The 288,358-nt window shown below is 42.0% G+C and overlaps 2 protein-coding genes across 2 annotated transcripts; both read left to right on the plus strand.

Annotated features, from left to right (window-relative positions):
• Positions 1 to 45,549: 45,549 nt before the first annotated feature.
• CFAP54 (cilia and flagella associated protein 54) lies at positions 45,550 to 204,926 on the plus strand. The gene is made up of 72 exons (XM_056846527.1): positions 45,550 to 45,749; positions 46,751 to 46,856; positions 51,094 to 51,240; positions 53,633 to 53,804; positions 55,320 to 55,378; positions 56,780 to 56,923; positions 58,166 to 58,276; positions 58,565 to 58,666; positions 59,049 to 59,247; positions 59,482 to 59,484; positions 59,750 to 59,833; positions 62,922 to 63,034; positions 63,129 to 63,300; positions 64,460 to 64,530; positions 65,504 to 65,518; positions 67,112 to 67,237; positions 68,535 to 68,685; positions 70,937 to 70,998; positions 77,643 to 77,765; positions 80,329 to 80,479; positions 88,980 to 89,051; positions 89,148 to 89,269; positions 90,370 to 90,540; positions 92,669 to 92,761; positions 93,675 to 93,860; positions 95,442 to 95,584; positions 98,101 to 98,248; positions 99,212 to 99,367; positions 101,197 to 101,319; positions 103,735 to 103,869; positions 104,757 to 104,856; positions 106,517 to 106,600; positions 109,289 to 109,415; positions 110,339 to 110,426; positions 114,582 to 114,685; positions 119,290 to 119,520; positions 121,334 to 121,476; positions 124,024 to 124,221; positions 125,326 to 125,492; positions 129,494 to 129,721; positions 130,917 to 131,140; positions 131,227 to 131,368; positions 131,715 to 131,753; positions 132,493 to 132,715; positions 137,897 to 138,103; positions 139,107 to 139,194; positions 139,695 to 139,901; positions 152,621 to 152,687; positions 154,670 to 154,852; positions 155,816 to 155,902; positions 156,587 to 156,709; positions 157,093 to 157,146; positions 157,387 to 157,603; positions 159,271 to 159,365; positions 161,873 to 162,042; positions 171,723 to 171,819; positions 172,152 to 172,302; positions 175,168 to 175,325; positions 176,175 to 176,354; positions 178,382 to 178,508; positions 182,300 to 182,452; positions 182,582 to 182,690; positions 185,525 to 185,630; positions 189,119 to 189,211; positions 190,516 to 190,657; positions 192,347 to 192,538; positions 194,013 to 194,221; positions 198,488 to 198,670; positions 200,628 to 200,734; positions 201,829 to 201,997; positions 203,796 to 203,873; positions 204,673 to 204,926. Exons 1-72 carry the CDS (start codon positions 45,550 to 45,552, stop codon positions 204,790 to 204,792), a joined length of 9,630 nt encoding a protein of 3,209 aa, XP_056702505.1. The 3' UTR covers positions 204,793 to 204,926.
• Positions 204,927 to 207,997: 3,071 nt separating this feature from the next.
• Positions 207,998 to 234,673, plus strand: NEDD1 (NEDD1 gamma-tubulin ring complex targeting factor). The gene is made up of 15 exons (XM_056846169.1): positions 207,998 to 208,075; positions 209,614 to 209,760; positions 212,105 to 212,199; positions 213,695 to 213,811; positions 215,684 to 215,824; positions 221,451 to 221,680; positions 222,523 to 222,724; positions 223,504 to 223,693; positions 225,900 to 226,031; positions 228,454 to 228,501; positions 228,740 to 228,966; positions 229,821 to 229,968; positions 231,054 to 231,210; positions 233,663 to 233,729; positions 234,469 to 234,673. The coding sequence occupies exons 2-15, from the start codon at positions 209,622 to 209,624 to the stop codon at positions 234,571 to 234,573; spliced, it is 1,998 nt and encodes a 665-aa protein (XP_056702147.1). The 5' UTR covers positions 207,998 to 208,075; positions 209,614 to 209,621; the 3' UTR covers positions 234,574 to 234,673.
• Positions 234,674 to 288,358: the final 53,685 nt, after the last annotated feature.

A 288,358-nucleotide genomic window follows, 5' to 3' on the forward strand; every position in this document is an offset into this window, starting at 1 on the left:
ATTGATTTATATCTTGTAATCCACTTTCTGTATTGTTTATAGTATACTTTCCCTTTAAAAGTTTGTCACATTCTCTACTGGATTATTGGTTCTTTTATGCTGTCTGATTGCACTGTTTCCTGTCCTGGTATCTGCCCTGACGTGGATGGCTAAAGCTAGCCCAATCTCATCAGATCTTGAAAGCTAACAAGGGTTGGCCCTGGTTAGTACTTGGCTGGGAGACCACCAAGGCATTCCAGGGTCACTACACAAAGGCAGGCAAATGGCAAACCACCTCTGAACATCTCTTGCCTTGAAAACCCTACTGCAGAAGAGGCACCAAAATTTCACAAAAAGTCAAGAGGTTGTGCTGTATTTCTATCCCTACATTTTTATAAAATAGCTTATATTAAAGCATTCAGTTCATCAAGAAAGGAAGGGAAGCAAACTGTACTAACCTAATGTTCACTTTAAAAGAAAAAACATCATTGAGAATCAAACTACCTCTCCATTTTCCTTAAGAAGGCATATGCAGAGTTCCAAGGCAGCCTCCCAGACACAAATTTGCTCAGCTAGAGCAATGTTGTTGTACCTCGTGCCCTCCCACCACAGCCTGGACATTATCGTGCACTGACAAATTGCAAATGGCAATTTCCTCTGTAGGTGTAGTTTTATAAGCAAAGATCTCCTCAAAAGATTCAGCTTACATCAGACAATATTAGTAAATTAACTTCTTTTTTAAGGACAAAGGACTATTTCAACAACTCACCAAATGCAAGTAGTTTAGGATGGTTACCATGGCAAGAAAAAAAAATCTAACACATTTCAACATACACCATGCATAATACATCTGTACTTTCAATGTGCATACTGTTAAAGAGAACTGCCTATTTTGTTTGTCTGCAAGTGTGCTTAAAAAAATATTTCTAAGCAGACTTGCAGTTCCTTGGACACAGGAACATTATTTCCATTAGAACGCTGTAGTCTTATGTTCATTAGAACATTTTTAGTCTTCATGCTTACTCAAGAGCTCCAGTGGGCACTTCCTGGTAATTGAACAGCCTATAACAAACAGAAGCTTTATGACACTTTAAAGAATAAATGTTATTCCAGCATGTGTGTTCATGGACTAATGCCCTTTATTCCAGCTTGACAGGGGGAGAAAACAGTTGGCCAAACAATAGCCAAGATCCAAGCACACAACATAAAATGGCTGCCAAAGGTATGTAGAAGTACATAACTGGACCAGCATTAATAAGACACAAAGATGTACATTATAAGGAAAGTCTTGAAACCAATGAGAAAGGGGTAGGAAATGGGCTAGCCAAAGAGGAGGATAGGGAAACAGGATCGTGGACAGGACTAGGATTCAGAGGTTAGAGCACAGGCACTAAGTAGAATTTTTTTCTTACTAGCTGATCCCTCTTGTATAGAGATGAGAAGGCTTGGGGTGGGAGGAGTAAGAAAATGAGGGGATCCCTCCCTATCTGCCCTCTCAAGGACCTTTTTTTCACATTTTCCAAAAGGCAATATTAAATATTTTCTGTCAAACAGTACAATTGTATATCCTTAAAATCCCAACCCAAATATTTTCTCTACGCTTATTTCACTAACCATAGACGCAAGCACTGTCGATGTCCTCAAACTAGTTAGCTTTTTCACTAGATTATCCCAGATATTAGAAGTACGATGCCTGCTATACACTGTATGATTCTGATAAAATACCGTATATACTCGGGTATAAGCCGACCTGAGTATAAGCCGAGGTGCCTAATTTCACCCCTAAATGGGGAAAAATTAGGCACCCACGTATAAGCCGAGGGGGAAATGCACCCCCTCCCCCCCAGGCTTACCTGACTGGGCTCCAGGTGCGCAGGCAGGCGGTGGCGGCGGCCCCCTCCCTGTGCGCAGGAGGCCCCGCAGGGTCAGCTGGCAAGCGGGAAGACCGGCCCGGGTGAGGTAGGGGGGTGGGGGGGAAGAAACTGCTGCCGCCCAGCAGAAGGCGGGGTGGGGTGGGGGTGAAGAAACCGCCGCTGCCGCACCAAAGGCGCGATCGGGGTGGGGTGGGGAAGAAACCGCCGCCGCCGCGCAGAAGGCATGATCGGGTGGGGTGGGGGTTAGAAGGTGGGACAGCCCGCCCATCAGCTGGCCGGCGGGAGCGCGCTGGGAGAGGGCCCGGCAGGCGAACTACCATATTGACCCGAGTATAAGCCGAGGTGAGTTTTTTAAGCCAAAAATCATGGCTAAAAAACTCGCCTCATACTCGAGTATATATGGTAGGCAATTGCATATTACAATGACAAGCTGAATTATTCAGCAACAGCAGCTGCTGAGTAATCAAAAACAGAAAAAGCAGATGTACCGATTGCTGAATATTTCAAGTTCCTGACACGTTAAACCAAATTACACTAAATGGTACAGTAATAGAAATGTGATGCCTTTTGCTAGACTTTGAAAGCACTGCCACTATAAAGATTGGTACCAACACATCTGGCATGGCAGAAGGGTTCTGGGCAGAGACTGCTATACACATAAAGGAAGTTTTCTGGTAGATAATTCAGGGCAGGGGAGAACTGGTGCAGATATAATGTTGGCTTTCTGTAAATATGTTGTGCAAAAAGCGAACACAATTTCTCATCATGAAGTCTCTCCTTTCCAAACTGACTTCCATCTCTTTTCCTAAAAGGAACCAAGTACATCAATACAAACCATCCCTAACACAAAACAAGGCACTAAGAGTTGGGAGAAAAGGTCAACAGCCTGAATAGCAATGAACCTGGGTTGAAACAATATTCCAGACAGGGTCTACCCTTAACAGCTGTTGATAACTGTGTTGTGGTATGCTAATAGCCCTAGGCTACCTTGGTACACCCAGCAAGGTGATCAGGACTGGAGCTAGTGTGCAAGGATGGAACACTGCTGTATGGCCAGAGAACAAATGTCTCCTGGCATCCATCTTGGTTGTGCCAAGCTACAGAAGCCGACTGGACAAAGTTCAGACTTGTTTACCACGCTTCCCCTGGGAGGAACATCTGGCATTCCATGGAATATAAACCTCTTTAGCATTCCTTTAGCTCTCCTGCAGTAGACCAGACACACCTTGCCAAATCTTATCAGCTCCATTCAGAGAATCAGAATGGACACAGTAATCTCATCAAGTAGCTAGCCAAGCCCTCTGACTCACCCTGCCTGATCCTTTCACAGCCTCACCTTCATCTCCAATTCTATAGCTCTGCTCTGAGGGGTTTAGCAACAAGTACCTAGTTATTGTTTCTCATCTGTCTCACCTAAAGGTTCTATTCTCCATCCTACTCCTAATCCAATCTAGAGCAATCAAGCCTTTGTCACTGGCAATGACAAGCCATTCCCAGTGAGACCAAACCTCCAACTCCTCTCTTGGGTATAAATATCTGCCCTCTCACAATGGAAATGTGTGTGTTCAACCCTGCACGCACCCCCACTTGCTAGCTTGTGGGTCCTCTTCTCTTTCCCTTCTTACAGCTGCCATTTTGGACCTCACACTCCTCTGAAAGGTAAATATATTTTCCCTGGGAACCTTCAGTCCTTGTGTCCCCTCATACCTTTATTTTCCTGGTTCCTGTATGCATCAGATTTTGTGTGTGTTTTGCTCTGTGTGTACATTTAAAAAGTTATTTTTACAAAAAAAACCAATTAATTGTTAAAACAAATCTCTTCTTTATTAAGAGTTTTCCACTGGGATTTTCCCTCTGCATACAAGGGGGAAAAGGTCCTGGTTATCCCTGCCTCTTGCAAATATACTCTCCCTAGCTAATTCCCCGAACAAAAAGAGAGACTATCTAATTAGGGTAACAGTTGATACTTCAAAATGGAAATGAATTCATTGAACAAAATTTCTCAAGTGAAGAGTTAGCCTTATGCCTTAAAGCACTGGTTCCCAACCAGGGGTCCATGGACCCCCAGGGGTCCGCGAGAACTAAATTAAGGTCTGCGAAACAAAGTTAAAAACCCATAATAAATATTTTCAATTAAAAGTTCTCTATTATAAAATATATATATTCAAATATTATTCTAAGCTTAATGTTGAACTAGCAGTTATGATTAAAGTTTATTTTCAAATCCTCGGGATTTTTATGTTGAACCTTGGGGTCCCTGCGCCGAGCAAAAAAGTCCTAGTGGTCCCTGGTCCTAAAAAGGTCGGGAACCACTGCCTTAAAGCAAAGCAAAAAGCAAAAAATCAAATCATAGCTAAACAACTCATACTCATCTTGGGTTGCCAACTCCAAGATGGGAAATTCCTGGAGATTTGGGGGTGAAGCCTGGGGAGGGGTTTGGAGAGGTGAGGGACCTCAGCAGCATATAGTGCCATAGGGTCACCCTCCAAAGCAGCCATTTCTTCTGGATAAACTGATCCCCAGGAGAGCTCCAGGCACCACCTGGAGGTTACCAACCAATGTTCTAACAATCTGAGCTCAGTTCTGGAGTATGAAGAAACAAAAGGAACCAAGACACTTTTAAAACTGATGGGACACCAAAGTAGACATGAAATGGATGGATATGAAAATATACATACTCACAAACAGGAGACCTGCAAGGTCTCCCCTGTTGGCCCAGTGATCAGAGGCAGTGCACTGATCAGTAACAGCTTGAGGCTGAAAGCACACAGGGTACCATGGGGTTGCCTAGCAACTTACAATGACAGCCAAGATCTCTAAGGTTGTCATTTTGCTACTTTAAAAATTCTTTAGTTTGGGTTTTTTTGTTTAAAACAAAAACAAAAAAAACATTACCCCTTTACATTTCCAGACTTTTCTGCAAACCTGTTGTTTTCCCCAGATTTGCAGCATTCTATCCTATCCCTGCCTGGCTGCTCCCCCGTGCTTGGAAGTTTTTTTGCTTTTTTATCCACACAGTGGGGCCTTATTTGAGAATTAGATATATTACAAGTGGGAGGCCCCTGAAACCCAAAGGGGGGGGAGCCCATCTCTCCCCTCCCATCACACCTCCAGGCCCTACCACCCACCTTAAGCTCCATTCCAGTCACGGCTGCCACTGGGAGCTGCTCTGGGCTCAGAGCTGCTCCCAGGCACTGTTGCTGTCACCATTGGGCCTGGAGCAGCTCCCAGAGTGCTCTGTAGTGGTGGCCAGGCCCAGACCATCTCTTGGTGTCAGTCGCCACTGTGGCCTCTCTCGGAGCCTCTCCTGATGGCCACTGCCACTGCAGCTGGGCACAGATCTGCTCCCAGCATCCGCTACCAGGGCAGGTCCTGGCACAGGGCAGGTCCTGGCATCCTCCAACATGGCAGCCAGGCCCAGACCTGCATCAATGGCTGCCACTAGTTCAGTAGATAAGTGCATTGTCTGCGCATGTGCAGGTGACACTATTTTTTAAATTGGGGTGAATTTAAACCCCCACTGTATTTTTTTAACTTTTCAGATTTTTCTGCAAACCTGGGGAATATTCCAAGTTTGCAGAAAAATCTCTTTTGCATCGGTGTGGTCACAAACAACAGATTTAGGTATCCGCAGATGGGGGTCACACGTCACTATTAGATATATAGATTTTATTTAACTGAACTCCACACATGTGAGGTGGAATCATGAAAAAAATGCATTTTAAATCAGGATTTTATTTAATAGGCAAATCTGGTCTTATCTATGTAATAAATGGTTAAAGAACAGAAAACTCTATAGACTTGCTTTTTACTATCAAATACTGCAATGTAGAATTAAGGTTACTGTGCTTTCTACAAAAAGAACTGGAAATATTCAGTTCTGCATTCCCTGCTTTAAAAACATGCTAACCTTCTCTCTTGTAAGTTACCAATTTACCAACTTGTAAGTATTAAGATGCATAACACTGTTTGAAACAGAAAAATAGCTTTGTAAAAACAAATTTTAGTAAATACCAGAGTAGCCTAACCGTATTTACATGCTACCCTTGTTCACTTTCTGACAAAAGTCTGGTACTTGGACACAACTAAGACAGAGGATTCTTTATTTATCATGTAAAACATTATTGCAACAGCAAGCAGACCAAGTGCAGCCCTGACTGCAGACAACATTAATGAGGAGATAGTGCTGACGATAGCAGCAAACGATAGCCGCCAGTTCTTCAGGGGATTGGTTTCCCTCTCAAGTGCTGCCAGAAGATTCTGTGAAATGAACAGTGAAAATACCGAATAAAGTATTTATGATTTACACAGCATAAATCATATGTTGATACCCCTGACATGCATTTGTAACAAGCCCAACGTGCATTAAGCAAGCACGGGAAGTGTGCCATGAAAATATTTTACTTCTTGTATGAGCTTCTGCATATGTGAGGGGAAAGTTACACATCTTACACTCACCCATGATGTACTGCTTCATAATTACTACTCTAATTGTCTTTTTAGTGTAATTCTGGCAATAGAAGCCTCTGATTTCCCCGTTTTCAATTCTTTAGGTTGAAGCAGAATGGCTTTTCATTCTTTACAGGTTTTTACAAATCTTAAATGCATCATAAAAATTCTATGGCATCCTCTCCTCTCATATTTCTGAACAGATTCGTGGACAGAAGCATCTGGTTAGCAAAGTACATTAATTGAGAAATTAACTAAATTATCGTACACTGAAGTTCCTACATAAACACAATGCTGCTAATTAAAGTCTAAAATTCAGTGGTAGCAAATCACAACAGTACTAAATAAATTACAACACTAACAGTACCATCGAAAGCAGACTTATACCCTTTTGAGCCCACTGACCTCAATGGATTTAGAAGAGTGTAACTCTGCTTAAAAATAGGCCGGTAATCTACCCAGCTGGATTTTCCCCCAAATATTTTCTTTTCTTTTTTTGCTAGCAACAGTGATAATTAATGATGGGTGGTATTTCAAACACAATAGTTTGGTCAATGCTCACAGTCTGTTTCGTTGAGCATTCATAATATGGACTTTGACATTTTAAATCCAACCATCTTAACTACATTCTCAAATATCTAATCAGTACTAAAAGAACTAAAGCTCCTAAGCAACTTATGACCCCAGTCATCCTTCTTTGTATGTCCAGTTGAGAAACGCTCTCTCGAAAATTTAGGATGCAGCTAAATGACAAAAGCTCTTTTTAAAACTTATTGAACACTGGTGGTGTGCCATAGAATTCCAAATGAACTTAAACAGGGCTCTGTATTAACTGGGCACAGATCCCACAGTAAGCCACTAGTCAAATATCTCTGCGCTGTTTATATTGCACCCAACGCGGCCCATAAAGGTCCATTCATTTGTGACCATGAGCTCTATCTACCACTAACCAAAAGTTTCAGGAATGAGCATTCTAATTTCAGAATGATTTTTTGCTTTTAATCAGTGATAAAACCCACCTAGAACAGATTACATCAGTGGCCTGTTTCAACAGCTCAAGAATGTTGTGCTGCAGTAGTTCAGTTTTATTCTCATTTAATAAAATACACATTAAGCATCTACCTGTGAAGATGAATGTGGATTAATAAACCCACACAAGGTAATTAATGCACATCTTTCTAAGGCTGTGAAGTCTTCAAGAGAATGGCAGAAATAGGTTTTCAAAGACAGATTTCCTGCTGTCTGTTAATCCCGAATAGTCAAATATTCTCTACCTTTCCCCTTTTGGTAAATTGACTCAATTGCACAGTCCCTTTCAATGCCTGAAGCTTGGCACAATACAAAAGCATATATTAAATTATCTGAAACATTAGGAAAACAGTCTGTACATTTTACATAAACATCAATTTATATAAAAATGGGTTAACGAGTTGGATCCAAAAGGCCCTTTTACATATGGGTAAGGCCTCTGTGGATCATGCAAGGGCTGAGAACAGACCTGACGCTTAAACACTGCATGAAAACAGCTTAAGCTAAATCCAGGTATGTCATCCAAAAGCAGTTGCATGAGAACTGCTACAGAATTACAGTACTACATGAACTCTTGGGCAAATGTTTGTGGAAGAATGCTATCAGCTATTTTGCTTCCATTTATGTTTCTCTAGCCCAGGGGTCTGCAAGCTGCGGCTCCTGAGCCGCATGCGGCTCTTTGGCCCGTTGAGTGCGGCTCTCCGAACTTGGTTCGGAGCCCCTGCTCTCGTGCCCGCTCGCGCCGGCAGCCGGGCTGCGGAGCCGGCGCTCCTGAGAGCCTCCCCTCTAGCCGTGCGATTGCTGGGCGGGCGACTCGGCGGTTCCTGCCCCTCCCCCCGCCTGTCAGCTGTTGGGCGGGGCGGGCTTCCTTTGGTAGACCTGGCCTCCGGCTGAGTCCCATTGGGAGGCCATGTCTACCCACTGGCTTTCTTGGCGGTAGACCTGGACTCCGAGGAGGAGGAAAAGTCCCCCTTCAGAGGCCAGGTCTACCAATTGGCTTCTATGGGCCTCCGGAGGCCAGGTCTACTGCCAAGAAAGCCAATGGGTAGACCTGGCCTCCCAATGGGACTCAGCCGGAGGCCAGGTCTACCAATAGGCTTTTATGGCGGTAGACCAGGCCTCCAGGCGAGGACTCCAGACGGGGAGGAGGAAATGGCAGGGACTTACAATTTAATTTTTATCAATAAATAAGATCACTATTAAGTATAATATCAAGTTTTATTCAGTGTACCTATAGTTTAATTAAGACTTAAAACTTTAATTAAAGTTTATTAAGTTAATAAACAGTGTACCTACCTATATAGTTTAAGTTTAAGAAATTTGGCTCTCAAAAGAAATCTCAATTGTTGTACTGCTGATATTTGGCTCTTTTGACTAATGAGTTTGCCGACCCCTGCTCTAGCCCATGTAGTCCTCATACCTACAGCCAATTAGTAAAAGCAAATATATTTAGTGCATGCAGAGTTACCAAGTATACTATAAGGGTCTGTTCAAATGTTATCCTGGCCATGAGGGAGACACTTTTCTAAAAGCAGTTCGCATATAGCTGGGGGGGTAACATGTTCAGCCTAAGAATTAGTTAAGCCCAACACCAATAAATCCACAGAAGATACATTAATTCTTTCCCCCCCCTATTTGCAATTTTTAAACAGCAACGAGTTGTGTCACATGGATAAGCACAGAGCCCTAGTCCGAAACTAGCACTGAAGTTCACAGATACATAATTTGCCTGTGGGTCAGATAAGTAAGAGTGCAAAGGGTAGCTGCTTATGTATGAGCACGTGACTCCTGTCACTTCAGTAAGAACATCAGATTAACTTTGATTCTACGTATATTAATACTAAGAGTAAACATCACTGATTTCCATGGGATTTATTTCCAAGTAACTGTGCATATGACTGTCATCTGAGAAGTTACACAACAGAAATATTGCAAGGCTTACTATCAAAGGTATTGCCACTAACACTACCCATCATAATAAACTCACTTTGCTAAAGACTGCTAGGATTATTCAGGAGATCTGACGATATGTGGCAAACCTTTATTCTTTGTCCAACTATGACAACTGGCCAGAGTAGTCAGAACAAAAAGCAAAACAAAACAAAATTCCCCCAACAAACATGACTGCAAAATGGGTGAGCAGTGAGAAGGAAACTGCAAGAATGGAGCAGGAAATCCTGGGGGTCAGAACCACCACTGGGAGAGAATGAGGATGAAAAGTATTGGAAAGTGGTAGGCACTAAACACAACAGAGTTCCCACAACCTACATGTTTTGAAAATGAAAACAGAAACACTATCTGGACATTAGTACAGCCAAGGGAAAAATGGGAGGAGGTCTCTGGGCAAAGACAGACAGGGAAAGGAAACCAAGCAGAGAAAGAGATGAATGAGGAAGAAAGAAGCAGCAAGGTCCACACTCTGTTGCCTGCTCACAAACTCAGACAAGCAAAAGAGACGGCCTAGGGCAGTGGTTCCCAACCTTTTTCGAGTCGTGACCCCCTTTTACAATTGCCAAGTAACCTGCGACCCCCGCCATATTTGCATAATAAAGTCATAAATGACATTTGCATAATAAAGCCATAAATGACATTTTCAATAGGATAAAGAAAACACAATACAAATAGATTTTTCAGAATATAATTCCAATGTAATATTTAATTAACTAATTTCATTAAATAATTAATTAATATTTAATGTGATGGTTGTGCTTGCATCTGGGTAACCAGCTTCAAAATTCGTGGCTGTTTGTTAAAGCCAACCTCATGTCATCCTCAACATTTAGTCTGTTTCTTGTCTTTGAGCAAATAAATATGTAGTATTGCCAACCTCCTGGTGGGGAGATCTTCCAGAATTACAACTGATTTCCAGATGCCATAGATCAGCTCCCCTGGAGAGTGTACTCTATGGTATTATACCCCACTGGGCTCCTTCCCCTCCCCAAACCCTGCCCTCCCTAGGCTCCACCCCCCAAAATATGCAAGAATTCCTCAACCTGCAATTGGCAACCCTAGGGATCAGGGTATGGAAAGAAAAAGGCAAGCTCAGAGCAGGAGAGAAGCAGGCAGGGATGGTTTTGATATGAAGAAGCGTTGAAAATCCACTCTCGCAGAGATATGTAGAGGCAAATGGAATTAAAACTCGAAAGGCGAGCATGGTGACATTTTTATGCTTTGGGCTGGTTTTACCTGATTACATGAGGGCAGGGGTGGGTAACCACCCTCTTCTCCTTGAAGACCTGAATGGGCCGAGCCAGGGGAGCTTCCTCGGCCTCCCACACATCCCGCCGCATCATCCGACCGACAGAGAGGCGAGGCGAGGAACAGGAGAGGCGAGGAACCGCCTCTCAGCTGGCGGCGGGGCTACAGCTGGTGTGCAGCGGCACCACATCTCTGCAGCCTGGCTCCTTCCGGCTGTTGGTCGGCCGGTTCCTCGCCTCTCTCTCTCTCCGGTTCCTTGCCTCTCTGTCGGTCGGCCGGTTCCTCGCTGGGATGGGGGCTGTCCCAGGACAGTGGCGGTGACCCCCTAGAAAACAGGGGGTCGCGACCCACAGGTTGAGAATCACTGGCCTAGGGCAAGCAGTTTTACATGTGAATAGGAGAGACAAAGTAAACTTAAACCAAATCACTTTAACAGTTCTGCCATCCATTCCCAAGTGTCATCTGGCCCAAGGGTTTACTAACTAGTATGAAAAATATCCTCACTGGTCAGATCCCCACATTATCAAACAGGGCAACGTACGCAGTCTTCTCCCCGTTTTATTCTCAAAACAGTATAAATGGTGTTAGGCTGAGAGTGATTGGCCTGAGCTTACCCAGAGAGCTTCATAGCAGAGAGAGGATTTGAACCTTGGCTTAGATAATAGTAGTCCAACACACAACACTGGATATGGACCCCCAACCACACAGGAGCCATTCCCTGAAAAGTAGCTTCCACACACTTCTAGGAAGCAACATTTTCCATGGACAACTGAATAATGGAATTCAGCAAATTTATCTCATATAAGTAGCAAGATTGCTATGGGAAGATGAATTCCAGAAAGGCTGCCAGACTCTTACAGCAAAGCAAAGAACAGTGTAGTTTGAAGTAGGTGTGTGTGTAAAGTGCTGTCAAGTCGCAGCCAACCTGGTGACCCAGTAGGGTTTTCCAGACAAGAGATTTAGGATGCATTCCTGGGGGGGGGGGGCGAAGCTCCACAAGAGCCTGGGTGAACCTGCGCCAGCATGTCTATTTAACCCGGAATAGCAGACATTTATGCCATCCCAGGTGGCATACCCAATGATGCCTGGGCATCCCAGAGGGGCGCAGGCCTCCGCTGCCGCCATGCCGGAACCTAAATCCTGGAAGGAGCAGGCCGCGTTGGGGAGGGAGCATTCCAAGAGGCGGAGGTGACGTCAGCTTTCTAACCCCTTTCACCCTGGAATGCCACCTTGAACTGCGGCGTGGCTGCACCACCTTTTTTGACAGCACAGCTGTTTGCAATGGGGCATTTCCCCCTTTTTCCTTTTTTTAATTTTTAAAAAAGCTGTTTTCTCCCTGCAGTGGCCGGGAACCCTCTGAGGAGGTGGCTTGGCTGTGCTGCTTCCTGCCGCTGAGGATCTAAACACCCCCCCCCCCAGGAATGGGCTGCCTGAGAGGTGGTTTGCCTTCCTCTGACAGTCCTGGTGTTCCTTGGTGGTCTCCCATTCAAGTACTAACCAGGGCCCACCCTGATTAGAGTCTGAGATCTGATAAGACCAGGCTTCCTGGGCCATCCAGGTGAAGTAGCTACACTGGTGTGTTCCCCCCGTCCCATCCCCCCCCCAAAAAAAAGATTCTAGAACTAAAAAACATGCAATACCTTTTAGTGGGACCAACTGAAATAAAACAAAACAGTGTACAAGCTTTAGAATTCTACCCGGTAGAATTAATTAGGTTGGACAGAATCAGGTGAAAACAAACAATATTAGAGCCCTGATCTTAAACTCCTGTCTGCATCCTATGTAGCATGCTAGGTAGACTGGAACAGATTAGGTAGTGTGAGGTGGTGCTTGTAGAGTTCAACCTGTAGCATTCTTGGAAGAAGGAAAAATGGTAGGATCCAACTGAAAAGATCAACAACTATTTGTTATTTACTTCATTTATCCCCCCCATGGGGACCAAAAGCAATTTTTAATCATTTCCAGTCCTCTATTTTATCCCCCCAACAGCCCTGTGAGGTAGGTTAGGCTAAGACTGTGTGACTGGGTCAAGGCCACTCAGCAAGTTTCCATGGAAGAGCAGTGGCTCAAACCTGGATCTCCCAGATCCTCATCTGACACTGTAACCACTATGCTGGCCCTCACATTAAACATTTCTCTGCAGAACACATATTAACAAAACTGGAGATTTATTTAGATGATGAAGTATTCAAAGAGATAATCAAAGCCAAACTAGGTATCTTTACCTAATGATAAGAGTGGGCGGGGGGGGGGAGGCAGTCTCTTTCCAGTTCAACTTCCTGAAGCTTAAAAATCACCTATGTTTACAAGTGGGCAGGAGATCATTTGCCCAGATGATGATACTTCACACTGCAATATTTAGGGTCACATGTGGAATTCAATTTGTACTATGTTCTTTATTTTTACATTGTTATTTAATGGCTTTGGATTAATACTAGGCCACAATGAAACTTCTGAGCACTATGGCACTTGGGATTTGTCAAGCCCCATTTCTAATTATACATATCTCATCTCTTCAAATGCCACTGCCCCCTTTGAATTCAAGGGGCAGGTAGGTCAAACAATCCTATTCACTATTTTACTTCACCTTGGCCATGTTTTAATCTCTGCACCTATATCTAAGCTCTGTTAAAAGACATTTCATAATAATTTAGGCAACTGAGGATGTTAAAATGGGGTTTACGCCAGTCTTAATAACTTCTGTCAGAAATGAAAATAAAGTTACAAAAAGTAACTGAATATTAACAATATGGTTAATCTAAATCCAAATAAAATACTTACATGTAAATTAAGATATCTGCAGTACATACTATTATTTTGCCAAAAAGAGTTCAGGACACTGTGCTTTTAGCTTACCAAAGATATTCTATAAAGATATTTTATACATAATTGTTTTCCTTCAAGCTCATTTTCCAAACCCTATTCATAAATGCACAGGAAATACAAGCTTCCTGTTCAGCATGAAAAAAGCTTCACACTAGCTATAAAGTCTTAGAAACAACTATAGTTTGGTGTAAATGCTAGAGCCTAAAACACACTACAGTGTATCAACATCCTCAGCACAAAGAAAGCCTCCTGTAGAAAAGACACTGAAGTGTGGAAAAGCTGCACTGTTTTGTCGATTTACAGCCCATTCCTGAGGTGGGTGGCTCAAAGTGGTCTGGAGTCAGCATAACTCCGCTGCCAGTGTAAGTGGCCTCTTATCACGGAATAAGAGGCACGCTGGCAGTTCTGTCAGCGCCTAGGTGCTGCGGAACTGCACGCAGCTCCTCCAACACCACAGACTCTCCGGGACCTAAATCCTGGAAGAGATATGCAATGCCAGTGTGCGGGGGGGGGGGGGGGCATTCCCAGCCACCACAAGGCTCGGGAATGAGATGTCATTTTTTCAAGTTACACATTAACATATAGAATACAAGTCCAAATAAGTAAGATATCAAACAAGGGGGGGAAGCAAAGCCAACCACACCCATTTGAGACACAACCCATTTGAAGAAAAATATCTTTACTATTAATTTTTAGTTTCAGCCACTTCCATTCCCTCTTCACAGCAACAGAGGCAACTTTCCAGGTTATCGTTAGTAGTCTGTATCACCTCTCCATTTTGAAAAGGGGCTGTTAGTCAATCCATCTGAGAGTTTTGCCTCACAACCCAACCTTGCGAATCAGATGTGCAATTAGGCTACTATGTCCAGATAACAGTGAATGCAGCAGGTAATGTGCTTTCATGGTTAATTGAAATAATTCCTTCAGCTAGGGTGCTATCCTTAGCAAAATGGCCAATAAGGTGAACTTTCTGATGGTAGCAAGATGTTGATGTCAGATAAAACTACCAACTAAGACCTTCCTAAAATATCAATACAGGAGGTTCCAACTCATCCTTCTCCCAGGAATAGCTCATTTTACAAATAAATGGCTATCATGCTTTTTAAAAGTCATAAGACAGCGTATGCAAAAATTTCAGATCATGGCAACTGTAATATGAATGATTAAAAAAACAAATCATACAGAAACAATGTGTAAGCAATTAATCAGATTGAGAGTAAATCCACTGTGAAGGTCAGGCAAACACCATGAGGTGATGATAACAGCTACCATCAATGCAACACCTTGATGCTCCTGGTGTAGTCCCACCCATGTTACCTTGGCCTTATACTCTGGATTCTGAATCCAAAGTGGGAGAAGTCTACATCAAAGTATGTATAGCCCTAACATGGCAAGGAAGCCCCTCCTAACGAGTGGCATGATGTAATTGGTTCATGAAATATTTGCTTATTTAAAACATTTTTATGCTGCCTTTCCACCCAATCAGAGTCCACAATGCAGCGAACATAAACATTAAAACATTTGAACATTTAAAAATACATTTTAAATTATAAAAGAATTCAGTTAAAAACACAAAAACAAACAACATCAGAAGGAGGGCCAATAACCATTAGTGAGGTATGCCGGACACACACAAAAAAGTTTCCACCTGCTGGCAAAAGGCACCAATAGAGTGAGACAGACTAGTCTCCCTGGCGGGCGAGTTCCAAAGTTTTGGTGCCATCACCAAGAAGGCTCTTTCTCGGCTTGCCATCCAACCAGCTCAAGATGGTGGGGGCAATTGAAGCAGGGTTTCTGAAGATGGCCGGACTGCATGGGAAATACTTCATGACAAGAAAATATAGGGCCATCTCTATAGTGGTATCCTGCCAGCTTGGGCATTCCACTTGGTGCATCAAGCACAATTACATGAACAAGCCCACAGTTAGGTCATAATGGTGCAACATTGGTTACAGTAAATATGTCATGACATACTGCATTGCAGATAAGGTTTTTTGCCAATGGCTAAAAGGCCTATAACTAGCAATATAACCTCAGGATACCCAATTTGCAGTCTTGTTCTATTCCATAATGTAATGAATAATGTAAACAGGGCTAAAAAATATTCCTATGAGTGGTGGTGCTGACGAAATTAATTTGAGTCTTGTCAACTGGCACAAAAATGGACGTACTTGCTAAATAATGGTAATTCATACAGCTCTAAAATTTTGTCTAGTATTTTAAAAGTTGTTACTCTTCATTTAATCATTATCTATCTGATCTTCCAATTGCTGTAATCTTCCTAGTAAAATATAATAATATGGATGTAAATTACACAGACATCAGCATGAACAACCTTTCCCAAAGAGGCCTACAGCAAATGTTTACTTCAATGCATTTTGTCTGTACATAAACATTTGATATGATGCCCTTAGTTGAGCTGTTTGTGAACAGTGGCAACATCGAAATAGGACGTACAATAACAAAAATACAAATGCATTAGTGAAAAGCAGACAAGGACTGAGGTCAAATCATCATCATCTTTGATAATTATCTGAAGACCAGGAAACAAGCACTTTAACAGAGCAGCAAATTCACATCTTGATCCACCTTGTTGAACTCTGGAATAAATTACAAACTCCTGCTGACTCACTGTAGGAGGTGAATCTCATTACCTTTACACACAGCAAAAGCAAAATGAAAAGGAGTGACTCCTTTCCAAAGAGTAGATTCAGGTTGAACAATGGCTAGAGGAAAACACTGGAAGCTGAATAGCAGTGAATCAAATAGACAGCTCAGTCTCCAAACTAGTTCAGGAGAAGGAAAAAATAACCTTGAAAGCCTGCATGGATTGGATTTAGAAGCACACTTCGAGAGCAGGTAAATGACACTGCATAAAACTAGAGCGTAACTATAGAAAGCCGAGGAAATTATTTATTACTTAATAGCACAAATGTGATACATTAGACATAGTAGTTGGGAGGCGTGGGTTCAAATCCCTGCTCAACCATAAGGCTCAATCAAAAGCTCTGGAAATTCCATCTCTCTCAATTTTATCTTTCTCTTAAAGGGACCACAGCAATCAAATGCTGGCTCCCTGGGAACAGTGGTTTATGAATCAAAATCCATGTCAGGAACATGCTGTATCTCTATTCCCAGCCCAAATTCCCTTTCCTTTCTCTTGTCAGCCTTAACTCTGGTTCAGTGATCCATCTGCAATAAGGTGAACACTAAACATTACCAAGTCTCCAAACCTTGGGTGCAAACCTTTATCACCACTGGTGCAAATGTAATGCTAAGCCATGGTTAAGCCTGATTCGGGAAGAGAGGAAAGAAAGCAATGCCAGAGAGGAGACGAACAGTGTATTCCCCAACACTGGCTCAACATAATGCAAACTTTGCTCTGCAAACTGAATCAGCATTAAGGTTACTTCCACATGGAGCTCTTGCTATTTTACCCACCCACCCCCAGAACATCTAAATTGTTTTTCTAGCAATCTTCTGGGTTTTTCCCAGCTGGAATGCTGAAACCCAAAGCAGGTATGGGAAAATGTGGATTTCTACATCCCCTCACTTCACATCTGGTGCAATTTCCCACTAACACTGCTGGTAGGCTTTTTGGTAGATTTTTTAAAAGTAGCAGTAGTAAATATATCACTTTAGTGTTAACACACCATAGGAATCTCCCTAGTAAACTATAAAGCTCACTAAACGTCCACCGGGGTGTGTACAGAAGTGATAGGTGGGAGAAAAAAACACAGAACAAAACACCATGCAAAAACACCATGCAAAAACACCATGCAGTGCTGCTGCTGCGAATTCTTTGCAATCGCGGCACCACTTACAGTAGAACAGGGAATTATCTCAGTGCAGAAGCAAGCTGAGTCTGTACTGTACTGTGGTTACTGCGAAGGAGGATAAAACAAGGAAAATCCTAAGTAAGCATGAGATCCTTGCAGGAAAGGCAGGATACTAATGTGGTTAAAAAAAAAAAGTGTACATTGGTCTTGGAAAACCCTTTCCCCCTGCTAGTTCACTAATCCAAGGGAGGAAGAGACTTTGGAATAAATACTTTCCTTTTATTTAATCACCACAACCCCCTTTATATCAAGTCCTGCCCTCCCCATTCTCCTTTGACATTTTTTAAAAAACTGATCTTAGGCAACAGTACTGTCCATTCTGGCCTCATGAATTATAACACACTTTTTTAGGAACATGGAACTGCTTCCATGTTGCAAAGTTGCTTAGGACTGCACTAAGTATACAATAGATAGGAAGAATTTTGCAGTCAAAACACAGGAGGACAAAGTTTACTATTATTATTTCTGTTGCTAGCAAGATAGCCTTATGATGGCTTAACAATCTGAAATTCTAATACTTACGATATTAAGAGATTCATAGTGCTCATACAGAAACAAAATATTGTATAAATGCTAAGCACCTGGTAAGGCATATCATACAACAGAATGGGTAAAAATCCACAGAAAAATGTTTCCAGGTTTAAGGGTGTGCTGCCAGAAAACAGCATTTCAGGGAAATGACAAGAGGCCTGCCTTTTGCAGCCTAAAAAACTGGACCAGACAAAGCAAATATAAGCATCCTATGAGAATATTTTACTGGTTAATTAAAAAGACAAAAGCATGAAGTGCTTCCTCTAACAATAGTTCATTCTTCTGTGAAGAAACAAGAAGTATGGAATTATAACTAGTCAAACTTCCTCAACCACAAAAAAACCCACAAGGCATAAAGTGATATGCTTCAAACAGAAAAATAATGCAAATCATCAATAGAAGAGCAACTATAAATCTGTGCTGATTTATAGCCAACCCATTTGTTAATATGGCACCAGCTTTAAGCTTCACAAGTGACTAAAATTATTTATTTATAAACAACTACATTCAAATTTTCAAAAATCCTTCCCAAAAGTTATTGTTTGGAGCTTGGTTCATTTAAAGCATATCTAACACTTTACCCACATTGTAAATGTTTCTTGTGTTATGCAACTTTGATTCCTTTTATTAGAGAACACAGAAGAATCAACCATGCTGACCTCAAAAGTTAGTAATAGCTCAGTTTTACATTTTTCTTTTTTAGGAAGTGTTTAAATTGTCTTAACCTTAGCCCCTAAATTTTTTTATACTCATTCATTCTCTTAGCTTGTGGTTGGGCAAAAAAAAAAGTGCTTGCTGTAGGAATGCTCTGCCTGGGCTATATTTTTCAGCTACTACTGCAAATAAATAATGCATTTATCTGGGTTTTTAAGCAAGCTGAACACTGTGCTAAAACATTGCCTTTATTGAAAAGAGACTGGGGTGCTTTAGGATTCCATAATATTCTTTGAGAAGCAAGTCCAGGTGGCTGCTAAAAGGACCTTTCTTCCGTTATACCAGAAAAGTTGACCTCTTTTCAGGACTTGGCCAAACTAGCTACATGGATGCATGCTACCATAATCTCTAGGTTGATTTACTCAATTCACCGACACTCAAATAAAATCACAAAATTTTGAAATCAATCAGAAAGCAAGGACCTACAATAAACAATGAAGTAGGACTCAACAACAAAATCTAAAACCTTTAGAAAGGTTTGCAGATAGCTTGCGGGGGGGGGGGGCTTCTTGTTGAATCTGCAAGTTGTTACGCATGTACTGGGCACTTTTCTGATGGCTTCATTTAGTTGGCTTTTAAAATTGTGTTTTTTACTCTTTTTATATACTGCATTTTAAGTATGCTGTTAGCCACTTTGAGCTACAATTTAAAACAAAAGAAATATGCATTACAACACATGAAACATGACAAGCAATGACACTGCATCAGCTGACCTTCCTAGAAGAAATCTTATTTTCTTATTTAAAATTTCTACAAAGCTCTAGATAAAAACAGCCCTTGACAAAATTTCCTTGACTCTAGGAGCCAATCCAATTTAGAAGGCAGACTTAAAGCCTCTTGCTGCCACCTATGTGCTGATGGGGGGGGGGTGAGGTAGGATTTCCTGTCCACCCCCCATCAACAGATGGACAGTGGCTACAGGCTTTAAAGAGGAAGTGGGAGGGTACGCTTTTTGCTTCAAAAAGCTTAGAAAGCAACTAGTTAAGGCATGAATTTGCCCTCCACCACTGAATGGTGTAAAGTTAAGGTTGCATATAAACAAGCAATGACACAAACTTAATGGACCCTTGTTTTATGTCTTTAAACATTATGGTGCAAAATGGTAAAGAATTTTTCTACTTATTGTCGAAGGCTTTCACGGTCAGAGTTCATTGGTTCTTGTAGGTTATCCGGGCTGTGTGACCGTGGTCTTGGTACCACGGATAACCTACAAGAACCAATTTTTCTACTTCCACTGAAAACTGCTTAGAGAGGCAACAATAGAATAATTGCTGAAAATACTAGGCACCACACTGAAATTTCTAGATTCCATGGCAACCGGCATCTGGGATTTGTCAAAACACACAAAGTAGCCTCATATCAAGGCCTACGCAGCCATAACAAAGGTGAACACTACTCATGGTCGTTTGCCTTAACCCCAGGGAAGAGCACAAATTAAACCATAGTTTGGCTTATCAAAGGAAGTCCTATGCCAGATATGCACATATAGGAAGCACTGTTTATAACCTCAAAAGCAGAGATGCTAGAGGGCCTAGGAAGCACTCTTTACTCAGAGCACTGGTACAAGACTTCTTAAACTTTTTCCACTTGCGACCCCTTTTTGTCCGAGAAATTTTTATGCGACCCTGGGTATGTAGGTATATAAAATAAGTATACAAATCAAACATTTACTGATAATAAATCATAAAGACATTTATTTTTAAACAATTCTTTGGTATACATATAATTTTACAATTTATTAAAGACACCTTTTATCAAAGAAACTTTTTACTATTGCCAAATTTTTTGTGACCCCCACATTCAGTTACGCAACCCCATATGGGGTTTGACCCCCGTTTAAGAAGCTTTGCACTAGAATACCTAGCCCAGTACTGTCTACTCTGGCAATAATTCTGCAGGATCTCAGACACAGGTCTTTCCCTCAAATACTTTAAAGCAGGAGTTACCAGGAACTGTATACGGGCCCTTAGAATGTATGATTTCTTTGCCTATCAACCAACAATGGATCCCCTTCAATAACCAGTTACTACAAATTTCTTTGAATTAGCAGAACAGATATGCTTTTACAGAGACCGTATGAAAGCTTATTAACTATAGGGTTCACTCAGTTGGTGTTTAGCTACAACATAACTGGTATTAGTAGGTTAGTATTATGGCCTAAAGAGACCGCATGATTCAAAAAGTTGGTTTTACTTTCTTTAAGTAATTATGATCTAGTTTAAAATTCACACACACCAATTAATATGAACAAAGGAAACTGCCAATGTTACAGCTATTATTAAGACAGATTTGGGTAAGATTCTAGGTCAGTCACCGATTTAAACAGCACTCTTAAAATCTAAGCGTAAACTTCTGCCAGTTCCTTGCTCATTAAAAAGCAGCAATATTTACAATAGTGCACTTCATAGGAAACTTACAGAAAAATAGTAAAGTAGGATTCTGTGTCACTTTAAAGTTGCCAGAATATACTGGCAGAAGCAGCCATCCACTCCTAAGTAAGGAAGCACATTATGATAGAAAAAGAACTTCATTTTAGTCAGCCTCTCCAAATAGACATTACATAATACACAGTAGAAAACACCATACTACGATATAAACTGCTAACATCTCACTTGAATATTTCACATTTATCATATTTAAAATATTTTAAAACTAACATTCATGTGATGTTTACGCTGGCTACTTTACATCTTCCTAGTTCAAGGGTCCCCAACCTTTTTGAGCCTGCAGGCACATTTGGAATTTTGACATGGCATGCTGGGAACAAGAGCCAGACTGGTGTAGTGGTTAAAGTGTTGGACTAGAATCTAGGAAATCCAGGTTCAAATCCCCACTCTCACCATGGAAACTTGCTGGGTGACCTTGGGCCAGTCACACAATCTCAGCCTTGACCCTGGCAAGTATCTGGATGGGAGACCTCCAAGGAACAGCAGGGCCGTGACATGGAAGCAGGCAATGGAGAACCACCTCTGAATATCTCTTGCCTTGAAAACCCTACGGGGTCACCATAAGTCAGCTGTGACGAGACAGTAAAAAAATGGTGGGCACAGCTACAAAATGGTTGCAGATCCTTGTGTTGTGGTGGCAGCGGCTGCCAAAGCAACATTAAAAAAAATCTGCACAGCCAATCGAATCTCCAATAGTCAATCAGAAGCCTTGCAGAGTAAAAGCCCTACCTGGCCCCACCCACTTCCTAAAAACACTTGGTGGATGCCAGAAAAGATGCCAGCCAGCACCATGGCACCCAAGGGCACCACACTGGGAGCCCCTGTCCTAGTAAGATGCAGAACTGTGTGAACTACACTGGGTTTATCAAAGCACAAAGCCAAATCCATTCATTCCTGCCAGAGCTATTAAATAAGTTTATGCACTATAGAATAGCACTCAACAGTTATTACTAATCTAAGAGTTTATTGGAACCACTGGAAATAAGTTTCATCTACTTTTAAAACGTATTTGATTTAAGAAACACATTGCAGCTGTCAACAGATATTAAAGCTACTAAACTGTGCACACTTATCTCAGATTAAGTCCCACTGCATTTACTTCCAAGTAAATAAGCATAAGATATTGCTAATAAAATTTCTACTAAGGTTATCAAGAACTTGGCAGAAGGCCGTCACAGTAAATATAATCCACACAAAAAAAAACAACTACATAGCGCCACAATGTCATGCTGAGATACTATTAAGTATGCAATGTTCCTAAGCACAGTCAAAGTCCTGTACGCAAGTGATATGCATGCACATACTGATGCAAAGTTCCCAAGACAAACCCATTATTATACATTTTTACTGCTCAGGTTTAGAAAGACTAAGATTCAGCCAAGATTAAATGGCCCTACCCCAAGAATGCCCCAAGGACAAAACTGCCAAAGAGAAGTGGCTGGACAGAACACCTGCATGAAGAAGGGCAAGTAAAGACTTTAAGCGTTAAGAGGAAAGTAAGAGAAAAACCGTGCAATCCCATGCAGAGTAACTCAAGTCTAAATTTATTGATCTGAAAGACTCAAGTGACACGAGGTTAAGCATGAGAAGCCAAGAGAAAAAGTTTGGGGGATGCTGGAGATAGTCAAGCAGGTTCAGGAAATGACTGATAACACAGTAGGTAGTAGAAGGCAGATTGGATCCATGTTAATGAAAAGAATGCCAAGGTATTTCATGAAACAAGATAGAATCTGTAGGTAGGTTCTGATAGATGGGATTTCAAGTACCAGCAGTTTTCTATACAAAATTATTTTTTTCATCTAATTTTATTATATATATTGCTCTGGGTTCCCAGCAGGGGGAAATATAAATATTTAAATAAGCAACGTTAAAAGCCAATGCAATGCTAAATATATGATGAAGCATAACACATACACGGAATGGTTGTTCGGATGTCAGCAACCCAGCACTTTTAAACTCAGGAGACTGAAAGACATTCACATAAAACAGAATACAAAAACAGCTTTACCTGAAACCATCAGCTTTGGTAATCACACTGAATGTGATGCCAAATCATTCTGCAAGTTCAACTCTGCCTGCTGCTAGAAAAGAAACACTTGTAGTGCAATCCTGTGAATAGTTATTTCAGTCTAAGCCCATTGAGGTAATGGGTTTAGAATGGAATAACTCTGCACAGGACTGCACTGTAAATCTCTGATCTTGTACTGCCTGGATCTCTGCCATTAGTTTCAGTAACACTGATCTTCCCTCACACACTAAACTGTAAAAAACATTCCACATCTTTCTGTTTGTTAAAAGGGAACAGACATGAGGTGGTATTTAGGTCAACATTTTTATTTCACCATTTTACTCAGTTTTGCCCTGAACAAATATGGGACTTACACAAATGTACCGGTACTTGAAAGTTGATCAGTTTTCCTGTTTGACTATTAAAGGGTTTTTTTTACTGGATAGTTTGTGATCTCCAACCTTACTTACTATTCTGCAAAGGCAGACAGTAATGTAGACTGACTCTAAGCCCTCTACCTAAAACCTTATGCAAGAAATCATGTTGCATCTAAACTGAATGTAACATGGCAAGGGGCCAGCATGCCCACTCAATAAAATATGTAGAAAAAGAAGAGTTGGTTTTTATATGCCGACTCTCTTTACCGCTTAAGGAAGAATCAAACCGGTTTACAATCTCCTTCCCTTCCTCTCCCTACAACAGACACCCTGTGAGGTAGGTGGGGCTGAGAGAGCTCTAAGAGAACTGTGACTAGCCCAAGGTCACCCAGCTGGCTTCAAGTGTAGGAGTGGGGAAACCAACCTGGTTCACTAAATTAGAGTCTGCCGCTCATGTGGAGGAGTGGGGAATCAAACCCGATTCTCCAGATTAGAGTCCACCGCTCCAAACCACTACACCACGCTGGTGTAGCTTTGATATTAGGAAAACAAGTTAAAATCCCTGCTCAGCCACAAACCTCAAGCTAACTATATTCAGGGCCACTTCACAAATTATGCAAAGAAAACCCAAGACTGATATTGAGGATACATTCAATAAGAAGCCTCAACCAGCCATCCTTAGTTTCCTAATTAATGTAGCTATACAATATGCACACTTGTTACATTCACGTTACAATTTTCGCTGTACACCTAACAGACATACGCTGAAAGATACAAAAACTAAACAATTCCAACCTGCCTTTAAAAACAACAACGAAGTACAGAAGTAGTAGAAGAAACCCAAATGTTCAGGCTCCATATTTTAACCAATTTAAAAAGTATTCAGCGTGCCACTTTAAGGGAACAGCAGATTTGCAACCCTATACTACACTTGTATGCTCAAATATGCAGGCATGCATATATAGTCACACATTTGCTTTACAATACTTTGTTATGACAAAATATATAAAGATTCTGGAAAAAAAATCTGGTTCTTATTGCCTCTGGAATATTAGCCAACATACCAACTGTGTTTTAATCAAGTTTAAAATGGTTTGCTACCCAAATTGTTGCAACGAAAGAATCAACAGGGATTAAGGCCAGTCAAAGAGCAAAAAGAAGCTAATCCGTTTCTGAGAACACCACAGTGCAATGGTTTCTGCAAGAACTCTAATAGTGATTCATACAAGTAGTCTCTTTACAGTTCTTGCAGAATGGTCTGTTTTGCTTATACTGATGAATATCTCATTAAGGAGCCCAAAAAGGAAGGGGGCAGAAGAAAGAAAGTCCATAGTGCTTTGGGATCAGTAAGTGTTCATATATCCTGTCATTTTAAAAGCACTGGGGTGGGGAGATGGGAGTGGGGTAGGGAAAAAAAGTGAAAAACTCTAGGACAGGAAAATGGCAGAAAGTGCCATGAAAAAGGAGACAGCAGGGCGGTTATCAGGAAAAAGTGTCCATAGCTTTTTACAAGAAAGTATATACCAAACCTTGCTCAGAGGCAGGGCCGGCGCCAGTCATGTTTGTGCCCTAGGCCAGGCTAACTACTTGCGCCCCCCACATTGCTAACCAATTTTCAACAACAGATGTAGAAAAAAAGAAAAGCACAAAACTTTGAAATATAAGGGCGTCATCATTAATTACATTCCACAGCACTGTTTGTGGCACTTACCTTAAAATAAAATATATACATAAATTGTCAGCTGCATTTCCCCCCCAGGCAACTAATCTGTTTAAAACCGCGCCCCTCGGAGGTCTGCGGCATGAGATCTAGCTGCGCGACGCTCCAATTGCGTCCACCCAGGCCTCGACGACCGAAGCAGGCGATCAAAACAAGCCCCCCCCCCAGCACGCACGAAGAGGAGAACCGCGTTTTAATCCTCCCGTGCGATTGCAAGCGTCGTCCCTCCCCCCCGGCCACCCGCATCCCGCCCTTGATCCCGGCAACCTGACACCGGAGAGGCGCACGGGGGGAAACCTCCGGGTCTGGAGAGGAGGCGGCGGCGCCGGCTCTCGGCAGCCCGGACCCATCCGAGCAGCCCCCCCCTCCCCGGGTCCCATCGACAAGACCAGGCGCCCAACTCGGCCGGCGGACGAGTCCTCTTCCCATCCGCCCGGGGGGGGGGGTGGGGGGGGTGGGGGGGGGGTGGGGGGGGGTGGGGGGGGTGGGGGGGGTGGGGGGGGTGGGGGGAGAGAGAGAGAGTCAGAAAGTCAAGCACCGACGTTGATCAATACCTATCTCTCTTTATCTCAACAGCCGGGACGGGTCTTTGGCCGGTTTTGCACGGGAGGTTTTGCCTTGGGTGAGCTGCTCTCGAGATGCGCGTTCCCCCCCTCCCACGTCCAAATTCAGCCATGAGCCCCCATGAAGATAATTCACGGTGGGTAACCGTGTTAGTCTGCCTGTGGCTCACGAAAGCTCCTACCCTGCCAGAAAATATTTTTGTGAGTCTTTAAGGTGCTCCCGGACTCTTGCCCTTTTCTACAGGAGCCCCCAGGCAGAGTTTGGAGGATTCGGACCGGGGGGGGGGGGAACGCGCATCTCGAGAGCAGCCCACCCGAAGGCAGAACCCCCCCCCCCCGGTGCATAACCGGCCTGGGAGCTCCCGCCCCTCCGCGAAGGGAAGCCGGCTTGGGCCGCCCGCCACTCACTCACTCACTCACTCACTGCTCTCCCGAGCCCGCCCGGCGCCTCTGCGGCAGCGTGGGCCTCCGGCGCGGGAAGGGGCAGCTTCCCCCCCGCCGCCGAGACAGACCCACGGGAGACAATGAAGACCCCCCCCTCACGCCCTCCCCGTTCGCTCGCTCACCCACCAGCAGCAGGGCCGGGTCTCCGCCGCGGCGGGGGCGGCGCTCGCCCTGCCCACCTTCCTCCTCCTCACACGCTGCAGCCGGCGGCTTCCTGTTCTCCCCGGGAGGGAGGGAGGCCTCCGGCCGTTTTCCCTTTCCCGGCTCTGGAGTCACTCGATCCCCGTCGCCGACATGGCTGCTCCCCGGCGCCGCTCTCCCCCGAGCCTCCGCCGCGGGACTCCCTCTGCCCCCGGGGCCGCTCGACGATCCCGCCGCCCAGCAGCGCCCAGCTCGCCGAATGGGGAGGGGGGGAGGGGCCAGCAGCAACCGTCGCCACCGCCGCAGACTCCGGAGCCAGGGCGACAGCTAGCGGCCGGAGAAGGGACTGCAGCTCCCGCGCGCCGCCACAGCCGCCCCGCCTCCCCCCCCGTCGGGCTTCCCCTGCTGGGCTTCGGCACGCCCTTCTGGAGCGGGCCGGTGCTTCCGCGGGGCCCCCTCGCCCTCCTTGGGACGCCTGCGCCGTCGCTCGCCGGGGATGGGCTTCTTTTGCTCGGCCCGGCGCGAGGGAGACGGGAGCGCTCAAAGGCCATGAAGTTTGCGCGGCGCCCTTCCACTGCACTTGTTCCTGCCTGTCCCTGTTGTTCCCCGTGGCCTGTTTTGCAGAGATTTAAGAGTGTATAAAATATTGTCGAAGGCTTTCACGGTCAGAGTTCGTTGGTTCTCGTAGGTTATCCGGGCTGTGTGACCGGGTCTTGGTGTTTTCTTTCTTGACGTTTCGCCCGCAGGACAATAATACTTTTTGCAGGGCAATGATTCAGCTCCAACCCAACCCCCTTCTCTCTATAATACTCTTCCTACACACTTGGCACCGAGAGACACTGTCCTTCAGTGTTACTCCTCTGAAGATGCCTGCCACAGCTGCGGGTGAAACGTCAGGAAAGAAAATACCAAGACCACGGTCACACAGCCTGGATAACCTACGAGAACCAATTGAGAGTGTATGTTTAAAAAATGCTTATGCCGTTTCTATTGCCTCCGCCCTTTCTATTGCCTCTGCGTAGGGTTGCTGGGTCCCTCTTCGCCACCGGCGGGAGGTTTTTGGGGCGGAGCCTGAGGAGGGCAGGGTTTGGGGAGGGACTTCAATGCCATAGAGTCCAATTGCCAAAGCGGCCATTTTCTCCAGGGGGGTGATCTGCTGGAGGTCAGTTGTAATAGCAGGAGGTCTCCAGCTAGTACCTGCAGGTTGGCAACCCTATCTCTGCAGCACCGTCTTGGTGGTCAATATCGCTGAGTGAGTCGCAGCGATTCTAGTGGTAGAGTTCAACAATAAATGTGTGTGTAAAGTGCCGTCAAGTTGTAGCTGGCTTAGGGCGATCCCTTATGGAGTTTTCAAGGTGAGAGACTTAACAGAGGTGGTTTGCCAGTGCCTTCCTCTACCTAGCAGCCCTAGTATGCCTTGGTGGTTTCCCATCAAAGTACTAACTAGGGCTGACCCTGCTTAGTTTCCAAGATCTGCTGAGAACAGGCTATACCAGGCTGCCTTCCCTCTGTCAACAATATATATACTGTGACACATCCCTCCTAGCACACCAAGGATGACTGCCTTGTGGTTCTCAAAGTTTGGGCCAGGACCCAAAATGTGTTGTGAGACTAGGATGAGGAACAGGGTGAGCTGGGAGAGGAGACTCTGAGAAGCTCAATTGTGAATTTGGCTTTCTCTCAGAAAAATGTCTGTGAAATTATGCCCTTGAAGACTGTCCAGAAGCTACAGTTGGTACAGAATGCTGCAGCCCTAATACTGGCTGGAGTGGGTCAGAGGGACCATATCACTCAATGCTTGTTCCATCTACACTGGGTCCTGATTTGGTTCCAAGGCCAATTCAAGGTGCTTTAAAACCCTATACAGCTAGGGGCCAGCATACCTGAAAGACCGCCTACTCCTGTACGAACCTACCTGACCATTCCAGTCATCTTCAGAGGCCCTGCTTCTGGCCTCTGAGACTAGATGAGCGGCAAAAAGGGCCTTCTTGGTCATGGCATCAAACCTTTGGAACACTTACCCTGAGGAGATTAATCTGTCTCCCTCTATTGTTGTCTTCTGCCAGTGAGGGAAGACTTTGTTTTCTTTGATGTCCCATCACTAACTCTTATAAGCCCAGAGAGAATGACAACAGAACACCTCTGGTTGTCACTTATAACTCCCAACTAAAACCAGTCCAATGTATTATTAAGGACCTACAACCAATGCTGGATTGTGACACTTCCCTCGCTGAAGCACTGGGGGGGGGGGGACGTCCCTTTCTTGCTTACAGACAGCCGGCTAACCTAAAACAACTTCTCACCCATGATGATAAACTACTTAACAGGAACATGGACTCTGGCACCAAGGCCTGCAACAAACCAAGGTGCCAACTTTGCCCTCATATAGATTCTAGGAACATCATCTGTGGACCCACCAATGTCAGCCATACTATCTCAGGTTCATACTCCTGCTCATCTTCTAATGTGATTTATGCCATCACATGCCAGCAATGCCCTTCCACAATCTACACTGGACAAACAGGTCAGTCTCTTAGACAAAGATTACATGGACATAAGTCTGACATGAGAAACCACAATATTAAAAAACCAGTGGGAGAACATTTCAACCTTCCAGGACATTCTGTTGCAGATTTAAGAGTAGCAGTTCTCTTACAAAGGAATTTCAAAGGGAGATTGGAAAGAGAAACTGCTGAATTACAGTTGATATTCAAACTAAAGTCAATGCATTTACCTGGGCTGAATAAAGACCTTGCATTCATGGCTCATTACCAATGCTGATTTCTCCACACCCATCTCTCCCCTGGACATCACAGACTCTTCTGCATACCACACCTAATCCCATCACGCCTGCTATTCACATTTACTTACTGTTAACATTTACATACTAATGCTTGTCTGAATTCACTCTCCTCTACTTAAAGACAGATGGATTCACATTCTAGCTGTATCTGAAGAAGTGAGCTGTGGTTCACAAAAGCTCATACCCTGCCAGAAAATATTTTTATTAGTCTTTAAGGTGCTACTGGACTCTTGCTCTTTTCTACTACTGCAGACAGACTAACACGGCTACCCACTGTGATTTATTTTATAAACCCTCGTCCATATTTGTGTTTTTATGTGTTCATATTAAGTTTTATATTTTGTTGGTTATAAATATTACCTATATATACATGTATTAGAAATACTTTTTAATGTTTGAAATGTTTTAATATTTGTCACCTGGGGGACCTTGCATTGGGTGGAAACATGGCATAAAATGTTTTAAATAAATAAGTGGGTCCCATTAAGAAAGTAACATCTGAATCAGGTCCCTCCTCAAGAAGTTTCAGAACCATTATTGTAGCCTATTCTATTTAACTGCTATTTGACAAATCAACCATAGATTTTGAGTTCAGTGACATCAGTAGGCCGATGACATGCAATTCTATCTCATCCATTTAATTCTAGGGTGGCACTGAAATTCTAAATCAATATCAGGAGTCAGTGAAGGATCGGATGAGGGTGAACAAATTGAAATCTAATTCAGGATAAACAGATGCAGGAATTGGTGTTTGTCCTGTTCTAGATGGGGTAATACTTCTCCGAGTGAGCAAGTGTGCCACTTTTGAGAATTCATGGATGTCTCTTTGTTGCTGGATAAACAGGTGACTGAAGTGGCCAGGAATGCCTTTTACCAGCTTAGGCAGGCTGTGCCTGAAGAAAAAAGACCACAGGGCCACAGTGACACATCCTTTGGGGAAATCCTGTTTCCGTTACTGTAATACATTCCGTGTGGGGCGGCCCATAGACAGTTCAGAAACTTCAACTGGAAAAAAACACAGCAGCAAAAACTGTACCAGCGCTCCCCTTAACGAGCACTTGATGCCTTTCTTCCTCTCCTCACTGTTGCTTCTGCTTTCTCACCCCTCCGGCTCCGGCTTGCCTTCCTGTTACCCCCCCCCCCCCGCTCCAGCTTGGCTTCCCCTATATAGGCTTATATATCTCTCCTGTCCACTCACTCCCTTTCCTTCCCGCACACACAGCAAATGCAGGAGAGAAGCCAGCAGATGAAGTAAAGAAAGCCGGTTTCCGTTTCCCCTTTTCATCTGCTCTTGGCTACATTTTTGCAGGCATTTTGGGTTGCTTTGGCAACCCCCAATGCTGTCTGTTCTGGGCAGTGGTAGTGTGGCAGCATCTGCACATACACAAACATAGCTGTCAACTTTTTGAAAGGTTTGTACTTCAAACCAGCCAGCGTGGCATAGTGGTTAAGAGTGGTAGTTTGGAGCGGTGGACTCTAATCTGGAAAACCTGGTTTGATTCCCCACTCCTCCACATGAGCGGTAGAGGCTAATCTGATGAACTGGATTTGTTTCCCCACTCCTACGCACAAAGCCAGCTGGGTCACCTTGGGCTAGTCACAGCTCTCTCAGCCCCACCTACCTCACAGGGTGTCTGTGGTGGGGAGGGGGAGGGGAAGGTGATTGTAAGCCGGTTTGATTCTTCTATAAGTGGTAGAGAAAGTCGGCATATAAAAACCAACTCATCTTTATCTCAAATTAAGGAGCTTTCCCCAAAAAAGTCTTGGGGAGGGGAGAATTTCTACATGACTTTTCTACAAATCACCTGATTTGTAAAATCCACCTGATTTGTAAAATCTACCTGATTTATAAAGCCCTATATTGTAGCCCTTGGCTATTAGATATATAGATACCATGTGAATAGTTGAAGAAAGCAGATGGGAAGGTAGATGAAGCAGGGAAGGGAGGGGGACTCAAGGGCATCTTGCCTAGTGTCTCCCAAAACCTAGGGTCAGTACTACTGGGCCCTCTTGGAAGAGAACAAAGATGTCTAACAGTGCCATCATAAGCAGAGTCACACTCTTCTGAGTCCTTTGAAGTCAATGGATTTAGAAGGGAATAACTCTACTTAGGATGAGCTTGCTATCTTTTTTTTTTTTTACCCTGTGCTGGCATGTCATTCTCCACTGCCACTCCTCCCCCAGGAGGGATCCCCACACTGCTAATGGTGACAGTGACAATTATTCACGCATACAGGCACACACATCCATTATAGGCAACTCTACTTAATCCAATGTTGCAAAGAAAGAGGAGCGGCAGGCCAGTTGTAATTCCAGGAGAAGTCCAGGCTGCACCTGGAGGTTGGTAACCCTAGGAATGGGAGCCCCAGTATCATGCTTCCACATACAGTTTTGCTGGCATCTTACAAACCTCCCACCTCACAATATTTTAATGTGTCAACAATTCTACAAGAAATTTAGTGGAATGAAAATAAAACATATTTGCTAAAACATGTACATTCCAGTCACTGTCACTAGTTTAAATAAAAGGAGAATTTGAAAGATTGCTTTTTTTCAGTCAGACAAATGTTTGTTTGTTCCTTCTTATTTTATTGGCTAAAGTTCAGTTCTGTTAACAGAACTGCTAATAGAGTGCCTTTCACCAGTATGTATTCCCAAGCATTTAAGAAAGGTAATAAATGACTGCAAGGCAAAGTATCTCCTACTAGTGGGGAAAGAGGGGGGTGGGGGTGGGGGATGGGAGACAGTTTGGTATGTCTTACCAGCCCTATTCACAAGTTACAGTAGATGAACGTACTATCCATGTACAGTGTACGCTTGATTTTTCTTTATATGTGTACTGAGAAATTCTCATGCTACGTTCATTATGTGATTTATCCATACTCTGTTTCATGAGTAAGTGAACACACATTGGCTCTTTCTTACAAATAGCTGTACACATGTACATACACCTTCACTGTAACATGTGAACAGTGCTGCTGACATTAGGCCTATGTGCAGTCAAAGGTCACAATCTCTCTTAGGCCAAATGGAAATGAGTGGCTTCAGTAAACGGAGAAAAACTCAAATGCATTTTAGAAGTTTGAAAGTATTAAAAGTATTAAAAGTTTTATACTAGTAACATTCAAGAGCCAAACTCACACTTATTCATAATATCTAGGGTTGACAATAATGTGTTTAAACCTCTTCTATTTCCTAACTGCTTTGAGATTTTATTGTCCATTTTCTTGGATGTAGGACAGTGGTAAAACAATAGCTTGCCCTTTCTCAAAGTCTGTTATAAATGCATTCTCATAAATGTCGATGGAATCAAGAAATTATCATTGTGCTGGCAAAAAGACCACCTCAGTTAGAACACATGATATAGTTATAATGCATTGATGCATTTCTTTTTTGCTCTTCAGTCTACTCATTCTACTTCTGTGCTAAATTCTGTGTTATCTAGGGCTGAGAGAAGCTGCGGGGCACTTTTGAGGAAAAACTTTGTGGAACGTTTCATCCCCCTGAAAAGTTTCCTTTCATGTTGCATTGTGAAAAAATGGTAAACAAAATGTATTTAACTGATAAAATATGCTTTACTTACTCCGGGCAGCCGATTCCTAAAAGGGAGGGGGAATGCCCATAGGAGCCGGCGTGACCCTGTGCCAATGTAAGTGCCCACTTAACCTTAATCTGTGATAAGGGGTACTTACGCCATCACGGGTGGCATCCACCTCGGCACTGTGATGCGATGCAGCAGCACGGGGCTCAGGTGCTGGCACTGCCTCCTGGCAGCGTTCCAGTGGCTCATGTCCTTGCACCAGCATCCTGGGTGGCGTTCCTAACCCCTTTCGCCCCAGGAACGCCCCCTCGCACTGTGGCATTGCTATGCCACCTATTTGGGTGGTATAGTCTTGCTGCAGACAATGGGGGCATTTTGGTTATTTATTTATTTTTTAATATGTTGTAAGTTTCTTTTTGGCGGCCAGGAAGCCTCTGAGGAGGCAGTTCCCCCCCCCCCCAGTATTGTACTCAAAATTTATTGTTAGGGACAGGTTACATGTTACAAAGTCAAGATCGTGTTCACAACCCAGCGTTTTCCTCCTAACATTAATGCATGGGTGAAGAGGCATTTGCAGGGGCCTGGCAATGGGTGGATACTTAGCTCTCACCTACCAAGCCTACCTAGATCATGTCAAGCACATATTTGCAATCATGTCAAGCACATATTTGCATTGATTGAGATAGTCTGTTGTTCCACCCTTTTGTTGTGTTTTAACTTCTGAATGCTACGCAAGGTTCTTTCCAAGCAGCAAAGCGTTCTCCTCTCAGTTTTGTACTGTGCTGGAAAAGTACCCCACCTAGTGGAACGTGGCTGGAGCTCAGAAGTGGAACACACGTCGTGCTTGCAGAAAGTGCAGGTTCATTCCCTGGTGCTTCTAGTTAAATTATTTTAAGTGGCTGGTGTTGGAAAAGACCTGTTTCTGCCTGAGTACCTTGAGAGCCACTGGCAGTCACAGTTAGACAATGCAGAATGAGTTGCGGGAATAGTCTGACTAGGTATAAACCGGCTTTGTATGTTCATAAAAGGGAGATGCTTGGAGGCTCTTGGTTAACTTTTACTGCATCCACCTGATAATCCATCGATGCAGTTTGGCCTCCTCAAAAGCAGCAAAAAATAGCATTCAGAAAATTATTGTACATTTCTATCCATGGGGGCAAATAGGCTTTAGAGGGCAAGTTAGATTAGGATAGAATTAAACTCCCGCAATGCTGCTCTCCTGGTCTGGTTCAGCACACACCAACCATGGATCATCAGTCATTTTAAGCAGTACCTGAAGGCCTGTTTTTTACTTGAACATTTTCCACCTGATCCTCCATCTCAGATTTATTAATACAGCATACGCCAATAAAACATCCTCCATCTTGTTGACATCAGGCTCTGCTTTTGGGGTCAAAAACGCATGGTCGCTTTATTCCCTGTTTCAACCAGGATTCAGCCAGGATCGAACGCACGTTCGGCGAAAACGCATGTGTTCAATCCTGGCTGAATCCTGGCTGAAACAGGGAATAAAGGAGGCTAAAGCGACTGTGCGTTTTCGCCCATGGTCTGTGACCAGCCCACCTGTTCTGTTCTAAAAAATTGGTGTGGAAATCCCTAGTTTCAGAATTCTTTGTGGAAAGAATTGTGCAGTTGTCAGTTGAAGGGACAAAGGAGGAAAGTTGTACAGAAGAACAGGCAAAAACAGGCGACTTTATGTGATCTAATTTTAGCCATGAAGAGAGAATGGTTAGTTTACAAACTCAGGAAAGATGAAGCTTGGGACAAAGGGAAAACCCAGTCAGGCACCGCCAGCTCCGATGCTATTATTATTGCCTGAATCATTGCTCAGTTCCTAGCTGTAACGCTGGCCCCAGCAATTCCTCCAGGAACTCCAAATCTCTAGGTTTGTATAGGTCTGAAATGCTCATAAAGCCACCCCACAGATGACATCCCCACATAGAAAAGTATACGCAGTATCCCCTGCCACTCTGTTTGCTGTCACTTCTCTGAGGTTCATGTTGTGTGGGCGCTGGAACTGAGTCCAGGCATCGCAGGCATTTTAGCATTCTGAGCTATAACACACTTGAATGTTACTTTAACTACATATGTATATTCCTACCCCTGCCCCCCATTATCTCAGATTGTTCTGCTGAAGTTTCACCTTCCATGCCTGCCTTAGAACCTCGTCTCTTTGTTTTTAAAGACCAGAAGTGTGCGTGTTAACACTTCAGCTAATACCCAGACTTGTATCTCCTTTCAAGCAGAAGTGAGAAGTGGCAGAAGAGAAGCTTAACCGGGAAGCCGCTTGGCTTCCCCAGAGTGAATATGATCCAAAGGAGGAAGCACAGCCTTGTTCACACAGGTGCACATCTAGTATACACAATGTGACTTCTGAAGCACACATAGTAACCTCCCTTCCTTTAGCATTTTCTTTGCTTTTCCGCTTTACTAGATTCCCTTATTAAACTGTAAAGATGCAAACATGGCCTGTCTTTAATTTTAATGTTTTCATTTTTCTACAGCACCTATTTCTTTGAGGTGCTTTCTGACTAATAACAGTTACTATTATATAAGCTCTTCTGTCTATTTATGGTGTTGATCGTAATGCAGTTGTTTGTTTCCTGTTGTCAGAAGAATTTCAAGCTGACATTCATATCCCACTCATAACCACAAGCTTCTGTATATTTCTTACTCTTTTGATCCTCTTGTAGAACAATAGGCAGAAAATACAAAATTTAAGATAACTGGGAATGCATACACAAGGAAATCTAATAAAGGAAGGAGAAATAAATTCCAAGTGTGCGTTAACGTGATTTTCACGATGGAAAAATTCCAGGCATTCCAGAAATGTTATGTTACCAACCAGAAATCTAAAATAGTTTAACTGTTAATTAACTGTTTTTCCAAATGTAGTGGTTTAATGTACCTGCTACTTCTGTAGAGAAATTCTCTATAGAAACAGCTGTATCTTAGTAACATGCCAAGAATAGCTTGAAGGAGGTGTGTTAACACTCAGAAATTTTAAATCAAATTTTGCATACCGATTATTGAAGATTACTGCCACAATGGACGTGGGCATTGAGTGGCTGAAGGCACTTTGTATGTTGTTTTCTATCTAACTGTTATTTCATATGTGATGATCTGTGCTTTGACACTGTAATAATTACTGAAAATAGTTTTTGAACACTGGCTCAGATTAAGTGTTACATGCACGTAGATTCCCATGAGTCTTTGAGGAAAGGAGAATCTTCTACACTGCATGACGCATCTCCCATTGGTGTTGTCCCACCTATGCCACTATAGTTCTGTAGCAAACTCAGCTGTCAACTGATGGCTGTCACCCCATGCATGCTTCCTTTCTGTTGAAATGGGCCCAAGTGACGATCATTTAGGGTTATTTCATGACATCTATATAAACATGTCATTAAGAAAAACTTGTAAGGAAACACTGGCACCCCGTGTTCCCAATAAGTTGTATGTCTTCTCTGCTCTATGATTATTGTTGTTATTGTTATTCTATATGTTGTAGTAAAGCGGCTGGCTCCTGCCAATCCTGAAGCAGCAAAATCATATCACTTACAGACGAGGCAGGGGATGACCTACTGAGAGGACTTCCCAGGTATATAGAAAAAGATGTCTTTGGAAGTTAACCCAAAGGTTAAATGAGAATTTTGTTGAGGAAAAAATTCAGAAAATAGGAAACTGTGACTAAAGACTTTTTTGGCTGTAGCTTTGAAAAAGGGTTAGAGGAGCATGCCTATTATATTAGGTGCTTTGGAACACAGGCAGGATAATGCTGCTACAGTCGCCTTGTTTGTGGGCTTCCTGGAGGCACCTGGTTGGCCACTGTGTGAACAGACTGCTGGACTTGATGGACCTTGGTCTGATCCAGCACGGCCTTTCTTATGTTCTTAAAAAATGAATCTAAGTCACCTTCATTATCCCAAACTTCAAGATGCTTTATCCTTGCTGTCTGGCAATGGGACTATGCCTAAACGTTGGCATATGAGGGCCAAGCTATATGACATCCGATGCATGGCAGATAATTGGTGCATGACTGGACTCACAGGTAGACATTGGGAACCCACCTTAAAAAGTGCTTTTTCGCTTGGTGGTGCAATGGGGGAGGGAAGGGTTTCCCGTTTCCCTCATACCCTGCTTTTCCCTGCTTCCCTTTCTGGTGGCAAAAGTAGGGTAGGAGGGAAACTGGAAGCTCCTCCTCCTCCCTCGCAGTGCTCTCTTGCAGCTTTGTGCGAATGAGCACTTCTTAAGGTGGGTTCCCCCAATGTTTGTCTGTGAATCAAGTCATGCACCAGCGACCCAGCATGTGTCGGGCATATCATGTCATTACACCCGTAGACAGGATATTTATATGGACAGTTCGAATGTATATTAGCCCTCGGTATAAAAGTTGATGGAACAATTGCTACTTTGGCCTTGTGATCTTTGACAAGTCTCCCCAGAACTTTCCAGACTTTAATGAAGAACAGCAAACTCTTTGAACATTTATGGTAAATACCTTCAGGAAATGGGGCACCGGCTGGCAAGTGAAAGATGAGGGTCTAGAAAGACCAGAAGGCAAGAATTGGCAGTTCTGCAAAGCACAGTACACCAGAATATCCCAATCCTAGGATCTTAATTTAGGAAGGAACTCATAATCTTTAACAAACCACGATGGGTTTTACAGAATCAGAATAGATATCCACAATCCAACACTGCACAAAGCTAGTGAAAAAGGAAGCAGTGGAGTAGTACCCACAGCAACTGTATACATTGAATAATTGAGCAAAACAGTTTCGGCCATAATAGCTAAAATACAGCTGGAATGGAATAGGCAGTAAGAAATAACTTTTCCCCTAAACCAGTGGTTCCCAAACTTTTTTTGACCAGGGACCACTAGGACTTTTTTGTTCGGTGCAGGGACCCCAAGGTTCAAAATTAAAATTCCGAGCATTTGAAAATAAACTTTAATCATAACTGTTAGGTAAACATTAAACTTAGAATAATATTTGAATATATATTTTTATAATAGAGAACTTTTAATTGAAAATATTAATTTATTATATTGTTTTGTGGACCTTAATTTAGTTCTTGTGGACCCCTGGGGGTCTGTGGACCCCCCGTTGGGAACCAGTGCCCTAAACCTTATCAGTTAGCCAAGCTACTATTTCGCCTTCAGACAGCTTCCATCCTATCCTAATAGGCTCTGGGAGAGGCCTGATCGAGTTAGGAAAGCTGATTGCAGTATCTAACCCTTTGCTTTCCCAGGGAGGAATAGATCCATTTTCTCACCAGCACAGTTTGGGAACACAGAGCTTCTGAATTAATATACTGCAGCAGCCTAAAGCACTTAGCAACAGAAAGTGAGTGGGATGCAGTGAAAGCAGCATGTGTGTAGCAACCTAGTGACATCAAGAAAACCGTGTGTGTGGGGGGAAAGCTTTCATTTCTTTCAGTCTATAGCTTTGAAGACATGTTGGACACTACAAGTGACGTTTCCATTTCAAAGAAAGCGGTGTCACCTAACCATTCCTTTGTTAGGCAGCTTACTGGTTAAGAGAATGGGATGGTTGGTTGATGTTTCATCAGTAGGAAGTAGTAGTTAGTACATTGATGTGCAGGGTTTTCCCCCATTTTGTTTCAAAAGCTTCATCTTTTTTATGATTGGCTATTTACATTATCACATTCTTTATTGTTTCCACTGAAATCTGTGGGAATACCACCACTGTCCTTCTCCTCCTCCTTTTCACCATCCTGCCCCATATTGCACTCCAATCCTGTTTACTGCTGCTGCATCAGAATCGCAGTAGCCAGCCAACTACTCACTCCCTTGGTCTCCCCCCACCCCGCCATTCCTTGGGTGCTGTTTGTGCCATATTAAAGGGGCTGTGCCTTTGTGCACACTGGGAAATGTTGCCTTCAGAGTACCCGAGGTCTTAATTTTACAAAGGGCACCAAGGTATGGTGCTTTGGCTGCTGCAGAAACAGGATCCAAGGCCCCGTGTAAAGGGAAAGAGAAGGGGCTTATTCATCTTTCTCCCAACTGTTGGCTGGCTGGCCCCCACAAACCTTGCATTACTGCTGCTCAGTGACAGCCCTCAGCACAGCAAATGTGGTAGGTGGGGACTGCCGAGGAGGGGAGAGAAAGAAGGAAGGGAATCTCTTGCCCCTCCTTTTGACCAGTTGGAAGTGGTCCTGTTGAGGTTGTACTAGAAGTTTTTTTTTAAATTAAGCTTTCTCTTCCAAAAGTAGTCAGATATTTTATTATAGATTGCTTTTATGACGCCAGAAATGAAAGTAGCAACTCAACATAAAAAGGATTATATGGGCCAATAAGTTAACAAAATAGCACAATTAATCTCTAGTATTCATGGTCAGGTAATTTTTGTCTTGGAGACATATCAGTGACAATTGTAGTGAAAATACAGAGTGCACTGTGGGTTGTGTAATTCCACTAACCCCTGGAGTTAGATTGCTTGGCAATACTGATGAACACATTGAAACGTAACATTTGCAACTAGTGGGGGTGTGATAGATGGGCTGGTTGGGCCTGGCTGGGGCAAGAGCCCCCGGGCCGAGGGTGGCCAGGTCCCTCTTCGCACTGGCAGGAGGTTTTGGGGGCAGAGCCTTGCGGAGGGAGGGGTTTGGAGGGGAGAGGGGCTTCAATGCCATAGAGTCCAATTGCCAAAGTGGCCACTTTCTCCAGGTGAACTGATCTCTATTGGCTGCAGATCAGTTGCAATAGCAGGAGATCTCCAGCCACCATCTGGAGGTTGGCAACCCTAACCAGGCCGGTGGCTGGATTGGCTAAGTAACTATCAGTTGTGGCAGCTGGGTTTTGGGGCCTCCAAAAAGGAACTGCCTGTGGGATGCATATGGCCTGATATGCACACTGTGGGGTAGAGCTGGATCCTGTCTTCCACCTCCTTGAGCATGGATGGAGTGTTTCTAGACATGCATGGAGCAGACTGGTGTTAGCCAAATTGCCCTTTAACTTGGGGAATTAGCAAGCAAGATGACAAACTACAATATTTATTTTTATAGCGGTATCGCAACCTTTGTATACCAGAGCCGGTATTCTGTGACCTTTAAATAAAGACAGAAGCAAAGGATTCAGAATTAAGAGAGTTTATGTTTTTCTTTCAAATCCGTGGTGCATACACACATACAAAGAAATCTAAGAAATGCAAAGAGAGTAGTACAAGCACAGATGCCAACGTGGCAGGGATCGTTGATGGGGTGATATTTACCATTTTTGAAGAGGAGTTGTCCAAGTTCACGTAGACTAAGATAGAAGAAATTAAGAGCAAAGGCGGGGGCAAGGGGTTCCTGTAGACTTGGCCAGCAAGGCAGGAGGGAGCGTGGTCAGGCTGTGCAAAACCAAACCAACAGAGTAACGGCAAAGATGCCAGGAAAGACCTAAGGTAACATTATGGGCTGGGGGCACCCCAGATATACTGTTTTTTTCTGGGGGCGGGGTAAGGGGATTTACCCCTCCTAGGTTGTGACAAAAGGTGACAAAAGGATTAATCTTCGGCTGCCGGGGTGGGGTAGTGAGAATTTGGTAATCTATTCTGATTTCAATGGCTTTTGCAACCCGGGAGGAACTGGGAGATCTCTGCTGAAGTGATTAACATTCTCAAACAAAAGGCGCGATCTCTGCAAACATCTGGGGATCGCTGCTGCATAGCTGGAGGAACGACTCATCGCTGATATCAGAATCGCTGCTGATTGCCCATTAAGCTGCTGATGTTGCAATGGGAAAGGGGGGTGTTGGCACTGACTACGTGACTATCTGCTTTCCACGTCATGGCTGCGGCTGGAACAGAGTTTGCACAGGAACATGGAGTCTCTCAGGTTCACTGGAGGTTGCCCTTGCTTCTGCTTCCTAGCTGCCGGCTGCACGAAGCGCACAGGAGCGGCCATGTCAGTTTCAATGGAGCGCGCAGCGGCTGTCCCAGTAGCGTTTGGGGCGGGCGCACGGCTGGAACAGTAGTCGTGTGCCTGCATAACGGGTTGCCAGGTCCAGTCCAGGAGTTTAGGCAGCCTATATGCTTACACTGGGCTAGGGGGAGAGAGGGGGCACAGCTTGCCAGGGCTTTAAAGGCTGTAATACACCACACCTGGGGATGGCCAGCAGAAGAAGAGGGGCTCAACACTTTGTAGTGGGACAGGGCCAATCAAGCTGGGGTGGACTGACCTTACCAGAGCCTGGTGTGGTGATTTGCCCCGATGGAAGGCCGCCTGCTCCTGCTGAGACCAGCTAGCCTGCAGGTGAGCCAGGAAATGACCACCCCAAGTGATGGAGGGATATGATCAAAATATCCAAAAATCTAGTTGATTCTGTCTATGTGGAAATCAGAGCCAGCATGATGTAGTGGTGAAAGAGTCAGACTAGGACCTAGGAATATCAGGTTTGAAAACCTACTCTGCCATGGAAGCTTGCCAGGTGATGTTGGGCCAGTCACATACTCAGCTTAACCTACCTCACAGGGTTGTTGTGAGGATAAAACAGAGGAGAGGAGAATGATGTAAGCTACTTTGGGTACCCAATGGAGGAAAAGGCACGATATAAATAAATGAAATAAATAAATTACAAATGGTGATAGATAGCAAATTTGGTAAAATGACAACTTAAGCATAGTTAAGAAAAAAACCCTCAAGATAGAATTATTTTTTCACAAGTTCCTTTTATTAGACTCTAGGCAGGTCCACACAAATTGAGTAATAAAGAATGATATTTGTTGTGATTAATTACATTTTCAGTTCTTTTTGGCACATCCGTGACACACACTGTGTAGTCCATCTGCAGCCAATGATGTTTTATCCTAGAAGTTGCTGGAGTGGCCATACCCCCTTCCAAGGTGGCAAAGAAAATGTCAGGGTAAGTTTTGACAAGGCTCCGGAGTATTCAGAAGGGTAAGCTGCTGCTTTAGCTGTGGCAGTAGAAATCTGCACCACAGTATGTGAATGAGAAGTATAGGATTCAGCTTCCCATCAGAGACTTTTTTTGCCCTTGCTTTAATGGAAAGTTTTCCTAAAATAATATTGGTCCTCTAATCAGATCATTAAAAAAGAAGAGGCAGGGAATGAAGGCATTTCTGAGGCAGACCTTCAGACTGGTCATATTAGAGGGGGCTGAGGAGGGAGCAGCATGACTCAGCCCACTCCTCCTCCCCATAGCTTTTTCTGCAGCCTTATATGTCGTGTTCCTCAGGCAATTTGCTGCCTGCTGCCAAAGAAACTTGCAAGCGCTGCTGTGGGAAGCTGCCTGTACATTCATCCACCTTTGTTATGTTCTTATGAGCTGCTGTTTGCCTTCCTACTTGTGCCTTTTATAGAATCATACAGTTTGAATATATATTTTTGGTGACTGCCATATGTTCATAAATGAAGGTCAAACTTTATCCTGCATTTTATATGGCAAAAGGATATCCTCTATCTGCTTATAGCAAAAATAAAAATAAAAAAACTGCAGCAGCATCTATTTATATAAAATTGAACTCTGATAAATCTTTACTATTATTTAAAAGCAGCAGAGGTTTCAGGCTATCCCAATATTAACAGCAATGACTGTTCTATTTCTCTGCCTTACAGCAGGCCTACACAATACAACTCACAAAGGTGAATGCAGTCCAAAAGGGCTCATGTAAGCCATCTCTGTTTGCTGCTTGCCTAGGACTGAAAAAACACATGGAGAAGGTGGTGTGCATAGGTGACTTTGTGTGTGAGTGTCAAGTACCTGGCCATCCCCAGTCCATGGCTGGTGATTGGGTTGCCAACTCTTGCCAGGGAAATTCTTGGAGATTCGTATGTAGTCCAGGGGAGGGTGGAGTTTGGGGAGAGTCAGGAGTTCAGGAGGGACACTCTTAGGGTTGCCAGGTCCCTCTTTGCCACCGGCGGGAGGTTTTTGGGGCGGAGCCTGAGGAGGGGAGGGTTTGGGGAGGGGAGGGACTTCAATGCCATAGATTTCAATTGCCAAAGTGGCCATTTTCTCCAGGTGAACTGATCTCTATCGGCTGGAGATCAATTGTAATAGCAGGAGATCTCCAGCCACTACCTGGAGGTTGGGAACCCTAGACACTCTCCAAAACTACAATTTCTTCCAAGGAAACAACAGTATGAAGTTCAGTTGTAATTCCAGGAGAATTCGAGGTCCTACCTTGAGACTGGTAAAGCAATTCATTATATTTGGCTTATTCACTAGCTCTCTCCCCAAGAATATTATATTCTTGCTTCTCGCCAGAGAGGAGTGTAATCTGGGGAACCAGGTTTGATTACCCACTCCACATGCTTTCCAGTTTATCCTCACAACTGTCCTGTAAGATATAGGTTAGGCTGAAAGATAGTGACAACTGACAAGCTTTCATGCAAACTAACTCTGAACATAGAGAACACAGAGAGCTACAGAGAGCCAGCATGGTGTAGTGGTTAAGAATGGTGGACTCTAATCTGGAGAGCCCAGTTTGATTCCTCACTCCTCCACATGAAACCTGCTGGGTGACCTTGGGCCAGTCACAGTTCTCTCAGAACTCCCTCAGCCCCCACAGAGGCAGGCAATGGCAAACCACCACCAAATGTCTCTTGCCTTGAAATCCCTATGCGGTTGCCATAAGTCAGCTATGACTTGATGGCACACACACAAACAAACGGAGGTACACCCTTCTATACTCATTTCAGTCAATGGTTTTAGGAGGGTTTAAGTCTGTTTAGAATTGTCTATTTTTAGTGAACTCCTTGCAGACCATATATTATTGACCTCCACTGGCTACCCTCTAGTCACCTTTCTAGAAGAAGAAAGTATGCAAGATCTGTCAAAAGAGTAATCATTGCTTTAAAAAAAATAAAGTATACCTTACAGTGCATTTGCTGACTTCAATGGATTTAGCTGGAAGGGTGTAATTTTGCATAACCATTGTTAGTCATGACAACTCTATTACTTCTTCTCTGATCACCTTCAACTACAGTTTGTGTTAATGTATGGCCATACCATTAATCCATTAACTGAACTCATCAATCAGTGATTGCTTAGTCCATATTACAGTGAATTATATGGTTTTTGTTGGCAGGAGATGGTTAGGCTGGAATCCTCTGTACTGAGCCAAGACAAAGGGTTGGGCTAAATAAATCTAGTGAACAAGAAACCTCTCTATTGTTCCCACGTCTCTAGCTAAACTACCTTTGTTGATATAAAATTCTGAGTGATGGTTCTTACAGCTTGCAAATGCTAGACATTATAGACAAACAAACAAGGATGCATATCTGTTCAGGCAGCTGCTTGCCTGCAGTGGGAGCATGAGAAATATCACCATCAGACGGAGAAATTTATATGGCTCTGGCAAGCGTGCAAACTAATCTAATGAGAGATGACACTAGGGTAGGGTGGTTCAGGGTGAACACTTCTTCAAAGAAACCTCCAGTCACTGGGATGGTGTAGTCTGTGTGGTGCCATCACCCAAGTGATCAGTGGTCACTTGGGGCATAAGTGTATATGTTTTCAGCCCCAAGATACTGCCTGATTTCTTCCTTGAATATGGAATAGTCTCTGTGAGCTGAATGTATGCCATTTAGTGTACACATCAAGTGAGGAAACTGCATGTTATGGGCAAACTACTTTATAATAACTATTGTACAGATGTACTGAGTCACTTTTCATAAGCAGACAGATGAAAAAGATGATGGAAACTGTCAGAGTACATTTTGAGGCAAACAATGTGTTGTTTCCTATCCCAGATAAATATTTGCAACTATTAGATTCTTGTGTCTCACATTCATTTTCTGCTTCTTGCAACATGCTTGCTTTTTATTAGCTGATTTATAATCTTGTAGACTGGGGAAGGCACTGGCAAACCTCCCCGTAAACAAAGTCTGCCTAGAAAACGTTGGGATGTGACGTCACCCCATGGGTCAGGAATGACTCGGTGCTTGCACAGGGGACCATTACCTTTTTTTTAGTTTGTACTTTGGTTTGACTTACTCTTTTTTATTACTCTGTTGCCTGCTTCCATCTTTTATCTTCTGCTTTAGGAAGTAATCCTAAACAGATTTACTCAGACATAAGTCTTATATTATTCAGGGGGTTTTCTCCTAGGAAAGTATCTTTAGCATTGAAGCCTCAGTTTATTTTGTTACTTTGTTTTAAATTGCTTTTCATTGTATGCTATTTTGGAGGCTTTTAAAGTAGGTTAATAAAAATGATTGCCCTGACCAAGGTAGCCCAATCTCGGAAGCTAAGCAGGGTCGGCCCTGGTTAGTATTCAGATAGGAGACCAAGGAAGTCCAGAGATGCTATGCAGAGGCAGGAAATGACAAGCTACCCATGAGGCCATTTACGCAGGGTTGATTCTGCTCCTAGCTCAGTGCTGATTTTTTAAATCCGACTTTTAAAATGACTATTAACGTCCCGATGCAAGAGGAGAAAGTCAAACAAATTCCACCACCCCCATTCGCCTGCTCCTTCGTTTACATAGCTATTAGCAATAGTCATTTGGCTAGCTAAGCCCTGGCTGGGATTCTGCATGCTTCCTTCAGTGAATGCTTCGATGGGGTGGTGGAGCAAATACAAAAGGCCACGGGCTCTTAAGAAATGCGAAGCGGGTATGCGCCGGCTTCGCAGTGCCGTCTGGGATAAAAAAATAAATCAGAGAGGCACTTCAGCCAGGAAGGCTACGCTAATTACCAACCATAAACGGCCTGAATGTCCCTGGCCATGAGAACCCTACAGGGCTGCTATAAGTTTGCCATTGCCTGTCCCCGCATAGCAACCCAGCTCCTCCTTGAGCTTGGCGTCCAAACTCTGATGATTTTAGGCCAGTCTGGGTTAGTCAGGCTGTTTTCAGCTTTTAAAGGTGTCAGATAAACAAATGAACACGTAATGGATTCATACCCCACCCCCATCTCTCTCTCTCTCTCTCGAAGTACAGTAAAGGCGCCCCAGAGCGCAGGCAACCGGCGCGAGCGGGCCTCTCTCCGCACGTCGCCAGCTCCCCTCTTCCGGCTCCGCCCCCTCTCCTTCCGCCGCTGTCGCCCGGTCCGTGGCCCCGTTTCCTAGCAACCGCGCGCGCTGCTTCTCGGGCGAGCCGCCATGGCCGAAGGTCCCCGAGGCAGGGGCCGCAGCCCCGCTGCGGCTCCCCCGCCGCCCGCGATCTCTTACGGGCCGCTGGGCCCGGGGAACCCGTTGGCCGACAGCTTCGACAAAGACCTGCGCGAGGGCCTGAGCTTCTTGCGGCGAAACCGGGAAGCGGGGAGCGCCGGCCCCAAGTCGCAGGAGCTGCACAGGCGAGGGTAACCCGGCGGGGGGGGGGGGGAGTGACGAAAGCACTTCTGCCGCCCATCGGGGCGCCTCAGCCGCCCCTTTATCGCTTACGGTGGCAACACGTGAAGAACACAGGAAGCTGCCTTATACTCAATCAGACCCCTCGGTCCATCAAAGCCAGTATTGTGTACTCAGACCGGCAGCGGCTCTCCAGGGTCTCAGGCAGGGGTCTTTCCCATCACCTGCTCGCCTAGTCCCTTTAACTGGAGATGCCAGGAATTGAACCTGGGACCTTCTGCCTGCCAAGCAGATGCTCTCCCACTGAGCCACAGCCTCTCCCCACCAACCATCATCATCGTCACACGGTGGGCTAAAGCCTCCAGGGTTCGGCATTCCCGCCACACCATTTGTTTATTTTTATGGGGGGGGGGGAACTCGGGTCCTCAATATATGTGGCGGAGCCTTCTCGTCCAACCCCCTGAACACTTTGCACCATAGGCAGAAAGTCAACCGGCAAAGTATTTCCCATGGCCATGCTTTTAGGAAAGTGGTCACAAAATGTCATGCCTTCTCAGGCGTTAGAAAATCATGACTACCGGTATGTCATTTCACTTCCTTGGCTTGTGGCTACCCCATCTGCTTTATTGCTCCTGATGTTGCTGGTTATTGTTCAGTCCAATGATATTTCTACACTGTATCCAATGAATCAATTGAAATATAATAGAAGACTTGCAGAACAGACATCTTCCAGAATTTCATGATTTTCACACGTATACACTAATATATTAAACAAATGCAACAAATACATTTTAATAACCATATCAAATGTATTTAAATATCTTATGATAAAATCACTTTATCGCTCAGAGGCCCAAAGTCAGATTAATTTAGATGTTATTTATAATTTTGGGAATTTCAGGGGATCTTGAAAAAAGATGCCATAGCATGTTTCTCCCATTTTTTAACTTGATATGATAAGACTGTTGCCATAACTTAATCTGTAACATATGATAGTTTTTGTTTTGTTTAGAGCAACAACTTTGTTTAATGTTTGGAACAAGTACAAGCACCGATTTCCAGACAGGTATTACAAAGAAAAACTTGTGAAAGTTGGTGATCAGCTCATGGAAATAAATGTAAGATATGCTCCTGTTGTATTGCGTTGTGGGGGAAATAAATGGAAATTAATGTAAGATATGCTCCTGTTGTATTGCGTTGTGGGGGGATTTTTGACACAAATCAAAATGTGAATAATTGCTTATAGGTTTTTTCTGTTGCTAGGGATTGTGCATCTGTTGAGCCGGGCTCTAATCCACTATAGTCACACTGTTATTAGTTTTGTGAAACATGTCTGTTGAGATCTGAGTTCAGATGCCCATTCTGTCATGAGACTCACTGGTACTGCAATTCAGTACACATTTACGTGTGAATAAGCACTATTGAAAATATTGGGCATTGTTTGAGTGTTATGTGTCATTAAGTTGCTTCCAACTTACGGCGACCGTATGAATTAATGTCCTCCAAAATGTCCTATTGTTAACAGCCTTGCTCAGGTCTTGTAGACTGAGGGCTGTGGTTTCCTGTATAGATCTAATTTGGATACCTCTTTTCCTGTTGCGTTCAACTTTTCCTAGCATTATTGTCATTTCCAGTGATTCTTGTCTCATAATGTGACCAAAGTACGATAGCCTCAAGTCATTTGAGCTTCTAGGGACAGTTCAGGCTTGATTTGATCTAGAACCTACTGATTTGTCTTCTTTGGTGGTCCATAGAATCCATAAAACCCTCTTCCAACACCCCTTCTAGCGCATGGCCACGTTCTGTGCAAGGGCCTTGGACAGCCTTAACCTTTACTTCTTCCTGCCTACTTTCATCTGCATCAGCAGTAATAAAGTTATTTATGAAACAATCTGGAAAAGCAAATATAATAATTTATGGCATAAGATGGCAATCATGTCTTAAGTATCAGAAGATAAACTCTCACATCCTTACAGAAAATCTGGTAGGAGGAGAAAAGAAGAGAAAGTTGCATGTACAGTTACATTAGTTGAATTAGCATTGTGCAGTCTTATTCCATTGGTCAAGGTTACTAAGGATTTACTAAGGAATTCTTGCTGTAAGAAGTTAATGATAATACTGGTGATTTCAGTAGGTGACATTTTAACTCCTGAGTCAGTAACAGAACAGTAGTCAGGCAAGGGATGATTATTGCAAGAAAAATTTGTGCCAATTAATTCCTCTTTTTGAGTAGTACAATGTTTATACAATCACGGTCTGCTTTTGTTTCTTTAAAACTCCACGCAGTTTTTCACAACTCATGTATCACACTCAGTGCAGGTGTCTAAACTGCATTTGCAGTTTCAGTGGCTGTACGTGGTTGTTGCTTCCTTTTTAAGCACTGCTATGTATTCTGTTTCCATTTGATCAGGAAGTGGTTGCAGTGTAGAAGCAGTGATCTCCCTGTAAAATTGTGAAGCAGTTTATTCTGATACAGAAGGAGAAATAGAGAACTGCCAACATTGCAATGTCCCTCTTTCAACGCTTTCAAACAAATATAGCACAGGAAATTACTCGGATTTCTTCTGAGTATACAGTTTTTCTCATTCTTTCTTTGATATTTCTGATATATTTTGGAGTAACAATAAACTTATATCATCATTATAGCTGTTCACACTCATACCCACAATTTGCTGGCAGAGACATTTCTCTGCATGGGTCATGCAGGTGCCTCTTGGTCTGGGATGCTGAGAGGAGCAAGCTGAGCTGCCCCTTCTTTAATTGTTACTTCATCCTTCACCCCACCATTTGGGACTCCTTGTCTGGCCAGCTGTGAGGGAATGCAATATGCTTATTCTCCAGCTACGTGTGTCCTTCATGGTCTCTGCTCCAATTTTTTCCTTTGCTGTTGATAGAACATCAAAATCAACTTAAAACAAATGAAGTTGCCTTTACTCATTGTTCTGGTAAGCTGTTTTAAAAATACATCTTTGTTAAGTAACTGGAAGTTGGCAAAGCAAGCTGGAGAGAAAATCAGGAGAGGAGGTTTCTTCCTGGAACAAAGCGATTGGTGTGCTCAGCCCTTGTATTTGAAAATTTTGCCTAAGTCTGTGCCCAGCGATAACCTGCTCAGGAATTTATTAAATATGCAAGGAGGCAGAATACTGCATTTGCTTATTGGTGGGGGGAAGGCACTCTTGTGTATGTTCAGTAGTAATTTTCTGTCAGGACTGAACCTACTTAAAAAAAACAAAACCAAAAGTTTTGACCTAATACCACGTGAAGTCTTGATGTAAATTAATTGATACATTCCTGATGAGTGGGCCTGTTGTAGCAAAACCTATTTGGAATTTTGTACTACATTAAAGACTAACAGCTTTATTGCAGGAATACCTTTCATGACTAGATCCTTTTTCATTAGATGCATGAAGTGAATTCTCAGTTGTCAAAGACTGCTGTCCCCATGGATATATAAGGGGAAATTGTGACTAGTGTGGCTAAAAGCACATGAAATGCAACAAATAGGCATGTGTTGGCTGTATGACTCCAGGCTTTTTTGGATGAAGCTGAGTATCTAGACCAATTCAACCTGGCCTCCAGCTTGGTTTCAGAATGGAACAGATGTCAAAGCATACTTGTCCCACAAGAAGGCTTTAGGTGAAGGTCAACAGCAAAACACACAATATTGGGGAGTGAATCGTCACTGCCCAGGGTAATATGCCACCACCAGCCCCTCTAAGCTAACCCTCAGCTGAAAGACTGAGGGATCAAGCCTCGAGCTCTACTGGGTATCAATCAAGCAGCCAGCCCTGCAAGATAGGACACTTCCAAGTTGAGTTCCACAAACAACTGGTAGTTTTAGCCAAAATAGGCCAAGGGTTTAGATTGAAGCCCCAAAAACCATATAATAGCACAGGAGTATAATTAATAAGGTTTATTAAAAAGAAAGGTGCAAAAGTATACAAATATAGAAGCAGTGCAAAGCAGGGAAGGAAATAATAAAATTAAATACCCTAGAATACTTATTCAAGCTTGAATCCTCTGACCCGGATGTTCCATGCTCAGACTGAAGGTACAGAGTCCAGAAAGAACTCCAAATCCAAAATCCAAGAAGCAGGTGTTCCAGCTGCTCATGGCCCAAACTACAGTCAAAAGAATGGCCAGAGGGAAGGATGGCTCGAAGGAGTCCAAGCTAGAATGAATGGTCTTGCTTTATGCCAGACTGCCTGCTGCTAGGCTGATTGTGTTTGGCCAATCAGGTGTGTTGCTGTGATATGTAACCATGTACTTCGGCAGCTGGCACATACTCACAATCAAGCAGCTCACACATGCCCAGGGTTCGTTGTGCTAATGAGGTAGAATGTGAGTGCAAAACTCCCTCTTTATCTCTGACCTTGGTGCTTCCTGGCCCATGGTATCACTGGCTCCATCTCATCCCTGGCTCCATCTCATCCATTATCTCTCTGTGGAAACCGCAAGTCATGACATTAATTTCTCAGCAAGGAGCCTTCAGTAACTTGACTAGGCCCAAAAGCTTGAACCAAAATGTGAAAGGCCAAGACAAGGCCAGTTTCTTGACAGGAGCGCTGTGTCCCAGTGGCTTGTCTTGTCTGAGAAGTCAGTATCAGAAACTGTTGTTAGGGGATATCTGCTCGGCCTAGTGGCACTTGTACTGTGGACTTCTGTGTTGCCCTCCATGTTGTTTGACGTTTACTTGAAACCAGTATGAGATCATCTGGACATTTGTAATCTGGCATCATCAGTATGCTGATGATACCCAGCTCTACTTCTCCTTTTTCTCCGAGGTATGTGAGGCATTTGAAGACATAAACGAATACCTGGAAGTGGCAGTGGATTGATTGAAGACTGATAAACTGAAGCTGTGTCCAGAAAAGATTAAGATGCTGTTGCTTGAAAGTACAGCTATGGAAGAGTGTGGAGTAGGCCTGTTTTGGACAGTTTTGTATTTCCCCCAAAAAAGAATGGGTTTGTGGCTCATGGGTATTGTTAGATCTGGAATTTTAATGGAAACACAGTTGTCTTCTGAGAGACCCAGTGCTTTTGCCAAGCTTTAGCTGTGACTTTTCCTTTCTGATTATGGTTATCCATTTCCTGATGACATCCAGATTGGATTACTGCAATTCACTTTATGTAGGATTGCCCTGAAAGATGTTTAAAAGCGTCAAGTAATGTGAAATGCAGTGGCACAATTGCAGGCTGGCATAAGTTACAGGTATGCCATCACTCATCATCATTTCATCATTACAGAATGGTATATTGGCTGTTCTTGATAAGATTTATTTTCTCCCAAATGTTTTGTAGCAGATAGTATATAAAAATGTAAATAAACATGCAACTCCCTGTGTTTGTTTCCAGGAATATAAGCTGGCACTTGTACAGTGCTATGGGCAGTATCTTCAACAGATCAGTACCATAGACATCGACGTGCCTGAATTAGATGTGCATCAGTTTCAGTCTAGTTTTTTCCCAAATGGAGTTAGAGATAAAACAGCTGCAGTTACAGTAAGTACTGACAAAATATATTTTAAACTTTTAGATTTGACTGAAGTAGCACCTTAGAGATTAACAAGATTTTCGGGGTTTAAGCTTTCAGGAGTGAAAGCTCCCTTCGTTGGATACCAAAGGGAGCTTTGACTCTTGAAAGCTTTTACCCTGAAAATCTTGTTGGTCTCTAAAATGCTACTGGACTCGAATCTAGCTGTTCTACTGCAGACCAACATGGCTATCTTCTGAAGCTATTTTTAAACTATGGTGTTTTGCTCAACATTTTACTATTTTAGCATTATCCAGTTGTCATTATCCAACTAATATGCTTCATATTGTTGATTTTTATTTATTCAGAAAGTGTGTATGCCACCTCTCCAGAGTTTTGCTTGAGGCAGCTCACAGAGTAAAACAATAAAATAAAATCATAAAAACAACACTATCAATAATAAAGAGTTGCTTTAAAAAAGTGCAGTATAAAAGAGCAAATAATAAAACAGCTAAAAAATAGAATCCCTTAGTTAATAGCCAGATTTGTTCTTTAAATGCAGAAATTGTCCGTAATTTTCAATTCCCTTTGGTAACACAATACTAAGGGCTTGTATACAGTGGTTTTTAGAGCTTCCATGCAAGGATTATATAAACTGTGAGATCAGATTTTACCAGCATCTTCATGCAGGTATGAAAAAATGGAACATACTCATTTGTGCTTCCATTAAATATTTTCTTACACTTCTTATAATTTTTGTCTCAGTCGAACCAAAGATTTTGAAATGTTCTGATACAATTTAAAAATCTATTAAGACTTTGTCACTCAGTTCTGACCCCTTCTCTCTAATTCAGCCATGTTTCTAGCTTTCCCCTGGGAAGATACCACTCCCCACACCACACATTCCCCTCGTTAGGACCAAGGGCTGTTAACCAGCTCAGCCATACATTTCCAGTTCAGCAAATCTTCCCTTGGAAAGGCTTTAAATGTTTTCTGTTATGTGTTAAAGATTGTAGTTTTCTGGTCATTTGAAGGTAAAAAATCTTGAGTTTCTACAATAGAAGACTTCTAAATCCCTTATGATCAACAAGTAATGAATGAGCAACAGATGCATGAAAAGAAATTCAGTAGCTCAGGGACTGGGAGACAATTCCATCCTCTACGTTGAAATCAAGATCTGGGGATGCCCTAGAGAGTCTTTTCTCTGATTAAGCATTATATGGGAGAAAAGGGAAGGTAGATACTGGGTACTTGGAAAAAAGCAGAATCCTAGTAAAGGAAGGTCAGAGGAGATGAGCTAGAAAGGAATTAGGGACCAACAAAGCAAGAATGGATGGGGAAAACTTCGTCTAGGATTGAGAAAGTCAGAGGCCTGAGTGGTGGCAAAAAAGGTGGACAAGAGAAACAGATAGCTGATATGGTGGTTCATGGGACAACTATTGTTAACTACTGGTGAACATCTCTGTATAAGGGAGGGGGAAACTGGCACTTTCCCAAGGGACAGTCATGTTCTGCTGCATTGTTTGCCGGAATACCTTTCTGTCATGTTCGCCCTCCTCAAGCATCTCTTCATGACATTGTGCTTTCATCTGCATCCAATGTTCATTCTGGATTGCAGCTGTGTCCTGGTCTGACTTGCCCTCCTCCAGCATTCTCTTAGCCACATTGTTCAGCACTGCCACTCGACGCTTTCTATTCTGGGTATTTGCCATACAAGTTGCAGGGGACCACTCTGTCACTGGTCTTGGTTGGTCATCCTCCATCTGGGCTACTTCAGAGAAAATTAATATTAATATTAATACTATACAGTGGTTAAACGGAAAGTGAAGGGTGGAGCGATAAATAAATTACATAGATAAATAAATTGCATTGGGTTGTGAAAATCATGTTGGTGCAGGTGGCCAGTGTGCATCACAGACCATGGCATGTGCCAGAGGTGTTGCATAAGTTTCCTGGTAGAGCCTGCACTGCTCAGCCATGGGGTGGGGAGCAGAATTCCTGCTTCGGTGGAAGGGTTGCACAATGTTCTGTGTGGACACTGCACAGCACGGACAAACTGTATTGGTGGGGAGGGACTGGAGAATATACCAAGCTCAACCATGGGCTTGGGGGGCAGTCTTCCCACTTAGGGGTGAGGGTTACCTCCTGGTCTTTTAGAGGAGTTGCTGGTGCAAATTTGAGGACATCTTGGGAACCTTCTTCCTGGCATTCTCCTTGAACTGCCTCTGCTTTGGGGTAGCAGCTTAGTGAGCACTGTAACATTTAGGTTTCTGTGGATCTTTATTAAGGTTTTCTCCATAAAGATTCTTTAATATGACAAAGGAAACTTTGAAATCAAAGAGGCCAATTAGAGAAGAAGTGTAAATTCCACATGCTAATTTGAAGCAATCCTTCACTTTAATTTATTATGGTTCCTTTTAGTTCCATGTGTTGCAAGCAAGGAATATTTGCATGTACAGAATGGTATGCAACAATGATATGGATCTTCTGAATCGGGAGTCTTTGAAGTCATGTTTCACAATCTTGTCCATATTTCGACTCATCATGCAGATGACTCTGCCACATGAGCATTTGTGTTGGATTGTCTATAATGGTATGTTACTCCTTTTCCTTTCCACTTGCACTTTTAAATATAATTTCCACATTAAGCCATGAGAAATAGTTCTTGAGTAAATTCTCCAATTTAAGAAGAGTTTTTACTCTTGCGGGGTCCTTTTCAACACTGAAACTTATAAAGAATTTTAATTTTGCTAATTTGTGTTACATTTCCCGTGTCGAGCTTTTGCAAATTACTGTTTATGTGCATACTTCAGTGACAATTTCATTGCAAACAAATGAATACTGAAAATGTAGAAACTTGTTAAATTAAAAACTGATATGAATAGCATGAAATACTTTTGTGTGAAGACACTGTACATATATTGGCAATTATGAACCCATTCCTGAAGGGGGGGGGAAGCTCCTTAGGAGCTGGCATGACCCCACGCTGGCATAGGTGCCACCTTATTGTGGAATAAGGTGGCACCTACGCTGGCATGGGAGCAAATACACTGGTGTCCAGCTGGCGGTGGGCCCCGCCGCCAGAGCAGGCATACCAACAGGGATTTCTTGGAAGGGAAAGCCTGCACCAGCATGGGGGGTGTTCCTGGGGTGGAGCTACCTTTAGGCAGCTTCCACAGTCCTTTCACCCTGGGAATGCCCCCTTGAGTGGCGGCAGGGCTGCGCCATCTTTTTCAGCGGCACAGACCCATTGTAGGCAATGGGGGATTTCCCCCCTTTTTTAGTTTTTTTATTTTTGAACAGCTTTTTTTAGCCTCCATGGTGGCTGGAAAGCCCCTGAGGAGGTCCACCATGGATCTGCCCCCCTTCATGATTGGGCTGTACATTCTTAAAGCTTAGAAATAAACCATGACTTCTTGAATCATAAAAAGGTGGCATGATTTCATGAGACTGTCCAACCATTTAATGATCATTTAATGCAAGTGTTGTGCATTTTGCTCGAGGTGTTCTCATTATGTTACCCAGAACATTATCAGATACTCCAAATAATGCAAATGAAAAAAATTTGATATTGGGAAAGGTGGATTAATTAGTAAACAGTAATAATCTATGCTCTATTTTCAAGCTTCAGAATAAAAAACCCTCTTGCTTATACTGTTATTTTGCCATATATGCACATACTCGCGTGATAATTTTAATACAAACAAATAAGTACTGACAAATTTAAAAAACTGGTGGCAAGCTGGTGGCAGCTTAGTTATATCTGGGCTATGTTTTGTTTTCTCCTTGCAAGTACTTAAAGACTGGGTGGGGGCCAAAAGTAGTTAAGAAGGTATAAACCAAGGGAAGAGTCAAAGGGCACCTGTCCCATTGCTGTTAATCTGTGGCTCACATCCTGGGGAAGGATTAGGAAGCCTCACAGCCAGGGGGAGGATTAGGGCGAGCCCTGATTTGTTTGTTTTGTTTAATTATATTACTTGTTTAAATTGATGGATTCTGTTTTGATATTGTTCAGTTTTGGTCCCTTTGGTGAAAAATCAGCATGCAAATGACAGATAAATATATACAAGTATTTAAACATATTAAAATTATATATTTGTTCTTACAGGTACAATTTATATGTATACCATATGTAGACATTTGATGACTGTTGGTCAATCTGCTAAGGTATGGCAAGATAAATTGGAAACATTTATCTCTCTTCAAATTGTATGTCAAATCAAATAGAAATAGTTTATCATGAGCTACGTTAGTAGCCACTCTGGATTTTTTGGGTGCAGCCTCTTCGAAGAGAGAGAGAGAGGCTTAGGTTTTATGTTAGGGAGCAGACTTATATGGCCAGAAGAACAGCTGAGGTCTTCTGGGTGGGATTTATAAAAAACAAACAACCTGTAGTAGTCTCCTGTTAAGATCAACATTTTATAAGGATTTATTTATTCATAAGGTTTTTAGAGAATTGTAGACTTTGTACTGTAAATATAAGCTTTCCTAGTTCGTATTTTGCATGATTTGTACTCAACCCAAAATTTGGATTAAAATGAAAGGAAGTTATACAAGCAGGTAAATGTTGATTAGTGTTTTGATTTCAGAATAGCTATCAGTGTAAATAAATACATGTGATAATAAATTTCCAATCTAAATGCAATGCGTCTCATTCTGATATGGATGATTTTTCTACTAGGTGTATTTAAGTTAAGCTGTAGTGCCATCAAGTGGATTTTTAAAATAGTGAAATAGTTATGTGACTTGTAGCGACCTGCTTGGGTGAAACCTGTGTTTAGAACGTTAATGATAGGTGGGTTGAAAATAAAAGACTTGCAAATAAAGTCCACAAAAGCTTCTAGCCTATTTGCCTATGTATTGCCAATTTAATGTATGTCATACACTCAAAATCTGACTGCAAGAAAATAAAAGGGAAAAAAATCTTCCAGTTTATAAACGCTTCCTTGCTTGGTCACCTGGCTGAGATTCTTCCTTATCACAGGAGACTAGGCAAGTGGCTTTTTAAAGCCTGTGCTATGTTTGTCGACGTTAGCCTCCCATTCAGGTCTGCTTTAAACATGATGCTATATGCAACAACAACTAGAATAGCACTGTATAAGTGACTCGTTCCTTTGTATTGATTAAACATTGTATTAATTAAACATTGATTAAACATGATGCTGACTGATTAAACATGATGCTGACTGAGGAAAAAGACTTGTCCTGCACTGCGTCTCATTTAAGATGGGCAGCTACTTGTACTCTATAACATGCAGAACTGCTTTGCACAGGTAGCAGGCCAGTTTAAAAAGGACACTGCAAGGGCAGAGTCCCATGGGAAAATGCTTCTGCCTTAGCCTGCTGCACATTTAAATCAGTTTTCAGCAATGTAATTTTCTTCAAACATAGTTTGTATTTCTGATGGCTTTTGAGCATAAACAGCAATCTCCCATAGTACAGTTGCATAAAGCTACCATTTTAATATAATGTGATTATAAATATATAATTACATAATATGCACTAAGCAGATTAATATACTCTGTTGTATAATATTATGCCTTAATTTATAGTTGTATTTTTTAACAGGTGCTAGAATATTTACTGTGGGCCTGTGTATGTATGGAGTCATCAGTTCCACTTTTAGCTGTGCATTACTTGACATGGAGGACCACACTTTATGCTGCTGTTTGCCAGTGTTACTATGACTGCCAGTTGGGCATTCATGGAGAGGTAGCAATTTACTATTGTGAAACATATTTCAGTTTTTATTAAAAGTTGTATAAGATTTACAGGAAAACAAACTGCTCTTGGGAGCTTCTATAAAGGTCTCTGTATTAACAGAGGATATTTTTGATTCAGCTGTGATAAGGGACTAGTTGATACTTTGCCATATATTTATGGCTGATTCTGTCTGTATATTTAGTCACCAGTATGGTGTAGGGGTTAAGAGCTGTGGACTCTAATCTGGAGAACCAGGTTTGATTCCCCCACTCCTACATGTGAAATCTGCTGGATGACCTTGGGCCAATCACAGTTCTTTCAGAACTCTCTCAGCCCCACCTACCTTACAAGGTGCCTGTTTTGTGGAGAGGAAGGGAAGGCGGTTATAAGCTGGTTTGAGACTCCTTGAAAAGGTAGAGAAAATTGGGATGTAAAAGCCAACTTTTCTTCTTCTTTGACCTCAAAATGCTCCTTCCTATCCTGTCCCTAGCCTACTTTTCCAGTTCATTAATCAATCTCCCTGGTAGGTGCTCCCTACTCAACTCACAGCTTTGCTCCCTCTCCCTTCTTGTTTATCTGTATCCTCAGTTTTAAGCACTTAGGCTATAATCCTGAAGGGGGGCTGGAGCTCTTTAGAAGGTGGTGTGAACCTGCGCCAGTGTAGGTGCCACCTTATCACCGAATAAGGGGCAAACATGCTCGCACCAGAAAGCCGCTCTGCTGCCGGTGCTGCTACGCCGGCAGCGAAATCTCAGAAACGGGAGCCTGCGCTGGCATGGAGGGGGGGCATTCCTGGAGGCGATGCTGCCTTTAGGCAGCTTCCTAACCCCTTTGGACCCGGGAACCCCTTTGGACCCTTGAGCTGCTTTGTGGGTACACCACATTTTTGGTGGTGTTGGTTCGCTTTGCTCTATGGGAACATTTCCCCTTTTTGGTTTTGTCATTGTTTTTGTTTTCGGCGGCCACAGATCTATCCCCCCCCCCCCAGGAATGGGCTATAAATCATAGATTTTAAGTATCCCCACTATTGATTGGACCTGTTTCATGGTAACCTTCTCAGCTTTGCTATCTCCTATGGGACTTCCTAGCTGGAAGCTAACTTTAGGATGATGGGCATAGGAAACCTGAATGCTTGAGGACAGTTGGACTCAAGTAGGTAATTATTGCCATTCCTTTTCTTTGCCCACCCCACTTGTTTTACACTAAAATAACCTCACATACTCAAGTTATAAACATATTTTTATTCTGTAGGTATTTGCACGCCGTGGTCTGATCAAAATTGATGAACTAAAAAAACTAGAAAACATGAGTTCATCATTAAGTGTTGAAACAAAGCAAATATTCAAAGAAGCCACTGTGAAGGTATGAATATTTTATGCAAATTGCTTATTTAAATGTGATAACTGATATGGAAGAATATATGATAAACAAAGAGTAATGTAGTTCAATGAGGTTGACAGTAGAATTGTAACTTTGAATGGCATGTTTCGTATCCATTGTTGTATTGTGTTTAAGTGTTAATGTTTTAATTTGTTTATGGTTGTTTGAGTTGGTTAGAATAAAATTGAAAACAAAACAAAAGCAAACTGTCTATTTAAACAGGCAGATAATATAAACATTTCTACTTTTCCCTCCCCCTCTTTGGGACAGATGGCTACAATGATCTTCAAAAGATCTGCATTTGAACCCAGAAGAAAACCAAAAGGGGTTGTTCGAACAAGACTGAGAACTAATCTAAGAGAAGCACAATATGTAAGTTTTGGTATTTTGTGGCAGTTTTTAAAAATTTTGATTTGTGTTTAATAGTCAGTTTTATGATTCTGCACATATACACAAAAATTGGGAATGATTTCTGCAGCTCCCTATAAATTAGTTTTCTTTAGAAATTCTGTTTCTTAAAGACTTGCTTCATATTTTGAGTAAAATATCAATAAGCAGAACTTTCCTTGAAAAACTTTAATTAAGTGTAATAATTTATATAAATTTAGTTGAACTCTGACCATACCATACTATTATGGAATTACTTTCAGTCTTGAAGTTTTTACTTGCAGTATTATGGAGGACGTGATTTACTCTATAATGATTTATTTGAAATGTAAGTGGTTCTTGATGTTTTGTTTTTGCTCTAATTTAGCTGCCATGGCCTCGTACAATCACAGAACGGCTACTACTGGAACTCTTTGACTGTAATTCATCTCATTTTTTTGCTATATTGGAAGCTCTGTTTGATAGAAACAGGAGGACACTGGTCCCTAGTCCTCCTGTTCCTGATGAAATAGAAATTCGTGATGTGGTTTCAGAGCTCTTTTTTGCAGGCGTGGACATTCTTTCAGGTAATTGAATTAAAAAATGATACTTTTGGAAAATCATCTAAATAGAGAAGTAGAGTTACGACAATAGAACATAAGGAAAACTAAATTTATTCCTTTTTTCCCTCTTTTAACCAATACCAGAGGTACTTAACAGAGCAATCCTGTACAAAGTTGTGTGTGTGTGAAGTGCCGTCAAGTTGCAGCCGACTTATGACGACCCCTTTTTGGGGTTTTCATGGCAAGAGACTAACAGAGGTGGTTTGCCAGTGCCTCTGCACAGCAACCCTGGTATTCCTTGGTGGTCTCCCATCCAAATACTAACCAGGGCTGACCCTGGGAGACAATAATGAATTTGAGCAAGCTAACTTACTTTAAAATGGCTTTGAATTGTTACTGAAAAGCATTTTGTTAATTAACAGATGTGAAAGAAATGCATTTTTAAATTATATTATTTTTAATGCACTAAAACTTAACAAATTTAACTGTTCAAATGGAAAGAACTAACAAGTTAGTTCTGTTACAGGTGGTATACATGGAATCTCATCCACTGACCATCCTGGTGTAATAACTGCATCATCATCATCACTTATGGAGCTAATATTAGCAGGTAAATTCATTATTTTTATTCTTAAGTAATTTCTCGGACCATTTTTAAAACAGTTCTGTTTCAAGGGAATGTTTTCCCCAATGTTAAGCTTCCCCTTCTAACGTTTTCTACACAAGGTTTTTTCATTCATGTTCCTTTGAAATAAACAGCCATTTTACATAACCACTCTGGTAGACATTTTTTTCCTTTCTAGATTAGACCCTGGGCTGATAGGATATATTCACTAATTGTTCCTCTGCATAGGAGTGAATGAGTGCTTGTCTACTCTTACCTCCCAGTCCCACTCAGCATTTCTGTGGGGCTTTATATTGTTATCCTTCAGCTGTTGTCACATTTTTGGCTTACCGTATATACCCATGTATAAGCCGACCCGCGTATAAGCCGAGGTGCCTAATTTCTCCCCCAAAATGGGGAAAAATTAGGCACCCGCGTATAAGCCGAGGGTCGGCTTATAACCCCTCCCCCCCCGCAGGCTTACCTGACAGGGCTCCCGGCGAAGGCGGTGGTGGCGGCGGCGGGCCCCCCGCAGGAGGCTTCCAGGGCGGGGGGAGCAAGGTGCGCCTGGTGGCGGCGGCCGCACGGCCTTCCAGAGGCCGCATCAGGCTTCCCCCGGCCCTTCCAGGGCGGGGGGAGCCGGGCGCGCCCGGCGGCGGCAGCTGCGCGGCCTTGCAGCGGCCGCAGGAGGCCCTCACAGGGCGCTCCTGGCCAGGGGAAGCCGCATGGGCCCGGCAGCGGTGGCGGCGGCGATGGCGGCGGCGGTAAGTTGCCCCCTCCCTCCTCCCTCCTCCCCCCTGCCCCCTCCCCTCCCTTACCGTATTGACCCGCGTATAAGCCGAGGCCGCTTTTTCAGCCCTTTTTTTGGGCTGAAAAACTCGGCTTATACGCGAGTATATACGGTACTGATTGGCTGAGTAGCTCTATCGTACTTGTAATATGCCTTGAGTCCCTGTGGAACAGGTAGACCTAATATGAAAATAAATAAATATGTCTAAATAACATGTACGTATTAAAGTGTCATGCAGTTTATTAATTGTGAGCTATGTAAAGTGTTTGAACAGAAAGGTGAAATATAAAGCAACAAAACAAGCAAAACAAATAAAGGCTGGAAAAAAGGACCTGACCCTGTGGGAGAGGTGGTTGTTCATAGTAGTGCCGTGGCAGCACATCAGCGGACTAAGCAGCAGAAGGAAGGGCCATGTTGTGCCTTCAGGGAGAGAAGTTGAGAAGACGCTGCACTTCACACCCTTTCCCCTTCTCACCTCCTTACTTTAGTCTGACAATTGCCATCACCCTCATCTTCCTCAGTGTGAACCGTCCTTTGCCCTTGAGGAGAATTGCCCTGGAATAGCAACTTGCTGTCCAGCTTGATAACTCCACTCTCACAACACAGCATTCCTCAAAGCCACTGACTTACTCCTACTGTCAGATCACAATATGCAAAAGTGCCTTAAAGACAGACCTCGCAAAGGGGAGGAAGGATTTCCTCCTCTCCTTCTCCCTTGTCTTTTTGGCCTCATCTCATCCTGCTCTTTTCTGCCCCAGCCTTGATATTCCCTTCCTGCTGCAACCCTCCCCTGTATTGATTGACCTCCCCATCCACTGTTAGGTTATTGCGATGTTTCCTAACTTCCTGTTATTGAAGTGACTTTTTATTTAGAACATTTCTGTGCCTCCTCTCCAGAAAACCTGCTCAAGGCATTTACAAGTAAAACATAGTAAAAACATAAAACACCATAAAGGTGTTTTAAAACTTTGCATAAAACACTGAGCCCCTTAAAACAAGTCTCATGAAACAGTTCTCAGGGCAGAAGCAGACTATGAAACTGGTGTTATAAGATCAATTCCTTAATTAAATGCTTAGGAAAAAAGGGACATTTTAGCTTGGTGACTAAAAGAGAGTAGAGTAGGTGCCAGGTGAGCCTCAAGGGGAAGGGTATTCCATAGGTACGGTGCTATTGCTGAGAAAGCCCTGTCTCTGTTCACCACTTACCTTGCTTTTGAAGGCAGGGGCACAGAGAGTAGGGCCAGTGAGAAGGATCTTAGCTAGTAAGCAGGACAGTGTGTAAGGAGGGGGTCTTTCAAGTACCTTGGCCCCAAGCCATTTAGAACTTTAAAGGTAAGAACCAGCACTTTGAATTGTGCCTGGAAACAGATGGGCAGCCAGTGCAGATCTTTTAGTACAGTGGTGATATGATCCCTGCATCTTGCCTTGACAGTAGCTTTTCTGCCACTTTTTGGGCCAGCTGAAGTTTCCAGAGTTTCCAGCAGAGATAATCACTCTGTGGGTCTTGGAGAACCACATTTGCAATTCCCAACAGCTAAGAGGCATATGACCACTGTATGCTCTGCACACCACCCTGAACAATAATATATACCTATAATGTAACCCTTTTAATCAGTTGATCCGATAGAGTTATCTCTCCCCACTGCCATTGAATTTTAGCCAGCCTTTGTGTGTCTGGAGTGAGGGGAAGGGGCTTGCAAGTCAGTGTTCTGATGCACAGGAGTGTGCAAGTTCTCCAGACCTGTTTTTAGTCTGGATGTTACAAAATAAATGCTTCGCTATCTTCAAGTCCCCTTCAGGGTTGACTGTACTTCTACAAGAGAAGCAGTGGGCAGAACCTCTCTTCATGCTAGGTTTTCTACTTGCAAGAAGTTTTGTTTGAGGGGTTAGTATTCAGCAGTGGTACGCAACACCAGATTCAGCTACATTTATTGACTGGGCCTCATACACAAAACCACTATGTTTCCACGACCTTGGTATTGTTGTCATGGATGGACAAGTTGTGCTTTGTTTTAAAAATAAAGCCATGAGCTTTATCTTTGGCCATACCCATAAAAATGATAAATTATCCCGACCGAAAAAATTGTCTACTCTTCTAAAACATGGGGTGGTGCAATGGGAAACAGTTCTCAAGAGAGCCATAGGTGGCATGTCAAAAAACCACATGTGGTTCCCGAGCCACTGAATGAGTGTCACTTGTTTACAGTGTTATATAAATGAATAGATCAACACTTGTAGCTTAGTTGCTTAAAAGTTTTATGTTTTGCATTCCTAATTTTTCCACATTTTGGATTATGGTTGTAGGGAAGAATGCTGTTACTGCTGATGCAGCCTTGAGGTTTGTGAAGATGGCTTTCAGCTATGAAGAATGGGATGCATTTGATCAAGCAGCTGGATTGTTTTTTACTTTTATTAAGGTAACCTAATGTACTGTATCAGAATTATTTAATTTGTATTTTTCCCCAATACATCGAGGCCTATATAAAATCTCCTTCTCTAAATATTTGTTAGAGTCAAGATAATTCAGTAAGGAAGAAGGCAGAAGCAGAACTGAAATTACTGCTTATAATGCAGTCTTTACTATCTCCAAGAAAACCAAGGCATAATATGTGTGTTCAAGAAAATAGTATCAAAGATGTAATTTTTGCTCGAGGCTCACGGAGAAAATCCATTGCATTTCAAGGTTTGTCATTGTTGTAGTTATCTGTCAGCTGAAATAGTTTATATTAGAGATTTCATTAAAGCATTTTAGTCCAAGATCATAAGAACGTTTTTATAAAGTGCCCTCTATGGTTTCTTGTAACTATAATAAATAAATACTAATCTACTGCTTGACATTTCCCCAAATGCGACTAACAGAGCAATCCTCAAGGGGGGTGGTGAATACCCTTAGGAGCTGATGTGACCCCTGCGCTGGCATTAGTGTCACGTGCTGGCTAAACTGGCACTAATGCAGGCGCAGGACCAGTTATGCTGGTGCTGGGGAGTGGCGGGGCAGTGCGAGACAGGGGTGTTGGCAGAACTTCGCCAGCAATGTTTCTCCAGCGCAAGGGCTCCCTCTGGCACAAAAGAGGGCATTCTCGAGGGCAGGTTTAATTTAGTCAACTCCCTAAGCCCTCTTGCTTTGGGAACGCTCCCTTTTGGAGACGCAAACTTTCACCTGCAAAAAGGGAGACACAACCCCATGTAACTCAGTGGGGCTTTTACATGGGGTTTGGGGAGAAATACATTTTCCCCTTCTGCACCGGGCCTCCAAGCTGCTCAGGAGGCGGCGTGGCTGCACTGTTTCCAAGCCCACTGTATCTACCCCCCCTTCAGGATTGCGCTGTAATACCCTTAATTCTATTTGCAAATGTAACTGTTGGTGTCCTTGAAGTGCTGTTGCATTAGGCCATGTGACATTGTATCACTACAGCAATTATTATTCAAATCTTGTGTAATTTATTTGTTGCTACACTAAATTTTGGATTGAGCTGTTAATTTATTTCACATCCAGAAAGCACAGCCTATTATTTAGCAGGGAGAAGAGTGGGGGGAATTATTTTCTATATATTGCTTGTATGCAAGCGATGTCTTGTTAATATCACCTGACACATAAAAACCATGATTTTTAATAGATTTTAAATGGTCATATGTTCTCTGCCACCTTTAAATATTTATTTACTGATACTAACTAACAGAGAATGTTCTTTATTTTCACTACTCTTCATAGATTGAAATCTCAGCTGATGTAGTTTTATTTTACATTGAATTTAAATTGTATTTTATGAAACTGACTGCTTTAAATCAAATAATTTCCCCCTCCCCACTCTGTCAACAAATTACAACTGTACAAGCATTAGGAAAATCTGGAGAAACAACAGATGATCTTTTTCGATTGGCAAGGACACTCTATTCCTGCATCTGTAAAGAGGTATAGTAAAGTTGTGGCCACTGATGTATGAAGTATTTAGTGATCATATGCTCAATAAATTAAAATCAAAATAAGATGCACATTGTTAGAAAAAACTAGTATGTAGATGTTACATCAATTTTAAAAATTTGATCTCTTTAGCTTTTTAATACTCTAGAAGGCAACATAACACTTCCAAAGAAAGCAGACAACTTTAAAAAACAAAAAAACTGCAAGCCGGAGAACAGACATTAGTACTAAAAACTTTGATGTGATAGGAGCTTGTAGAAAAGAGAGTAGCATATGTAGCCTGCTACCTGTGTGTACAGGCTCATCTTTGAAATGAGCCACACAGGTTCAGATAGTCAGCATTACAAGTGTGTTTTTAATATGAACCCAGAGACATAAATGACAAAAACAGTAGAAACTGTACATTTTTGAAGTATAAGGTGATCCATAACTACATCTTCAATCCTTTAAATGCAAAATGGTGGAATAAGTTAGTGCCAGCTTCACTGAACAGTTTGAAATGGAATAACATGCAAAAGGGCTGGAAGACCTATTGGAAAATACAGGATATCTGCCTTGCCAAGCAGTAGTTCGTGATGTAGGTATCTACCTACAATCCAATATATAGTAGGTGTTCAACACACGTTTCCAGTGTCGTCCAGATGCGGGTGGTGCCATTAAAACAATGTTAAACCATGGTATTTATAACTTAAAAATAAATAAATAAATACTGTTTAGTAACATTTTAACCACAAGCTACATGTAACTGAAGAAACACATTTTTAGCAACACTATCCGCAAGGCCGAATCTAGGCATTTCTCCAGACTCATAACTGAATCTACCAAAGCTGTAGGTGGTGCTACAGCTTTACTTCTTTCAGTGCTACAGTTAAAACTGACTCATAGTTTCAGGTTGCCAACCAATGTTCAGTATAAAAGTGACAACCTTTGCTATGTAATTTTTGTGTTGGCAGAAAATAAATAGGAGAAGCAGAATGAGGTAGTTGAGACCTAATGTGTGTGGTATGCCAAAGGTCTTTTTGTTTTAAAAGAACTTTTTGTTTGTTTAAAAGAACAACTAGAGTTTCAGAGTGGGTTGCTGCCGATATGCGGATGGCATCTGGCTTTATATTACATTAACTAAGCTTCTGGAAGCCGGTGTGAAAATTCTGAGCCAGTGTCTTGAGGTTGTAATCAAGCGGCTGAAGGAAACAAAAACTTACAACCCATTCCTGAAGGAGGGGTAGTCGACAGCCGTGGATGACACAGCTGCACCGCCCCCTGAGAGGATTCTCTGCTGAAAAATGAAAATTAAGACAGCATAAAAAAAACCCGTGAAACTCACCCATTGAGTTTCATGGGGCTACGCCAGCTGTTTTGCTTAAAGGGGTGTTCCCCAGCCGAAAGGACTTTGGAAGCTGCCTAAAGGCACTTATCACAGCACAAAGTGGCATGGATGCTGACACAGGGTCACGCTGGCTCCTATGTGACTCCGATCCCCCCATTCAGGATTGCTCAATTAATCCAGATAGGAGTGATCTTTGGTAGATTAAGTTAAGAGCTTGAGGGTGCTCTTGGACCCAGCCTTGCCAATGGATAGACAGGTTGGTGTTGATAGCAGCACTTTCAGTTTTGTCAAGTTTGTACGCTCTTCCTACTTAGCTATGCTGATCCATGCTACCAGATTAGGCTGCTGCAATGTGCTCTGTGTGGTGCTGCTTTTGAAGATGTCTTAGAAACAAAATACAGTGGATAGTTTCTTGTTTGGGGTCAACTGCTTGAAATGTACATTGATTCTAGTTCTGCATCAATTACCCATTTGCTTCTGGGCTCAATTCAAAGTGCTGGTTGTTACCTTCATGGCCTAGAGCCCTCATACTTACCAAACTGCATCTCTCAGTGTACTCCCATGCACCAGCTGTGTTATTCAGACAGCCTTGTCCTTGTGGTGCCCAATGGCTTTTTCTATGGTAGGAGCGGTCCCTTGAATGGCTTACCAGAGTGGTTGCAGAAGGGAGCCTTCATTTTCCATATTCAGAAAAGTTTGTAACATAGTTGTATTTCAGAGGGTGTTTGGTGGAGGGTAAACTGCTTTGGCGGAACTGGCTGTTTTTGTCTTTTGTGGGTTTTTAAAAATCTTACTAATGGACTGTTACATTTTTTAATGTGTTTGTATCTAATTGTTGCCTTGCTAGCTGCTTTGAATCTAAGGAGCTAAGGTGGGATATAAATATTTTAAATACATTGATTAATTAGTTGAAGTTGTTTCAGAACAAGTGGGAAAACCAGTTGGAGGGAGAGTCATGGTTACTTCCCATTCCAGTGACGTTGGTTCCTGGAGGTGAGTAGTGGTGACATGACAAGTAAACATGTCAACTCCTACTCCAATGGGATGTTCCTGTTTCAAACATGCATGGCATGTAACCAGGCAGGAATAACCACACTTCTAAAGTAATGCAAGGATCATTATTTTTAAGTTTAAAAAAGGCTAATATGGTGAAATACAAACTGATGCGCGTACTCTGCCATTGCCAATTAATCAGTAGTTGTATATGAAACTGTTGAAAAAATGCTTTTTCCTCAGGGCCTCCAGCCAGACAGAGAAATGGTAACAGATGTAACAATGTTTTTGTGGCAAAAGTGTAAGATGGGAATTCAGAAGATCCTAGTGAGTGGAGACAACTACTTAAAGACTGCTCGTAAATACCAAACTTCCAAGGTAATCTCTTATTATAAATGTATGTTGAGGAAGGCAAAACATCCTGTCATTTCCTGTTCGTCTACAATTGTTTGTAATGTTTTAAAATGTTCATTATCACTCTGCCTACTCAATGGCAGTCGTGACGGTCTTGCCAAACAAATGTTACAAATACATGTGCGATTGTAACTGAGTAGTCAGTTGAGCACTTTGCATCTCTGTGAGTGTGGGGTTGTTTGCAGTGCACAGATAGTGGTGATCTTGGTGAAATGGGTATTCTGTGGTGACTTGGATGGGCATGGTATGGATGATGGGGTCCAGAGTGGGATTGAGGTTATGGTTTCCTCATCCCCTATGACTGGTGTAGCAGTGTTGTGTGAGTAATTTGAAGGTTCTGGATATTGAAGACTACACTGTCGACTGGAATGTGAAATTCCTAAATAGGGTATTTTCAACATTTATGGGAATCTCATTATCTGCTGTATCTAACAAGGAACATTTGAAATACATATGATCCAATGTGGATTGGCAGTCTGTGGTGAGCTGAGCGATTTATACTACAAGATCTGATTTTAGATTGACAAAAAAACTTGGCAAGCAGTTCCTTTCTCTCAGGTGTATTGTGTAGACAAGAGGTACCCTCATCACCCTGTTAACAGATTCCCTGCTCCATTGGCTAAGACATCTAACTCCTCTCTTTTGTCTTCAGCTTTGTGGACTTGTTACAGTATAAGCGTTCTTTTCCCTTCTTATCCGTTAGTGCCAATTTCCTGTCAAAGGCTTCATTCAGATGTTACAAAAAACATGTTTGTGTAATTAAGGTTAGATAAACTACTGAATGTTAACTGGCAAATCCTGCATTATGTTTAAGCTCTGATTTATCTTTCCTCTTTCTCACCTCCCAGAAAAGGGGATATCCTCCCTACCCTCCCAACTCTATGGTCAGACAGCTGTGAAGAACATCACTATTCAATAAACTGTGGTTTCTGAATTGAAACATTACAACAAACAGTGGTTAACAAACCAGATGTAAAGCCTCCTTTTGAAATCCTGGTTTGATGCCAACCAACACATTTGCTGTTTTGGACCTTTTACATTTGAACTTTACAATTAACCAGGGGGTTGGACAAATTATAGTTTATAAACCACATTTTATCATCATGTCAAAATCCACCTATTGACTCATGCAGTGAGGTGTGGAATCTTTTCTTACTAATAATTTTTTTGTTACTTGGCAAGAAGATTGTCCAAAATCTGTGCACATATGTGTGTATTTTGTGATAAACCACATTTAAAAATGATTGTGTTTTCTCTTTAGTGGGTTCATATACTTTATGTTCTTAATGAAGTAATTCACACAATTAATTTTGGAGATGCTAATGCTGTGGTGATGGCTGAAGTTGCCTTACGTCTAACTGAAGTGTTGGAGAACACAGCAGACTACACACTCAAATCTGAAAGCCTGTCAGGTATACTGTTGAAGAAGATAGTTGCTTGTAGTTGATATTATTATGATGTCATCTTCTAGGAAAAGAGGAAGAAAGTGTTAATGAAAATCTGTTTTATAAAGTAGGGTTGTGCATATTGATATATCCGAACTGAAAATAAACCTTAAATTAGCCGTTTTGGCAATATTCGGGTTTTGGGTCGACCGAATACCAAAATCTGGGAATTTGTCTGAAGCTGAATAGGTGATTCCTGAAAAAGCTGAATAGATATTCGGCTTTTTCTAGTTTCGGCTATTCGCCTTTGCTCAGATGTACAGCTGTGTGCTTTTTCCCATTTTTCTATCTTTGACTGGTTTTGTTAGGGCTCAGTAGTTGGGGCCCTATTGAGGTAGGGGCCATCTAATTGGAGCCAGCTTGGTCAGACCAAACTAGCCTAGAAGGGTCATTTTAAAAGACGGGCTCACCCAGTCCCATCTGGAGGGATATACCATCCAACTAAAAAGCACCAGCTTCAACAGCTGCTGAACAGGCTTCGTTCTGAAGAAGACTGGTCACTCGCATGGATGAACAGTCTCCTTCACAAAAGCTGCCTTGGTCATGACTTCGGCTAGCTCTGATATCACCCCCCACCCCCCGAAAACCTGCTGACAAACTGAAGGTCGCCCGCGTAGAGGTTTTGTTTTCCTGCACCGTGACCATCTCTTGAAATCAGATTTTTGATTACTATAATAAAGAACTGTTCACAGGATGTCATTTGCCACCTAAATAAATATTTTCCATGCCTTATTTTTCTTGCATTTAAGCTGTTTTTCTCAGTTAGGAAGCTACTTTGCATGGACATCATGCTGTGCTCCCTAGATGCGAACGGATCTTTGTTTTTCATCTTATTCCTCAATTTTCTGATTATTTTTGTTAATTACAAGTTTCATGCTTATTGACCTCTTTTCAAAACCTTTTTTTAAAACAATTCCGTTACTTTCATTTTTGCCTCTTTAATCTTTACCAAAGCCTTTAATATTTCCTCAGTTCTTTTCTTGGTTATCACAAGTCTCTGTTCAAGTATTCCTATTTTATTTTCTATTATTATTTGGGAGTTCTCAATTTTGGTATAAATTTTCTCTTCAAATTTCTGAAATTAATTTAAGAAAATTTCGCTAATTACCTCAAAGGACAAAAAAGAGTTTAGAGAGGAATGAGGAGGACTAGCTTTCCCCCCTTTGGCATTGTCCTTATCAATTAAATAAATTCGTAATCTTAATCAGTTAACTCTGCTTTCATTACAAAAAGTACTAAATTAATTAGATTTGCACCTATTATTATTATTAAAGCATATCTATCCTTCATTCTAAGTAACTTACTACTATCTCTGTAATTACTATAAACTTGGATTTAACTTCTCCAATTAACAATAACTTCGATATAAGACAAAAGTGGCCAAGACAGAGAAAAGGAAAGAGAAGGAAAAACCGGCAGAGTTTAGTAGGGTTCTGTCTTCTGACCTCATCGCCTGCATCAGAGGTCCCATACCCTTACATGCTCTACTCTCTTAGCCATAGGCCACTGTAGTTATTATGAATGGGCAGATGCCAGAAAGAGTCTTGCTGTACTACTGCCAGTTTGAGTAGCATACAAAAAAAGGGGGGAGTACACCTCTTCCTTCCCTCCTTGTTGAAGCTGGAGGGTGATGATGCATCGATCACGCAGTCAGTCGAGATCCTCTCACCCAAGGTTGCAGGTATTACTCCACTCACTCTCCACTCACTCTTCCCTGGAGCCTCTCCTGGAGCCCATTGTTGTATGTCTGTCCCTCAAGGCATCAAAGGTGTTTACCCATTCATGGAGTTTGCAGATAACCTGGGAACCCCCCTGGGGGTCAACTAGAAAAGAATATTGATTAAGAATACTATTATATCTAGTGATCCATTCTGGATAAGGGTGAAACATTGCCTTGAGAGATGGGAAGCTGGGGATTTTGTCTACTTACACCAGAAATTAATTAAAGCATAAGAAAGGCCATGCTGGACCATACCAAGGTCCATCAAGTCCAGCAGTCTGTTCACACAGTGGCCAACCAGATGCCTCTAGGAAGCCAACAAACAAGACAACTCAGTAGCATTGTCCTGCCTGTGTTCAGTGGCCATCTTCTGTTACCATTTCAGGACAGGGTCAATCAAAAAGCCTCTTTTGGTGCAATAGAATTTTAGAATGGCCCCCGGTGTCAAAAGAACTGTGGGTTCCCTTAATTAATTGTATTTTTCTTCTGTAGCAGGAGAAATAATTGACTCTGTAGCACTATCAGAATTCTGTATTGGAGATATGCCTTCATTGATGCAGGTATGGTTTTCTTTTCTGTTTGGCACTTGAATAATAATATATATAGTTATATATTATATCTATTAAACACACTTGGGAAGCTGAGATGGTAGCATAAGCTGTCACTATTCTCCACTGAGGCAAGGGCATCCTGATCAGTGGGTTGTTTTCCTCTACATCCGGGTAGGCAGGACCTAAACTTAAAACTTCCTGTCTCCCTTGGCCGGAAAACAGCCCGCAGGAAGCCAGTTTCCGTCCTGCCTATTCGGGTAGAGCAGGCACCATCGCGAGCTCCGTGCCTTTTTCTAGATAAGGAGTAGTTAGCAGAGCCTTGACTAATCGTTCTGTTTGTCTGTACTCGTGAGTGTCTCTATTACCTTTTTCTCCTATTCCATTCCAATACCTACCTACCCTTCCCTTCCTAGTGTGTCTTCTCCTCTATTCCTTGGCAATTAAGGCATAGGGGGATCCAAAATGGCCGACACCATTTTATCCAGAGAACACGATCTCCTTTCCGAAAAGGATTTTGAAAGGGGATTAGTCTAGACCATTCCAAAGCTTCCCGTGTCCCAACGGCCGCGATTACGGACCATTAGGGAGTTTGCCGCAGCCGGGCGAGGCTCTGATCAACAAGCCGGCCCTGTTCCAGCCAAAGGTAAAAAAGGCGCGAAAAGCTGCGCCGCTTCAGCCGAGCGGGAGAAGAAAGAGACGGGGCGGCAAATTGAACGCTAGCCTGAAAGCCGGGCGGAGCACGCCTACTTCGTCTCCTAAACACCCGATAGCGATGCCCAGAGCTCAGGCGTCTTCTTCAGCGGCGGTGGCAGTCTCCTTCCCAATGGGAACGGGTAACTTGGCAGCAACGGTTTTTCCCCAGGCGGGAGTTGGCAACCCCCCCTTTACCCAATCAGCGGCGGGAGGCCATTTTCTCTCATGGGAACACGCGGATGAGCTAATTAACTGCGCCCTCCAGCGTCAATGGCAAGCCTTTCAGGCATTCCAGGCACAGTTACCCCCACCTATTTGGGCGGTCCCGGATGGCCATATGTCTACCCCTCCTATCCAAAATCCTAGCTCCACAGAAGTTTATGGGCCCTGTACTTCAGGGGTTACAAAAAATGCTACCTGGCCCACAAAGGCGGCCATGAAAGCTACGGTGGTCGAACAAGGGGAGTCACAGACTGAGCTTTCCAAGTCCACAAATTCCTCCTTTGAGGAGGATGGAGAAGAGAAAGAGGAAGGAGAATTTGATACAGACGAGGAGGAGCCCTCTCAGTCTGTTGAACAACATTCTAGGCTATTCACAGGGGAGGAATATCAAGGGCTTTTGGCTAAGGCCATTATAGCCCTAGATTTAAATGAGGAGACCAATCCTTCAGATGAATCCAAATCAAAGCTAAAGCAGGGAGTCAAGGAGTGTTTCCCCAGACCACATCCTCAGTCTAACCTAGTGCCATTTCCTGAATTTTTCATAAGGGTGGTCAGAGAGGAGTGGGATAATCCATCATCCAACTGCCAAGTTCCACCCAATATAAAAAAGTTATATACTCTCGCGCCACATGCAATAACCATGTTAAAGATTCCCTTGGTGGACGCTCCGGTACTGAACCTCCAGTCACCAGGACTAGTTCCAGAGGATGGAGTTGGATCCTTAAGGGATCAACTAGACAGAAAATCTGATTACCTCGCAAGAAAGTCACACGAGGCCTCAGCAATGGCTATCCAGGCCAATGCCACAACGTCTATTTTTGCAAGGGCGTCATATTTGTGGATAAAAAAGATTTCACAATTGGTTCCAGATGATAACCTGAGGGTTATAGGTGGACTAGAAAGGGTACTAACTGCGGTCTCCCTAATGGCATACGCATCCCTTGACACTATGTCATTTGTCTCTAGATCAATGTCATCGGTCACGTCCATTAGGAGGGCATTATGGCTCAGAGCCTGGCCCGCAGACTTCAAAGCAAAAACCAATCTCATGGCCTATCCCATAAAGGAAGGCAGATTGTTTGGCGAGAAGCTGGACAGTATTTTAATAGAAACTAAGGACAAAAAGCAAGCGCTGCCGATGCAGGTCAGGAAGGACCATCGACCTTGGTCGTATCCGTCCTTTCGCTCCTCAAAGGTGGCACCTAGATTCAGAGCAGACAACCATAGGGGATCTTGGGAATCATCCAGGGGAGCCTGGGGCAATTCTCGTTCCTTTCACAGAGGAGGGAGATTCCACAGATTCCAAGGTCCACAACCTAGAACTGATAAAGGAGACAGGTTTACCAAAACCAACCCGCAGTGACGCCAACCCTCTACAGGTAGGCGGGAGGCTGCAGCAGTTTGCGCCTCAGTGGATGCGGTCCAACCCAGACAAGTGGGTAGCAAAAATCTTACAACAGGGCTACCTATTAGAATTTACTTCCCAACCTTCCGACCGTTTTCTACGGTCTCCAACCTCATTCAAAAAGGGGGAAACATCTCAGAACCCTTACAGCTATCCAACACCTATTACACATCAGGGCAATAGAACCAGTTCCTGCCCAACAGAGGTGCCAGGGGGTATACCCCATTTTCTTTACCGTTCCCAAAAAGAACGGTGACTGGAAGGCCATCCTCAACTTAAAGTACATCAACAAGAGGATGGCACACAGACATTTTCGGATGGAAACTGTAAAATTGATAGTGGAGTCCCTCCTCTCTGGCACCTTTATGACGACAGTGGACCTCACCGAGGCATATCTTCATATCCCCATACACCCCAATCACAGGCGATACCTCAGATTTGCATACGGGACCAATCATTATCAGTTCAGATCCCTCCCGTTCGGATTGACGTCCGCACCGAGGGTCTTCACGAAGACCATGATCACAGTCATTGCAGTCCTCAGACAACAAGGAGTCCAGGTACATCCGTACCTGGACGACATCCTGATTTGTGCTCCAAATCGGAGTCAATCCAGACTGCACACGAACCTAGTGTTACAGGTGCTCCAAGAACACGGGTACCTAGCAAACTTCCAGAAAAGTTCCTTAGTTCCGTCCCAGACCATGACCCATTTGGGTGTACAGATAAATTCCAAACACGACACTATCTCACTGCCAAAAGACAGAACGGACAAAATAATCTCCTTGGCCTCAGCTACTGCCAAGTTAAGGACAACCTTGCTCATGTCCCTAGCAAGACATATGGGTTTGATGGTGTCTTGCATCGGGGTGGTCCCTTGGGCTCGTTTCCACTCTCGCCCATTACAGAGATTTCTTCTCCCATACCAATCAGACATTGCCAGAAAGAAGGTGAAGACGATTTCAATTCCCAAACAGGTCAGACACAGTCTCCGCTGGTGGTCCAAGCCAGCGACATTATGCAGGGCAACTCAATACATACATGCCAAACCTCTGCAGATATTTACGGACGCCAGCTTAACAGGCTGGAGAGCCACCCTGGACAAACAGATAGCCCAAGGACGTTGGTCTCATCAGGAGTTCACACTACATATAAACCTCATAGAACTAGCTCTACTGAGCTTTGCCAACAATATCAGAGGCCATCACGTCCTTATAAGGACGGACAATACATCGACAAAGGCCTATATAAACAAACAGGGTGGTTCCCGGTCCTCGGCTCTGCACCGAGAAGCTTCAGCAATATTCACTTGGGCCCAGGAAAACATAACATCAATACGAGCAGAACACATCAAGGGCAGCCTCAATGTGCAGGCAGACTGGCTAAGCCGCCAATACGTCGACGAGGGAGAATGGGAGCTAGATCAGGAAACATTTCATCTCATTACCACCAGATTTGGCACCCCTTCTGTAGATTTATTCTCCTTAGACTCAAACCACAAGGTACCAAGATTTTACTCAAGGTACCATCATACAAGGGCAGAAAGAACAGATACCCTACTGAGTCCTTGGCCAAAAGGTCTGCTTTATGCATTCCCTCCAATTCCCATCTGGCCCAAGGTGCTACGGAAAATTTGCCAGCAGAAGGCCAATGTTATTCTAATAGCCCCGTTCTGGCCTCGCAGGCCATGGTTCGTAAACCTGAAACGACTGTCGTGTCAGGAACCCTGGCAGATTCCCCCATCTTCGAACATGTTAATTCAGGGACTTCTAGTTCACCCAGACCCACAGTGGTTCTGTTTGACCGCATGGCACTTGAGAGAATAGCCCTCGTAGATCAAGGATACACCAATGATGTGGTGAATACAATCATTGAGGCCAGACGCCCGTCTACAAGACGTATGTATAATGCCTCATGGAAGGCCTTCGTCAGATGGGCTAAAAGAAAGAAGGTTGACCCCCTACAACCAGGTATACCAAAGGTATTAGAATTTTTACAGGAAGGGATTCGCCTAGGTCTTTCAGCATCTACCTTAAGGAGACAGGTGGCAGCCTTATCGACCGTTCTCCCCTGTTATGACAGTGGCACAGTAGCCCAACACAATCATGTTTCGGCCTTTCTAAAAGGGGTAACTCAAATTCAACCACCCATAGTTCACAGGTTCCCCTCATGGAATCTTAACCTGGTCCTCAAAGCCCTCACTCTGCCACCTTTCGAACCCCTTCGCTCTGTATCTTTAAGATTCCTTCGCATGAAAGTTCTTTTCTTAACAGCAATCACCTCTGCCAGGAGGGTATCGGAGATTAGAGCCCTGTCAATTAGGGAAGGGCTATGTGTATTTCATAAAGATAAAGTTGTGTTAACTCCTGACCCAACCTTTCTGCCAAAAGTCAATTCCAGATTTCACAGGGCACAGGAAATTAACCTCCCTTCCTTTTGTCCAAAACCTAAGGGAACCTTAGAAAAACTCTGGCACACCCTAGACTTGAGAAGGGCCATACGCATCTTTATAGATAAGACAGCTGAAATTAGACAGTCAGATTTCATGTTCATAGGGATTTCCAACCCTAACAAAGGGAAAAGAATGTCAGCGGCAGCTATAGGGTACACATTACGACAATGTATTAAGGAGGCTTACCAGAGCTGCGGTACTCCAATTCCAGGGGGAATTATAGCCCACTCTCTTCATAGTGCGGCCACCACAGCTGCATTCGATAAACAAGCACCAGTCGATGAGATCTGTAGGGCAGCCACCTGGTCCTCTGTGTCAACCTTTGTGAAGCACTATAGGATTAATACCTGGTCCTCAGCGCAAGTGGCATTTGGCCGCAGGGTGCTAAATTAATGGTAAATTAGAGGTATGGTAAATTAGAGGGATGCCCGCCCAGTGTGGAGCTCTGTAAAGTCCCACTGATCAGGATGCCCTTGCCTCAGTGGAGAATGAAGCCTTGGATACTCACCGTAAGGGCTCATTCTCTTCTGAGGCGAAGGGCATCCTGCCCACCTGGTATAATGCAAAGTTAACAAACCATCACACGATAGATTTTTCATACCTCTGTATGTTAACCGTTATGTTTATTGTTGCGGTTATTCTGTTACTGGTTAACGAGGTTTTTCGCAAGCGTTTTTTGTTCCTGTCAACATAGCTAGTCTAGCCGGTAACTGGCTTCCTGTGGGCTGTTTTCCCGCCAAGGGAGACAGGAAGTTTTAAGTTTAGGTCCTGCCTACCCGGATGTAGAGGAAAACAACCCACTGATCAGGATGCCCCTCGCCTCAGAAGAGAATGAGCCCTTACGGTGAGTATCCAAGGCTTCATTTTAGTTGTTGCGTTATAGAAAACAAAAGATGTTCCAGAGGCAGAAAAATAAATAATTCTTAAATTCTACAGCATTCAAAACTCTGTGTATTGAGAGTGCTTTGCTATGTATTTAGGTACACATTTAATCCAAGTGTGTTATGAAACAAGGACAAGTTAAATAAGACTGAGAGCAACAAGTTAAATAAGGATAAGAGCAAAGTATGAATTCTTTGCATGATTGTTGGGTCAGGAATAACGGCATTGTGCATGCAAATTTTAAACACCTATCATGAGTATGTACTAATGTTTAACTCGTCAGCATGTTTATGACAGATTTGGAAGCAACCTGTGACTGCAACATGAACTATTAAAGAGTTGGTATGGCCCAGGCTAGCCTGATCTTGCCAGATCTCAGAAGCTAAGCAGGGTCAGCCCTGGTTAGTATTTGGATGGGAGACCACCAAGGAAGACCAGGGTTACTATGCAGAGGAAGGCACAGGCAAACCACCTCTGTTAGTCTCTTGCCATGAAAACCCCAAAAAAGGGTCGCCATAAGTCGGCTGCGACTTGATGGCACTTTACACACACACACACACACACACACACACACACACACACACACACATATGAATCAGGGAGTGTTGACTGATGCTGGACTGCAGATTACTGATCTCTGGTTCTTGAACTCTAGCCCAAGGAAGGGATATTGTCATCACTTTTTTTCTGCTTAGTTAATTTTTTTTAGCCTCTTTATTAGCTCTTTTATTAGCATGCTGTCGTTATTAGCTGCTGTCAGCTGCCTCTGAGATACCATACTTGAGTTGCTCAGAATGCAGTCCTACCCCAGTCTGAGATCTGGGATGAAGTTTCAGGATTCCCCAACAGCAGCAAAACATAAGCTTGACAACCCAGACATATTTCATGGATTTCATTTTGCCCATCTCCATTTTAGTGGTTCTTGTGTTTTAGATTCAAAATTAATTTTATATCCATTTTAGTTATCATTGCTGGTCCTAATGTATGGATTCATTTCAGAGATGCCCTCCAGAACAGTTGCAAGTAGCTTATGAGTGTCTGGATAGAGCAATTAGTGCAATGATGCACGCTCGCTCAGTTTTACCTGCTGGGACATCCGTGTTGGATAGCTGGTGCAAAAAGGTAAGGACTGTAAAATAATACTCCAGACATAGGGTTGGATCCAGTACATTCTCTCCCCATAGGATTCCTTTCTGACCCCAGCAAAGTTGAATCCCAGCGTTGTAGGCCCCAGACCAATAGCCATGTAGGTTGGGGGATTGTGCTAAAGAAGAAGAGTTGGTTTTTCGACCCCGATTTTCTCAAACCAGATTACTATCACCTTCCCTTCCTCTCCCCACAACAGACACTTTGTGAGGTAGGTGGGGCTGAGAGAGTTCAGACTGAACTGTGAGTAGCCCAAGGTCACCCAGCAGGCTTCATGTGTAGGAGTGGGGAATCATTTCATCTGTTTGTGAGACCTAGGCCTGTGTTTTAGCTACAAGGGATAATTTATTGACATTAATGGGGACTGGGGTATTAGGATAATAATAAAATCTATAAAGCCTTAGATACCTGCAACCATACTCTTTTGTAGAAAGACAGGGTTACACACTTCTAAGGCCTAAAACAGATGTGACGGCATCCACTAGTCTGACTTGTGGATTCTGCCACCATTTTAAAGTGATTTAAAAATGCGATGAGGTCCCTCCTGTGCAACTTTTCAAGCCCCAAAACAGCTGTGCGGTGAGCCCCAACCCTGTTTTGGCACTTCAAATAGTGTGCCAGGGGAACAAGAGTGCCTCAGCCTGCTGAACTGCATGCCTGATCAGGATCAGGCCCTTGTGGCATTTCTAAATCACTTTAAAATGGTGTTGGAGCCCACAGGTTGGACTAGTGGATGCCCTTTCTAGTTTGGCCCTAAATCCATTAACATCAGTGGGCTCAGAGGGGTATAACAGTTCTTAGGGTCCACTGTAACTTGTGGATTTGCTAATTTCAACAGAGGTAGGTCACACAGAGACAAGATGCTTATAATTTCCTGGTACCCAACAAATGGGGATGAGGAGACTCAGGCAGAAGGTTAGCTGTTGGGAAAACATTCCTTCCATGAGTGTATAATTCTCTGTTGTGGCCCCTACCTTTTGGAATGGCCTGCCTGATGGGGCCAGAAAGGCTCCTACTCTTGTGACTTTCTATAAACTGCAAAACCGAAGTGTTCAGAAGGGCTTTTCTACTCACGTAATAGGGTTGTAATGTGCAGAATGGTTTAGAAAGCTATTTGAATAAAGGTTTAGGAACTGTGGTCTGTACTGCTGTGTATAGCTTATACTTCCTGTTGCGGTTAATAGGATTCTACTATGTAATTTTGCAATGTTTAACATGCTATGTGAATACTTACGCTTTGCTTCAGTTGGTTCTGGCTTTCTGGTTGGTTCCAGATTTCTACGATCCAAATCCTACTGCATTGTTTATTGGATGTCCCATCATGTTGATTGTATTGACTTGCTCTGTGTAATCTGTCCCAATGAGAAGGCAGACTATAAATAATGTAAACAAATACACGAGATACCTGCTTGTGACTACAGCAGATTCTCCAGAAACTCCAGGGGATTGAAAGAGATGTATTTAATACAAGGGATAATAATTGTGATCACACAAGATCACAAGGTTGGAAGAGACAACAAGGGCCATCCAGTCCAACCCCCTGCCATGCAGGATCCCACAATCAAAGCACTCCCAACAGATGGCCATCCAGCCTCTGCTTAAAGACCTCCAAAGACGGGGACTCCACCACCCTTCGAGGCAGCGCATTCCACCATTGAACAGCCCTCACCGTCAGAAAGTTCTTCCTAATGTTTAGGTGGAATCGCTTTTCTATTAGCTTAAATCCATTACTCCCTGTCCTAGTCCCTCTGGGGAGGGACCGTGGCTCAGTGGTAGAGCATCTGCTTGGCATGCAGAAGGTCCCACGTTCAATCCCCGGCTTCTCCAGTTAAAGGGAATAGGCAAGTAGGTGATGTGAAAGACCCCTGCTTGAGACCCTGGAGAGCCGCTGCCGGTCTGAGTAGACAATACTGACTTTGATGGACCGAGGGTCTGATTCAGTATAAGGCAGCTTCATGTGAAATCATGTCATGTGAAACTGAGAACAAGCTAGTTCTCTCGTCAACATGGCATCCCTTCAAATATTTAAACATGGCTATCATGTCACCCCTTAACCTTCTCTTCTCCAGACTAAACAAACCATATTCACCAATAGTAGAAAAGAGCAAGAGTCCAGTAGCACCTTAAAGACTAAGTCCAGTAGTCTTTAAACCTTAATGACTAGTCTGCAGACAGACTAACATGGCTACCCACTGTGAATCATATTCACCAAAGAGCTGAAGTTGCTTCTAAGTGGAAAACAGAAACTTATTTTTTTGTTTTGAGGAATGGAAAAAAGAAGGAATGTCTTAATAAAAATTTGAAATTTGAAATAGTACACTCAAAACATTTAAAACAATATCCTTCCTTAACTTTCTTTTAAGTGTATAATTATTACAAGAATAAGTGTTGCTGGTATGTTGTTCTGCCCCTGCCATATTAGTGGGGTAATAATTACTTTTCATTGAGGTCTGTAAAACAATTTTGTAAAATAAATGTTTTAAGGTATTGTACAATATGAATATTTAAGAGTGAGTTTCATTTAATTCCTTTTTATCAGCTGACATTCAATGAGCAAAATTTGAGTGGGTCCCCAGAAAATGAAACTGCTCAGAAATCAATGATAGGAAACAATTTTATTATGGATTTACATCTTGAACTTATTCTGGCTCAGCATCGAGTAGCTGTTAAACTATTTAACTTGGTACAAGGTAAGAACAAGATAAATAGCCACAGATTGATGTAATTTACTCTTATCTTTGGAAAGAACATTTAATCCAAAAGTATCTATCTCTGTGGTTACATGTCATAAAATAGTGTCCGTTATCGTTCCTATATTGGGCTTAATCCAGATGATTTACACCAAATTAGTACTTTCATTGTGTGTATTGGATGTTTTTGAGCACAAAGGCAGGATATAAATTGCCCAAATATAAATATTCATGTTCTTCCAAATTATATTATTAGGAGAATAAGATTATTCCTTCCAGGTAGAGTATTCAGTGCTCTTATACTGCGTGTAATGCTGCTTCATGAGTATTAGGCACCTCTTGAATAGTACATTTGAATCCATAATGATGATTGATGTAGCTTTTCAAATTTCTTAATTTTTTTAAAAAATTGTCACCCATAGCTGTGTATTCCCCACACAGTGCTAGACCTACTCATCAGCATCTGGCTGGGGACTTAGGCTTGCCTGTCTGGGATATTCTTGGCCTCATGATATTGAAGTGATCACCTGGCTCATCTGCAGGCTTTGGTTCCAGGTGTCACCATATACACTGTTAGGCTGCAGGCTGACCCAATATCAGGAGAAGAAGCTGGATGGTCCTGATGCGGAGTTTGCAATAAATCAATCCTTTGAAAGGCTGAGGAGGACACAAGACAGCAAAAATAATTGCACCATTTCCCCATGTATTCCCCAGTAAATAAGCTCCTCTCTGCATCCTGCATTCTTAGTCCTGTTTCCCTCCACCCTGGATTATAATAGACACAACTGAGTCAGCCACACTCCAAATATAGGGTCAGATCATAGTGCTAGCTTAGGAAATAAAGGTTGTAAGCAGCAACATCTCCCTCTGAACTACAGTGTAAAGCTAAATATGAAGTACTCATCCACTACTGCTTTTTAAAAATATGTAAGCAGCATAACGCCCTGACCTGGATGGCCCAGGCTAGCCTGATCTTGTCAGATCTCAGAAGCTAAGCAGGGTCAGCCCTGGTTAGTATTTGGATGGGAGACCACCAAGGAAGACCAGGGTTGCTGTACAGAGGAAGGCACTGGAAAACCACCTCTGTTAGTCTCTTGCCATGAAAACCCCCAAAAGGGGTTGCCATAAGTCGGCTGCGACTTGACGGCACTTTACACACACACAAGCGGCATAACAGCTACATGGCACTCCTTAGTCCAATATAAGAGCTGGAACATGATGCTATTGGTATTATATTGGGGCTAAGACAAGTTCATCTTCCGTCTTCGGTGCAGCCCCACATGTGGGATTGCGCCTGCGCGCAGGCCTGCCGCCGGAAACTTTTACTAGCCTAAAACCTCAAAGTGGGGATGCCCCTCCCCTTAGCAGGCGGGCCCAGCCTTCGCGCCGAGCACCCGCGTGCTCCTGGGCGGGGCATCCCCCCTCCAGTTCCTTCTTTGCCGCCGCCAAGAACGGAGCTTTTTCTTTGCCTTCTTCAGACTTTTACATCTATTTACTTCTACTGTGAGTTGTTATTATCGGAGCTGCCGCTTAGGTCCGCCTAGCCAGACCGCTTCAGTTGGATACTTGTGAGGATAAGCCCAGAGAGAGAGAAAATCCTCAGTTTGCCTCGGTCCCCTCGGCCGCGTGCTAAGGGCCGTGATGGCTCCAAAAACCCCTTTCAAGCTGTGTCCAAAGTGCTCCACTAAGATTTCGCACTCAGACCAGCACGAGTTGCCTAATATGCTTAGGCGAAGGACATAAGGTGTCTAAATGCATTATCTTAGCCCCTTATCCACCCGAGCCCGTAACGCCCGTGCTAATCGATTAAATGCAGAGTTGTTCAGGAAAGCTCTGACAGCTCCCTCTCCGTCTGCCGGATCCAGGACTCCAGGAGACACGCGGTCCGTCCGCTTGGAACCGACCCCCGGATCCAGCTCGGATCCGAAGACCTCGGATCCGACCTCCCAGTCGGATCCGACCCACGTTGCCAAAAAGCAGAAGCATAAGACCAAACATAAGGATAAACGCTCCGGATCCAGCTCCTCCGCTAAATCAGTCGTCCCTGTCCATAAGAGCCTGGACACACGACCCCACCAACCGCTAACTCTTCCGGTACCGAAGACACCTTCCTTCCACTCTGGGTCGCCCCTGCAATGCTTCTCAGATATTGAGGTTGACCAGCGGGATGACCCCTTGCTTCTCTTGGATCCAAACCTGCCGGATCCGACCCCTACGGATCCGAACCCTACGGATCCGATCCTCTCGGAACCTACCCCTACGGATCCAAGGAGGACACCTCAACCGTCTACATCCTTCACTCAACCTAAAATCTCACCTGAATTAGTGAAAGACTGGATTGAATTCTGTAGGTTCCGCCAGCTCACTATACAAGGAAAACCACTGGTTCTGCAAACTCCGCAGCTACCTTCACCCTTCACGCCCTTAACCTAGAGGAGCCCTAGGGTTGAATCAGACCCCGAGGGTTCCGAGACCAGAGAGTCAGTGGAAAGTTCTGAAGGGGTTTCTGAACCATCTCCGGACGAGCTGGTAGGTGACACAGAAGCTGTGTCCCCCTCCGAAGACTTGAAGCTCAGGACTGAGCAGATGATCAGGATGGCAGAGGCTTTGGACATCAACATCTCCACCTCTGATAACAAACCAAAAGATAAGATCCTCAGTCACTTATACCCAGATTCTCCAGGTATAGCCACCTTCCCTATTCTGGAGGGACTCACAGAGATCGCCAACTCAGTCTGGAAGAAGCCAGCTTTCACCCCTCCTTCTTCCAAGAAGATTGAGAATCTTTATAGAGTCAAGCAAGACTCTACTGGATTCCTTATGGTGCACCCAACCCCGTCCTCTATTGTCACCGGGGAGATGCAGGCCAGACAAAGACAAGGACAGCATTCTACCCCTTCCGACAAGGAGAGTAGACGCCTGGACCAACTAGGCAGGAGAACCTACACCTCAGCTGCCTTAAACTTTCGGATTGCCAATTACCAAACAATAATGGGCGGCTACCAGCTGTTCCTGTGGGAAAAAGCTGCACCCCACATCGAGTTACTTCCTGATGAATCCAGATCAGCCCTAAATCTGATCCAATCGGAAGCCACCTGACTATCCAAACAAGAAATGAATGCTGGAAAGCATGCAGCTGAAGTTGCAGCCAGAACCATGGCCTCAGCGATTACTTTGAGAAGGCATTCCTGGCTTCGAACCTGTCATGGGCCCTGCCTTCGGAGCTGAGGACCCGGAGGACTCTGAAGCTAAAGTGGAGGAACAGGTTGCCTCTGGGCCTTCAGTACCTCCATTGCAGTCAGTAGTACAGGAGCCTGAAACAACTCAGCAGGAACCACAGCTAGGCAGAGAGATGGAACAAAGGCAGACAGAAGCTACTCGTCCCCCAACTCCTGCAGTGGAAGCTGAGAATGGCAGCCCTCCAAGCTCACCTGAACCTGATAGGCATATCAGGACTCTCCAGCGTATAGTTTTGCAGGGTAGGCGAAGGAGTGCTCGCCTGGAAAGCCTAAGCAGACAGAGAACTGGTGCTGAGTCGTTGCAGGATGAAGCCTAGCTTGGAAGTGCACTGACTGATAAAGGCAGTGCAGGCACGCTTTCACTTTGCGGAAACAACCGTGCAATTTCCCTGCCTTCTTGCTACTGCTATGATTGATCTTTCCAGCCGTTGACTCCTGCCTGTTTTGACGACGCCTCTGAATACTGACCTTGGGAGATAGCAGAATCTTTGTTGCCTGCTCCGAAAGGGGCTAGATACCCCCCCGCACATCTGAGGACTGCGGGCACCGCCCAGCCCTTGACCTACGCCGGCACAGAACCACTGCCCTTCCTATGGATACAAGGTCCCAGGTGGAGGACCTTCCGTTTGAGGGTGACACCTTATTCACTGCCAACACGACGGAGTTCCTAACAAACATTAAGAAAGACCCCCAGACTTCAAAGTCCCTTGGGGTTACTTCTTCGTTACAGCCACAGCGTGACAGATACCAGCACCGTCACCAGAGCTTTGGAACCCCATATCAGAGAACACAATGGTTCCAACCATATCCTCCCCAGGGAAGGTTCTATCAACAGGGCCAGCATACCCAATGCAGGCCCCCCTTCAAACAACGCTCCACCCCTGCCCCGCAACAAAAGGAGCAGAGGCAGCATACACAAAAATTCTGACTACCACCACAAGCTAGCCAAGGAGATCTACTTTTCCTGAATAGGCTAGCTAAGTTCAAAGAAGCCTGGAGCTCCATTTGTTCGGACTCTTGGGTCCTCAGAGTTATTGCGGAAGGTTACCGCCTTGAGTTTAAGTTTACCCCAGTTTGCTCTCCTGCTAGTTCTGCTAGAGACAATCCGTTTCCCTCCTTTGCTCCACAGTTAGAAGAGCTTCTGTTGAAGGGTGCCATCCAAGAGGCTTCACCACACTGTTCTGGGTTTTTCTCCAGAATCTTTATGGTGGACAAAAAAGATGGTGGCTCCAGACCTATTATTGATCTTCGTATTCTTAATAAATGCTTAAGAGTTTCAAGGTTCAGGATGGTTTCCCTGACTTCTGTTATGGAACTTATCTCCCCCAACACGGGGTTTGCCGTGCTAGACCTTAAAGATGCATACTTCCACGTGTCCATACACCCGGATCACAGAAAGTTTTTAATGTTTAGATATGGAACGAGAGTGTTTCACTACACTGTTCTCCCGTTTGGACTTGCTACAGCCCCTAGGGTATTTACAAAATGCATGGCTGTGGTCATGTCTTATCTCAGAGCAAGGGTGCCTTGATGACTGGTTGCTTACCTTGATGACTGGTTGCTTACAGCAGCCAACCCTGCAATACTTGCAGACCATATAAAGCTGGTACTCTCGACATGTGAGAGATTGGGGCTCATGATCAATGTAAAGAAATCCAAGTTAACCCCTTCCCCTAAAGCCCAGTTTATTGGAGCTGTGCTGGATTCTACCAGTGGAAGAGCATTCTTGCCCCAAGAGAGAATTGCAAGAATTAAAAGCCTGATAAATCACTTCACAAGGTGTAGACACCAACCTGTGGTTTCCATTCAGAGGCTGTTGGGTCTGATGGCATCCACCACAGCTGTCACCCCATTCGCCAGATTGCAGATGAGAGAACTACAAAACTGGTTTATTAGAACATATGATATTACCCATCACTCCCGTATGTTCAGACTATCAATCCCAAGAAGGATTCTCAGGTCTCTTCAGTGGTGGCTAGCTGACCCCAATTTGCTGAAGGGCATGCCTTTCGGTTACTGGAACCCTGATTTTACCCTCACCACCGATGCATCGATGGAAGGTTGGGGAGGGCACTGTGGTTCTAGGTCAGTTCAGGGGAGATAAAACACGTATGAGGCATCCATGCACATTAATATGCTGGAGTTAAGGGCAGTACGTTATGCACTTACCTCCTTTGCAGATATCCTTCGGGATTCCAAAACCCTCCTGCAGTCCGACAATACCTGCACGGTGTTCTACATCAACAAACGGGGGCACAGGATCCATTCCTCTGTGCAGAGAATCTCAGAGAGTCTGGAGGGTGGCCATAGCGAACAACATTCACTTGCGGGCCATTCATATAGCAGGGACTCTCAATGTCTGGGCAGACTCGCTCAGCAGGGCATTTCTCACAAATCATGAGTGGGAACTACAGGACGACTTCCTTCAGCCTATATTTCAGGAATGGGGGGTTCCCCAGGTCGATCTGTTCGCCACCAGACTCAACAAGCACAGGTTTTGCTCCCTAGCAGGGAGCGATCGCATGTCGCTAGGAGATGCGTTTCAGATCAAGTGGTCAGGGGGCCTCTTCTATGCTTTCCCCCCATTTCCTCTATTAGCAAGAGTACTGGGGAAGATCAGGGCAGACAACACTTCGTGCATACTGATCGCTCCCACATGGCCCCGCCAGGTTTGGTTCTCGGAACTGATGTCTCTGGCGAGGGGGGTTCTCATCTCATTCCCCAACCATAAGGGTTTGCTACGTTGGTGAGATTTAGCTCACCACGACGTGAGCAGACTGCACCTTGCAGCTTGGAGAATTTTACCCAACCATCAGTAGGTTTGTCCTCTCCGGTGAGGGAAGTAATACTACAAGCTAGAAGACCTTCTACCCGTTATTCTTATGATAGGAAATGGGACAGATTTGATAGATGGGCCAGATCAAGGTCCCCCTTTGTTTGCCCACTCCCCAGGATGCTAGACTATCTCCTGGATCTGACCAAAACAGGTCTCACGGTGTCTTCCGTGAGAGTTTATCTCGCTTCCCTGTGTGCCTTTCATGACAAGATTGAGGGTCACACGGTCTTTTCGCACCCACTGTCCAAACGTTTTCTTAAGGGACTCAATAATCTCTTTCCCCCTATCCCTAAGCTGACACCTCAGTGGTCTCTGTCCACTGTATTGGCAAAGCTTATGCTCTACCCATTTGAACCAATGGCTCACACGCAGATGTCTTTTCTTTCAGCTAAGGTGGCATTCCTTATCGCAGTCACGTCTACCAGATGGGTGGGTGAGCTAGCGGCTTTAAGAATTGATAGCCCTTTCCTCAGGATATATAACGAGAAGGTGGTGTTGCACCCTAGTATCAGGTTCAGACCTAAGGTAATCTCTAATTTTCACATGGCACAAGACCTGGTCCTACCAGTGTTCTTCCCGCACCCGACATCTCGAGCTGAGAAGACCCTCCACGCTTTAGACCTCAAGAGGGCCATACTTTACTACATCGACAGGACTAAACACTTTAGAAAATCAAATTCATTTTTTATTTGTTATCAAGGTCCAAAAAAGGGGAAGGCCGCATCTTCCCAGTCCATAGCTAGATGGGTAGTCTCAGCCATTAAGACCGCCTATAAACAGGCGGGGGTTACATGCCCACTCCACCAGAGCGCAGGGCTTTTCTGCCGCTTTCCACAGGAGGATTCCGATCAGTGACATCTGTAAAGCGGCGACGTGGGCGTGTGAAGACACGTTTGTCAAGCATTACGCGTTGGACCTGCAAGCCAGAAAAGATGCGGATGTGGGCAGAGCGGTACTCCAGACGTTGTTCGCATAAGATCGACACCTATCTCCTGATGGTAAGCTTACTAATATCCCACATATGGGGCTGCACCGAAGACGGAAGATGAAAACAGAGTTGCACTTACCTGTAACTGCTGTTCATTGACGTCTTCGGTGCAGACACACATCCCTCCCTCCGACCCCACTGTCGACCTAAAATAATAATAATAATAATGAGAAAGAGAAAAGGGTTGAGACTGTATTTCAGTCCAGAGGAAATTCCTGGCGCCATACTGTGTGTCCCCTGACCTTGTCAGGTTCTGTACCTTGCCCTTGGGGCTTGACTGGTCTTTACTTATCTTTGCTATGGTTGGCGGCGGGCGAGGAACTGGAGGGGGGGATGCCCTGCCCAGGAGCACGCGGGTGCTTGGCGCGAAGGCTGGACCCGCCTGCTAAGGGGAGGGGCATCCCCACATTGAGGTTTTAGGCTAGTAAAAGTTTCCGGCGGCAGGCCTGCGCGCAGGTACATTCCCACATGTGTGTTTGCACCGAAGACGTCAATGAACAGCAGTTACAGGTAAGTGCAACTCTGTTTTCATGATCAAGGGGGAAACAACAAAAAAAGTTTCTTTCAGTAACAGGAAGTAAAACCAAGATAGATTGAAGATAGCTACAATAATTAACCATAGGCAAGTTTCCAGGCAGGATACATTGGTGTTTTACAGTAAATGAACTGTGTGCCTTATTTTTAAATACATATATACTTTGTTATCAGTAAGTGAAAATTAACCCACATGATCATTGATTATATTCTTTTGGATTAACAAAGCTTTGTAAGAGCCAGTGTGGGATAGTGGTTACAGTGTCAGGCTAGGAACTGGGAGACCTTTTGGGTAAGTTTGCAGCTTCTGGAAGTCAATGGAAAGAGTCTTCTGTCATTATGACCTTGGTTCATGTCAGTTACTTGCAGTTATTCCAGACAGATCTGACTGTTTTGGGGAAGTTGTAATGCCTGGAGCAAGCTGTCCTATCTCTCTAAAATATTATCTTCCTTCATGAAGTATCTCTTTTTTTCAGACTTAAAATGTGTGATGCTTGGAATCAGACTTCTATAAGCAGACTGATAGATTGCAATGTGCTTTGGGGAAGCTCACCTTAATCAGGGATCCCAGATGATGGAACCTGGGTGTTTAAAGTTATGGCTATATTATCAATACTTTACATGTTTGCTGTGGGAAACTCTGCTTGTACCCATAATGGTTATGTCGGTTGTGAAAGGTATGGAGTTATCCAGAATGAATATAGACAAATAAAATGAATGAAATGTTATATACTCTAGTACATGCTTCAATTTTAGGTATTCCAAAGATTCAGATGAAATGAAAGAGAGTAGTACTAATGTTGCAGTGGAATCATAGATGCAGGATTTACATCGAACGTTACACTCTGCTATGTTGTAAGTAAATAGCATGTGTGATGCATATTAATACTTCCTTTCTTGTAGACACCCAATGTGATAAAAGCATTACATTACATTCCTCCATGAAAGACGTAAACCGGTTAAAATATTTAGCAGGTAATGTACATTAATGTGTACTTATAAACTATTTTATGGAGTGATCATATTTTGCACAATGGCAACTTATGACCTTGGTTTAACATTTTTTCACAGAACAAGATGTAATGAATAAAATAAAAAAGAATAAATTGTCCAAAGCACTCTTCCTGATGCAGAAGGCTGTCCTGCTGCGTCCAGCAGAATTAGCCTGCTGTTCCTCAAACCAGCTCCTTGAGGTAATATAAACTATACAGGAAGTTAATGAATGTCCTAGTAATGGTATGTTAGAAAAATATTTAATTATCGCACATAATTGTTTATTGAAAGAGCACTCTATAAAATGACATCTCTGAGGATACAGCTGGCATTATGAAAGGATTGTTTTAAATGTGGGAAAATATATTAGCAAGTTTTTTTCCCAAACCATAAATGCCAAGAGGGTGATTCCATTTTTTTCAAGCTGTAACAGTTACTCAAGTAGTGAGCATCCAAAGGTTTACTTAAATATGCCTGATCCTGAGATTTTGAAATGAACCATTTTTCCCTTCAGGGGAATATTGGAAACATACTATACCATCTGCTTCTACATGAAGTAGTTCATAGGAGTTCCCTTAGGGTGCTTGAGGTGAATAATGACATTGTTTGCTATCCGCTGTTGGAATCACTGTTGTTTTTCATTGATGCCCCATATTTGAGTATGAACTTTAAAGCAGGTGAAAATTTGTATCATCCCTTGGTTGTATTCATGGTCAAGATCCCATTGAGGACATTTTGATAGGTTGGATCCAGTGAATGGAAATTTCCCCCTTCTGCTCCTGCAGCCCCCTTGCCCCTGAAACTGTTGACCTGTAGATTTACCAGATCGTATATGGGTATGTCCAAACTGATACTCTTGTTGGTACATTTTATTAAAGTTTTGCTCCTCAGTGTACTAGTAATGATCTCATATATGCTCTCCTTTGTCCCCAAATGCAAGCACAGATGAAGCAGTACAAATTCAGTACCTAAATTAAAAAAAAGAGAGAAGGGGGGGTCTGTGAAGATGGGGACAGAAAATCCTGTCTGTACTAATTGCAAGAAGGGCTGAACCTATTATTGAGACACAAACTTTTACCCCCTGAAAATCCTGCAAATTGGAATGTGGTGACTAGTTAGTAGATACAAGACAGAGCATGTCGACTCCTTGCATTTAAAAATCATATGAAAACTGTTTGTCCTCACTCCTTATAATAGTCTGTTCATTGGATATTTTTGCTACTGTTATACTTCTTTTTTATGTATCTGATGAATTGATAAGTCAAATAACATTTCTCTTTGCTTTAATTTTAACCCACAGGAAGCATTTCTTTTAATCCAGAAGGCAGAAGCAGAACAAAATGCATTATTGTCTAGTCTCCTACAATCTGCAGCTACTGTGAAAAGCAAAGTTCCACCTCCTCCTATATTGCTTTCGAGATCTCATAGTTCGATGTCATTTAAACCAGCTCCATTTACTTCAGATGTGAAGGTAATTATTTTCACCATTGGAGTATACATTACTCCAGTTGGGACAGCTTGTTTGGTCTTAACAATTGAGGATATTTGTATTATACTTTGCTTGATTATTGAGACTGCAATCCTGAAGGGGGGGCACGAAGCTCCTTAGGAGCCAGTGTGACCCCACACCAACATAAGTGCCCATTTAACCCAGGATAACGGGCACTTACGCTGTCCCAGGGGCAAACGCTGCCAAGCCATGGAGCTGCGCCAGCTCCCACTGCCAATGCAGCCACGCTGGCAGGAAATTATTGGAAGGCTGCTTTCTATCCCCTTTTGTCCCAGGAACACCCCCTCGTGCTGTGGCATTGCTGTGCCAACTTTCTTTGGTGGCATAGCCTCGTTTTGTGCTATGGGGGCATTTTCTCATTTTCCTTTTAAAAATGCCTATTATTTTCTTTGCTGTGGCCGGGAAGCCTCTATGGAGGCAGCATAACTGTGCTGCTCTCAGTGGCCGTTAATCTACCCCCCCTTCAGGAATGGGCTGTTTCACTTTTTTCTTTAGTATTGTTTATGTTCAGAGTCTGCAAGCTTTCATCAGCCAATTAAATCTTTAACATTTTAAGTTTGACAATGTACAAATTTAGGTTACTCACCACAGGGTGGTGCAATGTGCTCAGTTTTATCTTTTTAATATTCTTTTAAACTTAAGAAAAAAGATACACGATGAAACAGAAAATTCACCACTGTGGTTTCTATTGTTTGAAAAATAAATATTTGATTATTTCATTCTATTTTTTAACTTTTCGTGAAATATAAATGCATAAACTATTTAGCTAGCAGGTCAGTACAGCTCATCATATTAATTATAATGTATCTCTTTCAGCTATTTTTTATTAAAATGAGTAACTTTATAAACAATTAGCCCGATAGTAAGATGCACTGTTGTTATATTTCTGTGGGGTGTGGGTACACAAAAGTCTTCAGGTTGTGAACATAACAGGAATGGCTTTAATTGGTGTATTAGTACAGCACTATTGCAGCCATGTCTCGAGAAGCCAGGTCTCCTGCTACAGTGGGAGACTCTTTGGCCCTGGCCTCCTATTGCTGCCTGGTGTAGCAGTGGGAGAAAAATGATGGGGAAATTTACATCACGAACTTGAAGGTGATGTTAGTGCATCGGTGTGACGATTTAGGATTCTACCAAAACTCTGTGGACTCCTAGACTGAGCCATGGCAATGCACTGATGTTACTTCTGGGTTGATGTTGTAGAGTTGCTGTGATGTTGATTTGAATGTGCTTACCTCCTAGAATTCCTGCTGGTTGCCAGAACTACTGACTGAACTTGTTCTCTTTGAAACAGGGAGATATATGATAGCAAAGTTAAAACGAGCTTGCAAAAATGGTGATATTTTAGGGAAAGGTTACCATACTGCAGACAAATAAACCAATAAAGAACCTTTTGTTTGAAAACTTAAGATGGACTGGTGATGTGTGCAAACCCCATATTTTATCAGCACATCTAGGTTACAAAAATTACAAGTTTCCTGAAGGGGCAAAAGCTCATTTAAACCCTGAAATTGCAAGCTATAACAGTTGAGCCCCAAACTGTGGTGCTTGAGTAGCAGTAAAAGTTTGAATTTTAAATTTTTCAGTTGTGTAAATTAGAAGTCAAATGAATTTTTAGCTATTAAGTTTAAGAAGATGTGTCCTAGCCTTTAGATGCTATGGTCATAATGCAGTGCAATATTTCTATTGCACTAGCGAGCAGTCTTGCTCAGTGGGTTAAAGAAAATATGTATTGATACAATGCAAATATTTCCATTATGTTTAAAGAATCTTTACATCTTCAGTTTCATACTGACTTTTAAATTCTGTTGGGGTACAATCCAGCAAATTATATATTATATAGCACTAAAACAATTCATTTTGTAGTGAATTTAATCTGATAGATATTCATAAAATTATTTCAAAAACTTAAAGTATAGTGATTTTGAAAATATTTTTTCATTAACTTACAATTTAATTGTTTAATTAGTTAGACTGGTCATATAACTTGGAAATTTGGAGATATTCTTCCTCTTGAGTATGTTTAGGATTGCAGCTTCAACTAATACAGCAGCTCCAAATATTTCAGTAATTGTTTTTTTTTTTTAAGGTGTCATGGTATGCTATTTTTGGATGCGTAGCACAAGGAAGTATTCCAAAAGTCCGGTTAAATCATTACAATCTTCAGAACACTGCAGAACTAGTAAGATTTCTTACAATTCCCCTCTTTGGGTCTGTCTATTTTATATGCCTCTTTCTGAGCCACACAGGTAGCATGTGTGAGAGGGGTCCCATCTGAAATGTAACATTGTACGTGAGGTGTTTCCGATAATGGCAAAAGTCTCTGAATATATGAGTAATCCACATACATTTTCTTTCTGTAGGGGGTTTATAACTGATCAAGTTGGTCTTTTTGTTTAACCAGGGTGTTAAATAGTGTACATGTTAGTGTAAAAGCGTTATTAAGTGGACACCTCAGTTAACTGGCTTGGCATCCAGGGACCCACCCAAGTAACTCGCGTGCTGCCTGCTTGGCACTACTGTTCTTTTGCAGCCACTGGGCTGGTGGTGGCAGTTTCATGAGTGACACTGGCAGATGCTGTGGCGAGACTGCAGCAGAGCTGCGGTGGTGTTGCAGTGGGCTGCAGGTCCTGGCCAAGTCCCTGTTACAGTCACCACCCACTAACTTCTTGCTGCCAGAGAAAAGTTTTGCTAATTGGCATATTTTGTTAACAGGCAAGCCCCATTCCCCACAGATGTCAGTTAGCAGAGCTTTTATTTTATCATTGTTTACTGCATTATCAATACTTGTAGTCTATTGATTGTATTGTGTCTGTGGCTCTGAGACGTCATAGTATTTATTTAAATATAGGCTCATCACTTCTCTGGAATTTAATTTTCTTAGGTTACTCTATTTTTAACTCAGGTTTGTTTTAATCACTTGATTTTGTTAGTTTTGAATTGTTTAGATGTTTGGTTCTATTGTACTTCATTTTAAGCACTCTGTACAGAATTTTTGTCTAAAAGCCCACGAGTGGTATAGGCAAACCTGTTAATAAATGGAATGGAATGTGTCCCCCCCACTTTTTAAAAACAAAGTTATTCTATATTAACAGGTACAAGCTGATGAAAACTGTGTCTTAGAAGTAAAAGATTTAGAACCCAATGAAAGGTACATATTTGCAGTTGCAGCATATTCCTCAGATGGAAAACTTATTGGTGATAGCATTGGGGAAACAACAAAGCCAATTCTTGCATATGTACCTCTTTCTGCTGCTACTTCCAGAGCATACCTGATTCAGGTAGTAATGATTTTTCAATGAGCTGTCTTGCGTTTTTAATTTTGTTTTTAATTTTTCTTGATTGTCAATATTACTACTGTCCCATCTCTGCTCTTGACATTTTGGGAATACAAACAGAATAGAGGATTGTATCCAGTAGGAAGGTTCACAGAAGGAGCTTACACAGCAGATCTTTCCCCACCTCCCCCTTGCTCAGGCAGCCTTCCGTTTGTCTCAGAACTCCTTTCTGGCAATCAAAACTGCCTTGTAAGCAGCAAGGGGAAATCAGGTAAAATAGCCTATCTTTCCCTGCCACTTATGTAAACTGTGAGCAGGAGCAAGAGGCAATTTTGCCTGATTCCCCTTGGCTGCTCCAGCACCCCATCCTTTGGCACATTTGCTGCATGTTTTGTTGACTACATGCAGAGAGTTCACATGTGAGGTCTCCAGACATGCATATGCAGTCATAGGTTTTAAATTTCAATCTTCTCTTGGTGTTTCTCTTCATAAAATGAGGCCTTATTCAAAATCTTTGAAGACTGTCCATGTTTCCTACCACAAAAACTTAAATGAATGTATCTGCCAAAGCTTCTACATTCGTTTTAGCTGTTATTCTAAAGCTGCTCAGTGCCTGCATTTCCTCACTCCGTTCTTTGCCCTTCCCTGCTCCTTTTGAGAATGGGGGACAGGGAAGGAGGGGCCACGAAACGGGGGCCAGGGTAGGGGGGGGGCCAGGGAAGGACGGTTAGGGGATTAGAGGGTTAGGGGATTAGGGAAGAGGGGACAGGGAAAGAGGGATAGGGAAGGGGGGGCAGGGAACGGGTGACAGGGAAGTAGGGGCCAGGGAAGGGGAGATTAGGAATGGGGGAATGGAAGGGGGGGCCAGGCAAGGGGGGCCAGGGAAGGGGGGCTCAGCATTTGGACTGGGCCCACCCACCCCAAGAAAGGGGAGGGATAGGGTTAGGGATAAGGAAGGGGGGCAGGGAAGGGGGGCCAGGGAAACAGGGTTGGGGGGTTAGGGTTAGGGAAGGGGGGGACGGGGAAAGAGGGATAGGGAAGGGGGGGCAAGGACCGAGGATCAGGGAAGGTGGGGCAGGGAAGGAGGGTTAGGGGCCCCCGGCATTTGGACTGGGCCCACACTCCCCAAGGAAGGGGAGGGATAGTATTAGGGATAGGGTAGGGGGGCAGGGAAGGGGTTTCAGGGAAGGAGGGTTAGGGGCCCTCTGTCCTTTGCCCTTCCCTGGCCCCTCCTGCCCTTCCATGATCTCTCGTTTCTCCCTCCCACCCCCACACTCACAGCTGGATACATTTTTATTCACAAGCATCTGGGATTTCTGATCTCATATAGTCATCCTATTCCCATTCCTTCATTTCAGCAGGATTATGAACCCCCTTTGTGATCAGTAAGACTCGACTCATGTCAAATAGGGGAGTCTACCTTCAAGGTTGAGAGATGCTACTTTATATGATGTATACCCTTTGATTTGTGTGTAGCCAAAGAAGTACCGATTTTTTTGTTAATGATTTAATTATTAGCTTTAATGTTGATTGATCCAGCTACAAATATGCATGCAAATATCATGACATGTTCTTTTCTTCTAGTGTGCTTATCAGACTGAGAACTACACAATTTCTAAAAAGGCATTTCAACCCCTATGGGATTATTTTGTCTTATCGCCTCATACTCCTGTTGCTGAGTCTGAAATTGTTTCTATAAGCAGCAGTTTGACCATATCTCAGTACAGGTAACCAGCAGAGAGGATTTTAAAATTATGAATAGAGTTATAGACCTGTTTAAATACTGAAATTGTATCTTGTGTATGTAGGCTAGATGCCAATTTTTTTTTAGAAGTGATCAAGGAAATTAACTGTTTTCAGGATAATAAAAACAGCATATTATTCTTTCTTCATTAATTATATTTTGATTTTTTTGTAATGTTATTTCCCCAAGCCATGAAAATTGAAAGCGAACGGCCTGACTCTGTGAGCTTTTGTGATGCCAAATGAACATGCAGGGTCAGGTGCAAAGAGCATGTTAGCGTAACTTCACAATTTGCAGTATAGCAGTGTGCCCTAAGCTGTCCTTGTCAGTGCTGCTACTCTGGCAACAACCCTCATAACCAGATATGGGCGATGTAAATGGGTTTTATTCCTCTGTAAGCCGCTCTGAGCCCGGTCTCGGCCGGGGAGAGCGGGGTATTAAATTCAAACAATAAACAAACAAACAAACATTTCTATATTATTTATTTATTTGTATGTGGATAAGGTTTATGGGGGAGCAAAATTCAGGGATACTTAGCTCCATCCAAAAGGTTGACACAATAGAACTAACTATGTTGGTATATCAGATCTATTGTTGTAACCAGTTTTTACCATCTAAATAGCTTAAACACAGAGGCAGTAAACTCTCCATATCGGTGTTCATCATTTTAAATGGGCCATCCTAGGAGAGAGACAGTGTGATGCAGCTAATATTGTTGGTTTTGGATATAGGAAATCTAGGTTTAAATCCCTGCTGAACTCTGAATTATCTTATTCCGATCACTAACTGTCAGCATAAACTACTTCACAAGATTGCCATGCACTTAAAATGCTACTCTGAGTTCCTTGGGGGAAGTGTGGGATATACATGGAACAAATTAATGTATAAACAAGCTGACATATTTTGGATTCAAAATATTGGGTTGGATCCAGCCAGCTTTTCTGCATGTGAAAAAGAAAAGACATGTCATCTTTTGATCAACCAAAAAGGCTATGCTGAGGATCATGGGGCCTGCATGTACAAAAGCCTTGTGGGATGGAGGTGTGGAAAGGAATTTGGTGAGACTGAGGCTGTTACCGCACTAGGTATTCCCAGCGATGTATTAAGAGTTTGAAAATGTTATAAAAAATACTGTTTGCACTTTCTATGTATTCCCAGCGATGTATTAAGAGTTTGAAACTGTTATAAAAAATACTGTCCGCACTTTGTTTGGCCCCTTTAGCTGTGAAGACGTCTTCCAACCATTTTTTAGCCGTGGCATCCAAAAACCCTTTTAAAGCGATGTTTTTTATAACATTTTCAAACTCTTAATACATCACTGAGAATACCTAGTGCGGTAACAGCCTGAGTGAAAAAGCTGCTTCAATCCAATCCATTGTTGCTCTCTCTTTCCTTCTCTCTCTCTGTGTGTGTGTATGTAGATATGTGTATATAAATATAAAAGGGGTCCAGTCCCCCCCCCCCCAGAACACAATTTTGTGAGGCATTTCAGGCTGTTGTGGGGGAAGGCAGGAAGATTGCGCTGCATAGACAGAAATTCTTGTGCCCATGGAAATGTCTAGTCTGGATTCAAACCATTTTCATTATGTTTATGGACTGGTTATATTAAAAAGTTCAGTGCACTTGCAAAAATGGGCTGGGACATATCTGTACAAAACAGATCCTCAAAACCCTTGTTTTTTTCCGGCTCTGTTGAGAAGTGAAACTTTTCTAGCAGTGTAGTTTGATTAATAGAACCCCACATGCAGTGGGAACAACTCCTTAGTTGGAAGGCAGAATGATGTTATAGATAGTGATATGTTGTCACCTCTGACAGGGACAGGTCACCCACGATGGTAGTCCCAGAGTCAAACACATAACTTCTCTGAACACCAGCAAGCAGCTTGAATATTTCAAATGCCAGTGGAAAAACTGATGCGATGATATGCATGATACATGATAATAGAAAGGAGCCAGTTTATCATAAAAGCTGTTAACTACCCTTTGATTAAAATTATTCAGATTATTCAGTGTTATGCAGAAGCATACTGCATCCACTGTGGAAGGGAAAGGTTGTGAATCAAAATTTGGGGAATTGGTTTAGTAAAAGTAACAGAAATTAGATGTAAACACAAATAGTGAATTTTTCAGTGCAGTCCTAAGTAGCATTACAGTGTTCTACATTCACTGAAATCAATGGCCTTAAAAGCATGAAACTGTTTAGGATTGCACTGTTCATCTTTTTTTTAAAATAATAATAATAATAATGATGTTACAAAGCATTCTGCAGGGCAAAGAGTCTGTCCTAGCAGATGAAAACTTTCTGTGTGACGTTCCGAAACTAGTGTTTATTATTATTAATTATCATTAATTAATTATTGGACTTTCATTCATAGGGTCGCCATGAGTCGGAAGCGACTTGACGGCACTTAACACACACAATTATTGTGTGTATATTTATGTGTGTGTACATGTATGTATGTATCTATGTAATGGTGTTTTTTTCCCCATATTTTGTAGGTTAGTTCCTGATACTGTGTATCATGCATCTCCAAACCTCTTGTACCTGTTTCTCAGGAGCATTTTTGTTATCAATGACATCCGTGTGAGTGATAGCGCTCTCTTCTCTGATTCTATTTCTTTCAATGAGCTAAAATATAGCAGACAGGTATGTGTGGTATAATAATATGCTTTGGTTTGATCTTTTTCTTTTTCAGGTTTTTAACACATATTGATCTGAATTTTCAAGGATTGTGGTTTTTATACTGGAAATTGTCTTTTCCATAAAATAGAACTTTTAAAAAAATTGATGAGAAAAATTAGCTTATTGAACTTGAGGCTGTTTTATAGGACCAGTTTCACTGACTTGGGATCTTTAAGTCCTGAAGACAGCCCTGAAAAGGCTGTCTAAGGAGTCTTGTTGTGGTATAATCCACAAATTGCTTGTCTTGGCCCCTAAACCCACCCTTGTATGCTAAGATGGTATTCCTCTGGTGCTAACTGTTCCTCTTCATTTCATTGACTTGTTTCCTGAACCTGTTCTGTGCAAGTTATTGGCCCTGTGAGGAAACTAGTTCTTGGATTGCCCATATTATTTTGCTTGTGGCCTTTATAAACCACAGAGCTGCAAGAAAGCAAGGTGGTCACAAAATGTAAGGATTCTCAGTCAGTACTTGTTAAAAAGAAAATTAATGCATTATATTGCCTCCCTCTACCCCACAACCCAAATGCTTTATATTTAGGGATTAATTCAGAAGCAGTATTATGGTTTCTACATTTAAATGAATCCCTGTCCTACAGGGACAGAAGTTCAGCTGCTGCTATTACTTTGCTACCCATTAGATGGCAAACCTTCTGTTAAATTTTCCAAGTTACAATTTTAATCTTTTAATTTTCTAGTAGAAAGAAACATGAAGATGTGATTTTAGATTTGGGCATGTCATAAAACTTATTTCTAAACACTACATAGGAAAAAACAACTTTTTAAATTTGTAGCTAGGCACATTAGAAGCATTTGGAATATAAAGCTCTTGTATAGGACACGGTTTGCAATGCCATAAGCATATTTCTCTTTGTAATTGCTGTGATATGTATTATAAATGTATAGACTGACGTATCTTTTCTTCTACAGGTCGCTAGGTTAGGTGAATGTGAGAGGATGCTAATGGCGCTTGAACTCAGTAACTGGTTGAATGATGTGCAGTATGCCCTGCAGTCTGTTGTTCATTGTTATGGCCTTATAGCTCCCCTGATCTTTCACAGGATTCATTCAGTCCCACTTGTTCAGGTAAGAGCACTTTTAAATGTATTGAACCACATAGTGTTCCTCTAACTGGGTAAAGGTTAAAAAACTACTAATTAATACTAACAGAAAAACCCTCAAAGCTAACTAATAGTATAAACCCAAGCATAGTGCCACCCTTCTAAATCCATTGAAGTTACTTGATGTAGAAGGATGTAACTCTGCTCAGGATTGCGCTGTAAGTATTTTGTACTTCTTTGTTGTCTCTGCGCATCATGCTAATGGACTTTGTACATGTGCAGAGCTCCGCTTAGTAAACTTCTAGAACTAACTTTTAAGCATGAAAAATCATCTCCCTTCAGGGGTACATTCTTGAATGTGCATGCCTGAAGGGCAGGAATTGCATCTTCTCACAATTCTCTTTTGTCTGCTGCTGCTACAGCCGCATTTAAGAACACTTTGTTCAGGGGTTCCTTCTCTGCAAGCTAATTTTTTTTCCTCTCTAAAAAATTCCAGTTAGTTTTTCTTCTTTCTCTTCTCTGAACATTTTCTACCTTTGCTGTCTTTTCTTTGGTTTGTCTTGTGGTGCCTGGGTGCCCATGGCACAGAGAACAACCTTAAAAACTTGTTGGCAGTGAGTAGAAAGCCATCTTCAGATGATGGCCACATTCCATGTCTGCTATGCCTTGAACAGCACATGACAGAGACTCAGTCCATTGCCTGAAACGTTTGAAACAGGCAAGGCATAACCAGTCTATCAGAATCTGACACTCCCTTCGGAAGCAGCCTTTCTCAGCTTCTGAGGTCAATGGCTGATAAATTGATCTTGATTGTTGAGACATCTATCTGCTCAGTATCAGTGCTGCCAATTCACCTTCTGACATCAGAGTCACTAGTACATACTCCTTTGATACTGCTCAAGCAGCAGACCAAGCCATTGATCCTGAAGTGTCAGGCTTGATAGCTATAGGAACTGAAGGAGGTGCAGTACAATGGAAACATCAGCCTAAGGTAGATAAATGTAGATCAGACCCTCTCCACTTTTGGTGTCAGCCCCTGAGGTTAATCTTTTCCTGCATTCTTCCACCAACATTGAAGTGATTGAAGAGATCATCTGGGGAACTCCATTGTTCGACTGAAACCACTCCCCAAGCATTAAACTCCTGGGATCCTTTATCAAAGGCCAGTTAGAAGACTCCCCTCAGGAGATACTCCAATCATCTCCTTTCTTTCTACCAATGGTATCACCTAGTGACAGTTCCTTATCCTACTTACGATATCATGGCTGCTGCAGGCATTCATCACCTGAAGCTAGCAGTGACAGCTTCGATATCATGAATATGATCGGGATTGCTGGAATCAGTTTTAATTCATCTCTCCTTGCTACCCTCACTATGACTGGAAGAATAAGAAGCAGGAGCTTGGTTTACTTCTATTGATCTCCAAGATGCCAACTTTCATACTATTGACATCATCACAGATTTCTCCAGTTTGCTATGGGAGATGTACAGTACCAGTACAAAGCGTTATCCTTGAGCCTCTCTGCCACCATCAAAGTCTTTACCAGTTGCTGCACTTCTTCAGCATCGAGTAATAACCGTCTTTCCTACAGAGATTACATGGATTACGTCACCAAATAGCAAAGAAAAGTAACTGATTTTCATTAAGTAAGGATACTTACTAGCACAAATTAACTTTCAGGGAGCATAGTAGTCTGATCACAAATATTTTGGCCCCTCAATCCTATGAGGATAATTAATCACAATATTAAGGCTGAAACATCATTGTGGAAATGCATTGAAACAAGAGTACCTTCTTAAACACCAGTAGTACTGTGTAGCTGTGATATTAAATTTCTGTTCCTTTGTTTTCAGGTTCTCATTAAGTGTCTCACAGTTCTTCAAGATATTCCTTGTAGTATCCTGCAAAGAAAATCAGCAGCTGCTTATGAGAGCATTCAGCACATGATAGCTTGCTCTTCTTTTTTCACAGCAAAGGTTTTTATTGTTTCTATGATTTTCTATTAAGAATTTATTATTTATGTGGTGAACACAAATTTGAGATTGCAGTATTTGATACATATGAAAAAATATTCAGCAATAAAATCTCATTATGGAATTTTAAATCAAGATGCGGCTTGTATAAAAGCATTACCGTATATACTCGGGTATAAGCCGACCCGAGTATAAGTCGACCCCCCAAATTTGAGGCCAGAAAAGGGAATTTCTTATTGACCCACGTATAAGCCAAGGGTCAATAAGAAATTCCCTTTACCGGCAATGCTGCGCTCTAAAATGGTGGCCGTCATTTTAGAGCGCAGGGCCCCTGCCACAGGTCGCCCTCCCGCTGGCCTCCCGGGCTCTCCCGACCCACACCAACCCACCCCGACCCCAGTGCCATCCAAGGGGGGGAGGGGGAAGAGCCTCTGAACCCCCTACTCACCCGGAGAGGCGGCGAATCAGCGGCGGCAGCGCGGCCTTCCTGAGCCGGCAGGAGGCCCCTCCAGGCCACTGCCGGCCGGAGGAAGGCGCGTGGGTGGCGGCGGCGCGGCCGGCAGGGTCCTCCTGCCGGCCCAGGAAGGCCCCTGCCAGCTGAAGGAAGGCGCCTGGGTACGTGGGCGGCGGCGCCGCGGCCGGCAGGGGTCTCCTGCCGGCCCAGGAAGGCCCCTGCCAGCTGGAGGAAGGCGCCCAGGCGCGTGGGCGGCAGCGGCGCGGCCGGCAGGGGCCTCCTGCCGGCCCAGGAAGACTTCTGCTGGCCGGGGAAAGGTGCGCAGGCGATGGCGGCGGTGATGGCGGTAAGTTCCCCCCTCCCCTACCGTATTGACCCGCGTATAAGCCGAGTTCGGCTTTTTCAGCCCTTTTTTTGGGCTGAAAAACTCGGCTTATACGCGAATATATACGGTATACCTTCATTTAATCAAAGTTGTTTATTGCTTGTATTGAAGACTTGCAGAACTCTCATTAAATCAGACTCTCTTCATGAGTAGAATGAACACCATTTTATTGTCTGCATGTGCTGGATATACACTGGGTTAACAAACCATTTCAGATATCAGTTTAATTTCACTGTCTTTCTCTTTTTTTAAAGATTGATTTTGAGATTTTCAATAATGCCTTGGTGTAAATATAGTATAAGAGCTGACCTGGATAGCCCAGGCTAGCCTGATCTTAGCAGATCTCGGAAGCTAAGCAGGGTCAGCCCTGGCAAGTATTTGGATGGGAGACCACCAAGGAATACCAGGGTCAGTATGCAGAGGCAGGCAAATGGCAAACCACCTCTGAACATCTCTTGCCTTGAAAACTCTTTAGGGTCGCCATACGTCAGCTGCAGCTTGATGGCATAAAAAAGTACTGTATCCCAGTCTTTTAACCATAATTAAGTGAGTGGGAGTACTTCTTGGGCTTATTTACCTCTCCTTCCTCTGAACCCTTTTTGGGCTCACATATTCCTCCTTCTTTTCTCATGAGAATTCCCCCTCCAATCTGTTTTCAGTGCTATGGGTAGTATTATGTCTGCACCAAGGTGAGCTGTAATGTAGTTAGCTTTCAATGGGAATTTGAAACCTACTTCTAAACGTACTTTCAAAGTCTAGTCTAATGCTCCCCCCTTAGGGGAAAGGAGGAGAAGGCAGTGAAGGAGAATATGATCCTAAGAGGTGCACCCAATGTTTAAATAATTGTTAAGAGAGTGAGAAGTCTTACATGTACTCTAAGCCAATGTGGAGTTTTGGTGTTAAAAAGATAAACTGCAGTAATCCCCCCCTCCACTTTGTCTAGCTGTAGCTGAGGCCACTTGCATTTTTTAGTTCTCGAATAAGCATGTGAAGCTCTTGCTTTTACAGATCCATGAGTTGTGATAAAGTGAAAACAAAGATTGCTTCTCTTCCTCTAAAAGGGGGGGACACATATTGTGCATATCTGATTGTTATTTGTAGAAGTGGATTTTTATTTGTAGAGGTAGAATTCTACAACTCTAGACATCCATACTGCGTGCGTCTGTGCTGCCTCTCAGTCTGCAGTTCGGTACATTGTCGGCATTAAACATAGTAAGCTGAGGGTCAATGAGTCATGCAAGGGGAGTCATAAACAACTGGGAAATTTTCTTCCAACCTGAAATCCCCCCATCACCTCAAGGTTACTTTAAGTCCTTAGGAGCTTGAGCAGCCAAGTAGCGAAATTGAGTATTCCTCAATCTCTGCTGTGCATGCACAGAAATGCTTCTCTGTAGCCAATCCTTAGTATTTAAGATGTCACAGGACACATAGAAACATAGATCTGGAGGGTACCCCAAGGTTTATCTAGTCCAACTCCCTGCATGATGCCGGAAATTCACAGCTACCCCCCTCCCCACTGCTCTGTGACCCCTACTTTATGCACGGAGTGAATTATATGGAAATGACATATATTCAATAGGTACTGCGGTCATGGAAAGAATATGAATTAGCAATAGTTATTATCAACTATGGGAAAAGGTTATTGGATTCCTCTCAGTCTACCTCCCAGATAGCTACACCTGCAGAAGGAGTGGATGAAATACTAGAAGATGAGGTAACCTCTCCTTTTAAAATTTCTTCTTTCTTTTACATAAATATTATGCTATATATTAGAGTTTAGTAAATGATGAGAATAATTGGCATAAATGTGAAATACGTGAGACCCACCAAATAGAATAATGCTCTACTGCCATATATTGTGGTTGACAGTTTTTGTAGTCTTCGGTGGTGAACAGAACCAGGAGGTTTATCAGGCCCCTGACAGATCATTCGCGAATGGCTGGTAGGTTGTATTCAGCTTGGATGGTCCTAAATGTGAATGTTTAAACTAATAAAACTCTGGTGATCTAAGGATACCTTTTGAATGGTTCACTTGTACAGCCTGTTCAGCCTTCCAGAAAATTCAGCAAAGAAGGGGAGAAGTACCATACCTGATCTGTTTACGGCTACCCTTCAGCTGCTTATGAAACAAGAAAAAAATTGCTATAGATCTCCTAATGAATTTCCCAGTGTCAAATTTGGCCCTGAATTGTACTTCTCTTCACAAATTTAATTATTTTTGTACCAGGTTTTTTTTTTACTCTTATTGGGTCTTTCATAATACTCAAGAAAACAGGGAAATATATCAGTTGTGAAAAAGTCAAATTATAAAAACTGTAGGCTAAAAAAAAAATTAGAAGGCAATGTAGAAATGCCTAAGTTGTTGTTCTCATCAAGGAAATCACCTGTGGACAAAAGGTGCACTTTACAATATCTCATTAATTTCAATAGCCCATTGTCATGGATGAATCATAGACTAATGTTTGGGCAGTAGGTGCAAATGAAATGTAATTTGTTTGTTTAAAATAAAAATACTAGCTATTTGGTCAATTTTGAAAAAAAATGTTTAATTAATTATATAAATGTTATATAAATGGAAATTATTTTTAACTACTATTGCAGACTCCTTCCAAAAAGCTAAAGTCACAAATAGCTATAGCTGAAAAAGTAAATGAGAATTTAGAGGCTCTGGAAAACACACTGCTGAAACTGACAAAACCAGGTACATTTTAAGACATGCAATTATTTTATCTTAAGTCATGTCTACTCATCTTGTAGAGGTAAGCATAAATCATGATTGATGGCTAAGTAAACAATCATCAGGACTTCCCATTGCCCACTCCCTTCAGCTCTTTTGTGTTGCAATTTTCTGCCCTCTTTCTTGTTCATTATCAAATATTTTATGGCATTAGCTCAAAAGCCGTAGCAAATGATACATGGCATACCATAGTTGGAAACCACATGGTTTCCAATAAAGGTATGCAGATCTCCCCCCCCCCCCCCAAGATTTGGACTTAACTCATTTTGTTCTTGTAGGTTATCCGGGCTGTGTGACCGTGGTCTTGGTATTTTCTTTTCACACAGCCCGGATAACCTACAAGAACCGATGAACTCTGACCGTGAAAGCCTTCAACAATATTTTTAACTCGTTTGTTAAAATGTTATTTAAATTTTAAAGTATCATTATGCCCTGTGTTTATGGTTTTGATAGTACTCCTGTGACATTACATTACTTTTCAAAGGGGAATCAACATTATCACCTGTAACTTTCCCTGTACAAAGAGGGATGAAATATCGAGAGATAATGCTTGCTCATTCAGTAGAGTCTCCTTTCTGTATTTCAGGCAGATAGGAGATAATGTCTCCATTCTAGAGGCCATTGTTCTCCCTTGCTGAGTGGGCACATGGTGGCAAGGACATGAGCCCCCCCCCCCACACTTGTGGGATGCTGCTGCTAAACAGCCCACATTCAACCAGCCACCAAAGTGACAGAGCTGTGGGTGGAAGAGGTCATCTCAACAAATACCTTGGAGCCCAGGGAACAGGAACAGGAATGTATTGGTTAGCTGGAGCTGAGGTTCTTTTACTGACCCTACCTAATTAGCTGAGTTTGGGGTGGGATCCAGTACCAGGAATTGGGAATTCCTAGGAACAGGGAATTAAATGGACAGAGGGAGGAAGAAAAAGAAAGGAAAGATGGGGATGCAGAGAACACAAATAGGAGTCAGGATGAAGGGGAAAGAGGTATAAAAGGAAAAGGGATGAGAAGGGAAGAATTGTGGAAATTAGAAGTGACAGGTAAGCAAGTGGTGGAAGATCAGGCAGAAACGGAAGGAATGGAAGGTGAGCACTTAGGAAGAGAGAGAGAGAGAGGAGGCTAATCTCAGAGGAGGGAGCTGAAAAACTCTAGCAGTTCTTTCTCATGGTCCTGGTTGCCAAAAGGGTATTTGTGCCTGGGCAGTCAAGTTACAGTGGTATAAACAACCTTCTGTAACTTTCACGAAAATAATACATTTTATTTGTCCCTTTAAAGGAGCCATGTAGTTTGTGAATGGAAGCTATAAAAGGGAGGGGGTGCTGTCCCCCCAAACCTGTCATACCCCTTTATCTTTTCCTGCTAGATGGCATTTAGTGACATGACAGGGCTTTAAAAATATACATATTGTTTATTATGCTTTCTTAGGTTAGACTTTTCATATTATACATCTGGAATAAATGAAATGTTTCTTAAGGAAAAGTGTTTCTCAGTCAGAAAGAGAACATTTCATAGGACTTCTTTAGTGTTTCCTCCGATTTCCCAATTGTATTGTGCCCTATGTATGTAGTTCTTCTGTGTTGATCTTTGTCATATTGGTCTTTGTTTTATTTGAATCTCAATCTAGGACAGGAACTTACGGGAGAAGAAGATTCACTATTATTGTTTCCTGTTGTTCAAAACTGGCAAACAAAGATTGCTTATAAAGAAGGTAACAGTTTCCAGTTCTTGGAATGCATTCCTGAGGGTTGGGCGAAGCTCCATAGGATAACAGGCACTTATGCTGTCCTGGGTGGCATGCATGCCGGCGCCTTGGTGTCTGGGAACGACGCAAGCCGCTGCAGCTGCTGCCCCAGGACCTAAATCCCGGAAGTGGCAGGCTTCGCCTGTGTTGGTGGTGCATTTCAAGGGGCAGAGCTGACAATCAGCTTCCGAACCCCTTTCACTCTGGAAACGCCCCCTTGAGCTGTGGTGGGGCTGCGTCACCTTTTTCGGTGGCTCAGCCTCACTGTTTGCAATGAAGCATTTCCCTATTTTTTCTAATTTTTATTTTTTTTAAAAGCTGGTTTTTTCTCCATGGTGGCCACAAAGTCTCTGAGGAGGCAGTGTGGCTGCGCCACTCCTGGCTGCTGCGGATCTACCGCCCCCTCAGGAATGGGCTGCCCATCATATACAATTAACATATTTAATTTTTAAACATCCTTTATTGTAAAGTTGAAAATACACATATTTTATTTTTCTTTCAACATTTGAATCTTTGAAAATGAAAATGAAAATTCTTGAATTCTAAAATAGCCAAATTATTTGAAATTGGTATTATATTTCTAATGTAGTTTGAATGTATTTACAAGCAATATTTTCAGATATTGACAGCTACTTTCTGATATCAATATTTTCAGAGCTAGAAGAGTATGATCAGAACAACAGATATTTTTAGTTTTGGGATTTTGAGAAGCTATATGAAAGGGATATTATGTTCTAATTAGGATTTTGAATCAGTTTTTCATGCAGTAAAATCAGTTTCTGCTTAGGAATCTAATGTTATACTGAGGGCTGAACTACATGTTATATTAGACATGAGACTTCCTCAGGAACTTACAGTCAGTTGTCAGCTGCAAGTTCTCTGTGAGAACTCAGTTTTCAATTGTATGGTGCCCCAAACTGGATTGGGACTGTGGCATATGGGAAAAAGAGGCTTCTGCCTTTCTCTGAGCCGTTTTCCTAGCCCAAAACAGCTCTGGTAGTGCAGTTGGGCCTCTGGAAGCTGTACATGTAGCCCATTAGTATATGTGTGACTGCCAACAGGGCACATAGCCCCCCTGGGCTGTTTGGGTTGAGAAAACAGCTCATGGGGCAAGGCAGGAGCCCGTTCTGCACATTGGAGCCTAAATTGGAGCCATTTGCACTTTGGAACTGAGTTACTATGAAGAACGTTGACAGTAAGTCAACAATACAGCACTAATGTGCAAACGTTATTATGACTGTGAGCCAGCGGAAAATGCTTGCAACTAGGCCTCATTGTTAGCTAGGGAAGTCAAAGAACTACAAACTGAAGGATTCTATTGCTGGTGGTAGAAAAATCCTCTTTGTGCTTGTGGTATGGATTGGATTGTGACCTGTAGCTGTAATCCTGTGCCCAGGTACTTGGGGATAAAGTCACTGGTAACAAGACAATAGTAACTTCTTACAGGTAGCAAAATTGTGTTTTTTAAGTCTGACATAATTCAGTACAGTACTAATATTTGTGAAGAAGGACAAAACTATTTTATCAGGCCAACAGCTTAGGGGTACTCCTGAATCCAACTCTGCTGTTTGAGAGGCAGGTTGGAATTGTGGCCAAGAGTGCTTTCTTTCACCTACATCTTGTTTGGCAGCTGTGCCCCTTTCTAGACAGACTAGTCCTTGATATCCATGCTTCAGTAACTGTAACTTAAGGCTCTGATATACTTTACGTAATACTGTCCTTGAGAAAACTGAGAAGCTTCGTTTGGTGCATAATGCCACTGCCCACCTCTTATTTGATATAGGGCAGCATGGCCACATCTAGCTAGTGTTGTTACTGCTGCATAGGCTACTGATTTGCTTCAAGGGCTTGGAACTTACATACTTGAAGGACCACTTCTCCCTATTTGATCCCCCCCTGCCAATTCAAATCTGGCTAGCAGGCATCATCAGTGGTTTCTCCATTTGTCAGGAAAGGATAAAGAAGGCCAAATATATTGCCTTTTTTGCTGTGGCTCCTACTCTCTGGAATCAGCTCCCAGAGGAAGCTGTAAAATATTTCTTTTTCAGTTAGCTTTTACATGAGAGTCCTGGTTTGGAGTAAGGGTGCACAGCTCATTTAGGTGGGCTGTACGAGATCTTGAACTAAGTGGGCCTGTCTGTGATGGGATGTCTCTGCCCTATGAGAGTACCTGGTTACATTATGGCTCACAGAACAGTTTGAATGGATGGGGAGAGAACCCTACCTTTCTGTTGTTCTCTGTACTGAAAGGTGGTTTCCTGACCCCTCCCCCCTGGGAAATTTATCTGTTGAACCTGAGGAGGACCCGTTGGAAGATTTCCTTGTATTTAAAAAGTATTTAATGAAGACATTTCCCCATAGGGGAATATTTTCAGTCACTGGATTGTTTTTAGTCTTAAATTAAACAAAATCTTTTTACTGCTCATTTTAATCATTAACATATGTTTAGTTGTACCTTTAAAAACATTCAAGGATCACTACCCAAATGTTACCTTGTCTTTTGTGTGTGCGCGAAGTATAGATGTTTTTTTTGTAATTTGGGTCTTGAACTCTTTCTTACATACAATGATTGTGTATGCCTTGTGAAATCCTCTATTAAAAAGTAATAATGAAAAGATTACATGTAATAACTGCAGTTATTTTATGTCTACACAGTGCTGAAATTCAAGAAGAATCCCCGCTTCCTTGAATATTTTGTTCAGTTTTTGCTCCGAGTTGTTAATGAAGAAAGGTTTTCACGAATAATAGAGTGGGCAGATGACATACAAGAGTATCTTAAAAAGTAATGTACAATATATACATTTTCTGGTGAAGAAAAATCCTTTAAAATGTGAAAAAAACTGGGGCAGTCTATAACATCCTTACATTTGGGGTTTTTTTGTTGAACAAAATGTGCATGCTGTATGGTATTTCAGCTTGTTATGAGCACTGTGTATTTGTTGTTAGAAAAGTCAGTACAGAGCTTAATTTAAATTTCTATCCTAAACTATTTATAACAAAAGTGAAGAGAACTAACAGGTTTTCTAAGAAAAAAATGTTCTTTGGCACCTTGAAGGCTAACACATTTCTGGTGGCAAGGATTTATACAGTAGGCTCCATTTTTTCAGATACAATTCTTCCATATTAGGTTGGGGAGACAAATTAGTGGTAGAGTACATGCTTTGACTACAGAAGGGTCCCCAGGTTCAGGCAGTGGCACCTCTAGAATAATAGATCTCTGATATCTTGGCTGGGAATGATCTGTAGATGAGACCTTGACATCCACTGCTTGGTAGAGCAGACAGTGCCAAACTAGATGAATCAAAGATCTCACTGAGTATACGTCATACTGGCTGTGTGGAGATGTATCAGGAGAGAAAGAGAAGCTTACTTCTGAGACACAGAAAAGGCTTCACTGAAAATACAAGGATTATCTGCAAAGATCTGAAAGTCAAAGTGCAGCAAATTCCTTTACCATATAAATTACTGAGCAGATTAAAAACTGGCTTCTCTCCTATTCCTTTAATATCTGGGGGTGAAAACCCTAACAGTTTTACCTAGCAACTAGTCAGAAAGGGCAAAATCTGGGCCTGCCAGTGGAAATCTGGCAACACTAGCTGTAAGTGTGTTTCAGAAACTTATGGTCAAATGTTTGCCAGCACAGAATGTCAACAACTTTTTGAAACATTCACATATATGATTATTTTCACTGTTGTTGTTTACCAGACGCAATAAATTCCTTCTGGGTGTCAAGCGAAAAAAGCAAAAACCATTCATAGACACAAAGAAGGCTATGACAATGGATTTGTACAAAGTAAGCTGTTGTTGTTTTTTCACTTAGATTTGAATCAGGAAGTTGAGGTCAAATGTATCTCCTGTAAAAGGCTTTTCAGCATTTTTTTAGAATTCCTCCTCAATGTTGCTTGCCTGCTTATACCTATTTCTTGACAACCCCTCATTTCTTAAGAGCCTTTTCTCTTGCTAGATTGAATGCTAATTCTTCTATGGTTATGCAAGGTAGATACATGAACCTACCATATTCAGAAAAAACCTGCCTGTGTTCTTCTGGTTCTATTGATTCCCTAGTACATGTGCTCCTGGAATGTCATTTTTATGAGGATCTAAGATATATCAAGATATATTCTTCCTCTTCCAAAAGATTGGACTAGTAACTCTGTGTCTGAGCGAATACCCTATTTATTGACAGCTGTCTTAAGGTTACATTGGCAGTGGCAAAATTTATCTCATGCCTTATATCCCTTAAACAATAGATTTACAATTATGCTGCTCAAGATTTATGAATCAAGGAGCTTCTAAGGGAGAAAGGAAAGAACTTACAAAAAAAAAGGCTCAACCATAATCTCCTAACCCCTGAGACCAAATTAAAAGAGACTAGAAAATAATCAATTAAACAACATCCATTTGGGGAAATAAAAGGTGTAATCACCACATGCATCTATTTCTCTTCTGCCATTCAAGATAATCAATTCATTGTCTAATGTCTAATGTTACAAAGGTTAACATGAACAAACCAGCTTTGTTTATCCTACTGTCCCTAGTGGAGCTATCATTTAAAATGAACAAGGACTTGTCATTGTAATCATCCTCCACCCTTCCATTGACTAGAAGCCAGTGCATATCATCTGTTCCAACACAAGCATTAAAAGCTCCTGCTACAATTAAGAGAGCCTCAGGGTATTTAAAAGACAGATTACTTAGTTGTTCCGATAAAGAGCTCCACATGTATTTCAATTTCCCTCTTATAGAGGTTGGTGGAAAATAAACAGTAATAATTATCAACTTAACATCATTTAGATGTATCAAAACTGACAAAGCTAAAAGCGAAGAATCTAACTGCTCTAATCTGTCAATCTTAAACCTGTCTGAGATCAAGCATGCAGCCCCCCGCTTGGGATGGCCCCCCTTAGCATTAATTTGAGCCTTAACAGAGAACCCAGTAAATCCTGTAAGAAACATTTCCCCAGTCACCCAAGTTTCCTGGAAGAGGACAATGTCTGTTTTATTCAGCAGGTGTTGAACCTCCGGAAGGATCTTCTTAGACGCCCACCCTGCCACATTCCAGTAAAAGATATGCAAATTATGAGGTTTGAGTCAGTCTTGATTAATTTTATTGGGAGCACTATCAGGTAGTGAAACATTCTCTTTTGAAGCTGGTCTGCATTTGTTTACTACAATAACGTTTGGTTCTGGGGGGACAAAAGAACATGAAGTGGTAGGACTAACTCTTAAAGAGGAGCTTGGACTTGGATGTCTAGGAATATAAACAATTCCTCAGTTGTACCATCTTGAATTCTGGCATTTTGTTGGATAGCAACAGTTGTTGTTGAAGGAATTGAAACCTTTGGATTAAGTTGTTTTGCTCTTTTTATGGAAGTGTTGAAAAGGAGTTGCTCAACTCTAGATCTTTCCCTGTTTCCAAAAGTAATACTTCTTTGGTATGCTTGGCAGCTGTTGGGATTTTCCCAGTCTTTTTAGAAATCTCTGCAGCTACACAAGGATTGGCTGTTGGACACAAATCTCCTCCTCCTCTTCTCTCTTCTCAGGAGATGTTTTTGCTAGGAGCGTTTCCTTGGGTTTAGAATAACTAGTTCTTTCTTCAGCAGCTCCTTCATTTGTATTAGCTGGTGGTCTATTCAATGAAATCAGAGGTTTGACTTTCCCATTTTTGAAGAATCTAGAGGGAAAAATCCCAAAACATTGCAAAAATTGACATTTTGCCAGTATTAAAGAAGGAATCCATGCATATTAAAATGATCAATTGAACAGAGAGGAAGGCTTAATTTCTGCCTATACTCCAGCTCTGATGATATTTATACTAAACGAATGCTGGAGAGTTACAGTGCAATCCTGTGCAGGCTCAGTACTTCTCTGGTCCGTTAATGCTGAATTGGTATAGGATTGCATTATTATGAGAGCCAGTGTGGTGTAGTGGTTAAGAGCAGAGGGCTCTAATCTGGATAACCACTCCTCTACTTGAGTGGCGGACTCTAATCTGGTGAACCTGGTTTATTTCTCCACTCCAAATGAAGCCTGCTGGGTGTCCTTGGGCTAGTCACAGTTCTCTCTGAACTCTCTTAGCCCCACCTACCTCACAAGGTGTCTGTTGTGAGGAAAGGAAGGGAAGGTGATTGTAAACCAGTTTGAGACTCCTTAAAGGTAGAGAAAACCGGGGTATAAAATAACTTTTCTTCTCTTATTCTTATTCAGCTAAAGTCTTAATATGTTGACAATCCTAATTACATTTGAATACAAGAAACATCTTAAGACTAATTTTCATGTATTGCAACAATCAATTCTAATTTCATAAACACAAAAGCGACATTTTTACAAAATCAGAAATGCAGACTCTTTCATCTCAGGTTCTGGTAGTAGTGTTAAGATGGCATAAGCCTCAAATGTTGTAATGCTAAGAATGCTTTCCTGGGAATGATAAAATGGGATTTATTTCCAAGTAGACGTGCTTGGGATTGTTCCTTATGTCAGTACATTGTAGTTTAGTACCATGGTACTTGGTGCCTCCAAAATCCACTGTGGCTCCTTTTAAAAGGCATTTACTTGCTATGATAATCAATCTCCTAACCCAGCTCAGCTACTTGATCTCTCTCTCAAAGAACTGTCAGATCATAATTTGTAAGTTATAATGTGCAATAAAAAGGAAGATGCCTAACATTGACCTGAAAGAACATTTTGTACTGGATGTTAAAAAAAACTGCAAACCTTAAGGTGCTGTCCTTTGGCCAAAATCTTAGATTCTTATAGGATTCAATTGGTTAATTTGTTGCCACATGTAAGCATCTTCCCCCCCTGTCAAGTCACAGCTGATTTATGGCAACCCCATAGGGTTTTCAAGGCAAGAGACGTTTGGAGGTGGTTTGCCATTGCCTGCCTCTGCGTCACGACCCTGGTATTCCTTGGAGGTCTCCCATCCAAATTCTAGCCAGGGTAAGGGCTGAGAGTGTGTGTCTGGCCCAAGATCATCCAGCAAGTTACCATGGTATGAGTGGGGATTTGAACCTGGGTTTTGCAGGTTCTAGTCTGACAACTTAACCACACTGGTCTCAACTCATATGTTTCTAGATGCAATCAGTCAATTAACCTGGAAAATTTGTAGTGCAATCCTCTTCAAATGTATTCCTGCCCATTAGGGCCATGAAAGTTGTTGTCCTGGCCCCTTCTCAGAATTGATAAGACAAGGGATATGACTGGCAGTAGCAGCAAATGCCTCTGTTGGAGAGGTGGAACCATCCATCTTCAGCAAATGGAGGATAGCTAGTTATACCTTTCCTGCAGAGGCATTTGCTGCATACTTCTGACCTACCCACCATCCCATTTAACTATTTGCTTTGGGCCAAGCAGGAATTTTTGGGTTCCTCTATATGTGGATTGTCTGTGGGACAAGTTTTTGCTTGCTTCACAATGTTTCTAGAAGGTTAAATAATTAAGCCTGGTCTTTGACTGGTTAGGCTGTAAGTAGTTTGGCAGAAATAGGGTAGGATCACTCAGGCTAAGTAGGATTCATTGTCAATATCCCTGAGCCACCAGGCGTGATGGAGGGCTGTTCCTGTAACAGCCTATCATTCATTTTGCTGCAGTGCTGGTTGGGAAGAACACCTTTTGTGCTAAGCAGAACCAACCAAACCCATAGTTGTCTGGATGGCACATTGGGGGGGGGGGGTGAAGCTTGATGCTTCTTAGCACATTGAGGATAAACAAGGCTGGCATAACCAGTTTGGAGCCAGGGCAGAGTTGCCCAAATGATAGCAGCCAGAGTAAAATAAAATTTTTAACACGTTGTTTGGAATTATTTGTTTTGGTCTGTGCTGTGATCTGCTTGGATTGAATTATGACATACAGTAGATACATTAGATGAAAACCTGGAGGTTCATGCTCTGAAATTATAGCTTTTGAGAGTTTTATTGTTATAATATAGTAAATACATTTTTTAAAGCTGGCAGGAGCACTGTCTGCTAAGAAGAAAGGAAAGAGGAAAAAAGATCAATTTAAATGTGGCTCAAAACACCAGGGCACAAGCAAAGCTGTTGATGCACAGAGGTAATTCAACTTTTTAAAGTTTTAAGTGGATTTCCATCAAGTGTGAGCTAATTTCTAAATGTGTGGCATATTACATTAAAGAGAGTAGATGTAATTCTTGATAACTTAGTCTTTTACAGTAGTATCCACAAAATACCTAGAAAATCCTTATTCTAAATTGATATAATCTGTACACTATGTATGTGTGTGTGAACATAAATTGATGTAATCAGGATGAATTTTTTAAAAAAGCATTTTGTAAGGGATTATATGTTAGAATAGTGTTGTGATGATTGTAGCACCTACGTTGTGACGGCGTTCAGATCGGTGATTCATATTATTTACCTGTTTCTGTATGTCACTGTTATGTAGCTATTCACTTTGTTAGATAAATATACCACATTCACATTGATTTATTTATTTGTTTTGAACATTTATATCCTGCCTGATCTCCTTGGACTCAAGGTGGCTAACAAAGCAGCACCAAGTTGCAAAGGACACAAAACATTGGTCTGATTTAACAAGATGTAAAAACAAAAGCAAAAAAAGCACCAATAATGAACAGACTACAGATTTAAAACCATACAAAATTGAAAAATGCACATAATTAAACCCCACAGAATTAAAAAGCTTTAAAATCCTGCAAAGTATGATGTGTTTGGAGTTATGGATGAAGGCCACAGGCTTTTGCATGCCCTCCTGGGTGCTAACTGTGGCACAACCAAAGTTTGAAATGTGCGTTCAAACACTGGTTAAAACCTAATCATGGTTAATGTTAATATAGGTGCAGAAATAATTATTTGTTTTTATGCAGGAGGAGAGGGATTACACAAGCCCAGGAGACACTCTTTACCATAATTAGAAAATAGGGAACGTTATGCCTGTATCAGGCCTAGGCATTCAAACCCAAAATAGCAGACTGTTTAGGGTTCTAGCAAGTTATATCTTGTATTAAATGGACATGCTGATAATGGGCCTAAAGAGGAAGGAAAGGAGAGGCTATTTGGTGTCTTTCCCTTTTGTTTACGTATCTTAATAGGACTATATGGCAGATTGTAGCATTCACATTAAGGTAAGGATAGCTGATGTTTCAGTTTTAACTTGTCTTGGTATATTAAAAATTTATCTGATGGTTTTATCCTTAGTCAGTAATAGAAACTGGCAACCTTGCTTTGGTCATTTGGACATTCTTCTAGTAATAATCCTGATGCAGAGATTCTTACAGAGACAGTCTACATGCACAGCAGTTTTTTACTGACTTTTGGAAATACCTTTCCACCTTGAGAACTCAAGGCAACTGTTACAGACTGTTATGTGAAAAGAATACAATAAAACAGAAAACTAAACTTAATATAAAACGTTCCATAAAATAAATAACAAACAGCAGCATGTAACATGACAAGTGTCGCTGTACTTTTGTAAATAATAAAGTAAATAATTAACCATGTGCAATATTGTACACACTAGAGATGTGCACTCAAATATAACTGAGAGGAATGTATATTCAGGATATCAAAAATGATTCCTGAAAAATCCTCGAAATATTCAGAATTAACCAGGAATATTGAGAGCTGGCATTTGTAGGCTCCCAAGACTGCTTCTTTTCCTTTCCTCCTATGTTTCTGTGTCTGCAAGGGCTTGGTATCAGCTTGCCAGGCTATTTTAGGTAAAATTCTGTCAGTTTCAAGTTTTTTTTAAAAAGGCCCTACTTTGCCAGAGTTGGTTTGTGTTGGGTTTGCTGTTGTTTGTGGATTCTCTTATTGTACAATGAGATTCTTGTGTGTTCCATAGTTTTAGATTCTCAGGGCTTTTCAGTTTCAGATTCTTGGGTTTTACATGGGTTGGGCTTAGCAATAGCGGTCAGTAGCCGCGGGGGGGCGGGGCGGATTCTTGGTTAATACATTTTTTCATTTTTTCCCTCCATAGGAAAAGAGGAAGATGGTTGGGGTACCTTGTTCCCATTGAATTGGACCCCTTGTTTCCAACTGACTTGGAATTTAAAGGACAGGCACTAGCAGATCCTTTCCAATTTTAGTACCAGTACTTTAAAAAAAAGCCCCCCCAGAAAGATTCCCTATATGGAATAATGAAGTCCAAAAATATTGCCCCCTCCAACAAGGATCTGAATACCATACTGGTATTTGGAACCTAGGAAACTGAGGATACTGGTATTTTTGGGGTCCAATGTATCAAGATCCAAAAAGTACGTTTTTTATTTTTTTTTGCTGCACACCTGTACTAAACATATGTACTCAGTTTGGTTCTGTAGACTCAGGCTGAAGTACATAAGATTTTCATTATCAAGCAGTCTTCTCTTACTGGCTACTCCTCTGTCCTTTCCCCATCAGTTTGGGCTTCTGCCAATATTTACTACTTTATGATACGTTTTTGTAGTAGATTTACTCATTTCCTTTACCCAGTCACTGCATTCTTTTGCATATGCTTGGAAAACATCATTTGATTGCTGCACTAATTGTACCAGGCCCATTTCAAACTGCTGCTTATTACATTTAAATCTTTTCACAGCCTAAGACCCTCATACTTATTGAACAACATGTGGCGTACATCCACATGCCATCTATGCTCTTCATACAGCCTTGTTCTTGTGGTACCCACTCCTAGGATTGTCTGTATGGCAACAGTTAATGTGATGGGCTTTTTGTGTGGTAAGCCCATTCCTCAATTGGCTTACCATAGTGACTATAGAGGAGGGCACCTTCATGTTATGTATTTAGGAAAGTGAGGAAAACAGTTTTATTTAAGAGGGCATTTGGTGGAGATAAAATTATTTTATCAGAATATTGTCGAAGGCTTTCACGGTCAGAGTTCATTGGTTCTCGTAGGTTATCCGGGCTGTGTAACCGTGGTCTTGGTATTTTCTTTCCTGACGTTTCGCCAGCAACTGTGGCAGGCATCTTCAGAGGAGTAACACTGAAGGACAGTGTCTCTCAGACACTGTCCTTCAGTGTTACTCCTTTGAAGATGCCTGCCACAGCTGCTGGCGAAACGTCAGGAAAGAAAATACCAAGACCACGGTTACACAGCCCGGATAACTTATTTTATCAGCTTTGACTGTGTTTTTTAAATTGTTAATATTGTTTTTGTGTCCTTGCAACTTGTTGCATTGTCTAAGCAGTCTAAGCAGATCAGGCAGGATATAAATGTAAATAAGATAAACACAAGCCTTTTGGATATGGCCTAGAAGATGATGCACTTTGAATACATTCTTATACGCACCTGAGTTTGTAACTGTCATGGAGGAGAGGCTGTTTGCCTTGAGAAAATACACACCCTGGGTGAAAATGGCCATAAAACACCCGCATTATGCTCAAGGAAGGAAACACACACATTTATGGAGATAAATGTCAGGAAGAACAGAAACTATTTGGCAACCCTGTCAAATGAGGGAAGACAGATGACTTTTAATATCTCCAGCTGTAAGCCCTGAGGATGGGTTGTGCAAAACTTTGTAGGATTAGATATCCGTTCTTGGGTGGAACTTGGAAATCCAGCCCCCAAAGTGAGGATTGACCCACAGAGATCATTGTGGCTTGGAGGGAAATAGTTTTAAAAGCCCACTTGTTTGGAAAATTCACTCTTGGGGGGAAGCATCCTTGCCTAGTTCTTGCTGCCTTGAACCCATTCCTCAGGGAACCAAAAGTTCTAAACCTCAGTGGTGAATTGGGGGATTAACCATTAGGAGGGAAAGTGTGGTCTCAAGGAGAGGGGTATTGGGAATGCCGATGTCTCTTTGATGGGGTTTATAGGCCAAATAGAATAACAAGCTGAGGTATACAGTTGCCATTTGTCAAGATTACATTTTGGGGGAAAAGACAGTAAAAATAATAAAAATACCAACCTGAGAGATGGATGTGTTTACATGTCACCGTTACATATCAGGCAGATCTTGTTATGTATTTTGACTATGCAAGGATCAATTAACTGAGACACTGCTATTACCTTAGATGGGTTGGGGGATAGATTGGTGCATCCATTCCCAGGCAAATTGTCAATTGCTTTCATCCCTCTTTTGAAGTAGAGGAAATGCTTAGTGCACTGAGATCTCCTTTTTGCTTCCCAGATTAAATTACTATGTGCCTTTCTATATTCCAAAGCTTGGGGGAGACCAAATTATGAAAAAGAAAAAAAGAATGCATTGCCTTTCTTGGGGGATGTATAGAGGGTTCCCAGGCATATTCGGGAGAACTGATCTGTGGTAGGATCCATAAGTTACACTAGGAGTATCAAGAGTCATTCTGTTTGCTTTATCTTGGAAATGCAGTAATCACATAGTAGGTTTAGTCATCTTTCTGGGTATGTTGATAATTTTTGTATACCTGACAAAATATTTAACATCGTTTTCAGAACTTCACGATTCTTTCAGTTTTAAAAGTGTTTTTAAAGTTCTAAAAATGGGCCATGTGGGAAATCTACTCATTATGAAATTAACATTAATCCTTCCCCTTCACAAAGCAAATTATTGTTACTTAAGATTTTTCATGGCTTACTAGAGAAAAATGTTTCTCAAATTTTTTTTCTTCTGTAGCTACCCCCATTAGGAAGTTAAAAATCAATTTTTATGAACAGTACAGACTTTGAATCTAAAATACTGTGTTTTTATTTAGGAGAGAAAAAGAGCAATTACGAAAAATAGCTTTTTACCTACTTACACAAAAGCTGAATATATATGGCGATGTCTTCTTAAAACGAAGAAGGTTCCATCAAGTTTGTATCGAAGAGATGCCATGGAGAGTGCAGATGAATATTTATCTATCAATCATCCATTTCATTTTGTTTAAGAAACGGCTAGAAGAGCTCTATAACCTTGAAATTCAATCTGCACAAAATTTGATCAGGTAAAACAGTAATGTGTGTGATTTCCTAATGATACATTCTACAGAGCCCCAGCAGCCTTTTGCAGTTCTTTCAGAAATGTCCCACTTCCTTTCTGATTCCCTGGTCTCTCAAAGCTGGAGCTGGTGTACTTCAGAGGAAGGCCTGGTGCATGATTCAGAAGACTAGTCAAACAACCCTTGTACCTCTTGTTGTGCCTTGCCGTACAACAATTGTTTTTCACTCACCTGCTAGATTGACCTGTAGAAGAAATGAAATTTATTTAGCTGTTACCAGTCCTACTTTCTGGTAATACCTCCTTTTTTCTTGGGATTCTCAGGGACTAGAAGAGATTTTGAAGGAACAGAAGAAATGTGTGAGTGCCCTTAGCTTAGCAGAATTCATTTTTTACACCTAGTCACTGGGCAGGCCAGTCTTCTTTATGAGTACTGCTGCCATTTAAACTGTATTGGTGCTTGATATGGGCTGTGCAAATATCACTCATTATTGTGAGTGAGTAGACAGGGTCTTGCTAAAATAATCCCATTTCCAGTGAAGCAGCTTCCCTGTTCTGCTTTTTCCATTTTTCTTTGTTTTGTATTAATATTGAATCGTCATCAATGGTGAACTTTAACTACAGAATTTTTTGTTGGATTATCTATTGTATTTTCATTTTAAGATTGGTCAAGTTTAATTTTGAAAGTTTGTCCAAAGCCTCTTTCTTTGTTGTGAACCTGTAGAAAATAGAGTTTGTTACTTCTTGATAGTATTGTATATCATACTGATTGGCTTTGTGCCTGTGTACAGTGCAAACTATAAACTTCTAGAGTTCATTTTTAGGTGTAGGAAATTTCCTCTCCTGAGAGACAGAATAAAGACTGCACATGGAAGGGAGGAGTCATGCCTTTCTGCTTAATTCCCTTTTGTAAGCCATAGAAACAGCAGTGTCCAGGGCTGCAGCAGTATTATCCTGCGTGTGTTCCACAAGCTCCTAATATAATAGGCATGCCCCTTTGATACTAAAGAGATTAGGTATGCATCATGACTAGCAGCCATTTTGACTAGTAGCCATAGATAGCCCTATCCTCCATGAACATGTCCATTCCCTTCTTAAAGCCTTCCAAGTTGGCAGTCATCACCACATCCTGGGGCAGGGAGTTCCACAATTTAACTATGCGTTGTGTGAAGAAATATGGCTGAATTCCTGCTTTGTCTCCAAGCTGGAAAAGCCACATGTCTTAAGCCATAATCTAGGAACAAAGAACCATACTTGTAAGTAAGCTGTGAACCCTGCTTGTATATCTGGCCTCGCCCTAGCCAGTGTAGTTTTTCTATAGTTTTTATCATATATATTTTTACCTTTTAAATTTTTATGTAAGTTCTGATTTGTCTTCTGTAATAAATCTTTTACTGCAGCCTTCCCAAACAATTACACAAAACAGTTAAACATTACATTCTAATATTCCTCATACTGATCCATGGGCCTTTTGAAAAAAGGAAATTATTTGTCAGTCTCCAGAAGGCAGATATCGTGTGGGATAGAATTCCACAAGTGTGGAACCACCATTACCAGTGAGAAGGCCCCTTCCAAGTTATGGCTAGTCTGATGGAAGTGGCCTCTGATGGAAGTGGCCTACGGAACAAGGCTTCCTTGGAGGATCTAACAGAAAGACGAATTAAATGAAGTATGCAAGACCCAAGCCAGTTAAGGCTTTAAAGATGAAAATTAGTATTGAAGTATTTGGAGAAGAATTACATGCCAATCTTGGTTATCTTTTAAAAAGCATGCATTTCTTTTTCTCTTTCTGATTTTAAATAAATTGTTTTATTTTTCAGATATGGAGTTCTAGACCCTGAAAAATTCTCCTTAAACAACTCAGGCACCATAGTGGTGCGGTCACCCATACAGGAAGAAAAAAAAGTTAAAAGCCCTCTAGTTGTAAAAGCAGGAACATCAGGAAAATCCAGGAGAAAAACTGGTAAGATATATAAATGGAAATATATATTGTATTTACAATCTTGCTTTATTTAACTGCTATTTTAAACATATTAAATTTCTTTCCTAAAAGCTTCAGGACAGGTAAAAGTATATCTTTTTAAATGATTTTTTTAAAATTTTAGGATTTGGACATGATGCAACAGGGCTAGTTTAGTGTCGACTCAAACTTGGCTCCACTTGGTCCACTTTGTCCATCTTTTGTCCATCTCAGCCCTCGCTTATTGTGCTCTGCATCCAGCCCTGATTCAGAACCTGGTCTACCATCTGAATCCATTCTATTCTCATAACTTGCTGTGAAGTCTGAGTTCTGTCCACTACGACTTCTGAATTTATCTCTCTGTTCCTGAATCTCTTGTCTCAGAAAAGTCTGCTTCTGCTGACGGTCTTGTCTGTTTTGTTGCATCCTTTGTTGCTTTTCTGCTTCCAAAAGTCTGAGGAATTCTGCTTCCCTGCCTATAGTTTCTTATTCCATTCCCATTCATCCCATCTGTCCAACGTTTTGTTTTTGTTCTGCTTGCTTGCCTTGTGGATTTTAGCTCATGCTTGTCTTGCATTATTGCTCTTGAATTCTTACCACAGTCTGGAGATTCTGGTGGGTCATAAGCATTTATCGACCAACCTTTAATCAGGTGGGAAAGGATCTAATGGATTATCCCTGCCCTATGAAACTGCTCCTACAAGACTGGCAGTCTCCTCTTGCTAGAACTCCCACAGAAGGGTTTCCCACAACTTCCTTCAAGAGTTTGTTCCTTTGCTGAACTGTTCTTGCTGTTAGCCCCCCACAACTCTTAACCTAAATGTTCTTAAGTTTAGTGAATTGAGTCAGCAGTTTTATTCCATCTTCTTTCAGAAAACCTCATAAGTATTTGAAAATGGTCTGCATATATTCTCCCCTCCTCTATTTGAATCAAGTTCAGGCTGTAGAACAAAGGGTTTCCTTTTGCCATTTTCTCTGAATCCTTTCCAAATGGTCAGCATCCTACCTGGACTGTGATGTCTCAAGGTTGAAAACAGTTCCCCAAATGAATTTTTTTCTCATGTTGAATTGGGAACAGTGCTTCACAACAACTCATTCAGTTTGTTACTTACTTTAGTACCAGCATCATTCTCAGATATTCTGCTGCATATCCATTTAATCATATGTGTACATATCTAGTTCTTTTCTTTGTTTTGACAGTTTATATTTGTCTCTGCTGAAATCGTCTCTTTAGTTTATTGCCCAGTCTATAAATTATGAATGATGATGGAAAAGGCTGAGGGTAACAAAATAAAAGGGGTTTCTTGGTATTGGTTTGCTGCGTTTCGTTTTGCAATTTGGAATATATTTTTATGATGTAGGGTTGAAGGAAGTTGCATTTGATGCCAGTGATCTGATGACAGTTATTTAGTTACTCTAAAGCAGTGGTTCCCAACCTTTTTTTGACCAGGGACCACTAGGACGTTTTTGTTCGGTGCAGGGACCCCAAGGTTCAAAATAAAAATTCAGAGAATTTGAAAATAAACTTTAACCATAACTGTTAGTTAAACATTAAACTTAGAATAATATTTGAATATATATTTTTTATAATAGAGAACTTTTTAATTGAAAATATTAATTTATTATGGGTTTATAACTTTGTTTCGCGGACCTTAATTTAGTTCCCTGGGACCCCTGGGGGTCCATGGACCCCTGGTTGGGAACCAGTACTCTAAAGCATCAGTTTAGATATTTGGGCACTGAAGGAATAACAGAGGTTTCAGCAACTTCGTCAGAGCTCTTCTGGGCGGCAAATGTATGAAAATCTCTGTTAAATTCCATTAGAGTACATCTGTATCCCAGAACAAAGAATTTCGCCACTGATTCCAGAGAATACAATACATTGATATATTTGTTTATTGTTTGTATGTGCATGGTTCCATAGCTATACAGACACTTTGTAGCCAGGCATTAGTATATGCCCTAAAACAGTCCAGTCGTTTCAGAACATTTCTCTGAAAGGGGAATGGATTTTAAATTGGAACATGCTTCATCCTGAACACGGGCAACTATACTGCCTGCAGATAGTTTATTTAGTTCAAGTTAGCATTCCCAAGTTTTAATTTTCTCATTAACAGCATTGCAGCCTATGCAATCCTCAGCTGTCCCCTGTAAAGGTTTCCACAGTTGTGTGGTCTCATGGCAGGAAATGAAAAGTGCCCTATTTAAACTCTTTGGATAGCTAACCAGAGATTAGCCCTTCCATATTTTAAGGCCTACTGCATCATAATCACTTTGCTTTTGAAGTTGTTTCTCAGTCTTGTACCATGATTCTTGTCTGTTGCCAGCTGGTCCAGAAACCCAGTTTTTCAGGCCAAGTGTTTTGGCCACAGCCATTGAGTAAATCAGAAACGGTAGTATTTTTCACTGTGGCTTCATTATCACCCACTCTGGCCTTTTGTTTGTCTAAGAGTACTTGTAACATTCTGGACCCTAAGAAATACTACCCTGGATATTCTGTTGCCGGAGTGCTCTCACCAAGTCAGGACGTCCTTGCTCTTCTTTGCCCAGACACACTTGACCCTACTTCCCCTGCCGTCAGCCCTGGTCCTTCCTTGCCTGCTTCTGACCCTACATTACAGAGTGCTTCCTTGGACACTGATTCCATCTCAAGCCTACTTGACCACAGTGTTTGTCTCACCCCTGAAAGTGATGCCATGATGGATCCCACCAATCTGACCCAGCTGTCACCTTCTGTCACAGATACAGGTGGGTTGCTATGTGCTGGCCAGGCACCTGACAATTCTTGAATGAAAGAGGAAGTAATTGGAAGTTAAGAGGGCCATCTCCAGTAACAGATCCCAGATGTTTGCTTTGAATGCAGTATTTTTATAGATTTCCGATATTTCCTACTTGTTCACTTTGTTATTTGTAACAGAGGAATCAAGCTTTTCCTTCTGCCAGCTTAGATCATGGGGGAAGTGGTGGGTAATCCCCCCCCAATACTCAGGTGATTCTTCACCTCCCTATGAGATTACTAGTTGTCAGATTTTTGATCCAGGTTCTGACCATGATAGAAGTCTCAGGCACTGGATGTGGCTGGGGAGCAAGCAGCTGCAGATGAAGTACCATAGCCAGTAGTCCTTGCGCAAAGGTACATAATGGGGTGTGTGTAAGGTAGGACATGATAAACTGAGGAACAGTCAGATGGGCTAACACAGGAGGCAGATGGGGGATTGCTGTTTTGCACATACTAAGAATCAAATAGTTTCCATTGGAGGTAATTTTTCAGACTAAAGAAGAGCTACAGACATTAAAATTATAAAAGTGGAAGGTATTTGTTTTATCCCCATAATTTGCTGACTCCATTGTTAGGAGAGTTGTGGGAGGTTTCTGCTCACCTTCGTAAAGTGTTTAAGAGAACCAGCTCCAGACCATTCCGTGTACTCTCTTCAAATGCTGCAATACCTCACAGATATTCCGTGTGCAAAGTATGTAGTGAGGGCGGTTATCCCAACATCAAGTAAGCAATTGATTTTACATTGTCAAAATCATTGCTCAGTTTATTCAATCCAATTTTGGTCTATAGATTGAAGATTTGATTATTTACTTCAAATCTAACAGGATACCTATTTAGATTTCCAGGAAGTTCTGTAGTGTATTAATTTTATATCTAGGCAAAATTGCATCATTCTCTTGAATATAAATTAAGTAGTATAGCTGTGAACTAGAAAGACTATTCCTCACCATATGCAAATGTTTTTGATCTTTTGTGCAACTGCAATATAAATTAAAATATTATGAGTGATTCAATGTCTTAAAGAACTTGCTCAGTATAACTAGTAATACTTTTCTCTTTGGTTCTGGATCCAGATGAGTCTCCTGAGCATAGCATTAAGTTGCATGAAAAACATACCCCTCGATCAAGAAGTGAGAGAGGGAGTGACAAAGGGACAGTCAAGGAACGTGAACGAGCTGTGGCTTCTGTTGCTATGCTAGATCATTTTACTAAACTATTTCTGCATCTCAGAAGAGCTGTGGTAATACCTTTTTGAATTAATTTCATGCTTGTACTATATCAGATTTAAAAAATACAGTCTCCACCAGTTTTGTATGATAATGCATCTCATAACCCTTGGCTCCCAGCTGCCTATGGCTGCCCCTACTCCATCCTTTTTGGAGTTCAGCCTTATGCTGCGTTGGCTAAGAATTGTGGTGAGCTCTGGTGCTTTAACCCCTCTATAACAAGGGACTCCCCCACCCCCAGTTTGGGAATCTTCATCATTATGAGCTGCCACCAGCAAAAGGAATTATTTTGACTCAGCCCCTTTTGCTAGCTACAAATCTATGTGTGTACATGTGTTTTGTGAGATTGAGAAGACGGCACTGCCAAATGTCTTCTATAGTAATAGTGCCCAGATGAAAAACGGGAATGGCCACAGGTATCCCCTGGAGGCAGAGAGAAGTGCTTGTCAATGCTCCCTCTGGAGTGTGATGTTCTGTTTTTCACATTATTGTTGGTTCCCCTGAAAATGGGAGGGGGCTTCAGTGTCTGCAGAGCTAGGAATTCCCAAGATCAATGAAGATCAGTTTTAAAAAAGAGTGGCTATTCCAGGAAGTCAGGTGTCCTGGAAGGAGCTGCACATCAGTACAGATGGCTGTTCCCTCCATGGGGCCCCAGTGACCTCACCTCATGGTTAGTTGGTTCTCCTAGCTCTGAGGGCTGTCTCCACCTCTGCATCTCCTGATATAAAACAGGAGTCACTCTGCCAGTGCGGCTTTTCATGAAGGTGGAGGACCACCAGGGTCAGCTGTTTGCATACCCTGAATGCTTTCCTAGGATGGACTTTTTCAGCAGGGAAGCCTCTGGATGAAATGGAGGGTCAGCATTCAGAGCCAGAGCTGTCATTGTTGGATATCCACCTGCCGCAAACAAGCATGCCTGCAGCAAGGGGCCTAGGGTTTCTTGTTGGGTGCAGAAGGGTCCCTCTATGATCTCCACATGGTCCAGTCAGCAGCCCTTCTCTGGGGAGTCTATGGCATTAGTGCTGTAGGCCCCTCCTCCGGCTTCACATGTGCAATGTCCAAGTCTCTGTCACCTATCTGCAGCTCCTGTCAATGCCAGCAGTAACCGATGGGTCTTCCTCGGCATGCGCTCCATGGGTGGCGGGATCTTTTCCTGCAAGGGAATGGATCCTGGGAGTCCTCAGTCACCCACTGCACTGTGGATGGTCGGGCTGTGATCAATACCAAGAATTTTAAAAGGACGTGTGCCCTGTTCTTTCCAAGGGTCCCTATCACTACTCTCAGGAACCCACCCAAGAATTCTCTATAGCACTATACCCTCTACTCTCAACAAGGACTCATAAGGGAGAGCTGCGTCGACTCCTTGCGTTCCAAGCAAATCACGGCCCCTTTCCCGGACTCGTGGCTTCCTTTGTGGGACTGACCAAACATGGCTCTAAGAAAAGAGGAGTGAAGAAGCCAAGGAGAGATTTCCACCCAATAGTTGCACTAGAGCACCAAGCACACAGGATTCTCGCTTGTACAAACCCCACAGAGTTTTCCACTGAGGGGGTTCTCCCTATGTCTGCCCCGTCTGAAACACGTGTTGCGATTCACTGCTTCAGACATGCAGGGTATAGCCACATTCTCCACAAATTCTGTTACCCCAATTAGGCAGTCTTCATTTTGGGTGGAAGAATTAGCACAAAAGACTTAAACTTGCAAGAGGCTGGGGTACAGGATCTTTTTACCAGCCTTTACAGAAATGAGCCCCATTTGGAAAACTCTTAAATAAAGAAGCGCTGATTTCCAAGTAAATTGAATTTTATTTTAAAATCATTTGAAACACACACAGCAAAAACCATGCACCTGATTCACACAAGAACCTAAGAAATAACAGGGAGGAGGGGTTGGACACAAGGATATGAGGGTTGCGGGTGATATTTATGGACCAGTCACATACTTTCAGCCTAACCTACCTCACTGGCTTGTTGTGCTTTGGTCTCCACTGTGGAGAAAGACTGCAGTTTTCTAAGGTAGAAGCTGCAGAGGAGGAGGTGATGGAAAACTTAAGATAGAAGGGAAGATAAAGGTAAACTGTCTGTTGGGTGGGAAGGAGATAGGGTTGCCAGCTCTAGGTTGGGAAATTCCTGGAAATTTGAGGGGTGGAGCCTGGGGAGGATGGGATATGAGGAGGGGAGGGACATAAGAAGGGTATAATACCATAGACTCCACCCTCCAAAGCAGCCGTTTCCTCCAGGGGAACTAGCATTGCCAACCTCCAGGTGAGGACTGGAGATCACCCGGAATTACAGTTGCTGTCCAGATGGCAGAGATCAGTTCCCCTGGAGAAAATGGCTGGTTTGAAGGGTGGAATCTATGGAATTATACCCTGCTGATGTTGCTTTCCTCCCCAAACCTCACCCTTCCAGGGCTGCACCCCCAAATCTCCAGGAATTTCCCACCCTGGATCTAGTGACCCTAAGGGAGACTGATCGCTGTAGTTGGGAGATCTGTTGTGATTCCAGGAGAGCTACTGCCACCACTGATGCTGTGGGCGGGGAAGCAGGTGGGTGGCTGGGAGGGTGACAGGAGGCAGAAAGAGAGGGTGATGGGGTGGAGGGCAGAATGAGAGGGAAAGAATGATGGGGTGGGGGCAGAAAGAGAGGAAGTGTAAAAAAAGGTGCGGTATAAATGAAGTAAATAAATAATAAATATAGGTGAAGGTGGAGGGTAGATAAAAGGTAGGTTGCTGGGTGGGTGTGAAGAAGAGAAAGAAGCAGGTAAAGTTGAGGATCTGAGAGTTGCTTGGAGGAGTTAAAGAAAAAAGAATGCAGGGAGGAATACAGGGTCAAATGAAGTACTCCCCCCAAGTCCTTGGAGGTTTCCCCAGTGTAAATGGCCCCAGCTCAGCTGGCAGTACACAAATGGGCCACAGTTTTCCTGAGAAGAAGCTGCCGGAGGGAAAAGTGAAGATAAAGATAGGCTGGCTGGTAAGTGGAAAGAAGGGGCTTTGGCTCAGTGGTAGAACATCTGCTTGGCTGGCAGAAGGTCCCAGATTCAATCCCCAGCATCTCCAGTTAAAGGGACTAGACAAGTAGGTGATGCGAAAGACCTCTGTCTGAGACCCTGGAGAGTTGCTGCCAGTCAGAGTACACAATACTGACTTTGATGGACCAAGGGTCTGATTCAGTATAAAACAGCTTCATGTATTCATGTGTGTTCATGTGAGGGAGGAAGAGAGGACATAGTGGGAAAAGGAAAAATGAGATGCCCCCAGCAAGTTCTTGCGGGTCCTCCACTTGTAAATTCTAATTTCCATGGTTATTAATAGTGTTGGATGTGGTTGTGCAAGAGTGGTGGCTTGGCTGTGCATGTACAAAAATAATAATTCCATGGCAGTTGTATTGATCAGATATATTGAGATTGGAAACTGCTAGGCAGGAAGATGGGACAGGTGGATACTGGCAGGATGTAAATTTTGATTTGTATCTTAAGAGTATTCTGCACATTGCTACCAGTTTGTCTATTGGCAATCAGCAGAGAGGGATGGTATTGTGATTCTTACCTTTCTCAAATAGGCATTGAGATGTATATTTATGTAATACTGCATGAATGGAAAATACTGTAGGTTTAATAAAGTTTTATGTATTAATAAAAATAGGTAATAATTGTCATGAGAAATACATGCAGTTATCAGGTCTACTCCTAATCTTGGAAATAAGTTTCACTGCATTCAATAGGGCAACTCAAAAGTAATGTGCTTTCATAGTAATGTGTTTTCATAGTGATACCATTCAATAGAGAAGTTTCAGGTGGGTAGCTGTGTTGGTCTGCAGTAGAAGAACAAGATTCAGTTCCAGTAACACCTTAAAAGCCCAATACCAATATTTCCATGGTATAAGCGTTTGACAGTGGAAGCTCCCTTCATCAGATATGTTGTTCTGGTGAGGCGCCACTATACTTGAATCTTGCTGTTCAGTGGAGATCTCTCTGATTGCTACCCTTCAAATCAATATTTTTATTTATGCATCAGGTTATTGCTCATCGTGGTGGTCATTGGACATTGCTTCAGAATGCCTGCCGAAGCCTTTGGAACTATACTCAGGAAGTACAGTCAATCACTAAAAATATACAGTCTTTAAACGAACCGTTTCCTATTACTAGGGATGTTTTACTTAACACAATCTGGCTACCATACTTCATGGCATCAGATTCACTGCTTGATATGATAGTTGATCTCCAGTCCAGTAATTCTGTTAAGGTAAATATATGTTAATTAACATTATCCTTCTATTATTACATCATTTTCCAGTTTAAAACCAGCTAAATAGCTATCATCAACATACATTCCTTCTTTTTTCTTGCTCTTATTACCTTTAAACAATTGCCCACAATCCTGTAGCCTTATTTGTAGCATTGCAAGTTAGCTTTAAAAACCACAAGTATTAAAAGGAGACAGTCATTCACCATCTTTATTGCACGTTCCATTTCCATTTTCTAATATGCTATAACATTTATTTTTACTAAAATGAATGATTGATATACACAATGGCGTTTTATGCATGGGTTGTTTCCGTCACTGTCAAGCCCCAAGTATACATGTATTTTCCGACCTTGAGAAGTCGCCTTGCTCTCCCCTTGCGTTTTCCTCATGTTTTGTGGATGCTGTTTTCCCCCAAGTTTAATGTCTGCCTCAATCCCAAATTGAAAGCTAGTCCTGTACATACTTGTTAATTCAGGGTTTTCTCTTCAGGCCCATTCTCACTTCTCCCTCCCAATTGTCTTTCCACCTCATACACCCCCCCCCTCCAAGCTGGAATACTATGAGGCTGTTTATTGGTCAGTTTCACAGCTAGTGTTGGTCAATTTCAGATCTCAGCCTCATCGAGAACACTGAAATAACCACAAACAACCTATGCTGCTGCTTATTTGGTCAGTTTCACAGCAAGTTTTGGTCAGTTTCAGACCCCTCTGCAGAGTGATTTGAGAATTCGATTGCAAATACCCTGCATCCAGAAAGCAGCATATCCAGTGGAAATAACCCGTGCATAAAAGGCCAACATTGGAGTTAAACCTTGAAAGCTTTGTGTACTTATGAATGAAGGTGTGAGCATACAGCATGTGTTTGCTTGGTGTACTGAGTGGGGAATCTAACATATTCTCCCAAATTAGATGTGTTATTGTCTAGGAAGACTATCACACATGGTAATATAGTGATTCTCATTTATACCCACTTTTCACCCCAATGGGGACCCAACATTGTCCCCTTCTCCATTTTATCCTCACAACAATCCTGTAAAATAGGTTAGGCTGAGAGTGGCCCAAGGTCACCCAGCAAGCTTCTATAGCCTTGCAGATCCTAATCTGACACTCTGACATCTGAAATGGGGACTCTGCCATCCCCCTGACCCCGTTTGTAATCCCTGTTATATAATGCTTTCTGTTCCCTCATGTAGATTATTGAAACTGAAGGAGATTTCTGTGTCCCAAGTTGCGTAGGAGGCATTGCTGCTGATGACGGTGGTTTTAATTTTTATTTTGAAAACCCATTTGACGATGTGAATGTTGTTGACTTGAAAGGAGTACATGACTTGATCCTGCAAACGTTAGAAATTCTGTTTCATTTGAAGAAATGGGAATCCCTAGCATACTTAGCCCTACAGTTTAACACTCTTACACAGTAAGTAACATAAGTAGCCTTTCAGAAAAGGAAGGGATGGATTATTTGGAATATTTCTAATGTAATATTTATCTGGCCCTTTCTAGTGAGAGATATACAGAGCTAGTGACTCCTCTGCTGGTGTTTGCTCAGAGACAACTGCAGGAAAGAATACAACTTCTTAATGACCCTAAAAGCCCACAAGTTGATTTCAAGCCAGTTTTCCTTGTCAGTGATACTGGAAACAAGGTGAGAATGTTTTTACATACTTTCATTAAATACATGCAAGACATTGATAATATGTTCTGTTGGAACTATGTTGCCAAAAAATGTTCTCGATGTCAACTGGCTGCGCTTATTTTTCTGTTAATGTGAATTTGTAAATCCTATCTTAAAGAACACCAGTAACTGATGATGAACCTTGGTTTTACTTATTTATTTTCACATCTAAAGTATTTTGCAGTCCCAGCTGGGGATTCACAGTGTTTTCAGAAGCTGAATTTTATGTATCTAAATAGTGACTTAAGGGCCTAGTGGTAGGTACCCAAGTTTGAAAATATTAATAGATTTGACTATATGAGAAATATTCTCTTAGGTGCTCTGCAGACATTTCATTGGGAGCAAGCTGCGTGTTGTTGGAAATCATCATGCAAGATCTCGGGACCACCATTTTCACAGAGCAGGTCAGAACACGGTTCTGATATAAGCCCTGTTGGTATCTAAAATGTTTGCTTTTCAAGTCCTTTTAAACTACTAAAATGATATTTTTGTGTGTATAGCAACAGAGTATGTGTCAGTCACATACAGGCCATATTAACCACAGACACTCCAGCATTTTAAGTTACATTGTGATAATGTTATTAAACCTTTCTTCAAGTGTTTGTGATAAGTGAAGCACACTGTTATTTATTTGAAACACTTGTGTTAGGGTGTCCCGGCATTGGCTCTCCATAGAACAAAGTCAGTAACTTTAGATGTCATATTGTTATAATTATAAAGATGGAGTAATTTTTAATTTTCCAGAGTAGATTTATGAATACCTTAATACTTCATGTAAAGTCAGTGGATGTGAAGCATAAGAGTTTTGCTTATGCAAGGTATGCAATAGTCATTTTAACAACTGTCCTAAGTATATTAAAAAGGTAAAGATCCCCTGTGCAAGCACTGGGTCATTCCTGACCCATGGGGTGACATCACATCTTGACATTTCCAAGGCAGACTTTGTTTACAGGGTGGTTTGCCAGTGCCTTCCCCAAGTATATACCAAATAGCAAATTATGGTTGACTATTACTAGTTGTCTGTGTTACCAGATATAAATCTAAATTGTTGACATACTGAATATTTTAATCTTACAGTTAAGAAATTATCTAAGCATAGTTATTTTTACAATGAAATTGGATTATCTGTAGCTACTTTTAAATCTCTTTATTACATCACTTTAGATGACAGTCTAGCAAGATCACTGGTTTCTGTTCCTCTGGATGTGACAGATTCGCTGAAATGTTTCCGAGAGAGTCTAGAAAAATCCAAACACCACAGCAGAGCCCTTAAATACAGCAGGAAATTGCTTTCATTATTTCTTGCTGATACACAAGGTAAACTATGTTTCTTAGTTAACAATCAGGTATTGAAGCTGGTCGGGCTGTTGAAGTGACTAGGCTCTTAGAAAGGACCACTTCCTGAGAAGTGATATGTCATCTTATTCAGCCAGTCACCAAAGCAGGACTCAACGACTTTACTTACTTTGTTAAAAGCAAGTCTTTTTATTGATATACTTCCAGTAAAAATGTGTAAATGCAAATTACAAAGTCTTTACACTCTGTTACAATGTATGCAGTGACAATGTTTTCTGTTTTCTGTTACAATGTATGCAGTAAAAGCAAACAAGTATTACATACTATTCAGTTTTAAAATCCTGAATATTTGTTATCTAGAAGGTTTTAACCCTGCAGTAACCTTGCAGTAGGCACATGCTAAATTACATCATTTAGTGTACTAAGTTACTCCTCATAAGACCATATTTGGACATCCACATCCTCTTAGTCATTTTTAACTAACTATAAGTTTTTAAGCTTTGTAATCACTCTATATACTCAGCTTTAACATCATTCTCATCTCCAGCACAAGACGCATGTGTTACATTAATTTGTGAATCAATAGTATAATGTTTACACACTTAAATCACAAAACACAATTATATGCTTATTTTGCATTACATAGCCTTGTGGTTTGTAGGGAGAAAATATGCAATGCCCTTGGTAGGGCAATAAGACATTCAATGTCCTTGATAAGGCAATAAGACATTTAATGTCCTTCAAGAGGGCAGTAAGACATAACTGATAAGACATGAAGAATCTTTTGTGCTCCTACATTAAAAAAGGTAGTTGAGCACTTTACTTAAAGATTACCTTGAAAGGCTACTTTGAAAAGGTAAAAGCTCTGCACTGAGAACCTTGAAAAAGGAAAAGGAATTTCTTCACTGAAAGTGTAAAGAAATATTTCTCCTAACAGATGGCATGAGCATTTCACACACATAAGCTCAATGAAACCAGAAGCTTTTATTCCTTCTGTTTAAACCTTCAGTTATATAACTATTCAGTCTTTTATGTGTAGCTTTTTAGTTTTATAATGAATAATTCTGCCAATGTACAACAGAATGCTATGGTTTATGTGCTGTAACATGTCAGAGACTGCGACAGTATGCGTGTGTTAAGTACTGTCAAGTTGCTTCTGACTCATGACGACCCTATGAATCAGTGTCCTCCAAAATGCCCTATCTTTGACAGCCTTGCTCAGATCTTGCAAATTGAGGGCTGTGGCTTCCTTTATTGAGTCAATCCATCTCTTGTTGGGTCTTCCTCTTTTCCTGCTGCCATTATGAATCTACTTCAAACATTGGCAAATTTCATTTATTTGTTTTGATGTTTCTACCCCACTTTTCTTCCCAGTGTGGACCTAAAGGGGTTTACAACATTGTTCTTCCCTCCTCCATTTCATCCCTTTTTAGTAGCCTGTGACAGTCCTGTGACATCAGTTAGGCTGAGCGTGTCCTGTGACAACAGTCGTGTGACAACAGTCCTGTGACATCGGTTAGGCTGAGCGTGTGAGACTGGCCCAGAGTCACCCAGTGGACTTCCACCCCATGAACAGCCATCTCCAGTGGAGATTTGAACCCAGATCTCAGATCCTAGTCTGACACTCTAACCACTACACCACACTGGAAAATAGTAAAGATAATGAGTAATCTAGATACTCCTTTGATATAAAGGAACATCTCAATTTAGTGTTTTTACATGCTAATTTATTCTGCTCAGGTAATTTATGTTAATTTTAAAGGCAAAGTGTTCACAGATTAAAAAGGGCAAGAGTCCAGTAGCACCTTAAAGACTAACAAAAATATTTTCTGGTAGGGTATGAGCTTTCGTGAGCCACAGCTCACTTCTTCAGATACAGCTAGAATGTGAATCCATCGGTCTTTAAGTAGAGGAACAGTATGTAAATGTGAATAGCAGGCTTGATGGGATTAGGTGTGATATGCAGAAGAGTCTGTGATGTCCAGGGGAGAGATGGGTGTGGAGAAATCAGCATTGGTAATGGGCCATGAATGCAAGATTGTTAGGCAAATGTTAGGCAAATGTTTGAAATTCAAATTTCTGAACATATTTACAATAAGGAAACAAGGGAAATTAAATTCTTTTTCATGGTTTGTTTTAAAGAATGAGTGGGGGGTGGGGGAAATATCAGTAGAGATAATTTTGCAACATTCATGGGCACCAAATCTGTAAGAACCAGTGAAAACTTAATATATTGCTGACCTTTAAATAGATTTTAGAAATAGGGATCGGGTTTCAGGGTTACACATTTTCATTCTTTCTTGAACTCCTCTCCTCCATTTAGTCTAGTTTGATATTATGTCTGACCAACATTAAACCTGCTTAATGTTACTGCAAAATATGTAGGCTTCTGACTTTGAAAACAAGGAAAACAAGGAAGGTGGTTTGGGGATTTCTAAAGGTAGGTTCAGAACACCCTGGGTAGGACTTCCTGCTGGGGCAGCTGGGCTGAGCGCCATGTTTCCTGGACTCTCCAGGAAAAATCCCAGAAATGTTCAAATTGGGGTGCTAAACAGCACCTCAACCCGGTCCTAAACAGTGGACTTGGGAAGCAGGAATTCCCTGCAGCCACTTATGCTGTTTGACCTCCAGAACTCTCCGAGGGAGGCTTTCAAGCCCCTCGGAAGTTTTGATGCCGGTCCCGAGGGCAAGAGGGAAAGTCATCGCCGGAACATTTCATGGGTAATCAAGGTTCAGTCCTCCCCCTTCAATCACCATCTAAGAAAATTATCATCACCGTAACCTTATCATCCAACATCTGAGTAAGTTGCAAGAATTCTTTTGTCTTTACCTTGAAATTGAAGCTCTGGAAGATCGTAATAATCATCAATGCAATCTGCATCTCTCTGTCCAGAATATAAGTGACTTTGTTTGTTTAAAAAGAGTATAGTTGAATGGCAGGAGCCTTATCTACTCGATCTCCACTTTGGCATAACAAACGGGACGGTTGACAGACACTCTAGCTACCAATTAGAAGCCGAGGTGTTAAAAGGAGTGGGAGCGAATGGGCTAAATTTCTCTGGAGATGACGTCTTTCCGATTCATCATAGAAAACCATCGAGATTGAAAGGGAAAGATCATACAGGAAATTAAATCGCAGGGCTTGAAGTGCGCCTTTATTGTGCAACATGCAACATATTCCTACTACTGGAAAACAAGACGGCCGAAGGTTCGCGATTTAAATAATGCCCAGCCCACCCCCTTATTTTACAATCGAGCAGAGTGTCAATAAAACTTGATGGCCCTTTACAACAGCACTAATTGTTTTACAGCGGAGAGAAGAATTTGCAGCCATTTAATTCCAGGACCTGTATAATTGATGAATAGAACCACTACAAGGTTTTGGACCCTGCCAACATATTTAAAACAGCATTTCTTGGTATTGGTGAATTGTCAGAACTATTTTCAGAAATAAACATGGGAAAGGCCGACGAGAAAATACAGGAAATGTTAACAAAACACATGGATGCCTTTACTAAACAATATGAGCAACAATCTCAATGTCTGGCTCAGTTAACCAACATATTGACTAGTCTAACTCAAACTACCAACCAGACTAGTCAGAAATTGGACATTTTGGCAAGCGAAATTACAAATATGAAATCTCAAATATCTACAATGAAAACTGATATGGGAAAAATGGATACTTCAATTAAAAAGGCAATTGAAGAACAGAAAGATATTAAAAATAAACAGATACTTCAAGGTAATCAAATTCAAGCTATACATTTCCAACAACAAAATGTTATGGACCTACTGGCTATTATGGAGTTAAAATTAAGACAATCGAACATACGTCTTCGCAATTTTCAAGAAGCAATGGGATGTACCAGAATAACTATCATAAAATCATTGGCTGACCTGATTCATATAAGTGAACAAGATCTGGATTATGCAATAAACAAAGTATATAGAATTCCTTTACCCACCAGTTTGGAGAAGACAAAGGCAAGAGATATTATGATTTCCTTTTATGATATAAGGATGAAAGATTATATTATGCAAACCCTCTATGATAATCCTTTGTCAGTGAATGGAAATCCTCTTATCATTCTTAAGGATATCCCACGACACTTGATGATGAAGAGAAATATGTACAAAGAATTTACTGGGACATTGAAGAAGAATGGAATAAGATTCTCCTGGATCTTCCCACAGGGACTCACTTTTACCTACAAAGAGGTCAGATTTACTATCTCTTCACAGGAGGAGGTAAAAAACTTTTTGAAGAATTATGAAAAAGATCTAGCTGGCCTTAACCAGGAGCCACAACATCAACAAGAAGAGGAGAAAAAGGAGTTGGCCTCGACATCTGGACAAAGAAGACAGGACATCAAAAATAACAGAAGTGTTGGAAAAACAAAAATTCACAGCAAGAACAAAACTAAAAGGAAACATGCAGTTTATGGGTGATAGAGAGAAACAGAGGGCTAAACAGGGATTTAAATGATGACTAGGGAATTTTGTATTTACTGATCTAATCCTTTTACCTTAAGAACGGTTTTGAAATAAAATCTGTTACTATATATGAAATCAATAATAAACACGTACTAATTGTAAATGAATAATTTAGAATTAACTTAGTAATCAAGCTTGATATATTTTTCTGGATTAGAACTTGTTTGCAAAAGAATAGATAAATTTATAGCAAGATGGAGGAAGGTGAGGGGAAGTCTCTTATTTGAATATCTTTTCATTAATAGATGAATATGCTTTTCGATGACGCTGTTAAAGTTTTTTATTGTATGATTTATGAAATGAATGTGTTGTTGAAAAGTACCAGACAGTAAAATATTTTAAAAATAATAAAAATTTTATGGATAAAAAAAAAGAACACCCTGGGTAGATGTACGGCTACTAAAAAGGCAGTTTGGGAGGATTTGCACACAACTGGGAGGGGATAAGGAAGGAATTTCTTGATCACATGGCTGTCTTCTAACCTCTTAAATTTATCTAAGAAGCAGTGTTACATTAAATTATCGTGACCTCTTTTACCTCTGAAGTTAATTCAAAATTCTAAACACCCTTTAGGCTGGCTGGAAGGTTTAGTGCATTTTTGGAACTACAGAGAAGCACTCTCAGAATTAAACTTCTCCCTTACTGAGAAGATTCAAACTTTCTTGGTTAGAGTATTTTCATTAAATTAATTTTTTTTGCATCTAGAACATTTTGGAAGATTAAACACAGCATCAAAAAAACAGACGAGTTTACCTGGGAAAGTTGGATTTATTATGGGGGATGAGATGACGTTTCAACAGGAACCACCAGACCTGTCTGAAGAAAGTTTTACTTTCCTCAGTATGCTTCAAAGCAAGTCAATTCCCTGGTCAAAACTGTCAGTAGTAATCTCTTCATATGAGTATACACTCGGTAAGATTTGTTTGCTTTCAGGGATGTATACATACAAGTATTGGACACCAAGCCTCTCTTTGTGGAGTTCTACTTCAGTCCTTCCTCTTGGTAGGTTGCAATCTATTCAGTGGGTATGCACTCTACCCACATGTTCTAATTCTATGCTAAATATGATTATTTCTGTTATCAAAGAAACATAATTTCAGGTCTAATAGAAGTTTAGTTAATCTATTTCGACATGACAATATTCTTTTGTTTCTTATAATCCTCTTTCTCTTATTAGCCCATTGACTAAATTAATAGGTCTGTGGATTTTAAAGATGTCATATGCATATGACTGCCCTTTATCCCCCCCCTTTTGCCATTGTAACAGCTGATTTATGGTGACCCATAGGTCTTCAAGGCAAGAGATGTTAGAGGTGGTTTGCTATTGCCTGCCTCCGCATCATGATCCTGGTATTCCTTGGAGGTCTCCCATCCAAATACCTGTCAGAGCTGACCCTGCTTAGCGTCTGAGGTCTGATGAGATCAAGCTAGCCTAGGTCATTCTCTGTATCAAATTACATGTACATCCTAAACTGTAATCTTCATTAAAAAAAAATTTTTTTTGCCATCAAGCCACATCTGACTTATGGTGAGCCCTGGTGGGGTTTTCAAGGCAGGAGATGTTCAGAGGTGGTTTGCCATTGCCTGCCTCCACGTCAGAAGAACCCTGGTATTTCTTTGAAGGTGTCCCATCCAGATACTTACCAGTGTTGACCCTGATTAGCTTCAGAAATCTGATGAGATCATGCTAGTCTGGGCTATCCAGGTCAGGGCAATCTTCAAATACTCTTACAGTAATAGGAAGTGATGGACCAGCTTTAGGTCTGTTTACGTAAAATTCAAAATGCTAACACGTGCAGCAATATTTCAGATAATATTTTACTATTTCCTGAATTCCCCGGTATTTATATATATTCATTCAAGTCTGAATATGTTCTCATTTTTAATATTTTCCCTTCAAATTGGTAAAAAACAGAAGCTCTTCAAAGAAATGACCAGAAAAGCCTCAGAGTGCAGGCGCTTCATGAACTTGGAAGTCTTCATTTTTTGACAGGAAACAAAAGGTATATTCTGTCAGTAGTGCAACAGGTACAAAATGATGCTCTTCTTAAATTATTGTGAGTGTGTAATTACCCTTACTTCTTTAACAAGCCAGAAAGAGCTGTGGCAGGCTGAGAATTGGGACAAAAGAAGCATGGATGGAAAAAAACCATTTCACTTTTCCTCTGTTACCTGAAAAACGACTTTCCTGGCTCCTAGAAGGACCCCAGCCCCTGTGTAAACTGTATAACTGCTTCCAAAAAGAATAAAAATGTACAACCAAGTTCAGCCTTTTCACCTTAACCAGTTCATTCAGTGACCAACAGGAAGGGACATTTAACCATCCCAGATAGTCTTGTTTTAGGTCTGTGTCTCTTCCTCCTGTATGTTAATGTTACAGTTTTAGCAACATTTTCTGGGCCCCATTACATCTGCACTTGAGAATTCAATGCAAAACGAAACTGCCTTTATTTTTCATTTTCTAAAATGCCAGCAATATAATGGATATTTTAATGCATTGCAGAGCTGCTTTCAAATGCTGGTGCCAAGGCCTCGATGGAGCCCTCAACATAGTCGACGCACTGTATCACTGGCATGAGCTAGCTGGCTTGTCAGAGAATGCCATTGGCAACTTGGCAAATAGATCTCAAGGTTTCTGTGAGAAATTCATTGTTCGGGCTGGAATTTGGGGGTGCATACAAGGAGCTGTGTTAGCTGCTAAAATTGCTCAGTGAGTATTTAATTAATATATAACTCAGTTTTCTCAGTCAGTGATCCTAGAGGTCTTTGCAAAATTCACATAACATGCATGCATATATCATTAGTGAAGGATGGAGGCCAGCCAAGAGATACAAGATTATACAATAATATATCTTCTTCTTGTACTCAGAACATCCCAGGTTCAATCCTTGGCATCTCTGATTAAAAGGATTAAATTATGGTGACGTGAAGCACCTCTGTCTAAGCCCCTGGAGAGTTGCTTCTGATCAGAGTAAATAATACTGAACCTTGATAGATGACTGGTCTGACTCAGAATGAGGCAGCTTCATGTGTATTCATGAGATTCCCACGTGTGCAGTCTTTTTCCCACATGAAGATTGCCCACATTAGATTAGCATGTCAGTATACCATTTGATATTTATCCAACAGAAATTAAAGTGTCACACTTTCTTCCAAGTTTTTGTTCATTAATTTAAATCTGAGCTCATTATCATAACTGTAAACACTTGTGGTAGTTCTACAGCAAACGTTAAAATCATGACTACCAGTAATACTATAGTGCTATGATAAACATTAAAATCATGACCACCAGTGTAATCTTAAGCAAAGTTACACCCTTCTGAGCCCATTGAATTCAAAATACAGGTTGAATATCCCTTAACTTGACATCCAAAAACTGGAATGACCCCAAAACTGGAAGTTTTGAGCTGACATGCAGGCAATACTCAGATCCTCAGCAGCACGCCAAGCCTCTCTCACCTTTGCTTTCTGATGGTTCAGTGTACACAAAATTATTAAAAATAATTACAATCGGGCTATGTGTATAAAGTGTATATAAAACATAAATGAATTTCGTGTTTAGACTTGGGTCCCATCCCCAAGATATCTCATTATGTATATGCAAATATTCCAAAATATTCCAAAATATGGAAAGATCCAAAATACTGAACACTTCTGGTCCCAAGCATTCCAGATTATGGATACTCAGCCTGTATTGAGAAGGGTGTAACTCTGCTTAGGGCTGTACTGGAATTTGCTACTTGAAACAAAGTGCTGGATGGAGAAGCAAAGGGATGCTCCTGTTCCTGCCATTATATATAAAGGTGTGCCAATGATGACAACTGATCCCTTTTTCAGCTATGTTGACGTCGTCTGGACTAGTAAGGATTAAACTGGAAAGAAAGCAAAGGAGAAAACCAGGGGAATACTGTGTAAAACTTCTTGGCAAGCAAAAACACATCTAATGTTTCCTGTTGACCTAGAAACAATAGTTGTCTAACAGCCATATACCTGATTTCTCCCGTTCATTTTCCTGTCTTCTGTTCAGTTCCACATGGGACTACGCTGCTGCAGGCCAGCCATGGAGATTAGATTTTTAAGGCTTCTAGAAGATTTAGAGCACATTCCGAGAGGGGGGGGGAAACGACTTAGGAGCCGATATGACCCCGTGCTGGCGTTAAGTGCCTGTTTGTGATAATGGGCACTTACGCCGGCACAGGTGGAATTTCCGCTGGTGCCTGGGCGTGGTGGAGCTACACTGCCTCCCCACCAGCGCAGCCTTCTGCTGGTGTCCACCTGGTGCAAGTCCCCGTGCTGGCGTTCTGGGAGGCGTTCCCGGGGTTGTTCTGGGGGCAGAGCTGCTGTTAGGCAGCTTTCTAACCCCTTTCAGGCCAGGAACTCCCCCTTTGCCCTTACTGCAAGTTACGCCACCTTTTTAGGTGGCATAGTTCTGTGAAACGCTATGGAGCGGTTCCACAGGGCTCGCAAGTAAGGGTAGCATTCTGACTTTGGCGGAGGAGCTGGATTCTGCTGTGGAGGCGGCACAGCTGCCTAACCACCCCTCCCCCCAGGAATGGGCTGTTAATGTTCAGGAACACTCCCTTTCCCCTCAAGCCAGAGTCAGGGCCCTTCCCACGTAAATGGTCATGTGATAGAGGCGGGGAGAGCTCTCCTCCCTCAGATCTCTGCAACTGTGAAGAGAGGACATATTCAACAGCTTTTCTTCATCACAGAGGTATTCTGTGGCAAGAGGACGAATTATGGCCTTATTTAAGAAATGCCAGCAATGTGGCCCAAAAATAGCTCAAAACTATGAGGACTCTGAATGTTTAATCTGCCTAGGAAAAGAGCACAATACCACACCTTTCCAAGCATGTATGTTATTCACATCTAAAGCCAGACATGAGAGGGTATCCTGGTTAAAAGCGGCCATATGGGAGAAACAATAAAAAAGCCACCTGAGAGACAATAAAAAGCCACAAAAAAGGGCTTGCACACCTTCAGTGGCGTCTATCTCAGCTTCTCTCTTGAAGCCCCTCGCTGATATGACCCCAGTGGCCCAGAGGACTGGTTCAGAACTTCCCACCAAAAAGGTGAAATGTGTTATCCTGGGGTTGCCTCTGTTGGAATATCTGGCATGATGATGGGTGAAAGGGAAGAGAGAGGAAAAGGAAGTTTCCCTGACAATACATCCTCTAAACATCAAAGGGGCAGGAAATAGGGCAAGGTGTAACTAGAGATGACCTTCCCCTGTCCTGTCTATCTGTCTGACTCTGGTCAGTTCCCCCTCTCAATGTGCAGGCAAGTGACACCGTCCTAGAAAGGGCAGATTTTCCAACAGCCTCAACCCCCAAAATAGCCTCATGGATGGCAGTCACCCTCCCCTTACTGCCACCTGCGATCTCCCCTTGATGCCATACTCCATCTGCAGCTCGGCATTGAAGCACACCATCACCTTGACATCGATGCTCCATCTCACCTCAACACCAAAGTCTGATACTACCTTGGCGCCAAACCCCTCCACCACCTTGATGCCGTAGCCCAACACCTCGATGTCAAAACCCCTCTCCAGATAATGGAGGGGACCTGGATGTTCAACCGCAAATACTGTCATCTTCACTGGATGTTGCTGATTCCCAGTTGTTGGATTATGATGTAGTGGAAGTCCCCTCACCAGTTTCTGCACCCCTGGACCGCTGAAGTGTTAGGACACCATGCTGTGCCCCCAATGGTACCCACAAGGACCATGGTGATTTTACACAAATGTTCATGCCACCATGGGGTTATTGGGAACCATCTCCGAGCTTCCCAGCATGGTAAGTGCTGACCTGTGCTTCATATTCTGGATCTGATAAGCAGCCTCCAACTTCAACGAAGCATGATATCATACCCCCCCCCCCCGATTGCTCACCTTTGGAACCGAAGGAGGGCTGTGAGCCAGAATCAGAAGGCAAATCTGAGTGCACTTCAGTGCCCAAACCTGATCATGCTATTGGGGACCCTCCACAAGTTTTGTCAATTGAGGATATGAAATATACTTAGAGGAGCTAATTAGAATGGCAAAAGTCCTTGAACTGGACTATACCCCATCGAATCCAAAATCATTGGATCTGATCATGTATGTACTTTATGGTTCAGACTCAGGTTTGGTGGCCTTCCCTGTAGTGAAGGGGATACTAGACATAGACACTAATATATGGGCGAGGACTGCTTCAGGGCATGCATCTACCAAAACAATAAAATCTATATAAAATCAGAGAAGAAGCGTCTGAGTTCTTGTTCTTGCACCCTCTGGCCAACTCACTAGTTATCACAGTTTTACCAGCCAGCCAGAGATTGGGTGTACAGTCTTCCCCCTTGGACAAAGAAGGAAGGAAGTTGAATATGCTAGAGAGGAAGGTCTACAGAAGGGGAAACATGGTGCTCTATCTCGCATAGAGCAACCACAACCAGTGTGCTGTAGTAGCAGACTAATCTGGAGGACCAAGTTTGATTCCCCTCTCCTCCACATAAAGCCTGCTGGGTGACCTTGGGGCAGTCACAGTTCTCTCAGAACTCTCAGCCCCACCTACCTTACAAAGTGCCTTCAGAACTGCACACAATACTCCAGGCGTGGACTGACCAATGCAATGTACAGTGGAAATATGACATCTTGTGATTTGGTTGTTATGCCTCTGTTGATACACCTCAAGATTGCATTAGCCTTTTTTCTTGCTGCATCACACTGGCTGCTCATATTTAACTTACAGTCCACCTGTAACCCAAGATCTTATTCATACACACTGCTATCCAGAAGTGTATCCCCCATCCGGTATGCATGTCCCTCATTTTTGTTACCCAGATGTAGAACTCGGCACTTATCCTTGTTGAATTGCATCTTGTTCACATCCACCCACTTTTCCGGTGTGTTCAGATCTCATTGAGTTCTATCTCTATCTTCTGGGGGTGTTCGCTGCTCCTCCCAATTTGGTGTCATCTGCAAATTTAAGGAGTAGCCCCTCTACTCATCCAGATCATTTATAAAAATATTGAAAAGTACCGGGCCCAGAACCAAGCCCAGTGTCATGGCCCCAGGCTCCATCACGTCCGAGGAAGAATCGGAACAATTAGCAGTCTCTCCAGAGACTGGAGTGGCCGAACCTCTTGAAGCAGCAGATGATGAGAAAGAGCTGATGGAAACAACAAAGCCGACAGAGGGGTTGCAGGTCCCCTCGGAAAAATGTTCTCTGGGAGAAGAAAGATGGAGGAAGATTAGGCAGTTAATGAGCGACCTACTCCGTCAGCACGCCTCCAACCGAGGCGGCGAGAGTTAACAGTTGCAGAAGAGGAGGACAGTGATTAATTGCCACACCCACCTCGTTCTGGAAACCGGCCTGATTTATGGAACAGGAAGACAGATGCGGTTTGTGGAAGCAACTTACAGATCTCTGGTATCAGACACTCCACTTCGGATTGTCCTGCCTGCTTTTGACTTTGGCCTGGACTTAGATCTACAGTCTGCCTTGCTAGTGACCTTGAACACGGACTGCCTACTCAACGACGCTGTTGCCTCGCTCCAGATAAGTACTCCCCCGGCTTGACTTCTAGACTGAACTTGACTTGTGCTTTCCCCGCTATCTCTCTCACCCGGTGCAGCCAGCCGACTGCAAAAGCAGCAGCAGCTTCAGTTTCCTCCCTCTCAGCGACCTGCCACACGCTTCCTCATCTCTCCCTTCACTGTGCTGCAGCCGCAGCCCTGCCTGCCTGCTCAGCCAGTACACCCTGTGGCATCCCAATGGACACCTCTCTCCAGTTCAGTAATAAGTTATCTCGTTTAGTTAAAAAATGGTAGTTCATTACTTGGGACACCTGGGTCCTTTCAATAATAAAAATGGTTATTTTTTGGAGTTCAAATCAATACCTGACTATCTCACACCACTCTCTTCCAGGGTTGTAACACCCCTTCAGTAGGTGCAAGAGGTTTCTGAGTTACTCACTAAAGGCACTGTTATGAAAGTCCACCCATCAATCTAGGATAAGGGTTTTTACTCCAGATATTTCTTAATAGATAAGAAATAGATAAGACTTCCGGTGGTGCCGCTGGGGTGAGTGCCACGTTTCCCCAGGCTGTCCTGGGAGAAATCCAAGTTTGCGTTAATCCTGGGATGCTATATGCATCCCAACCCGATCCTTGCAAGTGGGTCGGATAGCAGGAACTCCCTGCAGCCCACAAAAGCAGTTTGACCTTCCAAATACTCTGAGGGAGCTTCTTTAAGTCCCTCGGAGTTTTGGACGCCGGTCCTGCGAGGGCACCTAGGGAAGAAATCGCCAAAACGCAACTTTGGCATAAGACTCTACCCTCCACCACCTTACAACCACCATAAGGACTACTTTAAGATAAGAACCTCACCTCTAGACGCTCAAGTGAGTACGCAAGAACCCTTCGTCTTTTACTGAAGTTACTGAATAACTAGGGGGTAGATGAAGACATTCCCAGCATCCTTGTCCCTCCCTTAATCGAACTGGATAAGTTTGACCTATAAAATCCATCAGGATTAGAGGCAGGAGCCTTATCAAGTTGATCAGCTTAAACTAAAACAAAGAGCTAGAAAGACGCCTATAAGATGGACTAAAATTTCCACCAATGAGAAGTACTTTTGAGGGAAGGGGAGGGTGAACTTCTTTCTTCCGGTGGAAGAAGAAAAGGAAAAAAAAGGGGTCCTCCAGCCACGTTTGCAGCAAGGAACTCCTTAATCCGGAAGACCCTCTATATCACCCTCTCTATCATCTGGTTTACAACAACAGGAAGCAACTCGTAGGACCGGATACACGTCGCACTCGAGTAACATAGAAACAGTTCCTGAAGGGAACAACCATCGAGAAGAGGCGGTAGAAGGTCCACAGTGAAATCAACTTCTGGAATACTTCCTGATTGACCCGACCTAGAGCGGCCGGCAAAACTCGCTGGTATTTCAAAACTTTAAAAAGCTGTTTTAAAGTGAAATAGGGGTCTTTTTAAAGCGAAAAAATTATTAAGCTGATCATTGAAACATTTTCTATCAACAACTAATTGGAGGGTCCTGATTGAGGAGATGTATTTTACCAGCCTTACTTCAATGTAAATGTCTGCATCCCGACCCCGTTCTGGCTCATTACATAGCTCTGCCTATACAAAACTGAAAGAAGCGACACAAACCTTAACCATGGAAAAGAAATTGCAAGACATGTTAGCCAAGCAAACAGAGGCAAGAACTAAACAGTTTGAACAGATGTCTACACAAATGACACAGCTGACTGCTATGATGACAAATCTTGGCCAAGCATCTCAAGCTATTAACCAAAAGCTAGATGTGGTTACAGAAGACCTTAAAGTTGTAAAGACCCAAATGAATACTATGAAGACGGACATGCAAGCAATGGATTCATCAGTTAAGAAAGTGATGGAAGAACACAAGGATACAAAGAAAAAATTAGCAAGCCAAGAGAAGCAGATTGAAACAATACAAACTAATCAGACAGCTGTTAAAGATCAGATAGCAATGATGGAGATGAGAGTTAGAGAAACCAACCTTCGTCTGCGCAATTTTCCAGATATGATGGGAGACAGCAAAGAAACTGTAGTCCCAAATCTGGCTTATTTATTTCAAATAGAAGAACAAGAATTGAACCAAGCCATTAACAGAGTTTACAGAATACCATTACCTGTTAGAATGAAAAGATCTAAACCAAGAGATCTCATGATTGTTTTTTATGACACTAGGATCAAGGACAGGATCATGAAGATCCACTATGACAGTCCGGTTTCAGCAGGAGATATTCCTCTAATATTATTAAATGACATACCAAGACATTTACTCTCACAGAGGAATAATTACAAAGAATTTGTGTCTGTTTTGAAAGCTAATGGTATCAAATATCGTTGGATTATGCCACAAGGCTTGGCTTTCACCTACAAAGAAATGAAAATGACAATCTTATCTCCATCGGATGTGGGAAAATTTCTGAGGAAATACAAGACAGAGCTTAAAGGACTAACCCTGGAACAAAAGGAAGAGGAAGAAGAAGAAGAACCACAGGGAGCAGAAGGAGGCACTGTGTTATAGACTGAATATTTTGCTTCAATAATTACTACATCATGGCAAAAGTAATTTCTTGGAATGTGAATGGTTTGAATGAAAAAACCAAACGGGCTAGAATTTTTAAATATCTACAGAAATACAAATACTCCCTAATTTGTCTGCAAGAGACTCATATAGCAACAAAACACAAAAAATACCTGGATAGGCAAATGCTTGGACAAGTATTTGTCGCATCGGCTAAAACAAAAACAAAGGGAGTTGTGATATATGCTCATTCTAGCCTTAGTCCTGAACTACTGTACAAAGCCAATGAAGGCAGAATTGTAATTATCAAGACCAAAATATTGGGGCAAAAGACGATTGTAGTAGGAATATATGCACCTAATGAAGGAAAACCTAAATTTTATGGACAACTACATGAACTGATTTCTCAGTATGCAAAGGATCAGATTCTTTTGATGGGCGATTTCAATGGTGTTACTCTCCCAATTTTGGATAAAAAATCAAAAGCAAAAGACGAAAACGAAGGATGTTTACCTAAAACTTTCTTCACCATGGCTTCAGAATTGGAAATACAAGACATCTGGAGAACAATGAATACAACGGCTAAAGAATATACTTTTTATTCAGCGAGACACGACTCACACTCCAGAATAGACATGATATGGGCTAGTAAATCTATTTTCACGCAACTACGAAAAATCCAAATTGTACCAAGAACTTTTTCTGATCATAATCCAGTTACATTTGAATGGAACAATAAACAAGCATTTAGATGGCGACTAAATGATAAACTTTTAAAGGATAACAAGATTCAAAAAGAACTACAAGACTTAATTAAAGATTTCTTTGAAATTAACCTTAATGGGGAAACTTCGCTGAATACAGTTTGGTATGCATTTAAAGCTGTTCTAAGAGGATTTATGATACAGAAACACACGGCCTGGAAGAAAACTCAACTACAATTTACCAATAATATGCTTTGGGATCTACAAAATTTGGAGCACAAACTGGTTATGGCCTTACATGAAGAAGAGAAAAATGACATACAAATGAAGATTTCTGTATCTAAACACCAACTAAATTTGATAATAATGGAGGAAATGAACAAAAATTTAAAATCCGCTAAACAAAAATACTTTGAACATGCTAATAAACCTGGAAAATTTTTGGCGACCCAACTGAAAGACTCATTTCAAAAGAAGATTATAACAAAAATTCAATCCGCTAAAGGACCAGTTTATACAACTACGGATATACAAAAAGAATTTGTTTCATTCTATACTAAGTTATATCAGAAAAAAATATCTCAAAAAAGAAAATAGACAAGTTTTAAATTCAATACAGATGAATGTCCTTTCAAAGCCCCAACAAGAATGGATAGATGCACCAATTACAAAGGATGAAATACAAGAAGCAATAATGAAACAAAAAACAGACAAGACACCAGGACCAGATGGAATTACTGCACTATTTTATAAAACATTTAGTGACAATTTAGTGAACTTTTTTGTATTACTTTGTAATACAATTTTGGATAAGGGAGCATCCCCAGAGACTTGGTCACATGCATTTATATCGTTGATACCTAAGGAAGGAAGAGATCCAGAAAAAACTTCAAATTATAGACCTATCTCGCTGTTAAATGTGGATTATAAGATTTATGCTTCGGTCTTATCGAATAGGATAAAGCATTTTATTAAGGACCTTATACATGAAGACCAAGCAGGTTTTGTTCCAGGAAGGCAAATTAAAGATAATATAAGAGTTTTATTAGATTCATTGGAATATTATGACCAGAATATTCAACAAACGGCGGCCTTTGTATTTTTGGATGCAGAGAAAGCCTTTGATATGGTCTCATGGGACTTTATGAAAAAGATATTGGAAAAATTAAATTTTGGAGACCGTTTCTTGAGAGGTATATCGGCCATATATACATTCCAACAGGCAAAAATTCTGGTGACTGAATCGATGTCCGACAACTGCGCAATCAAGAAAGGAACCAGACAAGGATGTCCTCTGTCTCCATTATTATTTTTGTTGGTGTTGGAATCACTATGCTGTAAGCTAAGGAGTATGGAGGACATTCGCGGATTAAAAATTAAAAAACATGAATTCAAATTGAGAGCATTCGCGGATGATCTTCTGTTAATCTTGGAGAATCCAACACAATCAGTGAAGATACTGTTGGAAACTTTGGACGATTTTGGAAATGTATCGGGATTTAAAGTTAACCAAGAAAAAACAAAGACAATATTTAAGAATTTATCAGAAACAGAACAACAGGAATTTATATCATACACAGGTTGGGAGAAGGCTAATAAGATCAAATATTTGGGAATCTGGATCTCTGCAAAGAATAAAGACTTGATAACTAATAACTATCTTAAACTATGGGACAAAATAAAAACTGATATGATCATTTGGTCAAATAAAAAATTGTCATTTTTGGGACGTATATCAACAATCCAAATGAACATTTTACCAAGGATGCTTTTCTTATTCCAAAATTTGCCTGTAATATCACATGTTAAATACTTTGATACCTGGAAGAAAGACGTATTAAATTTCATCTGGCAAGGGAAAAAACCGAGGATTGCTTATAAACATCTGGTGGACTCTAAAGTTAGAGGAGGTTTAGCACTACCTAACTTTCAACTTTATGCTGAAGCGGCCGCTTTAGTATGGCTAAAGGACTGGATGAACTTATCCAATTCGCCTTTGTTAGATCTTGAAGGTTTTAACAATATAAGTGGATGGCATGGCTATTTATGGTATGGTAAAATTAAGATACAAGCATCATTTCGTAACCATATAATCAGGTCCTCCTTATTTCATATATGGATGAGATATAAACATATTCTTGAACCAGTAACACCGATGTGGATATCACCTCAAGAAATGTTGACATTACGCCCATTTAGATTGGACAAATTTATCACCTACCAAGAGTTAATTAACTGGGAAGGAAAGAAAAGCTCACTAAAAGACTTTCAGTTACTTAAAGACGATTTACAATGGCTTCAATATCATCAAATTAAATCAGTATTTACACAAGATATGAAGAATGGATTCTCTAAAGAAAAATCATCTTTTCACAGGATGCTATTAGATAATAATACTCAACTGATTTCTAAAATGTATAATCTTCTTTTAACAATTTATTGTGAGCAGGAAATAATCAAACCAACAATGATTAATTGGGCTCAAACTGTGGGACATGATATTGCCCTAAACAAATGGGAAAGACTAAGGGCGAAAGACCTGAAAGGAATAAATGCGCAGTCAATTCGAGAAAATATCTATAAAATGATGTATAGATGGCATTTAACGCCTAAGAAGATTGCAAAGATATACAAAGTGACATCCCCTAAATGTTGGAAATGTAATAAAGAAGTTGGTTCTTTTTATCATATGTGGTGGACCTGTGACAAAGCTAAGGATTTTTGGGATATGATTTATAACGAATTAAGACTAATAGTACAAAAAAACATACCCAAAACACCAGAAATGATGCTATTAAGTATGATACCTGATGATTTGTTAAAACACAGGACTTTTTTGATTTACGCGACTACAGCTGCAAGACTGCTTTATGCAGCAAAATGGAAAGGGGCAGACACTCCTGGGAAAAAAGACTGGACTATGAAAATGTTTGAACTGGTGGAAATGGCAAAACTTACAGCTATTTTAAATCAAAAAGATAATGTTCAATTTATGGGGGAATGGGAGGCGTGGATGAAATATTGTGAATATGAACTAGGACTGGGGAAAATGGAAGAATACCTTTTAATCTGATCTAGATGACATTGTTAACATAAAGAAACGTAATTAATTATATTGATAGTATAATATGATTGAAACCTAATTGAGATATAAGAATAATTAAGATCAGACCATATCACGATGGGATAGAATACTTTATTAAGAGGCGGACGGAGGTGATGGGGAAGTCAATAAATTTTCCTTTATTTTTTATTTTTATTTAGCACTTAAACAATTATAACAACATTACTTATGATTTAGTTTTTAATACTCCGTATATTGTTGTTTGTTAACATGGAAAATTTATATTATAAAAACCAATAAAAATTTTTCAAAAAAAAAAAAAAGATAAGAAAGGAGATGGCAAGAGGCCAATCCTAGGTCTTAGAGAGCTCAACACATATCTAAAACTCCCATAATTCAGGATGTTACTGTTGTCAGATGTATTGTCAGTGCTGAGTGAAGAGATGGAGTGGGGGTCACTGGGTGTGTGTGGGGGAGGTAGTTGTGAATTTCCTGCAGTGTGCAGGGGGTTGGACTAGATGACCCTGGTGGTACCTTCCACCTCTGTGAACCTATTCTATGATTCTGTGAGATGTGGTTCACAGTCCTAGACCTCAGTGATGCATATTTTCACGTCTCAATACATGAAGCATATTTGTATAATGCCAAGTGGCAATGTTTTATACATGAAGCGTATTTGTATAATGCTAAGTGGCAATGTTTTATAAAGTGGGCATCACACTGAGGAATTAGGCCCGACAGCTGCTCATTGCCCAGCATTTTTGATTACTTGCTGTCACTCAAAGACACTAGTCTCTACATCCTCAATAACAGTTCATTTGGCTGCAATTTTGACATTCCATGTAGGGGCGGATTCTCACACAGTTTTCTCAAACCCAAACTCAAAGAAGCTTTTAAGAGCCCTTAATAATTTGTACTCTCCTGTAAAACCTCCGGTACATCAATGGAGTTTATCTTTAGTTTTGTTCCAACTTATGTATATGCCATTTGAACCCTTAGCATCTTGTAATTTGTCTTTTCTATAATTCAAGACTACATTTCTGGTAGCTATCACTTTGGCGGTGCAGGGTGGGAGAACTGTGTGCCTTATGCTGTGACCCCCTCTTACCAATTTCCACTGGGGCGAAGTGGTTTTACACCCCACTTTTATGCCCCAGTATGGAGTTTCTCTCCAAGGTAGTCTCTAAATTCCACATAAAGCAAGACTTTTATTTATTTATGTTATGTGACCATTTATGTGGGAAGGACTCTGACTCTAGCTGGAGATGGAGGGGAGGTGGAGCGGTCCTGAACGCTGAATCTTCTAGAAGCTTTAGAAATTTAATCTCTGCGGCTGGCGGGCACCTGCACAGACCCATGTGTGCCTGCACAGAGGACACTTGACCAAGAGATTGCTGTTACAGCTTAATTTAAAGTAATGTGTGTGTAGGGAATATTATTCCACTGCCACAATGTGCATGTGTTCTAAGAGATCATTATGATACTATTATTTTGTTGGAATGGAGAAGGAATGACCTTTCTTTCAAGCTGAAAGAATATTACACACTGGTTATGTTAATACAGCCATTTTTTAATCTTTTGCCCCCTTTTCTGCACTTAGGCACATCTTACTACATGATATAAAATTAAGAACCAAAGCTTGCATTTTATCTGCTGTTCTCTTCAAGGTAATTAATATGTTTTAATTTTATATCTTGGTAACTTGAAAAGTTATTTTCAGTATTTTTCCCTGCAGCAGTCTGTAAACTGTTAGTCAAAGGAAAGATTGTACTGCAAGAGATCAACTTAACACAAATTGATATATGCTTAGAAATGTTTGTCATCAGTGTATAAAAATTATTTATTATGAAATAGAAGTGAAGCACTTTGTTGTCAAAGAACACATACAGCTACACAGCTGGCTGCTGTTTGCTAGAGCTCTGACCACAAATGTCATAGTTCTGATCCAGATACCTCCATGAGCAGCAACAGATGCTACTGCCAGTTTTGACAGTGCCAATCATCTGCTAGAGAGAAGAGGAACCTGGAATTATTATCCATCTTCACAAACAGGCAATCAGCCCTTTCAGAGCTGACAATGCGGAACATCTGATTGACACTTCTGTTCCTTTCATGTTTGTAAATTCTGATCCAGAAACATATCTGTGGATGAAACCCTGATTCTGCATGGACATTGCCCTCATTGGATCCAGGTCCATGGCATTTCATGTATTTGTAACTGGGATTGCAAAATAGTAAGGTTTGGATGCTTTGCCTCCTTTCCACTGGAGCAAGAAGCATTCTGCTGGCAGTAGAGGTTCTGCTGATGCAACAATGTTGATGCAACCAGGGATGATTTCAAACTTCCTTCTTTCCATACCAGCCTCATGTTTTGGTGCTCACTAGGGAGCTGCTGGAGGAAGGTGAAGATGAAAAAAAAATCTGCCTTCACCAGCATCTTTCACTGGTGCTGCATAGGATCCAGCAGTTGGAAATTAACTCCTCTGATATGGTCAGTCCTCTTCACAGTTTTGCTCCCCATTCTGTGCTATCAGCATGATTTGCCCCCACCCTTGCCACTGTGGGACCATTATAGGATGTGCCATAGGTCTATAACCACACACACAGCTGTCATAAACTGTCCTACTTAATATGACCACGATGGGTAGCCATGGTAGTCTGTAGCAGTAGAAAAAAGCAAGAGTCCAGTAGCACCATAAAGACTAACAAAATTTCTGGCCGGGTATGAGCTGAATGTCTTAGAAGGTTAAAATGTTCCCCCACTGGTTCCTGAATCTTGTGGTTTTTGATGTCAGACTTATGTCCATTTAATCTTTGTTGCAGGGACTGGCCTGTTGTCCATTGTAGAGGGTGGAAGGGCATTGCTGGCTTGTGATGGCATAAATCACGTTAGAAGATGAACAGGAGTATGAACCTGAGATAGTATGGCTGACATTGCTGGGCCCAGTGATGGTGTTGCTAGGATCTATATGAGAGCAAAGTTGGCACCAGCAATCTCAGCCATGAAACGCCATGGACCTGGATCCCTTCCACAAAGAGGCCAGTCCCTGCGACAAAGATTAAATGGACATAAATCTGACATCAGAAACAACAACATTCAGAAACCAGTGGGGGAACATTTTGACCTTCCAGAACATTCAGTTGCTGATTTAAGAGTAACAGTTCTCTTACAAAAGGGTTTCAAAGGGAGATTAGAAAGAGACTGCTGAATTACAACTAATAATGAAACTCAAGATTATGCATTCTCCTGGATTGAATATAGATCTGGAATTCCTGTCTCATTACCAATGCTGATTTCTCCACACCTACTACCCCTCTGCATATCACACCTAATCCAGTTATACCTGCTAATATCATTTGCTTGCTTTTGACATTTACATTGCCATTGTGTGTCTAATTCACTCCTCTACTTAAGGATAGATGGACTCACATTCTAGCTGTATCTGAAGAAGTGAGCTGTGGCTCTCAAAAGCTCATACCCTGCCAGAAATTTTGTTAGTCTTTAAGGTGCTACTGGACTCTTGCTTTTTTCTACTATTTAATATGGCACCTGAATGTGTGACTCATTCTAACATGGAAGACATCAGTGTTACTTGTAGATTTTTGTTGTATAGGTAGCATTCAAATATTAATGTTTTGTAATTTTCAGTCTCTTTTTAGAGCTTCATTACCACATCCTATAGCTGATTGTGACTTCGCACAGTATGAAATAGATGAATTAATTCCTGGCGTTGATCTATTTGTGGATAATTACAGAGCTGATGTTGCATCAGTCGTTGCAAGTCTGAGTTTCATTATGTTTGAACTGCATTGTTGTAAGCACAATCTAATCGTAAGTACTATGTATAAATCAATTGTAAAGTATTATGTAGAAAATAGCTATAAAGATAAGAAGGCACACAGTGCTTAGTGGGTCCTGTCAGCAAGGTATCTAGATGGCTTCAGTCAATAAGCCAAGTCACATGCTGCCATTCTTTGAAAAAAAGAAGAGATAAACCGTGACCATGTCGTTGACTTATGTGCATGGTTTCAGAATTAGAAAGAACTGTTTCTCCATTGCTCTAAACCCCCAGCTTCCAAAGAGGATAGAATTGTAAGTATGAAATAGATGTTTGATGGCGTCCTGGTAGGGTCTAGGATAGAGTTCACTGTTGAATTCCTGATATCACCTGCTTTCTGTGGCTACAGATTGTCACTTTAAACATTTACCGGGGTGCATTGTGTCAAGCATAGTGTGACTGTTTAATTACACCTGGCTGGAAATTCAGATGAGTCAGCGAAACATGCATAGCACGATGCAGAAAATCCTGCTCCAGTAAAACACCTTTTCATTTCAGCTAGGCAAGACAGCGGGACAATCCTCTGAACACTGTGCGCTGCCATGCAATTCTAGCAGTATGAGGGCGTAGTGCAAGGACAAGCTCTCGCTGCCTGTTGGCCTTTAGGGTGAAAAGTAGCAGCCCACTAGTGTGTAGAAATTGCAGAGCTGCCTTTCCTCTGATTCTAATTCCTCCATTAAAATCCTTGGATTTTTAACTTGGATGTTCCTTCAAAATTAAAATGGGGTGATAATTAATTAGGATTGAAGGGAACTCCAATCCTAATCTCACCTTTAAAATGCCAGAGTGGGTTGCCTTCTTAATTCATAAAGATATTCTGATTAATTGTAGGTTACAGTTTCTAATCCATGATTTTCATAATGATTTGTTCTGTTTGAATGCCATTAAAAGTGAAGATGCAATGAGTAGATTTAGAAGTAAACAAATGTTTACAGAATTTTCCAATTTCTCTACAGATTTTGCCGCTCTTTTCACTGTATCAATACTTTGTCTCTGAAGTTTGTCGGAATGCACTTAAATGTATCGAAGGAAGGATTTTCAAGGTACTACAGCCTTTGAACAACACCTTAGATTTCCCACTATAATTTAATTTTATTGGTTACTAAACTAATCTCTCTTGCTTAGTATATTTTATGGATCCATTCATGGGAAATATATTTTAAAAATGTTTCACAGTTGAGGCATGCTTCAGCATTTTGCTATTCTAGTAAACTTTGTTTTAAAGTTATGTAAAAGTTTTCACACCACGACATGGGATCTAGTTTTCTAATTGCTGATGTACATGATCTACCATCTATAGTATTTACATTATAATATTTACAATAATATATACAATATACAATTTTTGTACTAATGCTATAGTCTCATATATGATTGAAGTTAGGACAAAAGTAATGGTATATCTTAAATATTATCGATGATATATTTCTATGGAGAAACTGCTGATTTCCAGCCTTCTATACCACTTGTTGAGAGTAATTTTTGTCCTGAAAGTTTCTTTACGAATCTGATGCAAAACAAGACTATATCTAGAGTCCCAATTTTGCTGCTTTGTATAGATGCTGTACTGGTTGTTTTTATAATGGCAATACAATTTGTTATGACCTTCTGTTTTGCTCTCTTGTTTTACTACTTGCTTTGAGGAATTTCTTCTCTGTCTTTTGTGCTTGCTTTCATGATTATCTCATTGTGTGTAAAGCTAAACTTTCTTCTTCTTTTAAAAAAAGATAAAGGTGCTTACAGATTTAGGATTTTTCTCTGATGCATTCCATGAACTGTGTATTCTTAACTTTGGAGACAAAATCCCCTGGAAACTGCCCGCAGGCTACAAATTTGTTCCAAAATGTCAGGTAAAGACATCTTGCTTCTGTACCCTAATATAACTGGGAGACCAGTCTATGATGTTTGTCTTTTAGAATGGACTTTCCTGATTCTCTTCCAGTGGTTGACTGGAAGTGTATAGTCTCTCCTACTTTAATATTTACAATTTCCCCCCTCCTTCTGAGGCCATGACCAATTAAGTAACTGCTGCATCAGGACTCAGTGGAGAAAGCTAAAGCAAAAACAAAATATAGCACAGATATAGGAAAGATATTAAATTCAATTGGACATTGTGGGAATTGGAGCCCAAGCCAGAACAAGCTGCATTACCATTTCATTTTTCCTATCTTATTTGGAATAAATGTGTGTTGTTGCCATGTAATATTCATTATTATGTTTTATTACATTGTAGCCCTTTGCAAAATTTGATTCATCGTTACCTCTCTTGGCGACTGTAAATCTACAGGTAAGTGAACTATTGTAGAGAAAATGAATTAATTCATGGAGCAAGCTGAATTTGTGCATGTTCAGCTTTATCTGTCCTTTCAACTGCTAACCTGGAATAGAAGGTACATACTATTTTATCTTTTCCTAACTCAGTATTTTTTTCTACAATATTATTTGTATCTTCTTTTAAATTAAATTAATGACATTTTACAAGAAGTATGTACATGTGTTTTAACATAATTTCCTTTTAACTTCAAAGGTAATTGAAGATGTATTTAACAGGCCTCTACATTCAGTTTGGAGTTCACTGTGTGATTCACGAATCATAAATAACTTAACCTTGGCAAAAATGCATTTCATTCTTTCCCTGTCTGCAACAATAAATTGCATTCCTGAAAAAGTGACGAAAGCAACATATTGCATAGACAGTGATATCTTACGAAAGGCAGGCAAAATCACACATGCATTTTTGAAAGGTACTGTTACCATAAAATAATATCTTTATAAGGAACTTTTGTTTGAATTCATGGAGGTTTATAATATTTCTGAAATAATTAATATATATTTGCTTAATATATATATATTTGCATAACCACTTCTAGGAAGGGTGCATCTAGCCAAAGTTAAGGACCTAATAGTACAATCCTAAGGGCAGCTTGCATTGCAGCAGCTGGGCACTAAGGTCATCATGGAGCTGCTAATCTCCTCCCTGAAGGTTTTTGATAGAGATTGGGAGGCAGAAAAAAGACTGAGGTTTGGCCAACAGGCTGCAACCTTGTCAGCATCCCCAGCAACCATGCTGTTGCGTCCTGTACAGGTCACAAGGTGCAACGGCAGGGCCATGATGGAAAGGGCAGGTATAACCTATCACGGGAGGCAGGACTAGGGACCCAGCTGTGGGACAGGAAGGGGCTTGGCCATGGACTGCAGGGCTGTGTCCGTGGCACTCCCCCCACCCTTAAGGGAACAGAGCCCTGCCTAACAGTAGTGACAGGGCAGCTGATAGAGTTGGCAAAGGCCCTGCAGTCTTCTACCACCAACAACCCCAAACAGGTCCATGGCCCATACAGTCCAAATGCAGCAATCATGAAGAAAGGGGGTGGGGAGATAACAAAGAGAAATGGCACACCAAAATGGCACACCGAAGACATTTGTGGTGGGTAGGGGGAAACAGAGGACTATGAGAAACACAGGGTGTCCAGGGTTACTGCCAGAAGGACAGAGATGGACAATCTGTGTTAGGTAGTGTCAGCAGGAGATCGTAGGAAACACTTGTGGGTGGAGTGGGGGTTGAGGAACAGCAAATTCTTAGTAATTGTTATAAAACCTCTGCATTCCACCTAGACTACTTCTGTGCCCCATACTAGTATGCATATCAGCAATTGAGAACCGAATCTCCAGCTGCTGGAGTTTACTGTGGTTGTCATTTTAAAGTTCAGATGGATGCTGCTACCTCTCAACAAAGGCCGGTGGTCTATTTAAATCTATACAATCTGACTTGCTTGGTGACTAGGTAGGGAGTGAGCCATATTTGGAAAAGGTGATGCTTATTCTTGCATCAGCATGTTGGTAGTCCACCAACAGAGCTTGATGCTGCTTGGAAGACTTATGTGTCCCGATGCTAATTGTATGGCATCTGTCCTACTAAAGCTCAAGTTCTACTACATGCAGGAAGTTGTGCAACATGGGGTGGATAAAGGCCTCAAATTAAGTCTATCTATTGAAATATTTATATTCTGCCCTTTGGCCTAAAAAAGACTCTAGCAAGAAATAAGTTTTCAACTGAGGGCACTTTCAGATACATTGAATAATGCACTTTCAGCCTACTCTGCAGCTGGATTTTACTATGTGAAATAGCAAAATCCATTTGCAAATGATCACTAAAGTGGGTTGAAAGTGCATTATTCAGCATGTGTGATAGCACCCTAAATCACAGCAGAAAGGGAGGAGTGCTTCAAGAAATGGTGGTCTTCTCTACATGCCTGCCTCCCATGCTGAGCTAAGAGCATAGCTTATACCTCCTTGAGTGGCAGATACCTGAAGAAGAACGACTCCTAGGAAAGAATTCAGTTGGCTCGTTTTGGTGCTTCTTTGCTTTTTCCTTACGGCCTCAAATTTAACAATGTACTTTGCTTCTATAAAGGTTTTATGCCACCTGGAAGTGCAAGACGAACTCCAACAGTCTTTATTTTGGAACTTGAAAAAAATAAAGATATCTTAAATATGGCAATGCTGAAGGTAATAATATAATTCAGAGTATGAAAATATATAATAGCCTCTCAGTAAATGTAGAAAAATCATTTTTCTCTGGGACATACATGGGGCTAGTGTCATTTTGTTAGTTAGATCATATGGTTTATAAATTTTGGTGATGGGTGACTCATGTCCCTGGAAGTGTAGAATTATTTTTAAAAATGGCACCCTGCAGTTCAGAGAAATGCCATGTTCTCCAGTGACTCTGGGGCGGGGCAGCCTTGACTGATAGGAAAGCTGTGCATTTGGTTGTCAGACAAGACAGAAATGACACCAAGGAAAAAGGCTTCCCTTTTTCTCCCAGACCAGCCCTGCCTGGCAAGCAGAAGTAGGGGTTTGTCTTGGCTCAACTGAGAACAGAGGTTTTCTCTGTAGCAGACTAACACAACTTCCTCTCTGCAGTTAAATTGAAAATGTAACCTTGTCTGTCAGCAATTAAATTTGAAAATGTCTAATTATTATTGGCATAGCAGAAGTACTGTATTTTTACTCTAATGCAAATTTTTCCCATTTTGGAATTTATAATAATACTTTATATAATTACCTTTTATAGGACCTGTACCTAGGGTTGCCAGATGAGTGGTTTTGGTGGGCAATTGCCCACTAATCCACCCAGCCACTCTGGAGTGGCGATTGTGTGTGCATGCGGCCATGTGCACGTTATGACGTCACTTCTGGTTTGTGGGGGAGGTGTTTAGTGTTAAATTTCCTGTGGTGATGCTGCGCTTCCGGAAGTAAAACTGGAAGTGACGTCATCGTGTGCACACAGCCATATGCGCGGCCACCCCAACCCCACTCCCTAAAACTTCCCGCCAATCAAGAGGGGGGACCTGCCAACTCTATCTGTACCTTTCATTGGATACCTTAGAACCCCTTGGTGTGCCCTGAGTAAAATGAATCCTCCATTAATTCCATCCAGAGGTGTTAGTTTATTTTTAAGCAACTACATTCTATATGATCAAATTAGCACCATGCCTATGCTTATATTGGTTATGGTCTCATAAGATTACGTTTGCTAATAAACTGTAGTTAATGATTAACAGAATCATTGTTTTCATATATCAAAAGGAGTAGATTATGCCAGATAGGGGGAACAGATGAATAGCCTTTTATTTTGGACTGTTGTTGGCCCTGATTTGACTTTTAGTGACTGTAAATGTTGTTCAGAGATTAACATAAAATATTTTTTATTTTACTTCAGTAATGTGAGGTAAATTCTTATGAGATCATTACCAAAACTGGCTGTGAAGCACAATTGTAGAAGTCATATTCAGTGATGGAGATTTTTATTTAATACATACAGTGGTTTCAATGAGATCCACAAGCATGTGGCACTCCTCCTGCCCAGTCTTGCCCAGCCGCAGTGAGCCTCAGAATTGCAAGCAAAGGGGGTTGCTTCACCTTGTTCCTCTCTTCCACAAGCATCAGCCCTCACAGCCTTGAGCTAAGCCTGCTTCTCGTCCTCAGCCATCATCGGGAGTCTCCCTTTTAACCTTCACAGTCTCCACCCCTCCCCTCCCCCCACACATTCCTGGGCCAGGTTCCATCCAGCTGGTGCCTTGGCCAATCCCTGGCCTAAGAGCCCAGTGACCTTCATTACCTCTTCCCGTTGCCTACACCAGTCTGTGCCCCACCCTTACCTGACTCCTGACTCCTCCTCACAACCAGGCAGAATAGCAAGAGGTCTACTGGATCCCTGGGCCCTTCCCACCTTGCAGTGAGTCTGCTCTCCCATTGCTATCAGCAAGGTTGGCCTACTGGCTGGCCTGGAGCCTGCCCCATCATCCCCACCCTTGCCAGGCTGGGCCTACCCCACCAATCCCAGCCTTGCTGCTGGCCTTGTTGGGTGAGGCTGCACTTGGTTGTTTTGACCTTTGCCCCCCAGGACACCAGGTAAGGTTTCGTCAGCACGAGCAGGAGAGGCATCCCTCAGTCTGCAGCTAACTCTGGACAAACCACAGAGGATTGTTCACAGTAGAGCTTTTCACATTCCTTTCCTGCTGTAGCCACTCCCACAGAGATGCTGCTACGGTTCAGGGGAGCCCCAGGAACAGTGCTGAGCACACTGTAGGGGTCTGTATGGGATGGGGAAATTGATGAGTATCCCCTTCCCTCTGCTGGCAGAAATAGCCATCTGCTGGAGACCCCCCACACCAGTAATACTGTAGGAAATGCAACAGAACAAGAAACAATAGTGGAATCAGAGTATAGCCTGTGGACCTACAAAATATACAAGTATGACGTGTTTATCTGTGAACAAAATGAAGAACCAATATTACAGAACCATTCACTAAACCATATTATGCACGTAGGACACAAATTCAGGACTTCTTTTACACTACATATCACACTTCTAGAAATTCCTATTCATTACTGAAAGGCAATAGGCAGTCTTGCTTGCACTGCTGAACTGTAGCTGAATATGCTATTTTCTTTTTAATTTTTTTTTATGCTTTATTAATTTCACAGAACGGTAATTTTTATTCTGTTAGGGTATTTTATTGGCAGAAGCTGAAGAAAGGATTAGTTCAATTGTAGATGGCATGCAGAGCAAATATGGCAGGATGATCTCTCAGTGTTCGGCAGCAGACTTAGAGACTGTCATTGAAGCCAAGCTTCAGCTTGCAGATATTGCTCAACAAAGACTTCAAACAGCTTTCAGGTAAATAAAATGACTTATTTAATGTAACTTTAGAAAATCTCAGTGGATGCTCTCCATAGGTTTGGTTATTCCTGTATGACCATTCAAAGAAACCCATTATAGCTAAGCAACCTGTTTTTCCTGTTTTGAGGGAACCTGTTATATGCTAAATGACACTCAGTTTTCATACTAAGAAGCAAACCAAATAACAGCAAAAAACCCAATGCTTTGTGGTATTGCTGCTTTCCTATGTTCATTTTGGTTTCTGCTTGATTTTTAAAACTGATTGGAAAGGCAATTGCCCACTGATGTACTTAATAGTTGGTAACCATTTAGAAGCTGGCTTTGTTCCAAATGGGGCAATTGTAACTACTGGAACCCTGGTGGACTGTATTCTCAGAACCTTTGTGTTTTGTTTTGTCTGTACAACTGATGATTGTCCTCTATATTTTTGTTTTACCTGTGTTGTGCATCAGTGGGGAATTTTGATTTGTCCATAGTTATCAGTCTAGTACTGGGGTCCCCAACCTTTTTCAACCTGCAGGCACCAGTAGGATTCTGACGGGGTGGTAGGCATAACCACAAAATGGCTGCTGCAGGACACAGGGCCAACGACAAAATGACAGGGAGTGAGGTAGAACATGATTCTAACAGTAAACCTTCAATGTTTGAGGCAGAAGCTGTGCTTAATAGGATGCCTTTGAAAATGAACATATTGTTTTAAAGGTTTTTTTTTTTGCATACACACAGCTTACCTTCAGTCACACAGTGAAGATCCTTGTGTTGTGGTGGCAGCTGCTGCCTGAACATAGAACCATAGAATCCTAGAGTTGGAAGGGGCCATATAGGCCATCTAGTCCAACCCCTTGCTTAATGCAGGATCAGCCTTGAGCATCCCCAACCAGTGTTTGTCCAGCCTCTGTTTGAAGATTGCCAGTGAGGGGGAGCTCACCACCTCCCTAGGTAGCTGATTCCACTGTTGAACAACTCTTACTGTAAAAAATTTTTCCCTAATATCCAGCCTGTACCTTTCCGCCCACAATTTAAACCCATTATTGCGAGTCCTATCCTCTGCTGCCAACAGGAACAGCTCCCTGCCCTCCTCTAAGTGACAGCACTTCAAATACTTAAAAAGAGCAGTCATGTCCCCCTCAACCTCCTCTTCTCCAGGCTGAACTTTCCCATCTCCCTCAGCCTTTCCTCATAGGGCTTAAGTCTCCAGGCTCCTGATCATCCTTGTTGCTCTCCTCTGCACCCGCTCGATTCTGTCCACATCCTTTTTGAAGTGAGGCCTGCAGAACTGTGCACAATATTCCAGGTGTGGCCTGACCAAGGCTGTGTAGAGCAGAATTATGACATCTTGCAATTTGGATGTTATGCCTCTGTTGATGCACCCCGAGATCGCATTAGCTTTTTTTGTTGCTGCATCACACTGGCTGCTCATATTTAACTTACGGTCCATCCGTAGCCCCAAGATCTTGTTCACACACACTGCTACCCAGAAGTGTATCCCCCATCCAGTATGCATGCCCCTTATTTTCATTATCCAGATGTAGAACTCAGCACTTATCCTTGTTGAATTGCATCTTGTTCACATCTGCCCACTTTTCCAGTGTGTTCAGATCTCACTGAACTCTATCTCTATCTTCTGGGGTGTTTGCTCCTCCTCCTAATTTGGTGATGGATCTCTTTAATATCTGCTCCAGTATCTTCCCTGGGACAGAGGTCAAACTAACTGGCCTGTAGTTTACTGCATCATCTCTCTTCCCTTTTTTGAAAACTGGGATAACATTCACCCTCCTCCAGTCTTGTGGCACATTTCCCGCCCTCCAAGATGTCTGGTAGATGATGGACAAAGGGTCTATAAATTTTTTAAACACTATCAGATGCATACCATCTGGCCCGGGGGATTTGTACTCATCCAGTGCAGCTAGGTGATTCTCAGCTACCTCTCTGTTTATGTCAACCAGCAGCCTGGATGCCATGCCTTGCCTACTGTCATCTCTAGATGAGCCTGTTTTTCAAGGAAACAAAATGAGGCAAAATAGGCATTGAGCCTTTCTGCTTTCTCTCTGTTCTCTGTCAGAGTTTCTCCATTTTCACCCAACAGTTGGCCTATGGCCTTTTTTCTCTTGTGTTTGCTCCTTCAAAGTATGTTCAGAATCCCAGCTTTGCAATTAGACCCTTGCTCCTAAACATGTTACTTGAAAATATGTCCCACTTGCTTGTATGGCAATTTTACCAGCTTAGGGAATTACTTTATTGGTAGTTACAGTGCTCATGTGCATACTTTTGCATAGGCTTAATAGAGCCCTGTTCTCCCCATGCACTTGCTTGAACACACATGCAGGCAGGAATATGGGCTGCTAAGATGAATTGCAAAGTCAGTGCATGCTGCCCACAACAACTTCTGCTCTGCTTGCTGAAGGTTACTCAGACTTGAGGATACAAGTATCAATACAATACAATACCTTTATTGGCATCATAATATGATATAACACGCCAATACAAGTATCATCAGTGTACGATGGAGGGCTGAATGAAGATATCAGACCCATTTAAAAACTTCCCATTAGCCCAGTGCTGCCTCTGTGAGTGCTCATGCATACATGTAATTAGGAGAGAGCAAAACATGACTGTTTTAAGAATATGGGAAATTAGGCCTTTGGTGTCCAAGTAGAAACAATGCACAACTGTGCATGAAGCACCTCAAAATGCCATCTTCTGTAGAAAACTGCTGATGTTTACTCCTTTGCAGGCATTTTCCTCCCCCCACCCCACTTCTTTCTTCCATGGTCGAAGGCAGGTAGGAAAATTTCCATTATGCAGGGAAAGTCTTTGCCTTTTCAGTATTTGGGCCTGCTTCTGGAGCATGACCCCCAAATTTCCCTTCTGAAATTCTGTCCTACATATATCTTTTCTGTCATTGCATATCTGAAGAACGAGTTCATTCCACCTGTGGTTTTAAGAAATGTGGGATGTGGCCCTCTAAATGCATTTGATGTTTCATACTTAGTGGGGTTAAAATATTCTCATTATACATTCTATAAGCAGATTATAAGCAGTCAGCATTTTGAGACAAGTGGACATGTTCAGGTGGGTTTATGCAGATAGCAAATACATCTAATAAACTCTATTGTAAGTTTTGCACCATGAGTCGGAAGCGACTTGACGGCACTTAACACACACACAAGTTTTGCACAGTTTCTCTGTTTTCTACTAAAACTATTCAACAAATCATTTGAAACCCTAAGCAAAATGAGGACTTCCGGTGGTGCCGCTGGAGAGAGCACTCCATTTCCCCAGGCTGTCCTGGGAGAAATCCAAGTTTGCGTTATTTTTGGGGTACATAGATACCCCAATCCGACCTTTGCAAGTGGGTTGGAAAGCAGGAACTCCCTGCAGCCCGCAAACGCGGTTTGACCTCCTAGGTACTCTGAGGGGGCTTTTTTAAGCCCCTCGGAGTCCTGGACGCCGGTCCTGCGAGGGCACTAGGGAAGGACATCGCCAAAACGCAACTCTGGCCTCAAGCTCTACCCTCCACCACCTTAATACCAACATAAGGACTACATAAAGAAAAGAACCTCACCTCTTGACACCCAAGTGAGTACAAAAGAACTCTTCGTCTACTTACTAGAAATTTGAACAGACGGGGGGCTGATAAGAATATTTCTGGGACCCCCACTCCTCCTTAATCCGAACTGAAAAAGTTTGATCTGAGTTAGTCATCGGGATTAGCGACAGGAGCCTTATCAAATCGATCAGCCTAAACCATAACAAAGAGTCGGAAGGATACCTTTTAGATTGACAAGAATTATCACCAATGAGAAGGTCCGAAGGAAGGGGAGGGTGATTTTTCTTCCTGATTTTCCGGCGAAAAGAATTTCCTGCCACGTTTGTAGTAAGGGAGTGCCTGGAACGGAAGACTCTCTATAACACCCTCTCTATCATCGGAACTAAAACAACAGGAAGTAGCCGTGGGACTGAATACGCTTCGCACTCGAGTTACTTTGAAATCATTCCTGAAGGAATAACCATCGAGAAGAGGCGATAGAAGGTCCGCGGCACTAGCAACTTCCGGTTTACTTCCTGATCAACCCGATCTAGAGCGACCGAAAAAACTCACTGGTATTTCAAAACTTTAAAACGCAATTTTAAAGCCAATTTCGACTCTTTTCAACCCGAAAAAATTATAAGGCTGATGTTTGAACTATTATCTTTTAATTAGTACCTTAAAGGCCCTGTCTGTGGACATGTATTTTACCAGCTTCTTTTGAATGTAAATGTCGGGACCTCGACCCCGCTCTGGCTCACTACACAGCCCTGCCTATACTAAATTAAGGGACTCATTACAAACCTCAACCATGGAAAAGAAATTACAGGACATGCTAACTAAACAAACAGAGGCAACAAATAAACAGTTTGAACAGATGTCTACACAGATGGCACAGTTAACTTCCATGATGACAAATCTTGGTCAAGCATCCCAAGCTATTAATCAGAAGTTAGATGTGGTTACAGGAGACTTGAAAGAAGTAAAAACACAAATGACTGTTATGAAGACAGATATGCAAGCGATGGATGCATCAATTAAGAAAGTGATGGATGAGCACAAGGATACAAAGAAAAAATTAACAAGCCAAGAAAAACAGATTGAAACAATACAAACTGATCAGATGGCGGCAAAAAATCAAATGGCTATGATGGAGATGAGAGTGAGAGAGATTAATCTTCGTATACGCAACTTTCCAGATATGATGGGAGACAATAAAGAAACTGCATTACCAAATTTGGCCTACTTATTTCAGATAGATGAACAAGAATTAAAACAAGCCATTAACAGAATATATAGGATACCATTACCTGCTAGAATGAGAAGATCTAAGCCAAGAGATTTGATGATAGTGTTTTATGACACTAGAGTTAAAGATAAGATTATGAAGATTCACTATGAAAATCCAGTGTCAGCAGGAGATTCCTCTCTTATATTACTGAAGGATATTCCAAGGCACCTACTTTCACAGAGGAATAATTACAAAGACTTTGTGTCTACATTGAAAGCTAATGGTATCAAATACCGTTGGATCATGCCACAAGGTTTGGCTTTTACCTACAAGGAAGTGAAAACGACAATTCTATCTCAAGCAGATGTGGGGAAATTTTTGAGAAAATATAAAATGGATCTTAAAGAATTACCTGGGGAGAAGGAGGAAGAAGAAGAGGAAGAAGAAGAGGCACAGGGTGCAGAAGGAGGTACCAAATTATAGACTTTTTATTTTGCTAAAAAATACTACACTATGGCAAAAGCAATTTCTTGGAATGTAAATGGACTGAATGAGAAAACTAAAAGGGCTAGAATTTTCAAATATCTACAGAAATATAAATACTCCCTAATTTGTCTACAAGAGACTCATATAGCTTTAAAGCATAAAAAATATTTGGAGAAACAGGCGCTTGGACAAGCATTTATTGCCTCAGCTAAAACTAAAACAAAGGGAGTGGTAATTTATGCCCACCCCAGTCTTTGTCCAGAATTAGTATATAAAGATAATGAAGGAAGAATTGTAATTATCAGAACTAAAATATTGGGACAAAGGACAATAGTGGTTGGAATCTATGCACCCAATGAAGGGAAAAAATCCTTCTACGAAAAACTACACGACTTGATAGCCCAACACGCAAAAGACCAAATCTTATTGATGGGCGATTTCAATGGAGTTACTCTCCCATCTTTGGACAAAAAATCAAAAGCAAAAGATGTCAATGATGGATGCTTACCTAAAACTTTCTTCACCATGGCTTCAGAATTAGAATTACAAGACATTTGGAGAACAATGAATACAACGGCTAAAGAATACACCTTTTATTCAGCGAGACATGATTCATACTCCAGAATTGATATGATATGGGCCAGTAAATCAATTTTCACTCAGTTACGTAAAATCCATATCTTACCTAGAACTTTTTCTGATCACAATCCTGTTACTTTTGATTGGAACAATAAACAAGCATTTAGATGGCGAATGAATGATAAACTTTTAAAAGACAACAAGATACAAAAGGAATTACAGGTTTTAATGAAAGACTTTTTTGAAATTAATCTTAATGGGGAAACTTCTCTAAATACAGTTTGGGATGCATTCAAAGCTGTTCTGAGAGGATTTATGATACAGAAACACTCGGCTTGGAAGAAGACTCAACTACAATCTACAAACAATATACTTTGGAACTTACAAAATTTGGAGCAGAAATTGGTAACGGTAACACAGGAAGAGGAGAAAAGAGAAATCCAAATAAAGATTTCTGCATCTAAACACCAACTAAATTTGGTAATAATGGAGGAAATGAATAAAAATTTGAAATTTGCTAAACAAAAGTATTTTGAATATGCAAATAAACCAGGTAAATTTTTAGCAACACAACTGAAGGACTCATTTCAAAAGAAGATTATAACAAAAATCCAAACTGTTAAAGGACCAGTCTATTCAACTTCAGAAATTCAAAAAGAATTTGTTTCATTTTATTCCAAGTTATATCAGAAAGAAAATACTCCAAAGCAGAAAATAGATAAATTCTTAAATTCAATACAGATGAAAGCTTTATCAACGACCCAGAGAGAATGTATTGAAGCTCCAGTTACAAGGGAAGAAATACAAGAAGCAATACTGAGACAAAAAACGGATAAAACACCTGGACCAGATGGAATTACTGCACTATTTTATAGATTATTTAGTGACAATCTAGCTGGCTTTTTTGGTCTACTCTATAATGCAATTTTGGACGAGGGAACATCCCCGGAGACTTGGTCACATGCATTTATATCATTGATACCCAAAGAAGGAAGGGATCCAGAAAAAACATTCAATTATAGACCTATATCGCTGTTAAATGTGGATTATAAAATTTTTGCTTCGGTTTTGGCATGTAGGATAAAACAATTTATTAAGGATCTTATACACGAAGACCAAGCAGGCTTTATACCAGGAAGGCAAATAAAAGACAATGTAAGAATTCTACTAGACTCATTGGAATATTATGACCAGAACATCCAGCAAACTGCGGCTTTTGTATTTTTGGATGCAGAAAAAGCCTTTGATATGGTCTCTTGGAATTTTTTAAAACAGATTTTGGATAAATTGAATTTTGGAGATCGTTTTCAGAAAGGTATATCGGCTATTTATACCTCCCAACAGGCTAAAATTTTGGTTAATGAATCAATGTCAGATAATTGCCAAATCACAAAAGGGACTAGACAGGGATGTCCCCTGTCTCCACTTTTATTCTTGCTGGTGTTGGAACCGTTATGTGTGAAACTAAGAAGTATGGAGGACATCCGCGGGTTAAGAATTAAAAAACATGAATTTAAGTTGAGAGCATTCGCGGATGACCTCCTGTTAATTTTGGAGAATCCAACACAGTCAATGAATATACTTCGGGAGACTTTGGACGACTTTGGGAAAATATCAGGCTTCAAAGTGAATCAAGAAAAAACAAAGATAATATTTAAAAATTTACCGGAAATACAGCAACAGGAATTTATATCATATACCGGTTGGGAGAAAGCCAACAAAGTTAAATACCTGGGAATTTGGATTACTGCAAAGAATAAAGATCTGATAACCAACAATTACCTCAAGTTATGGGGTAAGATTAAAACTGATATGATTATATGGTCTAATAAAAAATTGTCGTTAATGGGACGTATTTCAACGATTCAAATGAATGTTTTACCGAGGATGCTCTTCTTATTTCAAAATTTGCCAATAATATCACATACTAAATACTTTGATACCTGGAGGAAAGACATTTCAAACTTCATCTGGCAAGGGAAAAAACCAAGGACTGCTTACAAATACTTGGTGGATCTAAAAACTAGAGGAGGTTTAGCACTACCTAATTTTCAACTTTACGCTGAAGCGGTAGCTTTAGTATGGATAAAAGACTGGATGAATTTGTCAAATACACGTTTGCTAGACTTGGAAGGTTATAATAATTTAACCGGATGGCATGGCTATTTGTGGTATGATAAAATTAAGTTACAAGCAACATTTCGTAATCATATAATCAGGTCCTCTTTACTTCGTATTTGGATGAGATACAAACACATTTTGGAACCAGAAACACCGATGTGGATATCGCCTCAAGAAATGCTAACATTGCGCCCACTTAGACCAGACAAATTTATTACCTATCAAGATTTAATTAAATGGGATGGAAAGCAATGCTCACTAAAAGACTTTCAACATCTTAAGGATGATTTACAATGGCTCCAATACTATCAAATTAAATCAGTTTTTGTACAAGATGTTAAAAAAGGATTTTCTAAAGAAAAATCTTCCTTTCAAAAAATTTTATTAGATAATAACACAAAACTGATTTCTAAAATGTATAATCTCCTTTTAACAATATATTGTGAGCAGGACACGATTAAACCAACTATGATTGACTGGGCTCAAAATGTGGGACATGACATTGCTTTAAATAAATGGGAACGACTATGGTCTAAAGACCTAAAAGGAATAAAAGCACAGTCAGTGCGAGAAAACATTTATAAAATGATGTATAGATGGTACTTAACACCTAAGAAGATTGCAAAGATTTACAAAACAATGTCCCCTATCTGTTGGAAATGTAACAAAGAAATTGGTTCCTTTTATCATATGTGGTGGACCTGTGACAAAGCTAAAGACTTTTGGGACATGATCTACAATGAACTGAGACTAATATTACAAAAAAATATACCCAAAACACCAGAAATGATGTTATTATGATTCCAGACGACTTGCCAACACAAAGAACCTTTTTGATTTATGCCACAACAGCTGCGAGACTGCTTTATGCAGCGAAATGGAAAGGGATTGAAATTCCCGAGAAAAAAGACTGGATTGTTAAAATGTTTGAAGTGGCAGAAATGGCAAAACTCACAGCTATTTTAAATGAAGAAAATGAGGCTCGGTTTTTGGGGGAATGGGAGGCGTGGATGCATTATTGTGAATATGAGTTAAAATTGGGGAGAATGGAAGAATATTTTCTAATCTGATCCAGAGGATTTCTTTATCTTTTTTATAATGAATAAGTATAATTATATTTACTAACAGATTATGGTTTTCTTTTTTTAAATGGTATTGATAGATTATTAAGATTAGACTAACTACGACGGGATGAACTTTTTATTAAGAGGCAGATAGAGGTGAAGGGGAAGTCAAAGATTTTCCAATTTCTTTTTTTTTATTATATGTTATGGAACTATAACAACCTTAAGTCAGAATTGAAATTTTATATTGTTATAGATGTTGTTTATTGCAATGGAAAATTTATAGTATAAAACCCAATAAAATTTATATAAAAAAAAAAAGAAACCCTAAGCAAAATGCCACATTCTGCCATCTTTTCACTGTGATGAAATGGTAAGTTTTCCAGACAGGGCTGAAGCTGGTTGTCTACTTAGAATAGTTAATCTCGAAATCAAGTCTAGGACATCTGTAAGCACGGAAATAAAACCTGATCACACATTTTCCCACTTTCATATTATGCTTAAAATGTTAGTTTGTAAGTACTATCAATATATCTGTGGTTTATATTTCCTTTTTGCCTGATTAAATCAAACTCCATGAATGGCAGTTGAAGTACTGGAATGACTTGCATGAAGATACAAAATACTGAAAACATTTTATGTTCCATTGTGTTTTTGTTTATTTCAGTGCTGCTTTGGTCTTTACCACAATAAAACTCCTTCAGGATGCAGATGTCTTCAAGAAAACTTCTGATTTACCACAGGATACAGAGAGATCAGAGGAGGCATGTATTTATTGATACAGATTTTCTGGCTGACAGGTTTATGATAGAACATGTGGGATCAATAGCAGCAAAATGCTGAAAATTGTACAAATGCCAGTAAAGTTATTGTCCAAGTTAAAAATGTTTCTCTATAATTTTCTTATATATTGTGTCTTATCAAGTTTTAGATTAATAGATAAGTATCGTAAATGCCCCCACATTGTTTAGAAACATAACAAGTGTTTTTATAAATAACATAATGCTCACATTTTTCTCTTTGTGAATAATATGTCAGTCTAGCAAGAATGGATGCATTTGTTTATTTTCCAAGGGACTTTTCTTATGTCTTTTAGCCAAATGAACATGGCATTTATATTGAGGATTCCCATCTGTTACACAATGTAATAGCACGGGAACATATGAACATACATCTATGGCTGAAGTGTCGTCTGGCTTTAGTGACTGCAATTACAGCACAGATAAGAGGCATTGAAACAATGACAGGTAATATTTAATCCAGAAACAGCTAGTGTTCATGTCTATGTGTTGGCTAATTCACTCTAAACCAGTGGTCGGCAAACCGTGGCTCGCGAGCCGCAGGCGGCTCTTTGGCCCCTTGAGTGCGGCTCTCGAGGAGGAGGAGGCGGTGGCATGCTGCGGCTCCTTCCTGCAGGTGGAGGCGGCGAGCGGCCGGCAAGCAAGCGAGCGAGCGGGCTGGCGGCTATCGCCTCTGCTCCCCCCGGCTCGCGGCCCTCTGCCAGGGGGCGGAGGTGCAGGGTCACGGCCCGGGCAGGCCAGGGGGGAGCAGAGGCGAGGCGACTGTGTGAGAGGAAGTGAGAGAGGGGCTGGCGGTTGCAGCCCAAGGGCCGCCGTGTAAGGCCGGGCTGCGGGGGAGGGCGGTTGAAGCTCTTTCCCCATCGAGCGGCCGCTGGGACAGAGGGTGGGGAGGGGGGCTTGCCACCGTGGGGGGCGAGGGGAAGGAGCCTGCTCGAGCGCAGCCATTGCCTGGCGGGGTGGGGGGAGGGAGAAGTGTTGCCGTTGCCTGCTCTGCTGCTACTGCCGTTGAGGGGGTGGGTGTGAGGAGAGGCTGTCCTGCCAGGGGGGGTTGACACGGGACATGGCGAACTTGGCTAATACAAACCCCGTGGTAAGGACCAGGGCCGGGCAAGGGGTTCGTGAAGGGGAGGCGGGGGGTGCTCGGGGTGGGCTGGGCGGAGGGCGGCGGTGGTGGTGGCGGCGGTGAAAGAGAGACGGCGGCGGGATGAGCCGTGGAGCCTGGGGTGGGTGGGTTGGGGGGCTGGAGCCCCGCTCTGCTTCGGCTGACGGGGCAGAGCTGGGGTTGGGGAGTCGAGCTGGAGCTGCTCTCCGCCCGCAGCCCGCGCGTCTCTCTCTCTCAGCCTGGGGGACGGACGGTGGTGGGCTGCCCTCTCCTTCCCCCCCCCTCGGAGAATATGCTTGTGTTTCCTTTTTATTTTCCATCTTTCCTTACTCTTAAGACATTGGTGGTCGAAACCATCCGCATAGCCTTTTTTTAATTTAGTGTAATATATATATGATGGTGACGGAAGGTTGAAAAAAAGGAAGCGAGAGAGGAGGGTACCCGGGCCTGGCTGCGGGAGGCGCCCTGGGGCAGAGGCCCCGGCATGGGGCTGGAAGAAGATCAAAGCCTCTGGGAGGGAGGAAGAGGGAAGGCGCCCAACCGCCGCCTGGAGGTCAGTGGGGGGGAGGGGCAGGTCACTCGGGAGGGGGGAATTTGAAAAGGGGGCAGAGCCTCATGCTGAGAAGTGAACAGCCCAGGGCTGGAGCCGGAGGGCGAGGAGCCGCGGTATGGGAGAACTTAATTAAGATTATTCACCAATGGCATTTTTCACCTGTTAAGCTTTCGAAGATTTATAAGGCAGTACCTAGCAATGAGGAATAGAACACTGATTATATCTACATGTAGTAGAACTACACGAGAGCAATAAATTATTGGCATATGGTCAAAATTATGCTTTCTAAAGGTATCCAACATGTGTCATTTCTGTATATTTGTAAAGTTATGTTATGAAAATAAAAAAAGAGTTTTTAAAAGAATGCAAATATAAGCTTTAAGAAGAAATACCAGTGGCAGTTTCTCTTTTGGCTCAATTAAAGTACCCACCCAAGTGCAAGGCCATTGTTCACATTAAGTGTTTGTCAGTCATTGTCATTATTTAATTTTATGGATACCTTACTTACAATTTAATTTTTATCAATAAATAAGATCATTATTAAGTATGATATCAAGTTTTATTCAGCGTACCTATAGTTTAATTAAGACTTAAAACTTTAATTAAAGTTTATTAAGTTAATAAACAGTGTACCTACCTATATAGTTTAAGTTTAAGAAATTTGGCTCTCAAAAGAAATCTCAATCGTTGTACTGTTGATATTTGGCTCTGTTGACTAATGAGTTTGCCGACCACTGCTCTAAACCAACTTCACATTGATTAGTGCCTCGTTCAGAAATGTTCTTCTTACTGAAGTAGCACTTGACCATGCTTGCTTTTTGCTGGTGCTGTGTTAAGATATATTACTAAAAAGAGATGTGGTACCACCTCTCCATATAGTTGAGAGTACTATGCTGAAACTCAAGAAGGCACACCTAGCGTTGCCTGTGATCTCTGGCGTTACCTGGTTCTGATTTGGTACACTGCTGATGAGCCTTTGGGTTGTGAGTGTAGAGCTTCAAATATGGGTGCAGATCGTGAAAACATAAGCCTTGCCTTGACGGGTCAAAGAAGGTCTGTCTAGCCTAACACTGCATTTGTAACATGTGTGCTTTTGGAAGCTCCCAGGTGGGGTGTGAAGGCTTTGGCTGTTCCCTGCTTTTGTCCCCAACACCTAGTTATCTGAATGTGGAGGTTCCGTTTAGCTTCCAGGCTAAAAGCCATTGCTGTGCTCTTTCAGTTTCATTGATCGTTGCACTAACTGGTAGTACAGGCTATACAACTGCACACTTATTAGCATTAACTAGAGTTGATATCAAACTTCAGTTTTCAAGCCTTCCTCTGCCATGGTTGCAAACTGGTTTGAAACTGACTAATTGCAGCAATAATACTGCTGCTTGTGTAATGATAACCACAGATATAGTCAAAACTGCGATGGAGGCACTCCCAGGAATCTAATCCTGGTTTGATAACTCAGCAGCACTGTGTCTGGGCCTAGCCACTAGAGTACAGTAAGGGCAATCTAAGGTTTACAGGATCAATATTACTTTTGTCAGTGCCTCGTATTAAATGGGATTTGCATGTCATAAATTCTATAGATACTATTATTGGCAAATTTTATATGCTGGCAATTTGGAGTATGCTTTATTGATTAAGGTATATGAATCTATTTTTTAAGAAAATGAACTGACAGAGTGCTCATGTCTGATCAGCGAGGTACAAATGGAAGCAGAAGCATTTAATGATGTTGAGGTACTTGCTGAAATTAGAATGCAAGACGTCATGCTAGGCCTGCAAGAAAGACAACCAGTGACTGACATTAAGCTTCATTTACAGGTTTGAAGGCCAAACACGAATACATTTTTCTTATGAAATTGCTGATTCCTTTATTTTAGCTAGTTCGCTTAGATATTCTTTTTATCAAATGGAGGGGGGGTAACCTTATGGCGTAGGGACAGGGTAAAGCTATGATCCTGAGCCAGTGTGATGCCTTCTTTGCTATGTCAACCAAAATGTAATTTCAGTCCCCATAAGAGAGGGACCCCCATATTTGATTTGTGAAAAAATTACACCTCTCATCTCATCAGATTTATTCTAATGGTGTCTCTCTGTGTATGATTGTCAGAGATGTCACTGTCTGAACATTTTCTTGTGACATTGTTAAATTAGTATTGAATTAGAACCCCAATTCCGAGGTTACAGGCAATATATGCAAAGTTTTTGCATGCCCGCTTGTGAAACATGGACTGGGGAGCAGAAGATAGAATAAATTTAGAAGGAAGACCCAGTATTTTAAAACCACTGATCTACACTTTGGCTGTCAAGATGTTACTTTCAGGTGGGAAGCCATGTTAGTGTGCAGTAGAAGAGCAATGTTCGAGTCCAGTAGCACCTTAAAGACCAACAAGATTTCCAGAATATAAGCTTTTGAGAATCAAAGTATCTGATTCTTGAAAATGTATACCCTGGAAATCTGAAGAAATGAGCTATGGCTCATGAAAGCTTATACCCTGCCAGAAATTTTGTTTGTCTTTAAGGTGCTACTGGTCTCGTGCTCTTTTCTACTGCTAATGACAGACTAACACAGCTACTTATCCTGATCTATCTCCTGAAAATCTTGTTGGTCTTTAAAGTGCTACTGGACTCAGATCTAATATTTTGCTGTGTTCTGTTGCATTCCTACAGGATATAATCAGATTACTTGATGAAAAGACGCTGATTTCACCTCCAGCTTCTTTAACATTGGTGAAAAGTATGCTTCTGTTAGCTGACATAATGAGGACACAAAAAGAACAGTCAAAACACATTTCGAAAACTGATCAACTGAACTTATTAATTCTGGCACACAGGCTGGTGATTGAACAGGTAAGCATTCATGTTTGATTTGTTGTGCTTGTACTCCCCCCCCCCCCAAGAGTTCACAACCTGAAAGTGACAACTTTCTGGGCTCTAGAACATTAGCATGGTCTATCTACACATAGGATTTTAATCTTTGGTATGATGCTAAATGCCATCAGGTCAGACGGTAGAGGAAGGAGACAAATTTGAACACAAGGGGCAAGGTTCAGTTGAGAGAAGTTAAGAATGGTGCTTGTATGAATTCTAGGCTCTTTGCAATCTCTAGGCAGGATCTACAGATTTATTCCATTATTTCCAGGAGAGCTTTGAAATTATGTTCTGGAACAGCAGCCCTTCATCTTCTGTGACAAAACGTTTTTGAAACTGAAAAAAGTTTAGAAAACAGTTTGTGATAATACATGACATCTTTATCCTGCCCTTTTTTATCTCTTGGTCCTTTTAAAAATTGTATCCTTGCCAAAAAAAAAAAAAGTGTGAATTTGCTTAGGCTGAGAGGCAGTGACTTGCCCAAGGCTGCCTGATTAACTTCACAGATGAACTCTCGGATCTGAACTCAGGCCTCCCTGGTCCAAGCTTTCCACTCTATCCGCTAGTCTACAATGACTTTCACTCTATCACAGGGAGAACAGAGAAGCTGGGATCTAAAAAGAGAGTGTAGTTTAGCACTCATCCAGTGATGTGGGTTGGGAAATTTCTACATTCAAAGGACAAAAAAGTAAAGATCCCACTGGATTCAAACCTCTGTGTTTTTCTCGCTGTTTTATTCACATGGTTTTTATGCCATAGCAGATTTTTTTTTTGAATATACCATTTCCACCCATCCTTTGGGCTCTGTTCTCTAACAGCTGCTACCATTTGTTTGCCCACAAGCAACTGAAACTAGTCTACATCTTTTCCTGCCTTTGTGAATGTATTTTCCAGCATTTGCTCCTTACCTGGAGTGTGTGTTTGCTGGCCTGCAGAGCTGAGAAATCATGGATCCTGAGGTGATTTTCTATCAGCAAAGCGGAAGCTCCAGTGGAATGGCTTTCTCATCTGTGGTGGAGGGGAGGGAGGGAGATTTTCACCGATTCTACCTTCCTGCTGCAGACTCCGAGTTTGTTCCTCATGCTGTCCCTCAAATCCACTGACTCACAGTAGCACAATTTGGGGGGAGGGGACAGAAGGCTGCAGTGGGGTGGGGGGAGGGAAGCTGCCTTCCTCTACTGTGACTCTGCTTGCGCTTATGATTCAAAGCAAGGATTTCTTTCAATTAGTTGTAACAAGCATCTAATCAAACATCACACAGAAAGATAAAACATGGAGGAATAGCTATGAGGGTTGTAAACGTGCTGGAGATTTAGGTATTGAGAGAAGTATAAAACAGAAGTAAAGCTGGTGGAGAATCTGCATGTATTGATAAAAATTATAGATTCCCTTTTTTTCTTGCCTTAATGAGAACTTTCACCTTTTAGAAAGAGATAGTTCCTAACTGTACTGTGTGTTCACAGCTAATTTCCCAGATTTTTTAATACAAAGGCTATTATCAGATGAATGCTATGCTGTCAAAACTTTTAGGCTACGATCCAAGGATCTGCTTCTGTCTGCTGAGTAGCTATTTTGCTCACGTGCTCAGTTTATATGACAAAAATCAGTCCAAACTGTACATCCCCTTCTACATGCAGATGCACAAGTCCTTGCATAATTAAGCTAATTGTGCTTATGATTTTTTTGCAAAGGATCCATTTCAACATTATGGTATTCTGCTTGGGGCTCTCTGGCTCACAGTCATAGCTGATGGTTGCTTTGTTCCAGCACTTTGCTGTTTACTGTGATTGCTGCCTTCTCTTGTCCTAAATCCTTACCCCTTTTCTAGCTTACAGTAATTCAGTATCGACTTCATCAGTATCTACCTCTATACCTCTGAGATCACTGGAATTTTGAGTGTTTAAAGACTTATTACAGAGACGAATGTAAGATTAGAAATTGTTTGTATAAAATAAATCAGATGTATTGTTGTATCATTTTTATTACTAAATTATACCTTTTGACAGCTATATATTTTGGGAGAATCAATTAAACAAAATGCTGAAGACCCTACATTTACAACTCCGGTGCTGCCTTTGAAAAACATATATCTGCCACATGTCAGATTACTGGCAAAAGTCAAAATGAGAATTGGTAAGAAAATTTTAAGTTTTCTGTATAGCCTTTTTATTATAAACATCTGTTGTGCTTTAAGTTGCTTAGTGCTTTAAGTTGTTACAAGACATGTATGAATTTTTTCAGTGTCATCAAGTATATAAATCCTTATGTTTAAATCTGCAACGCAGTGATACTCAGTGCCTCAGGAGACACAAGTGTCTTTTTGAACATGCCATCTGTGGCTCTTCTGGGCATTGTTCCCCCATGTGGCACCTGCCCCATGTCCCAAGAAAGTTGACAGGTGGTTCCCACCTTGAAACAACTGCCACTACAAGGACCAGAGCCTGGGTACACTCAATCTGTAAACTTCATGCCAGGGTTGGAAGTAAAAGGCCCCTTCCTCTCCAACAACCCCTGTGCCAGGAATACCCTGCCAGGAATTTTGTTAGTCTTTAAGGTGCTACTTGACTCCTGCTTTTTTCTACTGCTACAGACAGACTAACATGGCTACCCATCGTGATCTTTAATATTAAACAGTTACATCTTATTGTATGTGTATGTTTGGTTGGATGGCACACAGGGTATACAGTATTCATGTAGCTCTTTCGGTTGATGGTAATTGCGAATGTGGTTCTCTGCAAGCTGTGGAATGAGTTCCACTGCTGTAACTGGAGCATCCTGAAATTATCAACAGCACAGCAACAGTTTAAATGGTAGAGGGTATGTATTGACACCTATAGTCAAAGTCTGTAGTTGAGTTATGGATATACTGGAAATTATCTGTTATATCACAAGCAGAGCAAAGCTCATAGAACAGGATTTTTCTGCCTTCCCTCTTCCATAGCAGCTCATGCCCCCCCCCTTACATTCTGCCCCTGTGGATCATGGGATCCTTCACAGTACAGGTAGCAAAGTGGGAAAGGGAAATTGGCAAAAATTGCCCATACTCTTGCCAGCAAACCAAAAAAGGAAAATAGATGCTAGGTGACAGCTTTATTATTATTATTATACGAAGCCCCTGTACATTTTGCCATAAAAAATTTGTCAGGGGGATCAGTAAGGTCACTTTGTAATGAACCTTTCCACAACTTTTGCAATCCTGTCATACTACTGTTTCCTACTAATGCCAGTATAGCATCAGTATAATATAGCTGCAATTCCATTCACTCCCAGCATCAAAGCAGAAAAAATCGGAACAATAGATTTCATCAGCATTGACAGACATTCCCCCAGTGTCCATGGCAATGCTGAGTCTTCCCATCAATCACAGGGTTGTATTGTACACCACCAACACCCTCCACATTACCTATACACAAAAGGAACCAGTCAAAGGATGGTTGTAGCAGTACAGCTCCTGTAATGTCACCCAGTTCAGTGCGTGCAACTTCCATACATATAGCACACAAATAGACAGCAGTATACCACGTTGCCTCCCCCTATAGAGGACCTATGGCACAGTGGAAAGGAGGACAGCAACAGACACATGATCTTCAGCCTCTGTCCCAGAAAGGAGATTGAATTCTCTGACAGTCCAAAATTCCGCAGCTTGCTAATAGCCACCTTGTGGAACACCAAAATTACCAGACAGTGAAGTAAGGACTGAAATTTAAATTATAATGGCCAGCCAGCTGTTACCATGGAATAAGGGAACATTTGTGTGTGCATTCATAATTGTATGCCTAGCCTGTATGGGATCTTTTTAGTTTATGTATGTAAAAAGAATTTTAGAAGCAAAATCTTAGAAAAGATGGGAAAACAATTCTAAGTTTAAAAGTTCAGTTTTATTGGCTACAGGGGATAGATAAGGCAGAAAAGAGACCATTTTAAATGCTATGCAGGAAATAAAACACAGCAAAAATACTCAATGGGAACCAGCCTAACAGATGGTTGCTGGTATGGAAAATAATTTGACAGTACCCTCCTTGTGAATGTTTGTGTATCAACTGAACCCCAAATATAGAGCAGCAGACAGGTTAAAGGAGGGAGAGGAAAAAAGGGCTGCTAAAACAGAGTCTTAATGGGAGACATTTATAGTGTAATCATATGCATGTCTGTACTCAGACTTAGGACCCACTGTGTTCAGGGATACTTAATTCCAGATAAGTATGCTTAGGATTGCATCCTTGGGCATGCAAGAAGATTAATGTAAAACTGAGGGTGAAAGAGAAATTGCCATTGCTGGGAAATTGTGAGATTTTAGGGCACAAGGGAGGATGGAGTTGATGGGAAGATAGGACAAATGCTGGAAGATTTGCCAAGCTAAATTCAGAATGGAGAAAGGTCTGGGCTTCTGAGACAGAAAAATAGGATGGATAGACAAAAAGTGACCACAGTTAGGAGCATTCCTTGAGAAAGGAAAAAAGAAGGGGAATGCTATGAGGAGCAGGCCCTAGTAGGAATTCACTTAGATAGGGGGACAGCTTGGGTTGAACCCAAACTAAATTTTCCTTCAGTGAAACAGAATTATCCTGCCTCTCTCCCTAGGGATTAGATCAGATGGTTGTTTGTCTATTACTTAATCCAGTAAGTAAGTTTGAGTGCCTTACTTGATGGCTGTGAAATTTTTCAATACTTAGAAATGGGTTTCAGTGGCCCACAGGCATGAGGAGTTAATGTCACATTTCTCCTACTTATTTTATCCTTCTATAAATGGCTAAATGGTATTGAGAACATCATTGGAGCCAATGTATTAAGGACTTCATTAAGGATGTAATCACAGTACTTCATTCTCATGTTTCAAAGTTCTACCCATATTCAAGGTATAAACAATCGAAACAAAGGAGAAATACTTTAAATATTTACCTTCAAATAATCTGTTCCATAAAAATAATATTTTACCTTTGTCTCTCAACCAGCCCCTAGAACCAGAAATCTAGATATATAGATATTTTCAGGTATATTAGATATAACAGTGCTTTTTTGTAGCAGATGTTTTTGTAGAATCCCAGGCCTCAGCTGCCATCCACCAGGATCCAGTCTGGCTGAAGTGCCTTCCACTGGCCTCAGGCAGAGATTGGATACTACCTCCTCTAGCTCTACTCCCTTCTGAGCCAGGAAACAGAGCCAGCCTGTCCTCACCAGCCTCTTCCTCAAGGCTTTTAAAGGCCCTAGCCAGGCTTCAGGCATGCCCAGCCTGTGAAAGACCAATAGTGCCTTCTGAGCAATTTCTGCTCTGTTACTCTCCTTCCCTGCCTCCTGGGACGAGCTTCAGAACAGCTGATTGTCAGACAGCAGGTTGTCAAAGAGCCAGCTGGCAGTGCTTGACTCTTAGAGGGCCAACCTGCAATGATCAGCTGCTGCTCCTTTGAGCCACAAATGATGTTGGAGGTGGAGGAATAAGGGAAGCATGCAGCATGAGGAGATTGCAAGACTAAGGACTGCTTAAATTCAACATCCAGCAGCCATGTGAGAGCTTCTCACAAAAGCATCAAACCTCGTCATGAAATTTCACCCAGTGCCAAATGCAATGCTAGATTGTGAAGACAGTGACCCTGTCAGGCTGTTTTCAGTCCACTTATGAATAATCAGTCCACCCCATTGGCTTTTTGTATGAATAAGTTGGTATTAGGACAAAGTCACATGACTTTCAAGAAGTCAGTGTGGTTTGGCCAGACTTCAGTTCAATTAAAACTGATGCAAGATATGAATTTCCTCTTAGACTGAATTTATTTGTGTCTAAATTCCATTTGAATTTTATGTCGCCGAGAAGGCGGACTATAACATAAACAAACATACAGGAATTTTAAGGTAAGGAAATCATTATATTTTTACAGTATTTTACATTATTAAATAATTCCTGAAATATTTTCTCGCACATTAATTTCTAGGTCATACACTAGCTCTAGAATTGTCTTGCTCACCTAAAAGAAATCAGTCGCAGTGGCAACAAGCCCTCAGGCATACAGAAACAGCGCTGGAACTTTGTAGAGCATCAGTACAAAGTGAATTAGACCTGGAAGCAGAGATTCTTTTTTGGAAAGGTAATATGCATCTAATTTTCCCATGGTTTTCCTGAAACTATAGTTCTTGAATTCATAATATATTTTTTCATTATTTCTGACAGGAGAAAAAAGTCTTGTCAGTTTAATTCCTGCGTCTTTCTTTTTTAGGGAAGTTAGAGCGACAGATCACTGTAATCAGTAACAATAAATCAACATCAGCTGTCGAGACCTTGCTGGAAGCTATCAAGTTAAGTCTGCAAAATTACCAAAATTATGGGTAACTGTTCCAGTTCTTTTGCTTCTAGTTCTTGATTGTGTTATTTATTTATTTACTTGTAAAGCACAGGCTTACAGGAGTTTTCGGTCCTCCATATGCACAATATCTGCAGCACAATCTTACCCATGCTTATTTGGAAATAATTAATGGGTCTTGCTTCAAAGTAAGCATGATTTGGATTGGTACTCTAGTTTTTTTTAAAGGGTATTTTAGGGTTGAAATAGAGTGCTGTGGCAGCTATGGGGGGAGGGGGGAGAGGACTCTTGAGGCAACTGGACTGAAGACTGTCCAGTCCCCCATTCTGGCCTCTCCTAAGGATTCTTTAAACCCCAACCACCCACCATCAGGTAAAAAGGCTTTGATTAGAGTTGGTAGCAAGTTGGTAATCAGTAACAATAAATCAACTGGATCTCAGCTTCACCCCCATAGGTTACAAACTTTCCCCACTACTCTAATAGTTCAGCCTCCATTAACGTAATTAAACCCTGAAGGGAGATTTGATTCCCCTTTCTGCAGACAAGTTACCTCAGCTTACAAGGTTTCACTGGAACCTATTTCCATAACAGACAGGATCCTCTCCAGGCTGCTTTTTTAACACACACAGCTCCGGACCACAAAACCTGTTCACATATGTTAAGAATGTTGCCCCCTTAACAGAATGCTTATTTGTTTCACTCAAACAAGCTTTCTTCCCTAAAATGATCCCAAACCCTAACTAAAAGCCAAATAAAAACCTGGCTAAACTGACACTCTTATCCAGAGCCACCAAAATCCCTATCTGAGAAAGAGGTTTTTCTTCATCTTTCTTAAGCTGAGGCTGGCTCACCCCCTCCAATCTGGTGGAGTTCTATGGGCTCCGATTGGCTGACTGTCACTTGGGGTTTACATGAGACTAAAATCACAATTGGTTCAAAGCCCTGGAAGAGAGGCAGGACTTTTGGTAATGATTGCCAATGATTTGGTAATGAGGTGCTGAAAGGATACTGCGGCACACTACCCTCCTTGCTGATGGGGAGCTTGTATGTCCTCCTTCAGGAAACTCAGACTAAAGGGGTCCTCTCCTGCTCTCCCTTGACCTCCGTTGCTGATCTTGAAACTCAGCCCCCCTGATAGAAGTTCTATTTGAAAGCACTGGATGCAAACCCTGGGATGTAAGCTCCCTGGAAACCTGTATGCCTTCTTACAAAGTCAGATCTCTAATGTGAGTGTGTGTGTAAGTAAGGACCACATCAACAAACCCTTAGTATCTATTATAAATCAGTCACTAACTCAGGGGCATTTTCCCTTGGCAACTCAAAGAGGCAGTTATCCACTTGCCCTGTAGATGAAAGACCATCCCTGCAAAAAAAAATGTGATTAATTATTGCCTGGTCTCTAATCTGCCCTTTCTGTGCAAAGTGACTGAGAGAGCAGTAGTGAAGCAACATTGACTTCTTGGATAACTCACCTGCTCTACACCCTTGTCAGTCTGGCTTCAGTCCAAGCTACAGGACAGAGATGGCTCTACTAGGTTTAGTTGATGACATCTGTCTGAGTGTAGACAAAATCCATGCTTCTCTGTTGCTCTTACTGGATGTTGTACCAACTCAGCCTAGCCCTTAAGATGGACCCTTATCTGGATATGACTGATCTGGTCACCTGGATCCATGCCACAGTAACATTGAGAGTAGGCTACTGTAATGCACTGTACATTGGCTCCCCTCCAAATCAATTTGGAAACTCCAGCTGGAGCAGAATGTCATGGCTTAGCTATTATCAGGAGCTAGTTTGAGCATGCACATTACTCCCATTCTGCCGACACTCCATTGGCTGCCCATTTGTTACTGGACTCAATTTAAGGTATTGGCTATCACACACAAAGCCCTTCATGGCATTGGCTCCTCTTATTTGTGGGACTGCCTCTCCCCCTATGCACTGCCGCGACAGCTGTGCTGATGTTAGTATGGTCTTCTGTGGGTGCTAACCTGCAAATGAGGAAACTCAAGTAATGCCCATACTTGTGCATTCTCTGTTGTGGCCCTCACTTTATGGAATGGCCTGCATGCAGAGGCCAGGAAAACTTCCACTCTCCTGGCTTTCCCCAAAATGATGCAAAAAATTATTCAACAGGACTTTTCTGCTTAGGTAACAGGACTAGGTAAAGGTCCCCTGCGCAAGCACCGGGTCATTCCTGACCCATGGGGTGACGTCACATCCCGACATTTCCAAGGCAGACTTTTGTTTGCGGGGTGGTTTGCCAGTGCCTTCCCCAGTCATCTTCCCTTTACCCCCAGCAAGCTGGGTACTCATTTCACCGACCTTGGAAGGATGGAAGGCTGAGTCAACCTTGAGCCGGCTACCTGAAACCGACTTCCGTCGGGATCGAACTCAGGTCGTGAGCAGAGCTTTTGACTGCAGTACTGCAGCTTAACACTCTGCGCCACGGGGCTCCTAGGTAACAGGACTACTACACTGTACAAAATGGTTTACAAACTTACTTGGATTAATGATTAGAGACTGTTGTCTATACCACTGTGCATAGCTTACTGTAAGTAGGATCCTATTTGATTATTGCACCACTTAATGTGTAATGTTAATACTTGTGCTATGCTTCAGTTCTATCTTTTAGATTTCTGGTCAGTTCCAGACTTTCACAATCCTAATGCATTGTTTATTGAATGTCCTATTTTGTTGATTGTATTGACTCTATGTAATCCGCCCTGAGTCCTTCTGAGAAAGGCAGACGATAAATAATGCCAATAAATACACACAGAGACACAAAAACAACAATTAAAGAAAACATATAAAACACATAATGTATAATGTGCAAGTTAAAATCACTTTTGGTTTTGCAGATTAATAAGAAGAGCATACTTGGAGGTAGCACTGCTATATTTTTATCTAATTAAAGCCAAGCAGGAACCTTCAAGCACTGTGAAGGGAAAAGCATTCAAAGCAAAGGTGTGTACCATCTTTTAAAATTTAGTACGTGTCAACATACGTTTGTCAGCCAAGTCTGGCTGTGATTGAGAAGATAATTGTTCAGGTTGTGCATATTTGCTAATCATGATGAAGATCAGCCTTGGAAAAAGCTATCTGGATAATTCAGGCTGACCACATATCCTACATCTTCATACCATTAAGACAAATTTGTGAGACTGTGATCCCAGGAGTAGAGTGGTTATTATTTTCTTTGCTTAGGAGAACAAGATAACCAGAACAGCTAAAATCACATAAAAGGGAAGTGCTGCCTGTGTTTTTGATGACATGAACTTACCATCTTAAAGGCCAGCCATATGAATGCTAAAATCTGATATTAATACATAGCATTAAACAATTAATCTGTATCACTTTAGAGAATCATACTGAAGTGTTGGGTGCACTTTTCTGATAATGCATGAATTACACAAATATGTGCAGACTGATCTAAAAATAACCTCCCCCCCCCCCCAATGCTTGTTCTTGGCAAAGCCCTGGGTGTTTTTTCCATGATCCCTGGATCACAGTTCATACCCACAATTGTTCATAGTGTCCATTGTCTTTACAGACACCAGGGAGATTAGAGAGAGAGAAAAGTGAGAATCCTGGACAGAAGATCCATAGAATTCCCATAGATTGCATTCTTCTCTGATCACCTTTTGTTTTTGGGTGGGGTGAGACAGCAAATTCTGCTGCAGACTCTGCTCTTTATAGGGCCTTGTGAACATTCTTTTTTGTCATATGCTTTTATGTTTTATATAATTATTATTTTGTTTCAGCTGTGATAACACAGTTATGGATGCACACCATCTTCAAAACTGTTTTGTGTGTTCCATTCTGTGTGGCCAGCACAGGTATTGTAAAACAAGGTAGGGGTGTGCAAAAAAAAAAAAAAAAAAAAAAAGGTAAATTTTTGGTTTGGGTTCATTGGGCCCGATTATTTTTGGTAAACCCGAAATAAGCAGAATACCCATACCAGTAAAGGGGTATTTAGCTTTATTTCCGGGTTTCCCCCCCAAAATTGGGTCCATTATAGTCTATGGAATTTTCAAGGCTCCAGGGAAGGGCGGTTTTTGAGGTAGAGTCGCCAGATTTGCCGGGTAGCTGCAAGGGACTCTCCTTAGATGGTCACCAAAGTTTGGTGAAGTTTGGGACAGGAGGTCCACTTTTACGGGCTCGCAAAGGGATCGCCCTCCATGCTGTGAGCCAAGCTGTCAATTGGTTTTCAGGTTCAGAACATCAGCGTTGCCGAGGACTGGCGGAAAGAGCTGATTAGCTGACTGACTCCTCAAAGTTTGGGGGCTCTGTTCGTATCTGGGGTGTATAGCATGATGTCCATGCAAATTAGCTTCCACACTGAGGAAAATGGCTTAAATGCAAGAAAAATAAGGCACAGAAAACTTTTCTTTGGTTGGCAAATGACATCCTGTGAATAGTCCTTTATTACAGTAATCAAAAATCTGATTTCAAGAGATGGTCACGGTACTGGGAAATGAAGCTGCTACTCAGGGTGACCTTCAGTTTGGGAGCAGTGATATTGGAGCCAGCCGAAGTCACGACCAAGGCAGCTCTTGTGAAGGAGATTGTTCATCCGCGCGGGTGAGCAATCTTCTTCAGAATGAAGCCTGTTCAGTAGCTGTTCAGTAGCACCAGAACCTGGTGCTTTTTAGTTGAAGGGTATATCCCTTTAGATGGGACTGGGGGAACCCCGTCTTTTAAATGACTCTTCTGCTATCCAGATTAATCCACCGAAGGATGCTGGATGGATTGGGCTGACCAAGTTGGCTCCGATTACACAATCCCTACCTCAGAAGGGCCCCAACTATGGGGTCCTAACAAAACCAGTAAAAGATAGAAAGAAGGGAGGAGGCTACCTTCTCCCATGCATCTGAGCAAAGGTGAATAATCGAAACCCAGAATCGCCTATTTGGCTTCGGACAGATTCCCATGTTTTTGTATTCAGCTGAAATGAAACCTGATTATTGCCGAAACGGCTAATTTTGGGTTTATTTTTGGTTTGGGTTAATCGATATGCGCAGCCCTAGTCAAGGGATAGGAAACTGAGGCCAACTGGAGCTGACTATTGAAGCAGGAATCATGGAGAAACAAAAGGAGGCAGATGAGGGTTTTGATAGTTGGAACCTTCTTACCATGGCTCCATGCCCAGGGCGGTGCATGATCTATGTTTTCAGTCTGTCAAACCTGGAGAGTTCAGATCCCAACTGAAGTACTTTATAGGGAACAGATACCTTCACTCTTCCTGTCGCCAGAGTAGGAACTGTGGTCTTGCAAGTGTGTGATGCTCTTCTCCCAAGCAGGATTAGCTTGCAGAATTCCTGAAACTACAAAGCATATCTTCCTCCACCTGGTTAAGGCTTTTGCTAAGGCCACCGTATTTGTTGTTCTTGAGGTCCCAGAGGAAATGGAGGGGGTCTGGAGGTGGATGGGTCCACTCAAGGGATCGTCAACTCTGTTGGATCCCAAACTGGAGCCTGCTGTTGCATAGTTGGCATGGGGCCTCCCTCTGGAGATCCTGAGGCGCTTGGAGTCTCAGGAGTAGCAAGCACTATGGAGGAATCCTCCTCCTCTCAAGTCGTAGTCTCATTTCAAGGGTGGCCCAGGTCAGGTCCTGGCACTGTGAGAACTTCTGAAAGGAAAAATGGCATTGATGTATGTGTTCTGCCCCCCCGCCCCCCCAGCAGCTCTTGTTCACAGTCCCCAGACGTGTGTGTAAAATTAGAGGAAAATCATAAAAGCACTTTGATGAGTGAACACTCGGAAAAATTCTGGTAGGGACATATATGGTACTTGCATCTCTATTTCCTTAAATTCTCGTAAGAGTTTATATATACGTTGTGATTTAATTGTAAGTCTAGTTGCATGAATAAGCTCCTAGGGTGAGGCATACTGGAAACATCCTAGCTGCCCTAACCTGGATGGCCCAAGATAGCCCAATCTCATTAGATCTCGGAAGCTAAGAAGGGTTAGCCCTGATTAGGATGTGTATTGGAGACCACCAAGGAAGTCCAGGGTTGCTATGCAGAGGCAGGCAATGGCAAACCACCTCTTGCCTTGAAAGCCCTATGGGGTCTCTGTAAGTTTGCTGCAACTTCAAAGCACTTTCTATCACAAAAATGCTGCTACCTGTCACATCACACTGATTATTGCTCCATTCTTGCAAACTGTATGCAGGTGCAAATGGTTAGAATTGCAGGGCCAATTTCTCCTCCGGTTCACCTGTTTTAAAATGTTCAGATTCATGACAACATGAACTTCTAGCCATTCAAGAGAACAAGATTGCAGAATCAGAGAGGTGAAATCCTTAAATCAATAAGAATATTTTTTTCCTCCTGGATTTACAGCAATTTTTAACAGAAGTTTATGTGTCTTTAAATACACTTCTATGGTTTTTCCATAACTAATTTTGCATTTCCTACTGACCCGATTTTGAAATTTCCCCTACATTTTAGGCCAGCAATACACACTATGCGAGTTCGGATGATTTTACAGCCATGGAAATGTACAGAGTGCAGGCTTGGATTGCAGTAAGGGCTGCTGCACAGGTTGGTGTTTTTTAATAATCTGCATCTATGTTCAGGGAATATTTAATTTATCTGAGATAGGAAAAATCAAGGGCGTACGCTTTATATTGCAGAAATGAAAGGATGAAGGGGTAGGGCATGGATGGGTTGGTAGTACCTGGTATCTTTTTGTATTCTATTTTTCCATACTTTTCAGCCAATAGTTAGCTCCCAAAGTAAGCTTACAGCATCTTAAAAGACAGATGGAAATAAAATATTTTTAAAAATTGTACTAAAAACACACTGTATGTTTGATGTTATGTAATATTATTTATTTTGTATTGGTGAGAAAATGATTAACATTAATTTAAAAAAATTAATTGGATATTAAGTTGGGATTTTTAATGCTAAGAGTCTCATGACTATTCTACAATATGTGATTCACTTTGGATAATTATATTTTACTCTTATGCTAGAACCCGTAGAAAGATGAATGGTAAAAGGCTATGTGCCCGGCCATCAGTACTGAGAGAATGGTCACAGCGGGCATTCTCTACAGGAGTCCCTCCTGAGAAGATGTTACTGGAAGGGTTTTAAAATACTTTAAACAGCCTTTAGCTCCAAGATGCATTTACATGAAAGTGCAACCTATCCATTTGCCTCTCCAGATGGTGTATCCAGGCCATTCTCCTCCCCGCCCCCCATGGCAGAATGCCATGGCTTCACCAATTAGCTGATCACTGGTTTTCTTTGAAATTGCTGGTTTTATCATCTTTACTGTGGCCAGGCATCTCAGTTGCCAGGCAGTATAAGGGTGCCCTGGGGAACAAGTCAGGATTAGACCTGGATGTCTGTGGTTTGAACATCACATGAAATCATAGTTAAGGTAAACTGTGACCATGGATTCAGATTTTGATTTGATGGGTTTAGCAGACTAGTGGGGGTGGTTCACATTTGGATGATCATGCTAATGATAACGATAGTTTAAGTAAACCATAGTTTTGCATTATGTCTTATCTAATCCTGACAGTATTTTTGCTTTGCTTCAATCTAATATAGTATGTTAAATGTCTTATATGTGTGCATATTCTCTTTTGATGAAGCAAAACACCAGGACAGTGCAAGTACATTTGTATGATTTTAAATCACTTGTGTAATAATTAACTTGTCGGAGATAATGATTTGAGTACACTTCCTACAACAGAAGAATAAGGAACATTTCTTCAGTATTTTACATTGAACATATATTCGATGTTTGGTTTTTGCTGTTAGTGTGCTGACTTCCAATTTTAAAGGTAGTGCACATTATAAGGAGCCCCGCCTGATTGAATGTATCTTAATTCTAGGTTAGTGAAGCTATTCTAGCTTACCAGAAATTAATTGGAAGGAAGGCCGTTAAATTATATCACGTGAGAGAGAGAGTACAACACAACATCCCATTATTTGCCCTTCTGGACCTCGGTTATTCCTATAAGGACTACTTGTCTGGTATTTGTCTACTGATCTTGTTTGTACTATCACTTGGTATAAAGTTTATTAAACCAATCAGAAAATTAATAAGCACGTGGATTTCAGTGACTGGAAAAAAACAGCGATAAGAAAAAGGGTGCCTGTGTAATATTCTTGTTGTAGCATATAAGAAAACTGTACCTTGTTTTACATTATATGCCAAATGCAAAAACTAACAAAAAACTGCTTACCAGCATTCTCCTCACAGAAAATGTTTTGCGGATTACTAATGAGGTAACCCAACTAACTTGCCTGTCAGTAATAATGAGTTAGAGAAAGTGTCAGTATATACCTTCCTAATTCCTAATTTTGCAGGTGTTTGAACAAGGGCCATTTCAAGAACACAGAATGATTTACATAGATAGGTGTTAGTGACACAAAACAATCACTGTGGCAATCCATTTTCAAGTCTTACATTATTTCTTCAAGCTTATTTTGAACATAACAATTTGTAACTTAAAGAAAAGGGGAATTGAATAAGGGACATAAAAAGACAATAATCCAAAAAAATTCAAAAGAGAATTTTGCAAGAAAAATACCTCATGCTAAAACCAGATTTAAGAGCATGAAGAGAGACGTGGATTTATCATTTACCCACTGACATACGTGAGCACTGTGTATACAAATGTTTAAAGTAAAAGGGCAAAGGAAATGACACTGTGCTGCTCACAATCTGTAAACCAGGAGGGGGGTTTGGAGGAAAAATAATCCTCAGAAGAGTAAATAGGATAGTAGATTACTTAATCAAGTAAACCAAGCCTCACACTACAAGGCGGGGGAGGGGACACAAAGTGATGGAGGGCAATTACTTATTTGTCAGTACCAAATGTAATTATGCTGATTGAAAGATTTCTTTATATAATTAATAGATTCAGTTTTGGGTAGGTGACAGTTCACACATTACACTCTTAATGAGGGACAGAAATTGGATGGAATTGCTCACTTTTGGATTCCAGGCAGCAGACCAGCTTGCGTGAAGTCACTTAGTAAGAGTGTAACTCCTGAACTGGCCCATGGCAAGGATTTCATAATGACCTTTGATACTGCATTTTAGAATGTTTAGTATCTGTACGTGTGTGTGTGTGGGTTTGCACACCAATCTGCATATGTGCTATGGGGAGGGGCTGTGGCTCAGTGGTAGAGCATCTGCTTGGCATGCAGAAGATCCCAGATTCAATCCCTGGCATCTCCAGTAGGTGATGTGAAAGACCTCTGCCTGAGACCCTGGAAAGCTGCTGCTGACTTTGATGGACCAAGGGTCTGATTCAGTATAAGGCAGCTTCATGTGTTCATGTGTACCCTTCCTGGCAAAAAAATCCACTTCATTTTAAAAGTTGTCAAGCTCAATGCATTGTATGCAATTATAAAATGGAAAATAAAGAGAATGGGGATGCAAACACGTTTGCTAGTGGCTTTATTACAGTATGTGTGAAAACGCAGTTTCACAACCAGTATTTTTGCCATGTGTACTATTAGAATATGTGTGAGCTGCTTTTAGTTTTTGTTCCTGCTGGTACCAAACTGGCAACCTTTAAACCTAGAAAATTGCTTGACTGGGCTTTGTTGTTTTACTCTTAGTGCACAGGATAGACTTGAAAATTACTCCTTGGCAACACTGTAGTGTTGCTGAGAATTAGGATGATGTTAAACATATTTTTGGGTTTCCAGGTGGATATGAAGTTACCTATAAAGCCCCTTCCATATTGTCTCCTGGACAAGGGCAAGAAGATGGAGCTGAAAGGGATGGAGCTGAAAATTCTCCATATGAGGATAACCAGGCCAGGCTGAAGATAACCTGGGTCCACTTAATTCGCTACAATACTTACTTAAACAGGCTCTTGAACATGAGTCCTTTGCTAGGTAGGAACTAGTTTGCTTTTAGAGGACTAGTATTCTGGAGCATTTATGTTGTGTATCATAAATTATTTCTTTGAAACAACAGAAATTATTTCTTCCTTGCTACTATTGCAATAGTAGCTCAGATCTGGAATTAGTAGCTTGATAGCTGTACAAATGTAAGAAGGGAGGAGAGCCTCATTACAGGAAAGAATTTTTTCTAATTTCCTCGTTCCTGTTTCCTAATTTGCTCATTAAGGGAAACTGTCCACATTTTTTCTTCATAAAGGGCTACCTGATTGGATTTGTGGATTTCTCTTTGTCCTTTTATGAACTAAAGAGAAATAAATTTAGAACTGTTTTTTAAATGTCCCAGGTGTTGAGGGGAGGGATATTACCTTTAATGTATTTAATTTATATGATGATGCTGTTGTCTCCAGTAATATTCATTCTGCAAATGTTTACAGTGCTTCAAGCTGTAGTCTGGAAACAAGCCCCCAGATGCATGACTAGCACTATCATCCATTGTATATACATTTTGCTGCAGCTGTCATGGGTCCCTATTGGTTAGCACCATGGAAAAAAGTGCTAGGACAAGTAACTCACTTCTCTCCCCCATACAGCTTTATAGTACTGCCTGTAAGTCTCTGAAAAATGATTATCTGGATACAACTTTAGTTACCACTCAAAAGATGTTGAGTGAAGACAAATTTGGAAATTCAGTTTGGAAATTCAGTTGGAATATATATATAATTACGGTATATCTGTCTAAAATGACTGCAAATTGACTGTGATTTGGGATTGTTATAGCACAAAAGAAGCAATCTAGTTTAATAAAGAGGGCTCTGCATTCTCTGCATAGTAATGCCCAGGTCAGCTGCCCTGACCTGGATGGCCCAGGCTAGCCCGATCTCAGAAGCTAAGCAGGGTTAGTATTTGGATGGGGGACCACCAAGGAAGTCCAGGTTCACTATGCAGAAACAGGCAGTGGCAAACCACCTCTTAATGTCTCTTGCTTTGAAAAATCTATGAGGTTGCCATAAGTCAACTGCAACTTAGCAGCACTTTCCACCGCTATCATGGAGCCTTGGGAGGGGGGCAGGGGATAAAAAAGAAAGGAAGACAGTATCAGACTGTGGATCTGTCATACTCCAGAAGTAAGTATTTCTAGGGATCCTAAAGCCCCAAGAAAACCTAATGCCACTACTACCAGAACTATTGTAATTCCAATGCAGATGATATTGCAGAAATATTTACTTCAGATATTTACTCCTAACCTGTAAACATTACCTGTGTTTTCTTTAAACAAGACAGATCTGAATACTTGATGACAAAACAATACATCTTTCTTAGAGTATTAATAGAAGCCTTTTATGTTGTACTGAATTTTAATGCAATTCATTTTCTATTTGGTACATAAACATACAGTAAGATCAAAACATTTGTATTACTAATGTCTTCACTAGAAGTAGTTTTTACACATTTTCTCTTTTCACAGCTGTTCCAAAAGCAGGAGAAGGCTTATTTGCTAAAGAAAATACGCTGTTCACTTCAGTGTTTGACATAGGAACTACCCTACGCTTAGCAGAAATGCATTATTTCCTAAAAACCTACTTGCCTGTATATTCTGCCTGCTGCCTTGAAGATCCCCCCAAACAACTACACAGTTTTGAGCGGATTCGTGGTAGTTTAATTGCTCTTGCAAAGGTAACTTGATTTTAAAAGTTACATATAAATGCATGTTTTGATAATCACTTTATAGAACTAGTATCTCTGGGTTCAAAGAATCACAGAATCACAGAGCATTGCTGGTGGAATGGCTGTTTCCTGCTTCCTTTCTACAGCAAAGCACAGGAACTGCTACTGTGAAGGCCTGAACACAGGCACCAGCAGAGGACACAGAAAGAAGCAACTTCTTTGATGACTGGAGCTGCTGTGTGGGTTTACGAGGGTGGGTCTGTCCTTGCCCTGCTCACTAGGTTGGAGGCAAGTCCCAGGCCATACCAGTCCCAGCAAGGGTTCTAGTCCAAAGTCAAAATCTGGGGTCAAGTAATGCAATCCAGAACCACAGTGCAAAAGCGGTCCAAGTCAGGTAACTGGTAGGATAGTCAGTTAGGCTGCAGACAAGCTGATCCCATACTGGCTGCAGCCTTATATAAGGAGTTTCCCTACAGGTGTTGCTGGGTCCCACATCAGGCTCCTCCTCACAAACCGTGTCATCTTTTCTACTTATGAGGAATACTGGGGCCCAAATCCCGTGGTGACTTGTCAGTCTCTCCTAGCATTTCATTAGCAGAGAGGAGGCCTTGGGTTGCTAGGTGTACTCTCCTGTGCCTGGTCCATGACTCAGCCCTAGCCCTTCGCCTCCACTGCTCCTGGGGTGCTTCTGGAGATCATGGGGTGCTTCTGGTCATGGGTATGTCATGGGTATGTCCATGCTGGGGCCTCCAGGCCTGAGGGCCCTGCTGACTTAGGGGTTGGTGCTGGTGCTGACACCCCTTCAGGGAGGGATTGGAGAATCTACCTTGTTGGGAGGTTCTGCTAAGGTGGAACTTGGGGCAGGTTGTCCTCCTCCAAGGACTCCTCTTCCCATGTTAACCCAGGGTGGTACATGACAGTTTTTCAAGTATGTGGGTCCCAGGTAGGGATGCCAGCCTCCAGGTGGGATCCCTTGGGGATCCCCTGGAATTACAACTCATCTCCAGACTACAGAGATCAGTTCCCCTGGAAAAAATGGATTCTTTGGAGGATGGACTGGACCCACTGAGGTCCATTTCCCCCTCAGGCTCCATCCCCAAATCTCCAGGGGTTTCCCAACCTGGATCTGGCAACCTGAACCCCCCCATCCCCCTCTGGAGGCTGGGGGGGGGCTTCTCTCAGCCATGCCTCCTGATTTTTGCCACTGAATCTAGGATATATTTGGCTGAATGTTAGTAGTAAATTCCCTTGTGCACCATTTTCATGGAGATAACTTGTAAAGACATCTGGCGATTCCTGTGCCATTTGTACTCTGTAAGCACCGCTTGATTTGGGACCCTGGTAAGTTGCCCTCAGGACATCCTTTTATAATTTGGTATGTAAACTTGCTTTCTCTGTTGCAAGTGGGTGGTATAGATTGTGAAGAGATCATTGTTATATAAATGAATTAATCACAAGTCCATCCTTTAAAGTGTTACAAGTATCAACAAAGAAACCTACCCACCTAAAAGTTTCAGAAAACCCTATGATTAAAATTAAAACAAGACTTACTTGTTCATGTTACAGTTTATATCATTCTATGATAGTACACAGAATATGAAGAATTGAGCTGAAACAGCTGACCCTTATTTGCAAATTAAACCGCTAGTCCAAAGAATAACAAAGTATTACTTTACTGTGAATTTGTAACTAGAACTTTTTACAAGCTCTTTATGCGAAATGACCAAGTTCTGCAATCTAGCATATGTATTAAAAGATTTTAGGGATAAAATAAATTAATCTTTTGTCCATTATTTAATGCTCTTACTGTTTTCCTGAACTGTGAAGCTAACGCACAGGCATACAAAGAACATAATAACTTAATCAGATATTGACGGTTTATTTAAGCTTGTGTCGCCACCACAGCAAGAGTTCCATAATATACCGTGGGCCCACTGTATTTTACGCAAATAGTTCAAAAAACTTTCAAATAAATCAGATAACCATAAGTTTCTGTGGAGATAATGTAGGGCTCCACACAGTACAGAATCCAGATATTTCCTTCAGTGTACCCAAGTGTTCTGCACATACAATGGGTCTCCTACCCTTCTGTCACAGCTCCTATATTGGGTTGAAGGTCCCCCAACCAAGTTCTCTTCATTTTTAGAGGACTTCATAAACCACCCTTCTGTCAGGTATAGATAGAAGTTCCCTATGCAGCTCTGTAGTTCCAGAAAACTTTATTAATACAGATTCAGCTACATTGCAGATCAATCTACAATGTCTTTTTACTATCCACTGTCTTGTTTGTGGGCTTCCTAGAGGCACCTGGTTGGCCATTGTGTGAACAGATTGCTGGACTTGATGGGCTTTGGTGTGATCCAGCATGGCTTTTCTTATGTTCTTATGTCCATGTGCCTTGACATGGTAATGTTGTCTATAATAATGTTTACCCTTTACATATCACTTTTTTTAAGTGTTCAAAACTTGTGTTCACCCTTCAATGCCATTAGAAACTGACCAGCATCTGGAAGGAAATGGCATTCTCCCTCAGTGGAGCAAGGTATGGGCTGTGCCTCCTCTTTGCTCCAGGGGCAGGACATATGCAGATTTCTAGCAGAGGCTTCCACTATCTTGAGAAGGAACTCCACCTCCCCAGTCCATGCCCTGCCTGCTCTGTGGATAGATGAGCTTCCACAGATCTCCCACCTCGCTTATTAAAAACACAGGAACAAGTACCTTAAAAATCACCAGCCTCTGCCTCTCTTCAACGAGTGGCAATGGTGGAGAGGAAGTATATGAAATTGTCCAGAATGGATCCATGCCCCAAGGCAGAAACTAGAATTGAACTGCCAGAGGATGAAAACTTGGCTGCTTTTCTTCCCAAGACCCTGGTATTAGCTTCTGCAACATTGGCGCCTGTTCTTCAGCTGCCCATCGACGGAGCAACCTACAGTTCGTCTGAGCCAGTGCCTTTCACCCCATCAAATCTACAGAAGGCCAGGAAGCCCTGGCAAGTACCAGCATCGAAAGGTGCTGCCTTCATCTTCCTTGATGAAAGGACTCCCAAGGCAAGTGGTGGGGCAGATAATTTTATCTGCCTCTGGGAGGGGCTCTCCTTTTCCCCTTGCCCTCAACAAAGCTTCACTTACACAGCCCTTTGTCCCTACATTATGCCCGAGCATAAAGGACTGCAATTTAAGTTGGTAAAAGGGTGAAGAAACAACAACAACAACGCCAAAGATGGAGGGACAAAGATTCTTCTTCCACACCTTTCTGTTTTGGGGGGAGAGCCCACAGATCCAGCCATAACTTGATGGAGCTTATCTCCTATTTCTTAGATCCCGGAACTATTCACAGGAGTAGCTATTTTAGCTCTTCTTCTAGGCCAGCAGACCATGAGGCTGGCACTAAGCTCTGCCCTCTGTCTCCTGAGCTAGAAACGCTGCTCCCTCTGGCAGTTCTGAGTCACTGCACTCCAACTTGATTTCAGACTCCATGGCTTCCATTTAGGAAGAGGGGGAGTGGTCAGGGGAATGTACCACTTCTTCTGATCATCTTTCTTCATAGGAAGGATCAGCCAGTCGATTCTGGAGGAAATCACTCTGGCCTAAGGCTTTGTAGGACTGACCTCTCATTGTTCAGCTCCAACTTCTCTTCTGCTGTCACTCTCCTCTCCTCTGCTGAAGTACTGGTAGGGATGGGGAATGGACAGCTGGCCCTTTCCCACTCCAAAACACTGGTGGTGGACAGGCCCATCTATTGGGGCTACCCACAGCCAAGTTCAAGCTGGTACCTCACATCCCATCGACTCTACATGGGCAGGAGGCCATGGCAAGTATATGACAGCCCTGTAGATTCTTCTAGGGTGAGCCTGATTGCCGTCTTGTTTTGAGTGTGATTCCTCCAAATAGATGAGGATAACTCCCTTAAAGAGCCCAGGATAGTGGAAGCCTCTGCAAGAAATTTGCATATGCCCTATCCACAGAGCAAGGAGAAAGCACAACCCAAACGAGGATACCTTCCAACCCACTGATGAGAATAAACCTTTATGTTAAGTGCAGTGTTTCATTCCATGTGTTCTGTTGACCATGACAAGAAAGGAAAGTCATAATTTTAAAATACTCCTTTCTGAAATTGTTAATCATTAATCATATATAATAAACTAATTACATAGAATGTCTCTTAAATGTGATGCAGATTCACTGCACAAATGTATAAAGGGGTCATATTTCATTTATGTAAGGGGACAGCATTTTAAAAATTATAATGATATGCTTGGCTATATTTTTTCAGTCAACTTCAGAAGCTATTGGAGTGTCATCTAGACTGTCAAAAGTAACCCTAACTGCCTCTAGTTCTTGCGGCACTCCGAGTGAAGGTTATTTTGACAACAAGGCAACTTGTACTTCCCTCAAAGAACTTTGTGTGCAGTGGTATCTTCCATCTGTGGAGAAATCATCAAAAGAAGAGACTATGGTATGATTTCAAAATAAGTTGCTGTGGTGCTTACTTTTGAAACTAAGCAAACAAAATAATGTGAACATGCAGTAAAATGTAAATGTGGGTAGTGCCACATGCTGTATTATTTTCTAGCCCAATCAAATATTAAAATTAAGCTGTTTTGTCTGTTTTTAATTCTACATTAATTCAGCTACGGTATGAGATACTCCAGTTAATCGCTTCATATCTGTATATTGCTATTGCTTTGCAGATATTTAAAGGATCACCTCCACATATATCAGCCTGCATGAACCTTGAGTTTGATGAGCCCATCTTACTTTTAATGAGGTTGAAATTAATAATAACAATAATAACTATTATTATCATCATCATTATCATTATCATTATTTGTACCCCGCCCTCCCCCGGCAAGCTGGGCTCAGGGTGGGTAATATGTAAATACAAAAACTACAGTATACAGTTTAAAACCAATCTAAAAACACAACTAGCAATCTTAAAAGGCATCCAACTATTCCATCTTAGGGAGGATGTTTCAAGGTGACTTGTTGGAGGACCATTTTGGCCACCTCAAGCTGTGAACTCTCTCTCAGAAGGTGAAATTGGCACCATCGCTGCAGTTTTCTTGAGCAAGAGGAAAACATTTTTATTCTGGAAGGCTTTTGAAGGGGTGGGAGCTATTGTCTTCCTGTGTGATTTGACTGCATTTCTAGATGCTTGACTGATAGTTGTATTATGATATTTTAACTAGTGCATTTTATGTGGTGTTTAATTCTGCATGAGAAGGCAGAAGGTGAAATGTAAATATTCATACATAAATAGGATTAGGAACAATCACAAATCAAATAGACTGTAGATAAGATCATTGACATTTGTGGTCCATCCCCATGTCATAATTCTGTTGCTGTTTTTTAGAGGAGACCTAGTAGAGTGCTAGAGCACAAGCTTGTTTGCAGAAGGTCCCAGAGTCAGTCTTTGATATCTGCAGTTAAAGGATCTCAGATAGCAGAGCTGAGATAATTGCCTAAGGCTTTGGAGAACTGCTGTTAGAGTCGACTGTGCTGGAGGAGATGAATCTAATAGTATTAGTGAGGTCTGTATGTAGAGAAACAGCATCCATTTTGTCATTGGTAGTCAATATTAATTTGCATTGAATACACACATTTCATTTCCTTGGTGATGATTTCTTTGCCCAGCTCTCATTTCCATGGTGGGAGTTAATAACATGTTATAAGTATTGAATGTTTCTGTTTCAGTTGCTTCATTTGTCATGCTAATGCTGTTCTAATTTTTGAAGCCTTGTTGAAGTGACAACACTTGCCCATGTACTTGCAATGTTACAATAGTGAGGTTGCAATGTTACAATAGTGCTGTAAAACTAGGTGTTTGTGGCCCTGAAAAGTACACCAGTAATTAAGGAACTTCAGACTTTTGAAATAAGACCATGACATTTGTGCCTTGCACAAGTGTGCTGGTATAATTTATTGATGCCCCCTTAGATTGCTCTTTCTATTGTGCCTTGATTGGCAAGGCCAGTACACTGCTTTACAGAACACTTTATGATGTAATAGAGAAGTTGCAGAAGTGTGGTGATGTAATGATCCCCTACAGTCACTGTGCTTCATATCACAAGGATTATGCACATGGAGAAATCAGTGAAGGGAGAACAAATGGTTCAAAGGATGGGCAGATCTAAAGAAGACAGCCCACATCTAAACAAGAAAAGGCTATGAAGACTACAGTTGTCTTACTACATGGAATGCATTTGATGTAATATGGTTTATTTAAAACCAGAGAATGATGAATCCATGTTACAATATTTTTTGTACTCACTGGAGGTAATCAGTTACATGTGTGTGTGTGTGTGTCCAAGTATATTATTAAATATCACGAACTTTAAAGATGTGTCATTATTCAAAATATATTTTCCTTGAATCAGCAAGTGTATTATATTGTGTATTTTTCCCCCCTGTAGGTTTTGTTTGTTTATGCTTACAATATAAAACCAGCCAGAATTATCAGCATCACAAATTTCCACTCACCCAATGTGTTCTGTGGTTATTTGTGGATTCCACTGAATAGGTAACTTTGTCCAGTCTTTTCAGTCTTTGTTGCCTGTTTTATGTAAACCACAGAACACTTTTTTATATGCTTGCTGGGAGCAGTTGTATAATACTTTGGTCAATCTGCATAGATGTAATAACTGTTTATCAGTGTTTGAAAACAATGGCTAGCATCCAAAGAGCTCTACGTGCATGTGGAAAGAACTTCTGCATATGCAAGGGGGTCACTACATCCCCGCCATGCTGTTGTTTTCACTGCTTTCTGCCCCTTAGGCTTGGTTTTTTGAGGGCATAAAGGGCTTCAGTTGGATGGGGTGAGTGGGGAAGACACAGTAGACTCAATATGCATGTAAGATATCATACATAGCTCCTTGGATCCCAGCCGGAAGGGATCCAAAAGGAAGATCCATTGTCACTGCTGTAGAGTGGGCAAAATTGAGGAGTAGTGACACAAAATAAAACAGAACAAAATAATTAGGCTCGGTATTAGGTGTCTGGGGAAGGCACTGGCAAACCACCCTGGAAACAAAGTCTGCCTTGGGAACGTCGAAATGTGACCTCATCCCATGGGCCAGGAATGACCCGGTGCTTGCACAGGGGACCTTTACCTTTGTAATTAGGTGTCAGAAATGCTGAAAGGTATCTAATTGTGACACAGTAATGTAATAAGTAACATCTGTGGGGTTAGAGTGGATGAATTACTAGAAAACCAGATGAAAGAATATTGCCGTTCCAGTACAAGAGCCCTTCTATGGAAACATCCAGAGGTTCTCTAAAGAGACCTAATCTAAATTGAAAGAAAAAAGCATGGTATAAAAAAAGTAGTAGAACCTTAACATCCTACGCCGGAATAACAAAATAATTATAAGTAGGGAGAGCTTTGTCCAAATGGTTGTGAGCTTTAACTCCAGCACCATGGATTTAACTTATGGAGCAGCAGCTTCAATACCATTGCTTGTGAAGAACTCAAGGAAACCATCCTAATGCAGAAGGCAATGAAAAGGAAAAAGCTCAAAGGCTCTGATGTTCTTACTCAACAAAGTAAATTTTATTTCAAAGTTGTATAATATTTAGATTATCATTCTATAATGCTAACAATTTTCTATCCTTTAGTGTTGTTGCTGTGCGTGAAAAATTGTCTAATCTGAAGCAAAAAATTGAAATGCTAATGCACTCAACTCACTCAACTATAAATCCTCGTCAAGCAAGCGTAACACACAGTTTTCTTTCACCAGAATCTAGAAGTTCTGTCTCAAGAGTGGTGATTGATAAAAAAACAGAGGTACATAAATGTCCTTAATGGCCAGTCCTTGGATACAACATGTGGCATTTATTTTTTCTCTTGAAAGTTAGGAAGAGACCTAAAACCCCACAGATGACAACTTTTATCTGCTTCAAGGCAAAATTAACCAGTTGGGAGTGCAATCTTAAGGGGGGTGTAGTTGCACCGGGGATGGCACAGCCATGGTGCAGCCGAGTCACCTCCTCAGTGGCTTGCAGCAAGCCAGCTGCCAGAGACACTCTCCCAACCCCTGTGGAACTGCTGGATGCAGCTCTATGGGGTTCTGCCACCATTTTTGCTGGTACATCCCTTCCCACCCACTTTTTTTCCATCCTCCCCCTTCTCTAACGATTTCAACCCTTTCTCCCCCCCCAAGTTCTCTGATAATCTCCCCCCTTTCTCATCTGTCAATCTACCCACATCTCTTTTGCCCACCCCTTCTCCGGCAACCTAATCCCCCTTTTTCACCCCTCTACCCTTTTTCCATCAATGTACCCCACCCTTGCTACTCTGCCTTATTACCGTCCACCCTTGGCACTCCTCTCACACCCCCACTACTCTCCCCACCTATCTTCCAGAAGAAGGGAGGACAGGCTTGCTGGCTTGGCGGAGGGGACCTGCTACACTCGCAGGAGGGGGGAATCTCATCCCCCCCCCACGCTCTTGCTCGACCCAGCGTGATTCCTGGGGTGCAAACCTTGGGATTCCCCCATGTTTGGAAAAAAATCTACTTTCAGTGTGGGCCCGATCTGCGGATTTAGGTATCTGCAGATCTGCCCACACTTGAGAAATAGATATGTATACAGTGGGATAAAAAAGTAGATGCAGACAAAATTGCTAGCTGCAGTACTCTTTCATAGACTGTAGGTCTATGTGTCCAGATCAAGCTGGGGCTGTGGGCAGCTCTATGCAAATCAGGATTGGAGTGTATGTTCTCCATGTACAGTTCCATGAAGGTCTGTAGCTTGAGCTGAATTTATCAACCCCAATTTATTCAAATCGGTATTATTTTGCAATGCATTTAAAAACTTTTACCTGCCTTGGTTTGAGATGGCCACTGGTTTCTAAAAACAGAAATATGGCATAAAAGCAGCACAGGATATCTTATTTTAATATTTTTGTAGGCCCCATTTTCCTAGCGTTATTAACAAGATTGAATTAAGTTGTGTTACCAAAGAAATCAAGAGACAGCCCAGACCTTTTGATGTGCAATATTGTCACTGCATAACTGCTGCTTGATGAATGCCAAGGCAAAGCAGACATTTATTTTCAAAGTAGGAGACCTTTATCAGGTGACAGTTTTTCTTCTGTATCTATTATAATAAATGATTAATGATGCACATGCTGTCATTTCTCCTGATGGATACTATGACAGCACAGACAATAGCTAACTGCTTTCATTACTGTAAAGCTGTATTTTGAGTGTCTTGAAATGCAAAATCGACCAGTCGTATTGCACAGTAGGTTTAAATGGAAGACAGCACTACTTTTTGAAGCTGTTTTGGTTCACTGTGGAATTTTATACACATTTCCCAAATTAAATGAGTAATCCCAGTCTAGATTTGCTGCACCGTGATGTAAATGGCTAGGGTGGGATATGCCAAAGCTGTGCAATTGGAATGACGTGGGGAATGGTTCTGCAGTGGTCTGGCAGGGCTCAGGGGGCTCTGTCCTCAGCAGCTAGAGGTTAATAAACTGGCACTTTGAATTATGTCAGAACAAAAATAAGGATCCTTGAAATACAGTAGTTTAAAAGCATATAACAATTGAATTTGTTCTCTTCCTTTGATACATTCAGGAAATAGTCAAGCAGTGTTTATCAGAAATCAAAGCCTTGTTGTCAGTTGGTCCAAATCAGCCAACCCCAATCAGTGAGGTAAATTATTGAGTTTGTTAAAAAATGTTTTACCAAATTGTATACATCTTACATAGTGTTTTTTCATTACCATCAGCTTTTGAAAATACATATATCCCCATCCAAAAGTTGCAAAAATATTTTTACTGTCATATTTACTCCATTTAGTTATAGCCTGCAATATTATTGCCCTTCTTTAGGCACAGAGTAGGAAATAAAGTCAGTTAATGCTCACAGTGTAAATCTGATATATTACTTTAGTAAAGATTCTGGGGTGATGCTTTTTATATTTTCCCTAAAACCATTTTAAAACTGACATTTCCTGTCCTTTCTAAAACTCAAACACATCCCTCATGGTTTTGCCATGGGAGTTGCTAACTCCACAATATATTCTTCTTCTTCTCGGACATTGTTGTCTGGAGAAAGTAAATATCCCTTTTCTGACCCTGAAGCATGGAAAATGTATACAACGTTGCATATTAGTTAGTTTCCTGACCCTTCCCAAGATAGGAGAGTGTTCTGGTCCCCAGTGCAGGAAAGGTGGGTTTCCAGAAGAATCTTCTCATGCTCTGGCAATGACTACATTGCTGTTGCCCTTCTCAGGCTCTGCTTACCACTGATACCTTCTTGACAGCCTGCTGGTCTTTCTTTCTAAGCTCATTCATTCACACTAGGCAGGAGTCTTATCATTTTAGCTACTGACCAATGAGAATATTCCTCACAGGGCCACTGTTAGGCTGCTAGTAGCACCACACACTTACAGTTCTCATTCTGTTAAGATAGTTCTGCTTGGTTCATGGTTTTTCTTTTCTTTTTGCAGATCCCATTTGACATCTCCTTACCAGCAATAAACAATTTATGGAAATTATTTGATCCAGCTAATGGGTGTGTGGTAACAGCAGGGAATATTTTCCACTGGATAGTTTCTTTACTCTCTTAAGTGATCTTTCCAGAAGAAAATGAATGTGCATTTAATGGAGTTTGATGGTGTTTTGGAGTCTCATCTTGTATTAATAACACCGATAACAAATTGCCTGTTATAGGAGACTATCCTCTGTAATTTACAAAATATATTTAGCAATACTTCAAGTAATAAATATGTATGTAATGTTGCTCTTTACAGCTTATAAACAGTATTCTTTGGACTTAATTTTCCTACGTTCTTATGACTATAAAAGGTTAAAGCATTCTTCTTAAATTGTATCATTCTGTTTTTTTCACTGATACCTATTTTAATAGAACTAGTTAATTTTACAAGATTTACATTATTAACAGAAACTAGGTTTTATTCCCTTAAAGCTAATAAAATACTAGTTTGTCATTTATCTTAAGTAAATAATCTTAAATTAGAAACTTGCGTTTACATAAATTTCTTAGTAGTAAAAATGCAGCTAATTTTGTGTGTGAATTGCAGCAATTTCTTGTATAACTTTTATTGATCTCTCTGAAACTTCAGATGTTTGCCTTTCAATTTTTGCCACCTCTGTTGTCTTTCTTGATTAAAAGCAACTGGAGTTACTTGTAAAGATGTCTTTTCTACTTACTTTAGACAATATCAATAATTAATTATTGGACATTTTGCTTTTTAAAAAATGGGACAATCATGAAGTGAAAGTAAATACTAGGATCTTATGATACTCTAGAGATAGGGAGATTTTTGCATTCTCCACATTTAGTTGATCTGCACTAGGATTCCAATAGAGAACAACCTGATTTCTGCTCTTCGATTGACATAAGTTATTAGTTGGTAGAAGAACTATAGATCAGTAGTGAGTATAATTTGCTGCTTTTGAGTAAGGATGGCTTGATGCCATTGATACCATACTCCCTTTTAAATGCTGAATACGGCCCAGATCCTTTCTATGGGGGTTAGGAACTAGTTATCACTGCTTTTGTGGTATTTCCATATTGCATCTAACCAGCTCAACCTAAAGTTCCTAACGTGGTATCCCTTACCCAGTGATTTCACACAATTGCCATTATTAAAATACGTTAACAATTGTAGTCTAGTGTTTTACTACAGGGTGGTTGAAAACATTCTTGTGTTAGGCTGTTTAGTGATATTTTGTAAGTTATAAATGCAAACGATCCTTTCTTTCATACACTGAAGATAAGCTATACAGGTCTTAGTTGTGATATTTATATATGCAAGAAGGGGATATAAATAGATTACAACAGGTTGCTATGTGGAAACTGTTATTGAGGATAAGGTGGGCAGATCCTTTGCAAGAATCCCTCTTCGTTTTGAGGCTTCCACTCTGTTTGGGATTCTCTTTAATTGGTCATTAAGTAAAAATAACAAGGTGTTTGTATTGAAAAATGATTGTCTAAAAAAGGACCTATTTTAACTCAAACACATAAGAGATGCAAAAAAAAGCAGACAATTCAGTACTACAGAAATTCAGCACAAGATTCAATGTAAAACAAAACTCCCTCTACTTGTCTCTGGTGATTCTCTCTAAGAGAATGATAAATATCAGCTACCCTTAAGATAAAAGGGATAGCAGAAAAAGCTTCATTCTCCCTTTTGGAAAGGCACTTCAAGAATTTTTAAGAAAGGGACAGGCCCCATTTTAAAATTACCTTATCTGGAACACTGCATATCTTAATTACAATTACTCAATACATTTGAAAACCTCAGATTAAGAGGTATATTAGCAATTAAATAAAATCCTATTTTAGAAAAGCTTGCTTTGTACAGCTTGTCAGCATTGTATCGATTACAACTGTTAAAATCATTTTACAAGTATATAAGATACTTGTCAACTTTGTTTTTAAACATGCTTTTATTTTTAATGAAATTAGAATTTCATCTGTCTCTTCATGCTGCTGCAAAACTGTAATGCTGAGAATTCGACATCACTGTAACCATAGCAACCAATGTTCGTCATAAATCCATGATTAAGAACGCACTGCAAGTTCTAGAAAAAACTCAGGAAAACGTTTTTCTTTAGAATGACTAATTTTTAATGTTAGATAATAGACATTTTTATATGTTACAAGGTTGTATGAAATTACAAACTGAATTTATTGTAGTTTTCAAAGCGTTGTTCCTTAAATTTATTAAATGGTCTATTAAATATTGGTTTATTTGTTGAAATTTCAGGCATTTGCCAAACCAATTGAGCTAAATATGTAAAGCAGAACCATAGAAATGAACAACCCAGTGCAAACCCTTATTCTGAAAGCAATCTTAACCAGGTCTACTCAAAATAAGCCCCATGTTATTTAGTGAGGCTTACTCTCAGGAAAATGTTATCTCCCCTCCTGCCTAGATCATTTTGGAAGCTTAAAATCATGAAGCCAGCCACTTCATGTTCAAATTCAGAAATCCAGTAGGGAGCATAGATGCCCTGACAAACAGGCTGTCCGTAGGCCTTTTTTCAGTTAATTGGGAATCTCCCTCCCATGCCCATATTAGCCACAATTTCCTAGGCTTCTAAAGGTATCAATAAAGGATTGCTGGAAGTTGCTACCAAAGAAAGACAGTCTTTCCTGAGTCCAGTGCTCCATCCATGCTTGGATACTGAAGCAGGAAGAACCACCAGAGTCCCTGGCCTCAGGCAGGCTTACAGGAAGGGTCGAGACGCTCCTCTCGCAGTGGGGCCTGCCTGGGAAGGGGCAATGGCCCTTGGGACACAACCTGCAGGGGATTCAGCGCTGCCCAGCCTCTACTATTGCACAGTACTGATCACCCCTCCCCCATATAAGTGATCTCTCGTCAGAACGATGGGCATCGCAGCAAAATGAAATAAGCGAAAAGGGGCGCACCTGAGCACGCCCAGAGTGCAGCCCGCGAAAGAGGTCGCGCATCCGATCCCTTCCCAACACCCTGGTATACGCCCACTGAAAGAGGGGCGGAGGCCTTCCAGCCTAGCCTTCTCGACCCCTCTTCTCAGCGGTAGAAATCGGGCACGTGACACAGACCGTCCGTTTTAAATGATAGCTCCTCCCCCTTTTATTCGTGTCGGGAGAAGCCGAGCGCGCTTTGCTCTTGTTTGCCCTTCCTCGGATGCCGTACTCGAAGTGGCTGTTGGGATGAGTCGCTAAGTTGGAAGAAGCGCGGAAAGTCCGCTCGGAAGAGTTTCGTGCCGCTTTGGGGCTGGGAGGAGAAACGCGCCGGAAAAGTTTTGCGCGCGCGTGTGTGTGTTCCTCATTGGCCGGAGGGATGAGTAAGGCTGGGTAGAGGGCCCCCAATCCGGGGTCGCCGGCCAATCGGGAAGGTGAGCGGAGGGGGGCGGGGTCCGTCGCCGTTGTTGTGGTGCCAGGCGCGTGTTACCTGGCAGCTGGTCCGTATGAGGCCGCGGAGCTCTTATAAGGCGGACCCCCCCCCCCCAGTTGACAGGGTTGTGTACCTTGCCTTGAGATCTGAGGGTCTATATTGACAGCCCTGGCTGAGCAGCTACTCCTGTTGTGAGGTGGGAAGGGCGACAAGGGTCCCTTCGGGTGTCTTTCTCTGCTTCTGGCCTGTCCCGAGTAGGGCACTCGCTTTATAGTGGGGCGGTAGAAGCAAGTTGGTCCACGCTGAGTAGTCCGAGCCCCCCCCCCCCCCCACACACGCGTCTTGTGACTGAACAGTTTGCCTTCAGCAGCTAAGTTGGGCCCTGATCGTGTAAGAAAGTAGATCTCTGTCCCCTTGAATAATGCGAAAGGTACTTCACCCCATTCTGTCGCTATGGCGTAGAAATTGCTTTGAGTGTGAAGCTTTGAGTGTCAGTTTCACTGCGTGTGGCTAGTGAGGGAAAGTAACATGTGACAGTTTCAAAGGTGCCCCTGTACAGCATGTCAAGATTGCCTAGTGGATTCTGAACTGAAAAGTTTCTAAAACGATACGGTCTTTGAACTAAACATAGACATACTTGTATGTGAATCATGTTCTCGCTTTGGTCTCCCATCCAAGGGAGCCCTAACTGCTTCACTTCAACAAAGAGATATGTCCAGACCATTCACTTGCACAGTTTTATGCACACATAGTTGGACTTGCTTCTGAATTAATATACGGTGGACTGGGTGGTCAGAATTCATGTCTGAATAAAGCAAAATAATGTATTATTACACTGTCTTTACTGCAGCATCTGTTATATGTTTTTGAATTATTTAGCAGATTTTACATATGTTGGTGTATAGGCAATAGTTCTACCTGTTGCAGTCAGCTTACTTCTGTAGCAGTTGATGAAACTCGAAATTTTAAGTGAGGCATGTTTGTCTTTCAAAGAAGCTGATAAGATCTCTTTGAAATGTGTGAACATAATGCATATTGTTCTTTTTATTTTGGTTGTTTTTCCTGATCAGTCTTAGGTGTTGAGCAGGTTGCAAAAACCCTAAAAATGAAAAATAAAAATTAGAAAACTATGAAGTATTAACAGCTAGATTCGAGTTCTCAATAGTACCCCCATAAAGTGTCACTTGTTTTTAGCCCTTGTTGACAGAAATGTTCACAATCAAATGCAGTCTCATAACCAGTATGGTAAAAGGCTTTTGATCTTTGCTTGATTTTTGACACAGAATTAAAACTAGTGATTGGTGTCCTATTTTCACAATTGAGATCATCGTTGCTCAGCAGCTTAGTATACAGCTCAGTTGCTCATGAGTTATCATCAGCAACTGTGAAAAATGGCTGCAAATATAATATAATGTCCAATTGCAAATGTCTGGGAAACAAATGTTTTACCATAGCTTATTGCAATTATATTCCCAGCTTTATAGCTGATAACAACAATAGTGTTTTTCTACCCCTCCTCTTCCCACTTTATGCTTACAGGTGCAGCCATGCAGGATGGCACCCGCTTTGCTTCAGCTGGAGATGATGATGTTAAAATATGGGACTCCTCATCTATAACTGTAGTGGAGCAGTTCAGTCCACATACTGCCTCACATCCAGTTAGCTCTGTGTGCTGGGGCAGCAATAGTATCCTTTGCTATGTCATGTGATGCATTATCTGTGTGGTTGAATTTCTGCGTTATTTGATAATCTTCAGCTGCCCTTGATTTAAAGTCCTTTTAGTTTAGATAAATTTACATCGTGATGTATTAAAGTGCTGACATGCAGAAGAGCTACTGGGCCACGTCATAGAATTTTCCTGCTGCCTCGCAACACTGAAGCATAATTCTTGTTAAAGTATCTATTTACCTGCTAAGCTGTAAAGCAAATCAGATGGTTTATCTGTATTTGTGATCTAGTTTGCTGTAATTGAGGTCTTTTATATTCCCAGGTTTTAGAGCTGAGTCTGAATCCAATTGTTCATTAAAGGTGCAGATGTTACTTGTTCCCTGGATAGGGTTTCATATTCTTCTGTATCTTGCATGGTATTTGCTTGCATTTTTTATGGAGTCAAAAGTGTCTGAGGCTGCAGACAAGGAAGTACAGTGCTTGCCTGTCTAGTTAACACTTGGCTTTCCTTTCCATTTACATCATGGGACTACTAATAACAATGTGGTTTTCGGATATTGCAGCAAATCTCACTGTTGTCTGCATGTAATTTTTGCTGTCTACCTTGAATGAAAATGAAGTGAAATTGCATTGTTGACTGAAGCATTAGTTTTCTATGTCTTTAAATCTTTTTGTAGTTGTGGTAAGCAGAAAAGGTTCTCAGATGAATTTTTATATTTGGGGGATCACACTAATGCATCACAATTTGACAAGTCCTCTGTGGCAGGCAGACCTGAGCCTTCTCTTTCCTGTCACTTGGTAACTTAGATCCTGTATGTTTTTTTTCCCTTGCCACGTAGAAGAGCCATGCAGCAGCCAGTCACTTTGAACATCTTGGAATTCACCCATTTCTCTAATTGCTCAAGGCTTTCTGGTGACACTGGTATGCTTGAGCTGTTAAGTCAATCTTGTTAGCTCTTGGGGATCAGAGTGCAGCTTCCTTGTCATTGCCAGCAGCCTGATCCTAGGCAGAGTAAGGCAGAGAGCCAGCGTGGTATAGTGGTTAAGAGCGATGTACTCTAGTCTGGGGGACCAGATTATATTCTCCATTCCCCCACACGCAACCTGTTGGGTGACCTTAGACTAGTCACAGTTCTCTCCGAACTCAGTCCCACCTACCTCACAAGGCGTCTCGTGGGGTGGGTTAGGGAAGGTGATTGTAAGCTGCTTTGAGTAGAGAAAAGCAGGGTTATAAATACCAACTCTTCTTGATGAAGCTCCCTTATTTCAGTGGCTTTAGGTGCTCCTGACTCTGCCTAGGATCAGTCTCTTAAAAGATGCTAGCTCTGATTTGTTCTCAGCCATTATGAGTTATTTCTAGTAACAACACAGGTATTATCTGTATTGTACAGAATAAAATGAGACGTAATTTCTCTCCATGAAATAGTTTTCTTAGTAGTGCTCATGTGGTTTGACAGTTGTTTCATTTCCAGCTTCTGGCTTGTCTCTTGTAGTTGAAATTGTGTGTGTTTGGCAGGGTGTCCTAGGAAAATGTTCAAGGCATGTATTAATGTCGCCTAACTGAATGATTCTTGGGGGTTTGGGTGGGGGAGATGCTGTCTCAAGTCAGACATTGTATTCTCAATCCTCCAAACCATGATTTGCTATGATGTGAAAACCGGCTAAGCTATGGTTAGCAATAGCTGGGATTTGCTCAAATCACTGTTTGCAAACCATGGTTTGATAGTAATTCATGGTTAGTGCTAATCATAGTTTGAACTGAACATTAAAACAAATCATAAATCTGCAAATCAGAAAGGGAACACATGAAAGATGGAGAAGTGTCAAGAATGTGACATCTAAATTGATCTGCTGCCTTGATCTGATGGGCATGTTCTGCAGTTACCATTGTTGTTCATGAGATTATTTGTTGCAAACTCTGTTTTTCATTCCAACTTCAAATTATTGACAGCAGCAAACATTGCTTTCAAATTTTGGGAAGATTTATGTATTCAAGAGGAACAAATTGGAAATGAGGGAGAAGACTAGAGTATGCTGTTCTGTGGGAAGAATATTTTAAAAATCATTAACTCTGATTTGAATGAAGGCAAAGGGGAATTTATCTCTTGATAGGACAAGATACTAAATTATATATCATTCTGATTCTTTCAAAGCTGGAATGATTCCTCATCCCTATTATATTTTCTTTTCACTGCCAAAAGCAATTGTGTAATTCTTCAAACCTGCCATATCTCCTGAAAGTACATTTCTTTCTGTTTTGAACCTTATGCTAACCTATATAGTTAAAGGGCCCCGATTCTTTCTGTTGCCAGCAACTGTGCAAAGTGTTCTGCCTTTTATGGTCCATAACTCTTGTTTCCAGATAACTTTCTGGTCACTGCATCTGCTCTTGGTGATAAAATAGTGATTTCCAATTGTAAAGGTAAACCAATCCCACTCTTTGAACTAGCTGAAGGGGTAAGTGAAAGAGACTTCTTGGGGCTCTAGTTTTTCTCTCTGTTGTGTGAATGTTTAACTTTTCCCCCCTAGGTATTCTGATCCTAAAAAAAAAAACCTTAGGGATTTGAAAAGAGAATTTTCCAAGTAATCCACTTAGGATCAAGGGATTGAATGTACTGAAAAAAATACACTGAATTCCATAATATTGCTTAAGATTTACATAGCTCTGACAAGGTATTGTGCAGGATTTCCTTGTTACCCAGCACATCTACCATCTATATATACACAAGATAGCATAGGCTAGCAATAGCAGTATTGTTGAAATGTTCATAAAAGTGCAGATTGCTGAAGGCTATCTTCAGCTGGCTAAATGTAAGCTTCTAAAGTGATATTAATTTTGAGACACTGAGTTCAAAAGCTTGACCTTGTTTTTACTCTTGCATAGCTCCTGTGTTAAACTGGTTTAGCTTGTTACCTGTCTTGGAACTACTTTTAATTAACAAGTGTTCAAGACTAATGAGCAGTGATGGACAAATAACCTATTAGTGTTCCTGGTCTGAGGGAACTCAGAGATTATTTGATGTCATGCTGAATATTAGTCCCATGATAAACACTGGCATTTTCTTGCTTCCATATTGTAGGGTTTTTGGTATTCATTTGTGTTTATTATATTGTATTGTTTGCTATTGCTTGTGAGCTAGTACAGCAAAACTGATCAATATAACAGTCTGACAAATGACTTAAACTGAAAGTCTTGCAAGTGTTCTTCACAAAGTCAGTATGCACAATGACCACATTCCTTCTCAAAACTATGTGTAGCTTTAGTTGATTTGAAAGCAGTTTCGTCACAAAGTTTGTGCAGGATTGTTTATCTTTGTGTTTCTGGCAGTGGTGTGAAATGTGCAGAGGAACAAAGGGAAAGTGAGCTCTGTGTCATGTTTTTATATGATAACACATCTTTAGTCCATTTGGGAGAAAGGTGTATTAGAAATGATTTAACATAACAGTGGTTAGTCAATATATTAAAAGCCATCGGGGTACAGCCTCTTTTATGATTAAGTAAGAAACAAATGATATATACAGTGAATAAAGAATAAGCTGTATTCTTCTGTGTAGAGCAGGCAGGAATGAAATTGTCTCAGTTCTCATGATGCTAAGTGTATCATCTGCCAACATTTTACATAAGTGATTCAGGTTTATAAAAGGGGTATTGTTCAATCTATTTTTCATGTCTTCTAGTTCTAACCTTACTGTATGCCATTTGTAAATCACATGGTAGATAAAGCTGATGCTTCCTTTCCCTACCTGCCATCCACTACCCTGTAGCCTCTCTGGCTCCAGATGGTTCTGGCAGAATAATGTTGTTGGTTGTACACTTTATTGAAACTGACTGCAAAATTTCCATTGATTTTAAGAGATCTGAGTTGGATTCAGACAAATATTTTGTGGGCTTAAAGATTTCTGCCCATAGAGCATCATAATGTTGTTTTTAATTTTGTTTTTCTGTAACCAGGCAAAACAAACATGTGTAAGTTTGAGTTCCAATTCAATGTATATTGCAAGTGGAGGCATCGATAGCACTGTTAATATCTGGGATTTAAAATACAGAAAGCTTTATCGATCTCTTAAGGTAACTGATTTCCTTTTTAAATTGATCTCAAATCCTCTTATTTAGACTCTTACCATTAATTTCATCTCAGACACTTTAATTCATGTAAAAGGTGTTAGTGTTGACAATGTGCTTTGAGATTATATTAGTAAATGAGAATCCTAACACCTTTTGAGACTGTTGTTTTTCTCAGTTACTGTATGGAATTTACCTCTACCTCTCTAAATGTTGACAATAAAATATCCAGCTACTGTTCTCATCTCCTTGCGTACGTTTTATTCTTCCTCTCCCCCTAGTGGATTAGGAAGCCCTTGCTGGTAGGGGTGTGTGTTATGCATTTTGAAACACAGCACTGAAAGTAACGGTTAAACCACAGTAATGGTATCTTTTCATGTGAGAATTAAAGTACAGGATTCTCTATCAGCCTGTTCTTCAAGGGGAGGGTGGTTAGATGGTGCCCAGAGGCGGCACAGCTGTGCCACCTCCAGAGTGGCTTGCGGCCAGCACAGCAAGCTGAAAAAAGAATTAAAAAGCACTTTTCTGAAAAACCCATAGAGTTCCACAAGGCTATGCCACAATTTTGCAGGCCTAATTGAACGCCTGCAAAATGGTGCATTCCTGGCCCGAAAGGCAGCTCCGCCCCTGGGAACCCCCCCCCCCAGATGCCGGCATGGGGAGATATGGTGGAAAAATGCTGCAGGCAGGGCTGGCGCCCAAGCCCTGGACTGTTGCCATTGTCTATGGAGGCTGGCATAAGTCGCTGTATGCCGGTGTCCATGCCAGTTTGCATGGTGCAGGTGTCATGGATGCCGATGTAGGGGTCATGCCAGCTCCTATGCAGCTCCGGCCCTTACCTTCAAGAATGGGCTGCCTGGCTAGCATAAAAAGAAATAGGGAAATAGCAAGATACAGTCATGGCCAAGTTCCCTACTTATTTCTATTTCTGCTAGTTAATCTTTTTTATCTCTTGATAATTCCTGTGTCCCATGCCACCACAAATATGGAACTTAGTTTCACTGGTAACGTTAAACTTTCTAGCTTTATAATTGCCATATGGCAATACGATTTCTCTTTTAAGCAACTGTTGTTGTCTGAGAATACCTTGACATTTTAGGTATATGCAAATTTAGGATTATGTGGAACACTGGGTAGTTTTGTGTATGTTACACTGGAGAAAAATAGGTATTGCAAGTACAGTGTATTAGAAGAGTATCTGTGTATGCTAGAGAGCTCTTGCATATATGAGCCAGATGACTGGAGTTCAAGCCATCTGGTTAGGAATAAGCAGGGGTATATTGTATTTAACAGCTGAACGGAATGCTCATAATCTACAAGGGCTATGCCACTTCAGAATGCAGGGAAGGCATTGCATGATTGAATGCTCTGCCCTTGTAAAAAAAAATTGCTGTCAGCATACGTTAGGCTTTACTCAATATGCTAGATATTCCAGCCCAGAATTTTAGTGTGGAATAAGCTATCATGGGATTTCCACATCTGTAAAAGAGTACTGTTGAGAAAGAACAGTAACTTTTTATGAATGTATGATGGGTAGCAGTCATATAATTTTTTACTTTTAGAGATAGGGCTATTTAGAATTCTAAATAAGAACTTGCTGACCTTGAGAGAAATCCCGGCCGATGCGTAAAGTAACAAGGGTTATACAACATTAGCATTGTCCATTGCTGATACTTCATGAAACTCTAAGGTGTTAGGAAGAACAAAGATTGGAGGAAGTAAAAGTGAGCTGTGCCCGGGAGGGTCAAAATGTTTTAGTACTACAAACCTGGTAGAGCGTAAAACTGAGATGGTGGTTTTAAAGAGTCCTTATGCTATATGATCTTCTAAAACACTGTACCTAATTGAGATTTGCCTTTGTGTTTTCTTATTTCTTAGGATCACAGAGATGAAATAACTTGTGTAACGTTTAATTGGAATGATTGCTACATTGCTTCAGGGTCCATGAGTGGTGAAATTATCCTACATAGTCTTACTACAAATTTATCCAGCACTCCATTTGGACATGGTAGCACTCAGGTATACAATCTGTGTCATTTTAATGCATTTCCCATACTTCCATTTAAGTCTCTTGTTTTATGGCATCCAGAAAAAAAATGTCTCTTTCGAAAAATATCCAATCAAGTAATCACTATATCTCACTATTTAGTGGTGAGTGCTAGACAATGTTCTTTCTACTGTTCCATCAATCCCTTCCTTACTTGGATGGCATTTCAGAAAGGCTATCCCAAACTTATACATAAGGAACATATTATCCCTGAATCTTCTCCTTCCACTTTTACAGTGCTCTGAGGAAGCAGTTCCTTCTATCTCTATATAGAATGTCTTCTTACCTGCACAGTGGAAGTTCTTTGGGTCTTATCAAGGGGTCCTGCATGGTTACCTCTGTGGCTGTGATTGTCAAAAAACCATTGTGACAAAAAGCTGCTGGGCTGTGGGAAAATGGGTTATCTGAACCCAACATTCATTAGTATTGAAGGGGAGCATAGGCTGTAGAGAGGAGACCACATTCCTATTGTTTGCATTAATGCAGAATTCAAGGGTTTAAAAATGAAGTAATTACTCCTCTCGTCCTTCTAATTAGTTTCATTACTGGAGAACTCCGCCCTAGCCCTTTTTAGCATTATGGTTAGCAATGCAAGGAAAGCTGCCTTGCAAAGAGAGAGCCAGCGTGGTCTAGTGGTTAAGTGCAGTGGTTTGGAGCGGTGGACTCTATAATCTGGAGAACCGGGTTTGAATCCCCACTCCTCTACATGAGTGGCAGATTCTAATCTGGTGAACCGGGTTGGTTTCCCCACTTCTACATATGAAGCCAGCTGGGTGACCTTGGGCTAGTCACAGCTCTCTTAGAGCTCTCTCAGCCCCACCTACCTCACAGGGTGTCTATTGCGGGGAAGGGAAGGAGATTGTAAGCCGGTTTGATTCTTCCTTAAGTGGTAGAGAAAGTCGGCATATAAAAACCAACTCTTCTTCTTTTCTTCTTCAAAGTTACATTGGTGAAGCTAATTATAATTGAAGAGATATGGCTGGGTTTTCTTTTAAATATTTTTCCAGTAGGCAAAAGCTGTTTAGCATTGTGCAGACACAACATAAGAAAGACCTTGTGTTCATTAGAACCAAAATCGCAGTTTCAGAGCTCTGATGCTTTGAGTTGTTGTTATCATCCGTCAGTCATATTTGATGCAAAATACTTTTTAATAGTCAGTTTGCTCTTTTTAAAAACAAGCCATCTCACAGCAGAGCTAATAAAGTTGTCATAGCTGAGCTTTATGTGCGGCTTATTTAGGGAACAGTCTTTGACAGCTGTTGATGAACAATATGTTATCTGTTAAAGACCACAGCAATGAAAGCAGGCACGGTGGGTATGAGCTACAGTGATAAAGTGCTGGAAGATCTACAGCTGGATTACATTGACTAGTATCTTCTGTGTGTTTCCAGCGTGGTGTAGTGGTTAAGTGTCAGACTACGTTCTGGGAAACCCAGGTTTGAATCCTCACTCTGCCATGGGAGCTTGCTGGGTGACCTTGGGTCAGTCACACACACACTCAGACTAACTTACCTCACAGGGTGGTTGTTAGGATGAATTGGAGGAAAGGAGAACAGCGTAAGCTGCTTTGGGTCCCCATTGAGGAGAAAGGCAGGATATAAATAAATAAAATTCCTGGACTTTTTGTCTTTACTGCTGTTTATCTTGCTATTTGTAACTTCATACATCCTAAAAAACTAACTAAGATAACTTCTTTGAGCCCATGGCTTAAAACTTGTTGCACTTTCTTTTTAATAATCTTTAACTTTACAGGTTATTTATGGTGATGAAATCTAGCATGAGGTCAGATACTTTTATGGTGAATTAGCTCTATGTAAATTGGGGTTTAATAGGACCCTTGCAATAGATTTACAGTTCTAAATTTGGTATCACTCCCTGTAATACAAAGATTGTGATTTATTTCCTGTCATTTGTTTAGACTATGACTCCTTCCTCTCTGTGTGTGTGTGTGTGTGTGTGTAAGAGAGATACAGAACCATAATGTGGCCTAGAAAAACGAGAGAGCAAATAAAAGCAGTGTGTTAGAGAAATGAGGAAAGCTGCTTGGGATAACAGAGTTATGGGGGCATCAAAGAACAAATCAAGTAGATGGTTTCAGTTTTTCTCCACCGTGTACTTCTCCCCTGCCCCCAACCCCTGTGAAAGATAAGAGACTTGGCCCAGGTCATCTAATTCAAAATTATGGAAGGTTTTAAAATTCATTTGTTCTTTATCAACCAATCTTTTTTATCTTTCTTGAAGCTTATATGCTTGGTAGCACACCCCTGGGTTTCATTGGTGTATATCTCCCTGTTCTTGCTTTGCTTACAAATGGAGGGGAAATTGCGCTGTATTCCTGGGAGATACATATTTTTGTTCCTTTTTTATGAATATCAGACCAAGTGGCTCAGGTGAGAGGACTCAGCTCTGAAGATACTACTGTCTTTACAGTTCAACCTGGTTTAATATTTATGAAGTGAATTTCTGTGTCTCCGTTCTATTCAAGGGGTATCCAATATGGCTCACCGATAATGAAATACAGTAACTGTAAAAAGCCCTGACCTGGATTGCGCAGGCTAGCCCAATCTTGGAAGCGAAGCAGGGTTGTCCATGGTTAGTACTCGGATGGAAGACCACCAAGAAAGTCTATGCAAAGGCAGGCAATGGCGAACCACCTCTGAACATCTCTTACCTTGAAAAACCTATGAGGTCGCCATAAGTTGGCTACAACTTGATGGCACTTTCCACCACCAACTGTAAAAAAACAAAAATGTCTATTAAAAACAAACCAACTAAAACCCCAGGCATAACAAGTTTCCTTAACAACCTTCTAGAGGAGTATATCTTCAGAGATTGTTAGAATGCCGACAATGATGGTTTCAGTAGTACTTCCTGAGGGAGGGAGTTCCACAGTTTATTAGTGACAGCTAAGAAAGCCCTCCTGCAGGTCCCCACTAACAGTTTCTGAGAGTGCAGGTTGCTTCCAAAATGGTATCTGTACTTAGGCAGGTTCATATGGATGGAAGTAGTCCCTTAGGTCTTTTGGACTTAAAAGGGTCAAAAGCAGGACAAAGTTAGATATAATCATTATATCAAAAAGTCGATATAATCAGCAGATGGGTGATATTTTCCTCCAAGTGTCTTATCTTTTCCCAACAATTTCATGTAGATATTAAATAGCATGGGAACATGATGGCATCTTTCAGCACCCCATTGGCCAATAGCTGAGAGGCAGAATAGAAGTTCTCCGGAACCATATTCTGCAGCCTACCATGTCTGGAGGAAGCACAGAACAGTGATTCCTAGTCAGGCAGTCAGGCAGTCCAGAAAGATAACATGATTGATGGTATCAAACACTGCCAAGAAAAGAAAGTCCAGAAAGATAACATGATTGATGGTGTCGAACACTGCCAAGAAAAGAAAACAAGCAGGGATGCATTCCTCTGCCAGCTGACTGGTGTAGATCATTGCCAAGGCGACCAAGGTTTCCATATAGTACCTAGATTTAAAAGGATCTGTAAAATCTCTCATCTGGAAACAACCAACTTTGTGATGTCATCACCCTCCTATTAAATTTTCCTTAGAAACAGCAGATCAGGCCTTGACTGATAATCAGTGCATTGTTTTGTCAAAAGCAGTCTTACCACTGCTTCTGTTAAAAACAAAACAAAAAAAAAACCCAAAGGATCAGACAGTCTTTAGCAACGGTCCTTTTCATGTCCCTTTCCAGTTAGATTTTACTACCCAAAAAGGACATGGATCCAGTGGGAAGGTCATGTGGGAGTTTGTGTCTCTAGGAATTTTGTCCAAAGTCTCAGGCCTTAGAGAGACCTTAGGAACAGAGACCTTAGGAGCAATCAGTGACTGCAATTAGCACAATCCAAACTTTGATTAAATATAAATTTTATCCCAAAGCGCTTAACAAATTTGTCACACATACAGGATCCCCATAATGATTACACTGAAATTAGTTTTTTCATAGAAGTGATATTTAAATATTTATATAGAATTTTACAGTAACAAACATCACATTCCATTTGAAGCACATTATGCAATCAGTTTCAGGTCCCAGGTGTCTTGTAGAATCATAGCCCCCGGTCTTAAACTCTCAGCAGTATAGACTTAGACAGAACTTGGCATTCTGTCAGGATTCGAAAGTTTCCATTGTTCCTGCAAAAATGCCTAGCTTGAAGAATTTTTTACGTTTTAATTGCATGTCACTCCAGTAAGGTCTAGATGGCAGAGTTGCTGACTAAACATCTGAAATGGCTGTTCTTGTAATAAAGAAGGGGTATCAGTGCTGACGTTCACTTACAGGGTTTTTCTGTTTCTCACTACAGGATATTTTGTCAAATCCAATCTTTTCTGTAGTAGGCAATTGTACTTTAGCAGCTCTTATTGAGCAGAGCAATTTTGTGAACATATTCAATTCTCTGAAAAAGTAACCCCCTTTTGGCTATTTTGGGGAGAGGCATGAAATTTTGCGGGGACATATTTGTTGCCCAGACAGCTGGGCCAATGCCTCCTGTTGTGCTGTGATGAAAACACCACACTGTAGGATGTCAAGGAATATTGCCCTGTTCCCTCTTTCTCTCTTCTCCCCCATTCACAGTGAACATAACATTCCCCATAGTCAAATCTGATGAGCTTTGTCATGTAATCAAGCTAGTGATGTGGTCCCTGATTGCTTGGGATCATGTAGTTAGCAAGATTGTCATTTTTTAACCATACTACTGAATTTGATGAACAGGTGCAAGAACAATAAGCTTGGTGGGAGGGTTAATTTTTCTAGTGGACAAGTGCATATCTGACGGTTGCCCGTAAACTCGTGCTTATCCTCTCTTATACCTTTTTCAAGTACCTTCCAAAGAATAACGCTACTTTATGCTAGGTGAACTTGTGAGAAATTATTATTATTCCCTTTGCTCTGAACAGAGTCATAGAAGGGTTTGCCATGACATGGCAAACGTTTTCTTAAATGACTAATAGTTGCAGCACACAAGATAATTGCTTTTGTAAATGTGAGAGCCTAATTTACGTGTAAAATGTCAAGAATGGTCTGGTATTCTCAATAGAATCAATCTATCAAGGGGCATAAAGTTGCATTATAATCAAAATTGGTAACTTTGTCCATTTCATCTTTACTCTATTAAATGTATAGTGGTCAACTTGCTGATTAGAACATTTTCTGCTTAAAGCCGCCTAGTGGCATTGTTACTAAGAATGATGGAGTACTCAGAAGGTAAAAATGTGTAAGTTAAGGGACCACTGGTTTGATGACAGGGTTAACCAATACAGCTTGAACTCCAGTAGCAAACTACTTTACTAATTGAATCAGTTGGCACAGTGATTGAATCAGTTGGCACAAGCTGGTTGTGGTATTTGACCGTGAGCCATAGCCAAGAACTCTTGCTAATGGCAACCTGTAGTGAAACTGGAACATTTTATACATATTCCCAGCTGTCCTTCTTGGGCTGCTGGGTATCAGTCATTTAAAATATCCATTCTCATTTCAACAAAATGTTGTAAGCAGTGACTTACTTGAGCTTTAAGACATGCAAAAGTACAAAAGGTGCTAAGCTCTTAACCAACATTGTTGTTTTATTTTTTTCCTTGCAGCCCATTCGGCACTTGAAATATTCCCCTTTTAAAAAGGCTGTTTTGGGCAGTGTCTCTGACAGTGGGACTGTCACTCTGTGGGATGTAAATAGTCAGAGCCCATATCATAACTTTGAAAATGCTCATAAAGCTCCTGCCTATGAAATCTGTTTTTCTCCAGTCAGCGAGCTGCTACTTGTAACTGTAGGTCTGGATAAAAGAATAATTCTGTATGACTCCGCAAGTAAAAAGTAAGTATGTGTTTGGCCAAAGTTTTACTGAGATTACGTTTGTTCCCTTTTAATTGTACAAGTAAGCTAAAGTAGCTAGAGCTGCTTCACAAAAATGGCTAGGTTTAAAACTTTAATGCGCCACAAAACTTGGTAAAAATTCTTTATGAAGTGTCCATAAGATCTAGGCATCTGGTAGAATTTTAGCTATTGGAATAGTTAACTAATATCTGTATATACACCCACAAAAATATATACATACACAAAGAACTGTTATGACTCACTCAATAGGTGTGTTAAAACTGCTACAATGCTGCTCTGGAAATTGGTACGTATATCGTCCAAGACAGCTAGATTACTAGGAGAATCTGAAAATGAGACATCTTGACATTTAGTGGTCAAAGCTTGGGAATTTAATTTTAATACATAGTAGAAGCTAGTGCTCAGGTCCAGAGCAAGCCAAGCCACACATGGAACAGTATGTAGGAGTTTTGTTTCCTGTTCACCCTCTTGAATCAGCATGAAATGTGGAGCTGGGTGGGTTAGGAGTTTCCTGTAGTTGCTATATGTGTATCTGCAGTTGAAGAATGCAAACTCTTACTAGTATTAGATGTAAATATTATGTGTACATGTCTCAAATGCAGAATTAAATATTGTTGTATGAACTTGGACCAAAGAGATGTGGTTTCAGCCATTAAGCTAATTGGGTGACCTTTGTCTGGTCATTTTCTGTCCTATCTCACAGTTTTTGTGAGGATAAAAGGAGCAGGACAATGAATTCATGTAAGGGTAGGATAAAAATGTTTTGAGAACTTTATGTAAAATTATATCTTTTCCCCAACATTTTTCTATGCAACATGAAGGCAGTTGAGGACTTTGGTAGCAGAATCTCCTCTGACTGCAGTAGACTTCATGCCTGAAGGAACTACCCTTGCAATTGGATCTTCTCGTGGAAAGATTTACCATTATGATCTAAGAAAACTGACAGCACCTGTGAAGTCAGTCAGTGCTCACAAAACCTCTGTGAAATGTATAGCACTGCAGTACTGTAGTAGCTTTTCAAAGGTAAGACATCTTTGTGCATTAAGGACTTAAATATAGGTTACAGAACAATAAAAAACCAGCCGTATGCTGGGAAACATACTGAAGAATGCAAACCTTAAAAATGTTCTCATAGTTTGGGATGAGAATATGCCAGGAAATCCTCAGGTTAGCATATACCCTCCCTCCTCTTCTATGCATGGCATGGTAAGGCTGAATACTTCTCAGTCTGGAACTAATCCAAGTTTGTTTTGATGTCCATGGTAAGAAACAAGTCTGCAAGTCTAGATTCCGAACCATGGTTTTAATCCACGTTTAGAATCCTGGTAACAAACTGCAATTTGCTCCCCCCCCCCCAATTCTGATGTCAAACTGCAGTTCACTTTAAGCCAGGAAGTCTTCAGTCTCTGTGCATGATAGAAGGAAGGTGAGAAATCATAACCCTATGGACTTGCTCGTATGTTCTCTACATGGTCTGCTTGTGTCTGGTTTGTTACAGGTATCTTAGTGCAGCCTAGTTATGTTAAGATTTAAGTATTGTACTGGCTCTAGATCATATAATGGTATAATTTTCACTCTATAGATTGGCTGATATTTTGAACCTTTGATGACTTGCTCTATGTTTAGAATTTTTATAAGCTGTCTAAGACCCTTTTAAATGGAAAGGCAGGGCATACATTTCTCAGACTCGAAAAATAATGCCTGCCCTTGATGTTGGAATCATCAGCAATGTTACAGGAAGAAATTGCAAATCTTTTTTTTCCTTTCAATGAATATTTTTGACAGACTCATTTCTCTTTCAGTCTAGTCTTAAAACATCTTCAAATAAGCAGGTGAACAAAAGATCTGATATCAAAATGGCAAGTAACACTGCAGGAAATCAGAATGCTGGTGTGATCAAAACCCTTACTTCTAACATACCTGCTACGTTCTTGCCCCAGTCTTCACCAGCAGTGGAGAGTAAAGGAACAGATGCTATTCCGGATAAATCAGGTAAACAGACTGTGAAGAGCATTAATGCCAATGAAATTGCAGAACGCTGTGCCTTTAAAAAGTGCGTAGTTGGTCCTCATAAAATACTGAAGCTCTTTTCCCCTGCTATTTAAAAAAAAAGATGTGCCAACATATCTGTATAACATGTTGGTAGAATTTTTTTAAAAAGCCTAAACAGTGTTGGCTAAATATGCAGAGGACTTGGACTCCCTCAGCCAAAATGGCGTTCTTTTTGATGTAAGGAAAAAATCAGTATCCCGTGCTCCCCAATGTAATGTTAACTTTAAAAATGCGTGAAATCTGCTTTCTTCTAGTTTCATTGTTGAGAAGTGACAGAGGTGCTATGAGGATGGAGTCACTTTGCCTCCTGAGGTGTGGCAGTGCATGTTGCTGGAAACTGGTCCTGCCCCTTGGGTGGCTGTCCTGTGCTTTGGTGGGTCTGGCGAAATGGTACTAATGGCCATCACTGCTCTGGTGCTGTGTTCAGATGACCTGTGCCATTTGTTTATTTATTTTTCATATTTGTAGTCCATCCTCCCCAGCAAGCCGGCTCAGGGTGGATAACATCATTTTTAAAAACTTTACAAACATATAATAACAATAAAGCTGTCAATAAAATCAAGCCTTAAAACAACAATCAGAGATGGCTTATAAATCCCGCTCTACTGCAAGAGCCCATCTAGGCGGCTGCCCCTCAACCAAACCATTTCAAATACATGAAGGGGGAGCGGTGGGGGAGGCCAGTACAGATGATATTCGCAGCTGCCCTCCATTGTAGGCCTGGTGGAAAAACTCTGTCTTAGAGGCCCTGAGGAACTCCCTTAGGTCCTGGAGGGCCCTGATGTTCCCAGGCAGATCATTCCACCAGGCCGGAGCCAGGGCCGAAAAGGCCCTGGCTCTTGTCAAGGACAGCTGCACACTCTTAGGGCCAGGGTCCCTGTCCCCTTCTGTTAGTGCTGGCACCCTGCTTTTGTCTTCCTGAGTATAGAGCTGCTGATTTAGAATGGTTGGTCAAAATATTCCTTCGGTATACCAAGCAAGTGATACTTTGCACCTAACGTGGAGAACTTTTTCTTGCAAAACATTTTGTCTTAATTTGTGACTTCCTATGGAATTGGAATTTTACCAACCCTGGTAAAACTGAGGGCAGTTCTGTTTTCAGTTACAAAATAACTTTTGTGGAGCAGCCTTGTTGTTTAATGTTGTCACTTAGCCTGCATGTTCTGGGATTTTTTAATATTTATACAATTTCCATGAAAAATGTAACCAAAGCTTTCATATTAAATTGAAGTAATCAGATTAATCTATCTTGAGTTATGGAAAAAGCTTTAACGTGGGGAGTGGACATGTTCATGGAAGAGAGGAGTATTCATGGCTACTAGTAAAAATGGATACTAGTCATGATGCATACCTATTCTCTCCAGGATCAGAGGAGCATGCTGAATATATTAGGTGCTGTGAAACACAGGCAGGATGGTGCTGCTACAGTCGTCTTGTTTGTGGGCTTCCTAGAGACACCTGGTTGGCCACTGTGTGAACAGACTGCTGGACTTGATGGGCTAGGAGAGCCAGGTTCGAATCCCCACTCATGCCATGGAAGCTTGCTGGGTGACCTTGGTCCAGTCACTCTCTTAGCCTAATCTACCTCTCAAGGAGGTTGTGAGGATAAAATTAAGAAGGGGAGAAAGTTGTATGCCACCATGCCCCCATTAGTCCCCCATTGGAGGGGAATGTGGTATAGAAATGAAGTAAATAGAATGAAGAGAGATTACTTTTGTAGTGGTTCTGGAAATGTGGATGATGAGCAGTAATTCTCATTGTCCACACTTGTGATGTGATGGCTGTAACAAAGCCTGTGGCCTGTAAGGTTTCTGTTTTTACCCATTTTCAAATTGATGTTTGTAAAAGCAGTAGCTCTTGCTTAGCCCCAATCTGAACCATGTTTATTGAGAAGAATTTATCTTTGGTTTCAGTGGGATTTATTTCCAGGTAAATACACGTAGCCTTTAAAGGCATTTTTTTTACTCATATGTACTTCTGATAGAATGTGTTGAATTGTTTCATTAACTTTGCTGTAGGATACTTCAACTTACAGAAGTTCTTTTGTTTGCAGAAGTGGCTAGCGCTGATATCTGAAACCATTTTTTGACAAAAACTCATTGTTAAAACACTTTTATTGAAGAAAATTGATGTCTTCCTTTTTTAGGAGTTCCTCACAGCAGCAGTTTGGATATAATACCTTCCAAAGAAATTGATCATGGGAATACTTCTAATGTAACCAGTTTTGAAGATTTGGGGAGAAATAGTTTAGGTGACTTGTTCTCCCCACTTCGAGATGGTAAGTTGTGTCTGCATGGAGGTGTTTCAGTTACTAGTGAAGACCTTTTCCATAGACTTAATGCCATATTCTGTTGCACCCTACATTTAAAGTATGGAATACTTACAGTGTGGAGCGCATATTTGAGCATTATAATCAGCTTTTTCTTGATTTAAATGGCAATAGCCTTGAAGGTCTCTTTTTCATTTTTAGATGCACAGGATCACTTCTGCACATTTATACACCCATGAACAATAAGTATGATTTGCCCCAGTGAGATTCATAGAAGCAACTTTTTGGGCGTAGTTGTGCGGGGCGAGTCTACCTGAGAGCTATTCTGGCAGCACTGAATCAGGGAAGATGAAATGTTGGGCTGGCAGGGAACCCTTTCACATTTTTAAGATGTTTAATATTAAAGAGCCATTCTGAGAGATGTTTTTTTAAGTGGAGAGAAGTGTTGAGATAGCCACCATGCTGATGGCACTTTAATATTTCAGGAAAACTCATTTTGCTGTTTTACTTAAGACGCTACAAAATTCTGGAAGCAAACTTAGAGAATTTCTCCTGGATATTGACTTCTAAATTTCACATGGTTGGCTGAACTCATGGGAGCCTTGTAAATCTTCCTGCTGCTGCCATTTTCTCCTTTTTCTGTGTTAGTGCCAAAATACCACCTGTGAAGAACCGTCCCTGTAGGGACTGAGGAAATGCCAGCTGTAAATCAGCCTAAGAAAATATCCCCCAATGTAAAGGCACTGCTGTCAGCCATATGCCTTGCTATCTCCCCTACAATGCATTAAGTGTTGAATTGTGAATGTTTTTGGGGGCTGTGAAATCTCTCAGTTCCCAGCTATTAAGTTATTGCTGAACTGCAGCCTTGCAAGGAATGACTGGGGTGTTGGTGGTAGATATCCCTCCCTCTCCCGAAGCCCTCCTGCCGGCTTCCAGGACTTCCATGGATCTCAGGAGCTTCTTGGCCCAAGGTAGCAATGCTGCTGCCATATTGCTGCCACATTGCCAGCATATTGGACAGTTTGTACAGTGTTCTCTTCAAGCTTTCGCTCTCCTGGCGACAGACGCCATAGAACCAGTCATGCATGCAGCCTAATGTGGCTCTGCAGTCTGTCTTCCTCTGATCCCCACTAGCAAGAGAGGATTTTAAAGCCTTTGTACTATGTGAGTTGCATATAGCTTGTGAAATCTACTTGTTTGGAGCTCTGTTCCAACTTCCTGCATATTTCTTCTATCCTAAAACAACCTTTCTTTCTCATGCTGTCTATTAAGAAAGCTCTGGGTTCTCTCATATAAATTTTTTACTGATGGAATAGGAGAGGATGAGTGACCTTGCCAGACCTTTCCCTTTCTCACCATGGTTTCCAACCTGTGTTTGCTTTTATCTGCACCCCCCCCCCTCGACTCTGCATTGCCTCTTTGGGGCTCACAGGAAGTGAAAGTGTGGAAAGATATCCTTTCAACAGCAGATTTCTAGCCTGTGCCCTCATTCAGAACGTGATGTGTGCACTGTCAGTGAGAGCTCAATCATCTCCTAATAAGCTCAGACTTTGCTTCAAATTTTTGAATGGTTGCAGCAAGCCAGCCTGCATCTCATGTGGCAGCACAATGACTCGCGAGAACTTCTTTATAATGGCATAGCCTGTCTTTCTAAAATTTGACATTCATTGAGAATATGAATATGAAAACCATGTCCTAGTTGGGCTGCTCCGCTATTATCTCCAGGATCCTCAGTTACCTGGCCTGGAGCATGAATGGCTATGGGGACTTTACAGCACCCTCATTATATGGTTATGTGAAGTGACAGCATCACGTGTGACAGGATTGGGTTTGTTTGCTGAGCTGGGGATAAGAAAATAAGGGTCAGCTTCCATATGGTTAACAGGTCTCTGGTTGTTCAGGTCATTTGCTTAAGACAAGTGGTTGTCCAGAAAAACAACAACCCACCGCTGGGTTGTATACTGCCAGTTTTTGCCCAGTCTCTCACCTGCCTCCCCTCACTGAAGCATCCATTCCATGCGGCTTTGGCCCACCTGGGTTCCATGATCCTGGCATATCCTCAAAAAGGGTTCCTCTGTCCTCTTTCACAACTGCTAAGGGGTGCAGCACATTGTCTGTTCATGCCCCAAACCCTTACAAGACAATTTTCCAGTCTGCACATTTGGAATGATTATATTTTCTGCATCTTTGGTTCTTAATATTACACTTCATGTGCTGGTAACAAAGTCCCTCGAGCATACAGAATTGTTCAGAAAATATTAAGTTGAGGTTCCAAGTTGAAGTTTCCTTGCCTTCTCTGTTTAAAAACTTGATCAGTGAAGGGCTTTTTAACCCAACCCCTCCCCACAAAATGTACAGCTATGATTTCAAGTTCTACCTATAAAGGTTATGTATCGTTTACAGCCTGTTTTATTGCTTTGATTTCTTGTAGATGGTGCAGCTTGTAAAACAAGTGAAGATGCTCCAGGAAAGGGTGACGGTAAGCACTTCTTGTAATATACTTTTTATTGCAGAAGTAATAGTAGCTTGGTGGAGCCAACCCAACACTGAACAGGTATACTGCAATATGAAATTCGACCTGGGTGTAGCAGTAAGTCAGATTGCTTAAAGAAAAGCTTTTCTGTGATAATTAGTGAGCTGTTCATGTTAAACCTCTTGTCTAAGAGCATCTTGTACGTCAACATTGCAAGAATACATGTTTTTCATTTGTCTTCCAGGTTTGGACTTTCAGTCTTACCTTTCAAGTTTGGATTTTCTTTCTCAGTTCAACACATTTTCTTCAAGAAAAAACCCAGCAGGATCTGCCTCGCAAGTAGTACATTCTAGTCCACTTAATATATTTGTTGGCTCACCTATTAAAGAGGAGGATGAGAATCCAAATCTGGATCTTGATGCCAGGAAAGCAAATCATGGAAGACCGGAATTGAGAGAACACTTGAAACAGGTACGTTATGGCACTTACTCTGAGTGACTCATAACATCTGTCTTCTGGTTTTAGTTTTCCTTGTCTGCTTTTCACTGCATACAAATGGAATGATAGCTCCTCTTAAGGGTGCTACAAATGTAATGTGCCCTGATGTTGTACCCCTAATTCACATTAATCTTTTCCCTCCTTCTTGCCTGTAAATTCCACCCTTCCTTTCACTTGCAAAGCTAGCCACAGTCCATGTTACACTTACACCGGGTATTTGTGGTTAGCACAAAAACACAGCTTGTAACCATAGCTAGAAGCATGTTTCCAAACTCTACTTTGGCACTGATATGGTTAGTGAAAATACCTGTGCAGATGTAATGCTGACTATGATGAGTGGCAAAAATGAGGGAGTGGGCAGGTGGGGGAATTCGTTACAAGAGGAGGGAGGTGCTTGGAGCAGCATGTGAGGTCATCTCTTAGCCGTATGAGATGAGGATGAAGCTCAAAAAATGTAGCTGTGCTCTCCTTCAAACAGGTATAGGCTCGCTCGTCTCTTTAAAGAGAGATTATGTTGTGTGTTTAATGTTCAGATCATTGTGTTTATATTGCATCCAGGAGCACTATAGATTTTTGTATAAAGGGTTTTAATGACAATATAAGCAAGAGTGCCTGCTGTTACCAGTAGTGGGGGTTTGAAAGCCTACAGAGTTTCAACACATGACAGGCTGTACATCTTATAGGCCAGTGAGGTGCGCCGTAGTGGGAGCTCAGTGGCAAGTCTAGCATAACACTTTGTGCTGTCTTGATTTCTCCCTTGCCCCACTTAACTAATCGCTAGAACCCAGTAATATTTTTTTAACTGAGGATTTTTCTCCTCCTACAAGATGAGCTCCTCAAGTACTGATTCTGGAAGTCTGAATGCTCCCCCATTGGTCAATACAGTCAAGAGTCCTGATTCCAGAGAGAGATTTAGTAAGAACTTTCAGGGACAACTGACATATGAATCACCCATGAACGGTACTACCTCAGCAAGTAAGTACAACACTGCTTTTTGTCAAAGCTAGCTAGTGACTTTTAAATATAATTTATAATATTTATTGGTACAGTCAATCAGACCAGTAAAAACTATACAACAATAAACCTCGCATGAACAATATAAAAGAGGACTTTTTAATATATATGTTACTTATATCCTGACTCAGTTCTAGGGAATTTCCAAGATTTCTAAAAAATATGATGCACAGTGTCCATAATGGGGGAGGGAGAATCCTTGGTGAATTGGGGTTGCTGGTTAACCAAGCTTTTACCCAGCTTGCTGCCAAGCGAGTGGTGTGGTGCCCTCTTCAGTTGCTGAGCTGGAGGCCAGTTAAGAAATCTTCTACACTCTGTGTGTGTTGTATAATAATTATATGTCTGGCCTTCATTCTGCCATGAAACTCAAGGCTGCATTCACAAGGATTCTCGCATTCAGACACTGACTAGTGCCAGACCTGCTTAGCTTCACTATAGTTGCTGATCCATGTGCCTTCCAACAGAAAACTCCAAGAGGAGGAGTATAATTTTTTTAAAAAAACGTTAATGGTCTTGGCCTGACATCTGAAAGACAATAAAGTAGGCACCAGATTGCTGTATCTGGGTGGGTCTTCCTGTCTGCTTCTGCAGATCATTCCTGGAGATGCGGGGCCCACATGTAGGTATAGCAAAGAGTTGCAAGGCTGTAGTGGGGTGGTGGAAGGGGGGGGTAAAAACAGCCCTCCATCCCTTTTGTGCCAGTGTAACTCTGCTGATGCAACATAGTAGCAGGCAGTTTCATTTTCTTCCCCTTCTACCTGCAGCCCCTCAGTCCATGGAGCTATTTTCTCCACAGAGGTCCCACATCCCCAGGAATTACTTTTCTGGGAGTTGTTAGGGGCTTCAGGAGCAGAGAGGAATGCAAGAAAATTGGCATTCTGGGGACATATTATTGGATACAAGCTGCTGTTCTTCATCGCTTGGTAAATCCAAATGGTTAGAAATCTGTTGACGGCGTGCATTGGTGTGCCCCTGACACCTATTTATGTACTAGTTTTCAGGTTCCCCTTTCTTGCCCTGTGTTCATTTTATAAAAATTTCCATAGGTCCAAAGATAGCCTCTACAGTAACTGCAGGAGTTGCGAATTCACTGTCTGAAAAAATAGTAGATACTATTGGAAGCGGCAGATTGAATGCACCTTTATCATCAGTCCAGATTCATTTTATTCAGAACATGATACAAGAAACTCTGGATGATTTCAGGTAAATAATGGTGAATGGATGTTTTGACAATACTTTTATTAGCCTATTACTTTGAGCTTTAACTTGACATCAGTCAATGCAGAATTTATAAACCTTTAGACTACATAGAATGCTACTGTAGAAGTGCAGTTCTCTTCTGCAGTTGTAAAAGTGACTGACACTGGAGCAGGTAACAGAAACATTTCAACCTGAATAGCTCACTTACTACTATGGCGTGCTGTATCTCCCCCCCCCTCCCCCGTTCACTTGCATGGACTTAGCAGCCTTCTGTATTGCAGCCTAATTCACTGAACTTTGTCTCTTTGTAGTCAGAGCATGCTTCTTTTAGAAGATGTCCCTGTAAAGCTCCAGAATTGCACTGGCGCATGCACTCAGAGCCTCAGTAAAAGTTCTTGTGCCAGATAGTTTGTTTTTGTTGTATTGTTCAGGAAGTGTTGTTGGAGCCCCACAGATCCCAATTATGTTCATTTTGAAGTTACCAACTAAGTAGGGCTCCTTTTAGAGGCGGGACACATTCACAGATGTGTGTGCAGAATGTGGCCCTTTGCTCCCACTGGTTTTAGCAGTCAAGCTGTAGCAACCACAGCATCCTGTCTCTGGGGTAGGAGGCGGTGCCAAAATCAGCATCTGCAAGGCACATTGTTTCCTTCATTCACTGTAACACTGAGGTAGTGCAGCAGTCAGACAGGCTCCCATTTTGATGGCTGCATTCAATGTAAGAACTTCTAAATATTACCCCAGTGTGGGTAGGTGGGTGGTGGTGGAGGCAGGGAGCAGGGTAGGTGAGGAATAGCCTCAGGGCTGCTGTGTCAGTTTTATCCCTGTAGTGACCATCTGATTCATCAGAGAAACTTTCCCTCTGAAGTGCTTGATGGCAGCTGAGTCCTTTCTAGTGTTGTATGGATCTCTGCAGCTCTGATAAACCTAAAAAGAATAATAGGATTACTAGAAGAAGGAACATAACATAAGACCATAAGAAAGGCCATGCTGGTTCAGACCAAGGTCCATCAAGTCCAGCAGTCTGTTCAACATAGTGGCCAACCAGGTGCCTCTAGGAAGCCCACAAACAAGATGACTGCAGCGGCATTATCCTGCCTGTGTCCCAAAGCACCTAATAAAATAGGCATGCTCCTCTGATTCTGGAGAGATTCCTGGAGGACTGGCGGTCCCACATCAGTAGATTTCAAGCAATAGACAGTGGACATGTTCTCCTTTCCGGCATTCCTTGCTTCTACTGTAGGAAAGCCAGTGGTTTTAAGTAAAACAGATCAGCTTTATGCTTGTGGTAAACACTACTTCTGTCCTAGCAAAGCAAGATGTTTGTGATATTATACTGTCCTTTCTTGTTAACTAAACCATTTTTTGCAATACATCTGTGAATCTAGCATAATTAAGGACTGTTTAATTCAGGATGTACGCTAGTTCAAGCACTCTCTAGAATATGGTCCTGAAATTTTTCATTTATATGTGAAAGCTCATTTAATACGCAGTAGTAGATTGAAAACAATGGTTTGGGTTGTCTCCTAATCTAGCACACTTGATCTAATACACAGTAAAAACCTACAGTGGCATCTGTAGGCATGCAATGTGAAGCCTACATTGTAAATGAAGAACGCCAGCTGGCATTTGTTCAGTTGTGCATATGGATCAACTAAATTTAGTCAAGTCCTTGAAAATAATTCCTGTTAAGAGTTTGGCCCAAAATTCAGAAACATTGTTATAAACCGGCTTAACATTGTATCAGTACAATGTATTCCTGGGGTGGTGGTGGTGGGGTAACAGGTTGGTTGCCCGCTCTCTGCTGTTTGCTTCTACTTTAGTTCCTTGTTCCTAGCCTTAGTTAGCTTACACTCGGGGGGCAGAACTATTGTGTCTACACCTATTTTTTTTAAATCCTGGCCAGTATCTTTCCTGAAAATTGGCATCAGGAAAGGTTGATGTGCAGAGAAAATAGACAAGAGGTAGGGTGCTTAACCCCCTGACCTCCTGTCACTTTACACCCCCAAGTAGTCCCATCTTGGCACTGTTTTGCAGAGGAGAAATGGCAGCTCAAGACAGATGGAGGCAAAATGGATATCTATACCCTAAGAGGTATCTGTGCCTAGTTCTTTGAGGGTAGACAAAGGGCCTGTGTCTGTTGCATCTTTTTCCAGGGTCTGTGTCAGCACGAACAGTGTGAGATAGCCATTGGTAAGGATCCCAACCCTGGAATTTGATTGGCAATTGCAGGGGGAAGGGGACAAGTGGAGGATTTTGAAAAGTTTCCAAGCGTAGTGGTGTCTAGTAAAGATGTGTTATCACTGGGTGGAAGAGAAGGAGTAATGTCCATCTATAATTGCATGAATGCTGCCATTTTGCATTAACTTTAGAGTAACACAAAGAACTGGAGTAAGAGAGAGAATTACAATTTTGTGAACATGAATGAAAGGTACTTTTTTTTTTGCTTCCTCAGGGAAGCTTGTCATCGTGACATTGTGAATTTGCAAGTCGAGATGATCAAGCAGTTTCATACACAGCTGGTATGTATAAAAATGTAAAGAAGTAGGGGTGTTTGGGTATGTGACTCAGCAAAGTTGTTTAATTCTTTCCCATGCATTGCATAGCTTGGTTTTCTAGAGATCTCAGAAGAACAAAGAGATGAGAAGCAAGCAATCTTCTGTTTGCTAAGATTGTGTCATTTCAGGCTAAAGAACACTGAAGCCACCCTTTGAGTTGTTTGAAACAGGATATCTGGTTCTTATGCAGATGCAAAATAGCTTTGTTTGAAATAAGAGAGCAATAAAGCATATGTAGGGGGAAGGTAGTGGTTGAGATAGCAGTTCGGCAGTCCTGCAGTGGGGGTCAGTTCATTTTCAGAAGCTATATAGAGAGCCAGTGTGGTGTAATGGTTAAGAGCAGTGGATCTAATCTGGTGAACCAGATTGGTTTCTCCACTCCTACACATGAAGCCAGCTGGGTGACCTTGGGCTAGTCACAGTTCTCTCCGAACTCTCTCAGCCCCACCTACCTCACAAGGTGTCTGTTGTGGGGAGAGGAAGAGAAGGAGATTGTAAGCTGGTTTGATTCTCCTTAAAAGGTAGCAAAAAATGGCATATAAAAAACCAATTCTTCTTTTCTTTCTGTGGAGGAATTACAGTAACCTCTGACCACCTTGACACTTAGGCTGGGATTTCATTTGAAAAATGCATGCAACCAGATAAGGAATTGTAAGGTTTTTGCTGTAATAATGTAATGGCTTTTCTCTTTCTTTCTTTCTAGAATGAAATGCATGCCTTACTTGAAAGATACTCTGTAAATGAAAGCTTAGTAGCTGAAATCGAGAGATTACGTGAAGAAAATAAAAGACTGCAGACGCACTTCTGACAAGTCCCTCTTCATGCCAGGAAAATTAGTTGAACTCGATCATTGTGCTGAGGGATCATGGCGTCATCTAGCCCACACTGAATTAGTGTAAATTCAGTGTGTTCCCCCACCCCCAGCATTCAGAAATTAAAAAAAAAACTGGTAGAAAAAGCGCTGTGTAACAGATTAATACAGAAAAAAATATGCACTAATGTTTTGTATCAGTGTTTTTATGGTAAACTTGAAATACATTGGTTATCTAAAAGTATCTAACAGGAGACGCATTGTTAACCAGAATTTTAGCTGTTTACGAAGTGCCTTTTTTATTAAGGGGAAACTAAACAGGAAATGTATTTTCTATAAGAATTTATCTACCTTTCTTCTTTCCTGTCATTTATTATACATTTCAAAATTTCATCTATTTTTGTGGAGAAGTCTTTCTGTCATGTGTTCTTTCGGGCTGGACTTTGTAGACACTTATGTCTGGCTTGAAGCGGAGGATGCTCTTTTGCCACTGACTTTTTCCTATGTTACTTTGTAAGTGTAGAGTGCAATCTTAGGATTTTTTGGGTTCAATCAAGTTATATATTAGTCGGCATATTTACATAATTTTATGGCAAGCTGATTAATTTAGAGTGAATAAATAGAATTTGGACTTTAGTATCTTTTGAGTAAATATACTTGGCTAATATTATTACCATATTAATGAGTTTCAGTATAATTCTCAAGCTGTTCTTCCGGCAGAGGCTTGGTTGTCTTCCATGGGAGTCTTCACCGAAGCCAAATTGAAAGACATAAGCATTACTGACGTCACACAAATCTGTCTGAAAGGATGTATTTATTGTCCTCTGCCCCTTTATGACTGGTTTATGACTCTCATCAAAGCTGAATACCAAACTGATAAAGTTTATCTTAACCATATTTTCCTTTTTGACTGCATCTTGTAAGTAATGGACATAAGCCATTACTGCTGTAAATGTTGTTGACTTTATCGGGCTTTACTAGACTATTTTTTTTCCCTATTATGAATTGACTCTCATGAGTTCCCTTGAGGCAGATATCCACATGCAGCTTGTTCAGATAATAGGCGAAGCTTTGCGGAAACAAAAGAGTGGTTGGCCTATGCTTGGATTACATTTTGAATCATTTATGACACTAGGATTTGTGTGGATCTGTCTCTCAAGCTGACTGCAAAAACATATTTTGAGAAATTGTTATGAATCTAACTCAGGAACAGCCTTTCCATAATGAAGTTTTTTTCCCTCAGGAAGGAATCTAGTTGGAGACCTCTAATCATTTCTAATTCTCACTTTCCTAACATAGCTAATCTGCAGAGTCACAATGTGGAAAATACTTTAGCCTTGGATCATGTTATTAGCTTTTAGTCTCTTCTAGCCATTTGGATAAGCACAAAAATACCCAGCACTGCTCTTATTTATGTATAAAAATACATTGTGAAGGACAATATGCAGCTGGCAACTTGCTGTCATCTCTTAACTGTCAGAGGGTAACATAACTCAAGTGAAAGAGGAGTGCGCTGCCATTTTCATAGCAGCATAACCTGTTTCATGTACAAATAACGTATTATTGATAATTAAATTTATAAATAAACATTAACAGTCTGGAATTCTGTTTCTAAAAGGAAATGCTTCATTTTTTGCCTTGGTATCACTGAATGAAAAAAAAATATTTTAGTGCTGCTTATGGTATTATCCTTGAATAGACAATGGCCACAAAATGTTCACAATGGGCTAGATTATTTAACAATCTCGTAATCTAGGCCAGGCTCTGGAAACCTATATGGCAAGCTCTCTGAGTGCAGGGGATCATCTTCTTTCATTTCCTGCCAGACGTCCCACACTGCTTAACAAGTCTGAGTTTCCATAGTGTTCTGTATAGCACAAGGGGTAGAAAGTGGAAAGCCGTGCAGTGTATGTGTGAGTTCTTAGAGGACTTTCTGAATGGTGGACCCATCCTTCAGGTTGTTGTTTAAAGCTCAGACAATTTAACATTGATATAACTGTGAGATTAGAAGATCCTAAGGGATTCCATCTGTAGACATGGCTGTAACATGCTGGGTATGCTGAGAGATCTTGCACGTTTCTGATATACCTGGCCCTGCTGCTAGTTAGTTTCAAAATAAGATTCCCTTTTCAACAGCATCACATTGGAACTATGTAATAAAATAGTGGGAATGTACTATTGAGATGTTTGTTGCATGTAGGGCTGTTGATTCGGTTCGGGCCGAACCGAACTAAAAAAGGCGGTAAACGGGGGAGCCGAATTTGCCGAATTCGGGGGTTCGGTGAATAAATTCGGCAGATTCGCCCCCCCGTGCCTTCACGGGGCTTCCATGGAGGCGCGGGGAGAGGGCCCTTTAAACAGGTCTGCGTCTCCCAGCTGGGAGGCGCACATCTGTTTAAAGGGCCCCCTGCCAGCCCTGCCAGGAGTCCCGGCAGGGCTGGGGGGAGGTCTGGAAAACCTCTGCGTTCTCTGCGCAGAGGGGCTTGACAACCCCCCGCCAGCCCTGCCGGGAGTCCCGGCAAGGCTGGGGGGGGGGTCTGGAAACCCTCTGCGCTGTCTGCGCAGACAGCGCAGAGGGTCTTGCCAGCCCCCCGCCAGCCCTGCCGGGAGTCCCGGCAGGGCTGGGGGGGGGCTTTAAATCTGTGCCTCCTGGCCGGGAGGCACAGATCTGTTTGAAGACCCCCCCGCCGCCTCCAGGGAAGCTCCCTGGAGGCGCGGGGGGGGCCTTCAAACCCCTCTGCGCTCTCTGCGCAGAGGCGCTTGACAGCCCCCGCCTGCCTTCCCGGGAGTCCCGGGAGGGGGGGCGGGGGTCTTTAAACCCCTCTGTGCTGCCTGCGCAGACAGCGCAGAGGGGCTTGTTTAAAGGTCCCCCCGCGCGCCTTCAGGGAATCCCACTTAAGGCGCGCGGGGGGCCGAATTTTCCTCCGAACTCCGGATCCCCCCGAATTTCAGGGGATCCAAAGTGTGGGAGTTCGGACTTCGGCACGGCCCGAATAAAAACGGGCCAAATTTTGCCGAAGCCGAACTATACCGAATTTTTTTTCAACAGCCCTAGTTGCATGCACCAGACTCTCTTGGGTTGCCTTTGAATTTGGGGTGGTGGGGGGAGGTACCTAACAGATCAGTGTTACAGCTCTAGTGAAATAGCACTTGATGATCTGATTAAGGTTATTTGGGCTTTCCCTTCTTAAAACTGGGGGCAGTGTTTTGAATTTGAATGAGAAGAATCCCAATTTTCCTTATGCCATTAAAGTCGTATCTTGCCTCAGTGTCAGACTAGGATCTGGAGGGATCAACTTCTGAATCCCCTCTCAGGCAAAGGTTGCTGGGTGACCTTGGGCCAGTTATGTAGGCTCAGCATCATCTCTCTCAGGGTTGTTGTGATAAGAGTGGGGAGAAAGAGTGTACTCTGTCTGAGATCCTTGAAATAAGGGTGGGATAAAAACATCAGATCCAGTATAATGAATACTATTCAGTAATCACGTGGCTGCTTCATATGGGAGTTGTACTAAATGCATCAGCTGGATTCAAGTTGCCCCTTAGTGACCAGCAAGATTTTCACGGTATGCAATTTCGAAAGTCAAAGATTCCTTCATCAGATACCTTCATCTAAGATGCTACTGGACTCAAATCTACTGGACTGAAATCTACCTGCAGATCAACATGCTTACCCTCTGAACTAATTGGTACTACCCTGCAGATCAACACAGCTACCCTCTGGTACTAAATGAATGTTTCCACAACTCAGGGATAGAAAATGACTATATGACACTTGTCTGTGGGGATTGTGAAGGGAAAAGGGATTTAAGCACATGAATTTACTTTAGCTTTTTACACAGAGAATGCAGATTACGTTGGCAGAGGATGCAAAACGCTTGAATAACACATGTCAAAACAGTACTTGGCTGCCTCCCTTACCCCTCATTTCAGTATGCAAAACATTGTTCAATTTCAGCCTCCCGCATATAAGGGAACTTGCATGATATGCTACTTTACTTTTTGCATGATCAAAATCAGACTTTCAAAACTTGTTAATATCCTTGGACACAACACTAGGAAATATCTCAATAAGCATAGAAAAACAGTGCTTATTTTTAGCTAGATGTTCATAGCAACAGATTAAATGGTTTTATTAGGCTTTTATATTTAAGCTGAAATTAACAAGGCCATTGCACCTAACTAATGCATTCTTTTTGGACATGAAATTGCATACCTGACCTTAAAAAGCTGGATTTTAATTATATTGTCCATTTTTACTGGCAACTAACCAGGCAGGAGAGGTGCTTCTGCTTCCCTATAAGCTCTTAAAGTATTTATAGATAATTGGTAGGTTAATTAGTGGATCCCTCCTGCAATGCCAAAAATGCCTGTAATGTTCAAAAGTGAGGAAAACATCTGAAGAGCTGCAGTCCTGGTTAGAAGCTGTTCAGATCTGAGGAAGCCTAAATTCCTTTGGATGCCTTAGTTGTGTGTCAGCTGCCAGTTGCCCTTGGCTCCTTTGAGAATAATAAGAAAGCAAGAATATAAAAAATGGTCATTGTAACTATGCAAGCTCACGCTGTCTTCAGAATATCTGTGCAGACCTATGGATGTTTAAAGTATTTTTGATATTCTAAGGATTAAATGGTGGTCATACTGAAAAAGTGAGGACCTGCAAAGGCTTGTAACTGCGAGGGACATCTAATTTCCCCCTCCCTCACTACATCCTCTTTCCTGAAAGCCTTTTCCTGCTTCCTTGTTTCCTTTCCACCCACCAGCCAACCTACCTTTATCCCCCTCCCCTTCAGCCTTCCTTCCTTCCTTCTCTCCCCTTGGCAGTCTCTCCCCAGGGAAATTGTGGCCCAATGAGAGCCAGTGTGGAGTAGTGGTTAAGAGCGGTGGTTAGCAGTGGTGGACTGTAATCTGGAGAACCGGGTTGGTTTCCCCACTCCTCCACATGATGCCAGCTGGGTGACCTTGGGCTACTCACAGTTCTCTTAGAGCTCTCTCAGCCCCACCTACCTCACAGGGTGTCTTGTGGTAAAGGGAACGTGATTGTAAGTCGGACTGATTCTTCCTTAAGTGGTAGAGAAAGTCTGCATAGAAAAACCAACTCATCCTCCTGCTTCTTCTGCTTCTGTTGGGCTCATTTGCACTGTGGGGAACCTGCAAGAACTTGTGGGAAACACCTCACTGTGTCCTGCACCCCCTTCCCACAGTATTTCCTCTTTCCCTTATCCTAAGGTATTTTTTAAAAGTTTCCAGATTTGTTCTGCAAAGTCCCCCACATTTGCAGAACTATCTGTTTTGGGTAAGTGTGGCCCCCATTTGCAGATTTAGATATATGCAGATGAGGCCATATTTCACTATTAGATTAGAGATTATGATGATGTGTTGATGTCCTTTATTTGGGGGAGGGGGGGGGTTAGTTGCTTTCTCATAATGTGGGCCCAAGGCTGCATTTCCTTTGTTGCCTTTCCATGTGATCATAAGATTTTTACCCTGTCAGTTCTAGAAGGTGACTATTCAGTGAGGAAAGAACTGTGTGTACGTTCATGTAGTGACAACTGCTACTTACCATACTGGGCATGGCAGGAAGCTTGCGACTGAATGGGCTCCCTGTAATGGTGAATGCCAGCTATCTCAGCATGTAGGTGCATTGACACAAAAATTACACGCCACATTAAATTTACCACATCAAAAAGAACTGGCTACTTCTCTCCCTCCCCTTTTGAGTTGTAATATAAGCAAATATTTTCAGGAGGTGGAAAGGCTGGCTGGTTTTCTTCATAGAATCATAGAGTTGGAAGAGACCACCAGGGTCATCTAGTCCAACCCCCTGCACAACGCAAGAAATCCACAACCATCTCCCTCCCCACACCCCCAGTGACCCCTACTGCATGACCAGAAGATGGCTAAGGTTATAGAATCAGCATTGCTGACAGATGGCCATATAACCTCTTCTTAAAAACCTCCAGGGAAGGAGAGCTTCCCACCTCCTGTTCCACTGAGGAACTGCTCTGTTAGAAAATTCTTCCTAATGTCTAAATGGAAACTCTTTTGACTTAATTTCAGCCCTTTGTTTCTGGTCCGACCTTCTTGGGCAACAGAAAACAACTCGGCACCATCCTCTATATGACAGCCCTTCAAGTACTTGAAGATGTCAGCTGGCTTTCCCTAATTAATTCTGTTTGTGGAATTAGCTACACTCTCTGGACAGGGTACACCAGATTTTTCTTTGTAAATGCATTGGGTAATTCTCAGGTTACATTCAGCACATGTACTGTTGAAAGTGTGATTTTAATACCCCATTTATCCAGGTACTGGTCCTTGGTTTCATTTGTAAAGTGAATGAACACTGGGTCTTTCTTACAAACAGATGTACGTGTGTTTACTGCAACTTCTGGACAGGGCTTGTGTTCTCTTGTAAGATAACCACATGGCTTGTATCCCATTTGCCCCAGAACTCTATTTGGGTTTCCCGTAGCCAACGTTCCCCTCTCATTTAACTTCATTTCTCACACAGGGTGAAGCTAAAGGATATCTATACCTGGTCAATCCGTTGTTCCCATAGTAACATCTTTCAGAAGAGGAAAAATGCTTCTCCCTTAAAAAAAAAAAAAAAAAAAAAAAACCCCAGCAAAATAAGCAACAAAAGCAAGAAATAGTAAAATAATAATAGTAGAGCAGCATTCAGCTTCTTATGGGATTCTTTTTGCTGTTTTGGAGCCCGGTGTATCCTCCAGACTAGCAATAAAGCCTTCCTAGTATTTTTGCCATCCTTTTTGGTCTTCTGTTTATTTTAAGAGGACCTGAAATGAAACCCTGTATCTCTTTCTGAAGTATGTTTAGTTGCCATAGAAACAATGATGTAAGTGGCAGGGATATCTCTAACCTCTGCTTGAAAGTGAAGCACATGGCTGCTTAATATAGAATAGTTTGAAAGCCAGGCTCAGGTTGGGGAAGTGAAGAACTTGATCAGAACATGTGATGTGACCAGAGCTTCACCATTCAGACCTTTATTGTGTACAAAGTTGACAGCCTCTTAGGTGGATGTGGTTGAAAGTTCACCACCGTCTAGCAGTTTATTACTTGTGTGTGAAATGATATCTTTTACTGAGGAAGGACAAGTGTTTAGCTGGTTGTTCCTGAAATGTATTCATGTTGTCATATTATTGTTCAGGTACAAGTACACACATGAAGCCGACTGATACTGAGTCCAGACCATTGGTCTATCAAGGTTAGTGTTGAATGGCAGCGCCTCTCCTGGGCCTCGGGCAGCAGTCTTTCCCATCACCTGCCTGACCCTTTTTACTGGAACTGCATAGGGCTGAATCCAGGACCTTCTCCACCCCGCTCCCAGAACCACACATTCAGGTAAAGATGAAGAATCTTGATGTGACTGTAAAATATACTTTGGGTGTGACAATGACCTTTTTCTTCTTGTGCAAAACGTTTAGCTTTAAATCCTCACCCCAGTATACAGGCAACCTGAAGACGTAAATGCAGAACAGTAGATACTTTTCCAGTGAAATCCTAAGCAAAGTTAACCCTTCTGAGTGCATAGAGCCAGTGTGGTGTAGTGGTTAAGAGTGGCGGACTGCCGGACTCTACTCTGGAGAACCGACTTCGATTCTCCACTCCTCCACATGAAGCCTACTGGGTGACCTTGGGCCAGTCACAGTTCTGCCAGGACTCTCTCATCTCACATGGAGGAAGGCAATGGCTAAACACCTCAGAACATCTCTTGCCAGGAAACCCTACAGGGTCACCATAAGTTAGCTGTGACTTGATGGTGCGCGCGCACACACACACACACACACACATGCATGTAACAACAAAAATGGAAGTAAGAAAATAATCCAACTGATCCCCCCTCCTTAAAAATCAAGGTTCTCCAATGTACAGACTCAGCATCTGTGTTTTTCTACACCACAGTGTCCTTCAGTCTCACAGTGCTGTGATTGTACTACTACTACTACTACTACTACTACTACTACTACTACTACTACTACTACTACTACGGGAGAAAGTTAGGATGTGTGTGAAGGCCACAGTGTTCCACTCTGTATTCTGAAGCCATGCTGCGACTCTTGGCTTGACAGGCTTATAGGCAATGCAATAGTAGCCTTAGCAGCAGATCTATTTTAAGAATAACTGAATATCTTATTTAGATAATCACGTAATTCACATACTGTAAGAGGGGAAAGCTAGGCCAGTGTTAATTAACTAAGGTCGTTTATGCATGGGAGTTTTATCTGAAGTTTGTTGCTCACTGGACCTACACTTTCCTGTTGGGAATCTATGCACCAGCAGTCTTCAAGCTCCAGTCAAGTCCCTGCCCCTTTAAATGCTGTTTTGTAATTGGCTTACTTTGTAGAGCTTACTGTAAGAGAAAATCCCCCCCCCAAACCCAATTGCTGCATAAAAAAGCATTTTAACAACAAAAACGGAGCAATCTGAAAGGGGGGGGGGAATCCAAGCCGCAGTTTTAAAAAGCCTTTCTTCTGCTCCGAAAGAGCTCCCAGGAAGTATTTGAATCCCCACATCTTTACATGCTACTTTGTAATTGGCTATGAGAGAAACCAAGCTTGCGTGTCCCGCAACACTGGCCTAGCTTTGCCTTATGCACAGGGATTTCACCTGGGCTGAGCTCAGGGGAGAGGGAGGAATCCGGTTAACAGAGGAACGGGAAGTCCTGGGATTTGTGAGGGCTGGCAGTGAGGTCATCTCTAATGGACGGAAAACTCATGCATAACTCCATGGAACAACTGAGACAGACCGGGGGATAACGTGAGTGGAAGTACCCATCCATCAATGACCTATGTGTTTGGTGCTAATTGTGATGGCCAGCTATGCCTCATTTGCTATAGACCCCTATGCCAGGGGATGCTGAAGAGAAGGGAGATGCAGGGATGCCTTCAAAATCAGTTAATAGTCTTATACCAGTAGCCCTCTGTACATTTAGCACAAACATGTATTAAACTGTATAACTTTTACTGAAGTGTACTTTTTTATTGAAGTCTCCTAACTAATTAAGTAGCACAGAAGTATGTATTGCTGTAAACTGTCATAATGTGGCAATATCGTTTCATGTAGCTGCTCTAAGACCCTCTGCAGTTAAAGGAGCATTGTGTTTCCTGAAGGGATTTCTTTAGTGGATATGTGAAACCCAGGAGGACAAAGGTTGCTGGATGAAGTCAGTATAGTGAGCCCAAACAGAAACTGCAACTGAAGAATGACAGAAAAGGCAAAAAGAGAGGGCTCAAACGAAATAAAAACAGGGTGGCCTATATGTGATTTTTTTTTATAAAAAAGGTTTAAGGTAGCTATGGCCTTGCCTGCCTCCTGCTGAGCAGAATGGGAATTGTAATTTCCCAGTTCAAATGTCACCTCTGCCGAAAAACCTACCAGGTAACCCAAAGAAAGAAAGTAGATTCCTTTGAAATGTGGTGTTGGAGGAGAGTGTTACGGATACCCTGGACTGCCAAAAAAACAAATCACTGGGTTATAGATCAAATCAAGCCCGAACTGACCCTAGAACAGTGATGGTGAACCTTTTAGAGACCAAGGGCCCAAACTGCAACCCAAAACCCACTTATTTATTGCAAAGTGCCAACACGGCAATTTAACATGAATACTGAGGTTTTAGTTTAGAAAAAACAACTCATACATTAACATCCCCACTTCATCCTATGCTAGCGGCGTCACTCTGCACAGGATCATGCGGCCGGACGGTCTCCGGGGGGTGCGCCCCTCACCTTATAGAGTGCATAGTGCAGGTACAGGTAAGGGGTGCATCACTGGAAATTGCGCAGGGTCTCAGCTGGCGGGTAGTGGAGCTGGAAGACGGGCAAACCATGCTTGCAGCACTGCAGGCAGGAGGCGCACCACAGAACGCGCCCGAAGAGCTCCAGCTCAGCCAGCCCCTTGTCCGGCGCGGCGCAGGGGCCCTGCTCTCCAAAAGCCAGCTCCCTGAGCCAGGGCTCCCCCGGCGCTTCACTGGCGCCACCGGCACACTCCTGGTGGCAGTGCACCTTGCTGGCGGGCAGCAGGCAGTGGAGGCGCAGGCTGGTCTCCAGGTCGCAGACGCTTTCCTTCCAGCCCTCGCCCTCATACTGCTCCAGCGCGTAGGCGCATTGCAGTGGTAGCAGCTCAACAGCCGAGAAGCCGCGGAAGCTGTACTTCTCGTACTGTGCACCGGCCAGGGCGGCCAGCAGCAGTGGCAGCAGCAGCCACCGACTTCACCACTCCATACCCGCCCCACCGCTGCCTGCTGCTGCTGCTCTGGAGCCTTTCGACTGCTCGGAGGCCCATCAGGAGGCTCCGGGAAGCAGGGGGGAAAGGAAGGTGGGAGGCAGCCCTGGTGGATCCTGCAGGGTCTTAGCGTGGCTGGCGGGCGAGGGGAGGGACCAAATGGCCAAAATGCATGGGAGGTTTTGCCTTGGATTTGCAACTCTCTAGATGTGCTGGGGCAATGGCGCGTGTGCCCACAGAGAGGGCTCTGCGTGCCCCCTCTGGCACGCGTGCCATAGGTTCGCCACCACTGCCCTAGAAGCTAAAATGACTAAACTGAGGCTGTCGTACTTTGGACATATTATGAGAAGACAAGAGTCACTGGAAAAGACAATCATGCTAGGAAAAGTTGAGGGCAGCAGGAAAAGAGGAAGACCCAACCAGAGATGGACTGACTCAATTAAGGAAGCCACAGCCCTCAATTTGCAAGATCTGAGCAAGGCTGTTAAGGAGAGGACACTTTGGAGGACTTTGATTCATAGGGTCGCCATGAGTCGGAAATGACTTGACGGCACTTAACACACAGCCCAAAGGACCTAACTAATTTGTGTACAGACATGGGTAACGAAGCCCTATTTTGTTTTTAAAAAAGTTTTGGAAGGGAGTGATTGATTGATTGATTGATGTCTGTTCCTGCCACTTTAATATTTCAAGCTCCCCTCCCCACAGTTTTCCAATTATTTTTGTAAGGCTAAACATGTCTGCAATCTTTGTAAAGGAATCCTGTAATCTGGAATGAAGGAGTAGACAGTTAAGTACTCCTCTGCTATTTCTCTGTTTTTGATTACTCATCCCAAAGCTGCTTTTTTTAAAAAGTGGATATTGGTTCTACATAGGGTTGCCAGGTCCCTCTTTGCCACTGGCAGGAGGTTTTGGGGGTGGAGTCTGAGGAGGGTGGGGTTTGGGGAGGGGAGGGACTTCAATGCCATTGAGTCCAATTGCCAAAGTGGCCATTTTCTTCAGGTGAACTGATTTCTATCAGCTGGAGATCAGTTGTAATAGCAGGAGATTTCCAGCTAGAACCTGGAGGTTGGCAACCCTAGTTCTACATGTCTGTATGCAATGGTCATTTATATCCTTGTACAAGCCATTCTCTATGCCTCAATAAAAAAAATCCTAAGAGCAATACAGCTAGACTTTGCAAAGGTCCATCAAGTTCAGCATCCTGATTCTCACAGTGGCCAACGAGATGTCCTGGAAGGCCTACAAGCAAGCTAAGGAGAGCAAAGCCTCTCTATGTGGCTGCCTACCAACAATTTGTATTAAGAGAGTTGCTGCCTCTGGACATACAAATTTCATTTAGCCGTTTGACTAATAGCCGTTGATGGACCTGAATTTGTTTAGTCCCCTTGTAAAGCTAAGAGCCAGTGTGGTATAGTGGTTAAAAGCGGTGGTTTGGAGCGGTGGACTCTGATCTGGAGAACCGGGTTTGATTCCCCACCCTTCCAAATGAGCGTTGGAGGCTAATCTGGTGAACTGGATTGGTTTACCCACCCCTACACACAAAGCCAGCTGGGTGACCTTGGGCAAGTTACAGCTCTGTTAGAGCTCTCTCAGCCTCACCTACCTCACAGGGTGTCTGTTGTGGGGAAGGAAAGGTGATTGTAAGCCAGTTTGAGTCTCCCTTAAGTGGTAGAGAAAGTTGGCATATAAAAACCAACTCCAACTCCTCCTCCTTCTCTTCCTCTTCTTTTTCTTCCTCCTCTTACATCTTGTGTCTGTGAGTTCCATAAGTTAATTGTGCAATTTGGGAAGAATAACAGGATTTTGCAGTCTACAAAAATCATGCAAAATATCTGACTGATCTTACCCAATATATCGCAGTTACAGTTGATAATTCAAACTAAAGACAATGCATTTACCTGGGCTGAATAAAGACCTTGCATTCATGGCTCATTACCAGTGCTGATTTCTCCACACCCATCTCTCCCCTGGACATCACAGACTCTTCTGCATACCACACCTAATCCCATCACGCCTGCTATTCACATTTACATACTAATGCTTGTCTGAATTCACTCTCCTCTACTTAAAGACAGATGGATTCACATTCTAGCTGTATCTGAAGAAGTGAGCTGTGGCTCACGAAAGCTCATACCCTGCCAGAAAATATTTTTGTTAGTCTTTAAGGTGCTACTGGACTCTTGCTCTTTTCTGCTAAAGTTAAGCCATGTTACCATAGCATTGAGGGTGCCCCTTCCCATGACTTTGACTCATGCTCTTTGCATTGATATCTGAACATCAGAACCATGCAAGTGGTGCAAATGATATTTCTTCACACATGAACTTTTTCCTTTGGGGGTAGGTGGACAATATTTGTCTGGAAAAACACCACATCATCATATCATTTTGTGGTTTCTTCATTCATATAATACCAAAGTGGTGAGGGGAGAAGTGAGGGAGAAGCATTAGAATTAGGCTTTACTTAATCAGTAATCCTGGGATAACACCTTCCTAGTTCACTTTGAACTTTTATTTGTTTATGTATTCAGAGCACAAAACAGGTGGCATTGTTAGCCAAAATGCTCGGTTAAGAATTATTATATGGGGGAATTAGCATTCAATAACCGGCACTGGACATAACTTGCAGGATCTAACCTGTGTCTACGGGAGTCCAAACCGTGATTTAAAGAATAAGCGGACTCAATGGTTTTAGTTTCAAAGATTTACTTATTACTCGTATGTACACAGACACTCAAATAACATGTACACAACAACACAGAAAGCCTAGGAATTAAAGAGAGTAGTATAGAGACGTTTGCCAATGTGGCCGGCCCTCCGAAGACGGGTAATACTGTACCTGGTCCAGAAGCGGAGATGTCTGGGGTTCCGTGGGCTAAGATACTGAGAAAGCAGGGAGAAGAAGAGGGATTCCTGAGACTCGACCAGAGAGGTGGAAGGGAACGTGGTCAGGTTGTGCAAAACCCGAACCAACAGAGTGATGGCAAGTATGCAAGGGGAAGACCTAGGGTAAGGTATGGACTACGGAGACCCCAGTTATACCCTTTTCCTGGGGGCGGGGGAATGAGATTACCCCTTTGTGGTTCCTGTTGTAAAACAAAAGGTGACAATAATACTAATGGTCGGCTGCAGGGGTGAGGCAAAAGGGCAATTGAGACAAACTATTCTACTCCTACTGATTTGCGCAATTCTGGGAGGACTGGGAGTCGTTTGTAGATGGGATTAATGAGCTGGAACAAAGATGCGTACAGCTGGGTCCGGGGCAGGTAGCTTTGCATAGCTGGGGGAGTGATCCTCTGTTACTGCTACCTCGATGTTTTCCGATGGGCCATCAATCATGCAGATGATGCAGGGAGAGGGGGGGATTGGTGACGATTACGTGCTTGACAATTCCCTGTGAGATGGTTTCTGCTGGAACGGGCGCACAGGAAAATGTATTCCTTCTGGTTCACAGGAGGGGTTGATCTGGCTGTGGTTCCTTGGCTGCCTGTTTTGCAGGATGGGTTAGGAGCCCTTTCAGTGGCAGTTCAGGCTGGCCGTCATGTCTGGAAAGGTGGTGTCACGCATCTGTTGGGGTTGCCATGACCAGTCCGGGAGATTGGCAACCCGTTTGCTTACAATTCCCCCCCTTGTTGCCGTTGAAACTTCGACACATATGCACACACATTGGGTGAGGAGATCTTGATTGGAGATTTGGGACCCAGATTTCACAAATCAATTGGAGCGGGAACCACTTTGCTAAACTAAAACCAGGGCCAGATTAAAGTGGCGGCGCACGGAACCCAGTTCGTCCTAAAGGGGTGTGTAAGGTTGAATTTACAAGACAATTTAACACACTTGCATTCGTGGGCATTCAGATACAGCAGGCGCAATCTTACACATTAATACATTCTACACAGTGGGAGTGGTGATGAAAAATGCTGCCCATTCGACTCTATTCATACATTACTAGACTATGGAACTAAAATCAAACCTCGAAGAGTGAAGCATTCAAAGGCACTTAATGATTACAGGTAACTAATATATATTTGACCAACACTGCACAAAGAAAAAAAACGATTGATTAAATTAAAATTTATTGTCTTCTTCCTTCATCTCTAAAGAGTCAGTAGACTGCATGGGTAGTAATACAAATGGGTTGATTTTGCAGTTCGCAAAAGAAATACTATGAGCATCTCAAGGCAAAGGGCTATTCTGCATTCTCTGTAGTTAAATGAGATTCTTAGCTGTGTAAATGTACCACATGTGCCTATGAATATGCCAGAAAATAAGGCATGTGGCTTGATAGGAAGGGTGTAGACATGAGAAGGGGAGAGCACTCGTGGATTTCTGATATGGCTTCCCCCCGTTTTAGACTATTCTTCACTAAGTGACAGCATTCTCCAGCTGAGATTTTTCCCCCAGCAGCCAGAACAGATGTCTATTGCTACCTATGGGACTTATTAGAAAAAAATGAGCAAGACTATCTTGCTGTCACCACATCTGTCACATGAAGATACCAGACAGAAGCGAGCAATAATGTCTGGCTGGTTATCCCAAAGACTGCTGCAAAAGGCAAGTATAACTTTTCGGGTAAGCTGTGTGTGTGTGTGTGTGTGTGGTGGGGGAAACGTGCATTCGGACAATGACCATAACATGCCCTGGGCTCATAGACTCTTACACATGAAGCTGCCTTATTCTGAGTCGCACCACTGGCCCATCAAAACCAGTATTTCCTGGGACAGGCAGACACTTTCCAGGGTCTCGGGCAGGGATTTGACACATCAGCTTTTAGCTAATCCATTTAACTGAAGTGATTGAATCTGGAGCTCACTGTGCATGCAAAGCAGATGTCCCACCACTGAGCCAGATCTGTGACAAGGGCACAGTTGAGGGACTGGTGTCTTGAACCCATCCGGTATTTCAGTGTTGGCCACCGAAGGCCTTCCCTTTGCATTCTAATTGATTAAACAGAAACACAAATTCCTTCCTGTTACATCCAACTACATCTTGATTCCAATACATAACAGGAGCACAAACTGAAGTATTACTAGATTTCTTGATGATTAGGGGACTAGAGCAACTGTCCTATGGGGAGCGGTTTAGATGCTTAGGGCTGTTTAGTTTGGAAAGAAGGCGGCTGAGGGGAGAAATGATAGAGGTCTATAAAATTATGCATGGTTTGGAGAGAGTGGACAGGGAGAAGTTTTTCTCCCTCTCCCATAATACTAGAACACGGGGTCATCTGCTAAAGCTGGAGAGTGAGAGATTCAAAACAGATAAAAGGAAGTATTTTTTCACACAACGCATAGTTAAATTGTGGAACTCCCTGCCCCAGGATGTGGTGATGGCTGCCAGCTTGGAGGGCTTTAAGAGGGGAGTGGACATATTCATGGAGGAGAGGGGTATTCATGGCTATTAGTTAGAATGGATACTAGTCATGTTGCATACCTATTCTCTCTAGTATCAGAGGAGCATGCCTATTATTTTGGGTGCGGTGGAACACAGGCAGGATGGTGCTGCTGCACTCGTCTTATTTGTGGCTTCCTAGAGGCACCTGGTTGGCCACTGTGTGAACAGACTGCTGGACATGATGGGCCTTGGTCTGATCCAGCAGGGCCTTTCTTATGTTCTTGAAGAGTATTTTTTTTTTTTTAACTTAGTCTATGCAGGTCCACCTAAAGTTCTTTTGAGAGATTTTGCTGATCATAACTTTATGCCACCAGCAGAGGGCAGAGTTGTCCTGTATCTTGTGTTCCTTTAACTTCGGCTTTTTACTGCTGCTAATTCATATGTATTTTATCATGGTGGGGAGAAAGTATCTCCCTCCCCTGCCCCAGAGGTGAGCAACTTTTTCTGCTGTTATCATTTCTGTGCTGACTACTCTGCTGCTGCTTTGTTTGCATGCCCATAGCCAATCTAATAGAAGCACAAGTGATTTTTTTTACCATTCTCACCATATCTTGCCATTCAAGGTGCAAATTATTTTTTATGGCTGCTCTATCTAACTTTGTGGGAGGGAAGGTGGCATGGTATAGCCTGATCTCATCAGATCTTGGAAGCTAAGCAGGGTCAGTAGAGTCCACCAAGGAAGACTCTGTAGAGAAAGGCCATGGCAAACCACCTCTGCTTTTCATTTGCCTTGAAAGCCCCTGGCTGGGATCACCATAAGTTGGCTGTGACTTGACGGCACTTTACACACACTCACAACTTCACAGTGAATTTGTTCTCAGTGCACTTTGGCTAGTTTCTATAAGGAAAACAAACATCACATTGAAGGTAGAAGGAGGGCATTTAATCCCCCCCAATAGACAAATGACTTGAATTTATTTTGAAAAGTATACATTTCAGACCTGAAGTATGTGTGCATACTAAAGTATAGGGTATATGTTTGTTGTTGTAAGTTAATTTCCAAAGTATTTGTACCCTTTCCCTGGTGACAGTCATATTTTCTATGCCATGCCTTTATTTTGGCTAGACTTGAAGCCACCCATACTCACATAATCTCATCCCCACCCTCCGCCCCCAGCAATCTGACTTTTTCTATGGCAGGGAAGAGGCCAGGGGACCTACACTGTTCGCACATCAGTTTATATCTAAATGGTGTGGGAAATCACAGTGAAAAATAGCCTTAACCTTTCCCCAGATTTAAGATCTAGTTATTAGGATACTTGGTTAATACAGCAGAGTTTGCCCAGTCATAGAAGTATGATACTGAGTGCAGTAGATAAATCTCCCAAGAAGGCATGCTGGGTTGCTCACTGCAACACTAGTTTGGACATCCAGCCTCACCTTCATGTTGTGGGTACCCACGTCCATTGTCAACACTAGGAGAATTTTCTGTTGGCTAGTTCAACAAAAAAAAAATTATCCCTGTCAAAATGCCTAATATGGGGTGACCTTTCCTGTTGCGCTGACCACCACAAATGTAGGCTTGCTAGATTTACGAGTAGAATTTTCTGATTAGTTCTTTTCCCTGTCGCATAAATGTCTGCCTGCCAGATTCATCTACCGAGGGAATTTTCAGATAAACAGTTCATTTCTGTTGAGCTGACCATCTTGTCAAGTAGGGAACAGAACTGCAAATACATGCAATGCACTGCAGTCAGATCTAAAGAGTTGTATCTACAGATAAAGTGACAGCTTTCCTACCTCCCTTTGGCCACTTTAGAGAATGTCCAGCTGTGCTTGTATTCTTTTGCAGCAAGAAGAAAACAAAAGAAATAACAACAACAACAATAATAAACTTTTATTTATATCCTGCACTCCCCCAGCAACATTGGGCTCAGGGCATCTAACATCATATTAAATACCATTAAAATACATTCAACCACCTACAGATTAAAGCCTTTTAACAACACTGAATTAAACACTGTAATCACTGGAAACGATATAATTCCCCAGCAGGGAGAGCTGTTATTATGGTGGACAATTCGACTTAAAGCCGCACCTCAGGAGGGGCGAAGAAATGGACAACAGCTAATGAATGGGGTAGGAGCACACATAAGGGAAAAAGTACTAAGGAAAGGGAACTAAAAGAAGGGAAGAGGGTGAGTAAGGGAAGGGAAAAGGGGGGGGGGGAGAGACCAGCATCTAGATGGTATTGTTGCTGCCCTTAGCCATATGCTTGGCGGAACATCTCTGTCTTGCATGCCCTGTGGAATTCAGTCAGGTCCTGAAGGGCATGGATCTCATTAGACAGAGTGTTTCACCAGGCTGGGGCCAAGGCTGAAAAGGCCCTGGCCCTGGTTGAGGACAGCCAGACACTCTTTTGGCCAGGGATCTCCAATAGGTTGTTATTAGTTGATCGTAGGGCTCTCTGGAGGGGTATATGGGGAGAGGCGGTCCAGAAGATACAGTGGTCCCAGACTGTTTAGGGTTTTAAAGGTTAAGACCAGGACCTTGAACTTTATCCAGAATTCAATCTGGAGCCAGTGCAGCTGGCAAAGCACTGGTTGAATATGTACTGTCCGTATTTCTGTTAGGACCTGCACAGTTGTATTCAGTTGCAGTTTCCAGAGCAATCTCAAGGGTAGCCCTACATAGAGCAAATTACAGTAGTATTTCTACAATGCTTGCTTTCCTTACATGCGGTTACATCATAAGCACCAGCATTTTCTCATTGGACTATTTTTAGTGAAGGCAGCTCTGTAGCACAGCCAGTATGGGCAGGGAACTGCAGTCGCAACAGTGGAATACTAAGGGTGCCGCATTCTCCCCAGGCCTCGATCTATTTTACAATACTGCAACATTTTAAATATAATAAGCAATAAAAGTGGGGGACCAACCACCAAGAACATGTGGGAGGCATCTCATTCCCCCTTCCACATTATTTCCCTTCCCTGAAAGCCTCTCCCCTTTTGCTGCTTCCTTTTCTCCTCACCCTACTTTTATCTGTCCATCTCTCTTTCCCTCCCCTGGCAGCCTCTACTCAAAGCACTATGGCCCAGTTGTGAGGTGCTGGCTGCTGGATTGGGTCTAGTTGCATGATGGTGATGCCAAAACAATTTACATTTCCACCTGAATCTCCTTTTCCACGCTGTCTCCTCTTTTCCCCTGCTGGCAACTCCCATATCCTCAGCTTTCGCTGCTTCCTTCTCACCCACCCATCAACCTACCTTTCATCTGCTCCCCCCATCTTTGGTTATATTCATTATTTAGTTACTTCATTTGTACCCCACTTTTCTTCACCATGGGGATCCAAAGCAGCTTACATTATTCTCCTGTCCTCCATTCTGTTCTCACAACAATTCTGTGAGGTAAGTTAGGCTGAGAATGTGCCACTTGCCCAAGGTCACCCAGTGAGCTTCCGTGGTAAAGTAGCCACCATGTACCACGAGGAAAGGCAGGGTATAAATGTTTTAATAAATAAACAAATAAAATAGTGATTGAATCTGGGTCTCACAGATCATAGTCTGAAACTCTAACCAGTACGCCACACTGGCTTTTGTGGGATTGCTGCTATTGAATAGTAGCTGAAGGCGTTCTTTTCATCAAGTTACAGGCACTGCTTCTATTATTTGGGGGCTTTTAAAACCCCCAATGTATTTTTTTTTAAGATTTCAGATTTTTCTGCAAACCTGGGTTTTTTTTTAGGTTTGTAGAAAGATCTGTCGAGTGTTCATGGCTCCAGTTTCCAGATTTAAGTATCCACAGATTTGGACATGTTGAGAGTTAGATATATTGATGATGGTACTCTTCTAACCTCAGTTGCCTGTAAAATAGCACATTACACAATCTCCTGGCTGCTGGAATAATTTTGAAGTGGACGGCTTGTGAAAACTATTCTAATCTTATGAAAACTGAGTTTGGAAAGGTGTAAAAGGTGCTGTGGTGATCCCTTTTAATCAATCCAAACCTGGGGAAAATTTGGAGCTGGATATGCACACCTGTCAAATGCGATGTCAAGACTGAAAACCCAGTAACAAAGTTTGGAATTGTGTAGGGTAACAAACTGGGAATTAGGTGGTAAAGAATTCCACCACACTAAAGATGTCTTCTTGTATAATCTAGGGTTGCCAGCTTCAGTTTGGCTAATTCCTGGAGATTTGGGGAGGGAGCTCAGTGGGGACATGAAGCCATAGAATCTGCCCTCCACAGCTGCCACTTCCTCTAGAGGAACTGATCACTGTAGTCTGGAGATCAGTTATAATTCCAGAAGAACACCCCCCCCGAGGCTTGTAATCCCAGTATAAATTGGACTAATTGTATAGCTCCTTCCCCTTCCCAAAGGGGTAGGGGCTGTGGCTCAGTGGTAGAACCTCTGCTTGGCATGCAGAAGGTCCCAGGTTCATTCCCTGGCATTTCCAGTTAAAGGGACTAGGCAAGTAGGTGATGTGAAAGACCCCGGAGAGCCACTTCTGGTTTTAGTAGACAATTCCAACTTTGATGGACCAAGGGTCTGATTCAGTAGAAAGCAGTTTCGTGTGTTCAGATCAAGAAGATAGAAATATTTCAGTCAGTATGACTCTTGCATATGACCACCCCACTCCTCTAAGAATTTTTTTACATGGAATTGGATGGGCAGGTTCCCTAGGCCCCCTCCACATGAATACCACAGACTTAAATGCCTCACCTATCCCATGAGGGATATGGATTCTCTGCCCAAGGTGCCTAGTATCTTACTCCATGAAATTAACCTTCATTTTGAAATTTATTTCCTTCTCTTCTGACTAAAATAACACTGTTTCTTTCTGTGTCTCCATTTCAGAACAGATGTGATTCAGACAATCAGTGGCTGGTCTCTCAAGGTCTTCTTCTAGTTTAGATAATGCCTATATTCTTTACGTTTATTTAATATGATTTACTTTAATGTTCGTGTTGGTTGGTTTCTATTTAACTTTTTTGTGAGAAAAAGCAACCACATGGAGTTGCTGTTTTGACTAGAGTGGCATGGTTGAAGATCAGAGGCAATCTTAGCTAATGGGTAATAGGGGCAGCTGCCCCAGGCCCCATACTGGCAGAAGCCCAAACCACCCTCAACCCCCCAAGGAGGGGACAAGAATAAGAACAGCAGACTGCTGCCACCGCTCATGCCAGCGGCATCTGGGACTCAGGCAGCTGGCTTCAGCAGCATCTGCTGCCCCCATCCACATCACATGTGGTGAGGTCCACCCCTTGCTTGGCCCCAGTGAGGGGCCAGTGGTGAGATGACAGTGCTTCTGGGGCCCTATCCTTGAATTTTGACGAGGCCTCCATAATCACTACTCGTGTTGGGGAGATACTTGTATTTTCTTCCTCAGCAGGGCCAATAACAGGACTAACGATAGGGTTGCCAACCTCCAGGTACTAGCTGGAGATCTTCTGCTATTACAACTGATCTCCAGCTGATAGAGATCAGTTCACTTGGAGAAAACGGCCGCTTGGGCAATTGGACTCTATGGGATTGAAGTCCCTCCCCTCTCCAAACCCCACTCTCCTCAGGCTCCGCCGCAGAAACCTCCCACTGGTGGTGAAGAGGGATCTGGCAACCCTAACCAATGGTATTTGTGTGTGTAAATTTCAATGGGGAAATGAGTGAGGGAAAGTATTAAGCACTTACATCTGGTGTGGCATCGCCAGTCAAATAAGCAGCTAAATTAGCTGCCTTGAAGTACAGAAAAAAGATGTCAGGTGATTTGGTTAAGGATGTCCAGTAACATGTATGTTCTTGACCCCCAAAGCCACAGAAAGCAGAATGCATTGCTGGAGCTCCTTATTGTGTCTGGTTATCTGATCTGTCATTATCATGAATGTAAAAGTAAGATGTCTTAAGAAGTTTTAGAATTAGTCTAGGACTTTCCTCGGCCAATCAAATTACTTTTAACATACACCAACTACAAAGGGTGTGTGAGCAAGAAGTTACCTTGTTAAATTCAAATGAAAGATACAGCTTTCCATAAAAAAGGTGCCTCCTTCTTTCTCTTCAGCTCTGTATTATTAGTCTTATTTATTTATGCCATTTAACTCTGCTGTATGAGCCTTAATGGAGCCTAAATAGCCATGAAAACAAATAAATTTACATGAATATGTTACGAATAAAGACAAAAGCAGTAGGTAAAAATATTTGGATAGACCATTAAGTGATCTCTTGAGCTTAATTAAGAGTGTGATCTTCTGCTACTTTTCATAGATTTTCTAAAAATAATATAAAAGAGTTTGTTTGCCCAGAAAACATCTGATTTTGATTTTCAGTATAATCATTACATTCTGAATAGGAAGAAATTTGAAAAGTGGCTTCTTGGGGATCTCTTTAAATAAATGTCAGTGTGCTGAGACAATGGACTTACATTCTATGGCTAATTATTTCAGAGAAATGGTAAGAATGTCTCTTGCTTTGTTGATCTTGATCTTACATTGATCTTCCCCTTACATCATTAAATCCACAGTGTGTAGGAGGGAGGAGTGGGGAAGATTGCTGAGAACAGGATGCATGTGTGGGGGTGCTAATATTTCATAATATCTTTGCCTAGGATTGTGGTCTTTTCTATATTATGTGGAAATATGTTGTATTGATTTTTAAAGATCGGGTCTTAGAACAGCAATACCAAATGGCAGCTGGAGACTGTTGCTGAGGACTGCATATAAGACCCTGCAAACAATGCAAGATGTTGGTTATAAGAAATGGATCTGAACTACTCTGAAATACAATCGTGCATTCTCCTTCAGTTAGTGGTGATGATGAGGGAGGTACCAGTGGGGAAGATAGAAATGGGTATGAAGAGTTGATGAGGGAGAAGTCATAATGGGAAATATTAAACTTAGCAGGGGGCCATCACAAAAAATGTAGTAAATTTTTAAATGAACAAATACATAATGGTAAAAATAATGTGATCGCAAAGGGTTAAGAATGGCTGCTGTAAGAAGAGGAGCTATGACAATCCAGAGAACACAATACTACAGCTATGCTTATTGGATTTATTTCTTTGAAGTAACTTCATTGCCTCATTCAAATTAGTTTACTGTCTAGTGCTTTACATTTTAAAGATCTTGCACAGTAGTTGGCCACTGTGTGAACAGACTGCTGGACTTGATGGACCTTGGTCTGATCCAGCATGGCTTTTCTTATGTTTGGGGAGGGGAGGGACTTCTATGCTTTAGAGTCCAATTGGCAGAGCGGCCATTTTCTCCAGGTGACTGATCTCTATCGGCTGGAGACCAGTTGTAATAGCAGGAGATCTCCAGCTAGTACCTGGAGGTTGGCAACCCTATGTGCAGGCCATCATCAAGGTGTCATAAGCTCAACATGGGGACAGCCTTAAAATAAGGTAATAACGAAGACTGCTGCAAAGCGAAGTGGGAAGAGTGAGGAAAATGTGTGAGCTGTGTTTGTTCTGCTCTCAATTTGTTATCCCATTTAGATGCAGCCATTGTGGTCCTACACCATTTTGGGTCTAGCAGTCATAAAAAAGCACTTGAATTGAGTCCAGAAACTGACAGCCAATGTGTATTAGGGCTGTGCCAAAAAAAAAAAGCACCCCCAGTAAATTTTGGGTTTGCATTTATTGGGCCCAATTGTTTTCAGGAAACCTGAAATAAGCTGAATACCCATACTGGTAAATATGGGCATTTGGCTTATTTTTGGGTTTCCTGGAAGAATTCACCCCGGGGGGGGGGGGGGGCGGTGGCGGTCATTTTTCAAGGTAAAGCCCTCAAATTCACAGCGTAGCTTGAAGGGACTGTCCTTGCACAAATCCCAAAGTTTGGTGAAGATTGGATCAGGGGGTCTGATTTTATGGCTTCTGGAAGGGGCTGCCTCCTTCTCCAAAGACAACCATTGCAAACTTCCCAATGGTTGTCTATGGAAGAGGAGGGTGACCCCTTCCAAACCCCAGGGAGGGCACAAAATTGGCTGGAGTAAGGTAAAAAATGTATGCCTCCTGTGCATTAACTTTTAAAATAGCTAATTAACAGCACATTATGGGGCACAATCAATTCTTCCTAGGGGAAAGATTGGTTCCTATTACGTTACTTGAGGACAAACATCAGTTGGTCAAGGGAGGCTTTCAAATTATTTAAAAAACTCAGGGAAGCATGTGGAGGATTGTGCTGCCTAAAATTTAACCATTGTGATGGCTTTGCACAGACACTCATGGCCAGCGAGGTGTAGTGGTTAAGAGTGGTGGACTCTGTTCTGGAGAACTGAGTTTGATTTCCCATTCCTCCACATGAAGCCAGCTGGGTGACCTTGGGCTAGTCACAGCTCTCTCAGCCCCACCTTCCTCACAGGATGTCTGTTGTAGGGAGGGGAAGGGAAGGTGATTGTAAGCCAGTTTGATTCTTGCTTAAGTGGTAGAAAAAGTCGGCATATAAAATCCAACTCCTCTTCTTCTTCTTATGTGCTCCATGGCGTTGCCCAACAACACCAAGGCCAGAGTAGAGGACTCACCATTCAAGGACACAGAGCTCTTCAGTATCAAGACAGATGATGCCTTGGAGAGAATCCATAAAAACAGATTTACCTCTAAGGCCCTGGGAGTTACCCCTTCACAACCATTCAAAAGTATAAACCTTTTTATAAACCTTGTAACATATTACAGGGGGCCAAGATTGCAACCTTACCAGTACCAAGGCAGTTTTCGATCCTTCTCACAACCTTACTATTCTGGAAATGGGCAGCAGCAAAGGCGATTTCAGGGGCAGAGAGGGTAATATAGATCCCAGTAGCCAAAGCCTTTGGGTCATCCCAGAAGCAGAGCTTTTTGATAATGTACCTAGTTTTGAGGACTCCCTTCCCCCTCAGGCTGCTTCTACATGTTGTTTCATGGGGTGCTATTACTTCTGATCATTACTTCAGTCTGTTATATTGAATGGTTATGCATTAGAGTTCCTTCAGCTCCCCCCTAACCATCCCCTGGAGTCAGTGCCACAACAGCTTTCAGATCACAAGAAGCAGAGACCCTGCTGAGTAAGTCTACTGTGCAGTTTGTTCTTAAGGGGGGTGGGTGGTTTCTGGGGTTCTATTACAGATTATTATTGTTGTTGTTGTTTCCAGTGGAGGAAAAACAGCCCTTTTTTCCCTTTTATCAGCAACCTCAGGCCAATGCCTCCCACTCCAAGAACCATCACAAGCCCAACAGACTCAAACCAGAAGCCAGGAAAACAGCAGAACCACAAGCCAATGTGGCAAAGCCTAACAGAACCCTTGTCAAACCAAAGAATCACAGCACAAAAAAAGTCAACCAGGGGGCACATTTGCTAGCCCAGATGAACCAAATGCAACGTGACTCCAGATGCCTGCCAGAACCGCCCAATCTGGCAGTGCAAGCCCAATAGAACCATTAGATACCAGAAGCATAAAAACTATCCATAAAACACAGCATATTATTAAACCCTTGATGATGATGATGATGATGAAGATGGAGGTGTAGTAGTAGTAGTAGTTGGTTTTTATATGCCAACTTTCTCTGCCACTTAAGGCAGAATCAAACTGGCTTACAATCACCTTCCCTTCCCCTCCCCGCAACAGACACCCTGTGAGGTAGGTGAGGCTGAGAGAGGATGACTCGCCCAAGGTCACCCAGCTGGCTTTGTGTGTAGGGAAACAAATCCAGTTCACCAAATTAGCCTCCGCCGCTCATGTGGAGGAGTGGGGAATCAAACCAGGTTCTCCAGATCAGACTCCACCGCTCCAAACCACCATTCTTAACCACTACACCACGCTGGCTCTCTTAATTAACAGCCTGGGTAAAAAGATGTGTTCTAGCCTGGTGCCTAAATGAAAGCAAAGTAGGTGTCAAGTGAGCCTCAAGAGGGAGGGCATTCCAAAGGTGAGATGCCATTACAGAAAATGCCCTGCGTCTAGTTGCCACCCGCCTAGGGATGCCAGGTCCCTCTTCACCACCGGTGGGAGGTTTTTGGGGCGGAGCCTGAGGAGGGCAGGGTTTGGGGAGTGGAGGGACTTCAATGCCATAGAGACCAATTGCAAAAGCAGTCATTTTCTTCAGGTGAACTGATCTCTATCGGCTGGAGATCAGTTGTAATAGCAGGAGATCTCCAGCTACTACCTGGAGGTTGACAACCCTACACCTGCCTCACCCCTAAAAGCAGGGGCTCAGAGAGCAGAGCTTGAGAGGCAGATCATAACTGGGGGACAGGACAGTATGGGAGGAGACGGTCCTTCTGGTGGAGCAAAGTAACGTATGAGACCGCTTCATAACTGGTTCATCAGGGCCTACCATCCATTGCAGGATCACTAGAGCAAGCAACTCCATAGGCACAGTACACACTTCTGACTGTACAGAAAGTCACTTGATGAACAACAGTTACAGGTAAGTGCAACCATGTTTTACTCAGGACACTTCTGGAAAATAGATCCATTCTCTCATAAATATTATGAAGATCTCAGTGTTAAAAAAGTGAGCATGCCATGAAAGTGTTGCTTGCTTTTATGGCAGCACCCCTCCCCATGTCGAAACACTTCTGCCATTTGAATGTGAAAAAAATTAAGTGCAAGCCTTGTGATATGCTAGAACGCTTATGCAACAAAGGAATTTATTGCAATGACTATGAATCTATATTGGTATATTAAGTCTACTGGATGACATAGTGGGCTTCTTTGTATTAGATCTAAGGATTGATTATTGTTAAGCTCCATTTCATCAGGCTAGGACAAGAACATGCCTTGGTTCCAGATGCTTATGAGCAAATTAATTAAAGTCCAAGTGCACAATGCCCTTTGTATACAACTCAGCCTTGCTCACCTGTAATGTGTATGAAATGGCAATGAAAAAGGTCTCTTATATCATGGAATTTCATGAGGGTTGCTGAGCTGGAAATCTACGAAGCCTACCTAAGTTATTTTTAATTAAACAGGTTTCCTTTAATGATTTCCAGGTTCTAAAGTTTGCTTGCGAGTGCTCTATGGCTTTTGATTGATTTGTCTCTTTCATGAAAGACAACCATATTTTAGATAGGCTGAATCACTGAGTTTGCATTGCTGTCGGAAGAATAATAGTCAATAATAATGACTGAAAGCATTTTCTTAGGGAACGTTACACACAACTATATTTCACCTTACTGTAAAACATGAAGCTCTAGAATTTTTTGTACAAACTCAGTGGTTGTAAATGGTATTAGAATGCACATTTGAGGGTGTTAAATTGAAGAAAAAATGGGTTTAAATTCCTCCCACCCATCTTTGGTAAGTGTCTGGCTGGCAGTTTTGAAAATGTCGTAGTTTACCCAACCACATGTATGAGTTGTTATGATTTGTTGGTCTACTGATGTTGGATGCTATACACAAAGCTGCTTAATTTTAAAAAAGATTAAGCAGGTGCAGGTATTTTGTTTGATGTAGATGTCTGAAGTTCATTAAGTTATTTTGATTACCTACCGCATATCTACTTTCATGGCGAAAGTAGCTTAGATAGGCTTGGCTGTGAAGATTGCAACATGGATTTAAAAATAATGAAAGGACTGTAAACAGTTCTTGGCAGTGTTGAAAATCAGTTGATCTAAATTCATAGAGACTGGTACGAGTGTTTTGATTTACAAATTTAGAAATAAAGATGTTAATTAGAAAATGTAGCCTATCCAGGATGTGCCACAGGGATTGGTTTTTTTTAATTAGCGTTATTTATTTAGGATCAGGAAAAGAAGGTAAACAGCTTGTTAAATTTACAGATAATAAATCTGGAGGCAAAGTAAAAATAAGTTTGCAAGCACTGATGTTTGGAAGTAAAGTACTTCAAGTCACTGATGCTGATCGCTTAATCATTATAAATTCATAAATTACAATCCCTTCCTTTTTAGCGCACTAGAGTGATGGCTTTATGTAACAAGACTTTGTTGCTCCATTGCGGCTTTGTCAGTGGGAAAACATTACTTGTCTCCGTCTCTTTGTGCCTCTTCTCCTTGGCAGGCTGTAAGAGGAAGCTCAGATAATGCTCAAATTAATTATTTCTTTCATTTTTCATGTTCATGGCCCGCCTTTCTTTCTTGACAAAAATCCCTCAAGATAAAATGTGCAAATGGGGTAAAACAGACAAATTACAAAGGCCGTTTCTCACAGCCTTTCTTCCTTCTTCTACCAGCTGCAGGGTGTTTTGGTCACTGATGGTTTCTATACTGGAGGGAAGAGACCAGTTGGCAGCTCATCCCAGCTGACCTATGGAAAGGACATGGTTGTCTTATGTTCACCTTCCATTAGGTGGTTGGTGGCTAAATTAGGTTCTGAAAGGAAGAACTGGGTAGAGTTTGAGCTAGCAGGCCAACAGAATGGACCTCTCCTCACTCCTTAGAACAAGCAGCTAGAGAGGTTTGTGCACATTTGGTTATTCTGGGCTATCCCTAAGAAAGTATGGCTATGAGTTCTTTTGATTAGTTAAGTAGAAATTTAGTGCTGGGTAGGAAATGGATAAAAGAGGGTCATTCTTGAGGTGTGCAGAAAAACTGTAAATGTTGGGGACCCATTTCCTTTCCCTTAAAAACAATCTGAGCACTAAAGCCCACATGAATACTTCTCTTGTGCTCCCCTGGAGCACTGTTAACAAAGAGCAGTATGCACATTTGACTAACCACGATTGGTAGTGAGGCTGAAGAAAAGCAAGCAGACTGCTAAGCGTTTCCCTACAGCCTATGGCCTAAAGGGTGGTAGTCACAGTAATGGGTCTTGGGTTACATCTGCCTGTATGTGTGCCTTTTCTGAGCCAATTCCTTCTATCGTAGTATCATTAGAACTATCAGGGAAAAAAGCAATTGCAAGTTACCACCAGGTGGGGTGGGTTGAGTTTCCTTGTGGACTGCTAGCCTGAGGCATTCACAACATTGCACAATGTTGCCAAGAATGTTGCTTTGCTTTCAAAATGAAATGGTGATAATCTTGTGTGTGTTTGTGTTTGGAGGGTGCAGCAGCTCCTCCCAGAAAGATGGGCCCAATTGGAAAGTGCTCCAGCAGACAATGGAGTGGTGGTATCAATGTCAATGACATTGCAAGTAAGTGTGTTATGTGCCGTTAAGTCATCACTTCTGACTTTTGGTGACCCTATGAATTAATGATCTCCAAAACATCCTATCATTAATAGCTTTGCTCAGGTCTTGCAGCCTGAAGGCCATGGCTTCCCTTATTGAATCAATCTATCTCATGTCGGGTCTTCCTCTTTTCCTATTGCCTTCCCCTTTTCCTAGCATTGTCGTCTTTCCCAGTGAGTCTTGTCTTCTCATTATGTGCCCAAAGTACAATAGCCTCAGTTTAGTCATTTTAGCCTCTAGGTAGAATTCAGGCTAGACTTGGTGTGGAACCCACTTATTTGTCTTTTTGGCGGTCTACAGTATGCATAAAACTCTCCTCCAAGACCACATTTCAAATTAATCACTTTTTTCCTGTTGGCTTTCTTAATTGTCCAACTTTTATACCCACACATAGTCATGGGGAATACCATCGTATTAATTATCTTGATCTCGGTCTCCAGTGACATTTCCTTACACTTATGTATATTTTCTAGTTGCTTCAGTGCAGTAACTCACTTGCAGAATTCAATCTATTGTACTTTTTAAACAAAGACCCAAGCCTTTCTCATACCTTCAGCTGGGAGTGGGGGAAGGGGTGACCTCCTCTGAGCTGATGGATAGAGCCATTTCCGCACATTGAAGAGCCATTGAGGAAATATCTACTGTTGTTTACAAAACACTACTGTACGACTAGTCATAGGCTCTGGCTCTCCTTAGGCATGCCACTTTAGATCAAGCCCATGTGATAGCCTCATTCACAGTAACCAGACTCACAGCAAGCTCACAAATACACACACACACACACAATATATATATATATATATAAATAATAAAAACACACCTGTTGTCATACTATACAGCAGACTATCCTGCACTGAATAAGGGCAAAGAGGGTGACATCTATTGTTGCCAGCTCCAGGTTGGGAAAATACCTGGAGATTTTTTTGGGTGAGAAGTTGTTTAGGATTAGTGGGCTGTCTGGGCAAGAAAAAGTTTTCCTCCCAATGCCTGTGAGAGTAGTATCATTGTCCAACGTAGGCTATTGGTTGTTAATGGTGCGTTGAACTGGTTTGAGCTGAGAGCTGTAAATGATCACTAGTGGTGGTCTGGTGTTTCATTTGGGCCAGTCTTGTAGGAGATCATCTATTGGTATCATTCTGGTTTTGCTGATCTGTTTTCTTACTATATCAGGTGGGTATTATAATTCCAAAAATGTCTGTGGTAGATCCTGCAGTTAAGAATCTCTGTCTGAGGGATTGGAAGAGATGCATCTGTAGTGTAGAACTTGGCTGTAGATGATGAATCAGTTGGTGTGTTTAGGATCGTGGCTGGAGGTGTGTAGATATGTTTGGCAATCAGTATGTTTCTGGTATAAGGTGTTTTTTATGCTACCATTTTGTATTTGTACAGTGGTCACTAGAAAATGTACTTCTTGTAAGGTTTGGTTCATAGTTGATAGTGGGCTGAAAGTTGCTGAAGGCCTGGTGAAATTTCTGCAGTGTTTCTTTCCCATGTGTCCAAATGATGAAAATGTCATCAATAAATCTCAGGTACAAGAGGGGGGTTAATGGATGTGAGCTGAGGAAGCACTGCTACAGCTTAGCCATGAAAACATTTGCATATTGTGGTGCCATGTGGGTGCCAATGGTTGTGCCATTGATCTGAAGGAATAAATCATCACCAAATCTGAAGTAGTCGCAGGTGAGGACAAACTGATAGAGCTTGGTAGTGAGGTTCTCCACGGTGTCGTCAGAGATGATGTTCCTAATAGCTTGTAGTCCATCTTTGAGGGGGATGTTGGTGTACAGACACTCAATGGTGGCCCATATGGTGGCCAAAATAGTGTTTCTTGGAAGATTGTTAACAGATTGTATTTTTCTCAGGAAGTCTGTGGGGTCTCGCACATAATTGGGGGCATTGATAGCATAGGGTCTGAAAATATCATCCATGTATCCAGACACCACTACAGTGATTGTGCCTGAGACAACAGGATAACTGGATTGCCATGCTTGTATATTTTGGGCAGAAGATAAAAAATGCCTGGTTGAGGTTCTTGTGGTATGTCCAGATAGATCTATTCCTGTAAGTGTGTGGATAATACTTTCATAATCCTGTTTAGTTCTTTTTGGTACTCATGAATGGAGTCTGAGGATAGTCATTTGAAGAAAGTGGAATTGGAGAGTTGTCTACCACCTGATTCTGCTGAGAGAGTCTACCACCTGATTCTGCTGTACACATGGACACACCCGCTTGCAGATCTGATGGATGGCAGGGACTTACTATGACGTTACAATATCGCAGTTCAGATGCAAACATGTCACTGCAGTTCTCATTGTAACTAACCGGTCATTTTGAAATGTCAGACATAGCCTGCATCAAATGGGAACCAAATTGAAATGAGATGAAATGAGAGAATTCAGTGGACTACAAAATGTTCTGTTTGTATGGCTGGAAAAAGGAGGGTCTGCTTCCCATCTCTCACACCTACCGCTGCACCACACCGAGCACAGCAGAATTGCCTACAGTTACCGGATGATGTACTTTTAATTGTGTTATTCCTTGTGAATTTTTGCTTACGTTTAATATTAAAATTCTGCATTTAGATTTATATAAGGACCCCTTAGTGTCAAATTCAGTTTTTTTTTCCTGCCGGTGGTTTTTAGGTGACATTTGAAGGTGGCTTGTGTGTTCTGCACCCTAATAGGCCTGTAAATGAGACCTGATGCATCGAGCGATATGCAGTCGGAATGAGACAGAGCAACAACATCCAGAAATCTCATCCACAGCTGCTTTCTCTTCTGCTTTATGTCTGTCTGTGCCTGTATTAAAGTGGAAATGAATCAGGGAAAGGAATTTTTGACCTCTCTTATTTCCTTCTTTGCACTCTGCCTCTGTTTGCCTGGGTATTCTTCTTCACCTGTTTTGCATACTACTTTGGGTGACACAGCTTGGGGATGGAGTTGAGGTGCTGGTATCTGTCCCCCTCTATGTTCCTTTTTCATGTCCCAGAATGCAAACCTTTTTGAAAAGACAACAACGGAGTAATTCCTTAAAGTTTATTGTAGCAGTAAGTACTAGTTGCAAAGAAGGGACAGAGATGGAGCCCAGCATTTTACATGAATTATAAAACAGCTTTAGACTTCGGTGGGAGGGCAAGTTTGGTGGCGAGAGAATTGGAGACTGTTTTTCATTTTTTTCAAGAAGAAAATTAGAGAGGTTGACTTTGTATGTAGAAACAATAAATGTGATTGCTATAAATAATTTGCTTGGAAGGAGCAGGCTGATGAAGAATGACAGTACTTGGGAGGTAAGATAATATTTGCCTAATTAGGATGTGGAACAAAGATCTAATTCAAAAGAGAAACTGTCAATCCTGTCTAGCTTAAATGGACTCTGTATTCCGTTTTTTTTCCTGTTCATATTTTTTATAAAAATAGATGCTTGAGCCACAGAGGAAAAATGTAAAGGTTATCTGCTAAGCTTCTCATCAAATTATCTCCATTGCATGAAAGAGTGCCCCTCACTCTGGCTGGTGCCTTATGGAAAGTAAAAACTAAATTCTGGTCAGGAGGCTGCACAGGGGCTAACCATCTAAGCTTGCGAAAGGTTAAAAATGGCAAATCTTCTATACATTATATTGCAATTTACTATATCATCCCAGTGCTTGGAGAACTGTTCGCCTTTCCCTCATTCAACGTTTCTGCCTGCAAACAAACAAAATCTCATCATCAGCGCTGCTGATTGAGCACGTTATCAACAGAAAGCAGCTCCAGAGACGGTTGCTTTGAATGAAATAAGGATCTCAGACCTGAGGAGACGAAGGGCTGCACATCAGAGGTACACAGATAATTTGCAGGCAGAGGGTTTCCACTGCAGTCCCTAGCATCTTGAGTTCAAAGGACTCCACAGGCATTCAGAAGGGTTGGGGACTAGGAAAAAAGAAACCCTAAATCAGAAGAGCTGCTACCAATTAAGGTGGAGGTGATCTAGATGCATCGTTAGTTGCTATTACATCAACATGTAGAAAGCCTCACAGACCATGTTCTCTTGTCCTAACAATCCCATACTGTTTCAGTGTGCACAGTTATTCTGCTCCTTTAGGGTTGCCAACCTCCAGGTAGTGGCAGGAGATCTCCTGCTATTGCAACTGATCTCTAGCCGATAGAGATCAATTCCCCTGGAGAAAATGGCCACTTTGGCATTTGGACTCTATGGCATTGAAGTCCCTCCCCTCCCCAAACCTCGCCCTCCTCAGGTTCCACCCCAAAAACCTCCTGCCAGTGGCGAAGAGGGACCTGGCAACCCTATGCTCCTTCCACATTAAGAATTCTTCTTTCAGCAACTTCATGTGGGATTCAGGTATAAATACATGGCTAAGAAAATGATCGGAAGGCACATGATGCAGTTCAGTGCTCAGCCTAAGGAGGTCTAACCACTCAGATGGTCTCCTGGGTGAAGAACTGTTTTGGAATCCTCTGCAAGCCACTTGTAAGTCTTTGGATGAGAAGCAGGTATAAAGTCATAGATCAATTTTGAATGGGGGAAGGATTATCAAATTGATGTTCCTATTTTGCTCTTCTGCCAGATATATCTTTCTCTTCATGTGGCTGGATTGATATTTCATCATGTACCAGAAAATATAAGTTTTCTTTTATTTTACTGAATGTAACTGAGTATCAATTTTACCACACGGGGAAGAGAATTCAGAAGCAATCCTCACCAGAGATAGAGGAAAAACTATGTCACTCTGTAGTGATATGTTCCTGTCCAAAGTGAATGTTTTGTTTTATTTAAGGCAGTGGTTCCCAACTGTGTTCCATGGATCTCCTAGTGCTCCGTGAAAAGATTGGAAAGAAAAATACTACTGTCGTTCGATTTAGTATGTAGGTGCTAGGTGAAAATTAGTGCTCCGTGACAAATTCCTCTCCTGAAAAATGCTCCATGACTGAAAAGGTTTGGGAACCGCTGATTTAAGGTATTTCTGTCTATTGAGTGCATAATAATTCAGATTTTCTTCCAAGGAATTTGAAACAGTATACATGGTTCTACTTTCCCTATTTTTGTTTTCACAACAACCCTATGAGGTAGGTTAGGTTGAGAGAGAATGACTGGTCCAGGGTCCCCCAGCAGGTTTCATGGCAGCCTGGTAGAACAGCCCTACTTGTATTTTTCCTCTTTGCAGTTTGCACACAGAGCAACTTCAAAAACAAAAAAACAAGAAACCAACAACCCTTAGGGAAAAAAATGTAAAGACTTATATAATCAAAATAATAAAGCCTGCAATAAAATCAGTTACATCATATTAGCAGCAACAATATAATAACAAACAGTAGAACTAAAGTGGCTTTAAAATATAATACCGAAACCAGCAAGAATATTAAAAATGGCATACACCCCATGGTAAAAAAAAAAAAAAAACAAGTCCAAGACCAGCAGAATTAACAGAACAAGGCAAAGCCCAGCATGATACAACAGAAGATATCAGGACAACAGAACAACAATCAATAAAAGGTGGCCGGAAGGGTGGAGGAGAAATACTTTTGCTTGGTGCCAAGCACTCCTGGAAAAACTAATATGGACAGAAAACCCCACAGTTCAGGCACCACAATTAAGAAAGCCTTCTCCCTAGTGCCCCCCACCCCCAACTCGTCTCAGGGCTGCCAACCTCCAGGTGGGGATGAAGTTCTTCCAAAATTTCAACTGATGTCCAGACTACAGTTCCCCTGGGGAAAATGGCAGGGTGGACTATATGGCATCACATCCCTGTTGGGCTCTCTCCCCACCAGAAACTCCAGCCTCTTTAGACACCAATGCCAAATCTCCAGGAATTTCCCAAACTGGAGTTGGCAAGCCTTAGAGGCATGGAGCATATACAAAACATGACATCTATTCTTGACTGCCGGGCAGATTCCTATGGGAAGGAGTAGTCCTTTAAGTACTATGATACTTTGGAAGGCACCAGTTGCCACTAATATTTTTTTAAACTAGAAGTATTCCAATTCCCAAAATCAGCTTTTCTTGTTGTAATGGAAGCTATTATGTCACAAATTAAAAAGCCTGTTCAAAAAACCTCCTTAGCTGTGGCAAATTAGTAGTCTAGGCTGTGACTTTTACCCACTTGCGCTATGCTCTATGGCCCTGTTGAATTTTCCTTTCCACAGAACCATTTCAAAGCCCAGCTGAATATTCCTAGAAATGTTTCCCAAGGTTCTTGTGACTTCTGTCCCCAGCTTCTATATCTGCTATTGCTTGATGTAAACTTCCACTTACCTGGAGTAAAAGGGCTGCATGCCAGTTCATAAAACTAGCTGGGTCTCCTGCTTCACCAGTTTCAAGACAAAAAAGGTAGAGGATACAGAAAATAAGTTCAGAAATTAAGTAGCAGCTCACAATACTTGTCTATGTGCATGTTCAGCTGAAAGTCATCAAGTAAGGGTTGATGGGTACAGTCTGAAGGCACCTGATGGAGCAACTCAGCTTGCCTGGATTGGGTCAGTGTGTGGCTAGAGGGCATTCTGGGAATGCTTTGTATGTTGTATTGTTTCATGATGGAGGAAAAAGGCTATAAGGGTTTTGAAAAAGCTTTGAATACCAACTATGCATACATGGGTCCATCCACCCTTAGATAATGGGTGGGACTGGCCCTTGAAACTGGAATTTTTAATAGGGCCATTGCAGGGGGAAATTCGGCAGGGGTTTTGAATTACTGCAGGCCTGGTGAAGACTGCTGCTGTCGCACCTGTCCAAACTCCGTCAGTGGGCCTCAAATGCAGCCTTAAAAAAATGTCTTGAAGTTGTCATTTATGATATTCTCAGGGGAAATTAACTTCAAAAGGGTTAGGTTCTAACTTTCTCTGAACTTTGTCAAATGAACTTTCACAGACTGCAGAAGGCCACTGATGTATGATCCAGTGTGAACAGTTTTCAAATGTCACCGTGGGCATATCCCTTCATAAACTCGCTTTTATTCCTTCACCTTAATTTTACTGTAGGAAGATGCGCTCTTTGACAATTATTATGTTGCTGTAAAAGTGAATTACAATGAATTGAACAGATGTTTCGCTAACTACTTATGGAACGCATTGCGAAAGTGCACAAACCAGTATTTTTTATTGTTTTAATAAAGCCATCATTACACCCACTGGTAAGGCTGGCAACGGGATTCTTAATAAGGGCATGTTCGACGGCTGATAGCATCACATGGAGCTTTATGTTAGCATAATGAAAAATGTATCACTTAACAGTGTTTGCATTATTCAGAGTTATACACATACAAGTGTCTGCTCTAATCCCTTGCCAATATGTTGTCTTGGTAACCGGTTACCTGAACACCTGCTCAGCTGCTACAAAGAAACAAGCATGGGTGGCTTGTTTCTAAATGGCCACATTTAGTTCTGAAATGGAAAACAAGCAATCTAACAAAAGATTAATATTTAATACTCTTATATGTCCCTTAACTTGGGTGTGCAGCAGCAAGTTTGGGTTCGATAGAGAAGGCTAGAGTACAGGATCCGTGGCTGTGCTTCCTTTTGTATGAAAACAAAGTCCAACTCATAGCTGAGAATCCCTTCAATCTATGAGGGAGGCCTCTGGGTAATGCAGATTTTAAAAGTATCTTATGGGGGAATGAGGAAAGAAATGTGTTTTGTTAATCATTAGGAAGAGTGTAGCAGCAACTGGTTTTTTTTTTAGCTGTCCTTGGAGAGTGAAGGAAAGGAAACACGCAAGGGACAAAAGCTTGTCTGACTGACTGTCCTGGACTGAATGAACTCGTACTGTCCTGTATCATAAGGTTTTCTGCAGTTACAATTGCCTTAAGCCAAAACTTCCATACATTAATAATACCAGCGATTAGTTGGCTACAAATGACTTAAATAAATAAATACATTGACACTTCCTTTCCTTTCCTTTTAAGGGGAGACGAGAACTGTCCACGGAACAAAAACTGTTTCACTTGGCGCATTTCAAAGCCAATTGTGGGAAGGAATGGGAATGAGGGGAAAGCATTCTAGACATTATTTAAAATCTGAGGGTGGCTCAGACAGTTCTATCAGTAGCTGTTAGCAATGAAGGGTATGCATTTTTTGGTGTTCATTTTTTGTGTTTGTTTCAAAAGACTGTTAGCTGCAGTTATGTTTGTTTCCCTTCCCCTTCTGTTCCTCCCCTCTCCCTCTCTTACTGTCATTGCTGCTGCAGCAGTTGGCAGGGTATTTGGATACTCTATTCTCCAGCATCTTGAATTTTTTCCTTCTAATGTGTGGAAGAACCATACCACAGGGCATCCTGGGAATGGATTTTTTTTCAGGGGATTAAAGGGGTGGATATGACAAACCACAGATCTTGGACAACACCCTGAAGAAAAAGTCCCATCCATCCTTCTATCATTGGTGCACAATTATGGCAGGAAACCCCCCTTACTAATGTTAGGAAAAAGGCAGAAGTGAGGCATTTTTAAATCTTTGTGTCACATCAGCTGTAGCACATCCTAGGACTGGGCTATAGTCGAGAGGCAGAATGAAAGAGAGTAACAGGGCTAATGGGCAAAGAGAAAAGTTGGGGTAGTGTGATACAGAATGGGAGCAAGTGTGGTGGTTCAGGAAAAGATCTGTGAAAGGCACACGGAAGGAGGATGGTTTTCTTAATGGGTAGTGTTATTTAGGCAAGTGAGGCATCATGACCAAAATAGACCAAGGAGGCACTGGGAAATATCAGGACTCAAGCAACTCATGGGGTTCTGAGAAATGGGGCACGAAAAGAGATGAGATCAAAAGGATCAGATGCAGGTGCTTTTTGTAGAGGCGGCAAGGAAAGCTTGAGGTTGCTGTAGAAATAAAGTGATGATTGGGGCGACCATATAGGGTTTCAGCCACGGCTCCATGTAGGAACGGGTAGACTGGGGATGATGAAAAGTAAGACAGAAATAATTAAAAAAGATGCTTGGAGGACACTGACAGGGAGATGTTCTGTTTGTCGTTAAGTTGTGAGATCAGTGAAGGGAAAGGTGAGATCTGTCTTTGCCATACTCAGTCTGAGACTGAAGCAGAATATTCTGATGGAAATGCCAATGAGACAGGGCTGCAAAGGTGAAAGTGGAAGAGTAGTTATTAACATGTTGGTAGGTGACAGTTTGAAGCGGAGCACATCTGACTGCCACCAGGGAGAATGCACCGTGAGAAACCAAAGGTGAGACAGGACAGAAAAATGCAAAGCAATGATGCATTTGAGAAAGGTGAAGAGGAAGGGTCATGACAAGAGAAATTGAGGGGCTTTGTTGTCATCTGCTTTCAGTCATGGGATTCTCTCTGCCATCTAGGATGGGGAGGGGTTTTATTGAACTAGGGTAGACTCAGGACTAATTTATGGTGGGTCCTGAAAACACATGGGAGGTGGGTGTAGTATGCCCACCATGGTGACCAGGGAATGCTCACTGGGTTCTCCTCATCTGAACTGGGGGGTTTGGCACAACAAGGAGGTGGCAGTAGAATTGCTTATCCAGTGCATTGTAGGCCTCTAAGCACAGGTCAGGAATGAATAATTTTATCCATTTCATAGGCTGAGAAGAGCAGCATGGGTTGTTATCCTACTCTGCAAAATCCTTTTGGAGTGAAATCTTCTGGTTTTGTTCATCCCTGCTCCCATTCTTTAGGAGCCCTCTCTTAATTGCAAGTGCATTTCCTTTTGTTCTCTCATCCATTGCCTTTCCTTCCCCTCTAGGACTTTAAAGAAAGTGTTCTGTATTGCTTTTCAACACCCTCTGGGTCTCTCTGTCTAGGGTTGCCAACCAGTGGCTATCAGCTGGCAGGAATCCAAAGGGCCAGGGACATGGGGAGACACCATCAGGTAATGAGGTTATGTCACTTCTAGGGAGTTCAGAATTGAGATAATGTCTCTCGAGGCATCACTGGAAATTTTATGGTTTTACCATAAAGCTTCAGGCAATTCCTAGGGATGTGTGATGTCATTTCCAGAGTTTCCCCAGAAATGACAGTGATTTTTATATTTCTTTCTCAACTGCCAGCTGCTGGAGTGCCAGTGGGTAATAGGAGCGGGGGTGGGGGGCAAGAGATCTCCTTTCCCCAGCGGGCAACTGCCAAATTTAAATACCTCAAATGTTAGGACTCAGAACTGCAGAAGTAATAAATTGTAGAAATAATAAAGAAAAAAATCCTTTTAAGTACATGCAGAATGCTATCTCTTTGCATCCTTACTGCTGAATAGTCACAGAAAACCAGCACATAGCAGGAATTAAGAATAAGAGGTTTCAGGTGAAAGGCAAGAGCCTTTCCTTCAGAGGACAAAAGACTCTGTCCCTCTCTTTTTCCAAATTAAGCTCTGCCCATAAATATTAAAAAGGCAGCAGTATTGTGCCGAGACTGACAGGTGCCTTATTTATGTACAAAGTTGTGTTATGTAAATCTGACTGCAACCTTTAATGGTTTGGTGCCAATTTGATTTACACTGTGAAGGGGATATATGGGAGAATGCCAGTGTTAAAAACTTTCTGGTAACAAACAGCAGGTTGCCTTCTGTTTCCTGCATTAGCATTTGAGTTCACTGTGGCTGAACTCAATTTGTATCAGTGGAGATTTATATCAAGCAGTGGGAAGGCAGGTCATATCCTACTGCTGTCTTGTGGAATTAGCATCAAGAATCTAGACTATTACAGCGACAAATAAAAGGTAGTTAGAGGAATAATTCATGTTCTATCAACCCTTGTAATGGTCATTCTATTGCTACAGTACCTCCTAGACCTATTACTTTAGCTTTCAGACAAAAATCAATCTCTCCAGATTATTTCATTACAACTTTCTTTTTATAAAAAAAGAGTTCAGATCAAGAAAGTTCTTCACAGCTTATAGAAAGTTACCTGTAGGTTTAAAGAACATGAATGAAGTACATCTTATGGATCATTTTACAACAAATGCTGCTGGCCATTGCACACCAGTAATGGGCCAGGGGCCATGGCCTGATGGCCCAGGCAAGCCTGATCTCATCAGATTGCAGAAGCTAAGCAGGTTTGGCTCTTGTTAGTACTTCGATGGGAGACCACCAGGAATGCCATGGTCGTCTATGCAGAGGAAGGCAACGATAAACCACCTCTGATAATCTCTTAACCTGAAAACCCTATTGGGTTGCTATGAGTTGGGTGTGACTTGACGGTACTTTACACATACAAGGGGCTAAGGCTACATGTTTCCCTGTCTCTGTTGGGCAGCTAATCACTTAAGGGTTTGTCCACAACTTCGATTAAGGTTACCTTTATATTTCTTTGGTCTGTATGTATCCCATCTTTTTTGCAAGGTGTTTGGAGCAACACTTGTGCATTTTTACCAGGCATTTTCCTGTTTAGAGTGAGAACTATTTAGCTTCATAGATTTTGTTCATGTGTTTAAAAATATTATTCTCTCCACTGGGAGGACAGCAAGCTTGGAGAAGGAGGAAAGTCTGAGGGAGGGGGAGAGAAGGAAAATGGAATTACACAGTGATTTTGGAAAACCCGGGTGCTTACCAGTCCCCCCAAACCTCCAGTGGCTGTGGCTACTATTGCAGCCATTAAAAACTCATTCATTTGAATGAAGACAGCTGATAACAAGACTAGGGTTGTAAAAAAAATTTTGGGTAAATTTCGGGTTCAGGTTTATTGGGCCTGAATTTTTTGGTAAACACAGAATAAGCTGAATACCCTTACTGGTAAATTTGTATTTCAGCTTTATTTCTGGGTTTACCGAAAAATTCAGGCCCCATAGTCTATGGGGATTTTTTTTCAAAGCTCCTGTGGGGGCATTTTTGGAGGGAGAGTCTCCACATTTTCAGTGTAGCTGCAAGGGATTCTCCTTAGATGGACACCAAAGTTTGGTGAATGTTGGGACAGTGGGTCCAATTTTATGGGCCTGCAAAGGGGTCACCCCCATCCTCCAGGCATTTGTGAGCCAAGCTGTCCATCGGTTTTCAGGTTCAGAAGTTCAGTGTTGCCAAGGACTGGTGGAAAGAGCCTATTGACAGGCTGGCACCTAAAAATCTGGGGGTTCCCTTTGTATCTTGGGTGCATAGCATGATGCCTATGCAAATTAGCTTCCAAACCGAAGGAAAAGGCTTAAATGCAAGACAAATAAGGCATGGAAAACAATTCTTTTGGTGGCAAATGGAATCCTGTGAACAGTCCTTTATTGTAGTCATCAAAAATCTTATTTCAAGAGATGGTCATGGTGCAGGGAAACGAAGCCTCTGCTCAGGGTGACCTTCAGTTTCAGAGCAGGTTTTCAGGGGTGGTGGTGGTGATATTGGAGCCAGCTGAAGTCATGACCAAGGCAGGTCTTGTGAAGGAGATTGTTCATCTGCGCGGATGAGGAGTCTTCTTCAAAAGCCCAATGAGTAGCTGTAAAAGTGGTCATTTTTTAGTTGGAGAGTATATCCCTCTGGATGGGACTGGTGACCCCTGTCTTTTAAACAACCCTTATGCTTTATCCAAATTAACCCACTGAATGGTGATGGACGGATAGTTGTGTGGTTGGATGGTTGGTCAGACCAAGTTGGCTTTGATTACATGATCCCTACCTCAAAAGGGCCCCAACTATGGGGTCCTAACAAAACCAGTAAAAAAAAAGATAGAAAAATGGGAGAAAGCACAGAGGCATGCACCTGAGCAAAGGCAAATAGCTGAACCTGAAAAAGCAGAATAATTATTCGGCTTTTCGGGAATCTCTTATTCGGCTTTGGGCAAATCTTCAGGTTTTGGCATTTGGTAAACCCAAAACTCGAAAATTACTGAAATGGCTAATTTCAGGTTTATTTTTTGTTTGGGTATATCAATATGTACAACCCTAAACAAGACCCATCCACTTTCTAAATAGTTGGGCAGCAGCCAGAGGAAGTACTGGTGGGGACCATGACACCCATGGGTGCCATGATGGGGACCCTGGCATAAAGCAATCATTATAGAACAGATTGAGGAACACTCAACCAGAGCATGATCAAATAGATCCCTTGGATGACCAACTAATAAAAGGCTTGGTAAAGGAAGATGAGAGAGTCAGCATGGTGTAGTGGTTTGAAGGTGTCGGCCTAGGATCTGGGAAACCCAGGTTTGAATCCCCACTCTGCCATGGAAACTTGCTGGGAGACCTTGGGCCAGTCACACTCTCTCAGCTTCAACTCTGGCAAGTATTTGTATGGGAGATGTCCAAGGAATACCAGATGAGTGATGCAGAGGCAGGCAATGGCAAACCACCTCTGAAAGTCTCTTGCCTTGAAAACCCTATGGGGTCATCATAAATTAACTGTGTCTTGACAGCAGAAAAAAGGAAGATAGGGAGATGGCAGAGAAGCTAAATGAATTCTTTGCATCTGTGTTCCCTGTGGAAAGTTTGGGACATGTACAGGAAGAGAGTCTGAAAATATGAGTCAAATTGAGATAACAAAGAGATGAAATTCTCGAATTATTGGGTGAATGGAAAAACAATATATCTCCAGGTCTTGATAGCATGTACTCAAGAGCTCTTGGGGAACTTAAATGTGAGATTGTTGATCTACTAATTTGTATATGTAACTTGACACTAAAATTAGCCACTGTATCAGAAAACTGGAGAGTAGCAAATGTTACACTGATTTTTAGAAAGGGGTCCATAAAGGAATCTAGAAAGTAAAGGCCAGTTATTCTAATCTATGTCCCAGGCAAATTAGTAGAAAAGAACTGAAATCAAAGTTAGAACTATTAAGCACATGGAGGAACAAAGCCCGCTTAGGGGAAATCAGCATGGTTTCTGCAAATGGAAGTCCTGTCTCACCACCTTTTTGGAGGTATTTAAGAAAGTGAACCATCATGTAGATAATGGTGACCCAGTAGACATTACATAGTTGGACTTTCAAAAGGCTTTTGACATGGTACATTACCAAAGACTCTTGCATAAGCTTAACAGTCATAGGAGAAGACAGGTTCTCTTGCGGATTAAAAATTGGGTAAACAACAGGAAACTGAGAGTAGGAATAAATGGACAGTTCTTACAATGGAGGGAAGAAAGCAGTAAGGGCCCACAAGGATCAGTATTGGGGCTGGTGCTATTTAATTTGTTCATAAATGATCTGGAACTAGGGATGAGCAGTGTGGTGGCCACGTTTGCAGATGACACAAAATTATTCAGGATGGTGAAAACCCAGGCCAACTGTGAAGAGCTCCTGGAGGATCTCCACAAACTGTGTGAGCAGGAAACAATGTGGCAAATAAAGCTCAACATAGGTAAGTGTAATGCAATGCACATTGGAACAAACAATTCCAACTTCAAGTATATACTAACAGGGTCTGAACTTGATGAGAATGAGAGAGAAAGACTTCAGGGTTGTAGCGGATAGCTCAATGTAAGTGCCAACCCAATGTACTGCAGCAGTGAAAAAGGCAAATGTTTTGCTGTGGATTATTAGGTTTGAAAATAATACTGTGTGCAGTTGTGGTCACAGAGTGTCAAAAAGGACATTGACTCTTGAAATATTTTCCTTGGAAATGTTGCTGGTCTCTAACGTGCTACTAGAGTCCAATTTAGCTCTTCTACTGCAGACCAACATGGCTATCCTCTGAAATTCTCCACGTTCAGAGGCAATAAACCTCTGTATACCAGTACCAGAAGATAACATCAGGGGAAGGCCTCAGCCTCTGTGCCCAGTTGTTGGTCCTCAAGAGTAACTGGGTGGTCACTGTGTGAGCCAGGATGTATGGACTACATGGGCCATTGGTCTGATCCAGCAGGGCTCTTCTTATGTTCTTAGATGTGAGTACAGCTGCCAATGAAAGGCAACTAGGTAGGGGAATATATGGACTTCCTTAGAGGGCATTTAGGGAGACAACAGCAGAAACAATTATCTTTCCCTTGTGTCAAACCCCCTCACTTCACTTGTAGGAGGGATATGGAGGAGAGCTGGCAATGATTATTGCTGGGTCTGGGCCAGACAATATGGGAAGAGGCAAAGCATTAAGACCCCTGGTTCCAGACCATATAAAGTTTCATATAGGATTTAAAACCTACATTTTGAATTGAACCCTAGAAACAAACTGGGGACCAGTTAAGATCTTTTAAGATCTCAGCAGAATGTTGACAGATGTCAAACAATATATGGGCAGCTACATTATAAACTAGCTGAAGCTTCTGAACTATTTTTAAAGACAGGCCCTCACAGACTGCTATTTGTTTCCCCATCTGTTAAGTCTGGATCTGACTGAGTGCCAAACTAGGGCTGTTGAAAAAAAAATTCGATATAGTTCGGCTTCGGCAAAATTCGGCCCGTTTTTATTCGGGCCGTGCCGAAGTCCGAACTCCCCCACTTCGGATCCCCGGAAATTCAGGGGGATCCGGAGTTCGGGGGAAAATTCGGCCCCCGCGCGCCTTCAGGGAAGCCCCCTGAAGGCGCGCGGGGGCCCTTTAAACAAGCCCCTCTGCGCTGTCTGTGCAGGCAGCGCAGAGGGTTTCCAGACCCCCCCAGCCCTGCCCCAGCTTATTCGGGGGGGGGGGGGGCTTCAAATAGATCTGTGCCTCCCGGCTGGGAGGCGCAGATCTGTTTAAAGACCCGCAGCGCGCCTCCAGGGAGCTTCCCTGGAGGCGCACGGCGGGCCCTTTAAATAGATCTGTGCCTCCCGGCCGGGAGGCACATATCTATTTAAAGCCAGCCCCAGCCCTGCTGGGACTCCCGGCAGGGCTGGAGGGGAGTCTGGAAACCCTCTGCGCAGAGGGTCCTGCCAGCCCCCCGCCAGCCCTGCCGGGACTCCCTGGGGGGGCTTTGGGGGGTCTGGAAACCCCTGTGCCCAGTCAATGCTGGCTGGGCAAAGGGGATTGGCAACCCCCACCCCCTTCCCAGAGTCCCGGTGGGCAGGGCGGGGGGTCTGGAAACCCCTGTGCCCAGCCAATGCTGGCTGGGCACAGGGGATTGGCAACCCCCACCCCCTTCCCCAGTCCCGGTGGACGGGGCAGGGGGTCTGGAAACCCCTGTGCCCAGCCAACGCTGGCTGAGCACAGGGGATTGGCAACCCCCCTTCCCCAGAGTCCCGGCGGATGGGGCGGGGGGTCTGGAAACCCCTGTGTCCAGCCAATGCTGGCTGGGCACAGGGGATTGGCTACCCCATCTTCCCCAGAGTCCCGGCGGATGGGGCGGGGGGGAGGTCTGGAAACCCCTGTGCCCAGCCAACGCTGGCTGGGCACAGGGGTTTCCAGACCCCCCGCCTCGTCCGCCAGGACTCTGGGGAAGGGGGTGGGGGGTTGTCAAATCCCGGCAGGGCTGGGGGGGAGGCTTCAAATAGATTTGTGCCTTCCTGCCGGGAGGCGCAGATCTATTTAAAGGGCCCGCCTCGCCCCTCCAGGGAAGCTCCCTGGAGGCGCGCGGGGCGGGGGGGAACGGGCCGAATTCGCCAAATTTATTCGGGAACACCCTGAACTCGTTGAATTTGGCTCCCCGGTTTCCCCCCTTTTTGAGTTCGGTTCGGACTGAACCGAATCAACAGCCCTATGCCCAACAGCTAACCTGTTCTTTCAAGAGGAGTGTTACCTCACCCAAGTAGGCTGCCTTCCCATCCTCTGATCAGCTGCCTGCCACACCAGCCAACTGTACCTTAGTCTTGTCTGGATTGAGCTTCAATTTGTTTGGCTTCCATCCAGATGATTACTGGGTCCAGGCACCAGAAATGAAACTACAAGTTACCGGTACATCTACATACCATCTCCTTGTACTAGTTACATCTCCTTGTACTAGTTAACCACAAATTCACATTTACTATTTATCAACTAGGCATGTTAATCAAGTAATAATCTTCTGTATTTTCAGTACTCCTCTCTCTCTTTTTTAATTACATTGCAGAGAAACATGGTTTGCATGTGTGTATTTAAGGGGAGGGCAGATGTCTTAGAAAATAACCCTGTTTTTTCTCTCAGCTACAAACAAAATTTGTAAACAAGCTGGGGAACTTGTCTAATTATAAAAATTGGGAACTTATCATAGGTGTGGGAGAGCGTTCGGAAAAATAGTTTATATTGTATTAACATGCTACTATGACAATTATTACAGGGGGACTGCAAAAATGATCTATTGATTCTTGCATCTTCTGGCATCCAGAAATAAATGAATTTTCTTTTTTAAAGAAAGAGTTAACATGTGTTTTTCTCTGGGTTTCCATTCTTCTTTGGGTTTGAGTTTATTGGCAATTTAAACAGCAGCTACAGGTGGGAACATTAGCTTTGTCTTGATTCTCAAATATGTAGTTGTTTCCCATCTTTCCTACTTCCAGATATACCTTTATCTTATTACAGAGCTCTAAGAAACCAGACTTTGTGAGTCACCATAATGAATGAAACCAAGAGACATCTAAAACCAGTAACATGCCAATGACAAGTGACCTCTGCTGTATGCTTATGAAGAATTATGGCTGCTTTCAAGATCCAAAGGGTTACAGACAGGCTGGACAGATTTCATGCTCTGTCAACTGTGGCTAAGGGGAGTTGATACTCCTATCATTTGCAGGTTTGTCTGCAATGTAGATGGTATCAAAATGAAACCAGACAAGCCTACAGATGATAGGAGAATCAATTGCAGTGTAAATGGTATCAATGTGGGGCTATATAGGATGAGCACCTCTGTCTTTTGAGCAAAATGATGCTTAATCACTGATCACATAGTCCTATAAAAAGGGGTCCAGGATCATGTCTGTCCTCTTCAGTTTCAACTTCAATTTCCACTTTATGTGTAATTTTCCTGTCTTCTACTGTATTATAAAATGGGTATCAACTGCAACATTGAGGCAAGGAGATTTAATCCAATGTCAACCTTTGTTAATTAAACAGCAAAGAGAAAAATATATAATTAGGTATGTTCTCTTGCTTGGCTAATTAACAAAAATCCAGGTTGAGAAAAAAATAATGATTTAACTGATCAACAGGGATGAAAGTAATTTAATCCAAAAGTCAAACTATGTGTCAGCCTTTAATGTAAATGAAATGTTCTAGCTGCACTTCACAGACTGACTTTTCTTTCTGCTTTAACATCTCTCATGTTGACAGTGCAGGAAGTTTTTGTTTCTTAAATAATGGTTGAAAGATAAACACCCATACTTGAGGTTGAGTGCTCTGTGAAGAATCTTCTTGCACAAGTTGTACATTTTAATTGTTCTTAGTACAATAACTGTGCATGAAAACAGAGAAACTCAACCCATCAGTCAACCATAATCATGCAATGCCAGCATTATGTATTGAAAATGTTCTAAACCAGAAAGGAAATGGCCAACAAATACCTTCTAATTTCTCTTTGGCTCTGGTACAGTCTATATTGATCAATTACGTTTGCAAATGTTGCCTAATTATTCAAAGTCACATAGGCTTCCCTGAGTGTTAAGACTGATTTTCTTTACTGACAAAAAGTCTAAAGATCAACAGGAGGTGTAAAAAAAAATCTATTGTTCCACTGCGTTCAAATCCTGTTAAATCAACTTGCTGTTCGTGACAAATTAAGTCTGCACTGCAGGTCAGTGCATTTCTATTAACTGCTTATTATGGGAGAAAGTAAACTAGTACCGTCAAGAACTTTACACATCCACCAAAGCAAGCTGTCATTCTGTTTAACTTTTACAATAAATGTCCCTCAGTCTCTCACATGTAAGGGAAGAAACACCATTTGGCATTTAAACTTTAGTTGCCATCCTGCATTAAAGCGAAGAATCAGCCTGGATTGATTACACCTTCTGATTTAAAAGGTCAGAAATTGCTAAGGTGTTTTTCTTAAAGGAATAGATATTTAGCTGATTTACAAACCAATTGCTTTGAAGAGCAAATTCCTCAGTTGTCTAATTTGTGTAATGAACGGCTTTCTCAGTTAAGAAGAAAATAGCAATACAAATTGAAGCTACTCTTTGGATTCATTTCTGTTTCATGTTTTCTTCACTGTTTCTGACATTATATATAAGACAAAAAATGTAAAGATAATAAGATTTTCTATGGAAAAAATAATTCATGCCTTCTATTTGACAGTGATTTATATTCTCTCTCAAAGTGGGAAAGGGAAATAATGTGGAAAATTATGCAACAGTTACAAGAAGCTGAATATACTTTACTGATGATGGCTCCTTCTGAGATGTAACATTACAAAAAGAAGTCTGCAGTTGGATGAAAATGAAAATATAGATCATTGTTAATCCAATTTATGACAATTATTTGCCTTCACTTGTCAAGTTAGGCAAGGTATATAACCACATACAAACTCAAGTGTCACATCTTGCCCCAGTTGGGGGATTCATTGAATGTCAAGCTAAACAAAACCCTAAAAAGCTGAAGAACTTAGGGTGAATGCCAACATAGATTCTAAAGTCACTGACCATGAAGAGGTACCTGAGACTTAACTGTACTGGATACAGTGGGACTTCTGAGTGTTAGTGGTAGAGGAAATGGCCTTCTGGCAGGAACGATTTGTGGCTGCTGCAAGGCAACTGAGGGGGAAGGGGAAAACTCACCTTTATCAGGCACCATTGGGAGGCATCATTTAATATAATTGACATCCAGGTTATAAGTGTGATGGGAGTAGTTTGAACATACTTCCTCTGCCCTAGGAATAAATGCTTCAGAATCCAGCCAACAGGTCTCAGAGCACTTCCTCCACACTTTATGATGGATGATTTGTCCATCAATAGTGGGGTATCGACATGCTCTGCATTCTGAAAGAACTTCTAGCAGCAAAGGCTCCCATACTCTTTCTCTGACATATTAAACCCAAATACATTAACAGGGCTTTGTCTGCTGCATTTGTTCAAGGTGCTACACTAAGCCAAGAACATAGTAGAATAATTTTAATATTATTATCAGAATATTATTATTATTTATGCATTCTGCCATATAGGAATGCCGATTTCATCTGTCATCCTTTCATCTCTTCTGTATGGATCTTCAGTGTATTGTTCCCATCTTTTCTTTATTTTGTCTTGTTCAATTACTGCATTTCTGTATTTATCTTTCACAATGCCTAACCATGTTTTAAGTTTCTCTTTGATTTCTTGGATCTTGTGGAACAGGTCTCTTGTTCTTTTCTTGGTAACATCTCTGGTTTCAATCCATAGTTCTTCTGGTTCACTTTTACTTGAACTTAGTAATGCAAATCTGTTCTTATATGGTCTTTAAACTCTTCAGGAATGTTGTTTTGATCCAGATGCACATAGCTATATCTCACTCTCCTTCCTCAGGGATGTTACAATGGTTGGGGCAGTCATGGGTCTCAGCAGCAACGACCCAGTAAAGAAGACACCTTGGTTGCTGCTGTCATGATGCCCCAGGCCCTGCTCACACAGTGCTAACAGTGCAGACAGGGCTTCAAGCAACGAGCCACAGGCTAAAAGCTCGAGGCTGTAATCTCCTTGGCTCTTCCCCTGTGGCTGGCACCCAAGGCTTGTGCCATTAGAAAACTCTGAGATTTTCAAGGGCTCAACAATCTTTCACAGTTTGCCCAGGATCCCATATCCCTCCCCACAACCAAGTAGAAAGGTGGAAGCAGATACATCCAGTTTTAAAGGTAAAAGGGACACAGGGTGAGGAATGAAGAATCTTCCTTGTAACCACGGTAAGTCCCTTTCCAGATACTTTTTGCAGAGCTGGTGTTCTGATACCAGCAATTACCTTGGCTGAAACATGTGGGGACAGCTTGTTTCCCTCACTTCTGCATGCCCCTTTTGTTTTTAATATCACCCCCCCATTCTCTATTCATACTTGATTTTGGCTGTTGTTTACATGTAGAGTTACCATAAACACAACTAGCTTAGCCTAGAAGTGATAATTTAGAAGGTGTATTTGTGGTGTTAAAAATACAAATTCAATTATATTTTTAGAAGAATACTTTGATTATTTAATGGCACACATTTTAAAATATAGATTTCCCTGACATGTTGTATTATTAATCCTATATTCAAAACAAAACTATATTCAAAAAGATAGATTTTCACTCATATTATTACTGCTGCTTAATTTTTACTTTGATATTCAACAGCAATAACAAAAGTGGAAGGCTGGAATACTGAAACATGTCCCTTTTCTAAAGTGGCAAGTACATTTCAGCCCAGTCAGTTAGAGAAGCAGGACTGTTAGCAGCTGAGCATGGATCAGCACAGGAAATGTCCAAAAAATCAGGAAAGAAGAGCAAGAAGCCCAGGCAGCATACTTGAAGAAGAGCTCATCTCTAGGAGGCCTTATCAGATGGATAGATGTAAGTTCAGTCCAATGGGGCAAACTGCAGCATCCGGGATCTATTTCAGGCCAGGACAATGGCATGGGGGGAGGGAAGGCTTAACTCCCTCTCTGTGTTCACAGTCCCAATCCATATCGAGCTGCCACCTGCCTGAAAATAAAGTTTTAAAAATTGCCGGGCACTCCAAACGCAGAACTCCCAGTGTACACCTGGTAAGGCTGCCAGGGAGTCTGATAGTACCTAATTGCTCCTTTTGCCTTGATTGGGGTCCTGATTCTTGCAAGGCTCAGAGTCAGGCTCCCCTGATATGATGGAATGTCCTTCTCCTGCATGATGCAATGTCCCACGGTTGCTAGGTGTATGCTCTCTCTTGTGGTCCAGACGTTCCCTCAAACTCTCACCACCTTCTCTCTTTTTAGGGACCTCAGGGTGATTGCAAGGATCCTGGAGGGTGACAGGTCCAGTCAGGGAAACCCTGCTTGGAGATCCTCCAGCATATTGGACCTGGGGCTTTCTTGAGAGTGGGGAACCAGACATCCCTTGTGTGTGGCAGGGACTATTGCTGAATACTGCTCCTGTGATTATATTCAAGCCCATTCTGGCATTGGGCCAGAGTAGGTCCTGACAGAGAGGTGTGGGAGGACAGGATCATTATATCATAGAATCATAGAGTTGGAAGGGGCCATACAGGCCAGCTAGTCCAACCTACTGCTCAATGCAGGATCAGCCTAGAGCATCCCTGACAAGTGTTTGTCCAGCCTCTGCTTAAAGACTGCCAGTGAGGGGGAGCTCACCACCTTCCTAGGTTGCTGCTCCACTGTTGAACAACTCTTGCTGTACAAATTTCCCCCTAATATTCAGCTGGTACCTTTCCGCCCGCAATGTAAACCCATTATTGTGAGTCCTATCTTCTGCTGCCAACAGAAACAGCTCCTTGCCCTCCTCTAAGTGAGAGAGCAATCATGTCCCCCCTCAACCTCCTCTTCTCCAGATTAAACGTTCCCAACTCCCTCAGACTTTCCTCACAGGGCTTGGGCTAGGACATGCACACCAGCCTCTCCTTGATGATAATGATTGGTGTACTGCAGTCTGTGCACCCCTATTAGTGGGGAGATGGCTCACTGGACCCTGTGGCAATCTTCATGATAGGGTGGCCATACAACTTGAACACTTGCCCTTTGGTATATGAAATATCTTCCAGCAATAAAGAGGAAACAACACATGATTGGATTCTAATCAAGAACTTGTGTAGTGCTAAACAGTAATACAAACCTAATTTGCTTGCTGGGACTGCTTGAGCAATTGGCTGGTGAGATTCAAAGTACCTTATATGGTACATCTTTTCAGTTTTTGTCTCTGAGAGCAAATTTAGATCCACACCTTTTGGTAATAAGTACTACATGTTTCACTTTCATTCACAACAATATCAGCTTCATAAAATGCACAAAAAGTTATAGCAGCAGATCTGTCTAAAGTCATTATACTGAATTTCAGCACCTGTTTAAGGCCAGCTTTGATTAATGACGCACAGCAGTGAATTTTAGCACCTAGTTGGAAGGGGGAATGCCTTGTAGATAACACATCTCTTCTCACCTGTGAGAACAGTATAGCTCTGGTGTAGTAACAAGGGACATGACCCAACCAAAATTAGTAATGTTTAAATTCTCTTGATTTCAACAGAAGAGAACTGTACAATTGCTTAGCACCTGTTGAAGTAAAGGAGACTTGATTGAGTGCACTTAATTTAAGATGGAATGCAGTTTCAAAACCTCATTGAGCTGAGAGACTGCCCTAAAGCAATTTTTGCACTTCCTTCAAGAGCATCATGGATTTCTTTGATAGACATGATACCACTTGGCCCTGAAAGAAGACAGCAACATATAAACATGAAAGTATTTTCTTGTATAAAGTAAGGTAGCTCTGAATGTTCCCTGACCAGAAAAAAAACTAGTGAAAAGTTGCATTTAGGTAGCACATTATCATTGATGTGTTATGCAATGGAGAGTGTTTTAGTGGAAGAAGAGGTTGCTTTCATGTGAATAGGGAAAAGCTGGGTTGTAAGCACAAATCCAAAATCATCTTCAGTCGACAAATAAAGAGATGACCCAAGGAATAAAAAGTGTAAGAAAGGGGCTTATGTCAAGCCATGTTTCCACATTGCCTCAGTTTTGTCTCTGACCTGTAGAATTGGGCTGAGACCTGCTTGCTTCTGTGGATTCCACTGGTGGTGGAAATTGCTATCAAGATATGAAATTCAAGTCTGTGCAAGGTTGCCATTGACAGGAGCGGGCCTGTTCGGCTCCTCTGCTCCTCTGAGATGTTATGACTTTCTCGGGGCTTCTCGCAGCTGCCTCGCTTTGTTGTTCTAACGGACACTTTATCTCGTGCATTCCTCTCCCGTGGGAAACTGAGTTACTATGCCAACCTGCCATATCAGCTATGCTAATATATATTACTGATTTGCACCTGCCAGCCATTCTTGGCTTAGTTAGTTTGCAAGCACTTAACCCGTTTGATTTTTCCAATAAAGTCAACTTGCCTTAGGACTACCTGTCTGGGTTGTTGCTTTTGGGGATTCTTCGGGCCAAGGGCTTACAGCCATTTCCATGTGGGAACAGACGTCGTCTCCCCGAGCACGGGTTCCACGCCTGGAATCCTGGAGGACTTAACCCGTTGGACTCTATTAGTGGGATCTTCCATCTTTCCTGAAGACCCTACTCTGCTGCATGATGTGCTAGTAGAAGCTTTACAGACTGATGCGGAAATTAACCGCCTAGTGGGTCTTCTTTGGCATCATTGGCGCTGCCTTACGGAAATGATGCCCTGGTCGTCTGAGGACGCGGACCGTGCAGCCCGTCACGACCTCTTAGCCCTGGACGGGTTGTTGGAAGAGGTGCGGGAGGCGAAAGAGCACTTGGTTCTCCTGACTCGTTTGTTAGCGAAATTGACTTTGCAACAGGATCAAGCGGTGGTTCCGGACCTACCCAACTCGCTCCGCGACATGGCGGGACAACAGCCGCAGACCCTGGTTCCTGATCCTAAAGTTTGTGAAGCCAAGGCACACGCCATCGCTATTCGGACTGCGTTATTATTTGTGGATCTACCCTTGACCACAACTACGGTGGCCGACTTAATGCGACTGTTGACTCCGTCGTTTGGAACTGGGGCCGCTGCCTTGGCTGTCCAGGTGCAACCTCTACTTGGACAGGATCAGGCCCCGCTCCTCGCCCTTCTGGAGCGAGAAGCTCTTCCGTTGGTCACTGCAGCTTTTGCTTTGAAGCTGGAAAAGGACCAAGCGCTCGCAAACCAACGGGCTGAGGTACAACGGCAGGAAGCGGCATTAGCGGCAGCCAAGGCTCAGGCCGACAAGGACAGAGAGCAGCAGTTGGCAGCCGAACGCGCCAGGGCAAATGCGAAAGACGTGCGTCCCAAGGGACCTGTGGGATCAGGGTTCTCTTTCGGACCCTCTTTCTCCCCAACATTTGTCTCATCTTGCGCCACGCAACATGCCCGGCGCCTTGCTGGACAATACCCCGAGTCGGACTTATTCAATGACAAGGACTTATATGGCGACGGATCCCACTGGGCCTCCGACCTCCGGGTCAGCCAATCCATACGTACCAGAGGGATCTGCGATGACACTTATTTCTTGAGGAGCCAGAACCGGGAATTGGCTGACCAGGTAAATCGTCTACAGGAACAGATGGAACAACTGCTCCGCGAGAATGAACAGTTGCAACGGGCTCAAAACTCCCCTGTTCCACCGGATCCTACCCAGCCTCCGCAGCCAGGTCCGCAACATCCACCCCAGGCACCTGGTGGGGGACCCAGCGTGCCCGCCGCGCCAATCGGGCCAGGTGCGCCCGCTGCGCCGATCAGGCCAGGTGCGCCCGCCACGCCGATCAGGCCAGGTGCGCCCGTCGTGCCAGGCCAGCCGCCCCCTGGAGCG

This window comes from Euleptes europaea, chromosome 3 (genome assembly GCF_029931775.1).
Source record: "Euleptes europaea isolate rEulEur1 chromosome 3, rEulEur1.hap1, whole genome shotgun sequence".
Classification (NCBI taxonomy): Eukaryota; Metazoa; Chordata; class Lepidosauria; order Squamata; family Sphaerodactylidae; genus Euleptes; species Euleptes europaea.

Coding starts and splice junctions, on each gene's coding strand:
- CFAP54 (XM_056846527.1), top strand. CDS start 45,550: ATGGCCGAAGGTCCCCGAGGCAGGGGCCGCAGCCCCGCTGCGGCTCCC. Junction 152,688..154,669: donor TATCTGCTGTTCTCTTCAAG/GTAATTAATATG, acceptor TGTAATTTTCAG/TCTCTTTTTAGAGCTTCATT. Junction 182,691..185,524: donor CAAAATTACCAAAATTATGG/GTAACTGTTCCA, acceptor TTGGTTTTGCAG/ATTAATAAGAAGAGCATACT.
- NEDD1 (XM_056846169.1), top strand. CDS start 209,622: ATGCAGGATGGCACCCGCTTTGCTTCAGCTGGAGATGATGATGTTAAA. Junction 221,681..222,522: donor TATGACTCCGCAAGTAAAAA/GTAAGTATGTGT, acceptor TGCAACATGAAG/GCAGTTGAGGACTTTGGTAG. Junction 231,211..233,662: donor GAAACTCTGGATGATTTCAG/GTAAATAATGGT, acceptor TTGCTTCCTCAG/GGAAGCTTGTCATCGTGACA.